Source organism: Falco rusticolus, chromosome 1, assembly GCF_015220075.1.
Source record: "Falco rusticolus isolate bFalRus1 chromosome 1, bFalRus1.pri, whole genome shotgun sequence".
Taxonomy (NCBI): domain Eukaryota; kingdom Metazoa; phylum Chordata; class Aves; order Falconiformes; family Falconidae; genus Falco; species Falco rusticolus.
This window is the reverse complement of record NC_051187.1, coordinates 12,698,403-12,986,760: the sequence shown is the minus strand read 5'-3', so window position 1 is coordinate 12,986,760 and position 288,358 is coordinate 12,698,403. Positions and strand designations below refer to the sequence as shown.

Sequence of the window (288,358 nt, the reverse complement as noted above, 5' to 3'; positions counted from 1 at the left end):
CACTGCTCACTAAGAACCACATCTGGGTGTTCCACCCCTGGCACTGCTCCCTAGTCCCCCCTCCATCCCTCACCTACACAGCTGGTGTCTGGTCTGACTCTTCAGCTTCCAAAACTCACTGGAGAGAAGAGCTGGAACCTCAAGCACTTATATTTCTGATTTGCTATTTTCAAAGCTTTACAGAGCTCCATTCCTGAGCATGCTGGTACCCAAACCCGGACTGCAGTCCACACTTGCTGCTTTTACGCGTGGCAGAGCCGTGCCTGCCCGCAGGGTGCACACCTACTGCCATTTTGCCGTATTAATAGTCCTGGTGTGCTTCAATTCACCTTCGTGCCAGAACTGAGGTAGCCAGACTTCACTCCACTGAGAACAAAAGCAGGCAGCAGACCAGCCTCAAAGCAAAAGCAGACATAAAACCCCATTAAACCTCATGGTTCAACACATAAACAGAGCGAAGGGAGGACCTCCCAGAGTCCTGCGCTTGAATCCAATAACCATCCATAACTACCCCTAAGGATAGTTTCTAAAGAGGGGAGAGCAATAAACAGCACTTCCCCTCTTCATTACACAACTCTAGCAATAACTATGATGAATGGCAACGAACAACTGGGTTTCATTGCTAGATTTCCAGGCTGTGGTGTCCAACAAAGGAAGCATAATAAAGACAGATGGCAGTGGATTAACTCTTCTTGCAACGTGGCCGGCACTGGTTGTTCAACCGCGCTCATCCGGACTCCACCGAGGCAGCCTCGCTGCAGCCCCAGCCCCGGAGGCAGCAGACAAATGCTCCCCACTTCCATAGCGGAGTGTGTTCAGTGGGGATCGGGCACAACCCAAACCAGAGGTTTTGCTCAGACCAGAGCATGGAAATGAGTAATATATGCAAATTCTGGCACCGTGTTTTGGGTTTAAGCACAGCTGTTGAATACATAGAAAAGTCAGAAGAACTCTAAGTGGATTTTCCACAGAATACTTCTGCTCTTTTTCAACTGATGGTATTAATTGCTTAACTTCTTTTTAATTTGAAAGCCTCAAAAAGAAGAAAAAAAACACCACAACTGAAATTGTTGCTGCTTTCATGCAAAAGAGATTGCATTTCAAAAGTTGCCACATTTTCCCCTGCAGTTCAGCCCATTTAGCATATATAATAAAGATTTTTTTGCATTCTCTTTTGGTAGGCTTAATGTGACGCTGATAGATGCATATTGGATATCACTGTAACTATTACCAGGGAGTTTTAGGTCAGTTTGAACAACAGAGGAGAAGGGTCTAGGAAGGCTGGGGAAGGAGAAGAGCCAAGTTGTGCCTGCAGCTCCGGCAGTGCTTTGCTGTGTGCAAATGTATGAAATTCACTCTAAGCTTCGGCAGTAAATGGGTGTGTGTGCTGCCAAAATTAGCAGGGGAGGGGTCTTACCACAACTAATTAATTGAGTTTGTAAAGTGTTTGGAGACCTTCAGGTGGAAGGTGCTAAACAAAGTGAAAATTATAATTATTTCTGCTTAAGTGAAACTGCCAAGCGATGTTACTTCATTCATTGAAAATTCAGGTCTTTCTTCTGTTTATAAGTCCACTGCAACCAAGCTTAATTTCTGCAGATGTATTTGTTATTCGGGAACATTTGCTGGGTTGAATAATTTTCAGACAGAGTTTTTGGGAAATGTGTTTGATTCGCCTATTCATTATGTGTTACTCGAGATGTGTGATGGGCTACACTAAGCAGCACGTTGCTGTTTCTGCTTGCTGCCTGAATGGCAGAAAGTTTATTAGATAGGTGAATAATGAATAACCAATAATGAATACTCTTGTTTTCATGAGAAAGCAAATGAGCATGTGAAGAGCATTGTCCCTGCCCACTTGCTTGCCAACAGATCCCCATTCACAATAATGTTCTCCAATAAAGAAAAGCAAGCAGACTCTTGATTCATCCAAATACCTCGCCATTTACATACTCCAGTTTCACCGTCTTTCCAGAACCACCTACATATCTGCTTGAAATACCGGTAGCTACTCTGGGGCTGACCTGTTGTCATTACAAAGATGAGACAATAAAAAAAAATGAGTGCCCTTGTTTTCACAGTGTGCATTAACCACCTGCATAGTGCTTCGGGTTTTTTCATCTCTCCTGGGCATCAGCAATTCCTCCCTACAGTACGGGATAACTCCTGCTCCACGGGGGCTTCTCTACATTACTTCATCTTGTCAAATCATTTTGGTCTACGGGACTTCTGCAAGTCAACGTACCACATCTCCACTCCGGTGCAAATGTCGAACACCCAATGACAAGTAACATCAAAGTCCAACTGCACCAACCACCCCAAAACCACATCCCCCTAAAGCCCTCCTCCCTGCTGGAAGATGGAAAGCTCAAATTTACACAGAACTGTTTCCTCGTTTCTGTTTTTGCTGACCGCGTGACTCCCAGTTGCATGTAATTATTTTGGTATGCTGGTGTTAATGATGTGTCCAGTTCACTTAGCCCGTTCATCAGTATTGCTGGTCATTTGCTGTTTCTTTGTTTCTTGCCTCCCAAAAGGTCACTACATCATCAGCAAAACCAAGCGCAATTCATCCATTATTTATCAAGCCAGGTTTACTGCTCACCTGTCCCTGATTTCAAGGCCGTACTTCATCCGACATCTCAAACCTACACGCACCTTCAAGCTCACACTTGTGGCACGAAGCACCTACTGGCATAAAACATTTACTAGACAGAAATCATGAATTGTAAAATTGAAGCGTGTTGTGTCACAGACATAGATTTGGTATCATTTAAAATATTCTGTTTTTCTCAACCTCAGGCCCCTGGTCCCACTCCTACTTTGCCTTCTATTGACTGAAAAGCTATTTGTAAGTAAATCTATGCAATGAAAGAGCTGCCTTTTGCTATTTGGCCTGAGTTGTGGCCTGCCTTAACCCTCCATCAGTAAAGGCTGCCTACAACTGCTGTTTCCTTAGCCGAGGCAACCGCTGAGTGCTCACCAGGCTTCCCACACATAGCCCGACTGTGTTATTGACATCTTTCTTTGGAGCAGGATCGTGAAAGAGCATCCCCAGGGGAAACACACAGATATAGTGAAATGCCTTGTGCAAAATCAGGGATGCTCATCGCACCTCTGCCCAGGGCCACCAGCACCTTCACAACATGAGTGCCCCCGCACCAGCCCTGCCCCACAGGATTCTCCTGCCTCACAGGCTCTCCAAGATATTGGGGTACAGGTGATGCATAATCTTATCAAAGCTTCATCTGCCTCCGGGGAGTCTTTTAAATCTCAGCCCCTGAGAAGAGCAATAACCTTCAAAAAAAAAACAACAAAAAAACCCAACCAACCACATGGGACTTATTACAAAAGGGAAATTCTAACCTACAAAAAAAGGCAATAAAGCAGCAGACCTCTGCATCCCGATTGCATCTAACACGGCCTCAGAACAAGCGAAGATGTCCTGATTAGCTGCCAAAGGGGTAAGGGCGATGTCAGCGGTCCCCACTGTGGCCGAGAACTGCGATTATGCTGGAGAAGAGCCATTGAGCATCACCGAAGGTTACCCTGGGGCAGCGTGGCTCCCCTCTAACCTATCCCTGGGGTTCAGCTGATGCTATTTATCACATCTATTGCTTAGACGGAAAGTCAAGCCAGAAAAGTGACTCCGAACTGTGCTCCACCAGGAGGGAAGCGGGGAGGCGAGCAATGCCATAGCCACTCTCTGCTCCCCCCTATTTGTCCTGGTTATCAGACTGGAAAAGATCACCAATTACCCTCTTCCCAACCACCACTGCTCCTGCCAACAAAAGATGAAAAGCACATTTATTTCTCTTAAGTGAGATCTTTTTGTGACACATAAGGACCCTTGTATACATGACAATTACTTGTAAAAAATGTCTCTCTGTCTACAGCACATCTGTAAATGGATTTAAGCCCATATAAAGGATGTAAAAACGGCTATAACCGCCCCAGTGCAGCTCCCTGGAAGCTCTCAATGGTGTTTTTTTCACATATATAAAAGCCAACACAGAACAAAAAGGCCTGTCAGCAAAGAAAGGTAGGCTTGCCTTTCCTCACCTAACTAGGGAAACTTAATTTTATTTATTTTTATTGACAATTTCAACAACTATTTCTCAATCATAAAAGTAAAAAGCACAGGCTCAGCTAGTCAGCCCATCATTTCTATTTAGCTTTTTATTTGTGCGAGGAACTCTTTGGAGATGCAATATCTTGTTTGCAGAGACACCCTAGTGGCAACATGACATTACTCAAACGACCAAATGAGGCTTGTGCAGACAACGCAGCCTTCTCTTCTGGCACCTTCAGCAGTTTATGGATCTCACCATGCAACTTGGGGCTCCTCTGTTTCCCCCATCACCCCAGCCTCCCCCACTACCACCAACTCCTGATTTTGACATTTAGGGAAGATGAGCAAAGCTTCATTTAAAAACAAATGCTGTCATTGTCTACTGGGTAATTATTGACCATTGCATCTTATTATTATTATTTTTACTATTTATTTTTTGACAGATGCCCCCTGGGGTTCTTCCTCGATGACATTCATCACAAACAGCACTATAAGGCACTGCAGGATGGATCCCTGCCTGAATAACAGACATGCCACTCACCCTCCCCTGGCCCAGGGGTTTCTAAGGGCCAGATTTACGCAAGTAGTCTGGAGTGAAAGGACGTGTGGAGGAAAGTGAGGAACCCGCTGGGATTTCCCAGCTAAGCATCTGGCCTCCAGATGCCAGTGGAGTCAGTGGGAGCCGGGCACCTAATGTGCCAATCTGGATGACTCTGGCGTCTGGCACCCTGGTCCCTCTGCAAGGCCAGCGATGCGCTCGGTCCCGCTGCCAGGTCAGGTGCAGCCATGGTCACACTGCGTGTGGCCATGGGCACGGGGGCCCCTTCTCAGGCTGTGCACAGAGCGCAGAGCAAAGGTGGTCCCTGTCCTGCACCCTACAAATCAAACCCTTTGACTCAATGCGTTAGAGACGGCCTGTTACCACCTACCATTTAAAAAACGGGAAACGAAGGCTTGCAGGGATACATTGCTTTTGGGCAAGGCTCTTATTAACTTCCCAGAGTGAGCCCGTTTGGCCACAGCGGATAATCAAATCAGTGTTATGCTACCTTGGCATCTGCGCTTTCACGCAGACGTGAGAAAGACTCTCCGCTCCTATTTGCACGCTTACCCTAACAACAGCGTGGGGTGTCAGGTGTCTGCGAGCTAAAGGCTTCCCTGTCTGTGGCATGATATTAAAAGCATATGCAATGAGACTGCACCTTCTGTTCACACTCTGTCAGTAATCCCGTTCAGGCAGGTTTGCTGTTAACCTTCCTAATGGAAAGTCTGTTCAATGGTTTGCTGGCTTTGCCTCAGTTAAGTATTATCTGCAAAGATGCAGACTGTTGATTTGTGGGCATCTTCTAAAGTGAGAGCTGCAGAAGCTCAAAAGGAATGATGCAGCCTGGAGCAGTCGAGTTTTGCCCAAACACAGGCCAAGTTAGTTATATATAATTCCTGCAGAATAAATAACGTGCTTTAGTGGGTTTGGGGAGAGGGAAAGAAGAACTTGTCTCAGCTTAATTACAAATTTACTTCTTTCGCTTTCCTCTCTTGCCACCCCTGCCCCTCACCCCCTGATAAAATGAGGGTAAAAAGCCCTGCAAATGGCAATATCCAATATTCATTAGTGGCTTGTGAGAGAGACAGAGACACAACTCATTACTGGGTTCTTCACCTTTACCCTTGACAATGGTTATTTACATAATAACCTGACCCTTAGGTTACTCTTCATTAACAAACACATGTGCAAACATAGAAGCAGCTGGCTAGAACTCATAAATATATATTGTTAACCTTGGCTTAGAAGACTTACTTTCACTTACTAAAGGGAAAAAAAAAAAAAGAGGGACACTATTTTGCATAGCTATTATGTTATAACCTCAGTAAATGGCACAATGAGCCAGAGGCTCGGTGCAGAGCTGGGCACACTCGAGCAGATGTGTGCTTGCAGGACACGGCACTGCGGCCGGCGCAGCTCTCCATGCCTGCTCTCCGGTGGATTTGCAAACCAGCTGCTTGTGTGCTGTCCCTGCCTGGAGCATCTTCCTTTGCCCCGTGGGTGATGGTCCCAGTTGGAGATGGGGCAGAGACCATCCGCACTGGGGGTGAGTCAATCTGGCTCTCCAATTCCCCAAATCATCTGATAATACCACCTGAGCTAGACCATGGTGGGATGGCGTGCAAAGCTGGGATGAAGTAGGGAAGGACCTTTCCAGAGAAGCAGGTTTCTCAGGTAAGGTGAATGGTGCCATTTAACAGGCTGAGCAAAAGTTTCAGACTCCGCATGAAAACATTCCTCTGCAAAGTCTTGCAGAACAGCATTTAGAGCTTTCCTGTGTGTTTCTGAAGGCATCTAAAACAGCTTCTGAGACTTCAGTTTCATCATAGAGCTCTTGGACCCTGTCCCTTGGTCTGATATGGATGAAACATGCCTGTGTCTTAAACCAGGCAACAGCCCTGAGCAGAGGGAAGGGTGCCCTGGAGCTTTACGGAGGACAGGCAGGGTTTTGCTCAGATAACTGCAACAGCTCAGCTGCATCTTACTTGAAGATGACTCCCAAAGCACTGCTTAGCATCACCTCTAACAAGACATTTCCTACCATCCCTCACCATAGTCTCAAAACATAGGCCCATGACTTTGGTTCAGCCACAGGTTTTATGACTTTTCCGTACGTACTGCAGTGGCCACACCTCAGACAGTCTCTCTCAGAAAGACAAGGTGCCATCAGCACCACTTGCAGGAGGAGCAGCTTTCATTTTGGTCCTGGCTTCATACACACCCAATCAGGGGGAGCCACACAGACAACTTGTCCCTTTTCCTAATGCCCCTGCTGCTCAAGCTCTACCAGTAAGCCAGGAATCAAACATTTTTAGAAAGGTGTTTGGGTTTTTTTTTCTATTTTAAAGAGTAGTTGTTGCTCAAAGAACAGTATCCTCATCATCCTGCATGTGGAAATGGTACAGCAGATTTGTGGGAGCATGGATGCTCACCATTGGCTGTTAACAGAAGCCAGCTGGGACCCCACCACCTCCAGCACCCTGCAGATGCAGGATGGGCCCCCTGGGCCAGAGAGCCATCACCCTGCCTTTCAGCTACTCTCAGCTGTGATATTTACTCTCCCTTTAAGTCTTGCCCCACCCCAGCCTGGATGCCAAAAAGAGGCATTTTGGAGGTGGTGAGCAGAGAAGACAGAAGCCCTGGGTCTGCTAAAGTTTGGAATTTGGGAACCAAAGGAATTGCTTAATGAGGACTTAAATGAAGACAAGGTGCAATTGAAACGGAATTATATCTAGTGTTTACAGAGTACAAATGTTAATTGTGTTTACATATCAAAACCTGAAATTAACAACTCAACACTGCAAAATCTTGCAAGAAAGCCAAACCCTGCAGTTCCAGGCAGTCTGTATTATCCAACACAAATCGCTCAGAAGCCTTTTTACCTATTCACTCAGTATTTCCAAACCAATTACTAGCTTACAGTTTGCAAAGCAGACTGACACTTGGGGTTTCAGGCAGGGACTTCCTTCAGTCCCACTACCAATCCAACTATGTTTTAATTTAGTGAAGAGGGAAAGCATATAATTTTTTAGCTCCAGGGAAGCCAGAGGCAATCACAAATATCCCTTGAGCTGAGTCAAACTCTTCAGTTTAAAGAAGCAGCCCATTCTATTGCAATAATTGGACTTTAGTGTCCCTTTCATTTAAAGAAACAATAGCTGATCTGGAGAGTTGATGGCTTGGACACAGGGCGTTTCACCTCTGGGACCCAAGTCACAGACCTAACCATAATTGGATGAACCCAGAATAGCAAGTGCCTCACTTGCATGGAAATAGTAACAATAACAATAATAACAACAATCATCATTATCATAATAACAACAACAACAACATAAAAAAAGGCAAACCAACACACACACCACCACCATAAAACCCATGACATTAAAAAAGGCAGCCCAATACGCCAGAGATCCCTCACAGCTGGGCCTTTGCTAGCATTCGGCATCTGGACACCAAGGCAGACCTTGGAGAAATACATCTTCAGGTCGATGAAGAAGAGATGGGTGAGGGCTGGCGCTTTTGGGTAGGGCAAGAGCTGCCGTGCCCAGCAGTGAGGCTGGATACACAAACCCACACAACGCCTCCCTACCACTTCAGAACAAAAAGGGAATCTCCAGCTGGAAGGAGTGGCCAAGAGGGATGTCCTTGGGGATTAGATGAGGGGATGGGAGCTACTGTCCTAAGATAAGGTTGAGAATACTTACTATTAGAGAGGAAGCCTGAGAAATTAAGCTTCCTACAATATCAGGGTGATAGCTGAGCTTCAGAGCAAAGCAGAGGCTGAGCGGGATTCCCCACAAGCATCCCACCAAGCAGCGGCGGGACGAGCCACATGACAACAATGTGCTGCATCTCCCACAGAAGCAGCTTGAATTGCTCCATGGGCAGTGATCAGAGAGGCCCCGTCCCTTCCCCACCGGTGCACCAGGGACCGGGGAGATGAAGGAACTTGGCTGGGGTCCCACAGGGAGACTTCGCGGCAGACCCAGCAGGAGAAGGCACCTCTCCCCGGCGTGCACCAACAAGCCACGCTTCCCCCTGCACCTAGCAAATGTCAGCCCAAAATTAGATCTGGTAGTGGTACTTATAAATCCAAGTTAGAAAATGCCATCATGTATTTTTAATCCAACCGCCTCGTCACTGCATAATAAAATGAAAGGATTGCCGAGTTTGACTGGCATTTGTAAGTAGCATGTGAAAGGGGCTAATAGAGGGAGAAAATTATCTGCATTTATCATCTTAACTACATTCATATTACACTCACGATCCAATTGTTTAAAAATTGGGCTTTTAGAGCAGGTCCTTTTGAAAGTTTAAGCATTCCAAACAACCACAATTTATTCTCAGAACAAACATTACCTTAAAAAAGATTTATTCTGTAGCCTTTGTGAATTGTAAAAAGAATGGACTTTGCTGCATGGGTTTCTAGTAGGTACAGTCAACACCAAAGCCAGTCGAAACACTGGATTTGTTTTACACCAAGTGCTGATGTTTGGAAAAAAAAGTGGAATTGGAACCCATTCTAATATTTGAAAAAATCCTATGAAACATTTCCTCTGAAAAACCCCTCAGTTTAACAAAATTTTCAAAACATTCAGATTTTGAGGTGAGACTTTTTAAAATCTATTTTACCATTCTTCTGTTATAATTTTACATTATCGCCTAGCTTTAAAGTAGTGGCAGCAAGCAGTATGTTTTAATGACATATTACCACATAAAACTTGAAACCGTATAGTATTTTTATTTTTAAACCAGTCAGATTATCTGTTACTCAGCTCTAATTGAAACATATTATCTAAATAATAGGGATTCCCATTTATGATGTAATGAAAACTTGTAAGTGAAAGAAAGCAACATGAAAATTCAGGAGAATGAAAGCACTCACCAAGCTCGCTGTAGTGCAGCTGAGAAAACCTGACCGAGAGATGGGTATTTCAAGTTGTGCTAGATACCAGTATCCCATAAATGACCAAACCATAACATTAATAACATACTTAGTTTTAGGCCATATTGTGGTAACTCAGAGGTTGTTCAGTGCACTGTCCTGGTATAAATACATATTAAAAAAATATTCAGTGGCTCTGTGTGAAGTTAACGATCACAAAAAGTCACAATTTTCAAAAAGAATGTTTTGTTTCATACTATTTTTGCACGCTATTTTCACTGAACACCAGAAGTGGTATTTCCAAACAAACTCCATGTTTTAAGGCTAATTTTTGGCTATGCCAAACCAATTCAGACTTGAAAATAAACAAAAATTTCCCTGTGACTTATTGCTGGTGTTTGTGCAAAGCTCCTCCAGCCTGTGCCGGGCTCGGTGGGCAGCTGAGGGACACAGCAGCTGTGGTACCCACGGTCCAGCCCAGCCATAGCACGAACTTAGGAAAAATCTCCCACAATGGGAAGCTTCCACACTAAATTTCCACTTCTGGAGTCCTGTTTTTGCACCAACAGTCCCCAAGGCACTTTCCCTCCCAATTAGTTTTTATCATTCCTTTTGATCCCAGGATGACCTGAGAATTTATTCTGCTGCTGAGATGCTCCCCTGCACATCAGTGGCAGCGGCCAACCCTCCCTGCCTGCTCTGCTAATGTGAACTCTGGGGACACGGGGGCTGATGTTCTTCAGGAGCTGTCCTGGCAAATCTGCAATTTCAATCAGTTGACAGTCAGATGCACCTTGACATGGAACCGGATGCTTGAGAACAGGTCACAGATTGTTCTGCAAAACTCGAGGTTTCACCAGTGCAATGGCACCTGGAAACAGCCTTCCAGCGGTTACATCAGGGCTGACAGGGTCACCCACCCGCCCCCTCCTCGGTGTGGTGAGTCACCCACTCTCGCTGCGAACAGCGCTCCCTTTCCTCACAGAGACATGGAGAAGAGGAACACGCTAAAGGTGGCAAGATAGTTTGGAGGAGGGTAGATCCTAAGAAAGATTCAGGGAGGAAGCCACGGCTCTCAAGACACTGTGACATCTGCTGATCCCTGGTCAGGCAGGGATGGCCCTTCCTACTGGAGAAGGTGGCAAAGAGCCCATTGCTTTCTCCTGCTCCTTGCTGGTGGAAAATAAAACCTGAGAGACAGGCTGTTGCCTCTCCAGGTTTGCCACCTCCATCTCTGCAGAAACCCTGCTTGCAGCTGCGGGTCACCCAGCTGCCAAGGGGGAGGGCTCCCCTTCGCCCTCTCCCTCCACCCCGTCCCAAACACACTGATTTTGCAGCTTTTCATTCACGCTTTGAGGGACCAATCTGTTTTCTAATTAAGCCCACAGCGTACACCCGAGTGATAGTGAAAGCGTGCAATTAGCCCTGAGTCATCGTTTGCATTCATTTCCCCACTGCAAGCTGCCAGTCCTCCAGCAATAGAGATGTGGCTTACACGGCAAAGCATTTCAGACCGGCTTGCTGGGAGGAGTCACTGACCCACTCAGTAATTACTCATACTAACAGCTTAACTAACATGCAAATTCCTCTGCTGACTGACAGGTAAACAGTGAGATGGCCTGCCTGGGTTTGGGGGGAGCGGAGGGGGCGGGGTGACATAGATGTAAAAGCTCATGTCAAACTCCAGATCTAACGTGGCTTCAAAGTGCGACATGATTCATTAGGCCTTGTTTCATGCCCAGGATAACAAAATTGTGGTTGCTGTGTTAATTGAGGAGGGAGGAGCTGGGGGCACTTGCTGGCACAGCAGTCCCGGGCCACCCCGCAGCACCCATGCTCCTGCCACAGGGACATTTGGCACCTTGGCTGGCACCCAGCTGTGGGGTTCTCTGCCTCTGAAGGAAAGGGACCTCTGCCATCTTCTGCCGTGCCAAATATAAGCAGCATGCTGGAGAGGCTGGAAGTCAGATTGTAGGAGCTGGAAGCTGCTCCAGCAGCTGTTTCCCCTCCAGCATCCTCCACCCCTTCCTGCAGCCAGGCTTGTCACAGCCCCACCATCAGCAGCAACCAGTGCCCTGCTGGTCAAAAACAGCAAGAAAAGGAAACTGGACAGGGTATGAGAAAAAAATCTCCAATTCTTGTCATGTCGATCCTTGCAGCCATGCTTACCCCCTCCCTATGTCCATCAGCTCTCCCCTTGCTCTTTCCTCCAACACCCTGGATGCTGTGGCCAGCCCAGCGCTTGTAAAACAAGCCCAGCTCTGGTTCAGATGAAGAGGCCGAGGCAGGCAACAGGGCTTATGGTGGAGGAGATGGAAGGGAGGAAATTGCAAACCTGAATTTAAGCCATGCTTTGGAGTGATCTAAAGCAGTCACTAAGCCCGACAGCTCCCTCATTTCCTGCTCCTCACAGAGTTTCTGCCCTGAGGTTTGTTGATGCTGGCTCGTGTCCAGGAGCCCGAAGAAATGGTACAAATCCTCCTGTGTCAAGATGCAATGTGACCTCTAACTGGGTTGGAGAGGAGGCATGACAGGGGAGAGCGCTCTGGCTAGCATCCCTCAAACGTGGGTGAAATGGAGAGCACGACAGGACCTCACACACCAGCACCCAGCAGTTGTGCCTGGCTGCCAAGTGCTAGCTCAGGTCTGCGGAGAATGATGATGATGATTCTATTACTGCTGACACTGTGCAGGTCTGGGCACCGTGGGCTGGGGTGCTGGGGTGCCGCAGCGCTGGGTGAGTATGGTGGCAGAGCCAGGGGCTGCTCTCTAACGAGCCACCCCCAACCTTCCTACCCACATGGCGAGCTCAGGCTTTACTGGAGGGGAGAGAACAAGGGGCCTGCTCTGGGCTGCACCGCTCAGTGCCCCATGTCCCAGCCTAGTGAGATCCTGACATCACTCACAAACGATGTAACTTGTGAAAACAAGTTAAGGAAGGAGAAAGTATCCAAGAACAGGAGAGCACTAAAGCCATCCCAAACATCACCTGCTGCCTGCAGAGGAAAGGGGTACCCATGCAGCAGCCGGCGAGACGGGGCCAGGTGAGGAGCAAGCATCCCCCTCCCTGGGGCTGCACAGCATCACTATAAACACAAACAGCCGCCTCATCTGCCAGCCCGGTGCCAGGAGCCACCGCCAAGCCGCTTCCTCCCTTCCTACATCCCTTTCCCTGTGTATTTATTTCTTTTAAGTGGCTGTCAAGAACATCTGTCATATGTAGGAACTAGAGGAGCAGAGGGAGAGGGGACCAAGCTGCCCCACTCGTGAGGCTCCTTGCCACAATAACCATCTTCATTTTCATGTTATTTATTTATTTATTTTGGTGCAAACCTCTGGCGTCAGCGCTCTGCACAGAGCCTGCTTACAGCTCCAAAAAGCACCTCTATTATTCTCAGGCCATTTGGTAGCAGTTGCCATGGAGATCAAAAGCAAAATGGCATGCAAATCAACACGAGCCCTGGCGTTCAATAACAACGGTAAAAGGGCAGCCGAATAAGACGACCAAAAAAAAAAAATAATCCACTTGAAATGCTTCAACCTCCATTGCTGGCTGTGATTAGATCTAGAAGGCAAGAAAAATACCCTAATGGGTTATGCCAAAGGACTCAAAAATACGACTCAGTTGTGGCCTGTGTGGTGGTTTCAATCTAAACCCCCCCGCACACACACGCCCACGTACACACGCATATTAAAGTGGAGCAAATACTTCCTGGTGATAAATTTATGCAAAGATTTCCTCCCACAGCTCCCTTTTTTTTTCTGGTTGCAGACTATCTGTCCACAGCTGCCAGGTTCCCGGTGTTTGTCAGCGATCTGCAGTAGTGCCGTATTGTAACCGAGTCTCTTCCCAACTCTCCTTCCCGCCTTGCCGCTCCGGGGATGGCTGACACGCCGCCGTTCCAGGCAGCTCCCAGCCACGCTCCGGCAGCAGCGCAGGCAACACCGCTGCTCCGAGCTGCTGCCTCTGCAAGGCAACAGCTGCCCAGCTGCAAATTTCACCTCTGCTGGTGATTTCCCGCTGCTCGGGAGCCTGCACAGAACGAGCTCCACGCAGCCCAAGCCAACACATGCAAATGTTCAAAACCAGCACCAGCCGCCTGCTTTAGTCACAACTTTTACCCTTGGGTGCTGCAAGCAATCAGATAAATGTAGGTGTGTGAAGGCAAGCATTCAGAAATAAGATTTTTGGGTACTCTGAGGCTGGCTACCTCACGATATGCGCTACGTATCACCCGCAGCCCCTCTCTCCAGGGGCACAGGGGACCTCGGCCCCGCTGCTGTGCAGAGGGGGGATGCTCACTTAATGAGCAGCTCTTTGTATTTTGTTTTCTCCTCATTGCTAACAGGCAAACTCAGGCCTTCACACAAATCAACCCTGCTTTGAAGACAGAATTACTCATATTTCACAGGCCTGCCCACAGCATTACAACTACACCGCTTAGTGCTTCAGAAATATGAATGAATTTATTACCCGCCACAACTGGCGGTATTAATACTGTAGCCTTTATTTTTACAGAAAGAGAACAAAGACTTAAGAGAGAAAAGCATCAGGGAATTGGGATGAGGATACGTGGTTTTTTTGCAGGTACGTAATAGTTTTTAGACAACAGTGCACACACTCAGGGGACATGTCCTGCCAGCTTCCTCCCCAAAGCACAGCCCAAGCCAAAAAAAGGGCAAAGCATAACTGAGTGCCCATCAGTGAAATGTTTGGCCAAGGGACTTCAAGCAAGTCATGTCAGCTGCGATTTTCCAAAGGCTTCAAATTTAGACTAGCAAAATCCACAAAAGCCAGCCACTGCCAAATTCCAGGAACCTGCTGCAAAATAGTTTGGGTAGGTTTATGCACAAGGATCTCAGAAACTGCTGGATGTGACTGAGCTCCAGCAAAGCAGCTTGCAAAGGAAGGGCCTGATTCCTCTTACTCAGCTACAAGATTTGTTTTCTGGAAGAAAATGGTGAAGAGGGAAGGATTATGGACAAGAGGAGAGGAGGTGCCCTTAGCTCAAGGGAGAATTTCCACCTACAAAGGGCCATGGACACTTGTCCAAAGGACACACAGACACCCACTTCTTGCAAGTTGCCTGAACTTGCCAAAGTACCATAAGTTCCTGCTCTGCTTTTAGCAAGCTCTTTAGCAAACCTGTATGCTGTCAACACACGCCACTCCTCTGCCCCTTAGCTCAGTGCTATGAGCACTCCCAGGACTCCCAGCCTGCTGTGCTGGGGTTGCAGTGAGGTGGGATCTTCACTGAGTCCTTCTTTTGAACCTCTTTCAAGGCCCTCAAATGGAAGTGCTGCAGAAATACTGAATTATTGCCACCAAAGACACCACGGAGCTGAGCACTGTGCAGCAAGGAACGAACCGAGAGGTTCCGAAAACAGGTTTGAAGTGGCTTTGGCAGAGCTAGAAAGAGCAAGTGAGCATTTCCCTGTGCATCGAGGAAACTCGTGTTCTTGGCACTGTGGCAGGAAAAAAAGGGCTTTAAGGGCACGGGAAGAGCAGTGGGAAGAGCCGGGCTGAGCCAGTGCTGCTTCCTGCCAGGTGCAATCCTGGCAGCTTTCAACTTGTGCCAGAGCGAGCTGTGCCCTGGCTGCCCACACACTCCTCTGGGTTGTGGAAACTCTCCTGGGATGAGCAAAACATGGAAAAGTTGCTGCCTTGAAGGCTGGTTGTGTGTTTGGGTTTTTGTTTGTTTTGTTTTGCTTTTTCCTTTTTTTTTCTTTTTTTTAATACTGTTTTTATTTAAAGCCAGACTCACTACTCACAGGATTCAGGCTCAGGCTGTTTCAAACTCTCCCTCCATCCTGATTTTGGGACATTCATTTTCAGGCTGCTGAAGCTTTTAAGACAAGGCATGGTTTTGTTTTAAGTAGCGGATTTGGCTGAGAGCCCTTGAACCAAGCAATTCAGAACTGCATGTTTCTAATGCAAAAATCACTTTCCTCCTCTTTACATGAACCAGCTAACTTCTCTTCGCAGTGTTGAAAGCAAACTATTTCTGGGCACAAGCTTTTAACCTTAGCCATGCTTTCTTCTACTTTGAAGCATCCCAGTGCCATGAAGCTCTGCTGCATCACGGAGCCGCGTACACCTCCTTGCACCACCCATCACAAGGCCCTTTCCACCTCCTCAAGGGCATTTTTAAACCCAGGCTAAGCCTCCGCTTGCCACTGCCTTTGCACTACTGAAGGAGTTAATTGGGAACCATCTCCTTCGCCTACCCAGCACGGGAGCCCCTTGCTGAAATGCGGCAGCAGCATGTGAAACGCACACCTTCCTAATTACGTTTATTCACAGAAATCAAAAGGAGAGGGAATCAGTTGAGTAAAGGTCACATTAATAATACAGGCTGAAAGAAAGTCTGTGGATATATATTTTTCATTAAAGACACATTTGACTGAAGGGGACGGTTCATTTTTGGATTGACAGTGTTTCTCTGGGAGGCCATCAATACAGTCAGAGAGATATAGCTATTTTTCTTGTCATAGCTTGCTGTCTGCTGGAAATCTGCTTCCTTACCAAAAAATTTCGATTGCATTTCCATGTGCTTAAGCCTCTTTCGTGGCCAAGGTATCAGAGAAGAGGCATTTCTGCTTCTATCGCAGCTGTAAAATCCACACCAACTTCCACTTCTGCATCCAGTGGGGACTCCTGCAACGTCCCGTTTCCCATGCCCAGCCTCAGCGACCCCAGGGCTGCTGTAGCTCCAGCAAGAGCCATCAAAATAATGCCCTGAGGAAAACCTCTCCAGCTGCCAGGTCCATGCCCTAACACCAGAACCCTCATCTTTGTTGTCATCTTGGGGCCCAATCAGCCCTGTAATTCCACTTCACCATGGTGTACCCAGAGCATCAAGTGAACTGAAGGGACCCAGGCTACAAAAAGTCATTGCAACTCCATTTTTCTAAGCAGAAAATGGCAACAAGCTGAGATTTAAGAACCTATTTATTGGATTTGGATGGTTGCTAATACCAACAGGAATGCAGTGGCCAGCTCTGCAATGCCCCATCCAAATCCCCTGGAATGACAAGAAAGGGGCAGGGGACAGGAAAAGAGGAAAAATAGTGAAATCCACTATTAATTACCACAAGGTATCATGGGCCTTGTTTATACCTTGGCCTGCAGCTCTGTGAGGAGGGCAGGGGCAGGAAAGAGTGGGTGCACAATATGGCTCCCTGCAACGTGCCTTTGGGAGCTGAGCTGCTCTGCAGTTATTTTGGGTGAGGCATAGCTAAAATTCCCCTACGGACCGGGCTGAACCCACCGAGGGATGGGAGCACACGAGGCTGAGCTGCCCAGCTCAGGTGCATGGCAGTGCTGCCGGTACCTGTCGATATGAAGGCAGCCTTTAGGAGCAGCAGTTGTTCCTGAAGCCCCCCAAAAGAGAGCTATTAGAGAGAAATGGACCCCTAGAGTAAAATATTGCAAACTGGAGGAGCAGCTTATGTGCCTCAACCTTTTGCTTTTTCCAGCTATATCTGTTGGTCTAAAAAAATCTCAATGAACACAAAACAAAACCAAAAAGCACCCCAAAGAAAACCTCTAAAAAGGAAAAAAATATGTTTGTTGTTCTTATGTGCCCTGCCTTTCTTATGGGCTGTGTTGGGTGTCGGTCATAGCTTCTGACCCTGCAGAAACCACTGAGGCAGGTTCAAGAGCCGCTTGCTGCTTGTGAGCATCCTCTGTGCCCAGGGCTTGCGGTGGGGAGGGGGCTGGTTTGGGTCCTCATCACAGCTGGTTTTGGCATAGGGCATAGGGTGGTGATGTCCTCACTGTCCCCCCGTGGAGACAGCATCCTCCTGGAGCTACTTGGTGAGAAACCACCGATGGAGACCGGCTGCCTGAGGATGCCCAGTGCCCCACAGGGAAGGGACCTCCCTCAGGTGGACAAGCAAGAGCTGTAGCAAACATGGCCCACCTGCAAAGGTGGCTGAATGAGCCGGGGTTTGGCCTGCAAAAGTCTGAGAGGGGATGGGATAACCCAGGCTGCTCTAATGAAGCTAGTAGGCAATTGTTTCCTCTGTCCTTAGGGGCATCACAAAGCCATCAGCTTAATTTGCAGGAAAGGCTTAAAGGAATGGAAATATATATACAGTACAGATTTTCACCTATATAGTGAACATATATATACTTAGTGTTGTTTCACCTGTATACGTTAACTGTATAATTAATAAACATAAAATATTTTAATATCTCCCTATGAATAATAAATACATTTAATAAATGCATAATTAATGCATCTTCACGTGCACATGCATGCACATATAAAGGAAACCCTTCTCTGCCTGGTGGCTCTGGCTAAGTCCCAGAACCAGCTGCGTGGGGGAGCTGTGGGACTCGCTGCTTTGAAGGTTTCTAAGAGCAGGTCAGACAGGAGCACCCCGGCAGTGTCCCTCCTGAGGGCTGCGAAGCACCCCTGAGGACAAGGGTTCTACTTATGCAAGCTGCAGAGCTCTGCCCCATTCCAGCCGGTGGTCCAAATATTTTATAATTTAAAAATTTTTATCAAAAGAAAAAAAAAAACAACCACAGCCCTTAACAAAGGGTAGCAGTGACAAATGCCAGCTGCAGGACAGCTCTGCCCCTCTGCCAGGCTAGTAGGGTTATACTGGGCAGGGGGAAAGGCATGTATGATGGACAGGGTGAGCACCCACCTCAGGTATAATGGGTAAAGAAACAGTGACCTAGGGAGAGCCCAAAGACCACAGCACTGAGAAAATATTTTGCATCTACTGTTACAGAGCAGCACTGGAGATATTCCCTTCCCCAGGCTGGCCCAGGCTTCCCAGGAGGGAAATGAGGTGTGCCAGAGGGATGCAGCATTACATCCCCCCAAGGCTGGACCAATCCCATGGGGCAGGGAAGGTGCCCGAATGGGGATGGTGTCACCAGCAGCCACCGAACCCCAAGTGGAGGATGCTCCCTGGACAGGAGCGGGAGCAGGCATGGGCTGGGAGCGGAGCAGAAGGCTGCCCTAGCCCGAGGTGATCCTGCAGCCCCAGGCAGGACAGAGAGCGGCTTTAGGGAGTCATCCTCAGGGTGAAACCGGTCTGCTCTCCTCCCTGAGCCACAGGCAAAGGACCTAATAAAGACTGTCAGTGGCTGATGGGTGACTAAAATAGGGAACAAGTTACAGGAAATAATGGAGGCAAACCACTTCCACATGGGTGGGGGCAGGTGGGGTGGAATTTCAGTAAAATATCACCAACCTATTGGAAAACTGAAATGAAATGAATTAGGAGAATGGTTAAAGCATGGGCCTCATATATAATGGCAGAAGGTCTCATATTTATCAAGAGATGTGACCGATTTGCTGCATGAAGCAGGGACATCTGTCAACTCTATGAGCTGCAATTAGCTGCTACTCTGCTACCCAAAAGAGGTCACTGAAAACTACAGGTTCTCCCTTCCTAACAGAAAAACTCCCGGGCTCTGCATTTCCATTAAGAGCAATTGCAAGTTTGGTCTTCAAAATGATTGAATGATCCGGTGGAGTGATGGCCTTTGTGGGTCCTGTAGTTTGTCTTGTGGACTACCAATTACAGTCATTTTAGAAACATGACACAGCCCCGCCAGCTCAAGGATGCACGGGCTCTGCCCGCTTGCCTCTCCCCAAGGGGTCTGTGCTGGGCACTGAGGGATGTGCAAGACTGGCGTTAGGTTTTTTAAAGATTACTTTTCAATAATTAATCTTCTGGCTTACAGCATCACTTTAGAGAGCAGGCATCGTGGGAGGTTTTGTGCACAGCTCTAACCCATCACCTGTGCTGGCCATAGGTCCTCCTGCCCCTGCACATCCCCCACCTCTGGGGGCATCCCCCCCCCCCCCCCCCCCCCCCCCCCGTCGCTCGGGTTCCACCGCTGCGGCACCGCCTGGGCTTTGCACCCCGCACAGCACCTGGGGCTCTATTTTCTGATCATACGTTGAGAGCCCTGTTCATCAACAATGCAGGCAGCTTCTGTGCGCAACCTGAGAGCACATCCCTGACAAATAATTCACACAACGAGTTTCACTTCTGCTCTGAGCAGCCTGCAAGCTGCAGTTTTCTCAAGCTGAGCTAAATTTTCCCCCTAATAATTTATGCAAATGTTGCACAGCCTGGCACCGGTTTACAAACTATTTGCTGCACCGTTCTGAGCACACGCAGGGGCCCCGCAATGTTTCCCTGTGTGACACTTGGGAGCTGGTTTCTTGTGCTGATATTTGCAATCAGACTTTATCCCTCGCTCCCCGCAGACCTGCTGGAGGAGCTGAGGACATTTGCTGCCTCCTGCACAAAGTTGTGGGGAGAATTATCAGCAAACCCCCAGAGGGGCCCAAAGGCAGGCAAAGGGAATTGTTTCCTGTTTTGAATCGCTAATTGCAGAACAGGATGAAGTCATGATCAGACCACAGAGGGAGGGGAAGGAGATGGGAGATAAACAGGTCTCTCAGCTCCTGCGCTGCATCAGGTGGTGCAAACAGATGTGCTGGGGCTGCTGCAAAGCCTGTCCTCCCCCTTCCCACTCGCATCAATCCAGCCCACGTCTGCGCCACCTTTTAAAAGCAGCTCTCTCGCTCAACAAATCTTCGCTGCACACATCAGTAATATCAAATTAATTCAATTGAATTAATAACAGTAATTAATTCATGCATATTAGCATAACACCATGCATCATAGATGGAGGCTAATAAATGCAATACTGATTTTCTTAATCGACTTCTTCAGCTGCCATGTGTCTTAGTCAAAGAGAAGCTGTGGGGTCTTCCCCTCTTTTCCAAATGTAGCCGAGGAAAAAAACCAAAAACAAACCAACCAACAAACCACTGAAGAGACTCAAAGGTATTTCTGATTCAGGCTCTACTTCTGGAACAAGAACAACAAGCTCAGGCTTTGCACTCTCAGCTCCCTGCAACCCGGCCAGGTCACAGGCTGTGGGCTGGGGATATTTAAAGGTCGCCGTGGAAGTGTCCCCATGTAAGGCTCTCTATCAGAGATGCTGCCCCAAAAACAGGGAAAGGAGCAACAGTGGACAACGACCGCTGTAATAATCATATATCTGGGTATTATTTTCTTCCCTCACACATGGTTATTAAGAGACGATGCAGGTCTTAAAGCTAGAACCTTTTGCTCTGGGAAAATTATATGTGACACTTTACATACGGATTAGATAATTAATATATGTCCTGATTTCTTCCACCGTAACATAAAAAGGGTGAGAGCAGCGCTATAATTCCAGATAATTAAAGAGTGATAGAGTTACAGTGGCTTCCACTGCGGTGGGAGTGCTGCCCACTGTCATTAGTGCTGGAGAAGCCCTCTCTATTTTTCACACCTCACTGCCGGCTGTGCTCTCCTCCCAGGGGCCCAGCCAGTGCAGCAGCCACGGCACACGCTGTCCCCGGCCACCGCCACCGAATCCTGCCCAGACCCCTCCTGCAATTGGAAGCTGCTGAGAGGAGGCAGGACTCCGAACTCGCAAAAACCAAACTGCAAAACACACTCCCAGAAACAACCGAGCCCTTTTCGCTCCGGTAGTTGAGCCCATCCCCGTGGGGTCTGGGCTGCTCCGCACAGCCGGGCACACGTGTCTCTGACCAAGGGCAGCCGGCTGTGGCAGGCATGCCAAGCCACCTCATCATTGCTTCAAAACATCAGCTGTGCCCAGCAAACAGCAACATCTTCATCCCATACCACTTCTACTCCAGAAGGACCTAAGGGCATCAGGAATGACAAATGCAAACCTGTGCTGGCTACAGGAGTCTGGCAGAGCAGGAAGGATGGGTATCGTGGTGAAATGGCATGCAAGGTCCCGAAAAAGGAATAGCAGGCAGGGCTGTAAGGCAGGACCACGCTGCACTGGCAGAGCAGCTTGCAGGGGCCCTGGCCTGGCAGAGGGTGGCTGTCACCTGCATCCCACGGTGGGGACCGCAGGGCCCTGCGCGGCCAGGCTAGCATGGGAGTGCAAGCGCTTCTGTAGCGGCACGTGGACAGAGGCTTCAGAGATGCAGCAGAACAAGACGGATTCCTATCAGCAGCAATATCTGTCTCATACTTGCACTGAGCCAGATTTGCATTAAGCCCAAACTAGTTTTTTCCAGTGAGGTAGGCAAGATGTGCTCATTTAGTGTAAAGAAAATGCATGTCGGTGCATGGGCACAGAGTATCTTTTGAAATCCCTGCAGGACCTCCCTGCCTGCTGTGATCAAACATTAAAATCTAGAGCTGTCACTAAGCAAAACAAACACAAACTGTCTGTGCTTTCATCTGCACAGCATCCTGCAACGGGCCCCACCAAACGAACCCGCTGCCCCTGAGGCTTCCCTGCCTGTGCCCGCTGCTGCCCTGGGACCTGTGCCAGGCGGGGGAGGGGCAACAGCAGCACCCAAGGCACGCTGCAGGGTGACACTGAATGCAGTCCCGACAACCAGGTGTTTCTCAGTTTGATTGTTTAGCAGGAAGATGCTGGCCTAGTTTGAGCTTGGTGCAGCCTTTGGTGCTCCCTGCCCTGAGTGGGTGCAGTCCCCAGTGCCTGCTTGTCCCCAGAGAGTGAGCAAATAGAAGCAACTCACTCAGGAAGCAAGGCAAGCAGCCCCAGGTGAGTGGTGTGGGTCACGGGGCTGTGTCCCCCTTCACATGTCACCTCTGTGTGTGTCAAACCTCCCCCTTCCTGTGCAGCTGAGCTTTATTCCCAGAAGAAAACCTCACCACCCCAACTGCAGAGCTCTCAGACAGGCTCGTCTCGTTTGCTGTGGCTTGAGCTCAGATGTGCTAAGGAGGGGAAAGCACAGGCCGCAGGTGAATAATTTCCTCTTTCGGGTTCCTCACTCGATCTTGCCGTGTCGCCTTCTGCAGCCTTTGTTTACCCGTGCGGCTGCTCCTCCATCACATCACTCAATGTGTCTTAAGTGCTTGCTGTTCTCCCTGCTCCCCAGCATCTTGACAATTTTGTATTTAAAACACTAATAATAATAATCAAGACATTCTATTGTTTCTCCTCCTGCAGGATCTCCTAAGGCTGTGAAGGTCTCAAACGTCTGACCGCAAGCCTGATAAATGCTTGCCTTCAGCAATGCACTTTCTTCTACCACCTTTGAAATATGTATGCACATGTTATGCAGTGTGGATGCATATCAATGCCATATCTACCTTTGCATATTAAATCATTGCCACATCTTCTCTGGCAGTAAAATATGCAGAGCATATGCTGAAGACAGCATCTTCCCTGCCTAACCAGAGCAGCACACCCCCCCCCCCTCCCCCACACACTCTCCCCCAGCATGGGCTGCCGATCCCAGGTATTTCAGCCCCTCTCCTTTGTTCTTCTCCTAGGAGAGGTATTTCTTTATTTTTCCCTCCCCCCATGTTGTTTTCATGGTTTTAAGGGCTTCATGCTACTGCCTGCTTACAAATGAAATGTATTGCAGCTAGAGCTGTACCCTAACTTCTCTCCCCCATCAGAGGGAAGACAAATAGGAGACTACTGGAAAGGTGCCTGAAATAACACGCCAGCGGGAGCACGGGAATGCCCTCCCCCTATTTAGCCTCTCTCATTACACAAACCCGCGGAGGCAATCGAGGATTTCAGACGAACCTGAAGCCCTGCCATTGCTGCTGCCACATCTTGTATTTTTACACCTGAACAGTCAAACCCAGCTGACATAAGATTTGAGTCACAAAAAAAGGGAATGAGATATTTCTGATGGAGAGCAGGAATATTCGCTTTGGTGATCACTGGGCTAAAAGCCAGAAATAAGAATAATCTGTTGTGGGGCAGAAACCTCTTAGTGCCAAGATCTGCTCCTTAGAGGGAGCCTTGGTCCTGCTTGGATTTGTGCTGCATAGAGACCCCGGGGCTTCTCCCACTGTGGGGCTTTCCGTTCTGCTGTTTAACAGAAATGCTGAAAATGTACAATGGCGCCGCTCAAATTCACATGCAAAGCATGCTCTCACCTCCTGTTTGGAGGAACAGAGGTGGTTTGGCCAAAAGAATCCGTTGGGCATCTAAGTACTCATACCTGGAGGTGTCAGATCTGGCAGCGTGCGCACACTACGGAAGCAAATGGGGCCTGAGACAGCTGCTCTAATGTTACAGACCTAGTAATGCAAATTATTATTATTAATAACAATAACATTGCAGCCACCCAAACCCACGAAGCCTCCCATCTGTGTCCTGCCGGTCCCTGGCCAGCCAGCTGTCCTGTCTGCGCGCACCAAGGCTGCAGCAGAGGAGCAGCGGCAGAGGGGAGCCTGGCTGCACCACGCCTGCAGAGCCTCCTCCGCTCCCTCCTCGGCAAACTAGGCCAAGGTTTCATGTTCTCTTGTCACATCGGCAATGCTTTGCCATCACGCAACCGAGCTGGCTAATTATCATCCCTCGTGCTTTCTCATCTGCTAATTCTCCTCTCCTACCAGTAGGCTTCTGTGTTTCTCAGGCATTTCTCTTCCAGACTAACTTGCCCGCTCCTCTCCCCCCCACCTTTCACTCACCCTAATTTTGCAGATTTCAGAAAAGTGAGAAAAGCTGTCACCATTAAAGGGAGCTGTAACAGAGCAAGAGAACAGCACAAGCCCTTTTGTTTTTCCGCGAGACGTCAAAAGGAGCAGGATTAGTGAGCAGCATTTTCTCCTCGGCTCCCAGGTGGCTGCTTCCTCCTGCAGGTACCGACCTGCTCGCCCTTCCCTGCTCTCCAGCGACAGCCCCCGAGGGCCCCTCGACACACCTGCAGGGACCCTGACCCTGCTCCGTCACCCCAGCACTGGGAGGAGAGGGGCGGAGAGGCACGCAGGCGTCACGTTCGGTGCTCCCACCTCTCATCCCCATCACGCAGCACAACACCAGGGTGATGAGCTGTGCCAGGCATCAGCCTCCAAACCAGCTGCTGGATCAAACCTCATCTTCTCTTACTAATATTCTGCCTAAATAAAAAGCAGGCTGTGACATATGGGCAGTTTGGTACAAGAACCTCTCCGTCCTGGCTGTTACCGCTGTAATTTTCCAGGAAGAGAGGGACCAGGCTGGTTATGTTGCCGAGCTCATTTCTACCCACAGCTGCCACCTTTTCAATTGCCACCTGCCTCAGGTCAAAAAGAGCTTGACCCCTTTCACCCAGCAAGAGCATGCTCGGTTTTGGCCTGTGGCAGACTAACAAATCCTTCAGCACAGATGAACAGCACTGGCAATGCTTTCACTCCCCTACTTCTTCTCCAGAAAGTGAAGTCCTGTTGAAGCCTTGCGAGAAGTCAAGTAAAGCCCAGAAGGGCTCAAGCCTGAAGCCCCCCAGTTCTCCAATGGCACCATGTGCCCTGCAGAAGCCACAACAAGAAGTAAAATCTCTCTGACATGCTCCTGGCACGTTGTTCTTCAATACCAGCACAAGGCAGAGCAAGCCAGTGCATCCTCGGTGCTGCTCACCAAGCTGGGAGCACACAGGGTACCAGGGTGACACGTGTCCCAACAGCTCACTGAGCCACCTCTCCCCAGTAGGAGATGGTGTCCCCAAGCTGTGGGGTCATTACCACGCCCTTGGCAGATGATGGTGATGACAGGCTGAACCAAGGCAAGGGAAAATGCAGTTAGGTACATTTTCAAGCCAAGGTGCGATGCCACCCCTTTGTTTGCTGGAACCACACCACAAGCAGCTAGTAGGGTACTGAGGCACGCTGGAGTGCAGTGACAGCGTACTGACAGCTAACTTTGGCCCCATCAGGGACAGGGCAACCATCAGCTAAACCCACATCCCTGGCAAAGAGCTTCAGAAAACCAAGTCTAAGGACAGGCAGACATGAGAAACAGACACTTCACAGCACTGCTCACACAAATCTTAGGTGGCGATGGGCCAATCTCACACATCTGTCTCTCTTTACAGGGGAATAGATTAACAATAATAATAGCAGAAAACAGGTAATTGAAAACTGAAAGTGTGATGCCAGTGCGACCAGTGATCTCCATTTCCTGTGACACCATGAGGGCGGTCTCCATGCAGCGTGCTGTCCCTTGCCACAGGCTTGGCCACAAGAGCAGCAGCTTTGCCTGCCCAGAGCATCATCTGCACAGCTAGGACCATCTCCACCACAGCAGCAGCTCAGGACCTGCGGCGTACGAAGATGCAGTGTGCAAACCCGTGTGGGCTCCATTCCTTTCCTGCCTGTTGCTGCAGAGCTCTGCAGCCGCGCGTGCCTGCCCTCCGCTCCCAGCTGCCCTACAAGTGCTGCGCATCTGAGTTTTGCCCATTTCATGGGGAGGGGCATTTTTCATTAGCACTTGTGTTCCTCTCCATCTTTCAGGATGAATCATTTCTGTTTTAAGCACACAGCAAAGATTTATGCAGTAATAGATGTGGGGAATAGCTGTGGCTCCGGGGTCTCAGAACAATAATACATAATTCAGAAATTAATACAGGGTAGCAAAGACAATGGGATTTAAAATGAACATTATCGGCCAAAGAAAAAGGAAAACTCCACAGGCTCATCATGTGCAGATGCTTCCACTATCCACACACCCAATTATAACTTTAGCTCTTACAAAGGGAACTGACTTAAACCATTAAATCTTTATTATTTTTTCCCTCGTGGTGGGAGGGGGAGTGGGAGTGCAGATTCCTTAAAGATAGAGAGTTTAAATTAAGCTTTAAAACTGTGACTGAGCAAGATTTAATACTGACAATTAGCCTGGACAAACAGTTAATCGTCCTGCAGGCATAATTTATATATTCTCTGTGCAACAGGGAGAGGATGTCAGCACATTGCACTGCAAATTAGTGCAATAAAAGAATCTCATAACCTCTAACAGCCTTGCTGTCTGACAAAGAGAGATCATTCCTCCACTCCCCATGCTGTTGCCTAGCCACACTCCCATCACCCTGGGCTGCTGCTCTCGCCTATTAGACTTTATTTCCCAACCGTGCCCGGCTACCCGGACCTTCCTGCCAGCCACACCACTGGTGGAGAGTTTGGCCGGATCCCCTGAGACGAGCCAGGTCAGAGGTCCGGTGAGAAAAAGGTAAAAAAACATAAACAAGCACCCGCTACAGGACAGTGGCGATGATGCAGGTCCTGAATTAGCAAAGCTGTTATGCGCCAGCCAAAGGGGGGTGGCCTGAGAGGCAGCCTGGGCTCAGGCAGGGGCTTCCCAGGCTGGGCATCAGCAAGCTCAAACGCAAGCCAGAGTGGTCATAAGGAGGCTTGTATTCTTCCAAGTCAGATATTTCAGATAAAACACACAACTGAGGCCAACAAACAGTGCAAACATTTTTCCCGATGTTTATTTGAAGGACACTGCCAGTGCTTATGTGTTTAGGCCAAATTCTGTGATGAGTAACAAACGATCTATCTGAATATTTTTATTTGGTAAGGACACATGGACTGGAACGTGCTTTAGCAGACCATGGCTATATCTCATTCTTTATATTCTCATGCTAGAACCCCTCTAGAGAAAGCTAGATATGCACTCAGTTTCTCCTGAGGTCCAATGGCTATCGCTACAACCCATATGTCATATCACAACAGAACAAAGGTAGGAAATTATGATGAAGAAGAAAAGCAAAAAACTTTTAACAATATAGTTCATATCCAATATTATTATTTCAAGAATATTGTTTCAGTGGAGGCTTTCATAATGACTGACCTAAACTATTAAACACACACCCCCCCCCTTCCCGTCTACAGTGGAACAGATGAAGTACTCCAGAAATAGCTACAATTCAGTGATACATACACTATACACTCTGAAAATTTGTTGAGGAACTTTTATAAGAAGTCTATAGAAAATTAAATTAATTATTAATAAAAGCCAGCAATATCTTTTCCCTCATCTCCTACTAATATCATACAGGTGGCTGGTGCTGCTCTTTTCTTCTATAGAGAATTCTTCTCCCTGCTAAAATGCTTTGCCTTTCTGTGCTAAAGGAGCCTGTGGGAGGCTGCTGTATGCAAAGAATTTGTTTTAAGAAAGGCAAAATGTTAGATCCCTCAAAATTAGTTACTAACCAGTGGGAGACACTGAGATGGGGAGGGGGGGGGCGGGGGGGTAGAAATTCATCTGATTCAAGTATATCCTTATTTCCTGTGAAATTAAATTTGCATCTCTTTTGGGGTAGAAGAAAAGGGAAGTGGGGATTAAAGTCCAGAGAAAGCTAGTGCAGGGATAAAATATAAAACTCTACTGGGACTTCCAGCTCTTAGGCACAGCAGGAAACTCAATACAGATTTACTTAAAATAGGTTAACAAGGCAGTTTGCCATCATCTTCTTTTAGCACTAGAGGACTCTGCTTTCGAAGGATACAATTAAAGGAAAGAAGGAAGAATCAGGACTCGGTGGTGCATTTCCAGCACCAGCACTCCCTTCCGCGGCATTCGCAGCAAATAATGTCCTTCTGCTTCATTTCAGCTATCAAAAAAAATGGAGATAACAGATCAAGAGGGGCAAACCAGCACAGCCTGTGCTCCACACTTACAGAAGATCTGGTCCAACACCCACCTGCATCCTTAAGGGCCTAAGGATGCCTGTATGGGAACCACCTGACCCGCTTGCAGGAAACTGCCATGCAAATGCAGACCAAAGCCTCCACCATAGGCTTCAACTCCAATTCCACTTCCTTCTGTTCCCACTGAGTATATTCACCAGTGCCGAGCAGCTAAAAATGCCGTATCACCAGCTAAACACCAATGTCTTCCCAGAGAGAGCCTTCAGAGATGCAAATGGCCCAGACTAATTGCCTGGCATCAGGATGCATTAGAAGTAAGAAGCCACAAGCACACTGGCTTCCTGAAGATTTATGCTCTATGACATGCTATTCTGCACAAGACAATGTGTTTGCATAAAATGCTGAAAACACAACAGGTTTCCAATGCCATTTCTCTAAAGACAGCTATAGCTCACTCCAAAGCACATCCACACAGACCTAAGTGCACACGCATACATGTGTGTCAGCTCAGCTGTGTGACTGTATTAAAAACAGGCTGAAATGCATTTTTAATATGAAATCTAAACAATGTTTAGGTGGAGAGATAAAAGCCAAACACACAAAACACTTCTTGAACAGTTATTACTATGCCTTAGTATCATGGTGAGGTGTTTTTTTTTGATGCAGCCAAAATCCCGGTATTGCTGTAAGCTCAGCCCAACACACTTACATTAAGACTCTGTGCTGAGAACTTGCTGATACCAATGTGAAAAAAGGCTTTTTGTTTGCATTTGTTCAAATCTTTGACCTTTCAGCAAATGAAAACACCAAATGTTTTTCAGAAATATGTTACATGGCTTTGTTAGGTTGTTCACTCCCTTCCCCAGCCTCCCTGGTATCATGGTCTTCTCCTTAGGCAGGGCAGGCTTAATCCTGGAGCTGTTCTGCAGGGGCAGGCAGAGCTGCGTTCCCCTTGCCCATGCCAGGGCGTGCTGGTGAAGGAGAAAAGTCCCAAACCCAGCCCCAACGTCTTGCAGTAAGGGGAATACAGAGGAACGGATTGTGCAGTCTCAGGAGCAGATGAGCAGTGGATGTCTGTGCAACGAGAGCGATTCCCTCAGCCCTGCTGCTGCCATCCGATTTCATCCTTGTGGACTATCCCCATCCCTGGGCAGCAGGACTTGGGCTACTGGGCCACAAGGCAAAGAGCAAGAGCAAATGCTGATGAGGATGAGAGTGCTGACAGATCTCGTACAAGGATGCAGCTTCTCCAACACCCACCCAGCGGAGATGTCCACTTGTTGCCAAAGGCAAGACTGCCACTGTCACACGGAGCTGGTACTGTACAGCCAAGTCCAAGACATTACAGAAGTTAGCTAACCTGTGGTTCAGGGAACACTGGCTGTCCATAAAATCACGGCAAACAACCCATAAAACCACATCACCTCCATTTGATAAGAAGGCTAGACGGGGTGTTGTCAGACATGCAGAGCCCGTGCATGGTGCGTTACGGATTTCTCTGCTGGAGGCAGGGGCAGTGAGCACGGCTGGCACGGCTGCCTGTGCCCCAACCGGCTGAGCCGAGGGCAGGAACTGGTCTGGGGAAATGCCAGAGCTAAAGTCCACACAGATGGGTTTGTAGCACCCTTGGGTTCAGAGTGCGACCCACAGCGTAACCTCATCTGTGGGACTGCAACATCCTTTTTGCTAAAAATAAACAGTTCTGGTACATCCACCCAACTCTACAACACAAACAAACAGCTCTGCAGCAGCCACCAACCTCTGGGACACAGGTGCTGGAGATCAGCTCTGCCGTACCCCACAAGCTCACTTGCATCCCAGGCTGCCTCCAGGCTTACAGGAGAAGGAAAAACAGGGAGTTTTTATAAGGAAAGCAATCAATGAAAAATACTACTGATTAATTTCCCATGAAAAGGTGGCATTTTGTAAAGCCGTCTGTTCAAGAACAGTCTAAAACGTCAACGAAACATGTATTTCATTCTCTTATTCATGATAATTGTACATTAATTTGTCTACTGTGACTAGGGTTAACATACCAAAATATTAGGTGAAATGCTACTTTTTAATTTACTTTTTTTAAAGTAATGACACCTGCTAAGTACTGATCAAAACAACTTATTGTCTTCCACAAAGAATAACGCCTTCTGTAACAGACATCTGCAAGTTTGACATGTCATGAAAAAAAAATAGACATGGGAGATATATAAGAAAAGCATATAAGCAGTCAAAATTAATACTCAGAATTCCAAGATTTAATTTCCAAATTCATAACAAATTTCTCAGAATTGAAGGCTTATGAAGAATTTTTGGGAAAAAAAAATGTTTTTAGTGAAAATAGTTAGATTTGGAAATAGTTCCATTTCTAGTGAGTTAGAAAGTCATAGCTTCAGCAAGGGTAAGGTGAAGTCTTCGAAGTGAGCTACGTTGGCCAAGTTTTACTTTCTTAGGATGAAAGACAAACTTTTTATCACAGTAGTTTGGAAACAGCCGACTGTCACTTCTCCTGGCAAAGGCCAAGGTTAGCACTTGGTTGCTGAGGCAAGCGGCTCCAGTGCCGGCAGCATTGGTGGCAGAGCATTAGGTGCAGTGCAGGGGGTGTCCCAAAGCGGGGCAGCCTCAGGGGGAGCAGAAAGACCTCCTAGGAGCCCACAGCTGATGGGACCCGGGCAGGGCCAGGAGCAATGGTGGCCAAGCCCCCACACCTATTAAAAGAAGTCCTTGGGAAGCACAAGGGTGTAGCAAAGCGAGCGTTGGCCTCTTCTCCCAAGTAACAAGTGATGGGACAAGAGGAAACGGCCTCAGGTTGTGCCAGGTGAGGTTTAGATTGGACAGCAGGAAAAACGTCTTCACCAAAAGGGTGGTCAGGCACTGGAACAGGCTGCCCAGGGAGGTGGTGGAGTCACCATCCCTGGAGACATTTAAAAGACGTGTAGATGCGGTGCTGAGGGATGTGGTTTGGTGATGGACTTGGCAGTGCTGGGTTAACAGTTGGGCTTGGTGGTCTTCAAGGTCCTTTCCAGCCTAAATGATTCTATGATCACACAGTTCAAGGTACTTGATTATCACCTGCCAACAAGTGAATTCAAGGCCTGGCAAGGCCCAGGATGGACGTGGCATTGCTAATTAAGTCCAGAAGCACAGCCTGGATGTGCAAAGTGGCTTGCGTAGAGGAAGTGTCTTTCACACCTAGTCACTGTGCATTATAAATTTGTTTCAACAAAATTATCCCTTAATCATCTATTTTGTTGAACAAGGTTTCACATTAGTCATCCCCAAAGTAGAAGTCTGTGAACGGTCTTTATCCACTTAACGAGGGTGTAGTCATTTTATTCCAACGGGTACAGTCTGTAGCCCACATACGGGCTTTGTAGTACTAAAAGGATCCTTCTCACAGCTCTGACTTCCAGCGTTGGTTTAACAAGCTCCAGAAAAGGCATATCACTTTATAGAAAGAGTGGGCTGGTTTAACCAGCTTTGTTTTTCTTATTGTTTAGTGCAACTCTCTACAAGTTTAAAATTAAAATCAGTTGCACAGCCACACTTCCCGTGCTTGGTATGTGCCGGTGGTTTATTGTGAAGTAGTTCACATGACCAGAGAGGATGCTCTTCAATGGTCCCAAAGTGTGACACCAAAGAGCAGGCAGACCTCAGAAGGCAGCTGATCACACCTTCATGTGTCTCTACCACCCATTTCTTCATTAGTAAATCAATTATATTCTGAAAGGTTTTTATTTGGCTGTGGCACAGCATTTGGACCCACTTTAGGGCAGGTTTTTTTATTTTGTTCACAAGAATATTGATCTTTCAGGGCGTACAGAGGGATGAGACTATACACAGATTAACGACAAGGAATTTGCAAGGAGATGTAACAGAGGAGGGGGATATAGGTCACATTTTTAGGCTTACTAACATTAAAGGTGCCCCTTTAAGGAGTTAGTGCTAATGAACCAGCAAATTATTGTGATGGAGTCAAAACTAGCCTTCTGGTTCTGCAGATCTGGAGAACCAATCTGGAGGTGCCCAAGTGGAAAATGATGTGGTTTGTGGAGGTCACTATTTCAGGTCAATGTTTGTGAGGGCTGCCTGCAACTGCCGGCACTGCCCACAAATATATCACAGCTGAAGTCACTCATAGCGAGCGCCTGCGACCTTTGCAAAGATTACGGAGCAGCTGCAATTGCAAGGAAACAGGCTGGGAATGGCAGTGAAGGTTGTGCCAGGCTCTGTCGGCACGGCAAGGTCCTTCCAGCAAATATTAACTCGCCCAGCTTCAAGGTGGAGCAGACATCGTCCACCCTGAAAGGTTATTACCCCTGCAGGTAAACCAGCACATATACAGGGAGAAGGAAAAAACGAGATCTTATGAGAAGAGGCTTTTTCTCAAAGAACATCTCTAAGGGGAGAGCTGGGAACGAAGCCTCCTGTTAAAATAAAAGGCACTGGAAGCAATGTTGCTTTGCAAGCTCCAGTCTGATTTGCCGCTCATTAGAGCACATACATCTCGGTGTTTTTACTCATTAGTGTTTTACACCCCTCTGAAAATCCATATTTTGCACTGGCTGTCTCAGTATTTAGTCTCTTACATTTTCCAGCCTGAGTTTTCTGCCTGTTTCCCATCTTGTTAATTCACTTCTCTATTTTCCCATCTGCCCTGCTTTATGAAGCACCTCTGAATCTAGCAAAACCTGCCAGGAGGGGGGCTGGCAGAAGGAAGACAGCCGTTAACAGCAAGGCAACTCGAACAGCGAACAGCGTAGGGAAGGAAATGACTTATTTCATCTCAGCTGCAGGATCGATGCCTGCAAATTGAGATCTTCTGCAATGGGAACAGGAGCAGTTCTCCAGGGTCCACCACAAGCTCCCCAACATGTACTTCAGAGGTACTGTAGAAAAAGAGGAGTAAGGAGAAACTTCTCCCTTCCCAAACACAGGGGGCCATTGAACATTTGCATTATTTCTCATAATAAGAGGGAAGGGGGAAGTTACAATGGAAACTGAGATACAATTAATTACCTGTTAACGGAAAATGAAAGACCCTCTGCTCGCAATATCTAACCTAGTTTAATTATAGGTGTCTGGAGCCGGGGAGACTGTGTGTTCACATGTGTGGTAGGAGGTGGTAATAGGCAGCTCACTCCCCCACTGTAATCCTGCCTCCAACCTCTCACTGTACCTGTTTCTGATATGTGCAATAAGCATGAAGAAGGGCTTTGGATTACAAAGAGAGACCTCCCCCTCACCTTGTAATTACCAAATTAACACATTCTAATGGGTGAAGTACTCCAGCAGCAGACTATGATTAATGCACAAGCCCAATTAGCCGCAGATTCTTTCCCTCTAATTTTAGCCCACTTAAATAGCATGAGACAATCTGTAATGTCTCTGGGGTGAACCTCCCCTCTACACAAGCTCCCTCCTCTGCCATTTAATGAAATCTCTGGTGCTTAATGCAAGAGGCAGCTCAACTCTGCCACTGCTGGAAACCTTGCACTGGCATCACCGAGCCACAGGCAGGAGAGAGCTACCTCCATTAAAGACAAAAAGAACACCTCACTTCAAAACCACCGGCTGATAGTAGCTTAGCTGCTGTCACACCAGGTGGGGAGGCATGGGTAGCTCTAGAAAAGCCACATTTCAGCTCCTTAAGAACGTGGCTGATGTCCCCAGCCTTACACCCACGAGGACCCTCGCTGGCAGCAACTCGAACGTTTCTGAGAATGACTACTGGGTCACAAGGGCTCCCCATCTGGCCCCTATTTAAACACAAGCCTGTTACTCTAACAGCTCCACAGATATACCAGTTGCTGAAGGACTCATTTATTTTGCAAAAACACTTGGTGTTTCCTTTCCCTTGAATGAAAAGCAGGACAAATTCCAGAGAAACACCCTTTGTCAAGCCCTGTTTCCAGTGCTACTGTCAAGTCACTGTTTGAGTTCCCTAACAGTTCCCCTGTCAGGGAAGGAGGACAGCGTTTCTGCAGAAGGAAAATGCAGGCGGGGGCTGGTGACACGTGCCAAGGTCACGCAGCAAGTCTGTGGCAGAGAGAACACTTCCTGCAGTTGCACTGCTGATGCCCTCTCCACCAGCCTAGGACAAACCTCTCTTGCTACTGTGAACAGACACATCAGTGTCTCTCGATCAACCTTTTTTTATTATTTTTTAAACATAACCTCATACTTTTATTAATGGAATTCACTAAACGAGCAGCAGCAGGTTCTTTACTGAGCCACTCCCAGCACTGTCCTTTTTTGCCATCACTTGCTTTTTGTAAGATGTAAAGAAATCTAGTAAAGCTTTCTAAGCAGATGACGTTGTGTACAAAATATTAATGCTGCTTATCCCTAAATTGATATTTCTTTGAAGACTTCTAATAAAGCCCGGTTCCTCCAGAGCCTTAACCATGACAAACGTCAATAAATGTTATGAGTCCCTGAGGCTGAATTTTAAAGGAGCATTAAAGATTAAAGAATGCACAGGTCAATTACTGAAACAAGCAAATGACTTTAGGAGTAATTACATATAATTTTGCCTTGTTTATTTTGCATTAGTTATAAGTGTCCATAATCCCGTGTCCCCCCCCAGGGTCTCTTATGGTTTGGGTTGAAAAATTCCTTCATCTCTCATTTGATTTTAAGAGCAGTTACTGGGGCCAAAAAGTGGCTTTAAAAATGGGTTTTGTGTGCCATACATACAAATAAATGTGTGTATATATATACACACACACAAACGCACACACATACACATCCCCTGCCCCTGGGTGTCTCATCTGCCCATCAAGTGTGTGCCTGCCTGTCCAAAGCCCTCTGGAGCGGTGTCCCTGTATCCCTACTGGCACAGCTACAGTAGGGCAAGCTTCTCCATTTGAATCTGCATAAGTGGTTAAAGCTGCTAAGTGGCCTTTTAAAGCCTGTATTATTCATACGCAAAGCACTAGTACCTTCAGGTAAAACTGGGGTGATGCGACAGAGCTAAGAGCTTGAGCAGCTCTTCCATCCCTGGGCATCTCAGCTCCTCCATCACCTCCTGGCGCTGCCACACACATCGTACCGCACTGTTTTAACGTTAGCCTAAGTTTTAATGCACAGAGACCCCACGGCTCATGACGAAAACCTTCAGTGCCCACACTAGAGGTTGCCATCACGTCCGTTAATACTTGCCGTTGGCCGAACCCAGGCTAACCCAACCCCAGCGCTGGCAGCATGGCAGGACAGGCCCGCAGAAGGCACAGTGATACTGGCGGGGGGGGGGGAAGGGCACCTGCAGGAGGTAAGAAGTGCTTGCACAGGACTTTCACCCACTTTTCATTTCTTTTGTGTTCTCAGATCGCAGTAGATTAGCAGACTATTTACATAGCCTTTATGAAGTACATTTGATGTTCAGGGCAGACTCAGCATCTCTCATGTGGCTGTTCTGCCTCTAATGTCGTTTTATAGTGTGCCTGTTTATAACCAGGGTAATAAAATAAATTTGGGGGGGGGGGGGGGGCGGGGGGAAGAAGGTTGAGGAACACATTATGCAGGAATCTGGACCTCTGCAGCCAGCAGGAAAAGGAAGCTCAGTAATGGACATGTCATAATCTTTCTGTGCCAGTTACTATACGTCCGGCGTTACACTGATGTTTTATTGCACTCCACACATTCAGCAGAAGCCCATTTCTTTTAAGTGATTTTGATAAGCTGATTGATGCAGTCCCTGTTTTTCTCATATGTGTGTGTTTGTAAGAACCCGTCTGCCTGATGCCATGGGCTTCTATCTAATAAAGGACCTATAATGTACTTATTTTCCTCGACCATGACTTTCCTCCACTTTCCCCTGCAATTTACTACTTTAGAGAAATTTAATCTGCTGCTGAAATTCACTGTATTATTAATGGAGAGTCAGTGCACAGCCTCACTGTAATTAAACTACGCACCAAGAAGAAGGAAAAAAATCTCAACCCACCCAGTGCTCAAATAGCATCAAGGGTTTCACTGAAACTCTTCAGAGCCAAGAAACATAAAGCCAGACAGAACAGCTCTCTCGGCTGCTGAGCCGTTTGCTGGCTATTGCATGGCTGAGATGACATGCAGATTTCCAGCCTTCACAGCTTCCAGGAGATTGAATAAAACTCCCTCATTGCAGGTGTCACACATGCAAATTCTGGGCTGAAAGAAGGACAGGCTCCCTCCTTTTGATTAACGAAACACCTCAGCCCTCAACATATAATAAGTTTAGGAAAATGCTGCCACAGGAGGCTGCGGAGGCCAGAAGAATAATGTAAATGGGCAAATTCACACCGTAGGAATTTACCAGCATCTTGGATGATGCTGATGCAACCCCTGCTGTAGGAATCTCTTAAGCTGCTGGCAGAGCAGACAAGGACAGGAGCACTCCGCTTTGCCGGGACCAGCACCTCCAGACACAGGGCATGTACAGATGGTTGCAATGATTCCCAGAATCACCTTTTCCAGGTTTGCTTTTAGCCCAAGGCCAGGAATAATACTCATTGCCTCTGTCCAGAGATGCTGAGGCTCAGGAGTTGAATGCACCATGGCACCAAGGCAAAAGCAGCCCTGCAGCAGGCAAAGGCACCCTCAGCTTTGCGCCAAGCACACGCGAGGGCTGCGCCTGTGTCTCAGGCTCCCGCGCAGCACAGGGCAATACTGAGATAAAGTGATGCCAAACTGCTCAGGACCAGGGAAACCTGGCAGTAGCTAGTCAAAGCTGGTTCAGATCTCAGCAAATTGAAGAACTACAATAGAGCTCTCCACCGGCTGGTCCGGTGCCTCGGGGGTGTAGCACATGGAGACAGCTAATCTGTGTGACAGCGGGTCTGCTGTCGTGCATGGTGCCAGGTCAGGAATCACAGCCATGGGGAGCGGAGAGGGCTCACTTTTGATCTTGACACATTAGCTGCTGCTGGGATGAAAAAGGAAGTCTCTGACATATTTTCACTGGGACTCTGATGGGATTCAGAAGCCAGAGAAGATCACCAGGCCACTATTTGAAGCCTTCTCAGTTTAAAGCAGTCAGAGAAAATAGGGCTAACAATTTTTTTTCCTTTTTTTTTTTTTTTTTTTTTTTTGTGGGGGAGTGTGTGATGGTGGTGTCTCTTTTCATTTGTCAAACCTCCATAGCAGGATTAAGCTATAAAGAGACTATTTGTCAGGAGACAGGCAGAGGCAAGAGAGGTAGGGACAGCATTTCTTGGGAAGAATGGGAACAGCATGGAATGCAGAATGAAAACAATGCAATGTTATCTCTGCTCCTTTCATTGGGACTCTGCTGTTTTTTTCCTCTTCAGATCTGTCACACACCTGTGAAAACACCAGCTGGGCAGCCAAGAGCACATATTTGCAATGAATATGCTGGTGGGAAGGGCTGACCAAGAACGAACAAAGGAAAGGAGAGAAAGAAATGCTGGTAATTGCTTTTATGCAAGAGCTCCAAAGTGCTGACAAATGTGCCGGTGTTGCAGACCCGTGAAACACTTGAAATTCCCAGGGAAAAAGTTCCTGTCCTGCCTCATTTTATACAACTTTCTAAGCAATTCACATGCCACGTAAACCAAAAATTGGAAGGGTAAAAATACAGAGTTTTGAATGAAACTAGACTCAACTTACCACTAAAAGAGCCACTGATGCATTACCTTCAGGAGCATGTACCTACTCATGAGTACTCAAAGCACCCCAAAAATGTGTTAAAAACATGACACAAAGCTCAAACATGCTTGACAAGGACAAAATCTCCACTGATTTCAACTGTTCAGCGCTAGTATTTCCCTGCTAGGTTTGAAAAAATACATTATTTTTAAGCTATAAAAGGCTTCAACTACAAGTGGGCTTCTTAAGGGAGAATAGGAGCACATCCCTGGCAGAAGGGTCACCCCTCCCTTGGCAAGGTTCGGGGCTCTGCTGTCATGTGGACACACAGGAGTTTTTCAGAGACAGAGACCTTGGGCACTACAGTGTTCTGTTTTTTGAAGTGGGTAGAGCAAAGATTTCCACCCCCTCCAAGTCTCCTGAGAGGTAGCTGAACCATTTTGCCCAAGACTAAACCAAATCGTACATCTGGTGAGAGCTGAAGAAGAGCCTGTACAACTGCAGACCAAGATTTTATACTCGAACCAGCAAGGTGTTAGACAGCCTTAATGACAGCTTGTTCTTACCGACCTGCCCAGAGCACACCGGTGCACTCAGAGTGCAGATACTAAGGACAGGGTATTTTGCAGGTATTTTTTTTTTAGCAGAAAGCTCGCCAATGTCATCTCCTTGAAAACATGAATTCAGGCAATGGCAGCGGACACATGGAGAGGAGCAATGTGAGAAATAACTCAAAATCTGAAAGAGTCTCTTCAGCCTTTACAGAAAGATTTTCAGTTCCCTATCTGGAAGTAGGTGAAAGCTGAAAGGGAAAAAAAATCTATATATACATATATATATATGTATATTTTTTTTTTACAATCCTCATTTTTCTCACATAGGGTTGAAAAGAGAAGGAAATTTCATGACTGAAAGCAGCCACCTGACTTTGTGGTGCAGCTTCCTATTGGTATTTATTTGCCAGGCTCTAGCCCCTACGTTTCCTTCAGTCATTGGGAAGATTTTGTACTGTGTATTTGTGAAGGATGATTGACTACAGGGAGTCTTTGTTGTACTATCTGCTGTAATTATTTTAATTCAAACACATTCCCTTATAGGACTGACATCATAAACGCTGTTTTCTATAACAAATAGCTGTCAAGGCTGTCAAGCAGATCTGCTTACTGTTTTATATCATTACGATATTTAATTTCAACTCTGCGTTCTTTGTCAAGTGTTCTCAAGATTTCCTTTCCCTGGTAGCAGATCAGACAGACGCCTTCGGTTTCAAACAGATCATTCTTTAGGGTGAGGTCAGAAAAAACAGAGGGAATTTGCAGTAAGATGCTTGCATCCCAGTGGGAACTCATGGCTGGCCTTGAGTAACTTTCCTGCAGCACATTACTGTACATATGGGTGTTATTAACTGCCAAGCTGGTTGGGTTTTATGACATGCTCAGACGCAAACCTCCTTAGTAATAAGATCACAGAAGCCTTTCTATTATCAGGCTTTAAACAGGACCAGGGGCTGATAGAAACAGGCAGCTCTTAATTCCCAGCTTCTTCCTGTATTTCTCATTTATCTGACTTCCATCCTTCCTCGTTAAATGAAAAGCCGTGGTTAAAAAAATAAACACTTCACAGTCTTCAGAGGAGAAAGACTGGACACAGCCACCACCATGCAACCCAGCGCGTTTTGCTTAGAAAAAGGCAAGTTTCCATGCCGGGTGCTCTCGTTAGCTGCTCTGCCCTGACCTACAAGCTCTCCTGGCCAGCAGCCACCCTATGCCAGGCACCTCCCAGTTTGTTCCTGCAATTCACCCAATTCTCCTCTGCTTGCTGCTGACATCTCAAGCAGCCTGATGAGAAGAGGTACCAAGGACCTCAAATATTGTGGTTTTATCATGATTCACTGAAATACAAATAATTTTGCAAAAAAACCAAAACGTGGAGCTGCTCTGTTTCAGGAGAGTTTTGGAACCATGTGCCCTCTCTACATGTAGATAATACCACCCCCACCCCCCACCCCCACCCCAAGACGTAGCTTTTTGCTGATCCATCTCCATTTATTTGAAAGTGAAAGCACAGAGAGTACTTTCCCCTACCCGTCTAGGGGTGGGCAGGAGGCACCAAATGGAAATGCAGTGAGTGCAGAGCTCATCCCACCTTTCCTGTTGCGGCAGCCAGACACCAACCCCATGTCCTGCGGGCTGGCGTGTGACACCTGAAACTGCTGTTAGATCTTGTGTGTGCTGCCAAGACATTTTCATGGCCTCCTGGAAAAAACTCCTGACAGCATGTTTCCAAAAACCGCTTTGGTATCTCATTGCCCTTTACATGTGCAGGTCCACCCAGTAGAAGTCACAAATGCCCATCCATATGCTCCTGTCTTCAGAGCATGGGGAGAATAAAGCAGCAGAGTTTCTGGTCTGCAGGACCAGCCCAGAAGGAAGCAAGATGCCTGAATAGAGGATGTTTCAGAGAGGGCTGAGCAAGCCCACCCTGCCCACAGCAGGCTGCAGAAACACCAACACTGGAGACCTCAAGACTCTCCCAGCTGCTCTCAGCCCCTCTGGAAAAGGTTCTGACATGTCCAGAGGGCTCCCTGTTCTTCAGGGCAGAAGCCACCTTCACGCTAAATATTCCTGCCATGCCTGGTACAATGCAATTTTAATTCTAGGCTATTGACAGAAATCACAATTAATGAGAAACAAGAGGCAGGCACGGCACAACTGCACTTTCCAGAGCAGCATATGAGTTTGCTACACAAACATCAGTGCACACGCAGCCGTAAATACAAAACAAACCCCCAGCTCCCTCTGAAGGAACAAGCATTAGCACAGCAAACGTTTCATCCCCTCAGCTACTGAGATGTGGGGCTGCAGCCTGTTAGGAGCCCTGCACGTGCTCTGCTGTTTGGAGCTTATAATTTAATTAAAAATAACACACAGGTTTGGGGGACCAAGGCAACAATGCACACCGAGCTGCTCTCCTTTCCCTCTCCGGTCTCTCTAGTTCTCCCTGCCTGCCGTGTGTAGGTATATAATACTGTAACCTTGCTTTCTAGCACAAAAGTGCTATAAACCATCAATAAATTTTACTGACTTTCCAGTGACCTTCATGAGGACTGGAAGAGTCACATCTCACACCAAAGATGGAGCTGTAAATATTTTATCTGTGCAGTAAACACAGTGCCGACAGCAGCAACTCACTCATGTCCCAGGGACTGTTCTGTGAGCATTGCCGCTGCGCCGAGATGGAGATTTATCTGCTCCTTCAAGAAGAACCTGGGCACAAAGGCAGAGTGGCTCACAGAAAGCTGTCTTATTCCCAGCAGTTTCATGTCACCGGCAGCGACTGCTGCCTCATTACAGAGCGATTCCCCAGCTCTGTGAAAAAGGCAGGGAACAGGAGCCAGGCTGGCAGGGAAGCAGAGGTGCTAACTGCTCCTTCAGCGAGGCCCTGAGCCAGCAAAGCACTAAAATGTGTTGGAGTTTGTCAACATGAGACGTCCTGTGGCTGCTGCAGAGTTTATGGCACCTGGGGTTTGTTCCTTTGCGGACGCCAGGGTTAAGGTTTGGGGGGAAGCTTCTGAAATGATCGTTAATTTACATTACCCCCCACCATATAGATCTCTTAGAAATTCAAGAGTATTCATAACCAACCAGATTTCTCACTGTTGTAAGCAAGCCCACGCTGACCCCTTACCAACAGGAAAAAAAACTGTCCTTACTCTGCTTAGGAGAGTAACCGTGTCCTGGATGTGCAATGCTCACAGCCCACGCTGCTGCCACCCATCACGCCAGCCAGTGGCTCCCAGGCTTCTACAGGTGTGGGTCACGGTGCTGCTGCACAGCGCGGTCACTGTCTCAGTACTGTGTCCCCCCAGCCACCCCCCAGCCGCTGCGCCTGGGCTCTGGGAGTCTGGGAATGGGGTTCATCATCCTGGTGCACCCCCTGAGCTCTTGCTGCTGGTGGTTGCCCCCCGGGAGAAGGTGGCCAAGGTTCATCTACCCCGAGGATCGCAGCAGCTAGAGCCACCCGCCTGCAACGAATGGCTATTCCAAAGAGACCTTCTTGTCTTACCAGAGATTTCTATTAAGGAAACAAAGAAAAGTCTTTTCTGCTAAGTGCAAGGGCTGTGCAAAGCGAGGAGGAGGAGGGCAGTGAGCCCGTTACCAACCGCCTGCCCCTGCAAGGGTGAGGAGCGGCTCACATGTGATGCAACCCAGCTCTTGCACATCACTTGGGGTTTAAATCTGTCCCATGAAATGGTTTGTCCTGTCCAATTTTAAATACTTTACACACCCAAGGACACATTCCTTTAAGGCATTAACACTTCTCTGGATCTCCAAAGGGTGAGCAATTCGGCAGCACAGTGCCTGGACCACACTCCCCTCCTCTGCAAAAGCCCGAAGCTCCTCAAGATCTTTGTTTTTCCTTGTCACCAGGTGCCCTCCTCGCCTCTGCCACACACATCCACCCCCTGGCACACAATGCAGACTCAGCACGCTCACATCAACCTGGACGTGTTGTTATTCTGTAATATTTCTTAAGGCAAAACCACATCTACAAGACAATCCCCAAGGATATATCCCTTTGTTTTCCAGCACGCGCTGCCAGGAGACATGCACGTGAAATGCCTGCTGCTATAATTGCGCCAAGAACAAGCAAGCCTCTGAGGGTTTAGCTGACGGCTTCCACGCCAGCTTCCCCAGCTCCATCACTCCTGCTGCTGGCAAGGGCTGGGACTACTGGGAAACCTGCCTGAGGGGTATGAGGATAAGACGGGCTACTGGCCTGGCTCCCCTCTCTCCTTTCTGTCCTCTGACGTCCTTCCTTATCCTGCTGGCTACATCTGATCCTAAATCTTCAGCTTTCTCCCCAAGTGAAGTAGCCCAGCTTGCCCTGGCATGGCCTGCTGCTTTGGATCATCCTCATGTCTTCCCTGTGGAAAGATCCCAAATCCACCTCCTGCTAAGTACTATCTCACTCCAGCTCTTCCAGTAGCTTCAGAGGGCAGGGACATCCCAAACTGTCATGCCGTGGCATGAGGCAGCAGCCAATTTTGGGTCATTTGCCCACCCAGAGATCCCCGTGAACAAAGACACGGCACTCATGCAGGCTGCTCAGTTTGTAAAGGGTTAGTTTTGTCTGGCAAAGGCTTCCAACCACCCCCCCCCCCTCCCGATTTATTTCTGCAATTGTAATTAAGGCCCTGACAAAGTGGTTTAGCTGCCTGAGTCTTTTGTTCAATTTATTGATTAGCTATTTCTCAGAAGTTCATTACCATCCAGAGGCTGGGAATTGGGAATTGGGTCTATGTGGTTTTTCAAGGCTTCATCTCTGCTTCAGATGATTAAATGCAGCCACAACACATCCATCCTGCATTGAACAGCTCTGCCCAAGGTCAAACATTCATGCAAAACAGGAGTGCATATCTGCATGTCTAAATATCATCTGCATGAATTTCCAAGAGGATGTTTTTAAAGCCTACCCAGCAAGTAGGGGAAAAAAAAATATGTATTTATGGAGGTAAGGCAGGTCATATCTAAATGCTCTCAATACAATATTCTTTAATTATAAAGTAATATATTAAAAAAAAAAATCACAAGACCAACTCTCTTAAAGTAGGAATCGGGGAGGTGTGAAATTACAATTGGCACAAATTGGCAGCTTCTGCTCAGAAGAGGAGGGCTGAATGGCAGGGTGGACAATTCTGCAAGACAGAAACATGGAAGAAATACCGGGGATCACTATCCATCTTATACTGAGGGAAACAAAGGACTCCAGTACACAATACTGTCTATCAGCAATCTTCATTAAGTTCAATATTTATCACAAGGACAACATACTGCACCCCCCCATCTCCTTTCAAGGAGCACAACCTGCTGTCTTTCCTTGAAAGATTCTCTAGGCAAATGAGATGCAGCAGGTTTCATCCAGATTTCCATACCGCATTTGTCATTAGCTAAGCTTGAGGAGACAGGATTTAGCAGAAGCTGTGACATGGGTAAAAGTCTCAACAGAAGCTGAAGGGCACAGCCCTGGGAAGAAAGAAACTCTTGAAGGAGATAGCCAATAACTCATCTTTTTAAATGTTTTTCAGGGTATTGACCACAGCATAAGAAAAACAAACATACACCAAGGAAAGGTGCAGGTGGGCACCAGGGCAGGTGCCAGGGCAGCAAAGAGCGGGAAGTGGCACAGGTCAAGCAAGGAGAGCTCAGGGCTGGGGTCAGAGCTGTGGCCAAGGTGGCCAAGAGCCCCCTGGCTTGTGTCTGAAACAGCGTGGCCAGCAGAGCCGGGGCAGTGCCCATCCCCCTGCGCTGGGCACCGGTGCAGCCGCCCCCCGAGCCCTGGGCTCAGCTCTGGCCCCCCACTGCCAGGGGGACGCAGAGGGGCTGGAGTGTGTCCAGGGACGGGCAGGGGGCTGGGGAAGGGGCTGGGGCGGGCTCAGCCTGGAGAGGAGGGGGCTCAGGGGGGCCCTGATCGCTCTCTGCAGGTGCCTGACAGGGGGGTGCAGGGGGGGGGTTGGCCTCTTCTCCCAGGTAACAAGCGACAGGGCGAGAGGGAATGGCCTCAGGTTGTGCCAGGGCAGGTTTAGACTGGATAGTAGGAAAAACTTCACTGGAAGGGTGGCCAGGCACTGGGACAGGCTGCCCAGGGAGGTGGTGGGGTCCCCATCCCTGGAGGCGTTTAAAAGCCGTGTAGATGTGGTGCTGAGGGATGTGGTTTAGTGGTGGCCTTGGCAGTGCTGGGTTAATGATTGACCTTGACAATCCTAAAGGTCCTTTCCAACCTAAATGATTCTACGCTTCTAAGGCTTCTCAGCACGAGAGACAAGCTCCATTCCTGCTGCCCAGAGGATGACGGGCAGGATTTAATGTACTGTGGTTGCAAGCAAAGCTCTCCTTGGTCGCATCTCACACCTTAGTGAAGGTCCCTTCCCCTCACTCCTCACACTCTTTCCAGCTCAAAACTATGCTGCCCTTACCCGAGCCTCCTGTCTCCAAGGGACACGACAACCTCCCTCTCCTCCTGCCACTCGTCCTCCCCTCTCCCAGAGTCAAGACCAGACACAGAGATGATGCACCGGGAGATAAACAACAATTTCTGCTGCTGTCTGGGAATTTGACCACTTGGAAGACCAGCACGATGCCTGGAGGCACTGGGCACAGCATTTCCAGTGGAGGAAGGGACATCTGGCAGCTCTCTTCTCTTGTGTCCAAGAAAGTCGTATCAACCTTCAAGTAGAAGGGGCATGGGCTACAAAGGTGCCTGGGCAGAGCAGAGGGGCCATCCAAACATTTTGAAGCTATGCAGCCAGTTAAACTGAGGACTGAGGACAGAAGAAACTGCTAATTGGGTGAGGAAGAAGAGCTGTTCAAGCTAAGGCACAATGCTGCATGTCATTGTATGGGCAAGATAAAGCTCCAGTGCAGAAGGGACCTGAAATAATTAGACAGATGGACTCTGCATATCTCTCCTGTGCAATTACAGGGAAGCCCAGCAGCCTGTGCCATTTGGAATATAACAACAACGTTTTTTTTCTGAGACATTAAGAAGTTAAAGCTTGGCATGCACCCGGGACAAAGTTTTAAACCATTTTGTATGTGCAGCACCATCCAGCTCTTCGACACCTGGTACGGGCTCCTTTTCCCTTGCATGAGCGAGGAGAGGCTCCTGCTTTAGCGTTCCCCTAACAGCTGATCTGCCTGTCACAGACCCGCTCTGCAGCATGGTCCATGGTAAGCAATGCATTCGCAGCAGCCATGTCCATACAAACTAAGAGTACTTGGCCTCCTGCAGGTAAAGTTATTCAATCATTTGCACTAAGAGGGAAGGAGAAATAGTAAAACCCTTTAAAAAGTCAAATAAATTGCCAGAGAAACAACTTCTCATCTCAGCACACTGATCTTTGACACTACGCTTTCCTTTCTCCAAGCTTGTCCCAATGCAAAAAGCCTTTAAAAATATATATATATTTCAGCTCAAGGACAGGAGATGAGTAGTTTAGTCACTTCGGTTTCTTTTTTAAAAAAGATGCATTATTTTCTTTTCCAGTAACTGATTATTTTCAAAATAAATACCATTTATATTCAAACAAGACCATTTCCTGCTCCACGTTTGAGTCAGCACCTTGGTGCGTAGTACCGCAATTATTTCCGCAGTGACACACTTGTGATCTTTGTTGCACCGTGTGCTGGGTTGGATGCCAGCTGGATCACCAAGCAACTGAGCAGACTTTTATTCAGGGACAAGGTGAGAATAAGAAGAAAAAAGGGGAGAGGATGCTTTCCCCTCCACCTCCTGCATCTCCCTTCTGAAGATTTTGTCTCCAATTTTCTCCCCTTGCCTAGGGGTCCCTTTCAAGGGATGTAATTGATATAGTCACTGAAAATAATGGAATTTATAGCCCAGACTCAACACTATAAATTTAGCTATTACGTTCCTGATGGGAAAATGAAGAAGAAAATGAATTGAGACAGAATATTTGTCTTAATAATTGTCTCTTTTCTATGCTGTATGTGTTTAATATGTCTATGTGTATATATGCGTGAATATATACATACACACACATAACTATATTTAGCAAAGGACTATTTTAATTTGATTTTTGGGTTTTTTAGTCTTTTTGTTTGTTTGTTTTTTGTTTAAATTCTTAAATGACCACATCAGCACAAACCCATGGCCAGGCAATTGCACATTAAGAAGCCATCTGTAACAGAGCAACAAGGTGAATTTCCTGTACTGAAGCTGTTTGATGGAGGAAGAGCCAAACTTTGCATAATCCAGACACGGTAAACAACCAATTGCTCCACGTTGCAAAAAAGCATGCAGCTTCTTCTTTGGGCTTTTCGCTGTTTTTCAGATTTATTTCATTTTTAGCCAGGAAAGTAAGAGCTGAGCCAGCACTTCTCTGCTCAAAGCCATTGCCCTGAGACTCTGATAAGGTTTCCCACTGAAACCTTCCCTCTTCTCCACTCCTCCCTTCCCATCCCTGTTCCGACTTCTGCTGTTTCAGGTTGGGCTTGCCCAGCGTCACCTCCATCCTGCTGTGAACGCACTACCAAAAAAAAAAGTGCATGTCCACGCTGTGATCATTTGTCATTTAGATAGAGTCTATGATATGAACTATGGCAAACACCGTAATGACTAATTTCAAACATTTATTACAACACTTGAGAGACTTGAAAGCTCTCCCTGCTCTTGATTTTAATAAATGCAGTCTTGAAGCAGCCGCTTATCAAAGTGACACAAATTGTGTGGTAAATAGATTATGGCACAGCTGAAATACTGGAAAATGAGATCAGAAATGCTACTATCTTCCATTTAAGGCTTTGTGAGATGCTCCGATCAAGCGGATTCCAGAAAAGTGGCATGGGCAGAGCTGGTGGAAGTGGGAAGAAGCCAAAATGCCAGGGGATCAACGCAGGGCCAGCCGGCTGCTTATCATCCGCATATTTGCATATGTACAATCTCTTGCACATTAATGAGTTTGTACACCAAAGGGCTGGGTAAGAGATACCAACAATCCTTAAAGTCATCATTTTAGTGCCAAGCTGAGATAGAAGACCGACTTCATCGGGAAAGGAGTTATCACACCACCAGCAAGACTTTGTCATGCCATTCTCTGCTCCTCAATCTCATTGTCTTCATGGAATAAATAAAATACTTATCAAAACTTACCAACAGTACCGAAAAGGGAAATACTTTGCCTTTTTGGAAAATTGCATATAGATTTCAATAAGCAGATAAATTAAAAGCTGAATTACTATTGTTTTCATAAAGTTTTAAATGTTGAGACAATAGCTTCATTTTTGGAATACAATTTGACCAAGAAAATTGTTCAAAATCTGGAAAACACTTGTTTTGTTTTTAAAAAGCATTCCCAAAGGGCCTGAAGAAGGGAAGTATAACAAGCCACATTTTTCAGCCAGCCACACAGGGACTCTGTAGGCTAGCTGGTAAAGAAACTCAAACGCAAGAGAAGGAAAATTAGCTTGGAAATGTAAGAACCTTTTCACCAAAGCAGGATTCATTTTCAGAATCAGCTGCTGCCAGTTGTTTTTAAGGTACAAACAGAAAAAAAAAATAGTATCAGACATCTGGTATTACGGGACTTCTCATTTAACACAGCAAACATCACGGGTCAGATTATCTCTATATTTATAGCTCACTCTTCCTACTGACCAGACCAAATTTGCACGGGAAGGAAATGCACCCAGTTTCAGTGAAAAGGGAAGTACTAGATTTTGGGGGTCCAGCGCAAGTCAAGACAAATGGCACGGTTACCTTGGCGGTCACCCACAACAGCCTAGCATTGCACAGACACTCGTGTGGCAGGATATTCACCCCGGCTCAAAGCTCCTTTAGGGTAAATTTTTACCCTACACCTGACCCCTACAGTCACTGGGCACTGAACTGGGAGCAAGAGCTGTCTACAGAGGCACTACTGGGCACAGCAGGCACCTGGGTGCCGAATTTAGGTGTCTGACTCAGATGATGTAAATTTGACGAAGAGAATACCCCCCCACTGTGCTAATTTTGGAGAATCTCTGCCTAAATCCCCTGGGCAATGCTTTGCCTCTTTATGGTCCATTCCTTTCAAAAGACACTGCCTAAGGATAAGGCTGCAAGTTCTGAATATGCAAAGCAGGAATATTCCCCATCAAATATTCTTTTGCTTTATTCATATGACTGAAACTCTTGCTATGGTTCTTGCAAATCCAAGGAAATGTGTTTACAGTCTCATTGACTGAAAAGAATTGGATTCCCACATTGTGGTTCAGGGGATTTTCTGGGGTTTCTATCAGCAACTCTGGCAGTAGAAGGCTACTTTAATAAGTGCCTATATTGCAGTTTCATGTTAGAATACACAATTAAAACCAGAAGAAGGGGAAAAAAGAAATACACATGCTTTCAATCTTGCTTCAGGAGAAACTCCAGAAATCCGGGGAGTGAGGGAAAACAGATTCCTCCCAACCACCCTAAGTTCTCTCCTTCATTTCTTTTGCCCTAGATGCTGGGCAACTTTCATCTCCAGCTCTGAAACACCTGTGTGGTTCCACACCGCAAGATACGGGAGAGGCTGGCAGGGCTGGGAGCTCTGCAGCAGCGGCAGCACTGCAGCCTCCATCATTGCTCATACTGAGCGTGAAGCAGAAGGGGGAGAGGAGCAGCCCCTTGCTCTCCAGACCCTGCAGCCCCGTGTTACATATACCTTCCTAGGGGATAAAGTTAATGCACAAAGCAGCTGCTCGGAACACACAGATTCCTTCCCCTCCTGCTGCAGTACCGGCACGGGCAGGAAAGGTGTTAGAGGCTTGGTGTGCACTAGCCTGTGCAGGGCACAAGTCACCAGCCTTCCCCAGTACTGTGAGCAGGTTGTCTTACAAAATGCAGGCAGTGGCACCCAGCACAGATGAGGTACAAGTGGCACAGGGCCGGGCAGCTGAGCCCATTTAACACGTTTCACCTTCTGGCAATGCCCCCCCTTCCCCACTGACTGGGGACAATGAGCTTTGGACTCATTGCACTGAAGACATGCCAGAAGGTTCCAGGCATTATTAAGCTGGATATGCTCTAATGACCACACACGCCTTGCCTATATGAGAGACAGTTTAAAATGCGACTAGTAGGGTTTGGCCTGGGACAACCTGATTTCTCCTCTAAGCATGATTCCTTTGGCCAACAAACCTACTTGTCTCATTCCCAATCAATGTCTCCAAGCAAGATACCACACGTTTAGTGGGGATGGCTGGGAAAAATACCAGCCCTGGAACTAAAGAGGGACCAACCTGGCACTATAAACATCCTACAAGGATGCAGAGTTTTGCTTCCAGTTGCCTGCTCCATACTATCCTCCCAACCCAGCACTGAGGGCTCTCATTATTCCCAGCCAAGAACCACCCTGGGCTTTTCAGCCCCGACATAAATGACATGGGTCCCATGTTCATGCTCAATCAGGGAATTTAGAGACCCCAGTAGTAACACACCCCCAATGCACACCACTACTTTGGGAGTTTTCCTCTTTTTCAGTCTGTAAAAAGATCAGGCTTTTTTTTTGTGACACAAACCCACTACTATTACTGCATGATAGAGGAGCTGCTCTCAGAACAAGTGTAACTTAGCCCAAAACATAGTTTCAGCGACTTTCATCTCTAAATCGCGAGCTACCTTTAGGTGGCAGGTGACTGTCACCCTTCGATGCATGGGACTGCAGCATGCAGAGATGCTCGGATCACCGCCTGTCAGGAAGGGCAGAGCTGGAGCTCAGGTTTCCCAGCTCTTCCCAGTGCAACCAGCTCCCGTTTACTTTTCTCTTTCTCCATTCCCAAGTCATAAACAGAGGCAACATCTTTGACAGATATTTCAAGCTCTTGCTGGTGGTTTTTTTTTTCCCTCCATTTAAGGAGTTATGGGCAACAATTCACCCACCTCTAATTCAAACGAGGGGCTTGTTTGTTACCCGCTACCCACTGCCTCCGTGCTCGCGTGGAGCCCCAGCCCAATGCTGCCCGCAACAGGGTGGGCTTCTGAGCACAGGCGGCAACCCTGGCAGAAGAAATGGCGTTGGGATAAGGAGAGAGATGCTCACACTGAGATGTAGCCATGGCAACATGCTTTTGCAGAGCAGGAGGCTTATCTGCCAAGGCTCAGAGATTTGCCATTTGATCGCATGGATTTCCATGCTCTGGATGCGATCACATCACACAAAATCCAGGTCAGGCTTGATGCCTTGAATAATTCTTTACCCTCAGGGGCACAGAACTGATGTAGGAAGCTGTGTCTCATGGAGGATATGGTAGGATTAAACAGATTATCTTTTTGGCCAAAAATAAAGGTGAGCTGTGCAAATGAAGAGGCACCCAGTTCTGCTTTTATTGCATGGGAGGCGGCAGGAAAGTGGCAGAACCTCAGGGCTCTGTGTGGAAATCTACATTTCCCAGGGAGGAGATAAAGCAAAAGTTTCTAGAGCCAGGGTACAATCCTTCTAACTAAAAATCCCATTCCATCTTCCTCTTCACCTTGTCACTGTTATCCAAAGATAGGAGTAACCACATTTCCAAACTTACGACAGTCACAGCATCAGTTTCTAGCTTTTTGCCCAGGGCTGCCTCTGAACAACCCATCTGGGCTGGGCAGGCTCCTGCCAGGTGTTTGTCGAATAATCAGTGCAGACCTTCTTTCCCCAGCCCCTAGCAATCACAGCAGCAGCGGAGGTGGCAGCCCAGTGCCCACCCAGCAGCAATCCCCCCTCCTGTGCTGGGAGCCAGCATCCTCACCCTGCAGAGTCCCTGCTGCAGCCTTCTGCAAAACCAGGGATCAGCCCGGCCACAAGGTGCCAGAGGGGCAGCTTGCACCAGCCTGCAATGGGGTGGTAAGGAGAACGTGAAGCCCTAAGAGCCAAAGGCAACGTGAGAGAGAGAGAAACTACAGACTGTTCAGGGCTTCAGGAGATTTGTGGCAAAGCCTGGGATGAAAATACTCACTCCTGGATTCTGCCACTGAACCAGACCTGCAGACTGGCAAGGGCTATATTTGCTCTGATATGTGCCTGTGCAAATCACGAAAGCCAGGTCTGAAGCCCAGAAAGAACAGGCAGCCTGAGAGCAAACAGCACAGAGCAAGTGAAGGATGTGCCAAGCGTTTTGATTCAAACAAGTCTGCAAGAACTGCTGTGATCACCACGTTCCTCTTTGGGTCAGCGGAGAGAGAAGAGGGGGAAGGAAGAGCCAATGGTCTGTGTGGCATTGCTCAAACTTCCTTGCTCTGAGGTAATCTCTATCACCTGATCCCGGGACAGGGCAGCGATAGGAGTAACCACAGCTCCACAGAGTGGTTTACACTGGCTGTGATCCTACGTGCACTCAGCTCTCTGTAGTGGGGAGGGACAGTCTACAGAAAAGTGTCAAACTTGGGTAGAAATAGGAGTCTCATCTGAGTCAGAACTCAGCTGTGTTGGGAAAAAAAAGAAAAAAAAAAAGAACCAAAGGCTTATTTCACATTTTGAAGGTATTTTTCTCCCTTTTATGCTAGCAAACCTGAAACCCCTAGAAATGCCGATTTTCTTCACCTGGCACCTTTTAAAGAGTGTACCCTTCCCTAAGCAGCTCCAGGGCTTTAACCTTTTGAAAACAACAGGTCCTAAGACCCTGCAAGGAAAAGCCAGCAAGGCAGAGATCATCCTCCATCAGAGCAGAAACAGGGAGGGAAGGGGGATTTATCCCAGAGTCTTTTTGGAGAAGTTTAATTCATTCCCATGTCAGGTCCTTCCCTTCCTGCCCTCCCCACCCCCAGCTCCCTCTGAACCAGTCCTCCCGTCCCTTGCTTTTCACCTCTGTAGGTTTGAACATGAGATAAACATGCCCTAATTATTTTCCTCTTGCACAGCTGAGCCCTGCAGCCCTTCATTTCCTTACCTGAATGCTCTCGCTTCAAGTGGGTTATATATGACAAAGCCTTTCGCATATATTTGTTGTGTGGCAGAACTCAGGTGTCACACAAGCACCTCAAAACCCTTCTCCCTGGCACAGACTAATAAGGGACATGAATTACTTGGACTTCTTACAGTCCAGAGGGCCAAAAGACTAAGGGAGGGAAGAAATAAGGTCACAGAGCCTCTTTCTTTCAGACAAATAGCAGGCATACTGCTCTGGTTGATAGAGATTAAAACTCACCTTCAGTTTTGAGCTCAGTTTTACACAGGGAGATGAAGAGCTTTGTTTCACTGCAACAGTCTTAACATAACCATTGTGTCCTCCATCTCAGCAGGCACCTTGCCGGCAGCTTCGGCAAAGGGCAGGGAGCAGTGGGAACCGCCACTGCACCCTCTGTCCCATGGGGTGACCCTAGGAGAGGCTGGTTTCTGCTCTGAGCCGAGGCAAATCAGCACAGGGCTGGGCAGCGCCGGGGAAGCTGGTGTTTGTGCTGCATTCGCTGCATCATTCTCAGCGCATTTTTACAGGTGATGAGATCTGAAGTCTCCCATCACGGCTGCTGCCTCATTGTACCAAGCACAGACCGCCAGCACAAAGCTCCGCCAGGCAGACACCATCCCCACCTCCGCATACAAATACCAGGTGCACCACACATATAGGAACAGGCACCAAAGGTCAGCCGACATCCAGACCTTGCTTTGTGCAGGTACAGTACAGTAGGAAAAATCATCACCTAGAACATCCACTTGAATACAGGTCTTTGAACCACTTCTATATCAGTGCTGGATACAGAGCACAAAAAGACGGGACATACTGGTCAACACAAACCCTCATTCAAGAGTTTCAGACACTCAGGAGCCCTCAGTAGCTGGCAACTGTCTCACCTGCTTAGACGACATAGGAGCACGCAAACCCTTCACAGTGATTCCTTAAGTCCCCCCTTTCCTTGCAGAGTCCTGTTTCATGATGATTTCTTCATGAGGTCAAGAAAGACAACCCCCAAAATCATGGAGGCTACAAAGTTCCTGTGTTACTGATGCTAATAAAAGCAATATCCACCAAGGATGCTATCAACAGATTAATTCTGTGACACAGACCAAGTGACAGAGGCCACCGTGACTTTTGGCCACCAGGTAGCTCAGCCGAAGCCCCTGGTTTGGGACCACGCTAGGACAGGGAGCTGTGCTGGTGTGAGGCTGCAGGGCGATGCAACCCGCTTCTGTAGAAGGGAGCCAGTCAGCAGGGACAGAAGGAATCTGCTGGCAGCTGGCCCTACACCCCAGCCAGATGTTCAGCTGCTCCCCATCCTGAAACACAGAAGTGTGGAAACCTGTCATCCCCCAATTTTGCTTCCAGAGCTCCCTTTCCATGTCCTGTTTCTCCCTACTCCATGCAGATTCTGCAGTGTGGCCTGTAAGATCAAAAAGATTGGCTGGGCTTTGACCCAGCCTCCCTTGCTCTGCTTTGAACTTCTAATTATTTTGGTAATTCTGAGCCTAGCACTAAGATGCTCTAAGTACACCTAAAACCTTCCCCACAAAAATCAAACTGCAAAACGTCTCCCAGGATCTAATCCCCAGCGAGAAATACTCTAACCTTTCCCAGCAACCAAGAGCAGAGCTTGTCTAGTCATTTGCAATTAAGTTCCTGAGCTAATGAAGCTGCTTTAAAAAAAATAAAAAAGGAAAAAGAAAAAAACCCAACAACCTCAGGTCAGTCTAATTAAGAAATGTTGTACCTTGCAGTCCCAGTGTATCTTGTGGCAAACAGCTGTGCATGCTTTCAGCTTTGACAGCAGAAAAGTGTGATTATTTATTTATTACATCAATGCAGAGAAGCTTCAGGAGTACAAGATGCCTATGCTGTAAGCCAGCCCGAAGTATAGAGAAAAGAAATGACATTCAGCTGGAACCTGTAATTATAAGAAGGGATGCTGACCATATAAAATACAATTTTGTAATGAATACTTATGCATTAGCTTTTCTTCAAGATTAAAATAAAGTACACAATCGAATCAAGACCAAAGTGGAGCTTGCCCTCAAGGAAAGACAGTTTGGAAGACAAATGCAATTATGCTGCTGCCATTTGCAATCCTACAGAAAGTGGCTGAGGAAATCTCATGAAAAAAAGAGAAGTCTTAGAGAAAAAACTATTTGGAAACAACTTTGCTCCTGATTTCAGTCTCTCCCTTCCCTTAACAAGGGTAGGGATCTTTGCTGCTAGCTATGAGCTCATGTAAACAGGATCTTGCCAGCTAGCATCTGCTCCTGACATGCCTTACCTATCTTAGATCAGCAAACAACCATCTTCCTTCTGCTTTTCTTTTGACTGAGTAATGTTTACGCAGCAGGAACTAGATCTGATCCTCAAGAGCAAGATTTAATTAAGTGCCTCACCAGAAAAAAAATGCCTCGTTTTAGGAATTGGTCCACCACACTCCCATTTCCTTATGTTCTCCCATCCCTCTGGCCATGCCTTGGCACTGCATTAGCCCACAGCCCCCCAGGACTCTGCCTGCCTGTACAGAACGCTGCACGACAGGATCCCAGACTTCCCAAGGAACCATCAAACCATCGGTATGTGTCACCAGTGCCTGACATGCATGCCCATTCCCTGAGCTTGGTGCTCTTTATTCAACAAGCAAGGAATGACAAGGTGTTAAGCAACAGAAGTTCTATTTAAGCCTATCTTTCTTTTTCAGCCAATTAGATCATTTTTACAATCTGCAGAAGACACCAAGGTTAGAGGGTAGCTGCCAGAACTGCTTGGGCACAGATCATCTTGATCGGTTATTAAAATTCTGCTTGTTAGCTGGTGAGAAGAGACGCATCCAAAATGACCTTGTGCTGCCAAGTAACCCATCGAATCATCTCCATGGCTGAATGAAGCTTTTGCTCAGAGTCTCCCCACCACATAAAAGCCACCCCCAAATAAACCCCAAAATCAAAAAATGCCAGGAAAAATCCCAAATCTTTTCTGGATTATACTACAGATTATCCATGACCAGAGTTAATGGAGGGGCACTGGTGGGTTCACAGCTACAGCTTTCCACCAGTAAAGCCCAGATCCTCAGCAGGGGGCTCAGTCTGCAGTGAGCCAGCACTGCCTGGCTCAGCAAGGGCTTCACCGCAGCATGTGCAAGTGCCTGATTTGAAGTCTCCCCAAAACAGCCAGCACATGCACAGCCCTGTCAGCAAAACCAGGAGTGCAGACCATGCACGTTGGGCTCATCAGCAACTGACACTAGTGACAAACCACCAAGCTGCACTCTGATCATCATAACCTCCAACCCTGAGCTGCCCCACAGCCCGAGAACTCAGCAAAACCCCTACAGTGACTCATCGGCGGGGGTGCCAAAGGGAGGGAGGGGAGGAATCGCAGGGAGAAGACAGAATCCCAAAACCAGCACATGTGGGATGAAGGATGGAAGAAAAAAAAAGGAATTTAGAGAGAAGAGAAGCAGTCAAATATTGGAAAAAGGAGGGAAGCGGGGTGGGGAGGGTGGGGGGGAGGAAGATCTCAAGAGCATCCACTTAAGCTTTCAATTGCCGGGCTTTGTCTCTGCTTCACACAATGGAAACGTACAGTAGCAACAGACAGATGCTGAGAGCTGGTTTGCTTCTCATCTGCAATTCCAAACACCCTGTCAGGAACAAATATTTGAAAAGACATCTATCCAACCATTAATGTATCTAGTAAGGCATTTTTTTAAATATATATTTTTAAGAAAAATAATTCTGCATTCATGACAAAGATGATCACACCGAGAGATGCCAACAGAACCACCAGAGGTATAAGCCAAGTTTCAGGTCTTTCTTTAGGGCTGAAGACAGCTTGCTATCGAGCTGAGAAGGTGCAGCTGGTGAAGTATTTGCAGGAGAGGGAAAAGGGGGAAAAAAAAACCCCAGACAGCTGTATTTTTAACTGATCATGTGCTTGCTTCTGTTTCGTAAGATTTATTCCCTCATTAATCACTGCCCTCCCTTCATTCATGTTAAATATAAAAATGATTAGGAAAGATCCTCATCATGGTTAAAAAAATAATTAGCTGCTACATCATGTTGCACACATTCAGACAGAAAGGAGTGATTAAATTAGGAATATTAAAACCCCATTAATCTGTGCTCAACTTAAGCTCTGCTTGTTCATCTCACTGTGGCACTTATTATTTCTGACACTGAAAGATATTTGAATTACTAGCTGAAACAAGGTCACTATCAGAAAGATGTCAGGTCAGCAATTAGTCAAAGGTGCGAGAAGCTACCAGAACCGAGCTGTGCTTGACATGCCACAAATGTGTCAAGAAGTCTTCCCTTCCCAGTGTCACTCAGATGAGCAGGTCAGTGCCAGGACCCCAGCGGCACGCGGGCGTGGAGCAGCCCTGCCATTGCCTTCCTGCTCCTACCAGGGCTGCCACATCCTGCGCGCAACGTCATCGCTCCTGAGCTTGTCCCAGTTCCCCGCGCCTCAGCCTTTTGGAGAAAGGTTGGGGCAAAGGGTACAATCTGAAAGCCACATCTGGAGCCCCGCATCTTCCCTGGGCTGGCCAGGGCTCGAAGCGGGCAAACACCGACCCCCGGCAGAGCGGCAGCTCATGGGGCAGCCCTGCAGCAACCACCCTTGGCAGCAGGTCTGGCACGGGAAGGACAGAGCCCACGTGAGGAGAACGGAGCTTAAAGTCTAACCCAATAGCATTGATTTCAATATAATTAACTAGCTTGTTCACCACTTGCACTAATGCCTGCAGGCAGGAGCACTTATTGTTCACATAACAAAGCACTCCGAGATGTTTTCTCCCTTTCAAGCAGCTAATAACCTCACTTCTATTTTGGCTCACGAAGTGAAAGCAGCAAGGCCGGTATGAGAGAGATGGTGACTGACATAGCAGAAAGACTCAGACAAAATTATTTCCTCTGGGGGAATGTGTGCAAGCACACAAGCGTTTGATGGCAACAAGAGCAGATAGCCACAGACCCATGTGGTTCGTGGAGTTGTATTTAAAGTGCAGGTTGGAGGAAAGGCCACTGCACAGAGCTGACATCCTCTGCTTTGCGTTCATCGTTTCCCTGTCGGTGTTGCTGACTCGGGAGCATTACACGAGCAAGATCCCACATGGGCAGTTGGCACTGCTTCCAAGGTCAAGGTCTCCAGTGCTTCCAATTCCCCATTTAAAGAGGAAAGAACCGTTTGCTCAGTGCCTAGGACAGGGCAGCTGGCATCTATCCCAGAACGATGACAGCAATAATTTGCAAATTTTACCTTCAAATTCAGGAATGTAAAAAGTAATGTTTTTTTAATGGAGCTACTGGCTAAACCTTTTGGAGTGTCCCAGCAATGTTGCATGGGAGCCTTTAGACCGCAGCAGGAGCTCTGTGTCACCGCTGCAGGCCCCCTTCGCCATTTCCACCACGCTGAAGAAAACGCTTTGTGAGTTGTTGTTACCAGGAGCAGGGTGTTACTGGCCGCCACACACAGATAAGGGAAGATGCAAGCACAGGAGGACAAAAAGAAAGCTGACAAATCAGTCACGTCTTACAGATGAGTTTCTAGGCTGTTTTGCCAGCTACAGGTGGACTCAGGTGTTTGGCGGTTGATATCTTTGATATATTTGCTATGCTTGCCCTCATTAAGGGAAAGGAAAAAAAAAAAGCAGACAGAAATCTTTATCCACAGATCTCCCAAAGTCTTTCCTAAACACAATGTTCCAGTATACAAACTATTTACTGTATACTTTACTCAGCACTGACAAAACTACCTCTGAGCCTCTTTAAAAAGAAAACAGATAATAAACAGGCTAACAAGCCTGCACTCTAATTGACAACACAGAAAGGAGGGAAAGATGCTGCATCTACTTGCAACTGCAGGAAGAATTTTAGGGAAGCAGTATATAATTAACCGAGTTGGGATTTCACTAAGATCCCTTGGTCTTATGAAAAATGCCATAAGACATTTAATGACCACAAGTGAGGAGAATCTTGGGTTTACATCTCATTTGAAAGTGAGCATGCAGAATATGAAGTAGTCCAACACTACCCCCGAGCCCCACGCAAATTATTCTTTTCACTTTCCTGTTTGCCTTTGGACAGCCCTGCAGCACTCCCTCTGCGAGCTGTGGGACCTCTTTGAATGGATGAACAAACCTGCACCTTGAGACCACTCTGATAACTACTCGGGGGAAAATCAGCTGAATATGGATACCTACGCTACTTCACTGCTACTCCCTTTTAGAATAATGCAGCTGAGATGGGAAGTCAAAGCAACAAAAATGTCTTTGCTAAAATATTTATTTACTATCAGTACTTCAGGATGCGGTTTGTTTAGGCAGCAGCCACAACACACCAGCAAGACATCCTGACCTCACCCACAAGGGGTGGGATTTTCAGCTAGACACAACGGCAGCTTATTGTTACCCCTGAAGGCAAGTAGAGGTTTGCCATTGACTTCGCCAAGAAAGGAACTGAGCTGGCCGAGTGCTTTCAAAAATCTTCTCTACTAAAAATAGCATAGACACCACGGGGCAGCAGCATATTTAACAGGCAAGATTTGCTATACCTTTTACTTCATTTGAAATGACTTTGAGGCTCACCTACATGAAAGAGAAATCATATGTGGCTATTACAGACCCACAGCAATCCTTAATCATCGATATCAGGGAGCTTTATTTCAGAAGTAAGGAAACCCAGGTGCAAAGCCTGGGAACTCCCACTGAAATACAGGAGCTGGTCAGCTGGGTGGCCAGCAGAAGCAGAGGTTTGCTTGGTGACTGAGCTCCCTGCCAGTGTGTCCCTACCCTTCATCCACTGCAGTCTTGAGGACAGAGCCACAGCTACCTTTAAAAGCATATTTTCATCCTAAATGCTGTTTACAGGTGAGGGAGCAGGGCCAGACTGAATCTGTGCCTTAAGGCATCCATTCACATGGGACCTCTGTATTTGCTAATTTGGGTAGGATGTTGTGTGCACATCGTTGCTCCTATTGCATGATTAGGTTTTGGGTTTTTTAAAATATGACTATAATATCCTAAATGCCAATACCTGGGAAGACTAAGAACACATCCAAATGATGGGAGTTATTCCAGCCACCAAGAAGCAAGCAAGCACTTCCCTGCCCCAAGTACTGTGGAATTAAGATACTCATAAATCCTTGCCCAGCAAGCCCTGGAGAAATAAAAGAGGCTTTAAATATAATCTAGCCTACCACTTCATATAGCAAGGGGAGCAGCAGAACTGAGGGTAAGCAGAGATCAGCAGAGGAAAGGACAAACATAATTGCTGGAGTCAAACAGAGAAAATTGCAGGTAAATACCAGCTAGATGTGATTCCAAAACTTCCCCAAAGCCCGAGGTGGCTCTGCGTTTAACACCCGGCTCGCTGCAGCTCCAGCCACGTGCAGTGAGGGAAGGGGACCACTACACATAGGTGAAGCAGAGCTGTAAAAGGCATGGCTAAATGCATGATAGCTTGTTAATCGGAGCCGTGCCATTGAGACTCCATTCCTGGATAAGCTTTTATACAGCTTTGACACTTAAAAATGGTGTTAGGAAATGCAGAGCTTGCCAAGTCTTTAGGACTTCAGCCAGCACAATGAATGGCATCTGTGGTACCTCTTCCAACTTGCTGGCACAACATTTCGCCACACGCTCACACATGCATCCCATGGCAGAGACGCACGGGCAGAGACCTGGAGGAGAGGAGGCTCAAAATGACAGGTCTGGCAGCAAGAAAATTGGGCAGGGCTGGACTTATGAAAGGGAAAGTAATGATTAAAAAAATATCCACCAACAGCTGCACCAGTGTAACTCGTTCTTTTGCTTCCCAGTCCAGGTCTGTACCAACAGTGGTGTTTCCCGCTGGCTCTGGACAGCATTTGCTGTCTCAGCAGCTCAGAGGGTATTTCAGGGCAGGGCAGGGCAGGGCGCTCCAAAGAGCAGTCATGTTGCAAGAATTCGTGTTGCCAGGGAAACAGCTTACTTGATAATGGAAGCACCATTCCGGGGGTATGTTTTTCTCCTCATTGGTTTTGTAACCCCATAGCATCAGCTAACTTAATCAAGGCCCATACAGCAGAGCACTGGCACAGGATATAACACAACATGCAGTGAACCAGCGGAACCAGCGCAAAGCAAGGAAGAACATAAGGCTGCACACCAGCTCTAGAGGAACCAGGCAGAGATGAGCAAGGTTTTGTCTTTAATACATGGAGAACTGCCTAAAGTTGCTATTAAATGAATCCTCATTAAGTAATAAATAAAACCAGGCTGTCTCTCCAATGGCCAAGACACCAACTCCCAAATCCAGCTTGCTACAACCAAGGCAGTCCCATTCCCTCTTCTTTTGCGAATGTGTCATCCCTGAAGGAAGGGGGACACCCTTCCCAGCACCTCCCTGTTCCTGTTGCCCCATGCTAATAAAGACACTGGCATGTTCATACTGCTCTGAAGACCCTTCTCATGTTTAATCATGATGCTATTAGCTGGTACGGTTGCAAAGACCAGATTAGAAGCAGAGGAGCCTTGCTGCGCTTGAGTGAGGGAGCAAATGGCCCAATGGCACCCATCACCTCAGCAGGATTCAGCCAGACACCCAGGGTGCTGGTGCAGTGCAGAGGAGCCCACACACATCCCAGCAATTCAGCACAAACTTCCACAGCTGTGACCCGTGACAGCGTTTATTTTCCATTTACTGCAGATAGCACGAACCCATTGAACTCAGCACTAAGCTTCAATAAAGGACAACCCAGCACCAGAAGTCCTCTGCTGGGTGTGACCTGGGCTGGGAACTGCACAGTGCTGCAGGGCTCGCGAAGACAAGCAGCATCTTTGCCTTCATGAGCAGGACTGACTTAACTCACCCTGCTGGCAGGGTCTAAAAAATTATAATGTCTGCACTCCTCCCCACTCTCAATCTGATCCCTTTAAAATGTCAAATCCACTGGGCTGTAAGGAGCTCCTCACAGAGATGATATCCCACAGGGCAGAAACCAGCCAGCCCCTTGGTGATCTGAAGGCTTCAAACCTTCTTGGACATGCACGTGAAGTGGCCCTCAGAGAAAAAAAAAAAAAAAAATATATATATATATCTATCTGAGAAAACAAGAGAACAGGTAAAAATCACCAATGCTTTCTAACATCTTCCTTGGTGGAGAACATCTCCCAATTAGTATGATGCACAACAAGAGGAAAGCTAATTCCACAGGGCATCTCTTCAAAAGCAAACTCCAGACATGGTATGTGCTACCAGCCCTCATTCCCAGCACAGGGACCGAGCTGGAGACTGCTGCCATCAGAAACTTTCAGTTTTAATGATTCTGAAATTGTCAGTCTGGGGGTTGTTTGAACTGGAGTTATTTTTCATGTGGGTCAAGATTTGGGGGATTTCCAGAGCGCTTCAGTTGAGGCTTTTCTAAGCAAATAAGAGATGGAAAGTTTTACAAGCTCATCACTCCTACACATGCAGGTAAACAAGCCATGGCTACAGCGGAACTTGGCCCAGTTCAGTCCCAAACCACCCCCTGTCTCTCCCTCCGAGCCCCCCAGGGAGGGAGCTGCCTGTGACCCACGCGGCAGAGGGGTTGCTGCTCCCCAAAGGTTTGCAGAGCTGGATGCCTGCAACAGCGGCACAGGGCTGCACTGCCTGCCAGCCCCCGGCTGTTCTCAGGTCACCAAAGCACTCCAGTTCATTGCAAGGAGGAGATGAGACAGGCAGGGATGGAGGAGAAATTTTTTGAGCTTTCTTGCTACCTTTAAACTATATAAAATAATTCTTCATGGCTAATTTCAATGCAGCCAGCTCCTCTGGTGAAGTGGCTCAAACCACGAGGAGCCACACCAGAGGTGTTTTTACAACCATTCCTCCAATTTTGGGGCAGCTCAGGAGCTTGCAGTTACTGAAGTAGCAAAGCTTTGGTGTTTCCATCCCCAGGTACGCCGCAAACAGCTCGCTGCGAGGCCCCAGGAAGCAGCGCTCTGCAGGGGTGACCACATCCTGCGCCCGCAGCATCGCTCAGAGCTGTAACAACAGGAAGGAACCGGGGTGCGGGGCCAAGTCACCCCCAGCACCACGGGATGGGGCAAGGAGAGGATGGAGAGCGAGTGTTATAAAGCCTCTCCGAGGAAAAGCCACCCTTCTGGGTCCTTCCAGCCCCAGCACGGGGCAAGCAGCACCCACAGGCTCAGCCCGCTCCTTGCCAACTCAGTTCCTTTGCACAATCACACCCAAAATCTGCACGGCTGATGTGGCTCAAGTCCTCTACCCAGGCTCCCGCAGGCATCCCGGCACAGCCTGAACAGCGCGAGTCTGCCCTGCCACCACAGCAAAGTTATTTCTCCTCCCTGATGTGTTTTATTACCCGACAGAAGGAAACCCATATTTTTGGAAATTGAATTACACTTTCTTGAATATTAAGAGAAAAAGTTATTTCCTTCGCTGAGCCGCATTAATAACATCCCTGTTTTACAGCTCGCAGGGAGGGAACAAACTAAATTTTCTTGTGGTGACTTTCAGCTCTCTAGTTGAGCCCCGGAGTGTTGATCTGCTGCTCGCAGCCCAGCGAGCTGCTCGAGGAGGCTGCATCAACACCCAGCGGGGGCAGCCCAGGCATGCGGGGAATGACAGATTTCTACAGCCAAGACAGAAGCTGGAGAATAGCTTTTGAACCAGTGGCATCAGGACACTTGTACCCAAGGACTCTAGTCACAGATTCAGATTTTAAAGAAACAAATAAAAAAGACAGCCCTGCGCCGCCCCCCCCCCCCCCCCCATCTTATCTTAATGCAAATTTGAATTTTTACCAAGGGAAGAAGGTCTTTGCCTTCACTCGTTGCAAGAACTTTTGCCAGGCAAACAGGTAGTGTAAAAAGGATGCTTCCTGCACAAGGACCACACACACACACACACACACACCCCTCTCCAAACATATATACATTTGGATGAAGTACCATAACCCAAATCATCTTCCAGAATCTCAGCTTGATTTCAAAGATCTCAGGATGGTGACTCACCACGTCTTATCAAGCAAATTGGGCCTTCAGACAGAGGTCTTTATCTTTTTTTTATTATTATTTCTAAGGTCCAAATTTCTTAAATCATGACTTTCATTAAACCCCAGCATGGTGCGGATCACAGCCATAATTCTTTTTCCCCCACCTTCCCACCACAAATCCATTCAAAGTGAGTGACATTTGCAAAGTGTATTTTCACAGCCCTCCGTAATCCCTTCAGAATATTAAGACTGCATTACTTTGTCTTTGGTTACATTAACTTCAATTTTCCTTATGAGTAAGTATTTGGCTAAAAATTAATATAGTGAAGTTGAAAAGAATCTTATGATAGGAAAAAGACTAATTTCATCTCTGGCTGCTCAGATACCAGAGTACACTGGGGTTAATGTAATTAACTTACAATTTTAGCCTAGGTTGTGTACATACACTGAATCTCCCTGCTGGAAACAAGATTAGATTTTATTACACTATATATCCTGGTTATCTTCACCATGCCTCCAATATTACTTCCCTCAATGACTTCAAGGCTCTCTGCTGCAATGAAAATGCAGAACCATCTGGTATTGAGCCCATGCAGTTTATTTAAGGATTTAATTAAATGCTCTAAATGGAGAGCTTCTTTGAATTAACATTTTAAATGTGACTTATTGCAGGTTTAATATTGTCTTAATGCCAACCTGGGAAACTCCATAGCCAAGTTGTTGACGTTTAAATTGAATTCATTTGGGTGGCTCCAGGGGGACTCATTAATTAATCTAAACAACTAATGGGGATTGGTTCTGACTTTTGATGAAGATTATTTACAGAGACAATTTGCAGTGAATAAAGAGTCACAGTAGGCAAATGTTTAATTGAATTTTTTTAAAAAAAGGACATCTCATTGTGTTCAATATCAAGGATGCATCTTGCAAGTAAGCTTTGAAATACCAAGAAAAGGGCGATTGCTTGAAGCTTCCTAGCTGCACACTAATGACAAAGAGAATGGGTAATTACATTTGCCTGTGTAATTTGCAGCTTGTAAGAGGACAACAGGTCTGGCTGGCTTACCGTATGCATAGAAAGGCTCCAACAGGAAATATTCTGCATTATGAAGACCAAGTTGCCCCACTTACTTCCACTCACATACCAGAAAATGGCATTTTCCAACCAATCATCAGCTGGAAGAGCAGAGCCAACTCCTCTCACTGACATTTGCAAAAACCCAGAACTGCAATGAGCTCAGCGGAGCTGCTTTAATTTACAGCAATTTAACCTATAACATCTAATCTTCTTTTAGTCTTTGATTATATCAACTTTGGAATCAGTTATTTGCACCTCTGAGTGCACCACGAGCCCTGCAAGCACTAACATCAAGTTATGTGGTTAGTTTTCAGTAAGCCACAGTAGCTAAACAGTACCTGCTCTGTTAAAGCAAAGCATCCTTTAGCATCTCTCCACTGTTGTTATCGTTATCCCATCTCACACCGAACTTTCCAGTAACACAATAGCTCGCCACCAAAGCAAGGAAACACGGTGTACAGAATGCTGCGCCCACTTGCCCGCCCTGCAACCCAGCTCCTGAGGGCGCAAACACCTCTCAAGACCTGGGATTTCACTTCAAATTCTTGAAAAGCAGCTGCGTGTTTAACAGTTACTGGTGAGCATCCCAAGAAAGCACAGCAGCCCAAGGAGTGAGGCGGAGAGGCAAGTCTCAGGGTAAAGATGTCAGCAGCAGGTTGGGGCTCGCTCATCTGCTGCACCCTCTGCTACGCGACTTGGGCTCTTGCTTGTCAAGGATTGTCCTTAACCTAAAGCCAAACTGGTTTTAGATTTAAAAGCACAGCATTGAAAGGCAGGAGAGGTGAAGGACAGAAGAGGAAAAGTAGGACAGTGAGAAGGAAAACCAACACCAAATGCCACTAGTGCTACACTTCTATAGTGTGGCCATTAACCATGCAGAGTTTGATTTAGTAATCATCCAGCATCTTAAACACTCACTTAATTAGGAGACACAGCAATGACCAAAGGTGCCCAGAGAAGACTGGAGCAGCACACGGCTCTGTTCACAGCAACATGACCTCTCCCTCAAAGGGGTGCCAGTTACTCGAGAGACTTTCATCTCCTGATCTGCTTCGATCCAGATACGACGGACCTCCGCCACGGGCAGGTCTCCCAGGGAGCCTCACTCATGCGGAACAAGCTGCACCTCACAGCAGGCACCTAAAAGCCTTTAGCAGGCAGCGGCCATCGAGCGCTACCGATTTTATCACCCACACAAGTCGATTCAAACGTTTGATGTTCTGGACTCCCCCGTGCTGTGCCCACCCGAACACCAACCGCACAGCAGCGGGCGCGCTACCCTCCTCACCCCAGGCATGGCAGGAGTCCTGCTCCGCCCTAGCATTGCCCAGCTGGTCAGTCACCTCTGAGGACTGTTACTGGGGGGGGCACAAACAGGACAAAGCCACCGCGAGCATGCTTCACCTCATGCCAAAGGCGAGGCGGGACCCAGGCTGGGCTCATGGTGCTGAGCAGGGCTGTACAAGGCAAAGCCATCGCCCGCCCCACGTGCCCTGGTCTGCGTTGCACGAGCCTGGTCAAAGCCCAGGGCTGAGCCCACACTCTCCTCTGATGTCTCTAAGTCAGATTTTCATTTTATTTTCAATAATATTACAACCTGTCTTGTCTGAATCAAAGAGGTGCCAAACTTTTCTTTCCAAGGCTGGACACATCCTGCATGCTAATTTAGGAGGCAATTGAGGGGGAGGGTACATTAAGAAAACGCACATAGCCATTAAGCCAGGGAGACTAAAGCATCCTGCCTCAATCAGCACTGCTGGATACTGTCTAGAGCATCGCCAGCTGCTCTCAGATACCTACAGTGGAGCTCTTTCATGCAAACACCTCCAGTAACAGCTTTTGTGGATCTGACAGACAGAGTGGTTAAAAATTAGGCATTCAGTGGGTATCCAGTGGAGAGACATTGTACAGCACATCTGAAGAGGGGAGTCACACTTGGAAAGGAAATTCTGAATTGTCTGAAGGGGAAAGGCTGCTCAGGCAGGCGGGACGGATCCCGATGGCAGATCAAGCCACTCTGTATTGCATCGCCCATGTTGTCCCTCCCCATCTTCCCAGGGTTCCCAGCTCCCATGAATGCGAATTCACAGACAGAAGACCATCACATCCCAAAAGAAGCAACCGAGGCAGATACCTACTGCAACTGGGAGTATGGAGGGATTAAGGTGCATTCCCCATCAACTCTCAAAATTTGCTACAGAACTTCTGTCTGTTTTGTGGGGGTTTTTTTTGTTAGTTTTGTTTTTTTTTTTTTTAAAAAAAAGCACCAACTCAGGGGCTCTCTCAAGGTGGTGTAGTAGTTTAATGTATTTTATTTTCCCCAGGATTGCTTGCTCTCAGTGTGAAAAGTGTCAGTTATTTTGGGAAACCTGAAATCAAGTGGGCGAGCGAAGGAATTATTCATGAGAACACCATCAGGACAAGGTTACCTCCTTTTCCCTGATGAGAGGCTGATAGCTCAGGCATCGTTTCAGGCTCAAAATGAAAAGGCAAAAGTTTCTGCCCCCTTGAACCTGGATGAGGCATTAGGAGCTGAAATTATAGGGAAAGTCACAGCTGGTCCATCACCAGAGCAGCGAGGGGAGCAATGGCAACAATTGAGGCTCTTTCCAGCCCTGTGCATCTAAGTCTTCGTAAAAACCAAACACACGTTGCAATGTCCATTAGGTCTGAGTATCCACCAGGGCATAAAGCTGGTGCCCGTTCCATCTGCAGGGCCGTGCCCTGCTTTAAATGCCTGTCCTCCCTTCCCAGAGCAGGCACCCTCCATTTTCACCCCTGGGAATTGATGTTTCCCTTGTGCTGATGAGATGGAGAAATGTGGCTTAAAGCAATTCTTGTCTTCTGAAGCCTGTCTTAGATGTAATGCTAGTTTTCTGCTTGGAGCAACCAACTCGGTCTGCACCTGCCTGTGAAAACGGCACGCATTACAGATAACCTTCTCAATAAGAGATGATAAGTTTGATATGCACGGGACAGACACAAGAGCTTTGTTAAACAACTTCTTTTCCCAAGGCCTTTAAAAAACAGTCCTTTAGCAGCACTGAGTCACCTCAGTTCTTTCCATACACAAAAGCTACACCAGTTGCCACCAAACCATCACTTCTGGCTTGCAGCACTGACTGGTTTGGCTCAGCCCATGACAGCAAGGTGGCAGAGAAGCCACCTACCCAGTGCAGACTGTGGGCTGTAGAGGCATCACAGGAGTCAAAGAAATATTATCTGAGAAAAAAATGGGAAGGGATGTTTGGGGTTTTTTTGGTTGGTTGGGTTGGGATTTTTTTTTTCCTTCACCAAAATCCTGGAGTTGCTGAAGCCGTCCTTACTTCAGTAAAGTTTTCTGACATTCACTGCATTTTCTTTTGAAACACCTTGTTGCTGTGGGGAATACCAGATGCTCTGGCTATGCTGCTATTGCCTAGGGACAACCTTCAGATATTTTGTTTGGTATTTCTACTTCATCTATCATCAAAATAAAATATCTTATCCAAACCTCCACAGAGTCCAGTGGGCTTTGGTACCAACCATTAAAAGCATCTGCTAAGGGGTAAGCACACCGCTCCTGCCCAGGGCAGGAACCAAGTAGCAAGGATGGAGAGTTGACAGATTTGTGATGCAATTTAGGTTACTGCAAAATAGGTATCTAAATAATATACATGTATATTATTTCGTATGTAAAAATATATGAAGAATGTATATGCACACACACACACACACACAAACTTCTTTAAAAACCTAAAATCTCCCCCAGCGATGCTATGAAAAACCCTCATATGAAGCCTGTTGGAACTGAAAGCTGGTCAAACACAAATGCACATGTAGAAACACACTTGACAGAACAGCTAAAAGACCTTCTAGGGAAGCGGAGCTGATTAAAACCAGCAAACTAAATTTGGAAGTGAGGTGATAGAAACTGACACATGAAGATATATTTTATTTCTTATTCTCCTCTGTTATAAATAAGGCTGTTCGGAGAAAAAAATAATTAAAGTTAAGTTGAAATGTTGGATGGCAAAGCCATCACCTTTGTCACTGACTTAAAATGCATCTTTCCACATCCCGCATGCACATGGAATATAAATAGTAAAAATGGAACATTTAAACAAATATTTGCAAGAGGCTTTTCTTTGTTTTTAAATACTTGTCCTACTCCAGTCAGAATCCACACTTGCTCCCTTACAAAAAAGGAGCAGGAACATGTGTATTACCAAAGGAGATGTGGGTAACTGCAGAAGACCTTCAAACACACAGGCAAGACTGACACTCAGACACAAGCCTCAGACCAAGGTGCCAATATCCATTTTTATATCTTGCACCAAACCGCTACACAAAGAGCCTGTAACAGTGTGACCCTGAACCTGAGTTTCAAATAAAGCTGAACCTGGGTTTCACACCTGGGACCAGCATCAAAAACACCCCCCCAGTCTGGCCCCCTCTGTCACAGTTCATCTCAGCGATGCTAAAGACTAATTTTTGCCAAGCAGGGCGCACACCTTTGTTTTGTAAAGCAGAAGACATCAACACAATCAATGTCAAGAAGCATGGTTTAGTTTTGGGTTAAACAAAGCTAAAAGACTGACCTTCTGTCCGTCACCAAGATCTTGACTGTCTTTGGTATTAAATTCACAGGCAGAAGCTTCCATGTCCTGGAAAAAAAAGAAAAAAAAAAAAATTGAATTTGTGTTATCCCCCAATTTTATACCCATGTTTGTTCCAACATTGTTTATGCTGCACAGTGCATAGAAAGATAGCTTCAACTTTGTGCTCAGTGTTTCAGGTAACTCAGGTGCAGGAGGGACTAGAAATGAAGAAATAAGTTTCCAGTTTCTCAACACTGATACGGATATACAGCAAAAGACAGCCAACCTGTTCTTGGGGGACAATGTGGTTGGAAACACATAGAAAAGGCCTTAAAAAAATATTCCTGTCTAAAATGCCTCTTAAAAAAAAACCAAACTAAAAAAAACCCCCAAAACTGAAAAATATGAGGTATCTGCCACCTTCTGTAGCAAGAAGCAGGACAATTTTTCTAAAAACTTTTAAAATCTGACATTTCATCAAAACTTGAGCATCTGTTGACACCAAAGGATGCTCTGCAGTTCTGCAGCCTCTATTACCCCTGAAGCTCCCCCCTCGCCCTATCCATCTCCCCCGCTGGTGCCAGTGCCTATTTCAGAGATGCCAACGCTGGCAGCAAGGGCGGCTTTGTGGAGACCCCCGGCAGGTAACTGTGGAATCAAGAGCTGAGCCCAGTGCTGCAGAGAAGCATCTCTGCCAGAAAATCCTTAAAGCTTTGAGGAAAAACCAAAGGTGACAGCAGGAAGGCTCCAGAAAAGGCATGGGGAATTGAGTCCGCTACAGCAACAATATCTCTGTAAATTGTTCTCCCGGTGAAAAGCCAGTATGGTGCTAAAAACCACCGAGTTTTACATTGTTACCTAGAGCATGAAATAACGTCCCCGTTGAGGGCTGCAGGCTCGTAAAGCGTAACGGAGAATCATGAATGGGATTTCCAAAGGTACCCGAATGCTTTTCAATAAGGCTGAACTCCTAAATTATTGAGGCACTTTAGAAAATCCCACTTCATAGAAGTAAATCCACAAGATATCAGCATCCCCATCAGTCCTCATGGACTTTGTGGTTACAGAATAAATGCCCTAACAAAACATCAGCTGGTAAATGATTGTGTGATTGCTGATGCCTGAGGATAATGTCAGGAGGGTGGCCAGGCTCTCCTCACTTAGTTCTTCATTCTGCCTTTGAAAACATTAACAAGCTCCTCCAGAGTCAGCTTAGCTTCCTCAAAATTTGTGTAACACTTATGTTTGTTGGACATATTCCTCAGGCAGAGCAAGGAAAGCTATGAAGAGAACATGAGGCAGGCTTTCAAAAATAACAAATCCGTCAAAACTATTATTTCTACAGCGTGCACGTATTTTCCTTCACTGTGTATGAGTGGACATTATTTTGTAGGCAGTCCGTCCAGACCGCGGCAGGAGGCACCCGCATGCATTCAGGGTTTGTACAGAGGATTCCCCCTCGGTCTCCTGGCAAATCAAGTTTAATGCAATGGAAGATATCAGTTGGCTGTTCGTGTTCGGAATGCCTAACAGCAAGAGAATTACTACATGCCACGTGAGACACCCTAAAGTACCAGATTAACACACAAGCAACAGAACCTCCGACTGAGATGCCAGGGCATAAGAGACGGGGCGGGCTCAGCTCTGCCTTGGCCAAGAGCCAGGAAATCCAGGCCAGAAAGTTCATGCATACAAAAACTGGCAAAATCAGGCCTGGGCTTATGCTGTTTAGTAACTAACTTATCACACACACCCCTCCGCCCCCTTCAATCGTCTGGGCTGAACTACCCAGGGCAGCAGATGAAGGGAAAGTAACCACGCAGAGCGGACAGTCACCAGCATCTGTGCCTGGAGAAGACACAGTCGCCTTTCAGTAAAGATGGGAAGGCAGAATTAGAGATGCAGCTCTGAGACACAGAGCATGCCAAGACAAATGCCCATTACCCAGCACAATGTTCTACTACTTTCTTCGCAACACCCGACATTTGGATTAATTTTCTGAAAGAAAACAGACTCTCTCAACAGCAGCCTGATGGTCTCAGCAATTCACTTTACAATTACTCACTAAACTACCTTGATTTAATTATTCAAGAAGAATCTCACTGCCACTGATAACTACTTAATTAAAAACACAACTTTAGAGCAATAAGAGAGTCACATTATATTGCATTTAAAATAGATTTCTTGCTGAAAACATGCACAGTTCATTTTAAACAGCTTAATGTGCCAATATATTTAGAGTCCCAAGGATTTTAAGAATGGCTCAAGCAACAGTGATCATCCAGGGGCTGCAAACAACACTCATAAGCTTGTTCTCATTTGGAGCAACTCCAGTAAAATCAAATTAAGAAAAGCATCACTGCAAGAAAGCTAGTCCGGAGTACGAGCAAACTACACTCAGGGAAGTCAGAAGCTGAGAAAACAGACCAAGCTCTTACCCTGCTCACAGCACTGCTTCACCTTTCCCGAGTGCTGCCACTTCTGCCCTTCCTGCTGGTCCAAGGGGCCACAGGTGAAGGTGCTGAGCCCTGACGGGGGCTGCCCCTCACGCCTCCAGCCAGGGCCCACCCGGCCCCAGCTGCAGCAAGGGCAGGTGATCTCATCCCTCACCCGCTGCAGCCTGCCTTTTCTCTCTGGCATTGCTGTCACAGGCCAAACGTGGGCAGCTCGTGCACGTTCTGGAAAGGCGCCCTCGGCCCTGACAGCTCCGCGGCACTGCCTTCGGCTCCGAGCATCGAGCACCGCAAAGGCACACGTACCCGCTGTCCAGACTGCCCAGCTCCCACACCTGAGCCTCAGCCCTGAAAGTCCCCGGGGGTTTCCACCTCTGTCCCAGCCTGTGTGCATGGGGGGGTAGCCAGCCCTTTCTCCGTGCCCCCCCACGCCAGCTCAGATCCTCCAGGTCGGAGATCTCTGGCGGAGGGCAGCTGCCTGAATGCAATTCCCATTTTTTATGAACCTTAGCATTTTAATGGGTATCAAGTATGGGTATCATTTGATCCTTGCAATAGTCAAGAGCAGTCTTGGATAACTTGGGGGGGTTTAACCTGTGGCAGAAGGAGTTGTGAATTAATTGGCTCAATTGCTGCTGGGATAGAGGTGGAGACAGCTTGGGGAAAGGGCTATCAGTGCCTGTGGTGAGACAGACCAGGTGCAGGCAGGGTTGGCTGCAGACACCAGCATGACTCACGCAGCACTTTCTGAGAGCATCGGCTAGATTTAGACTGTGCCAAGTGATGTAGGAAAGCCTCCCAAATTATTAGCATGCCATTTCCTAGTTAGTTATTTAAAACATCTCTCCTTCCTCTTAACTAGGAGGTACCGGCTCCTTTGGTTTTAATACATTTTCAGTACAGCTAGAATTATATACGTATGTATATATCTGAAAAAATTAAATGACTGCCTTCTTGAGTATTATCTTCCTGGTTTATTGTATGCCCTCTCTCCCCTTCTCTTTCCAGAGAGACCAACCATCACATGAAATGCTTTTCATCATCTGCAAAATTTGATGCCCAAAATAGCCCCACGGTTGCCCTAGCAACTAGCATTTGTTCCCCCTCCCCCCAGCATCCCCCCCTTTGCATATTGCTGCATATTTCTATCATCTCTTTCCAGGCACAGTTCATAAACACGGCTGCATAATAAAGAATGTTATCACCAATGACTTACAGCCCAGCTGCTGCAAATAAGATATGAAGTGGCAGGGAAATACAATTTCATGCAGCTAGGACAACAGATTGATTGGGTGCCCTTCAAATTTGATGCCACTTCTTTAAGTCTGTCCAAATTCAAAAAAAAAAAAAAAAAAAAAAAGTTAGTTTCCCCACCTCCCCATCTTTCCATGGTAGCAACAGACAATAAAAGTGGGAGATAATTCACTAGGACACTCATTATGTCTGCAGCAACCTTGCCCTGAGAGACTGACAATTTAAAGAGATGTGCTTCTTTTCCTGCCACCTCCTCTACTTTTTCCCAGCTGCCTTCTTCATCAATAGCCTTATTCCTCCAGTTTAGTTGCCTGTTTAATTATCTTCCCTTTCAAATTATTATTTCTGTTCAGATTGCTAGGACAGAAGGTCGTTATAGAAAGAGACAAGCAAACCCCTTAATTTCATTACCTACCATTTCCAAAATTTATCCTTATTTTTATTTAGTTTTTGGTTAGAACAGCATGAAAAGCCTCCCTCGCCTAGCATTTGTATCAGAGAACACCCCAGCAAGAACAAATAGAGGCGTGCTTTTAAATCCTCCTTCCCCCCGTCATTTCTGATGGGTTGACTTTCAAGGATATGGAGATCTGCTTTGGAGGCTGATCTGAACGTGCAGAGATCACCTGGTGATCCTTGGGGTGCCACAGTGCAATGCAGAGCGACCAGGACCAGCTGCTACCGGGGGGCCATGGTGATGCACGGCGTGCTCCTGCTTACAGGCCAGACCTCTCAGGGTGCAGGCAGGGACAACCCCTGCGTATCGCTGCAGTCCAGGGTTTCTCTCCCACATTCACCTTTCCGTCCCCTGCCTCCCCGCTCCACTGCTAGCACTGGTTTCCTGAATTCTTCCTCTGTGTGTTGCCCAGGGCAAGCTTGCAGTGCCTGCCTCTTCCGACACTGTTCCTTCCTCTCTCCCTCTCAGGTGCAACCCGCCTTCCCCATGGCATCCCACCTGGGCTGTTTCTTTACATGGAAAGGAGGCATGGAGCAGTGCTGGCAAGGCTGGAGGTCATTCTGTGACGGGGATCTTGGCACTGACCTCAGACACTGCAGCTGTCAAGGGAAGAGCAAGACACAAGGTGTGTGATGGGTACACAGAGACCTCACTGCTTTGAAATATGCAGCAAAGGAAAATCTGATTTTTTCCCATTTAACAAAGAGAAGAGAGAGACCCATCATAGGTTTGTGCAGCCTCTGGCTCCAAATCGTCTCTAGGATTTGTTAACATCCATCAATCACAATCAACCAAATCAGCTACAGAGGGAGGACATCACTCCTTGCAGAGGCTGTTCTTTTAAGTGCTCAACAGCAGCAACAATCCCAAAATTCTCCCGAAGAGTCCTGAACTAACTCACATGCATCTGGAGACAAGACGAAGGTTGCACCTCTTCAGCATCTCTGTGGGCATTTTCTCAGAGCCAGACTGCAACTGCCAGTCTGACCCGCAGCCAGCTCTTCCTGCCCAAGAACCTGAAGGTACAGGGATGGGTTGCTCCTTGATCTGATTATATTCAACTCGTGACCTGCAAGATCCCGTTGCCTCCTTTCCCATCCGTACATTACAATAATGAACGTAAAACAAGGTTTCAGATACAAACAGCTCTGATTTGTGCAATGAACTGGACCTGAATTCCAGCAGTTTTGCACTCATCGTCCTAGGATGTTGAGATGCTTAAACATTAGGACATTCGCCAGCTCCTCAGATGGAACACATGAAGCAGTTCAGAATAGGATTATTACTATTATTAAAATGAGAGATGAGGTTTTAAACCCAAAACTGCAGATCAGGAAATTTAAAACTATTTTCCATCTTGAATATGTTCAATGATGGAAAACCGAAGTCAGCGTTTTTAAAGCAGCCTTCATGGCTCCACAGGAGAGTGTGTTTAGAAGTAGAAGATACCACAGCAACGTTGGTGGATTTTTGTTTCTTTTTTTTTTTCAGTACTTCTACTAGGAAAAAGCAGCAATGAGGAGAAACAGAAAATGTGTACTATGAGAAGAAAAGATTTTACAAATACTTTCTACCATTTCCTTTGAGGCCCATGAGCGGTTCTTTAATCTAAGGTCATTTCTGTGTCATTTTTCTTCCCTAAGCGGAGGCCAAGTTCAAGAGGACTGTGTTTCTTTTAATTCCTTTGGCTACAAGTACTTGATACAGAATCCCATTTATCTTACTGACTCAAGTAAATAAATTAAAAAAACCCCAACTTAGTGTGTCCTATAACTACCCCATAACATACAGGATCCAACATCACTTTTTTTTGATTTTTTTTTTCCCCCTAAAACCTTAAACCCTACTGACACCATAAAACATTGGCATTCCCCATTCCATGGTTGTTTCCCATAATCTAGGAGAACATTAAAGAGAGAAAAATTGTGCTGAAAAATGACATCTTATCTATTTCCTTCCTACCACCACTCCATGTTTTTGTCATCGCAGGTCAGACACCTGCTCCCCACATTATAATCTGTGGGAGTGATAAATGCTCGTCGGCAGTGATTACGAGTGGCCGCATTCACTTGGTGTCAATCTGGAAACCAGCGCATTTGCTCAGCTGCCATTCTTTGTCCTGCCAACAAGACCTAAAAGGAGGGGGAGGGGGGGGTAAGGCAAAAAAAAGGAACTGACAATTTTTCTCTCCCTCCTTGTCCCTGGAGGGGAGAGCTACTGCCAGGCCCAGGTGCTGCATAAACCCCTGTGTTGGAGAGGGGATGCTGCAACCACAAGCACCCTTACAGGCTCTTAGGAGACTGGGGGACAAGTAGGATAATTTACATGAGCTGGGATCTCTGGATTTTGACCATGACCTCCACACGGCTATGGATATATTTAATGTGGCAAGACAGATGGGCAGTGAGCCAGATTGCAACAAACCTGGTAAGCCAATTTAATCACCGTTGCCCCCAGCAATGGGCAGTCCCCTGACTGATTGACCTTTTCCTGCTGTCGGGTGGGATCACGTCCTCTTTAGGCAGACCTTGGGCCACCCCAGTGGGGTTGAAGAGGTCAAGGAAGAGGAGTCGTGTTGGGTTTTCCATGCCCACCATAGCAGCCTGTGGCCGTATCCTGCTTCCAAAGGAGTAGCTGCAGCAAATGCATTGAACATTCATTCCCCCTGGAACAGGCACAGCTCTGCCATTCTGCACCTTCTGGTCTTACCACAGACCTTCATCCTTCTTTTTGGGACTCGTTTTGCTGATTGAACCTGTCAGTGGCTGTTGAAACCTGTGCCACTCCATGTGGTCTCTACCCTGCACATCCCCTGTAGTGCTCATGTCCAGGCTTAAACCACAAAGTATTCTGCAGGCACATCTGGAGGGTACCGGTGAGCCTCCCCCCAGGCAGGGGAGCCCGCAGATGCCATTATTTTTACCACTCTCCAACGTCTTCCCTGATACCCTATATACTGCTCTCAGGCAAATATTAAAGCATTCACACCTTCTCTATTTAATTACATCAGGACAGTGGTAGGGCCGCAGAAAGGCTCAGAGTTGAGGCAGGAGCCAGGCTCCCAACGCAGCTGTAACCCTGTGTGATGCTGTCCTTCCCAGCAGCGCCCTGCATCAACCCCTGCTCACCGTGCAAAGCCTGGTGCAATGTCATGCTTCCAGAAAACATGGCACTGGGGCTGATGACAATGCAGGGACAGCCAAAGTCAGTACCCAGGGGAGTGCTTACTGGCAGGGAATGTTCTCTTATGCTATTTATGCTATTTTCAGCCACAGTCATCCAAGTGAAAAAGCTGTTATACGGGTGCAGCTGTATGATCTGCAACCTTGCAGGCCATGGAGGAAACAAAACCAAAGAGCCAGGCTAGCGTGGTCACAGGCAAGTCGTGTCAGAGCCTCCCTTTGTAAAGGCGCACTTAAGAACAGAGAAGAAATAAGAGAAGATTTAGCAATCCCATTCCATGGGATGGGTCCCCAGTGCAGATGAGATGTAAGCATTAGATAAAAGGACCACTACTTACAATAAAGAAACCAAGTGCACCACTCTGCAAGCAAAAATTACTCTTTAAGGAGAAGCAACATGCACACTTTGTTCAAATTTGTTTAAGGCAATGCAAATACAAAAAACAACTCATGGGAAAGAAAGTGCAGGGGATGCTACATAAGGTGCAGGTAAACCCCTGTTGACTCTCAGAGGTAATGTTCCTGCTTTTGTAACACAACAATGGTCCAAAATATTTTGCATTTCACACGATGAATGGCTAAACCCGCCCATTTTCTGAGGTTTTGGTTGTACTGAGATTGAATGAACAGTAACACAAAAGTGTGCATCTCAGACCTTACCCAAAGCATGTGGCTTCCTAGACTTTGGCATCTGGTTAGAAGGAAATAGAGTTGTTCATTAGGCAAGTGATAATTGTTATCTTGCTACAACACGCAATTGTTGCTACATACAACAGCTTTAGGTAGGTGGGGAAAGCTTACAGACTTGCACTGACGTCAAGAAACAGCACCTTTATGCTGAGGCACACTTTCTGGAGATCTTGAACAAGCCCTGGGTTAATGATGCCAAGCACGGGGCACAGTGGGACAGAGAAATGAAAGCAGTTAACTACATTAGAAATCAAGTGTTTTAATTAATTCTCAGTGGAAATAGCTGGAAACAAAAGCCATGCCCGGATGGGAGATATGAGAAAAGGTACAAATCCACTATGGAGATGAAGCTTCAGCACTGCAAGATACAGGAACCCAGGAGCCCTGATGGCCACCCCGCTTCATGGTGACTCCTCCACCCTCCAAGCTGGACAGGGGCACCAGCATCTCCGCATGGTTTTGCTTTGGAAAGGAAGCAAGTAGGGAGAGGTGTCACATCCCTGAGCACAGGGTGAGTGGAGCCTCCCCGGGGCCAACAGACCTTTAATGCATCCTTTTTTGCACTTGAACCAGTGAAGTGGGAATGCAGCCCTTAACACAGCTCCTGCCCGTTCCCCAAGTCGCTCCATCACTTCACAGGTGGGGAGGGCACGTCCCAGGAACTGGCTTTTGAGTTGTCAGTTATGCTGTGGCTCTGCAGTGCAATTATCCATAAATATTTATAGGCACATGCACATGCACACCCACCTACCCTTTGTTCTGTTTTTGTGTGACACACAGAAGAATTTTGGCTCTGTTTTCTCTCCCTCACCTGGGTTTTCTCTGCCCTTTCTGCTGGATACAAGAGATTTGATTAAATTACCTTAATTGGCAAATGTATTGTTCAGACAGCTGTGACAGAAATGACTTCGTGCATTAGTCAGAAGGTTAAGTAGCTCATGGCAGCTCCCAACACCTTTTTTTGCTGCCAGACACCTCTATACCAACTCTGAATTGCATTTCAAAGCATGTTTAGAGGGCAGATCTGCTGCGTTGTGTACTATGTTTGGGTGCGGAGAGGCAGCATGGTCAGAAGTGCCTACGTCTCTGGCTGCCTGCCCTGCTCCCAGCCATTTGCCATGTCAGGTGCATTGGAAATTGTATCTACATGGCATCTTTCTTGAAAAGAGGGCAACCGTGTGACTGGAAAGCAGCCCTGCCATGCAAGGAACGTTTTTGCCTTGTTTTATCTCACGTGCTATGATTGAACTTGGCCTGTGTTGCAGACCTCAGAGCCTCGCAGTGAAGGCTGTGCGTGCCCATGCCTGCTCTGGGGATGCTCTGCAGTGCTGGACACCCTCCCTCTGCCACCTCGCCTTTGCAGCCTGAGCTCCTCCCGTGTAACTTGTATAGTGGGACCACAGTCACCCAGGATCCCTCCACAGAAAACAGAAGCATGAAACTTCTCCAGACATTCAGGTCTCCAGACAGGATGACTGTCCTTGAGCAGACCTTCCTCTCTCCCCTCTGACTCTCCAACAGCTGAGCTGATGGGGCTTGTAACTTCAGCACCTCGACAAAGTGCCTAAAATGGACTAGTTGCCAGCAGTCCTTCCCCTTCTCCCTTGAACTGTTGCCTGTTACTCGTTGCATTTTCCACAAGCTCCATAATTTTACAGCTTGGAAACCCATTATACTCACGTCATCTTCCATAACAGTGTCAATACTCGGGCATCCCTTGGAATCCTGCAGCTAGGAGAAAAGCCAGGAAGAGGTATGTCATCAGCACTGGGAAGCAGAAGGGGAACTGATGGCCCAGGGAGGCTGTGGGACAGGCCAGGATGTAAAATGGGATGGACATTTTTCACTCTTGTCTTCATGGGCTGCACCACTCAAGGCCCTGCAGTACGACTCTGCTGTATGTGCACAAAAGCCATCGCTATACCCCTGGGAAATAGGGTGTCACCTTATGTCAGTGACAACAGTGATGGCTGCACTACAGGGGCTGACAGACACTTTCAGCACATGGGAAAGGCAAGCAGCCCTTTGGGATGTAACTGCTGCCTGTACCACAGCTCGGGATTGAAGTGTCTCCTCTGCTCAAGGCCTCCGCTGCTCTCCAACGCTCCCTCCAGTCGCTGGCAGCAGACACGGCCAGCAGCAGGTGATGTAAAATCGGGTGTCTCCAGCTGTGACCTGGGCACGTCCCCATACAAACTTGACAAATTCAGTGGCTGAAGCCCCACAGATCTGCAGTGACTTTGTGGGTGCCAAGGGAGACAGTGGTGTTAAAGCTGATGTCACCTGAGAAGTGCCTCTTGTCCCAGCAATCACTTTCACTGGATGCTGCAGCGCGCTCAGACGAGACTGAATTGTCTTCTTGTGCATGGAGGAGATCACATCTAGATGACTGACAAGGCAAGGCATGGGAGAAGCTCATATTTACCACTGCTTTGCACCCTGAGCATCCTCGGGACAGGCAGCGGTCCATCACCCAGGGCTGAGAGGACAGCCCTGCCCCAGCACCACAGGCACTTGAAAAACACATTTAAAGCTTATTCTCTGCATATACAGGCATAAAAAGAATAGGAAATTTTCATAACCGTTTTGATTTCCACTAACTGAAGCCAGTGTAAATCTCTGTTTTTTATGAATCTCACTTACATTTCGTGCCTGACTTGTGCATAAAACTTCCCCAGATTTACACAAGCTAACTCCATAAGTCATCCCCTTCCCAATCAGGCCTTATATCTTGATGACCTTTTAGAAACCAATGACTGCTTTCCTGTTGTTATCCATAATTGGAAAAGCACTGGAGATAAGAAAATTTATAGCAACGAGTGATCTACCTGCAAGAGACAATAAAGAACGCTGGGTGGTGAAAGAACGGGGAAGAAAAATCCCAGACACGGAGATGCGCAGGTGCAGGGGCACGCGCAGACACGTGCAGCTCAAGCTGAACTCCCCCTATCTTTATTAAATCTCTCCCCACTCTCCCCTCCTTGAGCCCTTTCCACTCTGCAGGGCAGATGCACTCTTGTCAAGCCATCTGCTCTGATTTCAGGTCTTGAATTTAGTTGCAAATCTTCTGGTTTAATGCGAATGAAGCTTCATACAGGAACCCACGCTTCACTCCCAAAGTGAATAATCCCACCACACAGCACAGCCCTCTAGGAAAGCAAACCGGGACTGCAATGTATGCACTGCTATGGGCATAACGCACAGGGAGACGGGCAGGGTTGGCCTCAGAGCTCGTCACACAGAGCGCAGATGCACATTGCTTGGGGTTAACCACAAACACAGATTATTCTACCTCACATCAGTCAGAGTGATCTCTGCCAGCAGGAACCATTCCCCACAACAGGATCACTGAACTGCTCCTGGACCCATTCAAAAGACTGAATCTTGTTTTGTCTCGAAACAAAGGCAGAAGGTCACACGCTGCCACATCCCTTCTCTGGCACTGAATACTCCTATTTGTAAGCAATGGAAGTTGTCTATAAGGCAGTGGTCCTGATCTTGGTTGCACTGAAGAAATCCAGGACATGCCAAGACTCAAGAAGTGAAACAGCTCCAGTCACATCTACTTTCAAGTCAGAGTAACCCAGATGACCTTGTCTAGGGATCCAAGGAGATGTTGAAAGGAAAAGGAGCATTTCCTAGTCCAAGAGTAAGAGAACATACACCAGCCATATTAATAAGGCTGCATGTAGAGGGAACGTCTAAGTTTTGCAAAGCAGAGGTATGAAAATCTACATGTGAATAATTTGTCCAACCTTACTTTCAACCTTCCTGCAAGAGCAGGAGTCTCCCATGAGAAGCAGCCAGGATTCAGGGACAGTGCTGGGGACAAAAGTAGGGACTCCTTGATCAGATGTAACACACATGCAGTGGTCCTCAGAAAACCTTTTGGGTCTTCGTATCTTCTACTGAAAAGCGTCACTGAAGGGGCAATGCTCAGTGCCTACTGTGAGAGCATTTTCAGATAGCTGGATGGGAGTTGCTACCGCAGTTAAAAAAGTGGCTTTCCAAACCACTGATCGTGCTCGAGACATACAAATGTAAGCACTCCGCACCCACTGCGATTGCTGTACAAGCATCTTCACGCACCTCCGACACCTGCCCTGGCTTAAAATGGATCCCAGCCACAGGTCTGTACCTCAGCTCATCTTTCTTATTTGCAGTCAGAAAGATTACGCAGATCTGTAATAATTAACTCCCAAGAGAGAAGCTGAAGTAAAACCAGTAAGAGAAAGCTGCTCAGAACCAGAAAAAAACAAAGCCAAAACAAAAAAACCCAACAGATGACAAATTCCTGGCAGGAGCTGGGATGAGGAAAGGCAAACAGAAAGGAGCAGTTGTCATTGAGGAAATCCTGGCAGCTCTCCCCTACAAGCACTCAGCCCTCACAAATAAAGATCTCTGCAGCTCCAGCAAAGGTCGCTGGGGTCTGTGTGCAGTGGAAGGCTGCTCCTGCTCCAGATGTACCCACTCTTCAGCTTTCGAACCGGCTCATGGTAAGCTCTGCCCAAGGTTTCCTTTTGGGAAATGAGGTGGTGGCATCTCAGCTCAGGGCTGAACACCCCACCTCGCTGGGGTCTCCTCCACCTGTTCTCCTTCGGTTCTGCTGAATTCAGCCTGTGCTGAGGACATCTCCCTCAGACATCTGTATTTTCAGATTATTCATTATGAATTGATTAGTTCATCCCACAGTCACCCTGATCATATTCTTCCTATGTACTAACATCTCAATGAATGAGCAGTCAAGTAGAAAATGAATGCATTAGTGCCTGATTGTATTACTAAGCTCTTGTATATGCTAACGAATTGCAGCAGTGTTTAATTCAGCCAAATAACAAACAGGTAGTTACAGAGTTAAACAACACAAGTGTCCAAACAAGTGTAAAACATCAAAAAACCCTCTTAATATCTTTAGGTTTAGCATTCAAATTAGCTTTGGACATGAGTGCTTGTTTGAGGGGAATTCTTTGTCTGGGCGTAGACGTTTTCCTGCTAGTATTTTCACAATTATGATGCTGAACTAGCCACTTTCATCCCTGCCAGGGTAGAATTGATTACAAACCACCTAGTTAATTAAAACAACAACTTGCATTCAGACCTGCTTTTTAGCAGAAACTAAGCTCAGAAAATTATTTTTTCTAACTCCATTGGAATTGCTATTTGCAATTCAATATGCAAGATAAAAGTTCTCTGCCGGGAACAGAGAAATGTAACTTTTTTTTTTTCTTCCTCTTTTTTTTTTTTTAATTGTACACTGTATGAGATAATTTCCTATTTCCATCCACAAGCAACTACAATTGTATATATGAAAAAGAAAAGCTCAGAAAAAGCACACTAATCTCAGCAGAAATGGGTACATTTTCTAAGCAGGTTGGCCAGTCAGGAACTTTGCTCTTGTTACACTGACTGACTGCATGATACAGACAATAGCAACCCTCTGGATCACAGCGTATTTATCAAAACTTTATGAGGAATAGATGAAAAATTCTGGAAATTTTCCACATACGCCAAGCCTCAGGTTTGACTCTCTTGTCTACAACAGACCAGTACTTCTGCAGACACGTAAAGCCATGTAGTCCAAGCACGCCCACCACTATTGCATTCAGTGGGCACCAAGCAGACAGACATGCTCATGCTCCTCATGCTCCACAAATTTACAAGGGTATTTATTCAGTGGGCTTTTCATGAGGATTTCCAGGCAGACTCAGGTTGTACAGGCAACCAACATCCTAACAGGTGCATGTCATACCTTATATCGGCAGGTTACCATTAAAACGTAACACTTTATTAAAAAAAAAATTGCTTTTCCTTGTCAGTAAGAAAAGATTCAGCTACAACACAAAAGACTTGGTGATAGTTGTTAGTAGAAGGCCTTGGCAGTCTCCTCCTCCACAAAAATGTGGGCACTGACCCCTCTGGAGCCCGTCAGGGTGACAGTTCAGAAGAGCAGCGGCTGTGTCCAGCATTACCTGAATACAGCAATGTGACTCAGCTGTGAGGCTGTGTTTCTTAGGCAGCCTTGCTGGCTTATTGGCTCGCACAAAAATCCCTATGAAATCCCTCCTGGTTGTTAACCCTCTTGATATTTTTCCAAAAAGGGAAATGATATGCAGCATGGTGGCGAAGGGGCCCTGGGCAGGGCTAGGTGCCCCGTTAGGGCTCTTGGGCTCCCTGCACTGCAGAGACCCCAGGTGCTGCAGACCCACACCTGCCTGTGATGCTGGCCCCTGAGCCGTGCTACCCCGAACTGTCACCGGGCCAGCAAACAGCCCTGCAGAACCCACCCTCATGCATCCTCATCCCCCATGCTCCTTGCACAAGAAGCCAAGCGTGGCATGAGCCACGCATGTGTGACATTCCTCTGCTACTGACCCAATGCCAAATCCCTTTTGAGAGCAAAGCCTCTAAAAGGGCAAATTTGGCTGCTCCTTTGGCTCAAAGATGGACAGTTTTCCCAGAGCTGGGCTGTAGGAGATTTTAATTTCCCATCTCTGCTAAGCCTCTAAGGGACTGGACTTCCCTTGACTGTATGAAGATGGCCAGACCCTATGGCCAAAGACCTGTCCTTTCATGGACAGTAGGACATCGTGGGACCGAGAGCTCAAATCCACTAAGCAGTCTAAATTAGAGCCTGCAAGAGGTGCCTATAACAACCTGAGCAGAGAAGAATGACTCATCCCCTTGTTTTCCCCAAGCACAGACTGTATCTGTTTGGCAACAGACCAAGGAAAATGACAGTATAAACTGCCAGATCCCAACAAATCTCTTCTTTTGCTGCCTTGATTTTTCATGTCCAAGAGACAGAGTTGGCTTTGTTGCTATCCCATGGAGCAAGCCACATTCTCAAGTCAAAATTTGGCTCCATCTTCTCAATAGGCAAAGTGACAGAGGAATTGGTCTTATACGTTACAAAAACCCTCTGCAGGAGTCAGTCAGTCCTTTACACCCCTTTGGGGTCTCCTTGCTCAGCAGAAAGACTCATGGGCTCTGCATCGTGCTGCTGGGGAGCACGGTTAAGGGCTGCCATAAGGTCCCACCACCAGATGGGCATCCCGCTGGCTGCAGCCAGCTTGAAAGGAAAGTTTAGCACTTGAAGTACTGCATGGCTGAGAGAGTCCTAACAGAGGCAGGAGAGACAAGAGACTGCCAGAAAGGCTGTATTCCTCAGTCTTTCTGCATTCATGGAAGAGATGTGCAGGTTTAATAAAATATGTAGGAGTAGTCTCAGTGAAGTGCAGATGAAAGCTGCTGGGCTCTGACTCCCAGGAGAGCTCTGTGGGAGCAGCAAGAGCGGCTGCAGTGCAGGCAGCCCTGAGGATCTCCAGAACTAAAATTGGAATAATTGCCCCAGGAAAGGACTCCAGAACTGCTGCCTCCTCAGTCCAGGGCAGAACTAGTCCTGAAAATGGGGTGTTAGCACAGGCCAGCACACGAGTCAGCAACTCACCCTCATTCCCTACCTCATCTGCTAGTCCTGATGTAAAGCCAGCAGAAATCTTGGGTTTGCAATTTGGGCATGTTTCTACTAAGAACCGCAGTGAGACAATTCACTCTTTTTATACAGCCCACCAAAGAGCCATTTAGTGATAATGACTAAACTTAGTTTCATCTTGAAAACCTTTAATAAACTCCTGTACATTATTGAGGTTTTAATGGAGCTAGTAGAAAACCAGAAAAAAGTAACACACACAATATGAAGAAGCTGTTTTTTGTTTTCCGTATTCAGAACAAAACACTATTTGGATTATTTTCATAAATATTTTCCATTCTTCCCCACTCAGATTTTATTTTTATTATGTTGGATTTTCCATCACATCTTTTCTCTTCTTCATTTTTTCCTTCTTTCTACAGCCGCAGAAGGAAAAGAATACAAGAAAAAGGAAAAAAGAGTGGTGATGACCCCGGTAGCCATCCTCCCAGGACTGACTGCTCCCCACGAATCTGCCCTCGTGCTCCTTCGCATGCAAGGGCAAAGAGCTTGAGGAGGCAGCACACACTAGCTCCAGGCAGAGAGCAGGACATAGTTCATGAGCTGTGTGACAAGTAAATGACAGTATTTGATGGAACAGGATTGGAAGAATCGTCTGGTCTTCCCAAAGTAACAGTTAGAAGCTGGACATGTATAACTAGAAGTGGGTCAGCAAACCAGTTCGCTACCCTTCCCCTTGAGAGATGCCGTTCTCCCTTCCTGATTGAGGAGGGCAATAAGGCAGGGGGTGCCCAGGCCTCTGTGAACACTGATGAACCCAAGGAGAGGACAGAGCCCTCCAAGTGCCCCTCAGCATAAGCAGATGAGGACAGCTGCAATGGTTTAGCCATCTTAGAAATATTTTGCTTGCACAGAGACAAACAACCGTACCTACCTGGTAACTCTATAGTCCCAAAACTTGTCCTGTACAAACAGGTTAAGCCTCTCCATAGAAATTATCTTCTTGACATTAGACAGGTGTTCCTGAGGCAGAGGAACAAACTCCTTCGAGAACAGTGATAAGACCTGTCCAGCTGCTGGGAATGGCTAGGTCATCAAATGTTTATGGTAATCAAAAGGGCAGGTGATTATATTCGACCCCAATGGGTTAGCATGAATATAAGACAACATGGACACAAGTGCTTGTTATTATGAGCTCCTGGATTAATAAAGCCAATTAAATATAAATAGAGGCAGGCATCAGTAGAAAATGAAACAAGGACCTCTATTCCCAAACACAACTCTACCAGTTAGTGAATTTGATCTAAACACTGGAAGAAGCAGGTATCAAAGCAAAACTGCTTTAGACAGAGAAACAAATTTGATAAACATGTTTGACAAGCACATGGTTTACTCAACATGTGGAACTGAGTAGATCTCTAGTTTCACTCCATGCCTCCCATGGAAAGAAGGAGCTGTGAGGTTTTTACTCTTGCAAGTGTAACACTAAGTTTGGGAAGCAAAGTGCCTTGGAGGAAACCCTTACAGCAACTAGAAGTTAGGTTATATATCACACGAAGCAGTAGTGAGATGGACTGTTTATAACATAAGGAAAAGCCTTGTCTTGCTTCACAAGGGAACTAGGTACACAAGCAAGATACCTTGCAAAGTCTGCAAGAACTGTCCAAGCGGTTCAGAAAAGAAACCTAGGGCTGGTCAAAGTCATTAGACTAACAGGCCTGCAGACAGATGCTTTGTATTAATAGAAAGACAGAAAGACAGAAAGAAAGAAAGAAAGAAAAAGGTAAAAAGGAGGGCAGTATGTCCAGAGAAACAAAAATTCTCCAACACTACTTGGGTTTACCTGTAGAAAACAACTCTGCAAGTGTCCCCACACACAGGTGTCCAGCCCTGAAGGTGTTATTAGGAGCAACAGATTCCACTATAGAGCTTTCTATCCCACTTTCTAAGATTTCTAGTCCCTACATGTTCAGTTGTACATGGAAGAAGTCCTCCTGATGACCCATTGAACAGATCCAAAAAATACTCATGCCTTGTCTGTGCATTCCTCAAAGTAGGAAAACCACAAGCATTACTCGAAGAAAGTAGTTGTGTGTTGTTCAAAACAGATAAATGGCTTTAAGTGATTTGATTTTTTGTTCTCAGTCATGCTCAGTCTCCAGAGCTACTTTTCACAACGTGTTGGACCTCATATGCTTGGAAGAACTATCACAAAGCTCTAGAGAAATACAGGGTGGGAAATGCGTGCTCTGGATTTTGTACCGGCACTTTTAGAGTAAAATACTTCATTCAGGCAAGAGCTGGAAAGTTGAAAGAGAAACAAATCTGGGAGTTGATCTACTATTTTGTCCGACAAGATCAATTCATTGCCTCCAAATGCAAGAGCTGGGACCTACTGTTATGGGCAGCAAGCAGGGTTGATTACACAAAAAGCACAGGAGGACCACTAATACATGTACCCATCTTGTCCGCCTTCTAAGGAGGTGCTCCTAATCGTGCCACAGCAAAACAAGACCATGTAACTCCATGAAACACACAGCCAGCGTGCTCTCCCATCAGTAAACCAGCCTTCAGCTGAAGCCCTTGCATGAGAAGGTCCCATGTCCATTGAAGGCAGCACAAAGGCCCCTTGAGGACAGCCATGACAACAGGAGAGTGGGAAGAGAAAAGAGTGATAGATGCTTACACCACATTTGTGGCAGCAGGGGAACGCTGCTGCTGCTATCTGTGCCAAAATCAGGATCTGAGGCAGTTCATGTGCCTTCAAACCCCTCACCCCATGGTGCTTCCAACACACGTAGCCAAACCACCCGGCTAGCCAGGAAGCAAACGTGGAAGAACCTGCCCAACACCCAGCCGGGGCCGTGCTCCCAGCTCCGGCAGGAGCCATTTCCCAGCTTCCCAGCCCTCCAGCATCTGCCTGAACTGATGGGCAGCCTCTAAAGTAGGGTGCTTTCTGCTCCTCCCGGTACAAGGGCATGCCCAAACAGCTGCAAAAACACAAGGTGGGAGCCGGGAAGAAGGGGCCAGCAGTTTGGGGTGGGGGAAACAAAAAGGCATGTTGCTGGGTTTCTTTTTTTTTGGTGGGGGGTTGCAGGGTGGTGGTGGTGTGTGTTTGGCACTCTTGTTTGTTTGGGTTTTGGGGGTTTTATTTTTAGGAGTTGTGGTGTCATCTTGTTTTATTTTCTGACATTGCAAGCTGCTGGCAGGATGACTTCGTTGCCAGGGAAACTGCTGGGAAGGTGCACAGGGCTGCTGCCCGCATCCAGGCACCAGGACCACCCGCTGCCATGGCAGTGCTCCCACCGTGAGGCTGCCCATCCCCGCGGGCAGCACCAGCGGAGAGCCCGGCGCCTGCTCCGGCACAGCCCAGGCGAGGGGCCAACCCACGGCTCATCAGCCACCGAGCCCGCGCCAGGGCTGTGCGAGGACGGGACAGCACAGGGCCTAATGGAGGCTCTAGTTCTGTTATTTCTTATTTTCAAATCACTGCCATTAGGAGAATTGTTATGGTTGGCAATTTGCAATAATCAATTTGAAATCGCGGTTTGATTAGTTAATGCACTTTCTGCCGCGCTCTCCTCCTAATTTGATGGGGGAGAGAGAGGAGGATTTTTCTGCTTTGTGGCTGTACCACAGCTCTCGCAGCACGTGTGCGCCACTCGCACTCCTCGCCGGTCCCCCTGGGGCTGTGCCAGGCTGCAATGGCACTGTGCGCCCCACGGCGTGTCCCAGGCAGGCACAGTTGGCTGTCCCCTGCCCTCTCCAGGCAGCCAGTCCTCCCCTGCACACCCCAGGAGCAGCTGGCGCTTTCTGCCTCTCCAGCTTTGCACAAAGGGCTGCGGGCAGGTGAGTGGCTCAGCGGGCTCTGGAGCACGAAGAGAAGCTGAGCATCAACTTCAGAAATATCTGTAATACACAATAACATCTGAAATAAACCCTGGGCAGGCACTAATCTTCACATTTGCGTGTAATATATGACTATCCTGAAGGTTCTCACTTCAGTGCCTACACGTTATTCCCAGCAGCCACCAACAGTAGATAGAGCAATGAAGCTGGTGGAGCACTTACAGGAAGAAAAAAAAGGAAATGCATTTTTCTTTCTCTCTCTCGTGGCATACTCAGGCTCCAAATATCTCTTTGCAATCCATATTTTTCCACAAAACACAACCAACCTACTAAAGCAATGCAGGAATCACCTGTCAGCTCTGTTACAAGAATGATTGCTCAGTCCAGACAGGCTGTTAGTGCAGACACTGGTGTGCCTGTGCTAACGTACATCTCCTTTGCAGAGTATCCCACGGCCTTGCTGGTATTCCCCACTGAGCTGTGTCTTGGGTTGGATCCACGACTCGGGTCCCTCCACAAACCTCAAGTCCCAGCAGGACTGAATATCTAACAGCCAACATCCAGCCTCAGGAAAGGTCAAATCCAGAGCAGCAAAGTACCCAACAGCTCTGACTCCAAAAGAGAAGGCAGATCCCAGAGCCAAGAGGAAATTTGGAAGAGCTACAGCTTATAAGGATCTGGCCAGTTGCAGTCCTCCCAGCTTCAGGAAGAGCTGTGGTAGCCTCTTTGAAAAGGCCTTCTGACCTTAACAACAACACTGTGCTAACACAACGTATCTTCCCCCCGCCCCAAACAAATCACCTCTGAGAAAAAGTGTGGTTCCTGTTCTAGAAGCACAAAATGAAGTGCAAATCAATATCCTTCAGACTTACTGCCCCAAGCTGGAGAGGGGGGATGCCAGCACATGCAAGGGAAAGTGCCAGTACTATTCACATATAAGAGATGCTGATCTGCTTCAGTGGTTGGCAGGGTTATATACCCCAAACCAGACTGATGAACAGAGCGATTAGCAGACAATCGCGGGGAATGCTTCCATCCTTTATTATACCACCACTGTGGAGGTGAATGAGGCATTGCCAGAGCCAGGAGGATCCCAAATCCCTCCTCTCCATAGCAAATGCTGTAACTTCTTAGAAGTCAGCTGGGGCCACCCTACTCGGTGCTATTTTCTCTCCCATCACTCACACTGTCTCTTGTAGCTCTCCATTTCTGCTCTTTCCTTTCCTGCTCATACTATTCCCATACTTGGCAGCTTCCTCCACCCACCTCTCCCCATCCCCAAATCTCTGCATTTAATGCTCTGTTCCCATCTCCTTGGTTATTCTCAGCACGGTGTACCAAAGATACACCAGGCAGGAAGGCTGTGACACTCTGCTGCCCTAAGTGAGCGAGATTATATGTGTTGCATTAAAGGGGGATGAGAACAAACAAACAAATCCATCTTTTAAAAGACTTTATACATCCCACTTGCTTGCAGAGCATCCTTGGGAGAAAGCTGGTTTGTTGCGATTGACGTTACCTGGTGCAGTAATTAGAAGCCGTATTTACAGCCTTGCTACCATTTTAATGCTGTTTTGCATCTGTTGTACTTTCACTTAGAGAGTAAATGTAGTGGGGAACACCTGTTTTCTACTGCTAGCTCATGTGACATTCCCCGGCCAGCTATTTCCCCTCTGTTGCAGTGAGCCGTAATTATTTCAATTACCGTTGCAGGGACATTTCCCTGTAGCAACAGGTACCAGTCCTGGCCCAGGTTTTTGAGCAGATTGGAGGTTTGAGGTGACCTCACCAGCCGGTCAGCTTAACATACCCTTGCATGCTTCTCACACCAGGGCTCTGTGCTTGCTTTCTCTCCAAACCCCAACCATCCGTCCATTCCTTGCTGGGGTTGGTGGTCTCACAAACAGATAAAGCAGAGACATTTAATTCCTTCTTCACCTCTATCTTTAACAGCAACGGTGCACCCTGGGATGCCTGGAGCCCCCGGCTGGAGGATGGTAACTGGGGGAGTGATAAGGTCCCAGCTGACTTTGAATCTGTACAGGATTTTCTGCTGCAACTGAACGGACATAAGGCAACAGGTATCCTGGTTTCAGCTGGGATAGAGTTAATTTTCTTCTTAGCTAGTGTAGTGCTGTGTTTTGGATTCAGTGTGAGACCAATGCTGATAGCACACTGATGGTTTTGGGTGTTGCTGGGTGATGCTTATACCAAGTCAAGGACTGTTCCGTTTCTCAGGTCCTGCCAGCAAGAGGGCTGGAGGGGCGTGGGAAATTGGTAGGGGACACAGCCAGGACAGCTGACCTGGACTGGCCAAAGGGATATTTTGTAACATTGAGCATCATGCTGAGTCTATGAGCTGGGAGAAGGAGAAGGAAGAGGGATGTTAGGAATGATGGTGTTTGTTTTCCCAAGTAGCTATTACATGTGCTGGAGCCCTGCTCTCCTGATGACAGCTGAACCCCTGCCTGCCCATGGCAAGTGGTGAATGAATTCCTTGTTTTGCCTGCATGCGTGGCTTTTGCTTTACCTGTTAAACTGCCTTTATCTCAACCCCCAAGTTTTCTCACTTTCACCCTTCCGATCCTCTCCCCATCCCACTGTGAGGGCAGCAGGCGAGCGGCTGCGTGGGGCTGAGCTGCCAGCTGGGGTTAAGCCATGACAGCAGAGCCTGAGGAGATTCATCCCAGCGCACTGAAAGTTGGCTGATTTTATTGAGACCCCTCACAGTTACCTATCAATGGTCCTGGGAACCTGGAGAGGTCCCAGTCAACTGGAAGCTAGCAAATGTTATTCCAGTTTTCAAGAAGGGCAAGAAAGATGACCCTGGTAATTATAGGCCTGTCAGTCTCACTTCGATGCCTGGTGAAATTATGGAGAAGATTATTCTAGGAGTTATTGAAAACAACTTGAAAGACAATGCGGTCGTTGGACGAAGCCAACATCTGTTTGTGAAGGGACAGTCATGCCTTATACCGCCGTAATATCCTCTTACAGCAGAACTACCCACCTAGCGGACAAAGGGAAGGCAGTAGGCATGGGCTTTTTGGATTTTAGCAAAAGTTTGGATTTTGTCCAGAGGGTTACTGTGAGAGGCAGCATGTCCAGCATACAGCTAGACACGTACACAAGGTAACTGAAAGGTCAGACTCAAGGAGCTGTAGTGAAGGGGGTACATCTGGCTGGTGGCCAGTCAGTACCGTTCTTCTCCAAAGGTCGCTTTTAGAGCCTGTGCTCTTTGGTGCTTTTCTCAATGACCTAGACACAGGAGTTGACCACACACTAAGTAAGCTTACTCAACGACACTAAATTAGGAGCAGTTAATTCCCTCAAGGGTAGAGAGGTCTTACAAAGAACTGTCAATACATTAGAGCTCTGGGCAACCACCAACTGCATGAAATATAACAAGAACAAGTGCCAGATTCTGCACCTGGGACTTTGTAAACGTAATACCTACAGATTGAGGGACAAGAGGCTGGAGTGCAGCCCAGCGGAAAGGGACCTGGGGGTTTTTGGTTGATGGCAACCTCCATGAGTCAGCAATGTGTCCCAGCAGCCTAAAGGACGAGCTGCACCCTGTGATGTGTTAAGCACAGTGTAGCTAACCAGCCTAAAGAAGTGACTGTCCCACTATACTCAGTATTGGTGGGGCCACATCTGCTGCGCGCCACTTTGGGCTCCACAAGGTAAGAAGGATATAAAAATCTTAGAATGTGTCCAAAGGAAGACAACAAAGATGGTAAAAAGGACTGGAGGGCATGAGTTATGAGGAGCAGCTGAGGATACTTGGTTTGGTCAGCTCAGAGAAGAGGGGACTGAGGGATGACGTCGTTGCTGTCTACAACTGTCTCATGGTGGAGAGTGGAGAAGAAGATGCTGATCTTTATCTCTGGTGTTCAGTGATAGGAAGCAAGGGAATGGCTTAAAGCTGCATCAGGGGAAGATCGTATTGGCTACGATGAAAAATCGACCAAGAGGGCGGTCAAGCACTTGAACAAGCTCCCCAGGGAAGCAGTCTGGCCTCAAGCCTGTCAGTGTCCAAGCAGAACTTGCACAACGATCTTAGATACAGGGTTTAACTTTTAGGCTGCCCTGTGTGGAGCTAGGCGTTGGACTGATCCTCATGGGTCTGTCCCTTCAGACTCAGGATACTCTGTCTCCTCTCCCACCTAGCTCAGAGGTGCGCAGCAACGCCATTTGCTGTTCTTGCATTGCACTGCACTGGAGGAGGGTTCCAAAATAGCAAATCGCTCTTGAACTGGTTGTCCCTGGACACGCACCTATATCTTTATGGATTTGTCCATTCGGACCCTACACCCAAGCCCCGTCAGCAGCTGCCCAGGCACATTGGCAGCCACCCCCCCACAGCTGCCCCTCCGCCAGCGGTTAGAGGCTGTGCTGACAGCAAACACGCTTCTGAAGTGTCATACCCAAACACGTCTGTGTTTTGGATCTAAATTTGTGATTATTTTACTGTCTTATTCCAAGTCTTTGTCCAACCCCACCTCAAGAATTACACCTGAAGAATGTGTAAGTCAGGGAAATGTCATTCACAGAGCTGCAACAGCTTCCACAAGGGAAACGGGTTATTGTCAAAACTCACTTAGAAGGGGCAAACTGCAGCACAGAAAGGGAGTGGCTAACTAATGTCTGACTGAGCTCCTGGGTTTCCATCAGTCTCAGAGGTGAAACCACTGTCTCCCATCCCTGTCTGATGCCCAGAGCTCAACTCCACAGCTGATGCTTTCTGAGGACCTGAGCTGGAGCCTAATGCTGTACCCTTGATCTTATCCTCTTCTCTGCATTTCCCAGAAAAGCATCCTTCAGCCTAGCCCAGCAACTTGTCTGGATTAGAAAAATGACATGAATGCAGCCAAAAAGCATTTTAAATCACTGATCCAGGCATGGACACAGTCCTTATCCTGGTTTCAGCTATTTCAGGTAGTACTGAATCAAGCTAAACTAGCACGAGAGCATCTGCTTGCCCAGGGTAATTAGAGTTGGCCAGTCATACCAGGGCTGTTTTCTCAAAGCAGAACTCAGAGTGCATACTGGTGGGACGAGGGGGAGAACTGGGTGGTGACTGAGGCTGGGGAGAGCAGAGGTGGCGGCAATCAGAGGTTGCACTCCCAGCAGGGAGATGGTATCACAGATCAGAAAAGGTATCACGGATCAGAAGAATTATCACAGATCTTAAAGGTCAGGCTTAGGCTGCATTTGCAGAACTAGATGCTCTCCAACACCTGCCCCAGCAAGCAATGGGTCTCCTCCAGACAAGGCATCCCTCACCTCTGTGACAACCCAGCATGAACCCACCTTTGTCCATCCTGCACCACCACATGCTGAGTGAGGAAACCTGGCTGCAAAGGGCTCTGCTCTGTGGCCAACTCAGGCATCAAAGGAGATGCAGAGAGACCTTCCTGCAGCTCTAGTGCTTGCTTTCTACATCGCCCAGGGAGCCTGCAGCCAGACCCTCTCCTGATTTTGATTCGCTACCACAGTCCATCTTTCCTAGTCAAACCGAGCTGCTCCAGGTTGGTGCTGCCTCTCTGGCTCTGCACATCACAGCAGCTTTCTGGTTGCGGGGCTCTCTAGACAGTACTATGCCACAAATAACTGTTAGTAAACAGCAGCAGCTTGAAAATGCACCAGGAAAATCATTCTGCTCTGTAGTATGTTTAAGAGGGAGAGCGAAGGTTATGCAGGTTTTTTATCCATATAGCCAACAGAAGGCTCTTAGTTTATTTAGGTCAATTAACTTCAGCTTTCAAATTAAGTTCTCATCTCATTTTACAGACAGGCTGTAAGCAAAGCATAAAAAAGGGTCAGCTGAGGAGAGCACAGCCCAGGATTTCTAGACTGTTAAGTAATTCAAACTCAAAGGGTAGAAACAAATTTGAGATAAGAGTGCACAGACCACCTAACAACGCCTGCCACTTCCAGCACTTATATTTTCTTTGCTCTGTGCATCAAACTTCCAGGACAGAAAAAGGTAGAAAAAAAGAGCTGATATAAAGAGCTGCGCAGAGGAAGCCATTTGTGGTACACAACAACGCGTTTTATTGGTCTCGCACACCCGGGGAACGATGCTCCATATTCTTGAGTGCCATCTACTGGCATTTTTATCTCTTTGCTATATATTAAAGCCAACCCCAGTGTTAAAAGAGCAGTCAGGTTGCAGTCAAGCACTTGAAAAATGCCAGAATCCGCACTGCACAGATAACCCAAGCCCAGTCCCCTTGCATAGATGCATCGCAACACACGTTGTAATAATATGATCACGGAGCACTTTTTCCGCAGGAAAAAGCCCCCTTTCGTACACCAGATGGATAATGCTCTCTTAATGAGCAGCTATTCAATATTTTTCTTTATCCTCATCATTCAATATGTAGCCCTGTGTCCCGTGTATGGCATGTTATTGAAGTCCTGGTCTAAATAATGAGCTATTAATTTTCTCCTGGGCTTTCACAACATTTATTATCATAGTATCTGAGCAGTTTGCAAACATTAATTTGCCTTACAGCAGCCCTGCAAGGAAGGGTGGAATTATTCTTGTACAGATGGGGAACTGAGGCATGGCCAAATTAAAATCAGAAGGGTATCGTGTGGATTGGTGCTCGATTTGAGATGCAGAAAGGACCCATTTCTCAGAGCTTTGCAAGTCCAGGTTTTCAGTGTTTAGGGCACCACTCTGACAGCCTCCACATCCAGCTATGAGCCCCCAGCTTTCCCAGTCCCATCTGCTGTAGCAGCTGGGAACCCAGCAGCGCTGGGGTTCATTTGAGTTGAAGTTTCTCTGTAACTTATCTAGTGACTCTGCTGCACTCACCCAGGCTGCCTTACTAGCTCCAGAGAGGCACAGCTCCCCAGAAGCAGTGCTCCCCTCCAAGTTGGTCATCTCGCCATGGATTGCAGAGTCAGCCGAAACAACTGCTTCGGTCTGGGGCAGCCAAAATTACATACTTACTATGGATCATCCCAAAGACCATCTCTTCCTCGTAACACAACCCACAAGACACTTCCTCGCACACCTCTGGCAAGCTGAAGACTTGCATTAGAAGACCAGAAAGCATGGCAAAAACATGCCGAAGGAGGAGAGCAAGAGCATCAGACTGGGGTCCTGCCACCAATGAATAGTAGTCCCTGTCGATTCAGAAGAGCCCATAAACACAGCACTATGGAAGACAGCAACAACCTCATCCATATTCCCTGCCCAGCTGTTATGGAGAAAAAAGCACTCTGCCACCTCCAAATCCCGTGGCAGCGCAACCCAGCCCATATCAGCAGTTACACCAACCCCAGCCCGAGAGAGCGGTGCCGGGACAGGCACCAGTGCTGTCTCTCTGTCACAGCAGCTCTCCGAAGCTTCTGAAGAAGCAAAAGAGACCTAACACACAATCAGAAAGTCATGGATGGGGACGGAGAAAGGATAAACCCCTTCTTGACACCTACGGCTCCCCAGGCAGCCCTGACATCAGGCTGTAGCCTCCCCAGCCACCCAGGAAGGGAGAGCTCACAGTCAGTGCATGGGGCTCAGAGCGAGCTGCATCACCGCAGCCTTTGCAGCGGAGGGAGGGCTCCAGTGCCCCTGCTCTGGGCCTAGTGCATCACATCAGCCCACTGATCTGCAAAACCAGCCATGCATTCTGCTCTGACAGGGGAGCTTTCAGCCCCGCATCACTATTTTCATTCTGCTCTGCACACCCAGTAGAACTGCAAGACCATCTAGGGGAGCAGAAATCATTTTCTGTTGTATTCAGAGAAGGAAGCACTAGTCATCCACATCATGACAATATATTTCCTTATTACTTTCCATTCTTTCCTGTCCCTTACTCCTCCTAAGATCTTATTTGCATTTTTGATCAGATCCATACACCGAGGAGAAGCCTTCAGGGAGCTGGTTGTACCAGTGCCCAGGTCTTTTTCCTGGGCTGAATCAATTAATTTACACCTCTGGGAATAAAATGAATTCTTTCCTGCAACATGTACAATTACACCCAGTTTTCGTTGGTAAGAGAGGGGGAGAATGAGGCTTTGAAATGCAAAGTCACATGTGCAAATCATCATCTCCAGCATCAAAAGCTTCACCCACATGCTGTGATCTCAGGTGAGGCAGCACCTTACCTGTGCAGGAGGAACCACTGCCTCTTCTGTGCCGACCTGCCCACACTGAGCCATCCAGGCTCATCCTCACCCTGGGTCCCTGGCGATCAGCGATGGCCCTGCCAGAGGAGATGGACAAGTTCAATAGGTGACCAGATTACCCGGCACCTTCCCGAAGCGCAGCAGCACCCCATAAGCCTGGTGGTGTGGCTCACGCCCCCCTCGCAAGGCTCCCCCCGTTAGCCCCTGCTAGCGCCCCTGCCCAGCCCATTGCATTTGTTTAAACTTCCATCTCGTACACTGGAGCCTGCAGGGCTCAACCACGTCCCCAGCACAAAGCACGGTAGTAGCAAACCCCAGCACAGGACTGCCTGCACATTTTCAGGCTAATTTGCTGATTTGAGGCTCTTCAGCCCAACTTCCTCCTGTATTGTTACATTTAGACTTCTTTTCTTTTTTTCTTGAGTATTTAAACATGGACAAAATCTGTCCCTCACGCGCAGCTGGGAATACATCTTCTTCCTCACACAACACCAGAAATTTTGTCTCTCGATGGAAGAGAGGAGGAAAAGCCTGATGTGGTCTAGTACCTTTTAGGTGGCAACCAGTGCTGGATCTACCTCAGTCAGCTCCTTGTAGGTGCTTTAGATCAGGTGTTTTTCCAGGCCTGGCCAGTGAGCAGGTCTGGCCTCGCACAAGGGCTGAGCCACCTCCTTCTCCCCCCTTCCCATGCACACAGAAGGCAACAGCACTTGTAGAAACGGCCACATTGGTTAAGAGCATTACACAGCAGGCTTGATAATCAAATGTGAATGCTGCCGAGTAACCACACATACCGTCCCTTTTTCCCACCCCTCTCCCATGGCATTTCAGTTCCTCCCATCCCTGTGCTCTCTGTTTCTCTCTCACACCGCTTTTCCCATTTTCCTGACTCCAGCAGAGTCACACCGATTTCTTCCTGTGCTTCCCATCCCTCCCACCTGAACAGCCCCTCTCCCACCGCTGTCCTCTCAGATACACCGACACCTTCCTCCTGCACGTTCCCAGGCGTGAAGCCTTCACCACCGCCCGGGCAGCCGGAGCGTGCCTACTAAGCATCCCTGCCGAAGGCAAGGGCCACTGAGAAACGTTAACATAAAACTCACCAAATTGGATCCATGAGACTCCCAACAGTTTGGTTAACTTTATTTCTTGTAATTACTAACATACTGACGCTCGTTAGGTTTGGCAAACAGACCTCAAGAACACAGATCCTGCAAAAGCATTGACTAGGGAGCTGGGATAACTCTGGCTCATAAACTTTGGGGTTTTCTGATGCAGCCAAAGCTGAGCAAATATCCAGCAGCTCCCCTTCCCCTCCTGCTTCAAGGCTTTAAGAAGCTTTCCAGGATTCCTGCAATTCACTACAGAGGTGGAAAATCTTTTTTGCACCAAAGGAGCTGCTGGGACCCTCCTGCCCAGGGGCTGCGAAGGTGCTGGGAGGTGAGAGCCACCAGCAGCACCCACAGCTGCAGGCTGCAGCACCATGTGCCTCAGTTTCCCTCTCTCAAGACGTACCAACGACCATAGCCACCCCTTCAAGGGGCTGTGACATCTCCGGGCGCAGAGCATCCCTCTCCAAACAGGCCCCAACCTCACGTGCAACAACTTCACAATCAAGTTCTCCTCGGACAACCTCCCTGCACAATACCTAGTTTGAACTCTGTAGAAAATAGTTAATTAATCTCTCTTGCTGCGGCCTAATTCTCTTTTCAACATGTGGCTGTCACTTCCCTGTCATCACAGCTGATTTACAATGGGGTTTAATTAAATCCTCCGTACATTATTCAGCATTCTCTGAAGACAACACCAAAGCAGCCAAGGGTATTTAAAATGTCACCTGCTGAGATGTATCATCTCCTCCTAAATAAATATGACAGTGATCAAACTTTGGCTAATTACAGTGACTTCGTTATTTGTTTGTATGTTTTAATATTTAATTGCTTTCGTGTTCATCCAATTACAAAGCAACAGCAAATAGAAATTAACTTTTTATCAGCGTGTTCCCAGCCCAGCTAATCAGCACTTCAAAGGCCAGACACAATAGGAGGCCATCCAACCTGAGAGAGCTTTACAATATATTCTCTGCTGAATGGACCATTCTATTAAATTAAGGGAGAATTGTGTTTGTCCGTGTATTCCCAGCTCCCACCCAGATTCCCTTTATGTGACCGTTTATGGGCCTTGTTGTAGCATCCTTGCAGCAGGATAGTAAATTGTTTGTATTGCTCCTGCCCTCGTTCCGATGGTGCTGCTACCTGCTCTGCAACGACCCAAGGTAGCAGAAGGTTGCTCTGCGTCAGCAAAAAACACTGAGAAATCACTTCCCAGTGGTCGCTCATGCCTTGCTGTTGAGCAGAGGGGAGCACACGCACATCTTGCTCCCTTGCATGTGGGGAGCAAAGGCAGCATCAGGCAGCGTCCTGCCCAAAGCTGCCTGTTAGCCTGAGCAGGCACAGAAGTTAGGCCTGACTTTTTTCCCCCAAATCTGAAATTTCCCTTGCTGTTAGCACCAGCGCAGCTGCAGCAGATGCTGGAGTGCTCACAAGCCATGGGTCTGCAATAACTTTATTTTCATCCTCATGCCTGTTGCAATTAGGCTTAGCTTTGCAATGGGAACAGTTGGATGGACCCCCATCCTTGCTGAGTCTCTGGGACATCTGCATCCATCTTAGCAGCTACCAGGGGAAAACAGCAAGGAGAGCCTGAGGATACACAGCTAATACAGACAGGATCATTTCTGCCAATGCAACAATCTTGCCAGTGATCACCACTTATATCATCAGAAATCTGATGTAGAAAACAAAGGGTTACACGTAGCTCCTTTCCTTCCACAAGTCTCCTAGCAGAAGGGGAATCTTGCTGCAAAGTGATTTAGGGTCAAAGAAAAAAGATAAATAGCACATATGCCAAACATCCAAGAAGAAATACCACCAGGCAAGCACATGCATAAATGACCACATTAAAGAGAACTGATCCGTGTTGTGTTTGTCCTGCATTTCATTGCATTGCCCCACTATTATATCCCCCAAAAGCCAAGCCTTTTAGTTGCCACAGCCAAAGTCTAGAGACCAGGAATTGTGCCACAAACGAATGCGATTTCAGGAAGCAGTCTGCATGGTCATGATAATGAAGCACAACCTCCTTGCTTAAAATATTCAAGCAAATGCATGTATATATAAACGCGGGGCAGGCAGTAAAGCTTTCCCTTGGAAGCACACACAGGCTAACGTTATGGCCCAACCCTGCCTTGCTGTGCTTCAGAGTTCATAACAAGTCTGTGTACGCACAAAGAGATTAAACACTTGAACAACCAAAGATTAGACAAACTGGGAGGTTTCTTGCCACTGTTCCATAAGTGAATTGTACTCAACCCTCCAAGCAGCAAGTGAAAACCTCAGAGTCAAGTACAACCACAGGTCTTTCACACAGACACCAGGAGATGTTACAGCGACTACCACACCTCGGTTTTACCTATCTACCCAAATCTATTACAGCAAGAGCATACAGGGGAAAAAAAAAAAAAAAGATAATGTGGAAGACTGATTTCTCCAAACTACGCTGCAGCAGCAAGAGCCCATCTTTGTCCCTGGAGCATCAGGAGATCTGGTACCCAGAGAGGCACCATCTTTCTGAAAAGGCTGCAACAACATTGTATAGAAATTCTCACAGTGCGACAAAAAAATTATTTGGGGGATGGGGGAAGTACTTCTATCAGATGGATTTATTTTTTCTTTAAAAACCACAAAAAATTTATTTTTTCTTTAAAAACCACAAAAACAACCTCTGTTTTTTCCCCACTGAGAAACAACTTTATGTTTAATTTTAGGCTTATCTCATAAAATATTAAATGAGCAAAGAAATGCTTCAAATACTTCGATTTTATTGAAATTAAATATTTAATTAGACCTAAAACATTTTTTCAGATTTTTTTTTTAATCTTTGAGACTGGTTTCATTTGAGAAATCAAGAATTGCAGTTTTTCATGCAAGCAGGAGATCAGATTCCTGCCCAGCTTCAGTAAGGACTCATTCACCATACTGACTTGCTATGGGTTTTGTTTTCTTAATTTTTCTCCCCCCGAGTTATATGGTTCATTAAAAAGACCCAGAAATACCAGGCTCACACCAAGAATGAAGCTGAACTAACTTTGCTGGGGTCCTTTGAAACAGCTGAGCACTCCGTGCAGCAGTGGCGAGGGAGAGGTTTGGGGCTGGAAGAGAACTGAGAAGAAACGCAGAATATGCGCATGAAGAAAAACAGATACTTCCCACTTTGATGAAAAATCTGAGCATTTTGAAGTCTATGCACAAAGACTTCAGCAAACTTGGCTGCCAGTGATATGAGAAGGGCCACAAATAAAAATAAGCTTCCAGTTCAAAAGATGTTTGGCACTACAGGAAAACCACTTCCCCCCCAAAAAAGTGAGAGGACAAGAGGAATTGGTCAAAGGGCTTATAAATGTTTCATTCCAGACAAGCTCCTGAGATACAGACGTTTCAATAAGGTCTTCAAAAGGAAGAAAATACCTTTTTGTGCCTGGCCAGTAGCACCACTGGCCAAAGCAGTGCTCTTATCCTGCAGGAGCGATGGGGACAGAGGCTTCAAAGTACTGCGGTGACCCTACCAACACCGGCGTGGGAAAAGATACATCAGCTCATTTCTAGCAAAAATCTGTTTTGAATCACTTCAATATCCTTTGACTAAAAGAAAAAAAAAAGTTGGAGAAAGTCCTGAAGTCATGATTATATCACCTTCCAACAGGCAATTTATTTTCCTCCCCCAGCCTGGAGTGAATTTGTATCCTCAAGCTTAAGCTAATTGCATTTGTCCAACTCCGGTTGAAACACAAAACCCCAGGCTCAGCTACCAAACCCAGCTTGAACCAAATCAAAGGTTTCAGCTGGCATAGCCTGTTCACTTTGTAACTTGTTGGAATTTGGAATTATAATTTACCATCCTCATCCAGGCCAAGAACGGTACTGATATTACCACTGCATCTAAATTGTAAACGCTTTCCAGGATGGCAAAGATATCTGCCACTCAGTTTTACTGCTTGGTTTTTGCATTTTTCAGCTCTGTGATATATGGGGTGACTGAGTCCAGGGCATATATCCAGACTTCTGAAGCTGTCGTGTCATTGAAACTCAAGAAATAACTTTGTGCTGGGGATAACATAAAAAAAAAAAAAACCACAAAAAAAAAAGAAAGAAAAAAAGCAGACCTCTCCTGGCTTCCCATTTCTTTGGTCCCAGGGTCTTATTACAGAGCTGTTAAGCTTTAAGTTGGGTATTTTATATAAAAGTCCCAGATCCCAGAGTCAGAAAAATCACAGGAGAATCTGAATTTCCATTCCACAAGAATCAGGCTTCTAACCTGCAAGTCTGCAGAGGGGTATTTCAAAAGGCAACACCAAGGGCTGTAAGCCCAGGAGGAAAATAAATAAATCAATAATAATAAAAAATACAACAACAAAGGACTTATGACAGTGAAAAAAATAATCCAATGGGAAACTCCACAAATAAGATGCCAGTAGTTGATTTGGTCAGCATTGTGGAAGTGTTTAGGATGGGTGTTTCCGAGAGGTTATACCAGGACACTTGGGATGGGCACGGGGCTTCAGTGAGCCTTGGCCAGGCGGCGGGAGGGAGCAGCCCGATGCAGGATGGCACCTGACAAGCTGAAAATGGGGCTGTGGAGCAGAGGTGCCCGTTCACCTCACACAATGGTGGAAATGTATAAATTAAACTGCCTTGCTGCTCCTGTGTTTCCATCCTCCTTTGAATCCACTTCAGGTTTTAGTCAAGCCAATAGAGCAAGGTGTGGAAACTTGCTTAGTCCAGTTGCAAAACCCTAGGAAAGTTCTTCAGGTCCTTCCAGCTTACATGTGTGTGCACCTTTCTGCTATGGACACCTGCAGCTGCCCAGAAATCACTGCCCCAGCCTAGTCCTTCATTTATTGCCTGCTGCAAAGGCACCCTCGGCTTCCCTCCGCCTCTTGGCGGACTTGGAGCTGCCCAAGTGGCGGATGTGTCATGTCTTCTAGGACAAGCCAAGCTTCTGGATGAAGGCAAGAATATGGTGGGTCACTGTAAAGACTCATTGAGGTACACATTGTCTGCAAGACGTGGCACAAAGGCCATATCCTGGCAGATGGTAAGCAACCTCACCAGCAGCTGCACACAAGCTAAAGCTCCAAGGAGATCCAAGAGCACTGAGCACCTCCAGGTAGGCACCAGCACCCTCCGGCATCAGGCTCTAATGGTGCCCTCTGCCACACCAAAGCTTTTTCAGAAGCAAACGCTCCTGGAAAACCACAGACCAAGACACAGAACAGACAGACTTCCAACGCAGACAAAATAAAAAATAATATCAAAGCAAGCAGCTTGCACACAAGCATCGCATTTGCAATTCTGATTCTCTAATAGGAAATGCTCCCAACTGGGGGAGGGGTAGACAGGAAATATTACAGCAATGTTATTTTGTTACACTAATTACCAATAATGGCACATACTAGGCTACCAACCACAGTCAATTCATTTTGAAAGCTATATAATAATGTTTAGGATAAGGAATTAATTTTTATAGCCACTGAAGCAGATTTACTTGTACTGTAATGCAGATTTATTACAAATTAAATTTCCTAACTCCAGAGGTTGACTTCTAGAGGCTTAGTAGGACTCAAGGGGAGACACCCCTGCTGCGAGGTGGGAATTTCTGCAGCATCAAGGCTCACAGCTTCAGGTCAGAGGGTGCCCAGGCCATTGTCAGCCCTTCATCATGCGCACATTTGAACATACCCACCCTCATGGGCAAATTCAGTGCCACAGTGTGAACATGAGCAGGACCCAGTGGGTGATGTTCATTGAGTCAACTGACTGTGAAAGGCTGAGGGGTTGGGTTTTTTATTGTAATGTTTTAAAAGGTAAAGTTTCTGTACTACAGGTTTTTTTCAGCGTAAAGAGAACTCCATAAAAGATTCATAAAGTGACAACTTTGAAGTATAGTCAAGAAGATGCACTCATTAATTTACAGAAACATCTCCAGTGCCAATCATTGATGATGAAGCAATTCGGAGTGTCTCCCCACTTCCATGCAGGAGCAGTGCTGCCAGGGTGAGACTGATAAGAGACAAAAGCAAAGCTGGGCCTGACCAGATGACCTGAGCAGGGAGAATCCATCTTTAGCAGGACTTCAGAAACAGTCCAGAACAAGGACTTTATCTCTAATTAGGACCAATATTCAAGCTTGAGTCCAAGGAATTGCTTTTTATGAAATGATTGGGATAATTTCAGTTCTTAGCTCTTGCTCATCAGCAGCTGTAACTAGAGCTGTCACGCTCTAGATGGGAAAATCTGAGATCTTTTCCTGCAGATGCATAAGCTGGGCTGATCTTGAAAGAGTTTCCCCCAGAACCTCAGGCCCTGGAGGTCAGGCTGGCTGCAGGTAGGCAGGTGAGGACAGGAATCAAAGGGACAGCCAGGCTGAACTCTGCATCCTCTCCAAGGAGAAGACACATCCATTCTTCTCTGCATCCAGAGAAGGAACAGCCACTGTGTACCCCAGCACTTCGGGACCCTCAGAACAAATATAGGGTGGATACAGCAGGTGGTGGAAGCACAGACTTGGCTTTTGTGATCTGTCTCTTTTGGCTGCACAGGGAATTTTTTGGTTTTTCAGGTTTCAGCAGAAGCCAGCACAGGGAGCTCAGGCTGGGCAGAGCAAGCATATGCAGCCAGACAAGGAGCTACACACATCCATATGCACCACACCAAGGGACTTCTGATGGGACCCTGCGATGGGACCTCCGTCCCCAATGAAACCCTATGGGAAACATTTCTGATATCTAGCCAGCCCTGAAAAATATTCAAATACCCTTAGATGGGCACCCACCAGGATGTCTTTCAGGGCATAGGATAAAGACTAGGCTGTGTGCAGGTCTTCCTAATCTGCATCTTGGAAAAGGGGCCCCAGCCTGCCAATCCAGCACATGACATTGCTACACCCTCCAAAAAAAAAAAAAACAACCCAAAACACGAAAAACACCCCAACTGATTCAACCCAAGTTTTCCAGTAGCTTCTGTGACAACTGGCAGTCCAGCACAGCAGCCGAGGCAGCCAGGAGGGGCTTGCAGTGATTTTTAAACACCATCTCTGCACCATCTGATCTATACAAGCACAAACAAGAGCCTACTTGAATGCCTTAGGAGAAAGAACAACTGAGCTGGAGCTGCTCCAAATCCCTCCTGGCTCAAAGCAGCTCCTGGCCACGTCCCCACGGGCCTCGTGCACATACACACACATGCAACACTGCAAAGAGAATTTGACCGATACTGTTTTCACGTTGTTTGTTTTTTTTTTTTAATGACATTTCTAGAGATCCCACTGCATTAAGTTTCATCCTGGGAAGGAGATGCAGAGGGAGAAGAGTCATTAGCTTATTCCTAACGCCTGGCGAGGAGGAGGAGGAGGAGGAGGAGGAGGGAGGAGGGGTTTCCTATGCTAATTCTGCACAAGCTGACCTCCCACCGATGCTTTCCTGCGCTCCAGGATAAATGAGACTTTCCTAATTCTTTCTCCACTGCAAATAAACAGACAGGGAGCCTGCACCATGCAGTTTGCACTGCCCTATTCATCATAGTATCCCAACTGTAGGTAGCAGTGATTACAGCTAATTATTGGCAATTACCACCACTGAGCTGGTAGGTGTGTTTCCCCAATAACTTTCAGCAGCTCCAAAGCTCTTTGAGGGCTTCTCCACGTAGAAAGGCTGAAGAAAATCACTCCCTCCTCTGCCCAGCAGTCAGATCCTCCTCCCAAAAGCTGTAGCCATCAGGCATCACAGCACAATCACTAAAAATAACCAGGAAAAATATCTCCAACCCTGTGAGCCCATAGCATCAGCAACACGCCAGGTCTGCCCTCTCGGCACAGCTGCTTGACAGGGAGCATCTCTGCTTAAAACAAATCTTCTTTCTCCCTTTTGCTCCTCAAAAAGCTCATCCTGTGATCGAGCCCGCATCCCCCCCGCCCCTCCTCCAAACACATAATTCAATTCATACAAAAAAAGCCCTGCACAACAGAAAGCACATGTACAGTCCGTGCTTTTCCCGCATATAAAGTAACACAGCAGTGGGCTGAGGGATGGACCCTTTGAGAAATTTGTATGCCAGCCTTCCCACTATAGTAATTTCATTCTGTCTTTGTAATTGTCTGATATTACATTGTTCCCTGCCAGAAGATTAATTAGCTAGTCTTACCCTCCAACATACCATCCCTCTGCAACCCTCAAGGAAGCTGGAGTGGTGCCAAGTCGCACGGATTTGCTATTCTGGTTGGCAGCTGCTACTGTCGCTGCAAAAAAAAAAAAAAAAAGCGCCTCCTTTTGTCCCCGAACAGCAGTTGCTGTGCCAACTGACCCCCACGTCCCCGGCCCTCCCGAAGCCACCGCCAAGGAGGTGGCCAACTTTCAATGGCACGGGCTGGGCAGGGGGGGGAAAAGGGGTGGGGGAAACGGAAATTAAAAAAAAAAAATAATCAAGCAAAAACCACCACACACCCAACCCCGACCGCCCCCCACACCCCAACCCTCTGCCTGGCATAATTACTCACGCTCGTTAAGCATGGCTGCATTGCGTATGCGAGTCACGCGGGACAGGCGCGCGTCGGGCTGCCGGAGCGCCAATGCTGCGGTCCTGTCTAGCAGCAGGAAGGGTGCGGGCAAGACGGCATCCCACATCCCTCATCCCACATCCCAGTCGGGAGCCACCTTCACGCCCTGGCCTGCCGGCGGTCTGTGCCGGGGAGGAAAGGACTGGGGCGGGAGGAAGCATCGGCAGCCATGTCGGCTGGGGAAGAACTGCCACCCCAACCGGGGCTGCGTGCCGCAGCCGCTCTTGGCAAGGAGCCCGGCCCAGCACCACGGTGGATCTGCTGCTTTTGTTCCCCCCTCTGTCTTCTCTTCCCTCTTCACACACAAGCTTTGGGTGTCTCCATCTTATCTTAAAGATGGTGCCCAGGCAGATGGGATCTGCATGGGTATGAGCACCCATACCTGAGGTCACCACCCCACCGAGAAACAAGCTGAGGGGACACATGGAGTTTCCTTCTCCTTGGGTTTCCGTAGACAAGAGAAGAGTTCAAAGATGGGGAGATAAAAATCTTTAAAAAAAAACCCAAACAAAGGCACCCATCTATAATCCAATGCACGCCACAAAACTGATTATGACAAGCGCATCAGCTTTATTTCTAGACATTCCTCAAGAGGCTGTATTCTCCTGAAAGCACCACAACAGTGAATGTTTGCTCATTTATTTGCTTGTTTCACCCCAGCAGTGCCGCAGGGCCGCCCAGGCTAGCTCTGCAGCCACAGACCCCACCAGGGCTGCAGGACAGGGTAGCACAGAGGATTTCTGCAGAGGAGGCAGCACAGATGCCAACAGGTTGTGTTTAAGTAAAAAAAAAAAACCTGAAAGAAAAGGAGACCCGGAGCCCTGCAATGCTGATATAGTGGCAGCTATGAGCAGAGAGGCATACTGGACCCTTTATAGCCCAGTGTGGCTTAGCCCATCCCCAGCACTGAGACCCCAGGACAAACCAAACCCAGCTGCTTTGTCTTCAGCCCCTCACCAAGCTCAAAAAAAGGTCAATTTGTGATTTTTTTATTTTTTAAAATTCAGGCAGCTGTAACGGCAGATCACCTTTCCCCACAGGCACACACAACCCAGCTGCACAGGGACGAGCACAGGGTTGTGTTTGCTGGGCACAAGAAGCCAGTTTGAAACCACCCACTACGGGGCTGCAGGAAAGGATCCCATATTGTCACAGGGGCTAACTAAGCTCCTCCACTAAGACAGCTGATCTAGACTGTCTCGGTACCCGCCTTTGCTGGTGGCCCCCCTCCTCGGGTGCTACGGAAACAGGAATTAAGCAGTGATGAATGCAGTATTAATTAATTAAAAGAAGACGCACGAGAAAGGGGTGGGAAGCAGGGGGTCTTTGCACTGTAGAAATTACCCGAGGAGGGGCTGCTGTAAATTTGTTTCTTATTGTTTTTGCTCGGCAGAAGGCACTGGAAGGGACCTGCATGCTCAGGCATGAGGGACTGAGACTGACCCACTGGCACACCTGGCACTAGAGCCACCCATCGTCCATCACCAAGGCTACACAGGGGAAGAGGATATCTCAAAAAAAAAAAAAAAAAAAAAAGACAAGGGAGCAGAAGAGGTGTCCGCAGCTCCGTGCCGCCATCTTCTTCCACTGCGGAGGCCGAATACAAAATCAATTTTGCACACTCCGAAATGGCTGTTCAGGAAGGTTTTTTGTTCTGGAGAGGTTAATGGGGAAGCTCAAAGCAGCCGACACCAGGGGGGATGCTACTTTTTGGTTTGCATATCAAGTTTGTTTATACACATAATTAGCTAATATATTAAACTTCTTAAACAAAAAGATGGCGAAGCACATTGTTTAGCTTTGATTTGTATTCCTCACCCACCATCTCCTTCACCACATATCACCCGGAGAAGAAGAAGGACTTGGCCATCATTACAGAGAGCTGTGTTTGGAAGAAGGGAAACAAATGGTTAAAAGCCCACAAAGGACTGTGGTTCCCAGTGTTATTCGGCACATCCAGCACCCCCAAGGCACTGGCACATCAGATACAAGATAGTTCCCATCACACAAACCCCCGAGGCAGCTCAGCCTGCCCCAAGATGAGTTTTGGGCAGGTACTCAGCATCCCAGGACAGCCAGACCCTGACCCAGGACAAAACCTCCATGGGAAACCCATCTTGTCAAGCCCGGCTGGGCCAGCGGCAGCAGCAGGGGTGCGGGGAGTGGGTGAGCAGGGAGCTGCAGAGCCCACGTGCAATGGGAAGTGCTCAGCATCGCAGCTTTTCCCCACTGCATGACTCCTTGCTTCCCCTCCTGTGGGACAGCTGGGATTTCCAGAGCCTGTTTTCTGGCCTGAGGATGGGGACAGCCACCCTGAGATAACTGTGGCTTTGTTTCACCAACAACAGTCAGAGAAATTCACCTGCAGACCCTGCTGGGACTTCCCTGGGCTAACAGGACAGGTACTGTCATTCTCTGCTCCAGAGACGCTCTGGGTATCTTGAAGGCACCCTGGCCAGATATCTCAAATCTGGGAGCTGACTGTTCTCTACCTCCTCGCACCACATGCTCTCCTGGGACCGTGACCCAAAGCTATGGCTGTGCTCCAAGACACTCTATAGATTCCTGCCTGGTTTGGCCCTTGGGCTCCAAGCATCCCTGCCTCCCAGGTTACACTGTGCCAGTGTTTAATGCAGCCACCAAACAGGCTTCACTCAGACCCGCTCCTCCGTACAAAATTCCTCCTGAATGAGGTGGGCAGGAGGTGTTTTGCTGGATTCCCCTTTCGACACTGGGCTGTGCACTCAGGACCTTGTGCTCTTTGACCAACACAGGCTCTACATTGCAGACTCAAGCCCTACATCACTGCCTCTTAGATCAGCTTTCTGGGATACTCCCAAGACAAAACACCCCTCTGCTTTTCCAAATACACTGACAGAGCTCCTCCAACTCACTGTCCTTCCCCCCTGCCATGATTTTAAAACTAAATTTCTCCTTTACTCCTTTTTCCCTGCTGCAGGGATAATCCCTCCATAGCCAGGCACAACAGCTGCTGCACCAGCAACCTGGCTGTTATTCTTTCCGTCAGCTTCCTCGCTAACTCTAACCACCCAGGGTGTGTTATTTATGTAACATCTCTTAACATTGACTTTTTCGACACAAATTTTTCTTCAATTACTTGCATTTAAAATAAAAATGCCAGCCTATGTGAATGACTGCCCTCATTACAGTTCCAGTCCTCCAACTCATTAATATCTGTTAGCTTTGGCTTATACACCAGGATGCCTAAATCCAAAATAAACAAGAACGGCAAGTTATTTTGCAAACAGAAATGCTTGCCTTGAAGAAAGAACCACGTTATCCAACTTGCTTCTATGCAATTGTACCATAACCCTTCCTTTCAAGGTCTTAGACTTCAGAGAAGAAAAGCTCATCCAGCTCAAAAGAGATTGCTAAGAAACCAAAGAGGAAACCCAGAGGAAAGCAAAGAGAAAAAAAAGACAAATAAAGAGATCTTCAAAAGAAAGGGAAACACCATCAAGTGCCAGGCACGCTTTCTACCCGCTCTCTTATGCTCACATAGGCCACATGGGAAAGATTGAGTCGGTTTAAGAAAAATTCCCTCCCAGCAGCTCCCAGGCAGGCTCTCCCAGCGCACACGCACACTTCTCCAGCCCACAGAGGAGAGGGAGCTGCCTACGTCTCAATCACACCAGTAACCGCCTTCCATTAGGGTGCTGCGTTGCTGTACCACATGTCAAAGAAGCCTGTGCAGGTGAAAAAGCCCAAAGCCTCAGGAGTGCTTCTTTAGCAGGTGACAAATAAAAGGAGACATACCAGGGTGTATAAAAGACCCAGCAGGGTAGGGAGGTGGCTATGGTACTCCAAGTGTCAGTTCATTCAGCACATTTGAAGGCAGCAGGTTTAGAACTGATTAAAAAGGAAAAGCCTTATGTAAACTTACTGCATAATTAACCTGAGAAATGCACTTGCAGAAGACGTTATTGAGGTCATAAGAGCATTAGAGCCACAAAAACAACTCCATCGGAATATGATGGATGAGAACATCCGCTGTTAAATTATTTGAATACTCATCTAGGATAAAACTCGCTGTACCCTAACCAGGGCAAGCCTCTCCTCCACGCAGATTATAGCGGGTTCCTTACATCTTGCTCCAAAGCATTTGGTGCCAATGGCCAGAAAGGAGGGCCTGGGCTGGGCAAGCCCCTCTCTGAGGCTTTCCATCCGTGTCAGGTCTCCGGCTGAGATTATAGCAGGAACACTCCTGCCCTGCTGCGTGCATCTACGAGCAGGACACAGTGGTCTGCACGAGTTACCTTGGCTGTCTCCGCGCTCGGTTGAGAAATCAGCCCTTACAGGAATGATTCATCTCACCCCAAGTGCAGTCAGGTGAATGGTCCTTGTGAGGTGCCAGTCCCAGGGGGACCCAGCCCCACAAGTCGCCCTGGGCAGCAAGTGCGGATGCCTTGGGACACTTGCCAAGCTGTGATCGCAACACACCCCCTGAAAGCAGTGGGCTGTAGGGCTTTGGGTATTTTTAAGCCTTTACAAGTCTGGGCAGGGATGCCTGGAAGTCTTACCCTCTCCATTTTCACCAGCCCCTCCCACATCCCTCTCAAAGCCCTGCACTTCCCTTCGCCCCTTCCCTGACCAAACATCACTATCGAGGTTTCATGGTGCAGAGGCACCTTTCAGACCCACCCAGCTCTCCTGACTGATGTTTGGGATTCCAAGGTCCCAAAGATCTTCCCGAAGCCAATTAAAATAAAAAGTGAAAGCCTCCTGTTTGCCAAAGTCTGTAAGTGAAACACCCACAGGCCTTGCTCTCCTCTCTGTTCTTGGCTTGCTTAAACCGTAGCAGCTGTTTCACATTTCCCACTTTTAAAAACTCATGTTAAATTGAGGCCTCTCTTGCCAAAATCCAGCAAGACACAGGCTTCATGAAACATTTCAGAGAGGCTGAGAGCTGCCTTGCCCCAGGCTGCCCCTCTCTCAGCAGTTCAGGATCTAAATACTTGAGGCTCCCTTTGGAGAAAGCCAACGACGGTACCAGCAGCCCGTGCCCAGGCAGCCGAGCGTGCCTCTGCACATCCAGGTTTGCTCTCATTGCTCTGCACCCAAGTGTTCCACGTGCACAGCACCTGCTTCGGATCACTACAGCACCCCAGAAGGGTTTGTTGCAATGGAGCCACTCAGGACAAGCCCTCACATCCCTGCCTGCCCTTGCACAATAGCTTAGATGCTTCCAGCACACACAGACTAAGGACACTGCCATCAGCACTGAAGGGTCTCTGCAGGGCAGTGCCAGGTTCTGTCTTCCTGTTCCAAGCAACTAAAAATAATAAACCAGTATTTCTAAAGAGTTAACATTACAGCTAATTTAACGATATTTGGATACAATAAGCCTGGGCTCCTTGTATGTACAGAAAGCAGGTATTTTAGGGCCCCAGGCTTCACTTGCTGCAGCACTTCTCCGCTTGTTCAAGGACTAAAGACTCACTTGGGAAGAAGGGATGCTGTCAGACCACCAGACTCCAGGAGAAGTGAAAACACCAGGTGTCATAAGACCCCTGACAAACACAGCAGCAGCAATGGCAATGCAGAAGATGTTCAGGGCCAGGTGAAATCAAGCCTGGTCCAAGCTCAGCTTTACGTTGGGTTCATCCCACTGCATGGCACAGACCTGTCTGCTTCAACCAGGGAAGACAAGTGGACTCTCCTCCTTCTCTCAAAGGCCCCAAGGACTGGATTATTCCAGCTATTCAGTGCATTTAAACCCTCAGCTCCAGGAGTAAGGCAGGCGTAGAGACAAGGTGCTGGACCTCGGCGTAGGAAGCTGCAGGACCTGGTGCAAAGGAGGGACCTGGGCAGTGAAAGCCCAGGGAGCCTCTGGCTCATGGACCTGCAGTGATGAAAGCCTGTAGGAAAGCCAGGTGTCAATCCGTTGCCATTAACGCTTTAAGTCTGTACTTTCATCACCCAGGAAATGAAAGCCTGGAGCAACCTGGTCCTTCAAACTGGCAAGCGTGCAGAGTCCTGCAAAAGCAGGGCACTCATCACACATCTCATCCTTGTTTCCTTCACCTTCTTACACAGGGCCTCTCAGTACATTTAAAGAGGGTTCGTGGGATAGCTGTCATCTAGACATCCATCACAAGTACCACGGAAAAGCCCTGACAAACAGCACATCCAACATCCCTCCATTTTAGTGAAAGGGACAACTGACTGCTGGTGGCAGCCCAGAGGCTCTCTGAGATGCAGTTCCCCACCTGTCAAATAACAAGAAAAAACAGCCCTGTCTCAGCTCAGAGGTGCTATAACTCATACCTAACATCTGCAGCTTCCCTTGGCAACCCCTGGTAAAACCATTAACACTGGAGGGGATGCGAGGCCACACTCTGCCACCTTACTGTCTATAGGCAGCAAGTTACTGCCACCAGCTCACTCAACATGAGAGACAAAATAAAATTTAACTTCCATTTCCTTTCTGTTCCTCTTGAAATGACATCTTACATGCTTGCTGGACAGGGGAGGCTGCACTGTCATCAGGTAACCACGAAGATCTAACTCCCCAGAGAAACATTTCTTCCTCCCGCCCCCCCTTTTTTTTTTAAAGAAGCATTGCAAAGACACTTAGAGACATTTTTTCCTTGTTCACATGGAGAAAAACTTGCGTTCTCAGGTTATTGAATGACATAGAAGTGTCATTCATTTTTAGAACTTGGTAACAAGCAAGGGAAAAGAGACTAAGTAATATTTCACATTTTGAGCATGGCTCAAGCTGATCTTATACTAAGAAGGACCAATTTCCTAGGCCCCCAGGCATTTCACACCATCTGCCCACAGGTAAACCTGAGCCTTAATAACTCCCTGGGAGATGGTGCATCACCCAGCCCCTGCCAGGCCCTCAGCCAGCTTGCTCCAGGATGGTTTCAGCATGTTGAACCCTCATAACTGCAATCCTCTTTGGTTCTCCAGTCATTTATCTGGTTTCAGCTCTGCTGGTGTACTCTTTTGGTAGGGTTTGATACTTTCCTCTCAACTTTTGATTCACCTGCACAACATTCCTGGCACAACTGCTGATGCCCTTAAGCACCCCATTGGGAAAAGCCCATCCCTTTCCAGGTGTCCGGTCCTGGAAGCACCCTGGTTGTCCAGCTCATCTCCACAAGGATGTGCAATTGCCAAAGCAAACTGACATCCCAATTTTGGAGAGCTTCCTGAAACCAGCTGCTCCCGACTTGAGGAAATAAAAGGAGCACAGAAATCTCACCCAAATTGCAAATCCCCATTTTCCTGTCTTGGCATCAGCACTCCACACTGCTCCCCAGGTTCAGACCCTCTAAACGTCCTTGCCCTTCTCCCCTGCTTTCTTTTTGAGCACAGGGAGCTTGCCTCCTTTTTGCAGATAATTTCTCTTGGACCTGTCGATTGCTCATCCATCAAACTTAAATTTACCTTACCAAGGCTGCAGCCAAGACTTAGTGCCAGCAACTGTCCGTGTTGGCGGCAGATCATTTGTTTCAGTAACCCCATGCTGCCAGCCCTACGCTGAATTTCCTTCCAGTGTCAGTTCAGCACAGAAGAAAAGACTCCATGTCCTGCATGTAAATAGGGTTTGGCGGGTGACCCACGCACGTGAGAAGTCCTGCAGGATGACAAGGAACTAATAGCAGCAGCTGGTCTCTGGGCTTGGCATGGATGGCTCTGCCCAGGAGATGAAGATGGTTTGTGTTCATCCACACGTGGAGGCGGCCGTTCTCATTTGCATTCTCTAAACACAGCACTTGTTCTCCTCAGCATCCTCCAGCTCAGGGCCATGCTGCTGTTATTCTTTCAGAGGCATCTTACACCCAGAGCTTTGGCAAAACCCACTGCTTGGTGCATCTCTCCGGGCTGTGCCTGTTGCCAAGCCACAAGCAGAGCAGCCAGCAGGAACAAGAGGGAGGGCTTGGGCCAGAATCTCTCCTCCACGTAAAACAGGAGCACTGCTCAAGCAGCCTCCCATCAAATGGGAACCTGCCAATCCACTGAGCCCTCGTTCCTTCATCGGAAGGTCTTAAACTCACCAAGATCAAGGGCCCTTTCATTGCTCGTTCCCAAAAGCCAGGAGGAAGCTGCAGATATACTACGAGCAGTTCGGAGGAAAAACATTACGGCATCTAAAGGCACTTTAAATGATTTAGATACAAACTTGCCTGTAATAAGACATCTATTTTGGTTAATCTCTTAGTTGCAAATCTTGAAACTCTTGAACCTGCCCCAGGCTACTGTCAGCAGCACTTCATTTAACACTGCTTATTGGGAATAACTGCTATTTCCCACTGTAACCTCCAAACCTCTTAAAGTCTCTCTTATTGCTTTGCCCAAATATACTTGCCTTGAGGATACAGAGGGTTTTTTCTTGCTAAGAACCGTTAAGATGATTTGAACAAGCTGAATCAGAAGAGACCATTTCCCAGGCGAAGCGGCCAGGACTCAAAATACCATCTCTGCGATATTTAGGGAGCGATTCTTTTTTTGAGCATTTACTTGGGTTTTGAAATCAAACTGCTGTACTTTGATCACTCCTCACAAGCAAAGGAGTCAAAGGGATGGGGATGTATTCATCCTGCAGGAAAGCCAACTGGGGCCAACCACCCCTGCCCACACCTGGGGGAAGACACCACCTCCCCTGCCTGCACCGGCGATGTGGAGACCACTGACACCCCACCATGCCAGTGTTCAAAGCTCTCTGGAGACTGGGGGGTGGGGTGGGGGGTGTAGCACCCCCAGTACAGCACTCTTGTCTAAAGCAGAACCACATTTTTATTTTAAGAAGGTGCAGAGCTGTGGCGAGTGCTGAGCTGTGCAGTGTTCAGGCACTAATCCAGCCCATCAGCCCCAGTGCTCAGCCGTCCCAGTTTGGCTCTGCTCAGCAAGCTTCATTTTAAATGCAACCATTTGGTTTGCAGGCAGTTGGACCTTCGACATCCACAGCAATGACTATATCGATGGGCTGTCACCCCTCCAACCCCAATAACTGATGGGAAATGCAGTAACCCTGAAGCGACCCACCCTGCCCTGCTGACAGGGAGCACCATTAAGCAACTGCCCGTTTTGTTCTCAAGCGGCAAATGTGTGTCCCAGGTCAGAGCAGACCCTCCAAGCATGTCTCTTGGATATGGTACTTTTGACTATAACAAAGGATTTTTCCAGCCAGTCCTGTCTCTGGGGCAACCAGTCACCTCTGCAGGTTTGCAGAGCCCCTCAGTAGCACAACTTCTGTTACCAACTTCTCTCCACAGAGAGGAGAAAAGTCTGGCCACTGAGTAATTTTGACCCACACGGTGCAGGGCACAGAGAAATGGGGGACCATGATCCCAGGGAAAAGGGCTCACACCATGCTGGCTCACAGCATGCACAGATCTGACTTGGGATCAGTTTCTATTCCCTCAAACATCCCTGAGAAAGTACTCTAGCGTTAAGGGATCACAGCTCACAGGGGCTTAGAGACACACTCTCCCACTCATCCGTATCAGGTTTTACACAGACGTTTTGATGAAAAAAAATATTGCGTTATGAAATACTTATATAAGCTGTGCAGGCTCCAGCTGCTAAAGGAACCTGTCTACTATATACATACACCTTGGTTTACTGGGGATGAAACCCACCAGTTAATCCAGTCTCTGCCAAACTGTAACCAGCACCACAAGAATCAGCGTGCTGCCTGCAAAGCTAAATTGGTATCAGACTCGGAGCACTCAGCTTCGGCACACCACAGTCCCTGGAAGGCTGCAGAGGGCTAAACTATGTCTTTTCAGCCGGTGCTCGAAGCCTCCCCTTCCTGGTGTCTCCCTGTTCTCTGCTTCTGCTCCAGAACTAACCCTTAGTCTGAGCTCAGATTGCAAGTAAGAAAAATTCCACTAAATTTAAAAGCAACGCTTACTTCCCCTTTCCACTAAGTATCCCACTTTGCATAATCAAAGCCAAACACTCAAAAACCACTTTGTCCCTACTTGAAGCAAAGCACATACAGCAAAGTACCTGCACAGCCCTGGGCTTTTGCAAAAAGATGGCCCATAATGCAGAAAGTTACATTTATATTTAAAGCAGAATAAAAACCCTCATTAAACCTACTACTTCATGCGTGGCAGCCCCCCATTGCAGCTCCAGCTCTCACAGAAGTTGCCAGCAGGACAGAGCCATCTTGGGAGCTCTGGGTCACACCAGCTCCACACATTTTGGCTCAAGGCGACACTTCCTACCCAACATACTCTCAGCCCCATCACTTCTAAGTGCAAACAGCTGCTACTTTTAAGCCCTTTGGAGACTTTAGGAGTGGAGCACCTGCACCAGCAGCTGATAGCACTTACTGCTCTTCAATTAAGCTAATTTTGTACCAGGAGGGGAGACAACTGTGCAACCGCTCACCAGGCTACCTGCAGTTCTGTGGTCCTTGCACTATGGCAGTAAGATGCAGGTAGGCGCTGGCACTTGCTGCAGCACCCGGAGGTGCCTCGGTGCCCAGCTAAGCCTGCTCATGCTGGCAGCGGGAGCAGGGGAGCATCGCAGTTCTTGCAGGAGCAGTCCCTGAGCCCCTTACCACAGCACAACTGCTATCTTTGTGCCCTGTGTCTCCAGAAAACCTTGCGCAGCCCAGCGTGCTTTATGGCAATGCAGCAGTGCTCATGTTGTTGCACTATGTACGCCCATGTTGCACGGACTCCAAAACTGACATTTCTGCTCTGGCACACTGGCCTGGCTGACAATAGCAAAAAACTCTGTTTACATCAGCTTTCTTCTGCAGCAAGAAGCGCTAAGAGTTTAACGTGCTCTGCAAAAAATAACAAAGATGCCAGACTGAGGTAGGGTTAGGTTGCAAGACCAGAGCCTCCAAGCCAGTGGGAGTGCCCCAGCTACTGCTGCCAGCATGACCACAAAGCTGCTCACTCCTCCACGCCAGACTGCAGAAGCGCTCAGAAAAGGAAACATCAAGCATCTACTCCACCTTTTCTCCTCTGTAGTGCTGAAAATGTGTTCGGTGCCTCCTTCTGCGCTGGTGGAGGCAAGCCATTGCAGCCAGCCCTGGGGGAAGGAGCACAGAGGGACACAGGTTTTCTTTTTGGGCACAGAAGGCACATCTGAGGTGCCACTCTGATCTTACCTTCACTCAGAGATGGATGCCTCAAAGGCAGCTGTGCTCAACATCCATAAATCTTTACAGCAGGACAGATGGTCATTAGAGATGCTCCTTCAACTTCCTTCCAAATGCTTCGTATCTCTATCCATCAGTTAGCTTTCTCCTCCGGTAGCTAAGCTCCCTTCCAGTTTGGAGAGTTTCAGAAGTCATTTGCAGACATCCCAGCTTATTCAATAATTTTCTTCCTTATTAAATATTGCTAATGATAGGGGTTTAGACTCTTGGCCATACATCCACTTTCCATTCTAGTATAAATTTCAGTCTATCTTCCCTCTTTCTTCTATTCAAGTCTTTAAAAAAAATACTGGAATAAAAAGGAAAGCACCAAATAATTGAAAGTGCAGCTAAAAACAGAATGGAAGGAAAGCTGAAGAAAGCTATGATGATTGAAAAGTGCAATAAAATTGGAGGGAAGAAGGAAAAATTCCAATTTTTAATGAAATGGATGATGAAAAAAGCCTGTTTCAACTAAGCATTTTTAACATTAAAAATGTAAACAGGCTATAATTATAATGCAGGTCTATTGCACTATCCCGTGTTGTTTCCCATTTGTGCAGACAAATTGGGCCCACAGTTTGGCCAAGGCAAGCGGTTTGCAAGAAACCCCCATTCAGAACCTTCCCGGTGCGCCGGGGCTGCGCTATTGCATCACGTGGCACGTGTCTGCATAAGTGTCACCGGTGCAGGGCAGCGGATCCCTTCAGCGAGAGCCATTGTCCCACCCCAGCTCAGGCTCCCACCCCCAGCGCCTGTCCCAGAAGCACCACCTCGCTCCATTTTCCTCATTTTAACTGGCTACAGGCGTGCCGCCTCCTGCCTGTTTGTCCTCATGCTGAATCTTTGCAGACGTTTTTGAAGCCTAAGCAGTAAAATGTTGAGATCAATAAAATTTTTGTGGGAAAAAGTTTTCCGAAGAGAGAAAGCACAGAAGATGATGGTTTACAGAAAGCTATGAGCAGAAATTGGGCGGCTGGAATTGACATGCTCATGCAGATGAAGCTTGAATGGTCTATTCTCACCATAATAATGAGCACATACATGATTAATGAAAATATTTATCCTCGTAACCCACTGCAGTAAGTTAATATTTAATCCAAAGTCCACGTGAAAGCCCAGCCTCTGTGGTTCCTCACCTACCTCCTTGTTCCTTGGAGATCTCTGAACTCTGCAAACTGACCCGAGCTTTGGCTCTTTGGGGCTGATCTAAGAACCACGCTGGCTTTTTCTGGCTGTCTGCATAAGTACCACACCTTTTGATCCCCTAACCGCTGTCACTTGGGACATACAAGGTTTCTCAGATAATCCCGGAGAGTCGGTGCTTTGTAACTCGTCTCACTTTGATATTCAAGGCAAAGCTGGACAGCCCACACATGAAAAGGCAGCCTTCCTTTTCTTCCCAGGCTTAATTTCATCTGCAAATTAAACATATCGAGACAGATATTTATAGAGGAATGCCCTGATCCTCCTGGGAGGGACATGGAGTCTCCAATGTGTAATTTTGCTTTAGGAATATGATTTTAATCTTTACTTTCTTCTCAGGCTGGTGGCAGAAGAGGAGAAGGGCAGGGATGGGGGATTGCTAGCGGCAGTGCTCACCAAGCGCTCCTCTGCTCCCCCACAGTTTAAGCCTTGGGCTAATGCAGTGTAAGTTGGTGTGGATGTACTCAAGGGGACAAAGGCTCTTCCTGCATCTCTGTCATTGTCCTCTGCAAAGCTATTTCAGGACGTAGTTCTTAAAAGGCTACAATTTTTCCTTTTAAAAAAAAATGAGGTCTGTAAACTTCGCTAGCAAGCACTTTCAGCTGGGACTTACAAAACAAAAAGGCCAACAAGACCTTTTTAAAATGGTGTACAGATTAAAATAAATGTTAAGCCTTGGGTCTTGATCTTTTGTGACCAGGAGCTCGTGCACAGACACCCACCACCCTGTATCCCAGCCCCTCCACCCCACACCCTCACTGTGGGTAGCCCCCAGCACTAAAAAAACCCACAAACTACAAAAAAGAAACATTTTGGCTTATGTGGTTTTCAGAGAAGCCTCAGAGGGGAAGGTAAAGGACAAAAGGGATCAGTCTTCCTATGGCCCTACTTATTCTCCTGAAATCAGGTCTTACTGCTGTTGCTCAGAGCTATGACGGATCAGCAATCCCTGCCAGCTGTCCACGTTGCGAAAGCCCCCAGAAGGTTGGTGTGCCGTCCTGACCCCGGCTGAGCCCCCGGGTCCTGGTGGCGAAGGACCTGTGGGAGCAGGGAGGCTTCTGCAGGGCAGCCTGCGAAAACCCGCAGCCGCTCTCCTGCAGCCGCTGCAAGAAAGCAAGGCGGGCACCAAGCTTCTTACTGCGGGCTGCTGGGGCGGCACGCTGGGGCCTCTTACCTTGGGAAGAGCGGGGTTTTGCTCCTGTAAACCTTTGTGAGCCACATGTCCCTCCTGCAGGAGGCACAGCCAGTGCAGGTGCCCACACAGGAGCAGCCAGGGCTGTGGGGGAGATTGTCCCAGCTCCCCAAGAGACGGGTGTGCAGCAGCCTGGGCTGAGCCCCCGGGGGATAAGAGGGCAAAGCTACAAACTCCTTCACACAGCAGTTGCCTTTCTTCTATTTGCCAGCTAAATATTTCCTTCTTTTTACCTTCCTAATAAAGAACGACATCATGCTATTCTTCTTTTGCCCAGTATCACCTGCTTAAACCTCTGTTGCATTGCACACACGTCTACAACAAATGTTGGTGCTGGGAACTGCACTAAGAGTCTCTGCCTTGGCGTATCGGTTCGGTAGCACAGGGCTGGTTGCGATGACCCAGATGTGTCACGCTGCTGTTTGAAGGGCTTGCTCGGGATGCCCAGGCTCATCACCACCAGCCCCCAGCTGATGCCATCCTTGCAGGGTTATTTGTGATGGGAATAGTTCACGGGAGAGAAACACGCAGAAAAGATGGCTTCGGTAGTAATAAGAAGAGGGACTTTGGTACATTACCGCATGCTATGAGGTATGTCTTTAAGCTTCAGTAAACTTTTGGAGTCCCTGAGAAGCTGGTAATGCGCCTTTGAAGGAGGCATGACTTACGAAATTGCAGTTTTTACCTTAGCTGGGTAATGTTAATCAGAAAATATCATGGGCTGCGGATGGAAGTCTCCTGAATCCCATAAGTTGGGAATAAATTATTCGCTTTTCCTAATGAAGCAACGCAGTGCAATACTGCTCCTAAATCAGGCTGATGTTGAGAATTATTTATTAATTTGTATAGGACCAGACACAAGCTCAGCCAAATGAATCAACTAAACTGTAGCAAAGACTTACAAACTTTGACTTGCTGCAGGCATGGAAGAAAAGTTTTTTGCTGTGGCTTTGAGAAGGAAAGGCAGGCTGGGGCCAGCACCCTGTGCGATGGAGGTGGCACGAGGAGGTGGCACAGGGGTGGAGATGGAGGGACAAATCCTCCTTTCTGCTGAAGCTGTAGTGAAGATAATCAAAAAATCCCCAGGCTTTCAACTGCAGTGCAGCCGCTTCACAGTAATTAAAGCTTGAGATCACCAGGTCTGCCTATGCCTGCTGCAGCCCGGCTTGCACATCAAAAGGAGATGTCTCCCGTGAGAACAGGTCCCGCGTCACCAAACTCAGGGTTTGATGTGCACTACGGGGCCAGTGTGTATGTGATGATCCAGAAAATTCTTTTTAACAGCAGCTCATATTGAGCAGGTGATGATGCATCCCCCTCAGGTACCCCAGGCTCACGGTGACTCGGTGCTGCCCTGCTTTTTGGGCAGCACAGGCTCCTCCAAAGGGACCATCCCTGGGGCAGGAGGTGGCCCTTTGGGGCAAAGCAGGCTCCCAGCTCCAAGGGCTCAGGCTGTGTGTGTACCACACAGCCACAGCTTCCCCTCCTACCAGCACCTGGCCTCCTACCCAGAGAGGATTTATTCCTCCCTGAACAGGTCTCCAATGACGTTATTAATCAGAGAGATGGACGAGTACAACAGAGTTTATTGTTCACTGTGGGTGAGTGGTAAGTCTGGGTGCCGATGCCTGGGATAGCAATCAGGAGAGGGCGAGTGAAAGGAAGAGGAGGGAAGAGCAGCATTGTGGGTAAATATATATGCGCTTCTGGTGGTGATTACCCTCCAAGTAATTAGTTTTTAAATCAGGCAGACGTTTCAGGAACTACTCACTATGAGCTGCTTTAATTATTTATACTCCCTTTTATTCTTATTATTTATAGTCATCCTCTCTGGCTGGTGATGCTCTCTGCATTGGGCTGGTCAGGTGGAACTGGTACCCACCTCTCACATCCCCTGGCCAAGCAGCCGTCTTCTCCAGTGCTTCCAGGCACCCCAAGAGCCGGGCTGTGCTGGGGGGTCCTCCTCTCCCTCCCGCAGCCAGGCGAGCACTCATCATCACTGCAGAAAGCCCTGCTCCGATCGGTAATTAAACTCTCACTCATCTTCATTTCCCTCATTTGTTAAAGTGAGGCCACTCAATAAGCCATTAGTGCAAGGCCCTTTCTGTCAGCTACAGCATCGTTAGGCAAATTTCCCTTCGAGACAGCTGGGGAGGGTGCGGGCAGGGGAAGCAGCCCCTTGTCTGCCTCCTCTGCCCAAGCCCTCCCCATCCGCCCCCCTCTCGGATCACTTCTGCCCTGTGGCCAAGGCTCTGGGGAGGGGGGATGGATTTTGCAATGGCAAATCCTTGCTCCAGCTGGGATTTTTCCCAAAGCACCACACAAACCCCTGCTCCATCACAGCATCTGACGTCGCTGCTCTCCCTTCACCAATCCCACCTCTCCAGAGCTTCACAACATCTGGAAGCCATTCCCCGCGCCATTCCCATGAACAGACCTCCGACCCGCCGAGCTCCTCCTCTGGGCTAAACAAAAGCTGCTCTTATTGCTGAGCTCGGGAATTTTGCCTGCCTTCCCCTTGCTCCAGCCACAAACCATTTCTCAGTCTGTCACCAGGAGAGCATCTGCCTGGAGAGCCCCAGAGCATCCTCTGCCCCATCTTCCTCCATAGGCACGGTCAGATGCTGGCATTGAGGAAAGCTGCCAAGAACCCAGACACCACTGCAAGAAAAACCACCAAGAAACAAGAAGCTGCTGCAGATTTGTCCAAAACTACAGATCATGGTCCATGTTTGTAATTACTACAACTACATGTTGATTTTTTTTCCCCCTCTAAGAGCTTTTGCTCTAGGTTACAATAGTGAGAACACCTTGATCTCGCTGCTTCTCCCCAAAGGACTCATTTGGTAGAGAGGAGCTGTGGGGGTGAGGAGTGTCTGAGCTAAAGCAACCAAAAAACAGCAGTACAGCACCAAAAAAAAAAAAAAAAAGTTATTGCTAGGGATGGGTTTAGCACTGGGGCAAAGGAGGGGCCCATCAACAAACTTTACTTCACACCTCACTGGATGCCACACAAGATGCGCTGATTCACTGCTCTGAAACCCAGGTGCCAGGAGAAAACTGGAAGAAAAATGTACACAAGCCTGTCCTGTACTCTACAGACACCCACAGGAACCCAACCCAACACTGCTGTCCCATCAGTTTTGTTTTCATACAGCTCCAGACTCAGAGAATCCCAGAGGGGCTGAGGTTGGAAGGGACCTCTGGGGGTCATCTGGTCCAGCCCCTGCTCAAGCAGCGCCACCTACAGCTGGTTGCCCAAGGCCATGTCCAGGGAGCTCTTGAGTTCAACTGACTTAGGGGGGTGAAATACAATCGCCACGTGAGACACAGAGTAAAACACCAGAGAAACACGCAACACCAGGGAGAAACGTGGTTTTCAGGGAGGCAAGTCCTCAAAGTGAAAACTACTTCCAAGGGCATCACAAGGCCAACCCTGCAGTTGTGAAAGGTTTTGAAGACCATCTGCCCGCGGAGCCAAAGCCCCACCGTGAAAGCCAAGCTGCCGCTTGCCCTTGGTCTACCTTGAGCTACTACTAAGTGAAACCCACTTAGTAACAGCACCAGCAGCTGCAGTGGAAACAGCACCACCAGGAAAGCAAAGGGAGGTGACCCACCTGCCTCCCTCGGGATTGGCAAGGACACAGAGGCCACGCTGGCTTGGTCACCAGGGCACTGAGCACCAGCAGTTCAGCATTTTGCAGAGTACCTAGGGCAGATATCTGAGGTAGGAAGAGTCAAGGGGGTTAGGAACAAATACACCCCTCAGAGAGAGCAGAGCACAGCAGCTCTGCAGCTGGAGCCTCCCGTCACCCCCAGCCCCGCTGGGTCCATGCAGCAACGATCACACCACAGCTGGCAACAGACATTTCCAAACAAGTCTCCTTCTATTTGCATTCGAAACATTTATTTTGGGAAATACATATTAAACACTATTATTTATACAAAAATGGACTAAATTTGTCATAATGCTTATAACCCCCAAAAGGCCATTTTAATGGATCTGGATGAAGGCTTTTTTTATTGTATTATTTTCTTTTTCTTTCCCCCCCAAAAAAAGTCAGGTTACAAAGGAGAAAGCGGCATGTCTTGCTTGGCCCAGCTTGAGATGTCAACTAGAGGGAAAAAAGAAAGTTTACGATGACATTTGCAGAAGTGCCTCACACGAGATTTTCTCCCCCCTTTCATAGTCTCTTTTAGCGCTTGAAATATATATTTCTCAGTTAACACACCTCTTTTTGGTTTTGTTTTTGCTAAAACATAGCAAGTCAGCAAGTAGGTAGTTGTTCTTCCCCACAGCTCCCTTGTGCTGTTGCAGGGGGGAACATGAGTTAAGGAGAGCGGACTCTCCTTGCGACGCATCCCCTGCAGGCACCCCTTTGGATGCCGGGGGAGGGGGGCAGACATGTGTGGGGAGCCCCTGCAAACCCTTCGCTGAGCAACCTCATCTGGGCATCCCCACCAAGGTGACAGCAACTCCCTCCCTCCTCCTGGTCACCTGTGCTAAAGAAGGTGGCTGCCACCCATGGAGACCCTTGGGTGGGCTCCGCAGGCACCTTCCAGTGCTAGAGGATGGGACATGCTGCCATTTTAGTACGCTGTCCACCCTCACCCCACCCAAAAAAAAAAAAAAGGGGGGGGGGTCGTGATTTGCAGGAAGTTTTATTCCTTAGAGAAGAAACAGACTGATGGAGCAGGCAACAGAAAGGAAGCGGAGCCAGGGCTGGGGGCAGGACTGCAGCACTCTGCTCCAGGACCACCCTCTCCTGTGTCACAGCGTTACTTAACCGACCCCCTTGCAGGGTCTTATTTACTGGAGACTCACTGAAAGAGGAGGCATGAAGGGGCAAAGCACGGGGGGGCATGGGGCACAGCACCCACAAATGCTGCCCCAGCCCTCCCCATGGCTGCAGGGCTCGGTCCGCCCATGCAGAGTCCCCTGGCACAAGGGCTACCAAAACAGAGGAGCATGTTACCTGTACATGTCACACAGGGGATCCAAAAAATAAAAAAAAAACCCTAAAAAATACCCAACAGCCTCCTCTGACATAGGGAAAATCCCCAGAATCACAAGGGTCAGACAGGACAACCCTCCACCTCCCACCACCACTTTGCAGAGGTGTTCCACTCCCAGCCCCCTTTGGCCAAACATACTCCCAGCCTTCAGCAGAAAATAAACCACCCAACTGAACGAAAAATAAATACACAAGTGTTCCCAGGACACTGGCCATATCTATGATCCAAGGGAGAGGGAAAAGGAGTCTCTACAAAGCGTTGCAGGCCTTTTGCAGGCTGCAAAGACAGACAAGGCAAGCCCTCCCTCTCCTCTCCCACGCTATTGCAAGGTAACAGTCTGAAAAGGCACTTCTCCCAAAGCAGGTCGCTCTGCCTGGCCGGGGGTCGGTGACAAGCGAGGTGACACCTAAACACTCCCAGTTTATTGCATGTAGGTAGGGTAGGGGGGTTGGGTTGGGGGCTGGTGGGTCCCGGAGGGCTGTGGAGGGCTCTGAGGAGGTGGCAGGAGACAACAATGGCACAGTCTTGCTCTCTTCACACCACCGTACCTTGCTTCCGAAGGCTACATTCGCCTGGAGAAACCCCTGCCTCCAACGGACGGAGAAGAGCCTCTGCACGGAGGGGCAGGGAGGGCTCCCGGGGGCACCCCAACCCTGCCAGCCCCACGGCTCTGCCCCCCCAGCTCGGCTGTTGGGCCAGCGAGAGCCCGACCCCCGCGGGGGGGGGATGGTCCCCTGCCCAGGGATGCTGGACCAGGGGCTGAGAACAAAACTCATGCCACAAAGCAGGGGGGGGGGGGGGGGGCGGTCGCCCCACTCCGCACGACAGAGGCGGCGTCTGGTTATTTGGTCAGTTAACATTGGCAGGGGGTTTGGGGGGGCAGGGAAGAGGAACAGTGGCAGAGGATTTATATAAAAATAAAGGGGGAAGAGGGGAGAAATAGCGAGCGTGAGTGAGCAAGGTCCTGGCTATGGAGCGAGACGGTTACATTTCGTTGGCCACGAGCTCTTTGTCGGTCACGCCATTGGAGAGCGAGCTCTGGCCCTCGTTCAGCCTCTTGACCCTGTAGGCTTCGAAGTGGATGTTGCTGGTAATATCCTTGATGTTCTGCATGTGTGTCCTGCGGGAAAGGGAGACGGTGGCGATCACACCTCAGTGGGCACAGGTTTGCCAGCCCAGCCTTCGCCACCCCGACCCTGGCACCCCCCAACCGCTGCTTCCAGACACCCCCTCCAGCCCAAATCTCCCCTCCTGCTTCACCGGCTACCGGTGTCTTTAGGGCACAAGAGGGAAGCCAAGGCAGTCATGGGCAGCCAAGACCAGAAGCCTTCACTGGCACCAAGAGCCTGTGCTTGGCTACGCTGCAGCCCTGGCTGTGTAACACCCACCTGGGAAGACCCTGGTCCTGCAAGTATCTGCCAGCAACAGCTCCAGCATGCGGAGCTCACCTGGCAGCCGTAACTCGGGAAGAGCCCAATGCCCTCTCCAGCAAGCCAAGGGGCACGGCCTCCCATTCCTCTGTGGCAGGGATGCCTCTTCCGAGAGGGACCAGGGATCACCCAGACCCCCCAACAGCACAATTCTGGGATGCAGGCGGGTGATGTCTCCAGACTGGGGGTAGGACCTGGGGCTGGTGAGGGATCCCTAAGGCCAAAAGACTTCCCAGCTGCTTGCAGGCGAGCTGGAGCCACGCTGCACACTGCCAGCAATCTTGGAGCCTGTCCTGACCCACCCACTGCTCCTCTGCTCCCTTAACTCAGCACCGTAGCTGAGAAAAGCCACCTGAAGCCATGTCCCACTGCGTGGGGCCACCCCTCACAGAGGGGCTGCAGCAGGCTGGGAGGGGAGGGAGGGAGGGAGGGATGGCCAGAGAAGCAGAGCAAAGCAGCTGCTTCAAGCTGGCCTGGGCTCTCCCCTTTCTTTGGATGTCACCTGGTGACTGAAGGCTACAGGGACAGGGCACAGTCCTACTGACCTGATGAGGAGGTCCCGCAGATAGGCGAACTCACAGTGTGTCGTGTTCTCCACTGGTAGGAAGAGAGAGAAACCCATCAACACACACCCATGTCATGAGTTGGCAACCACTCGGGGCAAGAAGGACCCTACGGGGCTCCACCAGTGTGCAGGGGCCAAGACGGGGACTTACCCCAGGGGCTACAGGGTGCAGGACTCGAGACTCCTCTTCACTGCTGTAAAGCTGGTACCCAGGTACCTGCCCCAGCTCAGCACCACCAGCTGGGGTCCAGCTGAGCACTCCCAGTCCCTTCCAACCATGTCCTGCCAAACAAGGGAGCTCCCGGGAGCATCCCCCAGCGCAACCCCGCTTCGGACCAACACAAGCTTTAAATGGGCCCCCAGCGAGGCAGGGAAAGGGACAGCGTGGGCTCTGCAGCAAGTGCCAGGCATCCAGCACTGCTTCATCTGCAGCTCTGCCAGGAGCAACTGGCGGTATCCCAGGCATGCTGGTGCCGGCTGCCTGGGCTGCCGGCGCCATGGAAAGGCGCGATCCCTTGCTGACCGAGGATACTGCTGTCCCAGCAGGGCTCGGAGCAAGGAAGAGTGTTTGCAAGAGGGAAAAATCAAGGGGTGTTGTTCCACCATGCTTAGTCTGATAGCTTGCAGTTTACCAGGCATTTGAACTTAAGAGGATCAACTCCCTTTCTTGATTATGTTTTTTTTATACTTAAAAAGGCTAGTACATCATGCAGGAATGGCAAGACAACAAACAGCGCTGCTCTGCAAAGGCTGCCCATGGCCATAGCTGGGTCCTGGGCTCTCCCTGCTGAAGGCAGATCCTACATACCGAAGGCGAGTGCTTTAATGAATCCCATCAAATTCAAGTTTCCAGGGACAGAGCACAAGAGGGCAGCAGAGCTTTAAAATACATTGATTTTCCTGGCATCTTTGTTAAGCCATTCCCTCAACACAGGATTCCTATTAAAAGGACTCATAAATGAGAGAAACCTATGAAATGAAAGGGAGGAAAATAAGAGGGGTGGCACTGGAGATGTGCCAGATGGCTGCCAGAAACCAGGGACAGGGAAATGTGTAGATCTGCTGGAGCCAGGAGCTTTCATCTAGCCTTTAAACCATGATTTAAAATGGGGGAGAAAAAAAAATGAAGATGCTGATGGGATAAAAATGGAACTGGGAAGAGATCCCACAAGGGCAGCAACCGAATGCGTGGTGGAGGGTACGGATGCCAGGGAAAGGCAAGGCCTAATCTGGGCTTGAGACACAAAGATGTCACTTGTGTGACCTGAAATCCAGCTCCAGCTATCAGTGTGACAAGCAGAAGCCAGCCACCAGCCACCCCGAAGTGTCCCCTCCAGCACTCAGCAGCCCCCTGAGCCGCACAAAGGGACAGAAACCTGGCGCAGGAGCATTGGCCAAAGTATTTCCAGTCCTCAAACACTGGGGAAGTTATTTTCTTTGGAGGGGCAGGGAAGCTCTATATACACCACAACTACTGCTGGTTCTAGACCTCACCACGTTCTGTCAGGGCAGGGAGATGGGCTCAGGAGGTAGGGAAACAAGGACAAGGTACCTTCAATGGTGCCCCACTTGGTCTTCCTTCCAAGGATTCTTCTTCCATTAACCTGGTATTCCTGGTCACTGCCCACCACTGCAAACGGGATCATTTCCTGAGGAAACGGAAAAACAGGGGTAAGTTTTCCTCCTGAAAACCAGGCAGGAAACCAAGCTGGTGAGCAAACTCCTACATCAAGCTGTTTTCAGGAGAGAGTTTCATAGGATGAGCTGGTCTGTCCCTGATGCTCCTGAGCAGCGCTGCCTGCCAGGGACCACAGGCAGCCCAGGACCTGGGCAGCAGCATCTTGCACCCGTGTCCAGTCCAAAACCAGTCCAGCCCAGCACCTCATGGGCAGGCACCAGCGTACAGGCAGGACAAAGGTATAATGCTTCCCTGGGAATCGCCCCCAGCACCTGGCACCCTGTGGCTCCATCATTTCCCAATCCAAGGTGGTGTCTTTGTACTTAACAGTCCCTAGAAGACTTGTTGCTTCCTTGAATTTTTCCAATCAACTTTAATGAGTCAAAAAAAAATAAAAATGTTAGCTACTTACTGTAGCAAGGAACGTACATTCACGAAAGCAGGGCAGCTCCTGGGCAAACTCCCCGCCAGCGCCAGGAAGGCTGCACCCCTGTGCCTGGGGCAGGGCCGGGGGCCATGGGACCTCCCTGCTCACCGACAGCACCTTTGAGGAATGGTGCTGGAAGCAGCAGCTACGTGGACAGGAGAGGACACCTGACCCAGGTGCCTTCCTCACCCTCTGTCCCTGCTCTGAGCTCTGGCGGGACCCTTGGTCCTGGGCAGACCCCGTGGACAGAGGCACAGCAGTTTGGAAGGAAAATAGAGGCCCTCTGCAAGAGACACCTCCAGCACATCACCAGCCCCTGGAGCTGCAGGACCCACCCAACCCGCCCCCCCCCACTAACCCTGAATTTCTCATTCACTAGCCGATCTTCAGAGTCTTCATCAAACTCCTTCTGAGGATACACGTCGATCCCATTGGCGAGAAGATCAGCCATTATCTAGGAGGGAAGAGCAGAGGGACATGTGAGGGAGACGGAGAGGAGCTGCACACCCATCACCGCGGCTGCTCCCAGCTGACCCAAGAGCCTCTCGTGAGCAATGCCCACAGGTCACGGCAATGCCTGGCAGCGGCATCTTCCCTCTCCATCCTCAACCCTGCCCACCTGAGCAAGAGACCTGTGTTTAACCACTACACACCTACCAAGCGCTTGCCCTGGAATCTGCAAGAACCTGCTGCCCAAGACACGGTTCAGGCTGAGAGTGAGATGCAGTTATATGAGCTGGGCATTGCTTTGGGATTGCAAAAGACAGTAAGACAATACAAGCTGCATCAAGCGATGGAGAACGTAGCTGCCAGGCACGCAACCCGAAGTTAGGAAGTTGCTTTCTGATGTTTGCATACGGTCCTTGGAAAAGGAGTCACAGCAGCGCTTGATCCAAGGGGACAGGGACAGGGACAGCTTGGAAGACTGGCCTCTAAGGACACTGCCTTCGTGCAAGGCAAAGAGACACTGACATCTGACTCCTGGGTGGAGGCTCCGCTCTCAAGGCGCAGGAGGATCAGCCTTCTCCAAAAAAGCTGCAAATCCAAACCCAGCCTGTGCACCCACTCCCATCACTTCCTATGGCAATATATTCCTCCGTTGCATGCATATATATGTTGCAGTGTTGCAGGCTGGCAAAGGAAGTGGATCCAGCTCAGAGAAACCCCCCAGCCAAACCCACAAGATATTTTTAGGGGAACAACCCAACAAAGCCAACTCCACAGGGCATGGGAGCCCATTCCACTAACTCAGTGCAGCGCCGACATCAAGCTACGTAGCCTGCGGCCAGGCTGGTGCTTCACCGTCACTTGCCCACCCCAATCCAAACCCAAACCCTTATCATCTCTCTGAACCAGCGACACCCCCAGGTGCAGACAGGGTTCTGCTTTCTGCAAGCACACACACAGGCATGCTGGAGCAAAGGCGAAAGGTCCCAGCGTGTGCCCACCTGGACCAATTCCCTGCCCTCATTTGCACCAGTGGATCTAGAGCTGTGAGCACAAGGAGGGTGAGCCCCTAGCAGAAGGGCCACGTGGCTACGTGCTCTCCATCTGGAAGGATTTTGGGGGTCTGGTTACCATCAGGAATGTAATTAGTGATAAGGTGAGCTCATCCTGTGCCAAGCCCATGCAGAGCAGGCAAGCCAGGTGGTCTCCCCATGGTCTTTCATTACACAAGGATGGTATGCACAGCTGAGATTGCCCAGGTGATGTTTTAGGTCCCAAACAGCCAGCCAGCCACCCGCAGACACACAGATACGTGCACTTGTAGCCTCTGAATGGAGCCAGCAGCCTGCAAAAGCCACTGCAGAGTGCAGATGGGGCACTGTGGACTCACCCTGCCATCCTCTTGCACTAGATCCTTGCAGATCTCGGTGCAAACAGACTGACACACCAACCAAGCCCAGCCCGGATTACCTCTCTCACTGCTAAGGGAACTGCTTGCAGAGTTTGGATTCAGCCCCGCAGACCAGACTGGATATTTCAGTGCCTGATGCTGCTCGTCAAGAACCAGGCTGACACTGGTGTGGGAAGGGGTGGCTCATTCTCTTCTGCATGAGAGCATCAAACAACCCCTGGACAACAGGCCATCCTCTCCATAACCAGTGGAGGTGGCCCCTAAAACTGCCCTTTTGGCACAACCCCCTTTCCCTTCATTTCACTTCCCTGCAGTTCAGACACACAGACAACCAGCTTGGTGGCTTGCTTGCTTCTGCAGGGAACAGAGACCATCACGCCTCCAGCCACATCCATCAGCTGCACAAAGTGATTTAGAGCCCCTTACCGAACCCCAAAGTGGGGCATCTCCACCTCTTGGCAGCACCAGGCGTGCAGGGAGAAAAGCCCATGCCATGCTGTGGATTCACACAGCCCCTCCTCGGCTCCCCACCTCCCACTCCTGACCAAGGCGATCAAGGGAATTTCATGCCTTGCTTCTGCCATAAATCTTGCCCAGCTGAGCTCAGAAAATCCACACTTTTTTTTTTTTTTGCCTGGTTCCTGCATCAGTGCACGATGCTGCACAGAAAGGGTTTTCCCGCCTCTGTGTGCGGCACCCGCTGCCTCCCAAAACAACAGCAACCAGCCTGAAAATAACAACAAAGGAGGCAGGAGAAACAGGTCTGGAGACTCAGAGCTTGAAACTTATCCTGCACTGACAAAGATCCAAGAGAAACACAAGGAACTGCTTGGAGCGCAGGCTGTTCCTCTGGCCACGTGGGATCGCTCAGGGCTGCAGCCGGAGGAATGCGCTGGGCTCCCGGCCAGGCACTCACCTCCCCAGCCCTGCCGGGGGAGGGGAAGGGGGCTGAGGGGATGGGGGACAGGAGGTGGGAGCCTGGATAAGAGCCGCCAGCCCCTTACCCTTTGTTTGAAGTAGTCCCTCTCCTCCAGCGTTAACGTGTCGGCTTTTGCAATCACGGGGACGATGTTGACCACTTTGCTCAGGCGTTTCATGAACTCGATGTCTAGCGGTCGGAGCCTGAAAAATGTAGCAGAAAAAGGGGATTCGCGCACCACTAGCGAGGTGGGGGCTGCCGCAGCCCCCTGGCAGAGAGGCGGCATTCAAGGACGAGATACAAGAGGAGGAATCGCCTCCTTTCAGACAGGACAAATAAAGACATTTTCTTAAAAGCACGACAGCACGTGTCAGTCTCAGAGGTGGTTTGCAGACAAACGCTTAAAACATTTCCCTTTCAAAGCACCCCGTGGACCTTCGCAAAGCCCTGTGAAGTGGGAGAGGGCTTTTATCTCTGCATAGATGCTCCGCCACAGGGGACTGCGGGGACCCTGCCCAGAGCTCCCCGTGTCCTTGGCAAAGCCGGGATGAGAGCAGGGGCGATGCTGGCCATAGGGCCAGCCTGTCCGCGACGTTCAAATTAAGCTGGGGACAGACCACGGTGCAAAACTTCCCCCAGCCCTATCCAAACTGTCAGCCACCATCACCCACCTTCCAGGGATAGCACGATGTGGAAACAGCCACAGGTGACTATTCCTGCTCACGCTCCCTCCTGCGCTGAGCACGAGCCCATCGCTGTGCACAAGCCAGGATTGTATCTCACATCCATCAGCTGGGATTAAAAAAAGGTCTGCTAATTCTCCAGGGGCTCACAGAGCACAGAAGAGATGCTGCTTGTTCCAGAGGGCAAAAACGTCAGAAAATCTCTGCAACGAAAGTCTCAGCAGAGGAAAGCTGCAAAGACTGCATAACCCCAGTGATCAGCCTCTCAGGAAATCCCTCCCTGCTAAACGCTCCTGCTGACAGCACGGATGTGACCTCCAGTGCCATGCTCCTCCGCATCCGAGGGCTGTGGTCCAGCTGCAGACAGCTGTGAGGGCGCCTGGCCAGGACCCTGCCTCGCTCCTCAGTCCTCCCTGAAGGTGTTTTTACTGCTGGGGTTCCCAAGCCAACCAGAGGAAAGCCCTCCCTGGGACACCTCCACTTGCTGCAGGTCCCCCTCGGTGTCTCTGGTGGCGATGGGGACAGATGCCCACGTGGGACAGTTGAGCAGATGTTGCTTTGAAAAAAGGAAATCTGGAGGTCCCAGGGGAAGCCAGGGTACAGGAACACCTTCAGAGCGCTCATGCATTAAGGACCCTGTCTGAAACCAGCCCTTGCTGAAAGCACACAAGGAAGGAGCAGGCAAGTCAGCACCAGAGCCCCAGAAGCAAAGGGACACCTCTGCCGCTCGTACATCCCCATGACCTCCAGTGGTGACACGTGGCAGCAGGACATGACCCAACACATCTTTGGTGGAACTGGGACAGAGATGAAGTCATCTTTCAGAGGAGCTGTAGGCTTCAGTGGCAGAGTTAGGGCCAAGAATGAAGCTTCCCCAGGGGCAGACCAGCCCTGTGCCACAAACCAGAGGCCCATGGCAACAGGGAAGAGACCAAAATAAATGGGACAGCGACTTAAAATGCCGAGGTGCAAGCAGGCACTCAGCAGGAGCCCTGCACAGGGAAACATGGAGCAGAACAGAGCACTCGCAGAGAACATGGCCAAAAGCACCAACTGCCAACATGCTCAAGCCAAACCCCACCATGGTCTTGTTGGGCCCCACAAAGGGCTCAGAGACCCCCACAGACCCAGCACAGCTCCTGCAAACCCAGCCAGAGTCACAGGAATGCAAAGGGCAAGGGGCTGATCCTGCTCCTCAGCAGTCACCAAGCAGCATCCCCACCCCACCAGGCCACCCCTGCCCAGCTCCAGACCCAGGTGGGGTGTCCAGCCCTGGAGAGACCCACTCACCTCCAGCGGACCCAAAAGTGGCAGCTCCAGGCTGCTCCAGCACAGCCAGCAGTGCTGTCCCAGTTGAGCCCTTCCCTGCTCAAACCCACTCTCCTCCCAGGGATCAGGCTGGACCGTGCCAGGAGGACCGTCTCCCTGCACGCTAATGGCACACATAGCTCAGAGCACATCATTAGTGTGCGGACAAATGAGTTCCTAACACAAACTTGGGAGTCGCAGATCACCCTGGGCCCCAGGGAAGAAAGAGTCCAGCTATTAAAAGAAAAAATAAAAGAAAAAAAAAGAAGAAGAAAAAAAAAAGAAAAAACACAAGGAAACCCCCATGGACACATCTAAGCAGACTTGCTGCTGGCAAACATTGTTTGGAGCTCTGCATAATGTATTTCCCAGACCTCCAAGGAAGTAATGCAGTTATGCTCCTTTCCCAGCAGACTTCTCTCCCCTCCTCTCTCTTCGCTATTTTTCAAACAATTTTTTCCCTCTAAAAGCCTCTTCCCTACCGAGCCTGTGTTCCTGCCTCTTTCATCAGCTTTTCTTTTAGAGCAAAGACCAAGACACATCTGTAGCCAACGCAGATGAATTCACAATCAGCCAGACATTTTAGTTTCAGCTCGCCTGACACGTAAGAGCCCGTTACCCAGCCCTCACCAGTACCTGGAGGATGCTGGCAGTTAGCCTGAGAGCAGGGCAGAGCCAGAGCCAGCCCACAGCCCTGCAGTGTCCACCAGCACCCACACAGGCACAGTGACCATGTCCCACACCAGTTTGCACCCAAAGCCAGAAGAGCCCAAGGCACCTTTGACACGACTTTCTGCTCTGATGGGCTTCTGCAAGTGCATGATCCATGGAGGTCATCTCCCATGGGCAGCTCTCTGCACCATCCTGGAGACAGGAGGGGAACCAAGGGACTCCCCAGAAGTGCAAACTGTGTATTTTCAGGTTATTTTGCAATATTTCTAGATATCCCACCAATTCCTGCTGGGTAGCCCAAAAAAACCATTAAGTATTCAAAAGAAAGTGATTCTTTTCACTAAGAACCAGACCTGTTGCTAGACATCACGTTCACCTGAAGGCACCAAAGGAGAGTAACCGCCTTAAGGTGATCACAAGTGCAAAGACCTTGATTTGCACTAATAGCCCTGTACAGACCCAGGCAGACAGGGCCAAGGTCACAGTGGGGCAAGCACAGACCTAATTCCTCTTAACCTCCTGCTGCACGGTACAGCCCAAGGCAGCAGAGACTTCTGCTGGTGTCTGCAGGGACCAGTTCTGGTGTTTAAATACCACTATCGCATGACAAGCCACAGGCACAGCAGTGCTGGCCTCTGCCAGGTATCCGAATTCGGTTCACCTGCACAAAACATCAATGCCAGCACCTGGCAAGGATGAGCAGTGAAACCCTTATATACACAAATACACAAAACAGCACGAGAAAGCATGTTATTTCATTTCAGGTGCATGCAATCTGCTCCAAGCATATCATGAAAACCAGGATAGAGCTCAAGAAGAAAAAGAATCTGTTTTCTTCCCCTTCCCTAAATGGTCCCTGATATTATTAACTTACAACTAGGTGCACACACACTTCGGGCTGTGCTGAGAGGGGGTGGATGAGCTCTAAAGGGTGTGGATGGGCTGGAGCAGGAGCTGCAGGATAGGCTCCAGCCCACCCCAGCCAGTGCCGGTTGCTCCCCGTCCCCTCTTGCTTTGGGGCTGGGGAAGGCAGTGCCGCTGGGTACACACTGCCGTGGCTGGGCACACGTTATTTCTGCATCGCCCACAGCCACCGTGCACAGACAGGATCTAAGCAGAGGCTCATTCCTGCTGGTTCCCTTGAAATGCCATGAAGGAATCCAAATTCTCGGCGAGCTGCAAAGTTATTTCCTTTTGGTTGTGCCCCAGATCGAACTAGCAGCAAGAATTTGAGCTGTGCGTTGAGCAAACACCAGTGAGCACCCAGCAGCCACCCAGCCCCATCACTGGGACCCGTCAGCCTGCTCGAGGGTCCTGGTGGGCACCTGAGAGGGGCAGCTAGAGGGAAAGCAGCAGTCTGTCGGCCAACAGCTCTGGTACGGGCAGCAAGGAGGCTGAGAGGCCGGGGCGATGATTGAGGCCCGTTCCAGAGCCGAGCCAAGCCGAGCTGCACAGGGGTCAAGGTCTGAGATATTTATTGGGTGGCAAAGAGCCGGGCTTGTGCGGCTGCAGCCAAAAGCTCCTGCCAGCACGTTACTTAGTCTTCGCAAACATGGTTTTACAGGAGTGTTACAAGAAGGACAGGGTGTGTGCAAAGTAGATGGGTTGCAAAGCTGCCCCCATCTCCCTGCACAGAGAGACAGCAACAGAAACTTCTCTGCTGATTAACCCTTGAGCTCCCGAAATGGGAGGACCAGACTGAAATGGAGCCAAGCACTCCACTGCTCCAGCCTCTGAATCTGCACTTGGTTAGCCTCGGGGTTTGTGGGTTTTTTCCCTTTCTGCTTTTTATTTAAGAAAAAAGCAAGCTCTCGCCCAGTGACCTGGCAGTCTGAGCCCCGGCTGCCCACGGTGTCCATGCGCTGGGGAAGGGATGCCGAGTCCTGTGCCATGCCTATCCCAAGAGCAAGGAGGGACAGACGGACACGAGTCGCCGCTGCTTTGGATGTGTCACATGGTGAAGGCAGCAGCTGCCCGAAGGAAACACAAACAAGACTTGTGCAAGCACTGCCCCAGGACAGACGGCACCAAGCATCCCAGGATGGTAAGCGGCACAGGGAGCACTTGAATGGTGCCATGTGGACGGTCCTCCACAGCTGGGTGCTGATGCCCCTAGTGCAGGTCCCTGCACCACTACAAGCCACTGCCCTTACCAGCCATGCTCCCCATCACCTCCCAGAGAAGCCAGAGGCACCGCAGCAAGGACCTCCATGCCCTTCCCTTGGGACCTCCATGCCCTTCCCATACCTTCAGCAAGGGACTACGGACCACGCACCTTGATGGAGGCACAAACGTGCCTCCTGAGCCCTCGTCCCCCAAAATGAGCACGATCCTCTGCTACCAGTGCTGCTGCAGCAGCTCCACCCAGCAGGAGAGATGGCCGTGCCATCCATCCATGCCATCCATCCATGCCCCTGGACCACAGGCAGCACTGCGCAAAGCTCCTCCGTGATGATGAGAAATGTAACTGGGCTTCACAAGAGAGCAGAAAGGAAACCCAACACCTCCGAGTCTCCCAGAGAAGCAAAATTTCCCAACAGCTTCTCCCTCCCAGTGGGGTTTGTCCCTCTTCACCCATTCCTCAGCTTATCTCCATGCTGTGGCGGGAGGGGACGGGGCAGAGGGTGGCTGACACGGGGCACGGACGCGGCCGGGGGCGAGCGCCGGCCCCAGCCAGGCTGTCAGGCTATGGGGAGGGAGGATCAGCGCAGGGCTCAGCAACAACAGCCTCCAACCACCGGGCTGGCTGGGATATTGGAAACACATGTTTGTTGGAGAGAAAGAAAAAAAGCAGCCGAATATCCACACAATTGCTGCTTGCCGGCGGGTGAGAGAAACCAGAGCACACGGCTGGAGAGGCTCCGGCAGGGGATGGGGCTCCACACCACCGCCTGCGCGGCACAGGAGGGGCAGCTCTGCCACCCAAACTGTGCACCCTCTGTGCAGGTAGCTGCCCGCAGGGTCTAAGCATCATACACGCTTTTAAGAGTTAAACACCCAAAGCGATGAGAAAAACCTTGAGGTAGCTAATGCTGCAACACCCCAACCTGCTGAGGCAGGGCCTGCAGATCGGGGCTTGAGATAAGCGGGACCAACTGCGAGACTGGCTTGAAAACATCACCTCCCTTTGAAACGTTTTTTTGCTTTATCATATTAAACCATAAACGTGTCGTCGGCCCCTCTGCTCCCAATCAACAGCCAGTTACACAAGAAGAGCATAACTGGCCTATGCAGTCATCTTATTCCAGTGAAGGATGCATTTTTGGTCTACCCACTGACAGAAGCAAAACAAAGTCTTTTCTATTGGAATAAATCTCTACACAGGGAAGAGGAAAAGGCTGACATTAATACAGTGCTGGCGGCTTAAGTTTACTTTTGAAAACAGACCCAAAAAAGTCCCCATACAGACAGAGCCAGGAGTGGAAGGAATTGACACAAATCAAAAGGAAACTTAGGTCTCATTTTATGTTGTGATACTTTAAGGCACGTTATTCAAGACACATTAAGCGCCCCAGATTTTCACTGCGGGCTACATGCCTAGGAAAAAAAAAAAAAAAAAAAAAAAGAGAGAGAGAATAAAAAATAGAGCAGGATCTGGGCCTTTGATGCTGTTGCTTGAGAAGTGCCAGAGCCAGATCTCTGCACTGAATAAACTGCATCCCACTTGCAGACTAGTCAAAACAATCTACCAAATACCCTTAAAGGGTGAGGGTGCTCACCCCCTTGGTAGCAGGAGGGAAAACAGCTTCTTCCCTTATAAAGGCAGGGGCACAGCAACAAAAATTAACGTTGTGTTTGCGAAGACAGCCTTTCTGCCCAACCTGGGAGCTCAGTGACTTGTGTCTGTCCTCGGCTGAGCAAGCAAGGTGACGGAAGCAGAGCAAGCAGCTGGCTGGAGCTCAGGGAGGCTCTGATGGCCCCTCGGAAGAGGAAATGCCACATTTCTCTGCTGTGTCACCGCAAGAGGTCCAGATGCTCCAGCCCTAGGAAGGACCAGCTTCACGCTGCCCTCAAGCTCCCCAAGTCCCCAGGAAACACACGATGATCCCAAGGATGACCCCAATGGCTGAGCTGCCGAGACCGAGTGCAGGAGAGGGAAGCCCCGAGGGTCTGAGCGAGGACAGCAGGGTACGTACGAGTGGCCGGTGGCTGGGATGAAGTATATACAGCAGTGCACCCGTGTGTCGGGGATCCGCTTCTTCCGGTTAATGTTGATCTCCTCCTGCAGGTACTTCTCGTACTGGTCATTGATGAACTTCATGATGGGCTGCCAGCTGCAGAGAGAGGAATGCAGGATGATGGGTTTGTGTGAGGGATCTGGACCATCCTGAACCTCCCTCCTGGCCTGACTGTGTGAAGCAGAGCCTGCCAAGCCGGGGATGCTCCGCATCCTACAGAATCCCGTAAAACAAACAAACAAAACCAAAACACACTCACACGAGTTCCTGTCATCTCCCATTCATACAGCAACTGTGGGCAGCAGGGAAATCACAAACGCCAGATGCTCACTGCTTGGCAACCCCCGCACATCACAGCAGGCGGGGATTTACTGGCTGGTTTAGACAAGCAAGTGCCTAAAACGTCCTCCCTTCTCTCCTCCTGGACCCAGCTGCTGAGTGGGGCAGGGCCGGGAGCATCCTTTGGCTCCTTTGCAGGGTGTCATGGCACAGGAGCAAGAGCAGCATCAAATCCACAAGCCCATCCCAGCTTATGGTGAGGAGAAGGCACCTGCCATCGGCCAGTGCTTGCCCTGGCCCAGGGGCCATCCCGCACAACCAGGCACTGTCCCAGGGACTCCTGGCAGGGTTCAGCCTTCAGAGCCACATGAGCGAGGTCGGGGACCAGCCACGCCAGCACAGCTGCTCCCAGCCGCAAACAAAGGTTGTCTCATGCCTGGAACAGCAGGATGTTTGTGGGCTCTCACAGGGTCCAGGATCAGCCCCGGGGAGCATGGCACTGTGCTGCCACCCACAACAGCCCTCTCCTCTGCCCGCCACAGAGTGTGGGTGGCACAGGACCAGGCTATGGCCCTCGGCACCAGCTCCAGGTCAGGATGCCCCGGGGCTCAGGCACCTTCCCTCTGCACCAGTCCCCACATCAGCACAGCCAGCTCACCAGTTCTCGTTGTTGATGTGGTCTCCGAAGCCCGGGGTGTCAATGACTGTCAGCTTCATGCGAACCCCTTTCTCTTCTATCTCTGAAACGGAGACAAAAGCCAGGACGTAAGGCAAGCATTGATGGGTCCTCTGGCCAAGCCCACCCTCCCAAAATCAGCTGGAGGGCTGGAGCTGGCTCCCAGGGGAGAAACGCACCTTCACAGCTTCTAACAGGCACAATCAGCCCTACAAAGGGATGCAGCACCAGTGAAGTGCCACCCCTCTACAGCCACCTCACTTGTTCCATCACAATTAAGACAATGCTGGTGGATAAATAAAAAAATAGATGTTTTCTCAGCCCCGCAAGCACCTCTGGAGGGTAAAAGCCCTTTCAGAGAGTTGAAAAAGGAGGTTTAGTGGAAGTCCACAATCCCTGTGAGCCCCCAAGACACAAGGCAGAGCAAGACCAAAAGCCAAAGCACCAGGTGGGATCTGCACAGCCTCACCATGAGTGATGGATTTGATTTCAATGGTCTTGGGGATCCGCTCTTCAGAAGTCGGCTGTACAGATTTCCGGCTGATTTTGGATTTGAAGAGGGTGTTGATTAACGTGGATTTCCCCAAGCCGCTCTGACCTGGAAAAGAGTGGGATAAGCCACAGTCAGCACTTGCTCGTTTCCGGCCTGTTTTTTCAGGGGCCAGGAGATGGGGATGCTGACAGACCCAGCCTGCACCGGATCTGCAGGACAGGGCTAAGAGGGGCAGCTGCTCCCCTGAAGCCCCCCCTGCTCAAGGAGCCTGAGTCCACCCCGGGCGGGAGGATGCTGCGGGCAGCGAGCACCTTCCCGTGCTCCAAAGCAGCCGGCCTGCTGGGAGCGAGCAGGTGAAGAGGGGGTTCTTTGCATCCAGCCAAAATCACAGCAACCCCAAGAACAGGCAGACACTGCTGGGGATGTTTTAAGGGCTGCGGTGACACTCAGCAGCCCTGAAGAAGGGCACAGCGACCAGGGAACCCCAGGAAGGAGCATCCCAACACATCTGTGCCTTTAACCCCCTGCAGCCTCCCCTGTCCAGCTCCACAGGAAAGACTTTGAAGGCAGCTTGGCAAGCCCTTAGCTGGACAGGATTAACAGCAGCAACAGTCTGCCAAAACTCAGCCCTGCAGCATCCACTGCTTCCCTGCTGGACTCGCTTTTGCAATCGGACCAGCTGGCTGCACAGACCCTTTTAAACAGGTCTAGGCCAGGAGCTCCTCTGAGTCCCACAAACAACACCCCAGGAAGCACATCAGATTCCACTACTTCAGAAAAACCAGCTTTTAGAGAAAGCATTTTTATGCTTTATATCCCAGAGCTGAGGCTGATCTGTGTGGAAAGGACACGAGCAACTCTCGACTCTCCAGACCAGTTGTCCCACAAGCTCAGAGAACAATTTTCCCAAACAAAGAAAAGAAGAAACTCCTCAAAACCCAGGCAGCAGATGCTTGGCTTCAGAGCTGACGTTGTGGCCCCTGCAGGACTCCTGCACACACCACGGGAGTCCCTTCAGCCCCGTTCTGCCAAGCTACGTTGAAGCCAGCCACCGTAGCACTGCCGTCAGCACGTCCCTAGCACCACAGAGTATCCCTAAGCACAGACTCAGCAAGGGTTTCACCTACGTCCTCCAGAGCCCTGACTCATCCAGGCTGCCAAAGGCACCCGTGCCAAGCACAGCAGCACTGGGTAGCACCTCCTGGCCAGCCCACTCCCTGAGCAAACAGCAGTTTAGAGCTGAGTTTGCAACGCTCCTGATGGCACACTGCAATCCAGTGCAGGAAAACGCCGTTTGCCAGCCACTGTCACAGCTGGGTTGTACAAGGACCACACGGACCAGGCTGGGTCATCTGCTCCCGGTCCTCTGCTGCCTGAAAACACAGGGGGCCAAGCACAGACAGGTCTGGAGCTGGGAGCAGAGAGCCAAAGCAAAGCTCTCACTGCGCTGCTCGTCACGGAGCATGTGGGGAGAGGGGGATAGTGGGGTGACACATCGCTAGACCTCCTGGCAGTTGGTCTCTGTGTTCATGCCTGTCCAAGCCACTGGAGCTGCTCTGCCTGGAAAGGGACCAGAAAGGCAGTCACAGGTGCAAAGTCCCCCTCTGAACTGCGCTGCAGGCTGGCCTCGCCGAGCGATGGATGCGGATGCACCCCGGGGACCCAACGGCCCCAGCGGCTGAGCGCAGGGCAGACCCGCTGCCACCTGCCCCACCGGCAGCCCAGCGTGCTGCCCGAGCTGAAACCTGGCAGGGGAAGCACGGCTGAGCCCGCAGCACCCGGCCAGCCCTGCCCTCCTCCCAGCTCTGCACCAAAAGCTGAACACAAAAGATGTCCTTTGGATTTTGTTTTTTTTTTTTTTTTAAGCTTAGCCCTTTTTTGTCATCTCCACAGCCTCAGAGCACTGGCAGATAAGCTGACCTCAGGCTGAAGCCCCCTCTCAGAGCTTCAGTTAGGCTGGTGAAAACCTTTCCAACAGGGACGCTGGTATGCAAGGCAGAGGATTTCCAGGAAGCCCCAGCACAAGGACACAGTGCAGGTAGGGTGACCCCCCCACCGGCAGCCGTGCTCCATTCCCACCTCCTGCACAGGAGAAGTCGCCTCCCTCCTCTTTTCCCTCATCTCCTGCCTGTAAAACAGGGATTACAACGATTTCAATGCAAGGACTTGCTGCTTAAGACTGGATGGGAATAATGGAGCTAAACTAATCCCTGGAAGCCCAACCATCCCCTAGAGAAGCGCAGTAGGATGAGGGCTGGCTGCTGCCCCCCAGCCTCAGCAGAGCACCCCCCTCCCTGCGGGCACCCTGCGAGATGCTGCTCCTCCCGCATCCCGCATCCCTCCCGCATTCTGCATCCCTCCCGCATTCTGCATCCTTCCCGGCGTTTCTGGGAGGGCCAGGGCTTGACTTGTTTATGCTGCCACGAATTCCCCAGCCTGTAAACAGTCAGCCCAGAGCCTGCCAAGGGAAGAACAATGTTTTCCAGCCGCGCTGCAGCACAGGCTCTCATACCACACACATCGCTGCCAAGGCAAAGCCGGGCCCTTTCCTGAACATCCCTCTACATCTGCAAAGCAGAAAGCCAAGGCACTGCCGCAGCACAGCCTGCTTACAGAAGGATGAGTGGCTCTTCTGGCAGGGAAACAGGGGCTCGGCTCATGCAATCTCGCTTGGGGACTCTCAGCATCAGTGCTGCAATCCCTCTGCCCCAGGAGAGCTGCTCCACTGGCAGCAAAGAGCTGGGTTTGTTAAAAAACGTTGCAAGAACTGGTTCAGCAGTGGCTGGGTCTGCAGCAATCTCTCAGCCTGGAAAGCCCTCCCCACAGATCAAATTGTGTATGAAAATATCAAAATGGGAAAGGCAGAGCATCAGCAGGGCTCACTGGGAAGTTACAGCACACTGGTATCTTTTATAGAATTAGCAAAGTCTGGATCATGTCCTCCCATAACGCCAGGCAGCCCCCCCAGGCTGCAGGGGCTCCTACCCCGCAGGCACCCCTGCACAAGCCTGCAGCCCTAGGCAGCTCCTCGCAGGAGGCATGGTGCTGAGGCCCCAGCATCACGCCACAGACCATGGCCTGGGCTTTGCTGGTCTCAGCCCCTTCCACCTGCCCTGTGAGACTCAGGCAGAGCACCCTGCCGCCTGCCCAGCCCCCCCATGAAGGGCTCCACGGGACCCGGCCACACACACACACATAACTGCAAAAAAGCAGAAAAGGCTTATTTATTTTCCCCTCTCACACAACGTCCCGTAGTGCCTTCCAGCTCTCCAGTATACTCAGCATTTTGCTGGCGAGGAGCCGGTGCAGTCCCTGGCACCGGGAGCCCAGGGGCTGCAGGAGTGCAGACCCCCCCCCAGCAATGCAGCCAGTGCCTCCAGCTGAAACAGAGCTCCTTCATCCCACCCAGCCCTCGGCCTCAGCGAGCTACTGAACATGAGCTTGTGGGCAGCAGGGTTCGGACACACAACCTTCCAGCCCTCCCTCCCTGCACATGGACACCCTCTGGGACACCCTCATTCCCCCCTGTGCCACACTGCGGGTCCCCAGAGGAGCCACCAGTAGCAGACACCACTCAAGCCAAAGAACCCAGCTATGCCAACCCCTCTTGCTGGGCTTCAGCCCCACCAATAAATCGCACACCGCATTTCTTCCCTGGTACTTGTAGCATGGTTGCCTGAGCTGCACAGCACAATACAAGAGAACTCGCAAGCAGGGATTTCACCCAAATTGCTGGAAATACTAGCAAGATAAGGGCTCTGGTCTACCCTTGAGCCCTAACATGCCCCCCGACTGCTCAGACCAGCGCAGGGCTCCCAGGTGAGCAGGCAAGGGAGGTCCCTGAAAGGCTTCGGTGAGTCCCGACACCCCTTGCTGTGTTGTCCTCCGGGACGTGCCTAAGGGTAATGCAGCCCAAGACGTGGAAGATGCGCAGGACCACGGGCCATGTCACATCAACAGCTTTAACGACAGCTGAATTCAAGCCAGCTCCTCGGGAGCAGGGTTTGCTGACTCCTAAGGCAGAGACCCCAACACCAAGCCCGAGCTGCTGCTCCCAAGGAAACTCCAGAGAGGACAAACATTGCCACAGAAGAATAAAAACAACTCGCTAAGCACGTTACGGACAGCTGGAGCGAGGGGAGAACTCACCCACGACCATGATGTTGAACTCAAACCCCTGCTTCATGGCTTTCCGTCTCATCTGCTCCAGGATGGCGTCTATCCCCACGTAGCCGAAGTCCGCAGCCGGCTTCTCCGGCCGCGTCGGCACCGTCTGCTTGGGGCCGGCATCCCGTGGAGCGTCCGTCATGCCGGGTGCGTGGCTGGGAACTGCCTCTGGACCTGCAAAGGCAAAGAGAGGGTGGTCAGGGGTGGCAGGCAGTACCAAGCACACTGGGATGCTGCTCCTGGCAGGGAATGAAAGGAGCTGCCTGTTGCATCCAAAGTGAGAATAAAGCCCACGTGCGGGCTCATGGCATGGGGAGGCTAAGAAGGGGATCTTCCTTCACCTGTAATTACATTAAGTTTGGGATTCCCCTTCTTAACTTACTGGATTTGCCTTGATCCCTGCCCACATCACGAAGCCTGCCGCAGCAAAGGGATGCTGCTGTGGGGGGACTAGGCACACCAGGTCCCGTGAGCAGCGGCTCTGCCGCTGCAGAGCGAGACTCAGCACCAACAAAGTCCTCAGCCCAAGTCTGGGAGTTTATTTAGTGAGTGACGAAGGCTTTTAGCAACACAACCCTGTGCCCAGGCACTGCCGTTAAAGACTTGCAGACCTGCACAGCCTGCCCACTCCTTCGCACTGCTGTAATTACAGTGCTACACAGACTGCTGGCATGACTGTCTCGCAGCCACGTTTCGGGGAACTGGATGGCTTTGCAGACAGAGACATCCTCAGCATCTACTGACATGTGCCCCGCTCGAGCTCCAGCTGATGCAGCACAGAGGCTGTTTGCCCTCGCTTGCAGAAAACCCCAAACCCAACACATCTGCAGCAAAACAGGTTGCACCAAACACCCACGCAGCCATAAAGCTTTCGTGATCCTGCTCCAATTCTGCCAATACCCACCCGAGGAACCCAAACCCTTCGGCCTCCTGCAGAGACAGGGCACTCATCACCCCTGCAAGCTGGCTCCAGTGTGCACCATCCACTCCGCAGGCACCAGGCAGGAGCATCTGCCGCCGGGAAGGACAAACCGCCCCTGCTGCGCTCACCAGGCGATGCAGTCTGCTCCCACCCAGCCCCAGCTGCTCTGCATCACCCACAGCGGATACAGCAAATACCCTGAAGGCAGAGCATGCACAGGGTCAACATGGCCCTTGCCGGCTCCTGGAGGTACCAGCCGCACACAGCAAGCTCCTCTGATGCAGGCACGGGGAGGGAGGCTTTAGGAAAACACACTTCTGAGAGCCCTCCCCCACCCCAGGCTGCTGCCGATCAATGCCTGAGTCCCTGTGACCACCAGCCTAAGCAAGTGTTTTATTTTTGCTAAGCTTTTGGCAACACTTATTTGTTATGTTTTTCTATTTATTATTATTAATAAAAACATCATTATTTGCAGAGGACTTATTGCAAAGTCCTCATCCTCATTCCTTCAAAACAGCAATGTGGCTCTCGGCTTATCTCCTCACCCCACTGTTATTTCTAGCCTTTGATGAGGTGCTGCCTGGCTTTCCCTCCCTCCCTCCCTCCCAAGGGATTTGTCTGTAGGAACATGGCTGGTCCCAAGGGTCTCCTCCAAACACAAGCCCATCATCCCTTCTCCTCCAGTGACAGGCAGGAGCCATGGGAGCATCATCAGACCAGAACCTCCGGGGTCTGCAAGGCGGGAGTGCTCATTTCGTATAAGCACAGCACACCCCCACATGCTCAAATACAGGCTGAGCAGAAAAAACATACAGAAAAATAATAAAAAGCAAACCCAGAACTGATCCCAAAGACTGTTGGGTCACTTTGAACACTTTTTTCCAACCCTCAATCCCAGGCTGTACCGAGCAGCATTACTCACAGAGCTGGTGGAGAGCGAACACACCGTAGCTGACACAGACGGCAGCCACACGCTCCCCCCCAGGCACACACGGATCCAGGACATTGCACAGCTGGCAACACACTGCCACGCTGCCCCTAGCAAAGCCAACCAGCCCGGCATCCCCAGGGTCTCACCACAGATCCCAAATTAGCCCTGTTCCAAAATGGCAAGGCCAAAAGTGAAAAAAAAAATCCCTACATACCACTGGGGGGTGGGGTGGGGGGGGGGGAGAAGACTAAATCGTGTGGAAAGTATGCTACCACCAGCAGCAGCGCCCGGTTTTTAACTCCTGCAGGCGCCGCTTGCACACATGGGGCGAGCCTGAAGCGCCTGGTCCCATGGGACAGGACGGCAGCCTGGGAAATTGGTGCAGACAAGGTCCAGCTGCACATGCAGAGAAATTAAGAAATCAAGCAAATGGAGCAGAAAGCCACCCTTCGCTTGCACTAAAGGCCAGGAGCATCTCCAGCACCTCCTGGCTGCTGCGTATCCATCGAGCTGCCCTAACAAGCAGCCAGCAGCACAGAAGGGGCTGACCCCTCCCCAGGCAGGGGGACGTGCAGGGAAACCTGTCCCCAGCGCAGGGAGCAGATGCTACGTGCTGCCTCGCCATATTGCTGTCAGTGTGAGAAGGGCTTGGGACTCCCCAGCCCCCAGCAAGACAAAAGCCACAGGAAGCGTGGGGCGATGGCAGGCGGCTGTTTGTCACCACCGAGCACACGCAGGCGCGCTGCCACCGGGGATGCGCTCCAGCAGCACAGCCAGCAGCGTGGCCCACGCTTGCTTCGGCTCGCCTGTGCGGAAAAAGTGATTTAAAGGACATTTTCTTCTAGCACCTGGCTCCTGTTTGGGAAAAAATAAAAAAAATTAATATATTGCAACTAGGAGCGTCTGCAGGACAGCAGGGATGCAAAGACACAAACGGCCTGGCAGCACCAGCAGTCCCCCAAGGGAAATGCTGCCACCCAGACCTGCACTTTTCTTTTTAGCTTCCCAGCACTGAGCTGGTCCTTTCTTAGCAAAGACTCTGGCACCCCACTTGGCTCCAAGGCGTTTGTGCCAGCAGAGGCAGGATGTGGCTGAGCCACAGGACCACTCCATGGCACAGGCACACACGGATGCTGTGCTGGGTAGCAGGGAGCACTCCCAGCAGACACTTGTCTAAAATAGAGCAATCCTAGAAATAAATTGGAGCAGAAGCACTGGCTGCCCAGGACACGCCGCAAGTAGATCCTGTACTTGTCTGACCCGTAGTGCTCTCCGTGGGGATGGTGCCAAAACTGTGGCGCTCTCGGTGCCAGCGCCGCCGAGCCAACCCTTCCAGAGCCCTGCACGGAGGGATGGATTAACAAACACCCAATGCTGTCAGGAATTCCTGACTGCCACCAAGTCCCTGGCAAGAGCAGGATCAGACCTCACACACTATTGCTTCACCAGTGCCACCGTAATGCAGCTGCTTGTCCCTCCCACAGGGAGGGAGGCTGGGGAATCGCACAGGCTGCACAGAGTAGTCTGCAGCTCCCTCCGGCTGGCCTTTTCCTGGGTAAACATGAAGCACGCGGCAACACGTGCTTGTGCCATATTTAGACCTCCTCTGCCAGGGAAACCCTCTCCATGCGGGCACGGGAGATGTTGAGACCATCAGGGCAGCGCTGCATGGAGCGGGAACAGACCCACGGCTCCAGTCCGGGCGCGAGGCTGACTCAGGACAGCTGCTCCAAAGATGATTTTGCCAAAGACTCTGGGCTGTTGCACTGTAATTGATGCACGTCAGACATGAGCCAAACCCAACATCTGCGAAGCAGCAGATGAAAGGCACCCCGCGGGGGAGGGGAGCCCCCCACTCCACCAGCCAGCTGGACCCTGCCGTGCACGGGCGGCCATAGGACGGGCTTTGTGAAACGCTGCTGGCGAGGGGCTGCCAGCAAACCGAGGGCTTAGAAATGCTGCACTGATGCCACGTGGCTGCAATAGCCCAGGTTGGCTGCTGGCAGGGGATGCAAATGCAGGCTGTAGGCTCACCCAAACTCGGGGGCTGGCCGTCCTCATCGAGGATTTGGGGAAGGGATCTGTAGGAGACCAGCATTCCCACTGCAGATATACAAAGGTTAAATAACCATTGAAGAGGCTGAACTGGGAACATCTCATGTACCCCAGTTCCTGGCTAGACCCAGCAGCTCTTTACTCTGCTCCAGCGATGCACGGGGAGCGGGATGCTGGTCATCCAGGAGGGCAGGGCTGACCCTGGAGTGGGGCTGGTCATGGACCTGGTGCTCAGCAGCTGAATGGAGCCACCAGAGAGAGGCCAGGAGGCTGCACCTCTGCCATGCCGCATCCTCGCAGCCACCTGCCACCAGATTCAAACCATTTGCACTATACAGACACACAAACCATCAATGGAGAGATGCTAACGCTTGCTGGGTAAAGCAAAGAAACAACCCTTGGATGCAGGCAAGTATTTGCCACCTTTTGGTGACTCCGCAGCTGATTCTGCAGAGCTACAAGCACCCAGAAGACCAGGATGCTGTGGTGGGCTTAAGTCCCCTTCCCCGCACACAGCAGAGACTGGAAACACTGTGGGCTTCCAGATTTGTTGGATGGGTTCACGTGAACACAGAGAGAAGATTCACAGCAGTGAACAGTGGTACAGCGGGGCATGGAAACACAACCGTTTTCCAGGCAGCTGAGCATCCACAGATGTTTTTGAGGGAGCAGTGCAGACCAACTAACCTTTCAATTTTTGGGAGCAGCAATCTTACAAAATTGTGCCTGTAGGGTGGAATAGAGACGTTTTTAGAACTAAAGAGTAAATTTATAGCTCCTAGTTAACTACAGCCGGCCAGCAGGACTGCAGCACACGCAGCCCTATCCCCTTGGCACAGAGAGCCAGTGACCACGAGCTATGGAAATAGATCCAGCCCGCGGAGGAGGTGGCAAAGCCACAGCTTTCCCTTCCAAGGGGACAGGAGTCAGGAGGGAGGGAGGCAGCAAAGCCAGGGCTGGATGCAAATCCCGCATGGCCCAGGCACGGCTGCCTTCTTCGCCTACTCAGTCAGAGCCACTGTGGGATCCTCTGGCACTGAATACAGCAGGTCTGTGCTGGTCCCACCGGGATGCATGGGTACCAGGGAACACAAGGCATGGCTCCATCCAAAACCAAGGGGCAGCCAGCACCCCAGAGGAGGGCTCAGCCTGGTGCGCAAAGCCACCATCACAGACCCTGCAGCACCAAACTGTAACTAAGGGACATTTCTGTTTCAATTGCAATCATCTGTGCCCGGCTGGCACAGCCAGACCTGAGCTGGAGCCTGTCCCTCGCATCCCTGGGCACCAGGCTACGGTTTCAGGCTGGCTGCCAGCCCAGGCCCACCTACTAACTGGTTATGTTCCCTTCTCGGCTTGCATTTCCACCCAGGTGCCAACAGACACGACCCAGAAACAGCAGAGGTTGCTGAACTACACTTGGTTAGATCAAATCCACCCAAGAGCTGTCAGAGAGGTGGCCAGCTGCCTCCACGTAAGATGCTCCAGGCTTGAAGCCTTTTACTCATGCCGGGGCATAAATCCATTTCCAAATTCGAAAAAGGAGGCAGCAATTCCTGCCCTGGAGTGAGCACTTTGGTGGGCTAGCAGGTAGGGCCACAGCACGCAGCGAGGGGCACGCACCGTGCACAGCTGCGCAGGTCGCGTCGTCCCTGTGCACCACATGCACTTCTGTGCTTGCTCACTTCAGGTCACTGCGAGCTTCCCCCCCCCCCCCCCCCCCCCCCTCCAGACAAGTCCTCTTCTGCAGCTCACCCCTTGCTAACTCTTACATTTCCAAGAGAGGATGCTCCAGGGCTCCCCATCTCATCACTGCTTTCCTTCCCGGCTTAACCCCCTAGCTGCCACAGGCTCCAGTTGTGGGGTTTCTGGGCTGGGATGCAGCCAGCTCATCCCAGAGGTCAAAGCGCTGTGCCGGCTCTGCCTGGACACAACTTCAAGTGCTTGTGGTGCTGCCGGTGAGCTCGGTGCAAGCCCCCATGCCACCTCGGCATGCCCCAGGTCCGCGTGAGGCCGACCACCGCCCTTCCCTGGCTCAAGCACGTGCCAGCCCTCGCCCCGGCAGACCCACATCCTCATTTCTACAACCACGTGAGGCAGCAGCTCTAAACCACTTACAGAGACCTGCAAGGAGTTGTTATGCTGTCCTCCTCCTGTTTGCCCAGGGAAGTTTAAAAGGAAGGAGACGATCATTACAAAAAACCCCAAGTCTTGCCTGCTCCCATCTTGCAAACCAAGCCTGAAGCACGCAGAGGCCTCCAGCCCCAGCGGTCTCCCTGTGTGAGCAGCTTCCCCTGGACCTGGAGCAGCCCTGCCTCGCTGGGGACCCCCAGCCGCAGGGGAACCCCCCAGCACAGCAACACCACCAAAAGCTGCTCCATCAACCGGCCCCACGCAGCCGAGCAGTGGCGGTCAGCACTGCCCTTGCTCCCCGCAGGCAGGCTCGGGGTGCCCGCAGACCCCCTCAAAGCTGATTCCCTGGTGGATCTGGGGAGGGGACCCCCTCCCAACCCCTGCCCGCCCTGGGTGATGGCGTTCAGCACAGGAGGGACACGGAGACCCTTCCCAGCGCCTGGGCAGGAGAAAGCACCTCTCACTGCTGTCGCTGCTCCTCGGCAGAGCCTTGTGCTTTGCAAACAAAGAGGCCGGCAGCACTCGGCGCACTCGGCTCGCCCAAAAAGCGTGGCAGGAGGAACGTACCCCGCACCCCACCGCACGCCGGGCACGGGCACTGCCGGGGCACCCAGCACCCAGCCCGGCCATGGGTGCCCGGAGCCCCCGCGCAGGGCCGGCCTCCCGCGCCTGGCAGCCACCCACTTCTGCAAAAACACGAAAAAGCAAAGCACAGCCAGGGCACCGGGGCCGCCAGCACCCCGAGGGGCGAGCAACCGCTGCCCAAGGAGGGACCTACAACCTGGGCTTTTTAGTTGAGCTCTTTTTAAATTTTTTAAAATGTTTTTCTTTTTTTTTTTTTCTCTTCCTTGTTTTGTTTTTTGAGGGTAGGGAGTTTTATTCTGTTCCTTTTTTTTTTTTTTATTAGGAGGGGCAACTGCACCCCGAGAGCTCGTTCGTGGGGGGCAGCAGCGCGGCGGGCCCCCGCAGGAGGTGCCCCCCCCCTAGAGATGCCCCGCAGGGGGTGGCCCCCGCAGGAGGTGCCCCCTCCAGGAGGAGTCTTCGTCCCCCCCTCCCCCCCGAGGATGTGCCCCCCCGACACAGCCGCTATTCATCCCCGGACAATGCCGGCAGCGCGGCCCGGCGGCCGCCGAACAACGGCCCCTCTGACAGGGCGCAGGGGCGAGCGGCTGGGCGGGGGCTGCGGGACGAGCCCCCCCGCGGGCACCCCTGCCCCGCCACCCCCCCGCCGTGCCCGGGTCCCCGTGCCTCTCCGTGGGAACCGCCGGGACCCCCCCGGCGCGCGCTCTCAGCCCCCTCCCCGCCGAATAATTCACCCCCAAAGACCATGCCCCCCCCCGTCTCCCCCCCCCCCCCGGGCACCGGCGACTTACCCGCGGCGGCGGCAGCTCCGGCAGCCGGCAGCTCCCCGCCTCCTCCCGCGCTGCCCTCCGCCTCCTCCCCCATCGCCCTTCCTCCTCCTCCTCCCCCACTGCCCTCCCCCCCTCCAGCCCGGCTCGGGGGGATGGAGCCTCTTCGCGGGAAGTTCGCTTTGCCCCAGGGCGGTTTCCAGCCGCCCCCAGCCCGGCCCGGCCCCGGGGGGGGGTCGCAGCGGTCAGGGGAGGGGCTGGGGGTGCAGGGGGTCCGTGCCGGGGTCTTCCCTGGGGGGAAAAAGGGCGGCTGGGGCGCACGCGGTGCAGCCCCCCGGCTCTGGGCCGAATCCTGCCCCTTGCTCCCGAGCATCCCGAAATACTGCCAGCCGAGACGGAAACTCCCGTGGTCCCGGCGGGCCGCGGGCCCTGGGCTCCCTTTGCTCTGCAGCTGTTCGAAGACCCCCGGGCCACACCGCGCATCCCCCAGGGATGAGATAGCAGCCTACAACCAGCAGCCTGGCTGCTTTTTAAAATCATGTCGATTAAGCTGAATAAAGATATTATCTGTCTCCAGAAGCCCTTCCTGTTTTACATCTTGATCACCAGAGCTTCACCACCGTCACCACCACGCCTGCGGCAGAAAGAAGGGCCCCGGCCGCAGAGGTGATGTGATGTGCACAAGGCTGGGCAGGTGGGCTGCGCCCCCCACAGCCTGAGCTCCCGGCTAGTTCTCGGTGGGTCGATCCCCCCAGGGTGTTGTTGGGTGGGGGACAGCCCTGGGCAGCAGACCCCAGCATCGCCTGCACTGCCCTGGCTGCAGGGCCGGAGCAGAAGGGGGTCTCCCTCCCTTCAGAGCCACAATGCAAAGCCAGCCTGCCTCTTTTGGACCCGTGGTTCTGACATACTACTTTTACCGACCCAATGAACTGCAGCTCTCAAAAGATTTGCATTCCCAGAGACCGGCCTGCAGGCAACGAAAGGGTTAAGATGGATTTGCAGCAGTCAGTACCCAAAGGACTCCATTTCCCATGCACAGCCCATGAGCCAGGGGCTACCACTTGTCCATCCTTTTTGGCCCAGCATCAGCATCACCAGCACCAGCATCACCGGCCACTGCCAAGCTCCTGCACCAGAGCAAACCCTACCAACGGTGCTAGCAGCTCTCCCCTGGCTGTCACCTTCCTTCTCCCCTTGCAGACCACCAGTAGCTCTTCCTCCACCCTGGGCAGCCACTACAAGCCGGGCTGCAGCAGCCCTTCCTCATGATGCCTGGCAAGGCTGGCGTGGGCTGCCCGGGAAACAATGGGTGCTCAGGGGCGTGAGACTCACGTCCCCCAACTTCAGCAAGTGCCACAAATACCTGTATCTGAAAAAACTCCACCCCAGCACCCAGGGAGGAAACCCACCCTCAATCTGTTTATGCTGCAGTTGTGCATCGCTCTCTGCTGGATTACACCACTTTTTATAACTTAAGCAAGCTTTAACCCCTATCAATGGGCATTAGTGGTTTAATCTCCCTAATCACCAGGCAAATCCAACGTTAGACGCCAAACTGGGCTTGCCCAAGTAGCAGTGGGGTCTGTTTGCAAGTCACTCCAGCCTTGCGGTAGCTGGGAAAAGGCAGGAGCAGAGCTGGAAAGCAGCTCAGCTGGGCTCTGCAAAGCTCTACCCTGCTCGCTCAGGTGCTGTGCTGGCAGAGGGAATAAGCAGGGGGGGGTGGGGGGAGGATCTCAGGTGCACCTGGGCTTTGCAGATGCAATCCATCCTTCATGTCCCTGCTGTTAAACTAACCACATCTGTAATGTTGTGCAGGTGCTGAGCATCCAGCACAGGGTTCACTCGCCCAAACCAGCACTGGCAGTGGAGGAGCGAACAGAGGGTGTTTGGCCATATGAGCACATGCCTTGCTCCTCTGTGTTATTTTTTTCACATTGAAAACACAGACATGTTTTAGTCTTGCCTGTGAGGGAGGGGAAAAATAAAAACTATAGAAAATTTTCCCCCTTGATCACTGAAGCTCTGCAAAGACATCTGGAGCAGGGTGGGAGCTCACACCACCTACAAATTGTTTTTCAGGTTAATTCATAGAAAATATTTTGTTTCAACTCCTATCTCATCCTTCCCAGAAACAACCCAAGGTGCGGGAGCCAGCAGCTCAGAAGGACTATCAAGCGACATTCCTGGCCTCAAAGCAAGTGAGTTACAGCGGGCTCTGGGAACTGTGCTGGCCCTCGTGGAGGCTCTCGGTGGCTTTTGGGGCTGTTTGCGCAGAGGCAGCAGTCGCAGAATGACTAACAGCCACCTCTGGAATTTGTTACGACAGGAGCATCTCTCTAGTCCTGCAAGGAGAGGCAGGGTACCACCGTGCTTGTTCTCCCACTGCTCATTTCTGGCTGTGAGAGCTCGCTCCGCAAACAGGCGGGAGCACCACAGGGAAGGAAGCACCCTTGCTTGCCCCTGCGGTGCAGGTGGACAGGAGAAAGATTAAGTGACTCGCCCAGGGTCACACAGAAAACTTACAACAGAGCCAAGAACTGGATCCAAATCCCCTACTCAGAGTTTTAAAACGACCAAGTCATTGTTCTTCTCTTAAAAAAAAAAAATAATAAATTCTAGCCAAGTCCTCTGGCTGTTGTAAGTCGTACAGAGGGATTTGAACTAACTGCAGATCCAGTTCTTTGTCTTGCAACTAATCTGAAATAACAAGGAAGGTTCCTGCCCACCTTATGCAGTCCTGTGGGTACTACTTCACCTGACACCTCTGCAGGTGCAAGCAGGTCCCCATGTCCCAGCCGTACTGGGAGGGCTCAGTGGGGAAGGTGTTCCCGCACGGATGCTCAGGGAGTGTTGAGAGGAGCAGATAACCAGCAATGGTTTCCACAGTTCCTGAGTTCTGGGGGAAAACCCATCCACCGTCCCTTGCCTTGCACCAGGCAGCCACCCCACAGCGGGGCTGTGCCCTGGCCACGCCAGCCCTGCTCCGTCCCAGCAGCAGTGCCCTGTGCCGGGCAGCGCTTGCTCCAGCCACAGCCCCCAGCATCCCGCAACAGCCGAGGTCTGCAAACCAAGGCAGCTGCACCAGCACTAACCAGCCTGTGACCAACACACTTCACCCCAGGCTGCCCAACGCTTCATTTCAAATCCCTTGAGCACAGGGAGCGTGAGCAGGACATCTCTTGTAGGAATGCTGAAAGGACGTTTCCAATTTGTACTGCACCACATCGATCCCCAGTTAAAAATGCACCGTTAGAGCTTAGTAAATAATTTTGTTTCAATAGTGCAGCAATGCTGACCACCTGCAAGTCTTCAATGACTTCGATGGATAGCTGAAAATCCTACCAGCTATATTTGTAATCTCAGATCAATAGCAGAATGAAAGGCACATCCAGAGACCTTGGTAAAGCATCAGCATGCTCAGTGGCAGGCAGCATGACTGAGAAAAGGACGTGGACTTACAGACCACAAGACCAACAATGTAATTTTTTTAAACACTAAAAGAGACACCATCACTTCTAGCAGGAGCAGAAAGGATCCCCCATTACCAGCAACACCTACAACCAATGCCAACACTTTTCTAAGAGCCTGTTACCATCCGGGAAGGGCTCTGGCTGGTAGCCACCATGGTCCCTCCTGAATGTGCAGGGTGACTCTACAGATCTGTAATGGTAAGACCTACAGAACAAAAATATTTCCTCCCTTCTGGCTGTACTGGACTCCCAAGTCTACACATGCTGCTGTTTGTTTTCTTTCAAGGTACCTGGCTTTTGGCATTGCGCAGCTTCTCTGAGCAGCCCATGTCAGAGAGACATCCCTGCAGGCATCACACCAGTTCCTTCAGAAAAGGGAGTTACTTGGTGGCTTAAATTTCTCTAGACAGAGACAGCAGTGGAACAGCAGGTACCACAGCAGCATCTTGGGGCCCTGCAAGGTCCATCATGCAGAGCAGGGATGTCCTGAGCCAGCACAGCAAGCAACCACCACCAGCCCCTCCATGCCCTGGCCAGGAGCAGCAGCCAAACCTGCCAGCATCATCAAACCATGGCCATTTTGTTGAACCCACGTTACATATCGCACCAGGACTGTTCCCGCTCCCAGTGCACTGAAAACAAGGGGCTCCTCCAGCTGGACACCTTGAGCCCACTCCCATCTCCAGGAGGGAAGGAAGGAAGGAATTATTTCACACGCTGCTGTCAGCCAGCGCACGCAGCTGGCACCGTGACTGTCCTTGGCGCAAGTCTCCTGCTCTCCAGGGAGGCTGTGCCTCGCTTCCCAGCATCACATCCCACTCCCCAGGGAGGCCATGCCTCAGCTCCCAGTGTCACATCCCAGCAGCGCCCCTGCAGCAGTCGCCCTTCCTCTGGCACATTTCTTCTGCAGGGGACCTGTGGCATCTGCTCACTTGAGCAGGGAAGGCAGGAGCCTCCTCGCCGTGCTTGAGCAATCCATCATTTTCCAGAAGGGAATAGGCTTTTCTAGGAAGCCATTCAGGGGTCACAATATTTGGAAAAGGCAAGGGAAAAAACACTCCTCCCAACACCCTTCCCCCTTGCAGGGGACACCAGTTTGCCCACTGACATACCGGTTTAGACAGACTCAGCATCTCCCAGGCAGCTCCCCCTGCACCGCAGCTCTGAGCACAGGTTTTTCTCAGCAGGGACTGGTCTGCCTTGGCACCAAAATGCTGCGGCTCAAGAGTCACCAGGACGGCTCTGCAGATGGCATAGCTTGGCCCTGCCAGAGGAGTCACAAAGGACAAACTGCCCTCAAAAGGGTAAAGCAAAATCCTCTGTACGTCACCCCACCAGCACCCCAGAGCCCTGCTCCACCAAACCCCCACATCCTGCCCTGCAGAGAAGCGAGGGGGCAGCCAGACCCTTGCAGGTCTCGCATGCCGGGGGGCACCTCGCAGGGGTCCAGTGCTCCTCCACTGCTGCCTCTGTTTCTCTCATCACCAGCAACAGGCTCAAAGCGGACCCAGCAGCAGGGTCAGGGGATGAATTTGGTGAAAATTCACCTTTGCAAGAGGGAACAGTATGGAGTGAAAAATTCAGCCACCTGGGTCACCCCACAGCTCAAGCAAACTTGCTCAAGTAATTTAAACTCTGTTTTGCCCCAAAGCGAAATCTCCTCTTTAGATGGGGAGATGCCCAGGCAGTGGCAAGGGGGTGCTCCAGCGCTGCCCAGGCAGCAACATCCCTGGGGGTCACAGCATCCACCTGGTACAAACCAAGCTGCAAAGTGGGTGCTGAGGCATCCTAAGGGTGCCCACAGACCTTCTGCACACACACGTTTCATCGCCAGCAGTGCAATGGATATGCCTCTGCACAAGCTGCGCATAAAGGGCCTTTCTCCGTCCTTTGTGTGCTTCCCCTTTTAAACCTATAAATTCCCACTGGAGGTAAAGAAGAAAGAATTTAGGGCACCCTAACCTTGAAAAGAAGGAAAACTCCATTCAAGCTGCCAAGCTGCCGGGCTGTCTCCTGCAGCTTAATTAATAGCAACCCATCCCCAGCAAGCTGCTTGCAGCGCCAGCTGTCTCCTCTGATGGAGGTGCTTTTCTACGAATAATAGTGCTTTGTATTTTGATGGGGAAAGGTCAGGAGGATAGCGGGAGAAGGATGGTGGGAGTGAAACACGTCGCTTCCCTGCAGCTCCCAGCACTGTGAGTGAATCCCGCTTGGTCCCCATCTGCTCCTGGGGTGATATCTGGGAGATGACGGCACCCCTCTATCAGCCTTGGAGTGATAACAGAGGGGTGTGGAAGCAGAGCAGTGGGGTGTGGGGAAAATTCAGACCTGTGGTCTGCAAGCCCACCACTGCCAGGAGGTCTGGTGAGCTCCTCCGGGTGCCACTTTGACAAGGTCCAGGACCCCCCTGTGGGGAAATCCCAGCTCTGCTCTTATCAGGAGCCACCTCGATAACAGCACAGGATCCACACTGCAGGGAGCTGGGGCTGGGTGACCCTGCCAGCTCTGTCAGGCCACCAGAAAGGGACAGTCCCCACTGCCACTTGGCTTTTGCATAAATGAACAAGCCATAAATAAATTCTGCATAAATAAATACATAAGAATGCTGAGGCCGAGAGCAATGTGGATGAATCCAAGGTGATGCAGCAATGCAGCACAGTGAGGGAAAAAAGCTGATACAGACCCAAGCCTTGGGTATGTGGCATGAGATGCCGACAGCCCCCAGGGCATGGCCATGAGACCACCTTCATTTCTGCTCAGTCACAGCAGACCAGAGCCAAGCACCATGTGCCAAACCAAGTTGCCACCTTGGACCCTGGGCCCTGGAGCCGTAGGGCGCTTTCTGCCTGCAGTCACCCTGCTGCTGGCTGGTAATTAAGTCTTCCAGCTCTCCTGACTAAAGGATGCCCCTGCGCCAGCCCAGTGCCAGCGCCTGGCTGGGCACCAGTGCCCCAGGGAGCACCACCGACATGGAATTGCTCTCCAAGGAGCACACCAGCAGCTCTCCCGCTTTTGCCAGCTGGCCCAGCCTTGGTGCTCACTGTGACTTCTGTCCCCTCCCTGTCCCACCCATGCGCCTCTGTGCCATCTAGGCTGCCCCAGCACAGAGAGGGCTCTGGTCCCAGTGCAGGACTGGGAATGTATCTTCCCTTCCACTAGTCTACCTGGGGGAATAAACAGAGATAAATGCCACCAAAGAAAAGCAGCATTAGGGCAGGTCCCTGTCCCACGTGGTCCCCTGCCCAGGCATCAAGGCTTTGCCACTTCAGCCCCCGGCTGCGCAGGGGGAGGACACAGCCCACAGTGCCCCCCGCTTCCACCCACAGCTGCCCAAGGAAAAGGTCCCTGTTGCTTAGCAAAGGGCCATTCATCACCAGGATTGTGTGGGATGAGAAAGGGTTAATGTGCTGCAGCTGGGCCAGAAATACCATCCAGGACAAAGAGAGACTTCATGTCACCCACATCCGCCCAGCACAGAAGAAGGGGCCTTAATCCGATTCCCAAAGAAAATGTGGCTTTTACAGCCCCGCTTGACCCAGCCCCTCCAGCAAGTTTTGCATCTGCAGCAAGAGTTAACCCAGTTTGGGAGAGGGCCAGAAAATGGGAAGAGAAATCACTTTTCTACAAGTTTGTGAGAAGGGAGAGCTGGGTAGAAGCGGCTGGACCCAGGCAGTGTCCCTGCAGCAGGACACAGGGGACATGGGCATCTTAGCCTGGCAAGGTCTGGTGGCCTCAAAGCACCCCCCCGAGCAGCCAGACCTCGGCATTAGCTCTCATGTGATTTATCAGGGACTGGAGAAATTCCCATTGCCGAATTCCCACCGGGTGATGCTCAGCTGCACCCCACCGCAGCAATCACCGCAGCAATCACCGATGGCAATGAGGATGCACAGGGAGGGACCCATGAGCGTGCCAACACTGCCCGGCATTTTGGGAACCACGTCTCAGGATGATGAGGGTGAGCCAGCATGAACCGGAGAGCTTCAGAGTATTAACAATAGAGATCTGCCTCTTCTCTGAAAGGATGGGACCTTTCAAAGAAAGGGAACAAAGCCAGGGATGCTGCTGGGAAGCAGACAGTGCTCACACCCGCTACAGATGCAAATGAACTGTCTTTGCCTTCATCTTCCAGCCAGCAACAGCTGGGCACACACCCCATGGTGCTGCATCCCTCCCCTACAGGGCTCCTTCCCACCTCCCCAGCCCCACACCCCTTGTGACCTTGCAAGCCCACCTGCCCACTCCCCCGGGATGCCACAGAGCTGTATTTGCAAGATTAACTCTTTCAGCCCAGTTTTCATTATTATTTTTTAACAAACAAGCTAGCTTTACCATATGCTTCTCCACAAAGCACTTAAAAAATTTTAGACATAAATGAAATAAAATACAGATGTATTCAGACATAAGGTCACAGCACCCAGCAAGCGTAACGCCAGGAGTGCTGTCCTCCCCTTTCCCAGCGCAGCCTTCCCCACATACCAGAGTGAAGCTCTGGCACGTTACCCAAGGATCAACGTCTCCAGCGCGGGTTTTGCCCAGCCCCAGCACATCCTCAACAGGGCTGGATGTGGTGTCACAGCCATACGGAAATCACAGCATTTAAAACCACAGGCTATAAGAATTCCACCATGCTCAGAGAGGGGAAGTCTGGATTCCCCATGGAGAGGCATCCAGGAACTGCCGCTGCCGGGTTATTAGCCATCAAACCATTAGACCCCACCGCATCTGCATACCTCACGCTATGGCTAGCATATGCTACCAAGAATACCTGAGCTTAATGGCTGCAAGGTCAAATACATTTAATACACCACCACTGAGCTATCCATGAGCCCCACAGCCACACAGGTATTTTGCTCTCAACATGGAAAATCATGGACTGCAACTACAAAAGCATAAAAGGAATCACAGCTCTCAGAGCTATCGCAGTACTCCATATGCTCCAAGCATTTTTGGTTTGTTTTTTTTTCTATTCCAACACGCCCTTTTCTGTACTAAGGATGCCTTATAGCAGGGCAGACTCCCTGGACAGCTGCACTCCTCCTGGGTGCTATACCCTATAATCTGGAATCACACCTGGATGTGGCAGCAGCACTTAGGGATTTACTCGTGATCGCAATTCTTAGGTTTTCTTTTACAGGGTGGTGCCTGAGCTGCCACTGGTCCCAAAGCCAAAGCTCAGTCAAGCGTTGCCTGCATGTGCAGATTCCCCATCACCCGGGCCAGGCCCACCTATCTCACAGGGGAATTCAGTCAAACCAACCAAGGGCCATCAGCACCAGGGAACCCAGGACCCCTCAGCCAACACATCTCCACCAGCGGCGAAAGCTCTTCCCACCCTAGAGCTGACCACCGGTCTGCTCTGTCTGCCGCACTCACCAGCACCCACCATCCAAGGCAGGGGGAATTCAATAAAATTAAGCAACTTGCTTACACGAGGGATATGTAACCCAAAACTTGCCTGATGCTATAGTAGGGTGTCCCTGTGCTCTTCTGGTCCATGCAAGTTCACCTTTGACGCAGTGGGAGCGAGCCCAGGGTGCCGTGTAGGGCACAGGCTGCTCAGCTCATGGAGGGCTGCACGTCCGTGGGTCTGAGGAGGGGTTTGGGGATGAGATGGAGTGACCTGCGATTTATGGGAGGGCAGACACAATGTTCTGTCAGTGTTCTCTGGCCCTAAACTATGAAATCTCCAAGAAACTCTGCATAAACATCTCAGTGTATGCTGAAAGCCACGGCATGGGGCAGCAATATTGGCCCCACTGGAGGCCAGCTACCCCCCTGGCCCCAACCTGCCCTCACAGAGCCAGAGATAGTCCCGGCCCAAACACACCAGCCCAGCTCCCTCCCGGATGCTTCTTCCCTGAATGAATCGTGGTCACAGCAGGAATGGACATAAAAAGCCTGGTCTGAAATCCTCTGGCACGAAGCCTCCCCCGCGCGGGGGCTGCCTGCAGGCAGAAGCAGTGGGTCGCAGCACCGGCAGGAGCAGACACCCCCACCCCCACCCCCCCAGGTGCCTCCCAGGGGTGTAAAGGTGCCAGTGGGTCATGGGGGTACGGGGGAAAAGAGGGGATTCCCACGGGCACCCCCCGCACACAGCCCTGTCTGCCCCTGCCCAGCACCCCCAGCCTCTGGACTCTGCACCAGACTAAGGCAGAGGAGAAAAACCGTGCGCTCAGCGAGTCCAGAGCGCGCCCACCGTGTCACTTCATCACAGATTTAAGTGACACTGTATGTATCACTGTGTGATACAGTATGGATCAATTTTCTATGGCTGCTGTGCAAACAGGCATCAGGGCTGGTGGGAGAAGGATGAGGTGCCGTGAAAATGAGAAAAAAAAAAAAAAAGAAAGAAAAGGAGGGAAAAAAGGCGGAAAAAAGGGGAAAAAAGGCGAAAAAAAGGGGAAAAAAGGCGAAAAAAAGGGGAAAAAAGGCGAAAAAAAAGGGGAAAAAAGGCAAACTTCCCAGCTGGGACAGTTTGCAGGGCTACAGTGCTGCGACACTGCACGGAACAAAACTGTGGCCGCACCCGCGCCGCGCAGCACCCGCGCCGCGCAGCACCCGCGCCGCGCAGCACCCGCGCCGCGCAGCACCCGCGCCGCGCAGCACCCGCGCCGCGCAGCACCCGCGCCGCGCAGCACCCGCGCCGCGCAGCACCCGCGCCGCGCAGCACCCGCGCCGGACTCGAGCGTGGCGTGACCAGGCTGCCTCCCCCGGCGCCCCCCGGCGCCCCCCGGCCCCGGCTTCTCCATCTCCCGCCGCGGGGCTGGGGCGACCACCCCTCCCCGCCCCCCGCCCCGAGCACCCCGTAGCCCAGGTTCCCTCCTAGCCCCGGACACTCCACCCCAGCCCCGGGACCCCCCAGCCCCGCGCACTCACCGGGCGGCCGCAGCTCCGGCGCGGGCCGGGGCCGGCGGGGGGAGGGGTTTGGCCGGGGCTGGTTCAAAAGAGCCAATTAAAGAGAAAAGCCGCGGGGGGGGGGGGGGGGGGGGGCGGTCCGCGCCTCGTGGGCTGTCCCACGCATGGGCACCCGCTGCTGGGGACAGCGAGCGGCCGGCATCCCCCACCCCCGCACTGCGGGGCCGGGGGTCCTGGGGGCAAGAAGCCGAACATCTCCCCCCTGGAAGGGGTCAGATCACCCCTGGCAGGCAGCTGGGCAACCCCATCCCCCACCTTTGGGTTTGGGTTGGGTTTTTGGGGGGCGGGCGGGTGGGGTGTGCGCAGGCTCCGCGTGCCTCTAGCACACAGTGCATCCCCCTGCGTGGGCAGGGACAGGGACACGGGTCCCGGACACAGGCTGCAGCTCGGGTCTGGGGGCACGCTGGGGCAGGACAGGCGAGAGGAGGGGAGCGCAGGGGGCTGCTTTCAGGGGCACTTCCCATGGGCGCTGGGAGCTCCTGAAAAGCGCCGGGGAGGGGGATTCCCCTCACTGCCTGGCTGGCCTGGTGCCACGCACCACCTGCCAGCGCTCACAAGGATGCTCGGGGATGTCCCCCAGCGCTCATCAGAACAAGGGGCCATCAAACACCAGGAGGTTCCTTCCCCATCAGCTCACAACCAAATTCCAGAGCAGAAACCAAGGAGAGAGACAACCGCAGGCTGCCAGCCCTCCCTTGTGTCACCAGACACACTCCTCACAGAAATGTGTTTCCCAGGGGAAGCAATGCCAAGAGCATCGGCAGCGCGGCCAGCAAAGACGATACAGCCACACGTTCACAGGCAGGCGAGGCTGCAGCAGCCCCTTCCTGCTGCCTGCACAGATCCATACCTGGTCCCCCCTGGCTGCGGTAGGGCTCCCCAGTTCAGTACGGACCCTTTCACGGGCAGCACGCTCACCCTCACCTGGCATCGCCAGCAGCCAGGTTCCCTTTTCCCTGCAGGGTTGTGGGAGCGAGGTGAGGGCAGCCTGCCTGCAGCAGGGTCCCAGCCCACTGCCCACTGACAGCCCAGGGACCCCCCACTGCCTGGATCACATGGGGTTGCTGCCATCCTGCTTCAGCCCCAGGACCCAGCACTGGCCTCTGTGACTCCCCTCTCCCGCTCCCTGCCTGCTCCGGCCCCGGCGCTGAGCCACAGCCCAGCACCTCCCCATCCCACCACCACGAGCCCAGGCAGGCAGCACCATGAGCTCTGCCTCCCTCCTTAGCACAGGCCCTGACAAAGCCTTCCCCTCACTGCTGCCCCTGCTATTCTCCCCTTGATAAGCCACTGCTCTGTTCTTCCCCTCCTCACCCTCCGACATCGCATGGCCAGGGCTCCAGCTTGCCTGCTCCACCACTGCCCTCCACCACGGCTTCGGAGCCCCCAGCACGGCCCCCGCCACAGCTCTTTATTCCCGGAGGCTGGGGAGAGCTTGAGCAGAGACACTTACTCAACCAAGGATCACAAGGAGGACAACGCTCGCTGCCCGGTGTCTCCAAGAGCCAAGGATGCTCCAGCACCTATTTCAGCTGCCACCCCAGCAAATCTCCCCCCAACTTCTGAGAAGTTTTCCTCAGTTCCCTTCGTAAAGGTCTCGCAGAGCAAATCCCTCCTGGCTCACTGCCTCCCGCACCACCAGACATGAAAAGCATTAGAGTTTCTCCCTGGGTAATGTGAGTAAAAGCTTCTCACATCAAAGGCACCACATGAGTTATCCCACCCCCATCCCTCCCATGCGGCAGTGCCAGGGCTGCCTCCCCTGAAAACACGGCAGCCTCAGTGGTTGAGGTGCTGACTACACTTGAGACATACTTCTGATTTTTTTTGTCTTATTTTTAATTTTTTTCTTAAACTTAGCCACAGACGGGAGAACTTGGGTGACTCTGAGCCAGGCTCTCCTGGGGGCAATGCGAATAGCGTGGTGCTGGTGTGGGTTTGCCCACTGTCTGGCATGCGGTCACCCGAGGGAAAGCGGAGTAAAAATATTCCCTGAGCCAGTCCTGCCTGCTCATTGCCCAGCATTAAAGGAAGCCACGAAGTGTCCTGGAGCAAAAACACAAGCACCCACCGAGGGAGCAGATTCACATACGTTTCTCAGCAGCCTCGACAGCTCTGTTCCTCCATCTGCGCAACAGAAACTACATCCCCCCCTTTGCAAAGCGCTTTCATATCTCTACAGCAGAGCAGGGCGAGGGGGTGTTCACCATCCCAGAAACAGGGAGCAGCATTTACACCCCAAACAACCACCGCCTCAGCACAAAGCACCGGGGGAGAGGCAGCAGTTGCAGACACAGCAGGAACAGCCGCGGATTCTGAAGATGAGGAGGACTAGAAAATAACTTCAAACACCGCAGGGATTTCAAAAAGTCAGAGGACCACATGGTTTCTTGGCCCATTTAACAGCGTTCTTCATCCCTTCATCCCACACAGCAGTTGTTCCTGCCAGATCACTGCCTGCCAGGGCTGCTAGGTTAATTTTATTGCTGGAACACTGAAACAACCTTCATTTGCAGGGGGGAGGTGGGAGGGCTCTGCCATTTAACACTTGGCCGCGTTCATGCTGTGATTAATATCACCCGATGTGCAGATACCAGATGTTCTCGGGGCAGGCTGAAGCGCATCCTAAATTGCACCAAGATGGAATTTTTGGGCAATTTTCAGGGAGTGCTGAGGGCAGGCACTAATGGGAGAGCAGAGATTTACACAGATATGCAAAAAAAAAAACCAAAAGCCACCAGGGTTGTGGCACTGGTCATAACCCCTAGTCCAGTCACAGTGCCATGGGCTGCATTCGGTAACCAACAGCTTGTCCTTTCAAGGGGCAGTTATTTCAGTTCCTGTTCTTCAGTGGGTCACAAGCGTCAGATTTCCATGTGTTCACAGCAAAAAAGAACTGCTGCTCCTCAGAGCTTCAGCTGCAGGAAGGAATTGCTGGTCCAGGAACAGCGAACACTTGTAAGGTTCGACCTCTCCATGCTACTTCCCCAGGGTCCCACTGGAAGCCCACTCCAAAGCCCCCCCCCAGCCAAGCGCCTCACTCCATCAGCAGCCCCTCCCCACCCCTGCGGGGCTGCCCGCTGGGAGGGGTGCCCTGGGGTCACCTACACAGGTGTCCCTTTAATTAGAACCAAATCCTATGGGCGCTGGAGACCGGTCATTCCAGCTCTCTGGAGGCCACGAGCTGCCTGGCCGCAGAGCTGACCTCCACCAGGGTGATTTCTCCTGGCTCACTGCTGGGTGCTCGGTGCTCTGGGGGATCTGCTCGTGCTGAGTGGAGCTGAGACCGGTGGCCTGTCCATCTCCAGCACGATGCAACTCAGCGCTTACTTTAGGAGGGGGAGCACCTTGCTGGGCTGAGTGGTCTCGGAGCAGCGTTTGCAGCAAAGTCTCTCTGCAGCTCCCTGCAGCTCTCTGAGCATGGAGGGGCTCAACCAGCAGATACTGAGGCCCAAATCAATCAGGAACGACTTTGCTGGAGCATCTTCAGCATGGCAGAACTACATGACACCCACAAACCTCACTATGGGATTTCAGAGACCTCTCGTCTCTTTGCATGGTTTCTTTCTGCTCTGCACCCTTCCTGCTGATCCCACACACGGCCCACGGCTGATGTCCTCAGAAAATTAATTCGGGCAGTCTCAGGACCTGCTGATTTTCTCTCTTCTTCTTTGCCTGGGTTTGAGAACTTGGAGCTGAGGTTTGGGTCATACTCACGTTCCTCAGACCAGGTCATCCTCATACTCCCCCACAACCACGGCCAGGCTGTGGTTCACACACCACTTTGGCAGGGCTGGGTGCTGCTGATTACGTGACTGGTGGCACTCACCAGCACTGGTGTCACCAGGGCTCACACCACAAGAGAAAAATCAGAGAATAAAAAGAGGGTTCAGGGCAGAAAAAAATAGTGCCTTCGGCTGCAGGCAGGAAAAGAAGCAATGAAGAAGAGCGCTTCCCCTCCCTGAAAATCCACTGCTGCCACTGCCGGCGTCAGCCACGCTTGCTGCCGGCTGGGAAAGCGTGGGAGCGTGTGCGTGTCCCTGTGCCCGGGCAGGACCTGCAACGACCACGGGCGTGAGAAATCCCACATCCCACGGGGCTGCCTCTTTGTTTCTACTGAAACAGTACGGTCTGGCGGACACCTAAAGCCTGGTTTGGGGGGTTTTGTTAGAGCAGGAAGGAAGGGTAATATCTCTGCGGGCTCCCAGTTCCTGCTGTAAAGGACTTCACCCAAGCGAAGTCTCTCTGTGTCTCTCCTCCAGCTTTTCCCATCACAGAATCGTGTTGTGCATACAAAACCATCACTGAATCGTGAATTTACACCCAGAAACCAAAAGTAAAAGATCTCTGTTATTCAGTTCTTTGAGCAAAGGTTAAATCCAACCAAATACATCAGCTTTCGCAGACAGGACAAGCGTTTGGCAGCCAGCGGGAAGGAACGGGAACGTGGGAATTCCTCCTACGACTTGGCAACGAGCTCTTCCCCCGGCATGGGAGCCCTCTGGGGTCTGCTCAGCCTCCACCGAGCTAAGAAAGCCCCTCATTCAAGCACTCAGTAATCTCACAGGACATCCTGTAGCTCAAGGAGGAGTTTGGATGAGAGGGGCCAGATGGATTCAAGTTGCTTAATTGCTGGAGAGAGAAAGAGGAAAGGTGGGGGTAGCAGACCTGGCGCTGAGATGTCCTAACCTGCTGGTTGGAGAAACACTTCTCTTCGCGAGTACAGAAGGCGTCTACAGCACATTAGCTACCGAGTTGGTCTAACATAAGGCTCCATCGTAGCATGAAAGAAGCTGCACTAACATTTCCAAGTCCCTCCTTTTATACACCGAGGCATTAAAAAGCAGCAGGCCAGGGGAACAAGCGTGTGATGTCCTCTCCTGGAAAAGGCTCTCCCCAGCGGGTGCTCCTGCCCTGCCCAGGCACACACAGCCAGGACCTGCCTGGCCTGGCCCCCGCGTACTCCCGGCAGCAGGGGACAGGGGCAAGCCAAGCTCTGCTGAGGGACAGCTGGCTTTTGGGGGCAGCCACCGATGCAGTTGGACATCCAATGCAAGTTTCCACACCAGGTCCAACATGCTTGTGCTGGGCATCTTCATCCAGCACCATCCCAACACCAAGACAGGCCCTGAGGCTCTCTAATAACGGCATTTAATTCCACCAGAGCTCCCAGGCCCCTGGCACGGCATTCAGCCCCTTCCTTCCTTGCCCCCGCTACTCCTGTCATCCCACTCCCCATGACAGGACACATCTTGGGTTTTGATGTTTTTCCAGCATCAGGGTGATGGGGCAAGTGCTGCGTTCAGAGACACAGAAGAGCCAAGACATACATCCTAAAAGGTATTTAGGCATCTAATTCTAATTTGGCTGTAATGCTTCCCAAGAGATTTCAGCACATATATCTAGGAACATCAGCATTTGAGACATGTTTAGGGGCAGTCCTACACCACAATCACACCAAGTGGGGAACGAAGCACACAGCACGCCCAGTCCCGCCATCACCGCTCCACCCTACGCAGCGTTACGTATATGTAGACTGAGACCAGCGCTCAGGACCAGGAGCATGGTGTCCTCATGTGCGTCACAGAGGCCAGCAAAGCAGCTGGTTGCATGTGCTGGGAAAGTGGAGACACTCAAATTAGTAGCTGCTACTGAATAAGCTGTCAATGGACCATCAGGAACCATCACAGGAGCTGCTGGGAAGGTAGTCACTTGGAAAGCAGAGCTTGGCTTTAGGTGTGAATAAAAGAAACATTCCTTCAGATCTACTGTGCACACTTGGTGCTTGTTTTGATTTGGGGGTTCATGTATTTATTTGGCTCTCTTACACCTAACCCCTAGCTTTGCAGCACCACAGACCTAACACCGCAACAGCAGATCGTATTTTCTGGTGCAGTGGAAGGAGATCCTTTCACAGGATGTACTCAGAGCAACTCCCCCAGCCACAAACCTGCAGGACACCAAGGGTCCCCCCCAGCCTTGTCTCCATTTCCTACAAGGACTGGAGAACGTGGCTAGGGGATGCTCCAGACTACAAGTCCCCAAGGAGGGGAGGCAGCAGCCACTGACCCACGGCAGCATGTGTCCCTGGCTCCAATGCACCAGGCGCCGTGCTCCCCACCGGCTCATCTCAACACAGCTCATCAGCCAGCACAAAGCGGCCACCCCGCTGAGCCCCATCACCCCATGAAAGCAGAACAGCCCCACAGCGACCCAAGTGCTGCTCAGAGCTGCCCTCCTCCCCAGCTGCAACCTGCAGATAAAGGCAACGGCTTCTCTCTGCAGCACTCGCAGCCTCTTAAAGGTCACGGGCCCCATTAGGTTTGAGGGTTTGGGTTCTGCAGGATACAGCTCTTGTTTCTGATACCTTCTTGTAGCTGAGAGCAGAAAGCTGCTGACTTCAGCACGCCCCTGGGGGCCCAGGTCCCACCACATCCCCACAGCACCAGGAGTGCTCTTGGGGCACCAACCATCACTCATGTGTTTGGTCCTGAAGGAAAAGCATCACTAACCTCCATAGTTTAGAATCATTCAAGCCAGGGCTGGGGTGCAAACTTTTTTTTTTGATGAAGAGCAATGGGGAAACCAGCTGCGCCTCCAACTTCACCAAGGGAAAGAATTCTACCCAAGGAAAGCCACGTCCTGCCAGGACGCTGGACCACTCAAGCTCCTCCACCCCCATTATAAATCAGCTCCACCATGCGAGGGGAGGGAATTTTAGGAAACTACCCTGCTGGAGAGAAGGGCTGGCAGAATAAGCCACCAAAATGCTCCCGTGGTCCTTTATGGCCCTGGTAACTCATTTGCTGTCAAGACCTCCACCCAAATGATGCACAAAGCACCTTGGCTCCAGCAAGTCCTGTGAGTAGGGGAGAGGCTACACACCAGGTATTGCTATGTCTACCTGAAGAGTCAAAAACCCCACAGCTCAGCACCCTTCCTTCACCCTGTGTGCTAGTGAACAGTGAACAGCAGCCACGTCCCACCAGACTCTTCCCAGAGCCCCAGCACACAGACCCTGGAGCTTCTGGAAAGCATCCTTGAACCAACCACTTTGACAGCCCACCAGCTTGCCAGGACCAGGGGATAGGTAAAGCCTAAGGCACAAGAAACAGGAATGCAAAGTCAAGGCATGAAAATATCAGTTTCTTCTCTTTTCATCTCACAGGTTTTGTGTCTGAGGACCAAGTACCACCAACTTCTGACAGCTTGGCCAGGCCAAGCTCTCTTGGGCTTTGCCCTTCCGAGGGCAAAGGCCGGGTGCTGGGTTTAGCCCTGGGGAGCTGTGGGCAGCTCCAGCACAGCCTTACTCTACCCAATGCATGATGGATGTCCCTGCCCTCCCCATCCCAACTCCTATGCAGGGCAGCACACACGATGTCTGGGCAAGGCAGGATCCCAGAGTCTCATAGAGACGGGCTAAATCTCCCTTCTTGTGCCCCAAATTGCCCATTCATTTCAGATTTCAGACAAGCTGAGTGACCAGTTTTCGCCTCCCTACTGACCTGCGTTCCGGCGAGACAAGTGCTGCCCTCTGCCCCCTGAGGAACCTTTCAACGAGCCTTTCCAGACCCTTTCCCAAACCTTTCTGTGCCTCTCCCACTGCTGCAGCGCCAGGGCTCTGCATCCCTCCGCAGGAGCCGTGGGAAGGAGGGCACGTCCCGCGTGGGGACGCGCTGGCCCGCAGTCAGACGGAGGGAAGGGCTGGGAGGGGGACCCCGGGGGTCAGCCAACAAGAAGAAGAAAAATAAATCAACCACACAGTGATTTACACAGCGGCATTCACTCCTTCCTGCAGCCCACATTTTCGCCACAGCTGCTCAGCAGAAGCTGGAGACACTGAATCTCCTGAAGGGCTCCAGGACACTGCTCTGGAAGGGTGTTTCCTCTTCCGATTAATTCTCCCCCATCTCTCTCCCCACGGGCACCTGGAGCCCCATGGACCCGATGGTGCTGCGTGGCTCCATCTGTGAGGTTTTGCTCCGGTGCAGGGCGAGCAGAGCAGCAGCAGGCTTCAACACGGCACCGCTCAGGACAGCAAAGCCTTTTCATCCCCCGCTGTTCCATGTGACCACCCTCCTGGTCCCTGCACAGTGTTGCAGCCATGTAGGCAAATGGGGATGGCTCCGAGGCAAATAACCGTACTTCTGCCCCAAAACAGCCACACCATCTGCTCCTCTGGCCCTGCAGCCCCAAGGCAGCCCCTCCAGCCCACCCACCCACCCACTCCTGCCCCCCATGCAAGCAATGCGAGCACCAGGGCTGGCTCGCACTCCCTGAGCTTTAACCAGCCCCAGCAAGTTGTGCAAGAGCAGTGGGCACCACTGATGTGTTACGGGGCTGCATACACAGCTTTAAGCCAGTTGTAACTACCCTTGGGAATTAAATCAGCCTCGTCTTTCCCTCCTGCAAGTTTGTTGGCCAAAGCTTTTCCCGGGAAAAGTGCCCCATGGAAAAATCTGGGAAAACAAACAGGGTGTGTCTAGCCAAATCCCTAGCCCCGAGGGCTGCGCAGCTCGGTTTTTAGCGGGGTTTTGTGCCATGGTGAAAGGTGAGCATCAGCAGTCTGCACTACCGGCCTCCTCTGGCACACAGCAGCGTGCTGGGAATGGTACTTACCCGCTCCTGCTCCTCACTCCTGCAGAGCAGCCGGGGCTCCCACCACCTCACGTGAAATGGAGCAGGAAAAGAAGGGGTCAAGGAGGAAAGGCAGGGAGGAGGATGGTAGGAGCATAGCATAATGCTCCTTTCATGGTAAACCCACCCGAGAGGGCACCCGCAGGCTCTGCTTCTGCTCCTGGAGCTGGAACAACGCCTCCCAGAGTGACTCAGGTCCCAGCACGGGTGTAAGAGGTCTAATTTTTCTTCCATTATGAGCAATTGAATGATTCCCCGTGACTGTTAGGAAGAATTCAGCGTGAGTGAGCTCAGACCAGCCCGAGGTGCTACAGAGAAAAGCTCCAAACCATACCCTGCTTGCTCTGCCTGCAGCTCCCACCTCATTCCTCCACTGCAACTGTGGGCTCCCAGCCACGTGGCATAGCTGGTTTTTAGCCAACAGATAACATTTTTGAATAAAATCACCTAAATCCCCATGCTCCAGCCAACAAACCGGGGTTTGAGGAAGCTTTCCATAACGGGGCAGTAATCCCCAGTAAGCTGAATGACATCTGAAGATGCAACACCCCTCAGAGAGCTCCAGCGAGGACCACCCTGCTCTGCAGAGCCCCTGCCCTCCCCTCCTCACTGCCCACCCTTCCCCACGCTGTCTGCACACAAATATTCTCATTTCTCTTCTACCCTTGTGCATCTGTCCCGGGCAGCGGGCTGCTGTTCCCTGCCTGGCCAGGCAGATGGTGCTCAGCCAGCACGGAGCGGGGACCCTCGCTGCCGCCGATGGAGCCAATAACGCAACTGTGGTTTCCGCTGACAGATGCGGAAGGTCCAAACAAACAGGACCGACTCAGATCCTCATCATCTGTTTTAGGCTTTTGCCCCTCACTTTGGGCGGGAAGGTGGCAGACAAAGCGGTCGCAAACGTTTCACCAAAACCAGTGCTTTCCCAGCGCTCTCTTTCTGCTGGAAATTCACTCCGCTGACACTTTCCCCCCGCTTTTGATCAGCTCTCCCCACACGTTTCCCTCAAAACCAAACCACAGCGAAGCCCAGTGGAGCAGGAAACAATTTGCCCATTTTCCTCCTTCCAAAGTTGGGGGTGTGGGGGTCTGGGGGCACCAGCAGGGCCCCTCGTCCTGGCGGAGGCTGCTGGGCGCAGGCAGCGGGGGACACAGCCTTTCCATCACATCGCCCCAAGGGTCGCCCTCTTCCACCGTGCTGGATGTCGGATAATATTTCTCCAGTCCTGTTTTAACACTCACACCATCTTGGGAGCAGGAAGCTTAAGCCATTTCCTGCGAGGCATTGCTCTGCCCTTCAAATATTTTCGACCTCAGTGCAAGCTGTTTTAAAACCAAGCCTGGCAGCTGGAAGTGCAAAATCAGAGGAGGGGCTTGTCGAGGGAAAATTCGGTTTGCAAAACTTACCCAGTCCCCGCTGCCGCAGAGCGGTAAAATAAATATTGCCGCTGGCAATAAAATAGAAAAATTAATTTTGCATGTCTAGAAATGAGAAGAAAAAGCAGAAACTCAAAACAATGTTTTTTGCGTCCCTCCCAAGGGACGCGGCGCTGTTCCCCAGCAGAAAGCCACAGCCATGTTCCCCCCTTGTCTCTGCAGCCCATGATTTCAGGCTTTCCCAGCTTTGCTCTTTCAGTGGAGCCCAAATGACGGCTTGCTTTGCTCACTCTTCAAACAACCATCCCACAGACTGTCTGTCCCACACATGAGCTGAGATAACCCCAAAGAGACCCTTCCCGCTCCTCTGACCAGGGGAGAAGCCAAATGCTCATTCCCTGAAGCTCTGCAGAGCAATCTCAGGCCGCGCCAGGGCAGAGCCATAACCCCCATGGACCCAGGCCAGCAGCGCTCAGCCCCATCCCCACATCACGCTCTCAGCAAGGAGCAGTCACTGCTCAGCCCCATCCTTGCTCCCCAAGCCCGAGGCCATGCGTGCAGAGGAAGGATCCAGCGCCGTGCAGCATCCCAGAGAGCCCCTTCTGCAAAGACAAGGACCCCGACTGTGCTGCCCAGAGGGTTTGGACAGAGCAGGACCAAGATCGAAGACTTTTGGATGGGGCCTGTCTGAGCAGGAGCTGCCAGGACAAGGAGGGAGGTAATGCTCTCCCTTCTGCTTGCTCTGAAGCTAAGGGCAGACATGGGTGACAGCACAAGCCCCGGGATCCCTTCTGCTACTGCAGCAGCTTCACGGAGGAGATGCAGCACGCACTGGGCTGGGAGCCACGGGGCCAGGAGGGCAGCAAGGCCAGGCTCTCCTCTTGCTGCTTCCTCCCCTGCTCCTCTCCTTCATAACCCATGCTCCTTACTGCCTCCCTCTCTAACCAAACAGGGATTTAAATAAAGCTTTACTGCGCTGTCTGAGCTCCAGAGATGTGCCCAGGCATCACCAAGGAGGGGACAGCAAGGAGGTGCCAGATGGTGATGGAGAGCCCTGGGGCAGGGTGAGCAGGGTACACTGCTGCTGGTGACGCTCAGGCCAGCTTCAGCTCCAACACAAGAAAAGCAACCCAATGGCCCAGGGTCCGATGCAAACGTGGCCTCTGGGGAGATGCCGGGTGACAGTAGCCAAGGGGGGAGGCAGAGAGATGGCAGCCCATCACCTGCTGCTGCCCCTGGCTGCTCCAGCCCACGTGTCACACATGAGCACTGGTTATCTCTTCCCAGCTCCTCTCCAGGTGACACATGGACACGTGGCCATGCTGCAGGGAAACAAAGCCAAGCCCCAGGGCCCATGCAAAGGTCTCTGCTCCACCGAGATCCCACCCACAGAGCTGCTCCTTCGCCAGACTTTGCCCAGGAACCGAAACCACGAAGCCAAGAGGAAACCCCACAGCTCCTTCAGGGCCTCGCAGGAGCCCTTCACCTCCCAACCTCAGGGTGAGTGTTCCTGGGCTGTAAATAAACTTTTATTTACTACACAAAGTAGGGCAAGGAGGACCGTTTCCCGAGGGATGGTGGGAGGAACATCAGCGTTTTGGCAGGATCTCAGATTTCATCTGACTCTACAATGTGACTTCTGGAGTCCTCAGTAGGAGCCACACAGGGCAGGACAACACCTCTCCTGCGGTCACATCCCACCCAAGTCCTGCCTGTCTTATTGTTTCCAGTCCAAATGGGAATCTCCCTAGGGCACGGCTCTGCCAGCCACCCTACGCCCAGGATCGCTGAGTCTGGAGAGAGCACAGCTGGAGCAGATTCACCTCCCACATCCCACAGAGCAATGTGCAACAGAGATCCATCCTCTGCAGATGTGCCACGATGGATCTAAGGCTGCCCTCCAGGACCACCCATGGCTCCCTGCTCCCAGCACTGATGTGCTGCATTATCAAGGTCTCCCCCACATTTCAGAGCACTGAACTACCTAAAGCCTGGGCATCAACCTCAGCGCCCAACTGTGTCCTCTCGTCTTCTCCAAGGCCAGCAAACTGGGTGGACAGGGGATCCTGGGGGCGGTGTGACCTCGGGGAGGGCTCAGCAGCCTGTGAACTCAGCCTCCCACTTCCACCCCCTTTATCTGCACATTGGGCTGCAGGAGGAAGCGAGTTCAGCCAGAGTTTGTCTAAACAATTATGTTTTATCAGAAAAGCTGCTCAGATCTACTTCTTTTTTTTCCCAGGACAAATCTGGACAACTCCAAGGTAATCTCCATTCTCCTTCCTATCTGCACAAGATGGAAGCAGGCGAGGAGGACACGAGGCAAAGAGCATCCAAACAGCCCGACAGTGCCTGCTCCACCTCTCAGTGTCAGCAGTCTCCATCGCTCATAAATCAGGAGGCAGCATCCATCCCCACATCTGCTCTCCACACATCCAAACTTTGCCTTCCAAATCCTTTTTCCCCCTCCAAACCACAGGTTTTTCAAATTCAGGAGAAAGCAGACTGAAGATCAGAGCAGACTGGAGAAGGTTTTGATACAAAAAACATTTGGTCTCCTCCCTCTCCTCCTGGACAACTGAGGTCCTCTCTATTTGTGGACCCACTCCAGTAAGCTGGGCAGAGCAGCTTCTCCCACCCTGCACGACCCCGCTGCACCTCTGTGACCAGGACCAGCAATTTCCTTATCACCAGCTGAACCTCGAAGAACGAAGGACTCAAGGCAAGGACCAAACCCAAGACATCTTGCCACCAGCTCCTTGTCACATATAGAGAAACCGGTGTGGGTAGAGGAATTCACCCAGGACGATGACCAGGATCTCCTGCCATACAACCTTTTGTCGTTTTCTCAGTGTTCCTCTGGTTCTCGGTCCCTGAACTTAGCTCCACTACAAGCTCCACTACAGATGGGAGTGAGTTGCCACTGAATGCTCCAAGAACATCATGCATGTGATGCAGGACAGCAACCTCTATGCCGTAACAGCATGAGCCTGCAAGTTTATAGCTTCAGGGCCTGTAACCAAGGACTTACCCTGTACTTCCAGGTACCAGAGCTGCAGAGAAGGTTTCAGAGGACACCACCGCTTTGGCGCATCAGTAGAAAGCAGCACAGCCTCCCAGGTAACAGCAAATAACAAGCAGAGTAAACAAAATTTCCCATCCAGAGTCATAACATGCAGGGGAAGCAAACGCAGGCAGGGGCTCCAGCCCAAGTTGGGTGGGCAATACCTGTGGTGTCCCTCCGGATCTACCCACCACACGTGAAATACGCCCCAGGTGCATCCATGCTGGAGCTGAAAGCAACGCCCTGCAAGACATCTAAGACTTGTGAGCTACCACGCAGCTGTAACTGAGAAAGCTCCTTTTGGGAGCCTGTGTATCATTAACTTTTAACGCTGCCCTCTCCTCCTAGGCACCAAACCCTTTTGGATTCCCACCTGATCTTTCCCTGAGATCTCCCCAAACTGAGCTCTTCTTTGAGAGAGGGAAGGAATGCCTGTCCTACTCCATGCACAGCAAGAGAGGAGAGGGGAGAAGACAGACCCATCGTGAAAGGTTAAAATACTGTTGATAAGCATCAAAGACAGTCTGACCCACGCACTTAACATCAATGATTGTTCTCAGCGACCTGTTCGCAGAACAAGCTGACACAAGGGGACCAGGTTTGCTGGGGGGCTGTCAAGCACTATCGATAACAAGGGATTAGTGGCTTGCACAGTTCTGTCCTGCTGCAACATCCCTCTCCACCTCCACCTCTTTGACTCTGGAAATAACATACAAGGGTCAAATTTGTCTCGCCTGAATGGAGACATCTCCAGCTGAACTGATTGCATAGGCTCTCTTTACATTCAGCAGAGAAAAACAAACCCTTTGAGGACAGAATTCACACCGGCCTAAGGGAGACATCCAGACGACCAGCTCAAGTGCAGACATCTCAAGCGAGACAGGGTGAACACTGTGCAGTGCATGTGGATGAAGCCATGTGCAAGGGACCCACTGGGAGCATTCACTGCAAAGGTCTGGCTCATAGATGGACAAAGGCTGGATTCACAAAGTGACAAAAGGAGGTAGCTGCTCAGCTCCCACTAAATGTTTTTGGACCCCTTGGAAACACTGACCACCCTAGAGTTGCACCACGGAAAGCCTCTGCAGACCCAGAATTCAGAGAACACACAGTGCTAAGACCACCCAACTCGGACACAACCCGGACACCATCTCTTTGGCTGAAAAGCTAAACATAAATCCAAGGTTATGCTCATATTTGCTAAAGCAGCAACAATCTTTGAACTTCAAGGTGCTGAAAGATGCTGAGTTTCAGTCATTCTTCATCCCTGTTGTAGAAATTGCCTTTGCTATGCAAAAACCAACTCACTGCTTCCCCACAGAAGAAACTGCAGACAATACAAGTCAAGGAGGAGCCAAGCAACCCAAAATCTCCACACTGTCACCCCTCAGCTGGTACAGCAACCTTAGATGACTTGTTAAAGTTATTTGCTTTTCATAAATCCATAAACATCTGCAAAGTTTTGTTGTTTTCAAAATGTTTTGGACCAGACCCTTTGGTCCAGCTTTGTTTCTCAGTATGTCCGGTACCATCCTCCTGCCAAGATAAAATCAAACAATTCAAGACAGTGAAATATTTATGCATGTGACCCTACAGAAATCCAAGGAACTTCTATGCAGACACCCATTCAGAAGACCAATGAAATGAATGGCCCAAATTCAACTAACCCAAAGGAAAGCAGCCCTCTCCCCAAGTCCCTCCTTTAAAACCTGTAACAGATGGAAGAAAAATTGGGCCCAAAAAAGCCAGAGCACAGGCTGCAATCCAAGCCCAGCTGCTTCTTCCATTTATAGCCACGTTCACTTCAGCTTTGTCGCAGCATCTTGGACAACACCAAAGTGTCTGTGTGCCTGTTTGTTTGCTGGAGGAGTAAAGAACACAACTGGCTTGCTGTCAAGTTATCTTTTTTGCTCACAACAATGTTTGATCTTCTCAAAACAAAGTTATCTCTCTATAATCTCAATTCAGTTCCTCAAGTCCTCTTGCACAGTTTATAGAGCTGGCACCGTACCCAGCCTATGGTGTCCCTTCAACTACTGGCCAAGAGAAACATCTCAGGCAGGGACAGAGGTCTAGGATAGTTTAGAAGAAAATCATTTCTGAACTACAGAAGGTTCATCACCATTGCCATCGCTTCCCTCCCCGGGCAGACATGAGAAGTCACAAAACAAGTGGCCAGGCCTCGCTGCAAGAGATCAAAGCAAACTCTTTGTTTTATCTTGGTCAAGATAACGGATTTTATTTGCCTTATCAGCCTGCAGGATGATTAACCCAAATGTGAGAAAACTTGGAGATGCCAAGAGAGTTGGTGGGTGGGGAGCATGTTCCCCAGCACGGCTGCCATGGGCTCCAGACATGCAAATACCACAAGATAAACAGAGAAAAACTCTTGGGTCTGGTTCATACACACCACGCTCAGCCAGGGCTGCACCTCCCATCGCCTCCCAGCATCACTCACTTACACTACGCACCCCCATCGCCTCCCAGCATCACTCACTTACACTACGCACCCCCATCGCCTCCCAGCATCACTCACTTACACTACGCACCCCCATCGCCTCCCAGCATCACTCACTTACACTACGCACCCCCATCGCCTCCCAGCATCACTCACTTACACTACGCACCCCCATCGCCTCCCAGCATCACTCACTTACACTACGCACCCCCATCGCCTCCCAGCATCACTCACTTACACTACGCACCCCCATCGCCTCCCAGCATCACTCACTTACACTACGCACCCCCATCGCCTCCCAGCATCACTCACTTACACTACGCACCCCCATCGCCTCCCAGCATCACTCACTTCCACTACGCACCCCCATCGCCTCCCAGCATCACTCACTTACACTACGCACCCCCATCGCCTCCCAGCATCACTCACTTACACTACGCACCCCCATCGCCTCCCAGCATCACTCACTTACACTACGCACCCCCATCGCCTCCCAGCATCACTCACACTACGCACACCCAGTGGCCGGCGGGAGCGCTCAGCTGTGTTTCTCAGCCCAGCGAAGGCACCTTCTGCCCAGGGGCTGCCTGGAAGGCAGCAGCTGCCCCGGTCTGCATGCAGGGGGTCAGAGCCAGCAGGGTCCTGCAGCTGCACGGGGCTCACAGACCCCACGAGCCTGCAGCAAGGACCCTCCAGCTGCCATGCAGTTGATTGCTTTCTGCCTGGAACAGGAGGCTTTGACCTCTACAGAGACACGCTCAGCCTCGGGTGCTTCCCGCTGGGTTCAGGAGCGGTGACACTGAGGCACCAGCTAGCCCCCAGACCCAGCCCAGAAATGGAAGAGACCTGCCAGGTGGTTCAGCCCAGCACCAGGAGGAGTCCGCAGCTCAGCATCCACCGGTTTGCCCTCTCCCAGTCTCAAACGACACGAGGCAGGGAAGGGAAGGGGGAACCCTAATGTTTCCTGTGGGAAACTATTCCTTCGCATAATGAATCTCTACTGGGGAGATCACTGCTTTTCCTACGGGCCCTCAGGGACTTCCAACAGGGCAAACAAATTCTCCGTGTGATTGCACCAGGGCTCTGGCTTGCCCGCGCTGGAGATGGGACAGGCAGGCTTGCTGCCCAGGGCGCATCCTGTGTGGCTGGAGCACCCACGTGGGACCATGACAGCATCCATATGAACCGTGCCCATGCAGACACAAGGAGACACGTGGATGCCAATGTGACCAGAGCTGAACACGATGTAATGAGTTCAGGAACAGCGTTCCTGGGGGGCAAAGGCGTGCAGCAGAAGTACCATCACATCTACATCACCTGGCCTCCTTCCTGATATCCTCAGTGCTCAAAATACACCCCAAAAGGAACCGGGGTGTGCTGCCCACTCCCTGCACAGCCCGGGACAGAGCGTACGGTGGGAGGGGGAAGGCAGAAAGCACCCACCCTCCCGCTGCCTTCCCCGTGGGGTCAGGCAGCCATGCACATGGCATCCCAGATCAGCAGCATCTCCATGATGGGATGCAATCATCTCCCACACACACACTCCCACTCCTCGGTTCCAAGTCACTGGAGCTGCAGGTCTCCATTTTTCCAGATTATCTCATTTTTGGCACCAGAGCTCACAAACGGGGACTCTGCATTTCACACTCAGCCCCACCATTTGGTATCTCAGGCTGTAGGCACTTTCCCGTTAAAAATAACAACAACAACAAGACTACCCGTAATCTAGCCCAAACATGTCAGCTGGTTTTAAGGAAATGTTTCCCTACAGCTTTAATCTCTTTGTACAGTTAAACTGCAGTGCAGCTCGGGGAGCTGGAAATGATTACTCACTGCATCTCCGCTCAGCCCTGGCCTCTTCGTTGCGGGGAGCGTCACTGTGTTAAGTCGTCCAAATGCCTCTAACCTCCAGCTCCAGCAAGGCAGCCCAGCCCCACGCCTGGCATCACCCTCACAGGGCAGCACAGAAGAAAAGTCGCCCCAAGGCTCGGGTCGCTTTGCTTCGCTGTCCCTGGGTGTCCATGGCAGGACAGAGGCTTCAGCCACACTGTGGGGGCACTGGGCTGCAACCCCCACCCAGCTTCCCCAGCACACAGCAACGGGGCCCTCGTTCTTGGATATGGCCTTTGCAAGAAGCTCAGTGGATCTGGAATTTTGGGTTGTTTTTTTTTTTTTTGTATTTTTAAATGTTTTTAATTTTAGCTCAATTTTAAAGGAGCCTCTAAAATAGGAAGTTCTAAAGAAACGGCTTTCCATAAGGGTCCAAGGCTGGAAAAAAGTTGAATTGCTTCACTGTGCTGATGTAACCTTACTCATCCTGCAGCAAAATAGCAGGGGGATCCTGCTGCTTTTTAGGAGGCACCAGGCACTCAGCGTGGCTGTCCCGAAGCAGGGCGTCAGGCAGCAATGGGACAAAGACTCCAAAAAAGCTGAAAGCTCAGAGATGGTTCTGACCATTTTGCACATCACCATGGTGGGACTCAGCTATTACAGAGGAAGGTCAAATCCCTGGTCTAGGTGAGCGTTCCCGTTATTCATCGTATCTGCCTTGATTCATCTAAACAAGCTCCCGAGCATCCTTGCAAGAAAGGACCATGGGGGAGGAGAACCGTGGCCCCAACAGTTGCCAAGAACAGGGAAATGGGGCGAGGGCAGGAGCTGGCAGAGAGCCTGCCTTGCTGGCAGTGTGCTGTCCCCAGGGCCCTGGGCAACGGGACCACAGCAGCTTGTGTGGAGACAAAAAGGATCATCAGATGAAACTGGCTTTCGCTTCTCATCTGGGAGTGCTTCTAATCCATCACCTGAGATCCCAGAACTGAGCCTTCCTCCAAACACAAATACATTCAGATCTGGGGGGAGCACAGATGGAATATTAAATTTCAGTACAAAACATTACCTTTTCTGGGACCAACATCTTCCCCCCACAGCTTGGCCCCAACCATCGCTGCACTGCAAGGCATGAAGAACAACAGAAGAACAAGATGTTCGATGTTCAACCACGCATGCACAACGCCAGCATCGGTGGCAGGAGGCACCAGTGGAAGTAGATGCTGAGGCAGGAGGACGCGGCAGGATTAGCCACGATGGACTTGATACGGCTCTTCCTGAGGATTCCCTTGTTCTGGATCCAGCTTGGGAGGAGCTCTCAAGATCCCTCCTTTGCGAAGGGCCAGTGGATGTCTCTGGATGAAGTATCGCTGCTCCCACAACAATTCCCCTTTCCTCTCCCAAGCAGCCCTGCTCAGCTGCAGTGGGAGAGGGACCAGTGGCGTGCCCCGGCCATGGGGGACATCCCAGGCAAAGCCGCGGCTCCCCAACAGGCCAGGGAGGAAGAAGAGGGTCAGAAGCAGGAGGTGATGGGGGCTGAGAGCCAGCATCCCGCCGACTGCAGCACTAGCCAGGGTCACCCAAGCAGGACCCCACAGCCCGGGGCACAGCCACCGGCCCCAGCCCCGTGGGCAGGACCCAGCCCCGGCACCACTGCCCTGCTCAGACCTGCAGGCGAGGAGCAGCCTCGGCCACCAGCTCCAGCCTGGGCCATTGCCCGGGAGCGAACTGCTGCCTGTGGCAGGAGCTCGGGAGAGGTTATCACCACCACGGGTGCTCATACTTGCATATAAGATTCGGTAAGTCCTACACAGTGAGGACAGACTCCTGCAGTCTCTGAGGCTGCAGGTTCAGAAACAGCACTTCCCCTCACCTTTTTTTTAATGTTTATTTTTAATTGCTTGTACCTCTTTCTGCCCTTTGCATATTCTCCCCTTGCCTACCACCACTTGCACAAACCCTGCTCAGATTTCTCTGGACAACTCAGACTCCAGCAATACACATCGCCCGGTCATCCCATCCCATTTCCTTCTCCCAGCTGGGAAGCACCAGCCGCTCTGGGGACAGAGTCCAGCTTTGCCCAGGATGCCGGTGCAGTGCCACATCGCACCCATGCCCCATCTCCCCGTCACCAACGGCTCGGCTAAACGTTAAACCCTCAGGAGCGCAGCCAATGCTCCCCAGGGAGTGCAGGAGAGCATGAGGACTCAGAGAGGGAGAACAAGGATGAGAAGGAATATTTCCTGCTCTTCTGCCCCACAAAGGCACCTCCTGCCCTCCTCCCACCTTGAGAACCATGGCTCCGGAGCAGGCTCAGCCCACACCACCAGTTCAGGGCTGTAATTACTCCTTTCCTTTGTGGTTTGCTCTGAACTGCCGATCTTTCTGCAGTCGCCTTTCTCCTCCAACCGGCCTCTTCCTGCACAACACGCTCTCCTGCATAGCTTCCTTCGGCAGCGGGACGAGGGGTTAAGGGCAAGGCAGCTGAGCCCTGGCAGCTGGGGAAAGGCAAGTCCCAGCACTCGGCTGAGGGCAGCTGGAGGCAGCTGCCTGCATCTCCTGCTCAGCTGTTTGCCCTTGAGAGCCACCGAGCAACGGGACTGAGGGGTGTCCAGTGCCACAGGATCATCTCTCAGGTGCCTCAAACGCTGGGAGCAGCGAGAGGAAGCAGGACTTCACGCCATGTGTTGTCTCTGCTGCAGATATCAGGGAACCAACCTGGGGGGCTGTGGTGGGGCCACAGCTGCAGTGGAGCTGGTGAGCACTGACGTGCCTGCACCCATCTGCAGGTTCCCTGAGGGTCCTGGTGCTGCCTCCCCAAAACTCCTCCATGTGCTTGCATCAGTAACAAGAAGAGATGCCGTTCACCTGCCCCAGCATCAGCCCAGGGTGGGTGTTGTGCACCAAGGGGAGGAGAGCCCTGAAACAGGGTCCTGTGTGAGAGCAGCCCAGGGCAACCTCAAGCCATGGCGATGAAGGAGGTTGGAGGTGACCAGGGAGGGGACACAGGCTCTGACAGTGACTCTGGGCCATAAGTCCATGATGACATGGGGGCAGAAGGAGCCAGAGCCACCCCTGCCCCTACAACTTGTGTCCTGGCTCTTCTTGGAAACATTTAGACTGAAAGCCCCTTTTGTACCAGGACCAAGGGCTGGCTCGTGCTGCAAGGCAGCCCCCAGACAGCTGGGCTCTTGGGAAAAACACATTCCCAGCAGCTGTCCTGGGCTTCTAGAGCCCTTTTTGATGCAAAGAGCACTCCCTCTCCCTCAGGCAGCTGGGGAATTGATCATCTTAAGACAGTCTTCTGCTCTTAAAGTGCCCAACCATCCAGAGCTCAGAGCTTGGGAAGCTCAGAGCAGCCCAAACCCAGCAGGACAAGGCTGAGCACCCACCCAGGGGAGAAGATTCCTGGGCACCACACACACATGGCTGGGGACAGAGCGCCCATAAGGCAGGCCCAGACTGAACCCCATCCTCGGGCTGGGTCTTCCAGCTCAACCATGTCCAGCTGGAGATGGACCAGCCTGCTGGAGGTGTTTGTCCACTCTTTAAAGCCCAGCTCAGAAAAGCTACACCTAAGCCGTACACGTGCACAGTGAAAAAACCCACTCAAGTCTTATGGGTTGGATACCAGCCCCACCACTGACTCCTGATTTGCTTTCAGACCACACAAACCCTCCCCCAAGCCCTGGCCTCTGCGCAGACCCTGCCACTGCCTGCAACCGCAGGGCTGTGCACAGGGAGAGGAGGTGGAGCAAGGGCAGGGGACCGTCCTGTGCCAGGGCCATACAAGGACGCATGGTCCAGCTCTGGGACCATGCACCGACCTCTCAGGTCCTGGCTCAGCCACCACATGCCATGCCCCATCCCCCGCGGAGAGGCACTGGGTGGGGTGCGGAGGTGGTGCCCTGCAAGTGACCACTGCATCCCTCGCAGGAGAGGGCCCGTGGGTGATGTGGAACGGAAAAATAATTAACAGGCCAGAAGAAATTAAAAACAACCACTTCCAAAACATTAGGGAGAATAAATGGTGCCTGGCAGGGGAGGGAAGCTGCTTTTAATATGGGATTAATCGAAAACAAGATAGAGCTAATATAAGCCAGGGCTCCAGTTTAATAGTGGCTCTGGTCCATGATGTTATTAGACTTTGGTCCAAGGCCAAAAAACCTCTGACTCCTGCTAATGAAGAGGCGGTTTCTGCCCTACAACCATAAGCAACAACAGTAAACAACAAGCCATCACAACAACACTTCCACAACTGCCGCCTCTACGGCACTTCAGAGGCTGTCCTAGATGCTGCACAGGCGGGTGGGTCAGCACACGGAGCCCCAGCTGGCAGGATTGTCGTTTTTGCAAGAACCCAGGCTCCTGGCATTTTCTTTTTAATTTCCTTATAGGCTGGATAGCATTTTGTATTCAAACTGACAGCTCTTTCAGCCAGGATAAACCCAAGGATAACAGCCGTGTATTCAGAGACATCTGAGCACAGCTCCAAGAACAGCCTCGAAAGGCATCACCACCAGAACCAGATGAGCAGCACACAACGCTCAGCATCCCCGCAGCACGGGACGGAGGCAGGGATCAGCCAGCACCTCACCCAAGCGGCTGCCCGGAGCCGTACTCACCTTCTTCTCTCTTTGGTGGGCTCTCCATCAGCACGGGCTGCGGCTTCGGCTCTGCCACGGGAGGCTGGGTGACCAGGGGAGGCTCCGAGCTCTCCACCTGCCGCGCCGGTGGGGCCGGGACCTCGGCAGCCTTGGCTACCTGAATTTCCACGCGCTTGGTGGCCGTGTCAGGCACAGGAGCGTTGGCCGTCTCGGCTCTTCGCTGGGGCATTTCGGGGATCTTTGATGCCGGCGCCTCCACCCTCCGGAGACCCGGCTCCTGGGGCTTGCCGAGGGTGATCTCAGTCCTCCTTGGGGTGGGCTCAGGGGGTTTGTGCCCCAGCACATCTGCTCTTTTGAGGCCAAACCTCGACAACCCTGAGGTGGAGTTCTCCACCTGCTTGGATGAGATGTCAATGGAGATTTCTGTTCTTCTGGACACGGGCTCGGGCAGTTTGGGTCCAGCGAGCTCCACTCTCCTCAGAGAGGGCTTGGGTGATCTTTGGCCTGTGGGGTCCACATGTCGGGCGGATGGCTCCGAATTCCTGGCGCCAAGTTCCTGAAACTTCTGCGTGGAGCTGGAAACAGTGGACCTGAGGAGGGGGTTTGGGGTCCGTCTTTGTGGGGTGGAGGAATTTGAAGACTGATCTACCTCCTCGACCTCAAAAGATCTTTTGAGAGCTGAAAAACATGAAACGGAGTTCAGAGTTTAGTTACCATCCACCTGAGCATCTCAAGAGACGCTTACAGACGCTGCCTGAGGCTCACAACCCCCTTCTCTGCTCCTTCACCTGAGGGTTCCTAATGACGTTTGAAGCAGGTGGGGACGGAGGGCCAGGCTCTGCCTCCTCAGACAAGTTACAAACACAGTAACTGGAACCAGGCTCCAGAAATTCAACCCCAGAGCAGACACTCTCCCCATGCTGCCCCCCACGCCACCAGCACCCACGTGTGCTCAGAGCGGGGCAGAGCCCCATCGCGGCACGGCAGAGCCGGGCACGGGACTCAGGGGCAGCCAGTGACCCAGCTCCCAACACCTCCCTTTCCCTCTCACACCCAAAGGATGCGCAGATAAACACAGGCTTCCCGGTGAGCGCTGCCAGCAAAATCCAAGTTGGGAACAGGAAGACAATCCCAGGAGAGCACCAAATCCATATAAACGCAGCAAAAAAGCCAGAAGTGGCAGCCACAGAAGCTCATATCCTTAAAAACAAACCTAGAGATCCCCTGAGCCAAAGACTTAAGTGCTCTGAAAACAGTGACATGAGGCACCGATGCAAGGAAGGGGCCAACTGGGAGGCCTGGGGGACATCCTGAAATCTAAACATCGTCATCCCTGGTTTACCGACAGGGAAGTCGGGAGGCAAAGACAGACGGATGCAACATCAGATTGAATGTTCTGATTGACGCTTGAAGTGGCAACAGTCTTGCCTTTGCCAAGCCCCAGCACCACGCAGGATCTGCCCCCGCGCTCTCAGCCGTGGCAGAGCGGACACCCAGGTCACCCCACACAGCGGAGCCGCACTCAGGCCAGCACCTGTCCTTGGGCTCCGTCCCTCACACAGGTCCCCCTGCATGCAGAGCTCCCTGCCCGGGCAGGCTACGTAAGACTGAAACCCGCAACCCCCGCAGCCAGGAGCGTGTCTAAGGAAACCTGATGGACCTGGTGTCAGACCCTCAGCTCAGGGGCACAAAGCACCACTGAAGGGCATCTCCATCCGTGGGGTGATGCTGTCATCCAGCCACACAGTCGAGGGCCAGTAGCTGCCAGGACCATGTCCTGGCTCATGCCTGGACATCCATGTGTCCCCCCCGCAGCCCTTTTTGCCCCACTCCAGCAAGCCCATCAGACTCCCTGCTCTGCTCAGGAGCCAGCCAGCTGGAAACAAAAGGCTGAATTTCAGGAGGAGGGGAAACGCAGGGAACCACTGCTGGATCCCATCGGAACGCCACGGGCTGCCCACACCCCCCTGCCCCGCAGCACCCAGGCTGGCACGGGGTTGAGGCAGGATGAGGCACAGCCCTGGGGTCCCAAAGGCGAGCCAGTGTGGGGACAGCCTCAGCGTGGGGACAGCCATGCTGCCAGCAAACAGCACAAGCATCAGCCATAAATCCACCCATCCTCTACATCAACAGGGTAATATCAGTGAGATTTAGCCTTTAAAAACCTGAGCTTGAGCTCACACAGGATGCCCGGAGCCAGGGGAGAGACTGAAGCACAGCTGTCCCGCGTCCCGGGACGTCCACCCACCCCTGGGCTGGAGCTGGAGAAGAGCCACCACACAGGAAGCATCTCTTCTGCTCCACGGGGCTGCTATGACCCCCTGGGGTAGGGTCTGGGGACCCTCCATCCCTCGGACACATCCGTTTGCCGGAGAGAAGCCATCTGGCATGGCTGGGTCCAGCTGGCGGGACGGGGGGGGGGGGGGCCGTCCACGTGGCAGCCGCCCCGGCGCTGCTCCGGCAGCAGATCGCAGAGGCAGCTCTGACACCCACCACCCCCCTGCCCCAGCCAGGGCCAGCAGCAGATGCTGGTGCCTCCAGCCTGGGCACCAGGGGCTGGGGGCAGCCACGGCCCCGTCCTGTGGCGGCAGCTCCCCAATGTCCCAAAGGAGATGGGGAGGAAAGCAAGACCCTCGGAGCTAGGCTCACGTGTCAGACAAGCCACGCAACGAGGAGGCACGCAAGGGTTTCATGTGTTAGGATACCAGCTTTGGGCTGCTCTCCCTTTTTGGGGGGAATACCCAAAACCTGCTAAATATGAACGCCAGGCTACAAACCCAGCCAGAATGGGCACTGCAGAGGCTGGGACCAGGAGCTTCCCCAGGATGCTCCATGTTACTGACGAGCAAAAGCCCCCCGCCCCGGGAGCCCCTCCATGCTTGGGGACAGACCGACATGGGCACAGACACACACCCGCATCCCCCAGATGTGGTTCAGACCCTGGGTGCCTGGCACAGGCTCCCAGGGATGGGGTCCCAGCTGGCGTGGGCAGGGAGGGACACACGGGGTGATGCACCCTCAATATTAACCTCCTGCAAACAGCACCACAGCCGCTTTACAGCTACACAGAGAGGAAAGCGCTGAAGCACAACACTGAACACCCACCATGTAAAACCCAGGAAGGGCACTTAATGACAAAATGGTCGGTCCTGCATCTCAAAAATATTTAAACATTGGTAAAAGGAGGGAGGGAGGCAGGCACTAAAGAAAAAGAACGTTTTTCCTCCATTTTATCTGCTCTGTTTTCTGAACCCCTTGGAGCCCTCCCAGCCATGTCACCACCCACCTACACAGGTGAGATGCTCCCTGCGGTTGTGCTTGGCACACCTCGTGCACTGCAGGTCTGCATCTAAGTCTCAGTTCCCAGCACCGTCAGAATGATTAATCCCAAAAAAGTCCCATACTTGGGAGCTGCTCTGAAGTGTCCGTAACTCTTAGGTCTCAAAAACTGAGCTGGAGCTCAGACTCTCCAGCAGAGACTTTTCTATCATTTTCATACTCCATCACACCCTTAATCCAAAAAATAACATTTTAGCTATTTTTTTCCCCAAAATCCCAAATTTAAAACAATGTACAGTCAAGCCCAGTTTGCATTTTGCAGGAAAAGAAAGAGAGCGGAAGCAACAACCCAATGGAGAGCCTTTCCCCAGCTTTGAGCAAAGCCGGGCAGGCAAGAGCAGCAGAGGACACAGCCCAGCCTGGTGCTGCCAGCTCCCTGCTGGATGGGATCTCAGTTTTGTCCACATCAGGCTTTTAAAACCTGCTTGTCACTCCGCCAGCCAGTCTGCGTAGTCCCCATTTATTCCCTTCAATCAAGCACCCTAATAACCTCATGACAGGTGTGTCTGGAGGAACAGTTTGAAAGTAAATGCTCTCAAGGAACCCAGCAGCAAAGGAAACGCTGGCGAGCACCTTTCCTTCATGAACATCGCCTTGGAAATATCTCAATATCAAGTGGTTTGGGGATTTATTTTTGACCCGCTAATGAGGTTTGGATACCAACAACCCTGCTGACCTTCATGGTTCATTCCATGAACCACCTTCGTCATCTCAGCTCCTTTGAGTCCCCCTGCCACTTTCTACTGTTGAAGAAATGGTGGCATCAGTGACCGGGTGGTGGGTCACTCGATAGCAATGCTGGAACTGCTGCACATGGTCCTTTCTTCTGACTTCAAACCCCCTGAAGTGCCCCAAGCCCCGGGCAAACATGCCCAATGTCACTAGCACGGCTGTTCTGGAGCACAGCCATCCCCTACCCTTACTGAAGGGCTGGACCGAATACAACACCCAAAAATGGCTTTTCTCCAGGTCTCAGGGCCCCGCTGCAGAAAGGAGAGAAAGGTCAAAGCCCAGGCACAAAGGGGTTCAACAAGCCTAAGGAAGAGCTGCAAAAGCAAAATTACAGCCACAGGAGACTCAAGCCATCCAGATAATGCCTCCTGTGCTGGCACTGCAGTCCCAACAGGCAGGAAGGGGGTACCACGGGGCTGGGCAAGGAACCGTCACCCCAAGGGAGGGTTAGAAATGGCTCAGCTGTTTCTGACTGCAAAATCACAAGGATGCCCAGGACCCAGTGGCATTCGCTCCCCAATGTTGCCAGTGATTTGCCTGGGGACAAGCTGAAAGCTTCCCCTCCCCTGGCGCTCTGTGGGATGGGATGTCCATCTCTGGCTGCACAGGGATTTCAGTACCCAGCTTGTCCTGCCAGCACCTCTGGCTGCTGCCCCGAGTCCAGCGTGGTCTGGAGAAGGTTGAACACGCCAGACAGGAGAAAGGAGAGGGACTGTGACCATCAGCTTTTGTGTTTCCACCTCGGAGATCGAGACCCACTGCTATGAAGACAATCCTCCTATGCTCCCCTGCTCAGCATCGCCTCTCTCCCGCTTCTTGTGCAAAGAAGAGAGAAGGACCTCAGGAAGCAAAACAGCTTTCAAAAAAAGGGAAAAAGCTTAAAAATAGCCTGTCCTGCCCAGAGCCAGGAAAGGAAAGTAAACAGCCTCTGCTCCAGATGACCCTCCTCCCCGCTTCCTGCAGAGAAGCTGGCGCATCCATTACAACAACAGGAGCGGCAGCCCCGCGGGGCCCCGCGCCCCCACCCGCACCGGGCCGGGGTCCCGCACCGGGCCGGGGTCCCGCACCAGCAGTCATGGCTAATGCTCCACATCCCTGTGGCGCTCCAGGTCCACGTGTCCCTGCCACCCTGGGCCAAGGTGTCCCTGCCCTGAGCAGGGTCCAGGATGGCCACACTGCAGGGTTATCCCCACTCAGTATTTTCCAGGGGATCTTCAGCGCTAGCAGGGCTCCCCCAGCCCCACCAGCAGCGTCCGATCTGCTGGGCGGTGGCGGAGGCAGCTGGCAGGGAAAGGGACAGAGGTGCCGCAGCACCTTCCTTCTCTTCCTCAGAAGGTGCGTGTGCTGTGGGGTGAACACAGAACAGCATCACCATCAACACACGCTTCCCTTTAACTGATTCCAAACCAATTCAGGCAGCTCTGGCTCAGTCCATCACTGCTGAAGGCAGCAGCTCCCCTCCCACAGCATGGAAAGCCCAAAATCCCCTAAAACGGTATTTCCAAGCGCTTGCTTTCAGATGCGGCCTCTGCCCCTGCCAACCACTGCCCACAACCACCGTGCCTGGGCTGGGGACCACTCACTGTGGCATCCCGCTGGAGACCAGACCTTTGCAAACCTCCCAAGGTAGCATTTTGCTCAGCATCACGCAGCCACAGCCCCGCTATGCAGGGCCAGCCAGGCAAGGCCAGCTTTAAAAAATACTGACATTAATCCTGGCAGACGAAGGAGGTGTGGGCTCCCCAAGAAGGCACTGGCTGCCAGCAGCTCTGCTGGCTGTGTGCCGTAGCTCCTGCAAACCCACAATCTTGACCCAAACGTGGTCCCTGTCAGCAGCGGCGCTTTGGGGCAAGAAATGCATGCCTTCATCCCGGCCAAGCAAGCACAGGGCCTGAGAAGTTGCAAAATATTTTTATCTTCCTATTTTGTGTTGTGGCGTTGGGGATGTCTGCACAGCGAGGCCACTGTGTCTTCCCAGTCACCCCACAGCCAGGCACCAGCAAGTCACACGCCACCAGTTAAAGCTGCTCTTTAGGGATCGTGCAAATTGGGAAGAGAGGGCAGAGGTCTGGTTCAAATCCCAGTAGCTCATACAACAGCCAAGATTTTTCTGGAGAAGTCACAAGCAAGTGACACAGCCGGGGCCTCCTATCTACTCGCTTCTGGGAGAGAAGCGTGTCTCTCCTGGGGTGTCCCAGCCGAGCCAAGGGTGCCCAGGTGCCGTGAAGGGCTCCGGCTCCTGCCCAAGGGCTCCACATCTCCGGGTGGGAAGCACCAGGGTTGCACCACACGCCATCCACTGTGGCGCCCTCCGCTCCACTGCCCGGCTCTGGGCACCCGCGGGAGTCAGCGAAGGAACACGTGCTCCTTCTCTTTTCCTTTGTTAAACACAATACCCCCGTAACAGTTGAGGGGATGCTTTATACAAGGAAACCTCTATGCACAGAGCTCGGGAGGAGACAAAAATAAACAGTGAGGGATGCTGGTTCCTCCGAGACCTGCTTCACAACCGGAGCCTTGGGCTCTGCCACGGCCGCAGTGCCCAACTGCTTCCCATTAAACATCCTCTGCCCCTCATGTGGTCTCCGTAACCCAGGGGTTACGTCTGCTTGCTTGCTTAAGCATGGAAAGCTTTTCTTGGGTTTTTCGACACATAAGAGCCTTATGGGACCAGGGCAGCCAGGCGCCCCGTTATTTCACACGATACAATGGTACCATTTGAGAGCGCTGACTTTCTCTAAACTGCTACCAGATGGTCACCTCCTGTTCCCAGGGAGGAAAGAGGGGGAGGCTGCAGGTCTCATCTTTCAAGGAGCCCTTGGAAACCCAACACAGCATTAACCACTCACGGCCCTTAAAAGCTTCCCAGGCCCCTGTCACCAGGCAGCAAGATGCTCACGGCAGTTTTCTACCCCAAGTGGAGTGCAAAGAGCGTGTTCACCCGTGTTACCGCGGGGCTGCCCAGGTCTGGTCCAAACCCACTGTCCGTGATGCTGCTGAATAGCTGTTGCCGTAGCAGAGGTGGTTGGACTGAAGGCTCAGTTAGAGGGACAAGCAGGATGCCTCGTGTATCTATAGGGAGTACATACACTGTGTATTAAACCTGAAGATCCCACAGCAGGAGGGGAAGGGAGCTGCAGCCCTGCTCCAGGGCCAGATCAAGGTATCTCTGCTGGTGCTCACAACTGCACCGAGCCCCTCAGTGGAGTCAAAAACATGGGGCTGAGACGGAAAATTCACTGGCAGTGCAGGCAGCAAACAATGCTACACATGCTCGCGGGACTTTGCAACTACACTAACAGCTTCAAAACAGCCCAAGAAATTTGGATCTCCTCTTACATCTGGAGAAACGAAGGCAGGAAATTTTAAAAGCACCCTTCCCCAGACTAATGGTCATCCAACGTAAGAGAAAAAATAAGTCAAGGTTGCTGGATCCCCTCTCTGTGCTTGCACCATGAGATTTCACACCTTTCTCTTACCAATAAACTAACCTTGTTGCAATATATACATAGAAACAAACACACATATATAAATATAACAACAATCTGCTGCTGTTGCATGACTCTCACACCATCCTGGGTCAGGTGATGAATGTTTTATGCACAAATAAATCCTTTTTCTGACTCTACAAACAGCATTCAAAAGAAGCTGCAACAGATTGCATGGTCTGATACAAATCCCGTGTCACAGATAATGCTGGCACCGTGCTGTCAATGTGCAGTGCTTTCCTGAACGGTGCAAACAGTACCAAGAGCTGAGTTACGGAGGAAAGTTGAGCATTAAGGCAAGTTCAGGGCTCTGATGTTAACCAAAGCTTTTCAAGCTGCATTTCATTCACTCACAACAAGCTACAAAACAGCCTGAGACCGATGCATCAGACCCCTGATTTACCAGAAATGAACATGCAAAAGCAAAGCCAGGACTAAGAATAGGAAAAAAAAAAATATCCATACTCAGATTAATTCAAAATCCCAGCTTTCCCGTGCCTATAATGCAGTTCTAGAAAGGTTTTAGCTTTGATTCTCCATTACACTTTGGTTTACATAACCATTAACCCTCAGCAAAATGCTTCCAGATCAGATCTGTATATTTTACATCCCTTACATTAATTTCATACTTGTACAGAAAATTACATAAAATACAGGGTTATACAGCCCAGCAGATTGCATTACTGGCTCTGCCACAGGCTCTCTGCAGCTTTTGCCTCTAGTCTGTGCTCCAGTTTCATAAGGGGAGAAGGAAGGAGAGAAATAAATCTTCTCTGCGCCTCCCAGGGGACTGCAGATTTGCTTTGGTTCAGTAATATTTCTAAAACACCTTAAAATTATTACCCAGAAGGCAAAAGCATGATGCAGATGGTCTTGCAGACCCAAGACCCACCCTGTGCTACCAGTTGCAATGCTGCTACCACACTGGGTATAGGAAGCTGTGAGCACCCAGATGCCAACCCCAAGAGTCGCCAACCCCAAGAGTCGCCAACCCCAAGAGTCGCCAACCCCAAGAGTCGCCAACCCCAAGAGTCGCCAACCCCAAGAGTCGCGACTCCCAGTGCCCATGCAGGGCAGGGGTAGCAGAGTGACTCAGGTGGGCAACCAGCCGACTGCATGATTAAATCATTAAATGATTAAGTCTCTGCTGGAGAAGGCGCTCTGATGGGTGGTGTTGCAACATGCAGGTTACAAAGCTACGGAAAAGGGTAAAGTAGTAGAAGTGGCTAAAGGAGGGACCCAGGAGCTATTCGGGTCCACTGCCTGCACTGCCAGCTAGCCCTGCAGTGCTGATGCTGATGCCATTGCAGCCAGCTCCAGCATCTCTGCTGGAGAGGACAGCCAGCACCGCAGTGTCAGCAGCTATCCAAACATCCTGAAGGCTGGCAGAGAGTAGAACCTCCCCTATTTTTTCCTCCCTGGTAAAATAAACATGCTTAAAAAACCCATGAAAATCCATCCTTTTCACATTTCCCCATATCTGCACTTCCAATGACCAGATAAAAGAAAGACTGAAATCCCAACCCCAGTCCTCATACCCCTTCCCTCCCAAACCAGTCCAGCAGACCAGTGCCAGAATGATGCTGGGTGCCAATGCCCTCACCACTAACCTCTCCCAGGGCTGGGACAAGCTGAAGAGCACCCAGCTCACTGGGAGAGCACGCAGCTCACCCGGAGCAAGGGGCTGTACAATTTTGTGATGCTTACTCAGCCCGCCACCTCTATGGCTTGGAGGATGGCAGCACAGCCCGATGTGGTCACGGTGTCTCCTGCCCTGCAATCCGCAGGATGCTGCTTGACACTGGTGGCACCTACACCCAGGCAATAGGTTCGTACCCCACCCCAACCTCCTCTAACATGGATGCCAGCAACAGGGCATCTGCTGCAGTGCTGGGAGGATGCAGGGGCACAGACACCCATGATGTCTCACCCTCCAGCACTGAAACCAGCCAAGAGCTAGCTTGGCTGGACCCTGCGCCTAGGTCACCGCTCCAAAGGTGTCCCCAGGAGACCCAAGTGCTGAGCTCGGTCCAGCACCTTCACAAAAGCAATCAGAGTAAAAGCCTGAGTCACAGCCAGTGGGAGATAAGAGCTCTCATTAATCTGAGGGCAGCTTTTCAGAAGAAGTTGAGGGTAATAATAAATCCCTTCGCTGCCCAAGGGCTACTCCCCAGCAGCATCGTTGGCACAGCAGGGAAGGGAGGGAGGAGGGCTCTCCTGCACCAGCACAGCAGGTGGGGGCAAATGAGTAAAGCAGAGGGGTGCCAGGACCACATGACACCCTGCAGGTATGAAACGAGAAGTGGCCAGAACACAACCCTTGCCCCATGCTGAAGGGCATGACAGCCCACCCCTGTCCCACAAAGAGCTCCCCTAAGGGGCGCTGACCCACTCCAAACAGGCACATCCCCATCAAGAGCCGGACTCAGACCCATTGACTCATTTGACAGGCTTCAAACAAGCTCACACAGGGTTTAGTCACTTGGCTTATTGCCTACACGTCCCACCTCTAAAGACCAAGAAGGTGCCAGAGCTCAACTGTGGCGGGAGGAGGGAGGGAGGCTGGGAGAGAGAAAAGAGTCCGCATAATGGTCCTGCAGAAAGACATTGCCTTAAATATCAAATATCAGAGTCAAAATCACGAATATCTGGAGTGATTATGGGCTCTGAAGTCTCCATTATTGTCTTTGGATTTATGACAAATCCCAGTCCAGGCTTTTGTGGCTGCTGTCGGTCCTGGCTCCTGAGAAATGGGCTGAGCAGCTCCCTGCAAGAAACAGCGGCAAGACAGAAATGAAGCCAGCACTCACAACAGCGAGGCCACAGGACAGCCGAAGGGCCAGGACTCTCCCTCAGCAGCGGCTTTGCTGGCGTGTATTGGCCAAGAGATATAGACATGGACACTCAAATCTTATCAGGCATGACCCAACGTGTTCTAGAGGTGCTTCCTACTCACTCCATCGCCATAAAGCACCAAGAGTCAATGAGCAAAGGGTAAAGCAGAAGAATGATTATACTTGAGGTGAGTCTCTTACTAAGGGAAAGATGCTGCCAAAATCCCAGAGACCGGCGAGTACTTGGAAGAGCCAGCATGGTATCCATGCCCCACACCTTGACTCACCTCCAGGCACCAGCGGTATGCTTGCACAGCCAATGTAGCTGCCCTGATCCCGGTGTAAAAACTCATCCTCCCTCTGTTCCTTCCCACCCAGCCACTTCTGAAAGGTTTCTTTATGATTAGCACAACGCTGTGCTCACTTTGCCCAAGACTGATCTCAAATGGAAAGTAAGAGCTCCCCCATACCAGCCAAGACTGGAAACCCTCCATGCTGACGTACAGCCAAGGACACTCCGCTCCATGCTGCAGTGGTTGCCCGTCCCCAAGGACAAGTAGCCCAGCCTTCCTTGCAGAAGATGACTATAAACAATGACCTTTGGATGATCCTACATCCTAACCGGGGCCAGAGGCTATCCCCAGAGCCCAGCTCACGTGGACAGAGAGATACATGTCCTGTTCTTCCCTTTCCCACTCCCTCACAACCTTTTTATTCCCAAGGAACTAAATATACATAGGGGAAAAAAACCAACCACAATGGCAGGTCTCCGCTGCCGCAACCAGGCAGATGCAGTTTTTCCACTCTGCATCGAAAGCCAGTTCTGCAGGGGAAGATACAACTTCTGCTGGGGAAGATACAACTCCTGCCTTCCCACAGGCACCTTCCCCGGCTCCTTCCTCCCCACTACACTCTGATTTGGCAGAAACCCCCATTCACCCCAACCTTTTGTCTCAGATTCAGAAACATAGATAGGAAGAGCGGAAAAAAGAGAGAAAACTCTCTGAAGTGCCTGTAAAGCTGGCCTTTGAGGATATCAGAGGTGACTTGCTGTCTCAGAGCAGCATGCTACATCGATCAGCTGGGAGAGTGGCACCGGCTCTGCCCACACCGGGCTGGTGATGAACAGTACCAGAAGAGACTAACTGCAGTATAACTTTTTGGGGACAGCCCAGGAAATCCAACAATTGACATTCAGGAGCTTTGCTTCACTCCTAGGGTTGAGATGATCCAAGATATAATCTGAAAGATCTTTTTGCGTTTCCTTTTCCAGGCATTGAACCTCCACACACGTGGGACCATTAGTCACACACCCAGCCTCCCAGCCCGCTCCCATGCATGCAAACCCGGGCAAGCACTCATCCTGCCAACGCTGAGGCAGGGCTCACAGGGGGGACCCTGAATCCAAGTGAGGTGCTTACACAAACACGAAGCACATCCCCTCTCGGGGGCCTTTCACTGTGCTGAATTCAAGCCACATCACCCACATAACATCACGACCATCCCTCTGGCACGTTCCTGCTAATATTAGCAGCAGGGCTGAGTCCCAGCATCTGCAGCACGCGGGCAGCAGCTGCTCCCCATGGCAGCAGGCGTGCCAGCCCCGAGCAGCCCAGGGGACACACCACGGCCACGTGTCCCAAAGGCATCCTGGGCATTTGGACAAGTAAATTTTAAGGACAAGCCCATGAGATTTGTGCACATAGAAAAGCCTATTTCTAATACAGCCCCCTCCTGAAAACAACCTGGCTAGTGGTTTTTAATCTTGAACAACCCTTAAAACCAGGGCGTAACTTAGCAAAAGTCAGTACCTCATCGAGACTAAGTCTGTGGCTGAAACACTAGAAGTACCCTGCACAGGGTGGTGCAAGACGGGTATGTCTGTAGGGAAAGTGTCCAATAGTGGGGAGAACTTAAAAAAAAAATAAAATAAAGAGAAAGAAAACCCAGAGAAGCCTTCCTATCAGCACCAATGTGTCCTGGCAGGGCTGCAGGCTCCCTGCCCCCGGCACCCAGCTCCACACAGTGCAGACTGCTCAGACCACAGCGCACCCACCAGCAAGCACGCGAGGGCGCTGGGCTGGAGGGAGCAGGTGAATCGGGGATGAAGAACCATCAACAAAGGCTGTCTTGTGGTTTCTGCCAGAGGGAAGCTGCAAGTCTGTGCCCCCCGCTGGCTCTAGCTCCAGACATGACACTGAACCCCTCGGCACCACCCTGCCACTCCACACGCTTACAGCCCCACGCGGCATTTACTCTCACTCGCAGCTTGCACCCACTATGACATTTTGTGTTTCAACATTACAAGGAAATGAATCTGGTGTTAACTGACAGCATTGGCAGAGGCAAGGAGTGCTCAGCATCGCTGCTGCCAACTCAGCCAATTCACCATCAGCAACTGCCAGCAAAAATGTGCCTCAGTTATCCCGGGACTCTGCTCAGCAGCAGCCACATCCCACTGGGATGAGGGGCCAGAGCAGATCTCTTCTCTCTTACTACAGGCAGTAGATCAAGAGTGCACAGTGCTTTAAATCTTTATCAGGATGATAAGTATCATGTTGCAGAGTTATCTTTGGTCACCATTGCAACCAACCAAAGCTGTGAGCAGCAACATCCATGCCTCTTCACAGTCAAACGTCACAGACATCGACACTTCACATCACCCAACTGGAACAAGAACACGATGGTTTGGGGTTTACACAACATTAACACACTGCACAAGCATCCCACCACCCGGCTTGATTTACCACTACAGGTTCCCTTCCCTGACGCTTAGGCGTCTGTGTCTGAGACTCGGGGGAGCTGAGCAGCTCACAGCCCCCTCCGAGGCAGAGGTGAGCCGCAACTGCAGCTGAACCAGCCACGCTTCTGAAAACCTCCCAAAATCTATAAACCTAGGGACAGAGCTGTTGTGCTCTGTAAATCCTGGCTAGCCACAGACCTAACAATGACCTCCCCCATTAGAGACGAGGAAGTTCTTGCCAGTCAAATAAGCAGGATTAGTGCCCTCCTTGCAGGACCTGCCGGCTCAGTCCGAGGCGGACACACATACTGCTGCCTAGATCCGACCATCCCCATCACATCACCAGGCACATGGAAACACGCGCTCTGCTGTGCTGTGTTTCCCTCTCACGTTGCTTTGATTTGGAAACTAAACTGGACTTGAGTACCCCATACTCCTTCCCCCTCCCTAAGGGCCCTTGCAGCCCCCTCAGGCTCACGGCGGCTGGCAGCTCCCTGGCAGTAGCCCACAGCCGAGCCAGCAGCTCCCAGCCTTCTGCAGCCCAGCCGGCACAAGAAACCTGTTGGTCCTATGCCAGGCAGGGATGCTACGGTCCTATGCCTGGCAGAGATGCTACGAGGAAAGCAGGCTGGAACAACCAGGGTGATTCGGGAGGGCAGGCAGTATGTGACCGGCAAGAACAAAGAGGGCTCTGGCTGCTGGGTGATCTGGTGTTTCTGGTCCATGGTATTTTTGGCTGATCTCTCCTGCTTGGCCACGGGCTGCCTGGGGCCAAGATACCCACCCAGCAGACACCAACACTGCATCTCCTGCCCTACAGGCTAGAAATTAATTGCCTTGTTCTTGGGAAGCTGCTATGCAACCCAGAAAACTAATTAAATTGTGAAACAGTAGCCTGGATCCCTGCTCAAGGGCAAGGCCAGACCTTTTGGCTGTAGATGCAGAGAGCTTTCCCCAGCCTCTCCCTCTGCACAGGCAGCAGCTATAAAGTGCTCCATGGACTGAATAAAAAAAAAAAACAACCAAAAAAACACTGCAAAGTAGCTGAGTGCCACCAAGGAGAACACACAGCCCGAACAAGAAGCCCTGGGGCTCACAGCAGAGCCTTTATCATATCCAAGTAGGGAATTACTCATTCTTCAGAGATTTAAATGCAATTGGGGCAAGCGAGAGGAAAGGCTATAATTACATCAGCGCTCTGGAGCCCTGCGGTGGGGAAGCTCATGAGTCCCCAAAGGACAGTTACAAAGGCGCCGTTGAGCCCCGAATGCCAAACCAACGGTGTATTTGGGTCGCTCTCTGTGTCCCAACGCTTGTTAGTCCCAGTCTTCCCAAGGGACATGACTTTCCTCAGCCTCCTGCTAAGCCCTCTGCTCCCAGATTTAGCCGAAGAAAGCTGAGGGGCTGGAAAAAGAGAGCATGAACGTGGCTAAACCTTACGAGGAGGGCAGCAGAGACCCCAGCCCTGGCCACCCGTTTCCTGCCTGACCTGGAAGAGGAACCCTGGTGCTCTCAGCTTCCTCAGCTACCCAGCAGGAAAAACACCCGCTCCTTCCCGAAGGCACGGCTGGATTCCCGTGTCCCAGCCTGCAGCCACACGCGCAGCCCCTGGCTAAGCTTTCACCACGGCCCCCACATCTCCGCTATTGCTCGGGTGGATTATTTTTTTTTTTTTTGGTTGGGGTTTTTTTGTTTCTAGAAACCGCTGCATGAAGCTCAGTTTGGGCCGCTGCCAGGACACGAGAGCGCATAGGGCCCGAGCTGCTCTTCCAAAACTCTGCTTAGGAAGATGAGCTCCCCCGAGCCGATCTCTCAACGCCTGCTCAGACACGAACCCCCGTCCCTCTCCTGCCTGTATTTAACTCTCATACCCATCTGGCAGCAGCGCGCTTCTCCCCTGGCTTGTTTGCTTGCCTGAAAAGCGCCACAGATGCTGGGGGAGACGACATCCCCGTCGGTGGGCCCAGGGGGCTGCCAGGAGACACCGCACCGGGGAGCCCCGCAGCCATCGGGCAGCTGGGGCTGGGCCACGGGGCAACGGCAGCGGCTCCTGGGGCCGGCGGGTCCCGCTGCGGGCACGTCAGGGACCGGGGTGCGCGACACCCCCCCCCCCCCCCCCCCCCCCCCCCAGGGCTGCGCTCGCATCCGCAGTCGGGGGCCAACAGCGGGGCCGGGGTGTCCGGGGACCTTCAGTCTTGTCAGGCGCGTGTTCAGCTCTAAGCAGCACAAGCCAACTTGGGGAAGGGCAGGGAAGGGAAAACAGCCCGTGAGATCCTGCCGTGGCAGATAACTGCCGGGCGCGACCGCTCCGAACAAAAGGCACGGGAGCCCCGGCCCGGGCAGACGCCGGGAGATGCGGGCACGGCGCTCCGCCCGGCACGGCACGGCAGGGCTGGGCTCGGCTCCCCCCGTACGGCACGGCAGGGCTCGGCTCGGTTCCCCCGGCACGGCAGGGCAGCAACGAGGGGCAGGCGGGGGCGGGGGGGGGACTCAGTCCCGTTCCGCCGCGCCCCCCCAGCGCTGCGCGGTGCCTGCCAGGGGCGCAGACGAGCCGCGCGCTGCCCAGCCCGGCCCGCACCAACTTCTCCCGCTTCTCCCCGGTTCAACCCCGAACCAGCAGCACCCGCAGCCCCGGGCCACCCACCTTCGAAGTCGGAGATGATGCCCTCCAGGTGCGCGTTGACGGCCGGGTCGGCCATGGCGGGGCGCGGGGCACTGCCCCCCGGCTCTGCGGGGCGCGGGCGGGCGGGTGCGCGCAGCCGCCGCCTGCGGCCGAATGAATGGCGGAGGGCGAGAGGCTGCGGCCGGCCCCCGCGCCCGCGGGCAGCCTGCCATGGCCCCGGCCCGGCCCAGCGCGGCCCAGCCCGGCCCAGCCCGGCCCCCTCGCCGCGCACTGGCTGCTCCCCACGCCCGTCACCGCCGCCCCCGCCGCCGCGCCGGCCCCTCCGCGCAGCGCCGGGCGGGGGGGGGCGCGTCGTCCACGCTGGAGCTTGTCCCGCATCCCGCCCCCCGCATCCCGGGGACACGCACCGGGCACGAAGCCCGTGGGAGAGGTAACGACCCTCGGCTGCCCCACAGAACCAGCCCCACCGGGTGGGTTAGGGCACTGATGTTGCCAGCACCGGTAACCCATTCCCTTTTCAGCTTGCCCTTCTTTGGGAAGGAGCCACTCGGCCGCCCTCCTCTATTTTTATAATTTCTGAAAATCAAACCGGAGCACTAGCTAGCAGCGCTAACGCAGCACTACCCCAGCCAAGCCACTTCTGCAGCCAGCTCTGGAAGATCACGGCCAGAGCAGCAGAAGGGGCTGCAAAACCTGCCTCGAAGCGAGCACACAGCCAGGCACCTCTGGGCCCAGCATCCCTGCACTAGGCACCTCTGAACCGGACACCCCTGCGCCAGGCATCAGGGTGCTGCAGCTGGCTCCTCTCTGGCCAGACATCTCCTCTCCAGCCTCTGGGCATTGACACCAGCCCCCTCGAGCGCCCTGCTGCCTTCCCTCCACCTCTCACACCCTCCCGGTTTGTGCAGCTCTCCACTCATTATCTGATGTTTCTCCCTTCCCATGTTGATTCAGATCCTGCCCTCCTGACCCTCTTTTTATCCTCCCCACCCTGTGTTTTAGTAGCATCATTTAAAAGTGATGATACCCACTGAAATGTGTCCAGGCACATCAACAGGAAAAGAAGAATTAATGGGCTGGGGTTAGAGTCCACTTTGGGTGAACCATAAAGAAAAATTATGCAAAACAGTAGTACTGTTACCATATGTTCCTGCAGAAAATACGTGCTTCATCAATTATGTCACACTTTTAATTTTACACTTCCAAAGTCTGCAAACACCACAGACTCCCCAAGAGTGTATGTGAACCAGAAAATGAAACCAACAGCACCAATTTCCCAGACTCAAGAAGTTCCACGTTTTCCATGCTGTTAATAGCTTGCAGTTTTAACCCAAGGTAAGGCATTGCTTTAAAAGTTGAGAAGAGAACAGCTTAAAAGTCCTGAGAACACACCTTGACAATAGAAGCTGGTACTCGGACAGACACGGTGGTTTTCCTCCCCTTTCACAGGCAGCAGCGCACAGCGCTCTCGTTTCTTGCACTCATAGCGATGTCAGAAACCAACATACCACAACAGTGCAGAGAAGAACAGGCTCTGCATCTCTGTGCAATCACAATATGGAAATGTAAATGCCTCCCTGTGCCATACATGGTCCCTAAAGCCCCTGCTGCGCACCTCCCCAGCAGCCCCGGTACCCGAACGCTGGTGCCTTAGAGCAGGACAGGACCGAGCATGGACCAGCGGCTCTGCATGCTCTGCAGGCGGCGGTGGCTGCCACATCATGCAGCATCCCGTGCCGGCTGGCCCACACCCAGGGCATTGATTTTCGAAAGAAAGCGGCTTTATTTTTCTCTTCTCAGCTGCTCATATGCAGGTCACATCCACAATCCATTTCAAGCAGGTAGAAACGTAGCTGTCAATAGTTAACCTTGGTTACTGAACAAGAAAAAAAGCTATTTCATTAAAATCTGTCGATGGCTCTGTTGCTGGGGCAGCAGGACCTAGACCAGCCTTTTGCCAAGGCCCTTAAGCACCATGACTCCCCAGGAGGCTGTCAGCCCCAGGTTGTAGAATGGGCTTAAAGGGGATAAAATCAACTAAGCAAGACAAACCAAAAATCAATACTATAAAAAAGATTTTGAAAAAGCAGTAAGGTCACCTGGGGAAGGACTGAGCACATTTTTTGATGTTCAGAGTCTCCCCCCTTGCAAACCCCATAAGATTCAGCGTCAGACCCACTGCCTGGAGCTGGTGGCACCCCCTGAACTAGGTCACACAGGCATCGGTGTGGCACTGTGATGGAGACTGTTTCTGAGGTCAGCTGGAGGCAAGAAGAAGTAAACCACTAGAAAAAAACCCCTATTGTTTCATGGATTATGAGTAGTGAGTGTCACAATGACACCCGCCAGTCTCATGAAGCTGGTGAAGAAGCTCAAAGCAGCAGAAGAGCTTGAGGCAGTTTTGTTTAGTCCCAGTTCCCTGGGTCACTCTGCATTCCCCTAAGCAAAGACGTTATCATCCTGGATCTAATAAAGGTTTAGCAAACCAACAGGCCTAGAGGAGAGCCCCAAGAAGTGTGAAATAAAATATCCGGACTGTAAGTAGGAGTTCATTTTCATTAAAACCAGCTGGTTAATATTGCACCCATGTGCACCTAACACACGGAGAGGGGGAGAGGAAGACGGAAAATTACAGCAGCCGAAGAATAACAAGAATATCCAGAGCTCTAATAGTAAATAGTTAAAGCAGGAAGGTATGTAAACAACTCACTCCACAGCACATAACCCAAGCGCCTGCTAGTAGAGGAGGAGCAAGCTTTCCTTCGGCAGACAGGCCCATCCTTCTCTCTCCTGGAGACTTTCTTGCACCTTTATCTGACTTAGCCATGGTCACAGGCATGGCTTCGCAACAGCCAGAGACCAAAAAAATAATTGACTTGTCCCGTCTGCTCATCACAACTAAACACCATTTCATCTGGTTTTCTACCTGCATGCTGAACCCAAAACCTCGTGTTTAGCTAAATACTTCTTCCAGAAAGGGGGCAGCCCTGGGAAGCTAAGCACCCACCCCAGAGGGATGGAAAATTCACCACCTCCCCTGGAATTTATTTCCAGGGCTCCCCATCAGCATAGCACAAGCATGTGCCGTGCTGCTCATCCCAACAAATTTCGGCACAGGCCCTGCTTTGCCCTGTCTGGTAGATCGAGGAGATTAAGGACCCTGAGCCTTCTCCTGATGATGAAAGATCTCCCACACTGATCACATCACCTGCATTCCCTTTGATAAATTAATCAGGTTCTGCTCCTTCTGTCCTTAGTGTCAGGTATTTTCTTCAGTCCCTTAGTCCCTTATCTGGCTTTTCTGCTCCTTTCTCCCAACATTTCACAAGTGTTTGTCACTGGATTTTTATTTTTATTTTAATAAAGAGTGCGAACTCACTTTTCAAAAGAAAGGGAGCAGATCACATCTCTTCTGCTGCTTACTCCTCCCGCTGCTCACATAACCAAGGGTCTCACTGACTATCGTATCAGAGTACTCGAGCTCCTGGTCAGCTGAGAACTTTGGGATACTTCACACAGCAACTGCTGCCCAAGGGACAATCCCTCTTCTGCAAATCACCGGCTGCAGGAGGGTTTTAAGCCAATGGCTTTACTTGCTGTATTGCATTACAATGGAAATATTTCTTATTTCCTTACTAACAGAGGGCACTGACTGCCCAGTCCTTTTCTCTTCGCCATCATTCTGCTCTCCAGATGAGCAATAAACTTCTTGCAAAGTTGTTTTGTTGGCGTAGAAGTGGTTTCCTGACCCCAAAAAGGCACAGTCTGTAAAATCTGCTGATCACTTAGTTACAGATACCAAGCTAAAACTAGCTTGATACCATGATAGCTGGCAGCTGCAAGAAACCTTGACTCGTGTCCCCTTGTACCTTATCCCTGGGTTCTCCTGCACTCCAGGCAGTGATGGACCTTGAAGGGCTTCTCCAGATCACAGCACAATCTCCTCCAGAAGCAGCCAGTGCTGGCCACTGCCTCTGCCCTGACATAGGCGCAGGGGGACCATGATGCAGAGCAGACCTAGAAAGTCACTTCAAGGAGAAGAAAAATGTAAGAGACAAAAAACCCAAGGAGATGGTAGCTGCCAGCATTAGAATATCCTTTGCCAAGATAGGCCAAGGCAGAAAAGGGACTTTCCTATCCACGCACATTTTAACCAGCACTGCACAGTTTCCTTGCAAGCTGCTAAGAATGCAGTCTTTCAGGCAGATTTTCCTCCTCCCACAAGTCAAGGTTTTTCTGAACCCATGCAGCTCTTATCGCTCTCACAATCTGCTGCAGTCATGAGCGTCAGGCTCAGTTAGAATAGGTGGCATGAGTCATTGTGGCTACCTGAATCTTAAATTCTCTCATACACAAAAGCAGGTAATTAATCCACAGCACCTTCCCTTCTCTCCTCCTATTTTAATTAGAAAACAAACCTGTTTATTGATTCTGGCCTCATCTATAAAATGCTTTGAGACTTGGTGACCAAAAGTACTATGTAGAGGCAGACAAATATTGCTATTAACCACCTAATGTTTCTGTTGAGAGTCCAAATATCTTTTCTTGTTGATGATCACAGATGAAACATCCTTCCCAGCCCTTCTGGGTAAGCACAGTGTGTGGGTGGAGGCTCTTGCACCACACAACACCAACTCCCAGCATCCATGGTGGTCCAGCACCCCCACGGCATCGCTTCGAGCCAATGTACAGGGCAGCACTGGCTGCACCATCCACTGGCTGCTGTCAGATGGGCAGCACCAGTGCAGGGGAGCACGTAGAAACAGACGTATAATAACCCAGACAAGGCAGATTTGAAAGGCGAAGGGATGGTGAGTCACATCTCTTCTTCCTAAGCCAAAAAACAGACTCTTGCAATGACTTTCCCTTCTGCTCCTCTGCTCCCTGTGCTTTCTGAGTTCTTGTGCCCAGAAAACATTTCTGCTTCCAGATCCACCAGGAAGAAGTGCAATGATCTCTGTATTACAGGTGGGGAAACTGAGGCACATAGCAGACATCACTCAGAAATAGGGAGCTGGCAAGTAATAAGACCAGACCTGGCTGCAGTGGTGAGCAGTGTCGAATCCAGCCCCCAGCTCCTTGGGAAGTGCCAGTGTCACTGGCTGGGAACGGGGGGGATTCTGGAAGCAAAACCAGAGACGCAGTTCCCATCATCTCCACCCATGCTTTCATGTCAATGACGGCATGAATCCAGTCCTGCTGATTACGCAGGAACTGTCATGAAGAAAGGCTCTTTCCCAAGACTTCAGGCTCTTCCTGCTTCCCAATGAGTAGGAAACACAGTGAGAACGGTCACACTTTAGTGCTAGTCATACTTCTTCCTTTGCAAGGAAACTAAGATCATGGGAAAAGTCTAAAAAATTCATAATAGGTTTGCTGATTTGAGATTTCTGGATCATTAACTGATTTTGTTGACAAAGGAGATGTGGCCAGATCTCATCCCTTAGTGCCACAGAGCTATGCAGCCCCTGTGCACAGAAAAGGTCAGGTAACCGTGAAGACTGGATAACAGAAATAGGATAAAATCTGGAAGAACAAAGGAAGATCGGTACCTAAAGGGCTTTTAATAAAGTCTTTCCATCAATGCGCAGGACCTCACGGCACCAGTGGGTCCCAGCATGACCATGAGCCGCCAACGCCATGCAGTCACAGCAAGAGCGCTCCTAGAATGTGGTAAGCAAGATACTTTGAGCAGCAAAGCAGAAATCACTAGTGCTCCATCTTGAGTCATCCTGGCTACCCAGCATGAGTGATAGCCAGCAGAACTGAAGGTGGAGAGGGGATGAGACTGCTAGAAGCATCACATGTCGATGCGCCACAGGGGAGAGCTGCTGAGGGCAAACACCACTGCTGCCAAGGGAACAAAAAGAAAGCCCCAATCAAACCCCAAACATGGTTGTGGTATAAACAGGTCAATAAGAGCTAGAAATGAGAAGATTTTAACAGCTAGTGATGGGAGATATGAAGGGACTGCTGTGAAATCAAGAGGGCAAAAAGCAAAAAGGGTTTCAAGGTGGGGCATGGCTCTTCGTTGGAAACCCAATGTGACATGGGGAAGGAGATGGTCCCTGAGCCTACAGCTTCTCAGGCATCCACTGCACAAACAGGGAAAACTGCAGACTTGGTGTTCTGGGACACCCCTGGCGCTGAGAGGCCCCATCAGCACTGGGCAAGCGGAGGAACAACCACAGGCACAAGGTCCCCACAGCTGCTTCTCCCCTACCTCCAGCGGAGACGCAGCAGTGGGGGCCAAGGCTTAACTTTGTCTTAGGTTTAACTCCACCAAGCCAGCATGCAGAGCAGGTACCAGCTTGCTCTCAAACAGGACAAGGGAACACATCACGTGGTTACACCGAGCAGGGCAAGCAGAAAACCAGCATCCATCCTTTCACCTGCTAATCTGAAGAGCCGAGTCTTTCCCGTGGCTCACATTTGCAAATTTTTAACGGTCCCCAACACCTCCCCTGCCTCTGTGGGGACCGATGAAGTCACCCTGGGTTTCCACCAGTGCTAAGGTGGGATTCAAACCAGGCACCTGGTCCCAGCGCCTGCCAGCAGGAAGGATGCCGCTGGTTAGCACCCACTGTGCTCGGATCCAGTGGCACGTGGCTGGGCTGTGGGGGCACAGCTCTGCCCCTCAACGAAGACCTTCCTATGCACTCCAAGCCTCGTCAACTCCAACAGGTAATTTGGACTGTATGCATGGGCCAAGCTCACTGCAGGCCCCACCAACCTCACACCAGTGTCGGAGCCCAGCTTGATGCATCTCATGCCGAGCCAGCGATTCCGGCTATTGTGCGTGCGAGAGCCTGGAAAGGGAAACGCTGAGCCTGGCCCAGGCGCATGGCCCCAGCACCAGCCAAGCGCACACCCAGCGCCCCGGTGGTCCCAGGAGGGCTGGGGAGCCGGGGGGTCCCCACCGCAGCGCGGAGCAGGCTGGCAGCCCCCGTGCCTGGGAAGGGAAGCGAAGCGCAGCTCCCTGATGTTGATTGAACGGCGGGGAACGCTTGCAGGGGAAGGAAATGGAAAGAGGATCAGGAACTGCATCTGCCTGAACCTCACGCAGTTAAAACAAACTCGGTCTCGTGCCCTTGTTCATCTCTTTTAGTTTCAGGTCAGACTTTCCTAAGAAACTGGGAGGTGCCATTTAGGATCCAAGCAGGAAACTGACTTAATTATCTTAATTATTTTTTTAAAAATGTAATCATTAATTACTGCATTTTAAAATTAAGACCAAACAGGCATAAAAACCAGTGCTGTGTGACAGCACAGATGTTTTAATAGAAATGAGAGGCTTCAGAAACCTCGCTCATCCTCTAATGAGTTTAACACACACATGGCACAGCACGTTTCCATTGCAAAGCCTTCCCGTGCAGCTGAGGGTGCAGCTGACTCCAGAAGAAACTGCAGTGCCTGGACCTCGAGGCAGGGAAGTCCTCCCTGCCGTTTGCACCACATGCAGTCTTATGGTAGTTGCAGGGGAGAAAAGGGGAGGCGAGGGTCAGCCAGAACATTGAACCCCTCGGAAAAAGGCCGTTTCCATTGCTGCAAAGTTCCCAGCAGTCCCTAATTAGGGAGAATTTGCAAGAATAAATAAACTGGCAGTGCTACACGCATGCACTCCTCTTCCAGATGTGCATGTCTCATTTTCACGTGGTGTCCAAGGCAGGGCTGGAAACTCCATCCCCGCACAAGGGGAGGAGGCAGGCACAGCGTGAGCTCCCTATGCCGAGCCCACCCCCATGGCAGCCCCATGGGTGCAAATCCCACTCCATCCCACCTCTCCACACACATCCCAGCTACCTTGGGCACTGCCTTTCACCCCTCCAGTGTCACTGTCCCTCTTCCATCACACTGGGGTACCCGGCCCCCACGGGACCCTCCAATCCCTGCTGCAGAGCAGGGCGTGAGCGGCTTTTACAGCCACTGCCTCTGCCGCTCTCTCAGCTGCCTGCTTTCGACCTTTTCAACTCAAAACTTTCCAGTCATAAATATACCAGCTCATGGCAGGAAACTTGCTTTTCTTATACTTCTCCCCTGCTTCTCAGAGAGCTGTTTCTAGCAGCTCGCGCTCCCTGCGCCAGCCCCCCGCTGTTTCTCCCTGCTCCTCTGAGATATTTCAGGCATGCAACAAAATCTGCTGCAGCACAAAGACCCTAAAACTCTCTGTAAAGGCTCAGGAAGTGCCACAAGCTGCAGGTCAGGCCTCGAGAGCAGCTGTACCTCCTGATCTCCCTGCTTACCATCAAAGGTTTTATTATTATTATTCCTTTTTGACATAAACCAGTTTGATAAGAACAATTCCCAGATGGAGCCGCAGCCCCACACCCACTCGGCTTCCTCCGGGCAGCATGGACACAGCGCGGGAGCTCACCGCACAGCGGGACAAGGACACAAGGGCAGGAGGAAAGGAAGGAGAGGAAGAATGAACAGAGTTTTCCTTTCCTTTTAAAGGCTTTGGCAAATGCCAGTAAAACCACCAGCAGGGATGCTGAGGTGTGGTGGTCAGCATCCGAGCAGCACTGAGCACCGCCAGCCGCTTCCCTTTGCTCCAGCTCCACCACGCAGGGATGGGAAGGGTACCCGAGTGGACAGGCATCGCTGCCAAAATCCATGGGCTGTGTGCGCCTGTTTCCATGTGGATGGGCATGTGGGTGCCCCTGGCATCGCCCTGTGATGGTCTGGCCAGGGGCACCATGCCCTCAGCTCCACTGCCTGCACTGCCGCTGCCCGGGAGTACTTTGCAGGTCCGACACAGGCACATACATAAAATCAGGCAAGATCAGCGCTGTTAAACTCCTGGGCTCAAGGAGTGCAAATGGGAAAGAGATGGGACAGCCTGGATCCGAGGTGGGACCAGCTGCCTTCAGGGAGGGCAGGGTCTGCCTTGGCTTTTACATCTCATTACATTGTCCTCTCAAAAAGTTTATTACAACCCTTTCAGACTTACACAAAAGACACAGCTCAGGTAATGCCCCACTAACCAGATCCCAGCATGACCAGGCGGGCTCCAGGGTCCCAGCTAGCTGAGCTGCGCTAGGCAGCACTAAAGCAGCAACCCCGAGCTCTGTGTTCAAAGGGTCTACCCCAAACACAAGAGGCAGCCTGGGTGCTCAGACTCCAGTCGCCTCTCCTGCTGGAAAAAACAGACAGGGCCAAGGGGACCACAACACCCCCCCCCCCCCCCAACCAGGTCTCCACCAGCACACCAGCCTTGGCTCCCCTCTATGTCTCTCAGATAGCCAGTGAGTGCTGCTAGCACAGACTCAGCCTTTTCTACAGATGCAGAGTTGCACAGTTGATTTAAAAATCTGGATTAAAAAAAAAAAATCAATCTGATTTAGTGTATAAGATTTTAGAGGAATTTCTTTTGACTTTCTCTCCCTTTCACATGCTCAGCCACTTCTGCCTGCCCCAGGTCTTGCTCGCGCTGTGCCTGCAGGCTCCCTGCTGCAGGGCACTTGTTTCTGCTGAGATTAAATCATTACCGAAGGAGGGACCTGATGCTGTCACCGCCACCCTCAGGCTCACCCTGTTTGCTAGAAGAGACTGTCAACACCATGCCTCATCGAGAGCAGGATGACACTCAGGCTTCCCCCCATCCACGCCTGCCCCAGTGAAGCTTTCCAAGAGCCATCTCTCGGCAGGAGCCACAGCCAGCACATGTGGCTGGGGGACGCTGGGGTTTTCAGCCTCTAGAAACAAAAGAATACCCCCCAAAAAAGAAAAAAATATAATAATCAGTCGGGAGATATGCTGCAAGCAGGCCAAAAGCAAGGGCCATCCAGCGTTTGCCCTAAATGGGAAAGAGGCGCACGAGCGCGCCAGGGCAGAGCACCAGCCACGGAGAGAGGTGGCACCAAGCCAGGCAGGAGAGGAGATCTCCAGCAAGCAGCATGAGGGGGAGAGAAACTCCCTGCTGGCAATCCCCCAACAAACAGGACAGTAAAACCCTGAAGATGGGCCGAGGTTAGGGGTCCTGGAATAGGGCAAAACTCAGAGACACTTCAGCAGCAACTGTGTTGCCATCAGCTGTGGCACTCGGCCCTTGCCCGGGGGCAGTTGCACAAAGCATCTTGCTGCAGGCTGCCAGGCAATTAGCTCTGATGCTTTTGTTTCTAGGTGAGGACAACAGAGTCCAAGTGTCCTGAATGAGCAGAGCTGGACCCGCTCCCTCGCAGTGACAGGCAGGGCTGGGTTATCTCTCCCCACACTGAGCCCATCCTCTGTTCGCACCTGACCCCTGCAGCCAAGCCCAGCAGGGAAAGGGGAACAGGGCAAATTCCCCTTCCGATGAGATGTGACCACTGCCATCACACCAAGCCACACACAACGAGAAGTGATCACTTGCCATTATTGCTTCTCGCCACCCCACTGTGCGTGCCACTCTCCAGCGAACTCAGTCTCACTGCGCTGAATATTTGGTAATACTTATCTTAATTTGCAGTGCTAGTGCCTATAATAACCACAGCAGGTCAGGGAGTGCTGGACTAGATGTTCCACCAACAGAATTAAACTGCCCTTGTTTAGGAGAAGTTAAAATAAGGTAGAAACAAAATCTGAACCGTTTTTCCTTATAAAGGAATGACAAGAGGAAAGCGCTGAGTGCATTAAGCATCAGCCTGTCTCGTTCAGCAGGGACTGGCAGTGTCTATAAGCTCAAGGGATATTGTTATTCCCAGACAAGTAATCACAGGGCAGACCAACACAGCCATGTTTACATTAACACAAGGGAATAAACGGCCAGACCTGAGCTCTGTCTTTACATACCTTCCTTCCCCTCCCGCCTCTGGAAAAATCCCCCTGCACACAGTACCCCCAGTCTGGTTGGTTTAACGACCAGACGACATTCCTGAGAGTCAAATAAAACTGCCTTGCTGCCTCCAGCCAGTGCCCGGTCCCTGGGGAGCACTCCTCTGCAGAAACACGCGTCTCCACACGTCAGCAACACCCTCGGACCAGAAGGGCCCTTAATCGCTCCGCCAGCACACGCAGCTGCCCAGCTCCAGCCCCCGCCGCAGGCTGCACATCCCCTGCCACGCATCTCATCGGCAGCGCCGGCTCCGCTTCTCTACGTGGTTTCCAAAGAAGCCTTCTCCACAACGGTCGCTTGTGACTTGGCAGAGCGCTGCCTGCCAGCTGCAGGGCGGACAGCTGTTTCATACACGGCAGAGAACTGCCAACGGCCCCCAGCAGCGCTCGGTGCTTTCTCAGAGCCCCAGGGATGGTGACCCGATGCAGAAGTGGGGCTGGGCTGTCCCCGTCCTCATCGCCAGCACAGCCCGGGCACTCAGTGAGGTCTGCAAGCTAATGGCAGGGGCATGCTCACCTGCAGCTCCAGCGAGCCAGGCACGGTGGAAGCAGCTAGAGGCCGATTTGCACGCAAGCAGGTCAATTACTTGGAGAAAGAGGTGCCTGCCTGGCACTTGCCAGTCTGCAGACAGGTTTAAGACACACAGGAATTGAACCTCCGGTCCAGATATCACTGTGGCCAAACTGGCCACCTCCTTCACTGGCCTCTGGGAGAGCCCCTGGCAGCACAATAAAAGGAGTATTTAGTAAAGCTACAGACTCGCTTGAAAAAACTGGAGGATGATGAGCCATTTTGCAGCCAAGCTTCATATAAACACATTGATAATGATGTTAGCATCAGAGCTGGAGATGAATAGGGCCGCAGGCAACAGCAGGCCTCTCTGTCTGCCTCAAGAAAGCCCCTTTCTTGCAATGCACATGTTTAATCCATGATCTGTGTCTGCTGCCAGCCACATTCATACCAAAATTTGCTCACCTCATCTATCTTCTCTATATCCACAGATTTAGGTGAGGCGGGAGCGCAGGCAGAATGGCAGGGCTCACTGCAAACTCCACTCTGTTCTGTGCTGTCCTGCTCTTTGATGAAACCTCCACCCTGTCTTCATCAGAGGTAACTACACGGGTGGAGGCCAGCGGTGTCGCGCAGATGTGGCTAAAAGCTTCAGTGTTTCGCAGCTTTGATGAGGCCCATCTGAAACAAACTCTCAGACACGGAAGACCCGTTTCTCCACCCTCTCAGGGGACAGAGCTGCGCCCCGCTGTCCCTGAGGGCAGACAGGCTGGGGACAGCCTACAGCCTAGCACCGAAAGCCAGTGGCACTTCTGGTTCACTGAGACCCTCCTGCACCATGTCCCCTCTGCACCTCTCAGGGACACTGTCCCAGCTCTGCTCTGTGGACAAGGAACAGCCTCACCAACCGTGCCAAGCTGCTCATTAGCTGAGATAACACAGCGGCAACAGCATCAGATTGTCCTTGGCCTGCTGAGGATAACGTAGGTTTGGGACACTTGGATTCACTTTTAGTCATGTTGGCGCAGTCCCGGAACAAAGCCTGCATGCTCATCTCTAATGGATTGGTCTTGATTTGGCTGTCACTTTGATTTGCATCGCTCAGCAGCTTTGCTAATTGCTTGAGAAAACGCAGGTTTGCGTAGCTCCTGGTCCCTGAGCTCAGTCAACCATGCGTTGAGTACAGTCAGCCTCACAACTGCATGAGAACATAGACACCAAACACTCGTCCTGGCAGGGAAGAAGACAATGTCAGCAGAAGTCAGACTCCTGTAAGTGCACTTGTGAAGACACTTCACTGAGTTCAAAGAAACAACCCTTCCTCCTCAGCTATTGCTGCCACTTTACATCATTTACACATGCCGACCAGCTACAACCTGCCATGATTTTCATGGTCATTCCTGTGTAATAATAAACATTTTATTAAAACTATGGAGCAAGCACTCCACAGCATAATGAATATTCATGCTGCCTTCCCCAGGGATGAACTGGGATCCCAGCACAGTACAAGCTCTGCAAAGCTTTCCCTACCCATTTGCAAGGCACAAAAGCGTGGGAGTTGAACAAGGATCAGTATTATCCACTAAACCACAGGATGAGCTTTGCAGGAACTGGCAGGCTGGATTGCTTCCAGGCACTAAAGAAGGCAAATAGTCCAGCCCAGTTCTCGCATGCCAGAAATGTTGAGCATCTGCAGAGTTGAGAATGTGAAGACAACCTACCCTGCCCTGAGAACCAGGCAGTCTCCCTCCGCACACCCCTGGTGATGCACGTTACTCAGAGGCAGAGCTGTATTATTAAACAATTCTCCTTATTTTCCTGAATAACACATTAAAAAAGCATTTCGGACATAGTGCTTTCCTTCTACATCTGGCAAACTTCTAGCTGATAGAGAGAAGAGCTGACAAAACTCAAGGAAGGCTGACAAAGGAATAAAGCAAAATAACCCCCTCCTCAAAAAACAGCCACAGCCTCTCCACACTGAGGCTCAGCCAGGGGTTTGCCTGGAAAGGTCTGGCTGGAGTTTACGTTAGGCAGCAGCAGGATGGTTAGGGGAGGATGAACTGGGCATCTTCCAGGGAGAAACATCCCAAGCAAAGACACAGCTCTAGATGCTCCACACTGTCTGGGGCTTCCTGAAAAGTTTCCCACCCCAGAGACAAGGATCTCTTTGCATCTCATTACCACTCCTGATCTTTTACATGACGATAACTATCTTTCAGCCACATCCAAAGAGAGACTGGATGTCTGTCTATCTTCTATTGCAAGGTCTCCCCCATCCCACACCAGTCACCCTAGGATGACTTTCCTGTCCCAGGAATTAGATCTGTTAGGCATTTACAGGTTGTACTTGGTCTGCATTTCCCTTAGGTCTTCTCCTGAAGGAGGCGTGCAGCTCTCCTGGAGCTGCAGCACTGGAAGGTCCCACAGGAGCAGCCACAGCGACACCCATCAAGCTTCCCAGAGCTCAGTTTTGAGGCAATGAAAGATCCCTACGATGTGCTATCTGTGCTTTTGCTTCCTTTCCCCTCTGACCCTCACACCCAGAGCTGGGAGCTCCTTGCAGCCAAGCTGGCTTAGAGCAAGCACTTTCTCAGCTTCAGAGCCAAGAAAAGCCCCCATGGACTACAGGCTGTTACTTCATTTGTTGTCAAAAAAGCACAGTGACAGAAATCACTAGAAGGGCAAGGGGCTGTTATTTATGACCCAGATTTATTGCTACTCTCCTTCCCCTGGGCCCGTGGAAATCTCAAAGTGCCCTGGCTTCAAGGCAAGCCCATGAAATGCAGCTCCTCAAAGTCCACGTCCTGCTTCTCAACTTCCCCGCTCCACCCAGCCCCCAGAAGCTCCCAGAGGTGTGGCATCCTCCTTTGCCTGCCAGCACGGAGATAAACCTCAACTCCTACGCCTTCCTAGAGAGAAAAGCCTGGTCGTAGCGCAGTGGGTGTGTGGGTCCAGCTCCTGCAGCATCCCAAACTGATGGAAAGTCACATCTGCAGGAGGGGATTCGGAAGACACAAGGAGGTGAGAGACTTCAGGTGGGGCCACACAAGCAAGACAGAACTCCTGCGGATGACCTTTGCTGTGCAGGTAGCCCAGCCCTGCTGGCCTGAGCCTCTTGCTGTGCCTGAACTGGCTCCCAACAGCTTCAGCAGCGGCAGGCACTGGGCTGACCCGCAGCCACAGCATGCCCTGCAGTGGGTTCCCAATGGCTTTGCTCTGCCCGAGGTGGCTCCAATCCCTCCCCGATGTCACGGGGCTGCCCAAGCCTCTGGTGCAGCTCTGCATGTTGCAAGGGACTGTCAGCAGTTTGCAGATTGCATGTCCCAGCCCCATCTATAAAGCAGGATGTTTATATAACCCTAGGAAAATGCCAAGCGCAGCAGGACTGAGAGGGAATACACTTCCAGCTGCTGGAGTTGGTGGAGCTCTGATGGCCCACGTCAGCCGGCCCACGTCAGCCGAGAAACTGCCCTTACCTCTTAATCCTAAAAGGGCAACTTCCTATTTCATGGAAAAGAGCAAAGTCCTTGCAACATAAGATGTTCCTGTGCACAACAGATACAGCTGATGAGCAAGGTATTAAATCGAAACGGCCACTTCCAGTGCTTCCTGAGAGAGACCAGCTCCCTGCAGAGCAAATTCTGCCTCTCTGCTGGAGAACACCGGGTTTGGGTTTTTTGTTTTGTTTGTTGTTGTGGTTTGGTTTTTTTTTTTTCCTAAATCAGTTTCTTTTCCAAGACAGGAAAAGGACTGAAAACCAGCCTGGCTTTATTGTTTAAGTCCATGCAATATGAATGAGAGGGCTATGAAGGGGATATTTTTGATGGGTTACTTTGATGTTGGATCTGACATATCTGCTTTAAAAAGTTTCATCTGTGAGCAGCAGTCTGCCTCAGAAAGCAGCTTTAGAGATATTGGCAGCCCTTGATGTTTATTCATTTTCCTAAAGAAAAGAAAAAAGCTTAAACCATCAGAAAGGTGATGAAGAGGCAGGTCAGGGACCTGGGAGCCAAGATCTAAAGCAATTGCAGGGGAACATGTGACAGTCACTGGGAGCTGAGGACCTTGGGCAGGCAGAGGTGGGAGCAGCAGAGGTACCCGGGCTGTGGGTGGAGACGATGCCTCCGAGCCTCGTGCGCCTTCTTAGTCATCCTCACATGCATCACCACGCACTATACATCCTGACACTGCTGACCTACATGGGATGGGTTAATGCAATTCCTATTTACTGTTTACAGAGAAGGAAGTGTGAGAGACAGGTCGATTAACTCAAGCAGCTTCTCCCAGATTGCCAGAGGCAATTAGGGAACAGTCCTGCTTCTGCTGGTCCTTCCCAGCTTGGGACCAGGGTCAGCTCCTGAAGGTAAGCAGGTATTGTAGCTGGAGCAGCAGTAACCTAAATTTCAACTCAAAACACAACACAAACTTCTGCTAAAGTTCAGACAACCTCTGCCCCCTAAACGGCCTCTGCGTTTTAAGCCAGCAGCAGTGAAATTTGACAGTAAAAGCTTACACTTCAGATACATTTGTATGTCAACAGCTAGCACTTCTTATTTCATGGGAAAATCTGTCAGCAGAATGTCTTGAGCACAGCCAAGGTGCCTTTGAACCGTACGTCCGACACAAAACTGGATTTCTATTCTGCAGTGCTGCGGGGGCACAGAGGGGCTCCCACCAGAAACAGGGCACTGGCAGCCGCCAAGACAACACGCAGCCTTCTACAAGAAGGATTTTATCAAAGAAAAGGAGTAAGTTACTTGGTTTCAATGGCTACTTAGTACTGTATGATGAATTCTTTCAATGCAGAAAGCCGGGGGGCGTGCTGCCTGCCTGTTCAGATTCACAGAGGGGTCTGCATCACCCTGCAGGAAACCAGCAGCCAAGCACACCCCCCTTTGCTGTGCACGGGGTCTGGCCGACGGGCAAAGCCTGCGCCAGCAGGCAAGCCTGAGCTTTACCAGAGATGGAGTGGGGTCCGGGTCTCTGCTGGCCTGCAGGAGGAAACGCCATAGCAGCGAGAGGAGGAGGAGGAAGGCATCAAGCCAAGAAAGGAAGAGCTCAGACCGAGCTCCCCCCCTGCCGCTGCAAAGCCCTCCCAGTACCCTGCTTCTGCCTCGCAGGTCCTTTTCTCCAAACCCTCTCCACTTGCCTTCCCCCAGGTCTGCAGCACCCAGCCTGGCAGCTGCCTCACGGCCCTTCAGCCCCTGAGACTAAACCACCTCTGCATCGCCCGCTGCTGCACATGCCCTTCCTCCACCCCTTGGTCCCCTGTGCCACCAGCTGTCACCTTCTTGCCTTTGTACAGGGCAAGATTAAGTTTGCTCTCCAGCTGCAGACAAAGGGCCCCCTCTGTGAGCTGCCTGGAGACAGCGAGGGGGCTGTGGGGCAGCAACAGGAGCAGAGGGTGCCAGAGGTGGGTCTTAACCAATCTGGGGATCGGCTATGAGATAAGAGGCCCGTTTTAGCAGCCTGGCTCCCGTGCAGCCCTAGGTGCCTATCTGCGCCAAGCAAAGACCAATGCCATGACACCTCTTGCCATATCATTTTGGAGCCAGGCTGGGAGCGGGCAACCAAACCACGTTGCTCAGCCAGCACGAGAGCATTACTCATGATCTGGCAATGTCCCCCATGCTCTCACAGCACAGCCAGTGAACAGCCCAAACACAGAGCCCAGCACCGCCAGTAACACCAGTCTTCTGGAAAAAACAGATGAGCAAAGGGGAGCACACACTGGAGCGCAACCTGCACCACTCCAGCGGGTGTCCCAAGGGCTGAAGAGGTACAAGAAGAGGAACCAGGACCAGCTTTGCTGGATGGAAACGATGCCTACATCACTTAGCTCCTGCTGTACCGGGGAAGGAAGGGTTTCCTGGTTTGTGGCCAACACCGCTGTTCCTCCTATGGAGGATATGCCTTCCCCAGGGTGTGTTTCAGCAGAGAGCATGAGACACACAGTTTCCATAGTTCACTTCACTTTCCCTCTCCACCCACTGGGAATTTTCTACATTTTCTGAAAAAAAAACCCCACTTCAAAACACAACCAACCAACAGCTCCCCATTCTCCACCAGGGCCCTCTTCCCTGGAGATCAGCTGTCAATACAGATGTCAACCAGCTCTTTTTAGGCAACTGAAGTAGGGTTTGATCAGTTCTCCTTGAATGGAGTGAAGAATGAGAGAGGGAAAAGAAATGGTAAATATCTTAGGTGCTGAAGACCACCTCTTCCTGGCCCAACAGCTCATCTGCTCGCAAGGTTGCCTGCTTTGCCTCTATGCTGATGTCAGTGAACGCTGACTTAAACAGGAGCCCTCCTGGTGAGCGTTTCCTGAGTGGCAGCTCCAGCCTTGTCACTCCAAGCCCCACTGACCTCACGGAGCCGAGCGAAGCCACAGGGGAGAAGTAAAGCAATAAAGCAAAACGGCTAAATGCTTCAGGGTTGGAGAGAGCAAATCAAGGGGATAAACTGGGGGAAGTAGCAAGACCATACCAGGAGAAGAGACTATCTCTAGTGGGAGACAGGCAATGTTTAAATACTTCAGCTGAAGGTCACCAGCAGAAGACAGCAGTGAAGGACCAGCGGGTCTATGTGCCCTTCCGCCTTGGTGAATGGAGGAGAGTCAGATGGCTCTTGCTGAGGAGTGGGGCAGAGGAGACACCAGGCTGGTGTTTGGCGGTGCTCTAGCTGCGAGCATGGCACCGGCAGGTGATTTTGCACTGCTCAGTACCAGAGTCCCCCCGGAGGAAGCTCTGCCTGCACTTGCTGTGCCTGTGGTGACCAAGGGACAGACGTCATGACCCAGGAATAAATCCCATATTCTTGCTTTTTGGCCCATGCTCCCCAGCAGAGATGGACCTAGTCAGAATGACTTGTGTCTCCAGTCCCATATCCCAGATCAGCACCAGCCATTGCCTCCACCCCATAGGGATTCTCATCCCAGCCTTGCACAGGGGTGCCGGCATCTCAAAGGGGTCAAGTTCCCGGCTTTATAATGACAAATCCCTCGCAGCTGTCTACAGAGGATCCTGAAGTGCCTGTGAAAAGCAGAAAGTATCTGCCTCATTTTCCATATAGGAAGTTAGAGCACATGTGTTAAAAGATTTACGCAAGGATACGGAGTGATTTAGTGGAAGAGCAGGAAAAGGACTCCAACAGCACAGCTCCTAATTGCCACAGGATCGCTCCCTCCCAGGGCAGCCCAAATCCTGACTCACTGGTAAATAAAAGCTGTGTCAAAAAGCGGATCTGTTTAGGAGAGGGGCACCCAGATGCTTTTTAGCAACATGGTGAGAAATATCCGTATTTTCACTCAATAAAACTTCTCCATATACGCATGTATCAGAATTTCATGTCCTCTGCTGTGATCCCCAGCAGTTATTTGCCTTTTTACAGCAGAACACAATGTCAGTTTGGCGGTGAAGTCCAAGGCAGCAGCAGGCGAGTGTGGGGGGCTGCGGGGGCCCCGCCAGTGCTGGGGCAGGGGCTGAGCGGGGTGAGCGATCGGGGTGGGGCAAGGGCAGGGGGCAAGGGGGCAGGGGGGCAGGGGGGCAGGGGGCAGGGGGGAGGGGGGCAGGGGGGCAGGGGGGCAGGGGGCAGGGGGGCAGGGGGGCAGGGGCAGCCCGACGGCTCCGCTTGGCTGCGGCGCGGCCGGGAAGCGGACAGCGCCACCTATCGGTCCCGGACCGCCCCGCCGCCCTCGGGGCTGGGGCTGGGCCTGGGCCGGGAGAGGGGCAGCACCCGGTGCCCTCCCCTGCCCCCTGCCCGCCGGGCCGCCGGACGGCCCCTCCCCCGCAGAGCCGTGCAGGAGGACGGCGCGCAGCCAGCATCGCCGCCCCCCCGAGGCTGCGCATCTCTCCGCACCGGGGGTCCCACGAGCTGCGAGCGGTGGGGCAGCCCGCCCTGCCCCATGGCCCCCCCCGGCCCCGGCACAGCCCTGGGGTGGGGGTGAGTCACTGGGAGGGGGAGACTCGTGAGGCAAAGAGCTGTTTAGGCTGAAGCCTCTGGGGATGGTGAGCCGGGGACCTCTGAAAGCAGGGAGCGAGATGGCTGGGATAGAGCTGCTGCTGACCTCACCTGAAATGCAGGATGACCCCCCCAGGGGTCTTGCAAAGTCAGTCCCGGGACCTCAGCCGCCCGCCCCCAGCAGGTACATACATACTCCTTAGGGGCATTCAGGTGGTTACTGAAGCCAACAGCAGGGATCCTCTCCGTTCATGTGCTAAAAAAGCAGCAAGGAGCTTCTGGAGCATTCTTGACAGGGTATAGGCCTGTTGCAAAGACCAGCTGAAGCAGTTAAAAAACCCTCTTCTCTCTCCATTACAGGCGGTGTAGTCAAGGAAACAGGTCTCTGGACTGGGAAGCGGGAGATCTGATGCTGATCACTTATGCAGCTCCTGACAGTTCACTCGGTCTCTGTACAAGTCATCAGGACCGTGTCTCCAGGTACATTCACAGCAGTTACCAGCCAAAACCACTGAGCGCAGCCTGGTCCCTACAGCACTGTCACAGCAACATCAGCAACAGAGCAGTCCACACAAAACACCCATGGGCAGGAGACAGCACCACCATGGCCTGGGACAAGCTCCCCAAGCCAGGATCCCCACTCGGCCAGGCAGCGGCAGCGGGGTACCAGCAGTGTGATGCTCTGCATTTCCAGCACTGCATAGATGAGAGGGTCTTGAAAGGTCTTTGCTTAGAGACTGGATAGAGCCAGGGACCAGCTGGTACAACAGCCCATGGACTGGTCAGCACTAGGCGCTTCTGAAGAAGGTGCAGAGATACAGACCCTCACACAGGACAGGCGGTCCCCCTGAGCTCAAATAGGGACCTGCCCAAACCTCAAAGTCTAGGTGAACATGTCAGACACAGTGAAATGAGGGGGGGCCAGGACTTGCTGTAGCTCACACAAGCCAGTGGCACAGGGACAAAATCCCAGACCCAGGCGCCAAAAGCAGCCTTGCCCACACCGTTGTGTGGCTCTGCCCAGCACTGCTCTCACGAGTCTGATAGTAAAGCAGGCCTGGGCTCCAAGTCCTGATCCAGGCTTCCCAACCTGCAGTTCCATAGCTCTCACCTCCTCAGGAACTGTCTTCCACCTTCCTAGGGGTCCTTCAAAGCAAGCATACCTGCCAAGCATTCAGGATTTTAACTCTTTCCATTTCTCCCCCTAAACCACCTGGACAGACTCACAGACATTGCCCTTGACAAAGGCTCTGGCTTCATCAGAGATGCTCAGCCACTGTGAGTCCTTCCGTCACCTGTACGCTGGGCAGGCCTGATGGTGCCTGCTACTGCAAGGCATCAGGCGCTCAGAAAACACCCAGCACCTACTGAGCATGTGCCCCCAGCCCCAAAACCCCCCATCGTCACCAAGGTTTTGCCTACGTCACCAAAGCCCCTGCTTCAGCACCACAACTGAGAACTTGCAGCACATAGCCCTGGAAAAAACAGAAAGCACCTGAAACTACTATAAAAAGCATGTCCTGTGCTCAGCGGGAAGGAAAGGTGACAGTGTTACATGCAGGCAAGCAGCACAGCTGAAAGAGGGTGGGCTGCCAGCAAGGGGGTGCTGCAGGTGTAACGGGTGCTGCCCCAGGCTGGGAAACCATGGAGGGAGAGCCCAGCGTGGGGGGAGGCAGGGGGAGTCACATTTCTAAACGTATATATTAATGTCTTCATTAGCAGCCTTGCCAGCACCCACTCTTCTGTGCCTTGACCCCACTTCTCCAAACCCAATGGGATTTTGAAGAACCAACATTTCAGACAACAAAAGAACCAAAATATATTTCTCTGCTCCGGTACACCAGAGATTAAACTTGGTTGTCTGGATGATGTGGTTTAATTTTCCAGGTCAGCCAGCCAGGAGCGAGATGCAAACAAACCTTTATTGGCGCAGCCTCAGGCTACAACCTTCCTGCCAGTTTGTGGTCCAAGCTGCAGCCTGGAGATGTTGCAGAGCAAATGGCAGGCTCCCCCCCAAATCCTGCATCAGAGCAATCACGCCTATCACTCCCCAAACTGGTTTCACTAGAAACCGGAATCTGCTCCAAGACCGCTGCTTAAGTTTATAAGTTTATATATAAGTTTATAAGTTTAAACAAAGTTTATAAGGTATCTGGTAACAACATAGACACAAAGTTAGTACAGACCTGTTCATATAGCAGCAACTGCACATGGACATGGACAAGACCAAAGGGAGAAAAAAAAATCTTCATTTTTCTACAAGAAATGTATTTTTACAGTGAGAACATTTGATCATTGAAACAACCTCCCCAGGGACATGGTAGAGCCCCCCTTGCTGGAGGTTTTCAAGATGTGATTGAACCACGGTGCTAGGTAATGTCACCTAGGCTCCCTTTCCCACAAAAGGCTGGACCAGGTGATCTCCTGAGCTCCCTTCCAACCTGGGCTGCTCTATGAAAAAATGCGCTTTCAGGTTTATTGCGTGATTATTGCTTGTAAAACTAATGCATTTTATTCACCTTTAAAATCATGCCCATTCTCCGCCAAGCCACAAAACAGAGCTGTTTATAAGTCTCTAACAACGCTCTTGGCATCAGTATCCCACCGCTCTTTTGAACATTACACCAAAGGGCTATTTCACTTCACCTGCCACTTAAACAGCAGCTCCATCCAGCAGCAAGGGCCCAGGGCCTCCCTGTGCCAGGGGTGCTGTACCTGGCTGCCAGCACAGGACAAATAAAGACAGCAGCAGCAGCCTGAAGTGCTGGAGCAGAGGCAAAGGAGGTGCTGTATCCCACTCAGAGACTGCCATGGGGAAATTAATTTGCAGTGTTGGTGCTTCAGAAGGAAGATACCCTTGTGAAAAGCTGTTGGGAAGAAGCAGTGGGTGTACCCCAGGAAACAGTGCAAAGGGGTCATTGCCCATGGCCGTTAGTTAAGCACGTATGTAAAGGACACTATCTCCATCAACTATTCAGAGCTCTCAAGCACTAGGGGTCCAGGCAGAACAACTTCGGATCCCATGCACGTGCCTGTTACAGAGACTCACGGCTCCCTTTGCTGCAGGGTCAGAACAGCTTTGAGTCTCCAGCTGCTCTTCTGAGCTCCCCCATGCAGGCAGGCACTGCTGCATCCCCCCTTTGCCTACCAACAGCTTCAGCGCAGAGATCAAACCACCACGTCCTTACCCAAAACCAAAGGGTAATGGGAGCACAAATACCTTTTCCCGAGGACTTACAGCAAATCTGGAACAGAGCAAGAAATTTCATTTTCTCGGGTATAAGGCTGCTCCTAAAAGAGGACTCGCTGCCCATCGGGACCTTCCCTACTGCCCATACGATGCCAGGGTCCGGCCGCAGAGCCCTGTGCCCCACCACAGCGCTCACTGCATGAGGCATCGCTGCACTCTAACAAATTATTCTATCCATTAGTTACAGCTGCAAGTACCACGTGGAGAAGCCAACAGGACATAGATATTGTGCTTCTGAGATCATTAAGGCAACAGAAGACATGTGGTGACCCAGACATACTTCCCTAACTACGTACTTGCTCCTACTCAGCATTATGGTATGCTGGACCTTGGAAGCACCCTGACTTGCATGAGAAACGTCCTCCCTCACCCCAGCAGCATGGGAATTGCTCTGCTGGGATGCTCCAAGTCATCCAGCAAAGCACAAAGCAGGAGGGCAGGCAGCCTCCCGCCCCGGGGTTAGCCAAGTTCAGCGGAGCGGGGTTGGGAAGCATTACCTGTGCTGTCAGGCAAAAGACAAGCTGTGTGCCACAACGGGACTGTATTTAATGGCCATGAGCAGAAATTCCAGCAGATTTAAGAGCAGACATCAGGAAACGGATAATGCTTCATATACCTTGACATGCCTCAGACAACTGCGGGAATGCATCCGCTGGCCAGGCAGGAGCAGGGAGCCAAGAGCGGGCCGGGAGCTGCACGGAGCACGCTGCAAACGCAACCGCCTGCAGAGGTGACTCTGCAGCCTCATGAAACACAGACCCTTCCCTGAGAGAGGGCCTGCACAAACCTACGATTAATGAGCCAAAACCCACAGTAACAAGATGTTACTACAGAACATCTAGGATGAAGGTGTAAGTGCTCCAACAAGAAACTCAGGTGAAAAAATCTGCAGGTAGTTTTTCCGTAGCACACAAGCCCCCAGCCTCAGGGTACAGGGCATCACACGCTGCAGCAAACCATGGGGGTCAGCACCAGGTAGGGACATGAGCAGGTGGACACTGACAGCAGGAGGGAGGGCTAAGGATAGACCAACGGCCACCAGCAAAGGTAGGACAGACAGAAACATGTCCCTGGATGCCAGGGCTGGGTGAATGCAGTAGGATCTGGCAGGAGGTAAAGCCGCCCAGACTGCAAATGCCTGATGTGGCGTCCCATGTGTGTGATGTGGTGTGAGCCAGAGGAAAAAGAAAAAAGTCTGATAAAAGAAGATGTATAGCGGTGGGAAGACCGCTAAAAAGAAACATGTCAGGCTTTTTTATCTGCCATTTCCTAGGAACAACAGGGACACCAAGAAACCCGAGACAGGAAAGATAGCTAGAGTGAACAGAAGGAGCCCAAATCCCTCTGTCCTGGTACACACGTTTAAAAGATAAAAATCTGTTTTTAAAAAAATGAAAAAACAAGCATATTCCCTCCCAACAACCCTTCACACCTCCAGCGCTCACATACAGTGTTGCTATGTTCCTTTCCAGCAGCTCAGGCCAGGCACGTGGTGCTTCCCAGGTGGCTCTGAGGGCCACTGAAGATGCTCTGCCTTGCTGCATTTAGTCTGAGTGCTGCTGCCTGCACAGCCTCTGCAAACCGCAGGCTGCCAACAGGGGCTGCCTGCTTGCTGCTTGGATCACTTAGCTACGTAGTATGGTGTATAAAACCATGTTAAAACTCCATACGAATACACACACACTAACGTACCCATAGTGGATACATAAAGATTAAGAATGATCACCAGTGGGTTAGTAAACAGTTCATCCATCTTTCAGGGGTTCAGCAGATTGCACATACCTACAGCACTCCCAGCTGCGGGACCCGCCTGACACATGCCGCTTGTCACAGCCAGGTGTTACAATCACCTACTCATCATCATTTCTTAACTCGTAAAATGAGCTTTCACAATGCAATTTCAAAGGTGACATAAATATTTTACCTGGGAGATCAGACCTCTCCTTTCCCATCACGGTTGCACCCGTCCTGTCACATCATCATCACAGTAATCAAAACCCCACTGGTCAAGGTGCTGTGGGCCCTTTCTTTTCTTTTAAGCAGAGGTAAGAGGCCCCATGGCATTAACAATTAAGGCTCTGTAGAAAGATCTGGACTAGTTGAAAGAGCCACCTACTAGGGAAAGACAGGAGAGCCATCTCCAGGCCACTGCCACCAAAGCAACCCAGCAAGGCAGAGAGAAGGGCAGACGTGAGGAGCACAGCAGCCCCAGAGCACAGCTCCCCAACCCAAAACTATTGCAGAAGGATGCCTGGAAATTAAATTAATTAATTTATTTAGAGCTAAGGCTTTTCATGCAGTGTTAGCTTGCAGAAATGTGTGAGAGATGGTTTAACCAGATTAAAACAGACTAGCAGGTTATATGAGAATGTGTTTCTTATACCAGCACCCACAGGTACCACGTAAGACTGGTACCATGTCACAGACACCGAGGAAGACCCTCTCTGCCCCAGAGCTGGTAGTGAACCAGGCACAGACCTACAGCATCGCCTCGCACCTTTGCTGCCTTCCCCTGAAGCACGACATGCCTGTCATCCTCAGAGGTGGGAGCCTGGCCTGGGACACCACTCTGTGCAAGAAAGCCTTCGAGCTCTCCCTGGGCAGAGGAGACCCCGTGGGACATGCCGAGTTCCAGCAGCTGTGGGAAAGCAGCCCTCAGAGAAGAGTCCAGACCCAATTCCCACCAGCCCTGGGGTGCCTTCGCCCCATCCGGCAGCCCCACACTCAGCTCGGGAGTCAGCTCTTCCCACCCACCGCAGAGCGTTAATTAAAAGCATGTTTAGGGGCAGAACAGTGACTGGGATGTGGCCCCCAGCACTGCATGGATCCGCTTTCATCCGAGTCATCTTTCGGTTAGTCACTAAAGGCAGAGCCCTGGCTGTCCCACTGCCCACACGGCCATGGCACGGGGCAGCCCGAGCTCTGCTCCCTGCTCCTCTCCTCCACCAGCACGGCCGTGCCACAGCCTGCGGCCCCCGAGACCCCCGGAGCGCAGCAGCTGGCACAGCCTGCTCGTGTGTCAGCAGCGGCAAGGAGCGGTGTGAGCCGAGCGGCTGGCCCTACAAATCCACACTGTGCCATGGACCTGGCGGCCAGGGGTGTCACCCGTGAGATTGCCACTTTGGTGGGCAGAAAGTCATTGAGCACAGTTTTCCTCTGTCCCCACAGGTGGGTTGAGCATTCCCTCTGACACTGCCTCAGCTGAGCAGCATTCCCTGCCCACGCTGATCCCTCCAAGCAAGGAGCTGTGGAGAAGACCCCAGATCAGCCTTTCAGCCCATCTATTCCCCCCCCCCCCCCATATTTCATGCCAGAGCCATGTATCAGAAATGCCACCAAGATGGCTGGCACAGCTCTGGGGTCCCGTGCAGCACACATCCCACTCGTGCTTGAGCTAGCACGGAGTGGCCATGTCCATCACCCCACACCAAGCCCCCAGGCACACACACCTTAGGCAAGGGCACACATCCCTGGGCCACCGAGCACACCAACGTGCCCTGCCACATCTGACCCACTCATGGAGAAGCTGGTGCCAGCAAAGGTCAGTGAAACACGTATGCACCTGGACATCCGCATTTTGCAAGCACTGCTCGTGCTCCCAGGGGTTAAGCAAAAACTTGCATCTTTGCACAAGACGCTTGCCTAGGGTCCTCCTGCCCCTGGGGTCCCCAGGTGCTTCACGCCCTGGGAGCGGGTGACAGCCAGCCTGGGCACAAAAGGCTCTGTGCTCCTCGCAGCAGCTGAACGCGGTGTGCATGCAGCTCAGCAGCTGAGAGAAACCCACCTTTGATGCTCTTCTGGAACAAAGAGCCCCAGATCACATCACTGGGGAGCCCCTTTTCTCACCAGTGGCCCTTTGCAGAGCCCCCACCACCCCTGCACGGAGAAAGGGGGCCCGGTGCTGCACCGAGGATGTAACGGTGGATGTGAAAGGCCAGAACACAGAGGACCAAACCTCCTCTCCCTCATGTCCCTGCCCGGCGGAGGCCTGCGCGCAGCGACAGAGGCGGTCCAGCCCAAAGCCCTGCGCTGCTGAAACACCCACCAGGCTCTGAGTTATGAGCAGCTCTCAGGAATGCTTTGAAGTGGCTCAAATCAGAGGAGAAAGCACGAGCAAGAGAGCTGGAGAGAGGGATGAGAAGGTGCCATCCGCACTCCCCAGAGGCGGCGGGGGTGGAGGATGCTCCTGCAGGTACGTCCTCGTGCAGGGGCTCCGGGTCTCTCAGCATGTTGCCAGATGGGGCCCGGCGGGTCTGGTATGGGCCAGCCATGGGAGCAGCTCTTGCTGGCCACAGTTTCGCTCCACCCTGGCCTGAATGTTTCCTCTCATCCCTGTGGTTTCCCTCCCAGTGCCAATGCCCAGCAGCCGGCTGGGAACGCCCAGGAGCAGAGGCCATGTGCCTCCCCGGGGCTGCTGTGCTGGAGGAGGGTGAGATGTGCCATGCCACGGGGCGGGAGCAGGGACACCCACCTTTAGGCTGCAGCACAGTCTTGGCACAGACATCCCCTCCCTCGCTTTCCCTCTTTGATCCTGCTCACGCACACAGAGCGAGCCTCGGGGGGGATGCCACGCCGCCCGTGCCCTCTCTAGAAGCAGCTACAGTTGCGGCCATCCCAGAAGCAGCTCGCTGCAACAGTGCTCCCCAACAGCTCGATGTACCCGGGAGCAGTTTTTGGACATGCTCCATTTGGACTCAGACATGCACCATTAGGCGGGATTTACAGGGAAGCTGGGGAATTAAATGGAGTTATTCATTCCTCCGCTTACCCCCCTCCATCCTCCCCCCTACGCATGGCCAGCCAGGTGAAACACACGCCGGGTCCCCGGCCACCAGCTCCGGCGCCGCACAGGGAACGCGCAGGACACGCAGGCAGCTCCTGCCCGGCCAGGCAGGATGGGAGAGCAAGAGCCAGAGGGAAGATCCTTTGGCAAGCAAGGAAGGTTCAACCACAACACACACACACACACACACACAAACCCAGGAGCCAACCTTCAGAGCAGAAACGCGTCTCCATGCCAAGAGCTCGGCTCTTTTCCTCCCTCTTCCCAGCTCGCAGCTCTGAGCTAACAGGCTCAGCATTCATCCCCCTGCGCCGTGCGGCACATGGGAGCAAGGGGGGATGGGGGGGGGAAGAGAGAGACTCAAATGAAATCCAGACCTAGAAAGCAGTTTCTTTTCCCCCCCTGCTTCCCCCTTCGCCCCCCCTGGCTGCTGCTGGAACCACCTTCTGTCTAGAGGGCTCAGGAGGATGGGGATTAAAAAAAAAAAAAAAAAAGAAAAAAGGAAAAAAAAAAAAAAAAAGAAAAAGCAAACACAGAAAGGAAGCATTGCAAAAATAGAAATAAATAGAGGAATCGGCTGAAATCCACCCGGAGCGTGGCTGTTTCTCTTCTTAAGTGCAGAATCTGCTGGAAAGGTAGGAGGGCAGAGGCAGAATATAACATATTAAATGATCAATAGCCTACCTGAAATCCGGTCCCTCTCCATTACTACAGGATATATTTAGCATCCGCGTGTCACGGCCGTCCCTTTTTTCGGTGGCGTCCCCTTCTTTCCCCCACTCTCCCTCCCTCCTTGCCTTGCCTCCTCCTCTTCCAAAAAAAGCTCTTTGTCTGGTCTAATTTCTTCAATCTGTTGCAATCATGAATGCATCCAAATTACCACATTTCCATGTGCTGATCATATGTTTGTGCTCCAAACTGAAGTAGCTTTGTCTCTTTGAAATGAAAAGGAAGAGTAAAAGAGGAAGAGAAAGGATGAAGAAAAAAGAAAAAGGGGGTGCATGACCCGAAAAATCCTGTAACTCCCTGAAATACTCCACCAGGCGCAGGAAAACTGGAAATCCCGAGTCCTCTGTAAAACAGTCTTAAAGCTACAGCATGTGAGCGTCCAGGGGAACGCTCCAGCCTCCACAGCTCCCTCTTAATATCCACCAGGAGATGCTTAAGGAACTTGGCTCCTTGCAATAACAGAGCGAACAACTCATCCAGCTTCTCAAATCTCTCCCTGCTTCCCCAGTCTTATTTTCCTGCTATTTCCTCTATCCCCTCCTCCTTCCTTGGCTCCAGCATTTTAAAAGAGCGCAGATCCTGCACGTTCCCCCACCCTGCCAGGTCTGAAGTTTCGATTCATGCATAAACTATTCGGCTGATGAAGGCTGACTTCATTCCAAGCACAGCATCATGGGCTGCTGCTGCTGCTACCAGGCAGGACCCGAGCGCCGCACATGTTTACTCGCCCTGTGCAACCCGCTGGAGAGCTTCGCCGCTGGCCCTGGCACCGAGCCCCCGCTTCGCCTTCCTCCTCGCTGCAAAGCGTCGATAAGGAGAAGATTTCTGCAGCCAGCCCGAAAACGATAGTGAAAGTCCCTGCCCGGGGCAGAAGTTCTTGGTCTTCTTGGTCCCACGGTGGAGCGGAGGTGGGATTTGGGAGCAGTTTTCCTTCCCAGTGATGCCCAGGCAGGGCACGTGGTGCGGAGCAGAGCAGCCCTGCAGAGCCCGTTGCCAGATCCTGCTTTCCCCAGCTGGGACGGAGCGATGCGTGGCTGCAGCGATGGGCTGGCCCGCTCGGAAACTTCCACTTGGCCGTGGGCCAGGGCAGGCAGCGGGGACGCAGCGTTAGCACCTCTGCCGAGACCGTGCCCGCACTGCTCGCTGCCCGAAGTGCCCTGTGCAACCCTGCCCTGGCAGCCGGCACCGCTTGCTACTGATAGCGCGGAGCCTGAGTCACCCAGCCAGATGCAGGGCACAGCCTCCATCCCCAGGGCTGGCAAACAAGCCATCCCTCCGCAGCCCAGAGGCGGGGATGGCAGATGCCGGCAGGGATGGCAGACGCCGGCAGGCAAGGCACGGCTGCTTCACAGACCAGGTGTGCTGGCAGGACCTTTGTGTGCTCAGCACAGTACACCTGACACTTTTTGACCTCAAATGCTCACAGCTCACATAGCAAATCACAAGTATGATTGCTATGACAGAGCCTGGCACTTCCCCTGTCCCCTAGCATGGGCAGAAGGACAAATTGTTTCCTGGCTGGATGAATAAACTTCCAAGGAAAGGCTCCAGGTGTTACAGGCACTGCTGGGACCTTTGGACAGCCTGGACCTATGTTGTGTTGCTTCTCAATACTGCGTGTTTCCCCCCCACAGCAGCTGACGGAGCATCACTATCACCAAACCAGAGGCAGGAACACAGCTAATGCCAAGTGGTGGGTCAGTCCAGCAGCAACTGCTGCACAACAGAGAGAGAAAGCTGGTGGGAGGCAGCCTCAGCACGCCTCGCTCCTTAGAGAAGTTCCTCTAATCCTCAGCAGGTTATTCCCTGGGCAGGGAGATTTAGATTCCTTCCCAAATTCCTGACCATTCGCTGTTTGCTATTAAAACTCTACATGCTCCTGCTGCCAGCGCCTAAGGCGTTAGAAGGGGACAATAAGCAATGATTCCCCATGAGCAGTCTGAAACCACGTTTCCTGCCTGAGACCTCGAAGGTGCCAAACACAAAGCGAGGACCCAGGGGAGCTGCACAGCCCCGTGCAGCGCAAAATCCACCCCACTGCCTCCACCGAGCAGCCTTCATTGCCAAGCTGCTTACACTGGAGAGGAAGGGAAAAGCTCAGGGGAAGCATAAAGAAAGGAAGAAGGTGAATGGAAAGGAAGGAGGGATGGGGGTAGCACACCCGTTTCAGCCTGTAGACTTTAACCCATCAAGACCCAAGCACTTAGGAGGGAGGGATAAAGCAAAGGCATCATTTCTCGCAGGACACATCACCATGAGTTGCTCAGGGAAGTCAATCCAAAAAATAATTAATGCAATTGAACTTTATATTCATAAAACCTCCAAGTAGATGCTCTTATTCAAACTGCAATCTCTCAAGCAAATTTTAATAGATTTAAAGGTACAGTTGCGTGTCTCCGTTTGAAGGAGAGTTCGCAAAGCCCTCCTGCCACTGCTGCAGGTCCAGCGGCACTGGGGTGCCTGTGTTTGAGGGAGAGGGGTGCTTGGCCATGCTGTGCCCACGATGGCAGCATTGGGGTTCACTCCCTTCAAAGGTGTTGTTCCAGTGACCCGCATGGTACAGAGCTGGGGGTCCCCCACCCTCCTTGGATTCTGAGAAGCTTGTCACATGCCTGTTTAAATAGGTATTTGGTGGCCTGTGCACTGTACATATAGAGAAGTCTATATAGAAGTCTATATATAGAAAGATAATGTATATTGCATTTTGTAATACTACTGCTAAAGGTTTGGGGGGGGAGGTCAAGCACACCAAGGGTTCGAGAAGGGGACAGAGAAGACTTTCCCCTGGCCAGGGCTGCCTTCTCAGGGCTCACCAACCCCAACCAGCGCTATCTTTCAACAAAGCCATGAGGGGAGTGAAGAGGCAGGAGCAACTTGTAGGAAACCCCTGCTTTCTGCCATAAAGCTATAGCCAATTCTCATCTGCAAACAAGAAGCTGAAACAAAGCAGGAGCCTTGCTCCGCCACCGCCCCGTGCTTGCCGAGGCTGGCACAGGGATGCACACGCTTTCCCTCACCCCACCTCGCAGGTTTAAACATTGCCACGGGTGGCAGCCAGCAGGAAGCACTGCCAGGTGCAGAGAAAGCTAGGAAGGAAATCACAAGAAAGAAAGTAAACCAAACCCTGCTCCAGGCTCGGTTTGAATTTTATCTGTCTCACACCTTTCCTAGGCTTGCCCAGCAACGCCCAAGCCCTTTGCTAAGCAATAAACTCCTTGTTGTGCACCAACACGTAGATAAGCGGGGAAGGTGCTGTGAAGACAGCAGAAGCTCACCCCCAACCGTGGACATGCCACAGAGCCCAGGGTATCAGTGAGCAGCTGGGGGGGGATTTAGAACCACTGACACTGTAACCAGCCACGGCAGCGGCCACCGTGGTACAGACACCTGCAGGTATTCAGGTAGATCCTATTTGCAATTCCTTGTCTGCCTCTCTAGGTTTGTGCTGTGATTATGTTCCTGCGGCATTTCATCCAACAGAAGAATTACTGTCTTTTCTACCGAGGTCACACATGCAGTCCCATAGTCCCCGGCCACTTCCACCAGGCTTTTAGCAAACCAGCCAGGCACCACCTTGTAACCCCAGCTCTGCTGCTGAGCGAGCTGGAAAGGATGAACGCTGCAAGTCCATGCAGGGATCAGAGGTTCCAAACTGCATTGACGAAGGTGCTGGGAAGCAGCCAGAGCAGCCAAAGACCTCCAGGGCCTGGAGAGGCAGGAAAAATGGGGATTCAACTGGTTCTTTCACAAGCTCAGCTACCTGCAGTGCTGGCGAGCTGGGAGGAAGGTACAGGGGGGAGAACAGTGCAGCAGAGCAGAGCATAACTAAATAAAATTACTTTCAGTGAAGCATTTTCACATGAGGAAATACAGGTCCAAACTCAAACAGTGCAATCAAGTGTTGCTCCATTATATTCCCTCTATGCCATTTACCCCCAGGCTAGACCCAGCCAGCAGATGACAGTATCTGAGCTTCTGCTGACTGTTTGCTCCAAGAACCCTTCATTTACAGTTATATGAGCCTCGAGGATGGGGAAGAAAGAAAACGCTGGCTAAAATTCTCCTCTTCATTTGGAAAAAACCCAGCCACCAAACAACCAAACCAAGAAGATTCCTCTCTTTCCAGGGGAGGTACTCATCCTCTGAATGCTGTTGTCCTGCTCTTTGCCAGTTATTTTTTCTTCGACTCGCCACTCCTCCATTCCCTTCTCCCAGCTGGGCAGACGTGGAGCTGCCCTGCCCTGGACCGCAGCTCTTGGCTGCTCCACATTTGCTGCCAAGCACTACTTTGCCCCTCCCTGGTTATTTCTTATGAAAACCTGTATTTGTTCAGCACAGGGGAACACAGATCCTCCCGAGTTATTACTTTTCCCAAGCCACAGCCCGTGCCCAGGACACAGAGCTTGTCACCACCCAGAAGCACGTATGACAGTTCAGCAGGGGATTGCTAACACAGCAGCAGCACATCTCTGCTCCTGCCCCGAGCCCACACAGCCCCTTGAGACGATGCCTACACAAGACTCCCTGTGTCCTGTTCCATCCCGTGGAGGGACGTATCTTTAAGGAGAGCCCCTGTTAGAGCTCTCCTCCATGCTGGCTCTCAACCTCTCTGCCCAAAAGCCTCAAGCTGCCGGAAATCCCTTGCATATCCTCCCCAGGCTTTCTGCTCGTGCTTTAACACTCATGTGCTGAAGTATTAATAGCAGCTGGCAGTGCAGAGTGAAAGGCAAGGCAGGAGGACTGGATGCTCACCCTCCCGGGAGAGCACAGGGAGCCTCAGATAAATATTAACTCTTCCACGATCCTCCGTTTATGTTTTCCTTTACAGACTCCTCCCTACCATCAGTCTTGCCCCCTCAGTGCTCTACCTTCCACAACTCATTCCTTGAGTCCCCAAAACAGGGGGGGTTACTCCATTCCTGAAGGTCTGTGGTCATTCCCCATCAAGCTGTTGCTGGGAAAGGCAGGGTTCCTGATGACCTTGCAGCATTTGCTCTTTTGAACACTGGCCATCGCTCCCGGGCAGATCACTGTGACAGCTTGTATCTGGCAGGAGCCATCAAGGAGCAAAGTCTTCAAGAGAATTACCACTCGGGTCTCACAAGCAGGCAGATTAAAGGAAGGACGATTGCACCAAGCGCTGCAAACACCTTTGGGTTGCTCTTCTTTGTTCTGGCTTTATTTAATAAGGCAGGGCACAGGTTGCACCACACACCACTCCCCTCTGCCATCCTCAGAACACCTTGCCCGTGCACCCCAGAGCCACCCCAGCTGCAGCACACTGAGCCCAGCTCCCTGCACAGCACCAGCACAACAGCAGCAACCAGCTCAGCTAAAAACTACACAATTTCTGGGCATTTTACTCATGAGCAGCCCAGGCTTGTGGGAAGCAACGCACTGCTCCGATGTGTTGAAGCAACTCCTCTGCCATGGAGGGGGGACCACACCCTAGGACAGGTCTGCTGAGGTATTTTTTTCACATTCTTCAGGTGAATACCTAAACACAGGGATTTTCAAAATACCGCTGTCTATTGGGGCAGCCACAGGCAAAGGGCTCTCTCTGCGTGGATTTCACCATGTTACCGTACAGCAACACAACAGAGAGATGCTGCCTGGGTGTGATGTAGCAAGGGGTCACCACCGTTGTCTTACCTTGCCTTAAGGCCCCATTGCTGAAGAAAGGCCAATCCACTGAAGGAGAGAAAACGCTCCAGAACTGGGCAGCAGACCCTATTTTTCATTAGCAGCAGAACCATCCAGGTCTGGACATTTCTCTGAACTTCATAATATGCTTTTGATCAGAAACTGAACTACAACAAATTTAAACCAATGAGGAACTGCTCCATTGAGTCAGTCAATCAGGAATGCCTCTTGCTACTGGTGCTTTTCTTGGACCTCACTCATTGCTTTCATGGCTACCAAAATTACAGCAGGGAGACTTCACACTTTGCAGGCCAGCCCCGAACATCTACAGTGCTTTATCCACTAACCCATCTGCAGAGCTGCCTTACAAACAAGTCATCTCTCTGCAACAAAGGGCACCAAAGGCTGCACTTCTGACTCTTGCAGTCCTAGACACAAGATAAATATAGCAAGGGGTAAATCAGTACTCTCTGCCTAAGGTACAATTAGGGGTTTTGGTAAACACTAGCCACCGCCAGATGCACTGGCCTCAGAGGACGCCTGTGGTGGACAGCCAGGGCTCAGGAATTTGCCTCTGCCCACGTGATGAGGAACACCAGACTTTGAGGGGAAGAGGGAAAGTTGAGCAGCCACAGGCTGGTCTGCCAGCATGCCCAAGAGCAATTTGCAAACTGACGTTTCAGCAACAAAAAGATGAAGAAAATAAACACCATTGAGAGATGCACAAATTCAACAGAGAGAAATGTGACCACACACAGCTGCTTAGGTAACCAGCGCTGCACGAGCTAGCTCATACAGACCAGGTCAAGTCACCAGTCCTCTTTCCTCCTTTCTCATTTTGATCATTTCCCCCTTGTTCCTAAGGGGAAGGCTGCCAGGTGCCGTACCCTACACACCACACTTCCATAGCTGTCCCACTCCTCCAGTGCCCATGGACACCTTGGCTGGAAGTGTGTCTTTTCACTCCCCCCAGCCCCAGGAGGGCTCCTCGCTGCCAGCTCCACCAGCTCCCGTATGGGCACTGTGGGTCAGCCACGTCCCAGCGCAGCCATGCCCCTTGCAGGACACGAGCCAGGGCTGGCAGGGGTGATAATGAACTTATTTCTCCCTCTTAATGCACTGTGTCTTGCTCCAGAGGAATGGGGATTTTTTAGCTCCATCCTTCACAATGGGACAAGGCAAACAAACAAGATAAAACCGTACTCCGCTGCTATTCCCCTTCCCTGCTCTCCCAGCTCCTCTCTGCTGCAGCTGATGCCAGCTTCTCTTGAAAGGGTGTTAGGAGCTTACTTTGGAGATGCCCGATCCTGAGGCAGTAACTAACCTCGCTCAAGGACTGCTGCTCCCGTCCTGGAGGAGCTGCACTCTGCACTTCTATGTTCCCTTTCCTCAGGGGAACCCTGTGGACCTCATCAGCTCTCATCAACAAATCCATATCACACCCAGTGAGGAAGATTATTAGCTTAAAGCACAGCCGGCAGCTAAAGTCCCCAAACGTCAGAGAGCATTAAATCCCCGCTCATTAATGAACTACCGATTTATATTTTACTGTCTCTGGTTTCCTCACACCAAAGCCCGTAGCAACAGGTGCTGTAAAAGCATCAAGAGGTCTACCTGCTCACCTGCGATGCCCAGCAGCCTTTTGGGACTAAAGGAGACTATACGTACGACTGGAGATGAACCACGGGTATTGTAAAGGAACAGGACAACAAGTCAGCGCTCAGCACATCCCCTCAATAGCAAACAGGCCCACGGCACCTGTCACTACTCCTTAATTTCTTAGCTGTGCGCACAAGCGCCTAGGCTCCCTCATTCACTGTAAGTAATGCACATCTCTGCTGGAAGCACACGGGAGCCCGCAGGACTCTCCCAGGAAGCTAGAGTCCACGAGCTGCATTACGCAAGCCCAGTCCTCCCGCGTCCTCCTGTGTCCTGCAGGAAACCAAGAACCTGCACTGAGAGCAGCCCTCTCACTTTAACTTCTTGTTGCCTGGAGTCAGCAGAGCTGCACTGCTGCAGAAAGGACTCTCCGGGCTGGCTGATGATCCAGCTTCACCCTTTGCTACTTCACCCTCGTGACAAGAAAGACCAAGAGGACACATGTCAAATGAGGGCTTGTCACTAGGGAGCCCGAGGAGAGCGAGCGGTGCATGTGCGTGGGGACGCTCTTTGGCACGGAGAGCCATGCAGCTGGGGTGACCAGCCCGGTGCTTAAAACAAAGGGGAATAGAGGCTTCCCAAAGAAGTTTGTATGACCTCATCTAGGGACACATCCAAAGCCATGAGGCTGCAACCACAAGTCTCTAGTTAACCCCTCTGCTGCTCCACCAAGGTGAAAGGCACGTCTGTGCTAAAACCAGCACACTGCAAAGAGGCGTGTATTCCTACAGCTTCCAGCTGGACCAGAAGTGCTGCCCGGATCCCAGTATACCAACCGGGAGCTAAAAAAAGATGCAGTAAAGGTTAGGATAATCTGAAGGTCTGGACCAAGGTATACAGGATGGGTTCCCAAATCAGTTTTCTCAGATACCACGATTACGCAGAGGGCTGTGCTGTTAGTGGGGGTGCCCACGTTTGAGCTGCAGATGTGTGACTGTTCTGGCAGCATTTCCCTGGGGAAAGAAACTAAAAAACCTAATGGTTTTTATAGAACTCTGAATTAGGTTATGTAACGGTAATCATGTACGCTCGACTAGGGAGCCCCTGGCTTTTGACATTTCTTTTGTTTATTTCCACTGCTCTGGTTAACCTGCAATCTCACATAAACCAATTTCTAAAGTTGTTCTTTTACAGACTCCAGGCACAAAGAGAGGAGATGGTCCTCAGGGCAAAGTACTAAATCAAGAGGTGGAAACAGCAAGATCTATTGCCACATGTGCCTTTACCTCACTGCATGAATTTGGAGCATCCCAAACTAGCGAACCCTGCTGAAATCCTGTTAACACGACGATGCCAACTTAAGCTGTGCCCATAGCTATGTGTGTTCTGCTCTTCCACCCACCCAGCCACACATCTTTCCATTTCAGTGCTTGTGAGGAAGGACCCCAAGAGTCACAGGCAACGCAAAAGGAGCGGTTCTAAGCTTCTCTGCTGCCCTATTTCCCCCAACTATTAAATGGCCACCTCAATAACTATTAAAGGGAAAATGAAAGGTGTAACCAGGAAAAAGAAAAATAGGACAAGAACTATCTGTGCACATCTTGTTGAAATTTTCATCTAAAACTGTATTCTCTCCACTTTTGCTCATCCCAGCTACCAGCTCCTGCAGAGACCTGGGCGCCCTGGGCAGCGTGGCAGTGCAGTGCCATCGTGGTCAACAGGGTCCTGGAGCCTGTGCCCTGAGCAGAAGCTCATAGGGTCAACGTCACGATCAGCACCTTTGAACCATCTCACTAATCCTGCATCTCCAGCCCACGCTTGCCCACTTTCTGTGCCTTCTGGCCTCTCTGTCTACAGCCATCAACCTAAAGGGTGTGCAAGGGGCTCAAACTGGTGGAAACAACAAACATGTCTGGCATGGGAGTCCCACCGCTTTACAGCCAAGAGAGGCATTTAGGCAGTACAAGACAAGCTGCCCCTATGAAGGTTTCATGACATCATTGACTGCCCCTTTCTAACGCAACCCAGATAGCTGGCCTTAAGCTTCATGCCTCTCTAAATTATGCCCTAAGCTTCCAAAAAGCACCAAGACAAGTTGTGGTTGATCCTCAGCCAACTGCTGATGATGCAGAAGTGGGGCCGCTAGCGCCCTGTCTTTTTTGGATGGAAAAGCTCTGCCTGCCCTGGAGTGCAGCTGGCCCTGGCAGCCAGCCCCTGCTCTGCTCCGGCCCCAGGCAGCCGCGCAGCCAGACAAAGGCTGAAACAGGAAAGCTGAGGCACCTGCTCCCCTCCCACCCCTTGGGACCTCTCAGGAACAAAGCACCTGACCCAAAGTAGCACTGGTCCAGGAGCAGTTCTGCTGCAACACAACTGGGCAGCATCCTCCTCCCTGCATTCACCTACACGGAAAAAAAATATGCTGTTTTAGCTAAATCGGTAAACTCTAACTTTTTCTGGACCCTCCTGCATTACCCCTGCCAGGGAAGTTCCTTCCTCTTAGCAAAAATTGAATTGTAGGCTGGAAACAAATCAAAGTACAGAGCACAGCTGGCTGCCCAAGAGGAATACGATGCCGATTTCTTCCACTCCAACTGCTCTGGGGCTGTTTTCTGGCCAGCTGAGAAGCACATTGCTGCTCTGGATGGCAAATGTCAGCAAATATTTCTTGCTTTTAAATTCATCAGGTATAGTTGTAGGAAAAATGAAGTGCAAGTAACTTCCCTGACACGCTGTTCTTAACTCTGCAGTCAACACGCTGGAGGGCAGGGATGCTGTCCAGAGGGACCTCCACAGGCTTGAGAGGTGGGTCTGTGTGAACTCCGTGAAGTTTAACAAGGCCAAGTGCAAGGTCCTGCGCCTGGGTCGCAGCAATCCCAAGCACAAATACAGGCTGGGTGGAGAATGGATTAAGAGCAGCCCCGAGGAGGATGACTTGGGGGTGTTGGTTGACGAGAAGCTCAACACAGCCCTGCAATATGCACTTGCAGCCCAGAAAGCCAACCGTACCCTGGGCTGCATCAAAAGCAGCGTGCCAGGAGGTCAAGGGAGATGGTTCTCCCTCTCTACTCCACTCTTGGGAGACCCCCCCTTGCAGCGCTGTGTTCAGCTCTGGCGCCTCCAACGTCAAAAAGACATGGACCTGTTGGAGCGAGTCCAGAGGAGGCTATGAAGATGACTGGAGGGTTGGAGCCCCTCTGCTGTGAGGACAGGTTGAGGGAGCTGGAGTTGTTCAGCCTGGAAAAGAGAAGTCTCAGGGGAGAGCCTTTCAATAGCTACAGGGGGCTTATCAGAAAGGTGGGGACAGGCCTCTTTTTAGTAGGGCCTGAGCAATAGGACAAGGGGGAATGGTTTTAAACTAAAAGAGGGCAAACTTAGTTTAGATATTAGGAAGAAATTCTTCACTCTGAGGGGGAGTGAGATGCTGGCACAGGTTGCCTGGGGAAGATGTGGATGCCCCATCCCTGGCAGTGTCCAAGGCCAGGCTGGATGGGGCTTGGGGCAACCTGGGCTGGTGGGAGGTGTCCCTGCCCCTGGCAGGGGGGCTGGAACTAGGTGATCTTTAGGGTCCCTTCCAATTCAAACCATTCTATGAACTCTGCAAAAATATTGCCCCAAGCTACCCACATCAGGCAACAGCGGCATTTTAAGGGCCACAATTCTGAACCCTGATGGAGCCTTTTATAAAGGGCTTCTTCCCACTCCTCCCCTCTTTCTCTGCCTGTGTCTAATTGCACGTTGAACAGAACTTCCAAACCACTGACAAAGCTTGACCTTATGGGCATGGTCCTATATCCTAATTGAATGGGGACAGTGCCAAGCCCGATATCATCCCCATCCTTCCAGTCTTTGAGCTGAGGTCGTCCCAGCTCCCGCTATCAGGCTGCACCCCAGGACGGTGCTCCTGTCTGTGGTGAGCCACAGCCCCCAGCTGGCCCATCGCCAAGCTGCCAGGGGCAAGGAGAGATACGACTAGTGACGCTGCAGAAAGAGGGAGCCAGCAGCGAGCCCTGCTCTATGTATCTTCCACTGAATAGGACCTGGTTAGGTTTAGCTCAGCACCTCCAAGGTGCTGGACATCAGAAGGTGCTTCTGTACCAATAATTGTGGCATCTCTTCATATAGCCAGAGCCCTGTTACAACTGTGAGACACTTGAACACTGTCTTAACTTGGTATCTCCCCCTTCCCAGAGCTTTCCTTATGTATGTATGATATAAACCCCACTTTTGCAGCCAAAGAAAACCAAACTGAATCAAAGCATAGGATTCACATATCCTTAAACGTGGCTACCTAACAAAATCTTGGTCCTCTATAACCCTATGGGGATTTGGGTTACCCAAGAAACTTATTCTTCCCAGTCTAAAGTAAGTGCTCTCACTTTCTGATAGCCTCCAGCTCTCTTCATTGACCAGCCTAGATGAGTCTCACCTCACTGGCTTACCTAGGACTATGCAGGAAGCTTGTACAGAACAAAAAACACAGCTCTAAAGCCCTGGAATTGCTGTCCACTGAGCAAATCTGGATGCCAATGCCATACAGCCACTTTCGAAGGGACAAGAAAAGCTTTAGAGGAGTCACAGAATAAGGCTTTCAAAAGAGGTCAACCTCAGCTCTCCAGGTTCCTACTGTCACTGCGTGCCCCAAGGCAATCCATGGTGTCTGGAGACCCCAAGAGCTGGTGGCTATGGAAATGCATGTCATCCCTTCTTTGTTTAGGGTGGCAAAGAGCCCAAAGCAACCCCCTTCTGCAATGTTTCACTTGCAACCACAGCTCAGTCATCCCAACTCCAATTTATCTTTTACAGGAATAAAAGCTTCTGGGTGCAAGGCCAGATGTGCAGAGGGGGAAATCTGGACCTGAAACAAGGGGAAATTGAGCTGCAGTTATATGAAGTCATAAATATTTACTGCAATGTAAACCGGAGCACTGAGCTGCTCATTTGATTTTAACTTGAAAAAAAATATTAAAATTTAAAAGGTCTCTCACCAGAAAAGTGGAAAAGTATATAATCAGAGTCTAAAGAAAACAAGCTTAAACAAATGCCCCGTGTCTTTCAATTTAGATTCTCTACACTCCAGTTACCTTTGGAGCTGTACCAATTCCCCCTTCTGTCCTCGGACATGGACGTATGAAAACACGCAGTGCCAGGGCTGAGACTGAAGCTCTGGTTTTGCACATGCAGAAGACAAACAGAGACCAGTTCAAAACTACCAGCTTCTGTGCTGGTGGCCGAGTTTTAAAGCATCAGCTCTAAAATGCAGCTCAGTTCTGGCCCGAACGATCGCTGCCGCGAAGCTTTAGCACCCAGACCAACACCATGACCCCATGCTAAATTATTGCTCAATGCACTTTTCCTGCTGTTTGACATTAGTTGGCAGAGCAGTGGCCTACACTGGCCATATTTGCATCCTCCCAGCGATACATCACAGCGCATGGCTGCAAAGCTCTAGCTGCAAAGCAGCAAGCGTCCCCGCAGCGGGACAGCACCATGACATGCCATGTCGCCTGTCACCCTGGTCTGTGCCGTCGATACCTGCCCCCATGCTCATCGCCGGCGTTGGATGAGGACAGGAGGGCAGCGGCACAGCTCCCGGGGCATTTACATGCACACTGAACCGGACGTCTGTGACCAATTCCCATCCCACATGTGCTGATGTCTCGATACAGCAAGGCACTGAAGTCACCGCTCCAGGAAGGCATCCCGAGGGTGGCTTTCTCCTGCCACCCACACAGAGGGAAAAGCTGAAAACGACTGTTTTGCTAAGTGCATCTGGGAACTGAGACAGGATATGGGGGCTGAGAAGATGAATTGAAATAGCAAATCAAGCCCCGAGGGAGCAAGTGTGAGTGACAGCAAGACCAAGGGGACAGGACTGGATGAAAGCCCTGAACCAAGCGTGGCTGAAGCAGGATGTCAAGGAGGTGAGGGGGGTTCCTGGGGGTGCAGGCTGATTGCAGCAAGCAGCAGAGACAACTGTCAGCATCCTGGAGCAAAGGAGGTGGCAATGCCAAGGGGAGATCATACATCCCAGAGAAGGAAATGTGAAGGAAGATTTCAATTGCAGTAAAGCACCTGCTAAGAAAGATGAACGTGTGTGATGTACAAGGGACCCCAAGGCTGGAGACAGACGCTTTCCACAGGGGTTTGACCTGTGGAGAAGCACAGGACCATTGGAGGGGCTAGCACAGCCAGCAAGAGGGACCATCAGAAGAAAAAAAAAAAAAAACAAACCCAGAAATGGGCTGTATGAGCTTCCTTTTGACTATTTTAGTCAAGAACAGTGAAATTTTCTACTCTCAGGGGATAATGCCAATGCAGGTGACGTGTCTCTGTCCCTGGGCAGTCCCAACCCGTGTCACGCACACACAAGCAAAGCACACAGGCTCAGGTACTCACAAGCACTGAGACTTCTGCTACTGCTTTCCCAAGGCTGGAAAACACCTTTTTAAAGAAAAAAAAAACCTCAGACCCTCCTACCTGCTTCCGTCTGAATCAGAAACAGCTTCAGAAACATTAAGCTGCAATTAGGAGTGTAAATTTAGTCACAAGCACATATAATCCATAAATCTCAACATCCAATAAAAAATAATAGCTAAGGAGAGTACAAAAGAGCTGCTAATTACTAAAGCTGTATTTCAACCTCAGGCCATTCCTACTTTCTGTTGCCCTGTGTTAGACCCCTCAAATTGAGATGGGGCTTTCTAATTATTCTCTCTGGATCCATTATTCAGTAAGTAATTAATCTTTTATTTTATATTGCTCTCTTTTTTCACAGTGGTTTTATATATGTATATATACACACACCCCCCGCACTCTTTTTTTTTTTACTCTCTGTAGAACATAGTGAGCTCTGCATATATTAGCAGCTAGCTTTGCCTTTCAAACCATGGCCAGTGGACCGGAGGCAGGAGATGTGATTTCTGAGAGTCACGTCTTGCATTCTCTCAATTTTGTAATTTTTTCCCTTTTTTTTTTTTTTTTTAAATGAGGATGTTTCAAAGGGAGAAATTCATGCAACTTACTTGGACTCATCTGGTCGCTGAGTCTCCGAAGTCTCCCACTGGAGGTCCGGCTGATTCCTAAAGCAAGAAGAAGGTTTGAATTGCCAAGGGAGTTCGTGTGAATACGGTATGTGGAGCAATCTCCCCGCTATGACTCTGCATCTGGCGGGGCACATTTTCTGTTGGGAGTCTGCTAAGCACAGTCATCTTTGTGATAAAAAGAATTATATGTTATTTTAAAAACACCTGAGGAGAGACCTCCACCTTTCACTGAAGGCAAACATAATTATTCAAACATTTCAAATGCATGGTATTTAGGGTTTCCAGAAACACCAGCGAGAACTTCTGAAATCACGAAGCGGGGCACAAATATTCACCTCTTGCTCCAAGGTAATTTATCCTGGAGACAAATGCAGGAATTTCAGAGACAGGTTTCCTTGCTGAGAGATGCAAGCACAGGAATTTAAGGACCAGCATGTGCCCTGCACTAACAGAGAGCTCAGCAAAGAGACCACTTCCCAGAGGTGCTTGGCCTCTCCAGCTAGCTCAGCTGCAAGGGCAGCAGCGGCTCCTGCATTCGGCATCACAAGGAAGCGAAGGGTGACTACTTTGTGGCTAGATTGCACCCAACGTCCTGGGAATGCATTGTGTATGAGAGCCCTGTCATGGGGTTAGACCAGCTGAAACACAGGATGCGTCGCACATTCCAGGCAGATGCTAAACCAGAACACAGCAATCCAGATGTCGGGCTAATTCTACTCCATCTTTTTTAATGAAAAAGTATTAATCATACTCATTGGGGTAGCACATGGTTAATTCGTATGCACTGTGTTGGAGAAACATATGTGAACATTTTAACTTACCCTACATCATACATTACTTTGAAAGACAAAGCCCAGACACAACTGTCTCCTCTGTTCCTATATCCATTTCAGAAAGCCTGGTAACTCCCAGACCCCCGCCTGCCTCCCAGACTCCAGGCAAGCCAGCGGGACCTGCTGCTTATGGCAACATTCCCAATCCATCAGCAACTTGTTTAGTTACTCTGCTGTCCCAGCTGCCTATTTCTGAAGCGGTGATTGCCACAACATTCATTTCCCAGGTATGTTGAAAAAATTGGCAAAAAAGAATTCACCTTTAGCCTTCGGCTAAAGCCTATCCACACACCACGGGCTGATCTGTGCCTCAGTTTCTCTTAGCACAATAAAAGCTGACAAACTAAATGCAGTGAAGCACCTCATGTGGGATGCTGTACGCTGACACTGCCCCAAATGCTGTGAGGTCCCAATATGGGGATTCCCAGGTCTGACAGCTCCTCAGGCTCTGGTGGGTCCTGTTGGAGGAACCTCAGCTCCAGGATGGTGTCCATCATCTCCGATGCTGGAGCTGTTGAGCTCCAGAACGGAGGCATAGAGGCTCCATACAAACCCCACCAGAGCACACCACAATTTTGAATCAGGATTTCTACCCTGCAAACAGGTAAGAAACTCCCAGGCTTTTGGGGTGATGCTGTTGTTCAATTACATTATTCAAACTATCTTCTCACCATCTACCAGATCTGTTGGACAATAAGCAAAGGGATTAAAATAGCACCAATTCAAGCTGCAGAACACCCCTAAACTGTGATTTGTAACATAGCCACAACCTTTTGAACCTTGTCAGCTGGAAGAGTGCATCATTATTTAAAAAAGAAAAAGAGAGAGAGAGAAGGAAAATATATAAAAGGCAGGAAAACATTCATACCAGTGAGCCCTGGAATGGAGGGAGGGAAGGGAAAAGAGCTGCCTGGCAACTCAACATGGAAAAAGTGTCTCACGCTTAGAACCCTCTGCTTATATATATTATGTATATATGTATGCATTTTCTCTCTCCCTTTCCTCTCCTAATAGAAAAACCCTCTGTGCCTCCAGTAACGTTATGTGGCTGAACGGCAGGGCCAGACCCTGGGCAAGAGGGGGCTGCCCGCCCCGGGGTGCAGGGAGAGCCCCCGGCCAGCAGCACCCGGAGCCGTGCCCCCGCTCAGCTCTGCCCCCCCAAAGCACACTGCCAGCCAAAGGGCCAAAAAAATAGAGTCGGGACTGTCCGCCCACACGTGCGAACACCCCGTCTGTCTACCAAGAGCTTTATCTGCACTGGAACGGGGCAGGCTGCTGCTACGCGCATCGCTCGGTGTGCGGTTTCCGTTACTGGCGGTGAGAGAAGGGCTGAAGTCGCTGGGAGCTTGTGCGCTGTAACCAGCGTTACAATTTTTAAACATACTTTTTTTTTTTTTTTTCTATTCAGTCCAGTCCCTGATGTTTTTTTCATAATGATTTTCTCCCCTCTAAAAGCCTACTGCTTCTTTGGACACGAGCAAGAATGAAAAGGCATATTTCCTCTGCTCAACAGGGTTTTAAACAGCCCTTCTTCAGACAAGCTGCAAGAGCACTCAGGTCCTGGCTCAACTTCTTGCAGAGAACAAACACCTCTGCTCTGTCTGCACGTGGGCAAGGTGCAGCATCAAAATCTAGCTTTCACAATTGCTCAAAAACCAGAGAAAAACGTCCCTTATGGGTGGCACGCTGAAGAATGCAGATATGCGGCCATGCTGAGCTAGTTAAATACATCCTTTTATGTTCAAAGGCTTCATTCAGTCTGTGGCAAAGCAGGACGGAAGCAGAACAAGGAGCTCGCAAGCTTGGACAGGATCACACATAGGAACAGGATTTATTCCCTTTAGCAACGACTCCAGTGGAAAAACACACACAGGACTTGGAGCATCCAGTGCGGCACAGCCATCGGAGCATCCATGCCTTGGCTGAGCCTGTGCCTTTTATGCAAACATTTCTGAGAAGAGCTTATGTGCCCGGTCTCACTGGGGTTCTCTGGGGATCTGTAATTACTTTTCACACCCTTTTTAAGTTGGTAAACCCGAAGGTGGACAAGCTGAATTGATTTGCTCTGTATTGGACGTGGCATTAGAAGGAAGTTTTTCTGACAGCTGTTGGCCTGTTAACAACGTTAATAATACATAATGATGCTGTTAATCCCTTTTCAGCAAAAGGGAAAATAATGAGGAACAAGAAATTCATACAGGCTGTCCAACACCTTAATAGCAAATCTGAAAAGAGGAGGGAGCACTACGGAGCCCAAGCCAAGCCCGCTACCCGTGATGTTCCACTGCCCCTCCACCAAGGGGGAATCCAGGCACAGTCCTGGAAAGCAGATAAACAGCAGGGAAAGCTGGCAGCCTGGCAAGACAAGAAAAGAAGATCTGTCACAAAAAAAAAAAAAAAAAAAAAAAAAATGGCAAGCAACAACTAAAAATATGCTGCTCTGAGCACAGTGCCAGGAAGCCAGCAGTGTGGCAGGACCGGAGAGCATCGGCACACTGGGCACATTCTGGGGTTACCTCTATTTATAGTGCAGAAGCAGCAGGCTGAGCCCCGGGTTTGGGTTGTGGGGCTGTGAAATGAAAATCAAAGGTTTCCACCCCAGACACAGTGTCTATGAGTCTTCCTTCTCAACACGGTTCAAATGCCCTCAAGCCATGCTATAAATTTATTGCAGTGCACTGGACTAAGAAACATAATGAAATATGCTTTATTTAGCTGAAATTAGGAATGCTTCCCCACATCCCCAGCAGAATGACTTAAAAAGTGGAATAGTCCAACAGTTAAAATTGGTCAGTCCAAGAACAGCTCATTCAATCCAGCGGATGTGCCGCAGCAGGACAAAGTTAAAACATTCGCAGAGCTTAGCCTCACCTTGGCTCACTGGCTGAGCAATATTTTTTCACTTTTTATAATCAGCGACTAATTCCCTCCAGATCCACAGGCTGGGACCATATGGCACAGCAGAAAGGCAGCAGCACCGAAAGACACCGGGCTTCACCAGCGTCTCCTTTGCGACTGCTGAAGCCAAGAATCGCTCTGACTGGGTTGTGTCGGTGCAAGTGAGATCCCAGCCAGGCTCACGTTTGAATCACTCCCTCCAGACAACACCGGGCCAAATGTTCTACTATTTCGTGCTTCTTGCAGCTGCTGATATAACACACCATGGATGTAAAGTACTCCAGTATTGAAACGGGAGCATCTTCTAGATACTTGCCCTGATGCAGAGGATGTAGACATGGTGCAGGGCAGCAGGGAGACAGAAAAGCCACACTGTAGCAAGGGCAGTTTCTCCGGGCAGGCTGGATTCTAACTGACTTGGGAGTCTGAACCTAGAGCTAACCAGGGAACTGCCAGGGACGTTCACCTGCGATACAGTCAACACGTACATTCCCCAAAACTCATCAGTTTTTGCATGATATACCCCAAGCTTTTCATGGATGCATATGACAGTAACAAGACAGGCCACTTGTGATTTATTTTCTCACAGTAAGTGATCCATGCCACTACACTCATACAATATAAAAAATCAAAAGAACAAACGAGCAATTTCCATTATCAATAGAAACCACAGGGTGAAGACAAACAATGGAGGATGTAACCCAGGAACTTGCTCTCTCTACACAGTCCAGTAAAAACAAAAAACAAACAAACAAACGAACCCAAACCAAACAAAGGTCGTGTTGGAAAGGGATGGACCAAAACCAGCAGGAGACATCCCACACTGTGCTGGAGTCAGCAAAGCGGCACCAGCTCATCCGAGCAGCCAGCATGACCCTTGCTTCTGTTACATGTATTTACTAGTGGGTCTGCGATCAGATAGTTCAGCTTCCTCCTTCACCCAGCACAAACGCGGCAGGGCGCCCAGACAGCACTGGAGATGTCTCCATCCAAGACCACTTTCCTCCTACGGACATTTCCGCGCTGCCAGCTCCCCAGAGCTCTCTCCGGAGCTGTACAGGTCTGGGCCAAGTCACGGAGCCTTCCCTGGTCTTCACCAGTTTGGCACTGGGATGGGTGGGAGACCCCTCCGCAGAAGAGCCCTTCAGAGGTGTCTACAGCACCTACACAGCACCGGCAGCTTTTAAAGCAAAGACCAACATGCAGAGCTGTCTCCCTCCAGGGCAGGACCTGCATCAGCCTGTGCATGGCAAGGGGCACCCAGCCCTGCCCCTCGTCACCCACCCTGCCCTTTGCTGCCTCCCAGGCCGTCCTGCTGCTGGCGAGGGAGGATGACAGTGAGGAGCCCACTCCGTTTGCCCTGCAGCTGGGACAGTCTCTGCTCCCTTTTAGGATGCACATATCCATCACAACACTCTTAGGACCATCTGCTCAGGACCATACAGGGTGTGAAATCTATCTCTTTATCTACCTCACGGGTACTATCCAGACAGTGGGCTAGAGAACGGCCTTCACTGGCAGCTTTATTTCACCCTGCTTCACACAAAGAAGCCTGGAGCCATTAGCAGGAGGAGGAGAGCCCACACACAGTTTGATCCATGCTGCACAACCACCGCCCCAGTGGCTTCTCCAACATACCAGACCAGCTGCTGGAGATGGAGCTGCAAAGTTTTAAGGCTGACATAGGCCATCGTCTTCAGAGGTAGAGCCCTGCACATGGAACTGTGGGTGCCACTGGAGACCACTGGGGACAGAGGGGCTCCGGGGGGCTGGGAGGGAGAGACATCTGTTTGCAGAGCAGCAAAGGAAGAAGAATCTCTATTGCTTCAAGCCAGAGTCCAACGAACCACGCTATTACGACTTCACTTCCATTAACTTGAAATCCACTTGCAACATTACCCTCAAAAGGAATATGTTTATAAAAAAAAAAGGAAAAAAAATTCATGTTCATTTCCAGCACTAATCAGAAACATGCACTGAAGAATAAAAGACACTTTTCCAGATTGTGTGTAATAGACACTCTTTACAAAGAAGCTGAGCACAGCTAGAAAAAAAAGCCTTCAGACCATATGCATGGTTTCATTCTGGATCAAATATCTCTGGCAGCAAATGGAGCTTTCACTGGGATGGAGGGATGCTGATGGAATGGAAGGATGCTGTTCCCAAGGGGCACTGATTGCAGACTCAGGAGAGGACCACCACCTTCTCCAGCGCAGTTACCACCACACAGGTGCACCAACTGCGTGTGTCAAGGTTGAAGGCTAAGCATAGACCATACAGCCTGAACCACCAACAACCGCTTCACTTCTGTGGGAGCTGGGTACCATCACGCTGGGGACAGACAACACTGCTAATCAGCACAGTGCTATTAACACGAGTGGAGCCGTGAGTTCACACATGGAAAGAGCCCAGCCTGAGGCTGGATTACAGGTAACCCTCAAGGAAACCACAGCAAAACTGGCATTAGCAAGATGCACATATCCTTACCATAACATTATACTTCTGGCAGGTGCCAGACACATTCTAACACTTTAAAAAATGCTCCAAAAGCTTGAGCTAACAATAAGAGGCCACAAGAATTAAGCCTCATTTTTTCCCAACATTAGAAAGGCTTCCCCAAGCCCAGCAGTGCCTGCCCAGAGCTCCTGTCCACAGCAAAGGGCTAAATTAGATAGAAGAACCAGTCTTGCATACAGTGGTAGAAGATGACAGGGATGCAGCACTTGAACCTTGGCTCAAGTTCAGGCTTTGATTCAAGATTTTAACTGAAATTAAACTGCAGTAAATCTCAGGAAATCAGTTGATGCATCCACAGAGCTCAAAGCCAGAAAATCGCCTTAACCTGCAAAAACCCACACCACACATTTTTATCCAGTCATCGTGAATTCAAGCTTGTGCTTGAACAAAGTCTTGGCTTTTCAGAGACACTCAATCTCTATGTCAAGATTAAAATGCTGGAGTGACCCCAAGTGCTTTGGCAAGTTGCTCAATAGTTAAAATGGCCTTCAAACAGCACAGATACCATGCCTCTTCCCCATGTATTCATTCCGAGGTGAGCAAAGTCAATCCTCAGATATTCACTTGATAGAAATAACAAGATCATTTCACCGCTCTTTGTGATCGACTGTTCTTTACTGCCCACAAATTCCTCACAGCTGATAGTCATTCAGAGATATGCTGGACAATCATGAAAGCACAAAAAGAAAAAATTAGCACAGGCAGTTTTTCATACAAAAAAGCGTGTTAGTCATCATCTGTGATCCTTCTGGTTAGAGTGTTTCAGTAATCCAGCCGGGCAGCAGAAGGGATGCCACGTCACCACACTGACACATCAGATGACTTGTACAAATGCGTATTTATAATGCAAGTATCCACACAAATTGGAAGGGACTGGAAAAATGGGTCTTTTGTACGTATTGTCAGTTTTACTAGTTTATGTGGTCCTTTTACTTAGCAGCAGGAGGGAACAGAAAAGGATTTACAAAGGAACAGAAAGCTGTTCCTGTGAAGCTGTACTGACTGGGAGCAAACCTGGTAACTACTGTCAAGTCTAAAATCATTTCCAGTTCACTGTTGAAGCTAACCAGATTTCCAAAGTGATCTTGTCCCTCTAAATTTACCCTGTCTTCACCACGCTCCCCATTTGCTCACACCCTTTAACTTCTGAGATCCAAGAGAGAGAAGCAGGCAGGATGGAAGAACTACAGCAGTGTCTTCATGGCATTTTTTGCTAAATTAGGGGGGTTTGCAAGAGCGCATCACAGACCTTGCAAAGCTATCATGAGAGCAGGTTGGATCTGGTCCCATTTGTTCCTGCAGAACCTGCAGCATCCCAGCAGAGTTGGGAAGGAGGGAAGGTGTCTGAACTCATCCAAGCTGCAGCCTTGCTCAGAGAAGGAAATAATCAAACTCTTACATTAACTAGCTGCCACAAGGGCTTCAGCAAGCTAGAAATGTGTTAGTTAATCATTAACATCAATGGCACAAGAGTCCCCAGGAGACTGAATGGACAAGGGATAAGGCTTAGCATGCAGAGCACTATGGAAACAAAGAACAAAACAAATGATTGCTTCTCATCCTTTGCCTTCCAAAATACCCCAAACATTTACAGCATCCAGACTCACGAGCGCACCTCACTTTCTCAGGTTTGTCTGGCAGCAGTCATGGATTAGTTAGAGAAAACCACTGTCAGATTTGAAGGAGGGGAAAAGAATTTTAAAACTGCAATGTGGTATTTCCATATGGATCAAATCCTCCCAAGCCACCCCGCGGCTCTCCTCCCCACAGGCCCATAACACTCTGGCTCTGACCACACAGGGGAACTGCTGGTGCAAACTGCCCAGCCCAGCATCTGGCGCTCTGCTGCACTCTGACACTATGCACAGCTTCAGCACACTAAGCAGCAATGTGTTACTTCAGATTAAAAAGAAAAATAAATAAAAATCATCCTTACTTAGACTTTAAATCATTTTCTTTCCACCTCCTTGTAACCTCAATGCAATCCAAACTATATTTTTCAGCCACAGCATTTGCTCAGCGGCTGCTCACTGCTTCCCTGCTCTTGTTTCAGACACACAGAACTTGTCTTTCAGAGTCCCCCCGCAACAAACTTCACTGGATTTATCATCGGAGCCCTCTAAGCCTGGGGCTGCCATCAGGATGTAATACAGACCCCTTCTGTTTGCCAGGCTCTGAAAGGCAAATGTTGACTTTTCCCAGAGAGGGATGGGGGTGTGTAAAGGAGAAAAGCCAAGAACAAAGAGGCAGTGGCTCACTAGCCAAAGGGCTGCAGACGACAAAGGGCAGAGGTTAAGGGCTCTCCTGAGCCGGGAGACCCACAGGGGTGACCCATGGAGGCGTGCCAGTGCCTGTAGTCACCAGGACACCCAGAGCAGACCTGGCCACTTTGGACTCCCCAGGCTTAGTGAGCAACTGCTCATTCACAGCTGGAGGAGATAAGGGGCAGCCTTTGGTTTTGAGACCAGCGTCTGACTCTGAAGACACTGCAAAGGGAAAAATTCAGCCAGGGATTTTACTTAGTTACTAACACGCAAGTCCAAGTCTCACTCCAGACTTGTGACAAATGCCCTTTACCTCCACGCAGTACGAGAGATGCTCCACTGCAGCCATGCTTCTTCCAGACCAAGGAACCAGCGACAGGCAAAGAGGCAGCCAAGGGACCACAGCCACTAAACCCCATTCCCTTCCTGGCCAGAAACTCCAACAAATACACATGGGTCAAGGTTCACAAACCATCTGGCCACTTGACTGGGAACTGGTAACGCTGGAAAAGCATTAAGCTCAAGCAGACGATGGTCACTTTTCTCTCTGCGTGAAACACACACAAACATACTTTGGGTTACAAACGCCACCTGGAGCCCTCCCACCCGAGCATCCCTGGTGGAGCAGGGGCCTGAACACACTCATTTTACAGTCATGTGTTCATACAGTGATGAGTCTATATGATGGTAGGACCTCTGTGATACTCTGATGTTACGGAGAATTGCCTGAAAGTCAGAAAGCCCAAGATGCAAGCGGCAGCTCAGAAACCAGCTCCCTGGGCAGCCCTACACAAAAAAAATTAAGCTCAGAATCACAGCTGCTCCCTTGGGACATCTGCTTTCTAATATTTAGCTTAACCCCAACTTGAGCCACATCGTGATCTTCTGCTCACTCGAGGCCCACCTGCCCTCAGAAGATGCTGAGGCAGGCACCTGGGGAGGACCAGCGCGGCTGGGGGGGGAAAAGCTCCTCAGTAGGCAGAGGAGCCAGGAACTGCTCAGCCGCCATCACGGCTCCACTGTGACTCGCTGCACATTAACTTTCCTCCTCCACATATCCTTTTCTCTGCCTGTAAAATGAGGTGTCAAACGCTTCCCCTGCTTATAGGGGCAGGAGGGATGTATTACTCAAGGTTTTTACATTTTAGCTGTACTGTAAAGAATGATTCAGGCACTATCTATAGATTACTGAGATAATGTCCGCTGTCCTTAAACATCAGGAAAGAAGGGGAGTTACAATTAGAGACTATGGTGAAGCCCTAGACCCATACAGTTGAGGGTTTTCTCCTATTAAGCCTGCTCCAGAAGTAGCCAAGGCAACCTAGTTTTCATGGACTAGTAACATTCCTTTGAATGTTTTCCTTTGTATCTTGCAATTATATTTAATAGTGGCTACAGCAGGGAAATTGGAATAGAAGAGAACTCCAGCCAGTTTTTAAGATGTATTTGAGTGCCTAATATTGCAGACCAGCTTATGCTACAGTTTGCAAAAGTGCCTTTACAAACTGTAGCGTAACTCCATCTCTATCTGAAGAGATGCTGCATGTACAGTTCTCTCTTCCACCTCCAAGTCAGACACCCAGAGACAAACCCCAATCCCAAAGTCAGCTTCACCAGCAGCTTAAGGCTGCTTCTCTGAGGGGGCAACAGTCAACACTGAGATTGTCTCCTGTGAGCTCCCCCCCAGTTTCTCTTATATGAAGCATTTAAAGGCATTTAACGGAGGACTAGGTTCTCAAAAGCACCCATGGCCCATGTTGAGCCCCAGAATAGGGCTGCTGCATCCTGCTGCTGCACAGCAGAGGAGTAAGGTACTCAGCACAAAAGCACTAAATTCATTTAAAAACAAGATGTACGATCAATACATAAGTGCCAATATCTTAATGGTTTATTCTTCTAAATCTTTGTAAGAGACAAAATAACCCCAGAGCCAACACCTACCTTTCTGCCAAGCCACGCTCTCCAACAGTCAGCTCTACAGAGGGGCAGTGGGAAGATTAAGAATAGGTTAATTTAAATAAACCCCAGATGTAGGAATCACCTCTATTTGCTACTGCTCCATGATTACACACTCCTCAGGTGTCAAGCGGTCTCAGTGCAACTTGTTCCTCTAATGGGTTTCTGCAGCTGCCAGCAGGAGAAAGGTAAAGCACCTGGCACCACCAAACACCTCAGCCCTGGCAAACGGTGGAGTGAAATCACTCCTGGCACAGCTGGAAAACATTTCAAGTCATGGAGCACTGCCTGCAGCCTCTAAAGAAGCTTTTCTCTTTTAAAAGAGGGCTCACACAAGGAGACACAAAGCCTATTCTGTAGGTCTGGCTGAAAGGCAGCATTGTACGTGGAACATGGCACGCTTGGTGGAATGGAGCCGGGCAGCGGAGCTCCAGGCCCAATCCAGAGCCCCTCCCTCAAGTCACTTACCCCAACCATACAAGTGTTGACTCCACCATGAAAAGCCTCACAACAAAAAAGGCAATTGCTGCTATTTCTGTAACAAATAAGTGCATATGCACTGGACCCAGATCTGCTTTGTGCTGTGGATTCTCCCTGGAAAGCTTAGCCTGCAACTATCGAGTAACCCAAACCTCCGTGCACCATCCCCAGCACCGCTGAGACCTTGTGCTGTGCTGAGTAGCAGCAAGAGAGAGGATTCCCAACACTGTGAAGCTTATGGGCTTGCACTTTATTCCATAAGGAACGAAGCAGCCTGCGTGACCTGCCATGGCACATGCACAGGCTGCTGCCAGCCAAACCTGAAAGGCTTTTTTCTGTCTGGAGGCTCAGGTCGCTTCTGATGACCCCTACACCACTGTCAGAGTTTATTACACAAGCTGACCTTTCATAAATAGCATCTTTTGCAGTCAGAGGACTCCAACACCTCTTGTCCAGAGGGGATGCAGTGTCCCTCTAGCCCAAACCTGCCCCAACCCTGTGGGAGCATCACCCTGGTGGAACCTCCTTCCCCTATCCAGAGCTGCAGGATCTGCAAGGGGCCAAGGAGGATGCTCTGGGGGGTGTCAGAATTCCAGCCTTATCTCCAGAGGGAGATCACGAGTAGAAAATGTTTCTGTGTTGTCTCGGCAAGCTTCCTGCTGGCACCCCTCTTGCTCTCCACAGAAGCACCTCTTTGTGAGCAGTTTTGGAGCCAGAGAAGAATGTTCACTGGTACAGGCTAAATGTATTTACCATTTCTGAGACATCAGATCTGCCATGGTGCCTGTTCTTGGCGTGACCCAGCTGTTCCTCAACCAACTGTCCCCTGAGCCGGTCAGCGGGAACAGCCCCAGTGGCACAGAGGGATGCTGCCACTTCTTTCAAGAACTGCTGGTCCACCGAGCAGTTGCTCATGGCACCGCTGCAAGCTGGTGGCCACATGCTTTAGTGTCTGTGAAGGAAGGATGCTCACTACTTGGGATCATAACCAGGGGTCTCTGAAGGCCTGGGTTGGACTCCTCTGTCCACCACAGGTACCTGGGAGCCTCAGGGCAGCACCTGCCTGAGTGTTTGGATATTAAACCTCTGCACAGCAGCCCCAGCCACCCTCCACAGTCAACAACAGGGACAGGCTCTGCAGCTGGTGAGTCACCTCCATCCGAGATGGAAAATAGGGTGATTCATCTGACAGCCCCTGGCTGGAGAGAGGCTGCAGGGACCAGCTCTGATTCAGAGATCGTTTTATATGGCTCAACTTAGGCAAAATTAAATTCCACCTTGGTTTTTTCCTGGCCCGAGTCCTCTGTAATAGGGGATATTAGCTCTCTCCTAGCTTTAAGATCCATGTCTGAAAGACTGAAGACACTTAAAGGAATAGGAAGCACTTTGGTTATCTGCACAGTCATTAGACGAGGAGCAGGAGCCAGGATATCTGATTATGCCCCAGCCTGGCCACACAAACTGAATGAAGCAGCTTCTTTCTCTACAGCTCAGTTTCCTCAGCAATAAAGCGGCATAAGCATACATCTTTCACTGAGAAGTTCCCAGGGACACTTGGAAAGGTTTTGGAAGCACAGCAGAAAAGGCCACATTTATTCACAAAGCACATCCCCTGAGGAGCCCGAAGCTCCTCTGCAGGGCTCTGCCCTGATGACATGAGCACAGAGCAAGGCCACCGCCAGGTAGGTCCATGCTCTAGGAGAAGGTGAGAAACAGCCATGTCCCTCTCCAGTGGGAACTGTCACCCTGATGTGCCCTAAGCTTCCTGTGTGTAAATAAAACATTGACCTCCAGGGCTCTTGGGCATCTGTGCCCATTGGTTTATTCCGTAAGAAACTGAAATGAAAAAACCCACAACTGCAGCTGAAACAGTGTTTAATCTTGCAAAGATTATGATTACATGATTTGAAAAGCAGAAGCGGCTGTTAAGCCCCCAAAGCAGCAGTCTGTACTTGGTTTATAGTCTTATTTTGCCCATCATCTACGGGTAACAGGCTCAGATGCTTCCGGGGTGCTCTGAGGGACTCTGCCAAAGCCTGAACTCCCAGCTGTGTTCTGACCTAAGGATACATCATTCGTTAACCACCAGAAATGAGAAATACAGAGGTTATAAAAGATGAAGACGATTCCAAGTAAGGATTAAATGCTAGTATGTTAGAGAATATTAAAAGTAAAATTAATCCTGATACACTGAAAATGGACAATAAACAAACAAAACACCTGAATAGAATGCAATGAGATTCAGCAAGGACCAGTGCAAAGGTGTCCCTCAAGTCAGTGGCTGCAGGAGGTTTCTATGAAAGATTTGTATCCTACGTGTGCCAGATTTATCATCATCAACTACAGAAATACCTTAGGGTGACAAGTACTCCAGGCAGATGCTTGCAGGAAGGTGGGATGGAGCTGACTACAGATGGAGGTGTGGAAGGCAGGCTGTTAAAGCCATGTAAACGAGCCTGCCAGCAGCATCCAGGCTCAGCCCCAGGACAAGCTCACTTTGTAGATGATGAGAATTAGAGCCATTCCCTTTGCAAACCTCTAACGCTGTGCACTGAATCCTCAGAGTGAAAAGCCACCAGGTGCCAGGCAGAGCAGCCCTGGCTGAAGAGTTTGCACTTAACCAGCTTGCTTATCTCTGGTTCTACCGTGCCCTTAAGTTTCCCCCCTGCATAATAAGCCGGGTCAGATCGGTTACCTTAAAAAAGCCAGAAAGCCCACGCAGGGCCAGCCCTGGAGCTAGCAGGCTGCTCCCATCAGATCCGCATGGCTGAGTGCTTCAGCCTGCGCCATCCCTGCAGCCCTACAGTGCCGAGGGGGTGGCAGAGCCTCCTGGAAACACCCAGACCATCTCCACTCAACAGAGTTGACAGGAGGTCCACCAGGCTGTGTTAATAAGCCATGATTTTGCCTTGAAACTGTGAAGAGCTGCACACGCCTGCTGCTGCTCCACGTGACAGCTAGGTATTTAGTCAGAGAGAAATGCAAGCAAAGCCACCCTGGCAAGCTTTGTGCTCTCCTAGAAATTCAAACAACGTCATCTCTAGATGGAAAGCAGGAGAGCATGGAACAGTCCTGGGCAAAGCAGCTGCCCCGGTGCTGATCCAGGCAGCCCACACAGCAGAGAGGAGGTGCTGAGGAGGAAGGAGAAATGCCACGACTCGGCGGCAGCAGCAGCGTGTCTGAGCAGCCTGCTCTCCATATGCAGTCCCAGTATTGCCATATTGAACACCAGCGGGTTTTAACACCGTGTCTTCTCCTTTTCTGACCCACTGTTCTCCATCCAGTGACACCTTTTGCAACAAACTGTGTCAATTTAAAAAGAATATGCAACTTCTGCTCTTGAAATCTTCTGACCTAAAAAAATAGTGTGGTTTTCCCCTGTGGTCGTCATTTCTGCTGTCCGGCTGAGAAGAGTTAAAACCCCACATGCACTAAGGTGTGCTAAAGAAGGCGCAATTGCCACACTTAGGGGCCTGGGGTCTATGTGACAAGTTCAAAGAGAGCCCCGTGCCCTCCACCTGTGTTGTGATTGTACGAGGGAAGCTCTGAAGACAAGGCTGAAAACTGAAATTGTTAAGAAAAATTTCTTTCTGTAGTCACGTGAACTCACATCACCTCATCAGACTATTTATAACAAAAATGTAATTGTGAAACAATTCAAGGGTTATCTGTATAGCTCTTACCTCCTCAGAGGCTATCACACCTCTCTTCCAGCATCCCTCCCAGTATGCCCCAGCACAACTCCTGGCTATTCTAATCCATCCTAGCACATAACCCTCTGAAGAAATTGTTCCCTGTCTTGATGTTTTCTCTTGCATCCTTCTAAGATTTGATGCTTTCTGCTCTTCCTCCAGCAGAGCTGACCCTTTGGCCCAGAAGCACGTGGAACCTGGTTCACCTTCTGTCCCCATTCTCCCCACCTTCAGCGCCTGGTGGGAGAACGCTGCAGAAATGCTCAAAATATCTCCTGGGGTGTCTGAGGAAGAAAAACATGCAGTTCACCAGTGGAGTCGCTTCCTTCATTGCATCTCTGCTCCCTCACCGAGCGTGGTGGCACTGCAGGCTGTGCTGTGTGCTGGGTCTGCATCCTTCTCTCCGGCCCTTCCAGGCCTTGCTCCTGCCTGTCCACATTCCTGTACTGGTCTTCCCCCACCAGCGTACATGCTCTGCCAGCACAGCTTCTGTTTTCCCAGCTGCTGACCCATGCTCCTGTGTACACCTGACCTGTGGGAAAACCTCCTCACCCCTGCTACGCCTCTCGGTAACAGCCTGCCCATCAGATGGAGGCATCTGGGGCACAGACATATTTCCACAGGCCTAGGAATGGGGCTCTTTACCCTGGATTTTTACCCAGGACTAAGGTCAGGTTTTGCTCCTGGCTTGCCAGGGGCTGTGTTACTGTGCCCTGGACCAATCTTCCAGCTGCTTGCTGCCCAGTGTCCAGAGCCACTAACCTTTCTTCTGTGTTACAAACTGCCAGCAGCAGCACACAAACCATCCACCACGGAACAGGAGTGGTCTGCAGAAGGGTTTAATACAGATACCCATGATAATAAGCACCCAGTACCTTGACACGTGAGGGGTCAAATCCCTTTCTGGCTTACACCCATCCCTAGGGGGCTTCCATACTTATATTCATGCCCCAAAGGCTCAGTAAAATCTGAACATTAATCCAGACACGTTACAAAACAACTTTTTACTATTCCCTCTCCACCATGGCTCAAGTACAGGGCTCTTACTTTTCCCATGATGATCTTAAAAAACTTAGCAAAGCCAAACACACAAAAAACCCCTGCAGTCAGAGACATCCTCCTCCCCTTTCCCCACCACATGCACTATCCAAAAAGCCTGGTGTGTATTTTAAACCGTGGATGCCTGATGCTGATTTCCTAGAGAGCGGCTGGTCCGTGAAGGCACACACGGAGCAGAGCAGCTCTCCCATGCAGGCAGCTTTGAAACTGCCACAAATGGATCAAACTCACAAGGGCTGAGCTCATCCTTCCCAACATCAGCTGCAGGAATCAGCTGTCAAATTATTTCACATCACTGTTGGGACGTTTATCAGACAAAAACCCACTCTGGGAAATAAATCACAGCCTTGAACTGCAGCTGCCAAGCGGGACGGGAGAGACCACCCAAGCCATGACATCCCCCAACAACCCACAGGACTGACAGCCTTTCCGTGCTCAGATGTGGGACTTGCCAACTGAAGCATCTCACTTGTCAGTACAGCAATTTGGGAAAGCGTTTACAGATGCGGATGTAGTTGAATGACAATTAACGTCGAAGGGCAATTAGCTACAGTAATGTTAGTCCTTCAGGCTGTATAAGTCCAAACTGTTCAGTAAATACTTCAACAGCTCTGAGAGTCATAAAGTGTCTGCTAAAAGAGGTCATATTAAAATAAGGCATTTGAAATCCCATGGTGGGATGTGGTGGTTTTGGTATAGCTTGGGCACAACTCAAACTCACATTTCTCAGTATTATGCCCAGCTTGATAAAACATGCTCTTAAATACATGAAGGCAGGACACCAAAGCAGAAAAAACCCTTCATGTGGCAGGCAGGGCTTCAAGAGCACGTAATAAAGGTCTGAATTTGAGGATTTCCTGGTGCTTCTAGCAACTGACCTTAGATAAAAGCAATACAGCACATGTGACTCCTTTTATCACTAGAACACTGAAAATCAGCGAGGTCAGAAACGCTTTCCAAAGCAAACCAGCTGATGAGGATTACAGCATTTCAGGATTGGACCGGCAACAACATCAACTTTCAAAGCCTCAAATTAAATTGTGTGGGCAATAAATTACATTTCATCCTCATTCCTACTGATTAATATATATATTGCTTTTAAGTTTAAAAATTAATTGAAAATCATCTTGGAAGGAAGATGGAAACTGAATATTAGAAGAGCAAAGCATCGTCGAATGCTGGTGGCTGACACCCCTGATCACAGACCAGGGCAGGCTGGCAGCTCCCCACCAGGCGGGTGGGGGGTGACACTTTCTCTTCAGCCCAGAGCCAAACCTCTCCTGCAGGCAAAACAGCCTCCAGCCTCCTTAACTCACAGCTTTGGATCAACCTCAAACTCACTCGAACAAACCCCCTGCCACCTCCCGTGGTCTAGCTTGTGCAAGTCCTTTGTCCTGACTTGTAATGCACCAAGATTTATTATTCTTCTCAGCAAATTTTATTTGTACGTGTCCAGGCACTTACAACTCAGCCACTGAGTCATTCAACAGCAGCTCTTGGCAGAAATTGCTGAGGGCATCTTGTCCTCATTTCCTTTGTTTATTCTGTCCATTATACAAAGCTATAGGCAATCCGCATTTCCCTTGATAACATCAAAACCAAAGCAAGCTTGCACCCAGGGGCTGCTCTGGAGGATCAGGACTGAAGCTTGCTCCCCAAGTATGGGCACTCAGAGTTCCCTGGGCATCACCACCACCGCAGCCTGCGAAGGGATGTGGCTCCAGATGAGCCGAGGGCACAACCGAGTGTCAGGGATCCTCTGTCCCCCCCAGCAGTTGCTTTGGGCTCAGCCCCTCAAGGCCTTGGGGAGATGCTGGGTGCTGAACTCTTCCCAAGGGGAGCTGGTTCCTCTGCAGATCATCCCCCCGTGAGTGCTCTCTCTCCCCCGGCAACTGGAGCCCGAGCTCTGTTATTCCCTCAGTCCCCAGAATAGCAATACTCCCACACCAGGAAATTATGGACTTTCTTGAGCATTACCATGACCTTTTTAATTTCCATTATGCCCTTAGCTGTCTCCTCCCCCTACACTCCTTCTCTAAACAAATCTCAGAGCTGCACAAAGTGTTTCCTGTAAATAATACTCATCTGGCATGGACAAAGGAAAAAAAAAAAAGGAAAAAGAAAAAGAAAAAAACCTTTTGCTGCTAGTTCCAGCCTGCAATCATCCCTCCAGTTTAATTTCTCTCTGCTCGACCTGAGAGCCTTGAAGGTAGCATGTTGTTTGAGGGAAATGGAGGGGACAGTTACGTGCTCCGGGCATCAGATTTGAGCCTGCCCTACCTGAAATTAAAAGTCAGGTCCTGGAAGTAACTTACATTGAGCTTCAGACTACTAATGCAATGACCAATGTTAAAGCTTGAGTGAGGGCTGCACGATGAGCCCCTTTCTGCCCAGCACAGCCAGCAGTTTTCACAAATGCAGCAGCACGAGACAAAAATTTTCCTTTCCCATCTCCTGGTGCCATCCCACAGTGATGCTGGCCTCTGCTCTAGAGATGTCTGAATGCCACTGAGCACTGTGAGAGGCCACTTTGTGCACGTGGCACTGGAAGTTGCCTTCCAAGCACAAAGCCAGGATTCCGTTCCAGGCTTCTGTGGCGATGGACCAAGTGCCCCGAGTGCCACCTCACAGCAGCTGCAAGAGAGGCTTTTGCAAGCCTGCACTGTCACCTAAACAATGAGTTACACAGAAGGAAGTGGTTTCCCAGGCAGCCTTGAGCACCACCTCTTAAACCCAAACCCTCTAAAGGTGCTTTGAGTCACCCTTGTCACTAGTAAGTCTTTGCAGGCCAGTGTGGGAACGGGCTGACTCACCAGTGACTGCCACCGCTCTCCCACCGCGCGACGGCTTCAGTGTGACTGCCAGAAGGAACCAGGCACGAGCACAGCTGCTCTTCCTGAGGACACAGGGACCAAGCAGGGAGGGAAGCTGCCTGGTGTGCTGTTAAACATGCTTGGCACGGCCAGTTAGCATCACCCGTAGGGACCGGTGGTCCCATCTTCTCGTGCATGGCACCTGGGAGCTAACAAAAAGCAAGCACAGACTACACACACCTATCCGACAGGTTCAGTCTTCACAAACTGCTGCCATAAAAAGACCCCTCCTGTTCTACAGGCTTTGCCCTGAATTTGGATCTCACCTGATGCTGCAAAACCCCAGACATCTCTTGTCTAAGAGGGACAGGTTAGCCTCAAAGCCCCACTCACCATCTGCACTGCTTTTAGGAGGCGTCTCCCTGCAAGCAGGTAGTTACTCTCTGCAACAACATCTCCCTGTGCCACGTGGCACCGCTTCTTCTTGCTCACCCTGGGTGGGCATGAGACGATCAGTGTTTTGGGGAAGCAAATAATCACCTCCTTGGGCCCCACATGGCTTTCTGTTATTTTCTGCATATGTCTCTGTGTTGCAGTTTCTTATTTGGCTTTCTCCACCGGCTGGATTGTCTTGCTTCTCCAAACTATTTCCTAACAGATGTTGGGAAGTTTTGCTACCTGAAGCAAAGTTCTACCACAGCCCGCACACGCTAGCCAAGTCTGGCAACGGCAGAGCACCCAACCAAACCTGTCACACTGATCCTGCCACCCCAGCACAGTGTGGCACTGCTATAGGAGAAGTTTTTCATAACAAGATTACATCAATCATCACATGTGACGGCAGATCGCATTGACCTTTATGGCAATATATTCTGTCAGCATGCGAGTAAAATATAGCAGTCGTGCTTTTGATTGGGCATCTTATGGTCCCACCTTGTTTTTGCAGAAAGCAAGCGCAGAGGTAAGTTTGCCAGGACTGATGCCAGCTGCCGTCAACAACTCCTGATATCTGCTAAACCACAGAAACAGACTGTGAGGCCCTGAAGGCAGCTGAGAACCGTCTGTCCGAGGATCAGGGGGCTTTCATCCAACAGAGACTCCAGCAATCTGTAGCACTCCAGGAAAATTACAGGCTTTACTACCACAAGAGATGACAGGCACATTAGAAATCTAATTTTCTAAAGCATGCAACTTTTTCATTTTAAAAGTAATCGGAAGAATTGTTAAAGGTTTTTAGCTGTTAACCACACAGAGCTGGGCAATGCTCAAGAGCATGGTCTGCAACACTGACCTGCTCATATGGTTTTTGCCTCTGCCACCCACCATACACAAGTCACTGGCAAGTTTGGAGGTGGGAGGGAAGGACATGCACATTTTTACCCTGCATCCCCACAGCACTTAGGGCAATGGTACCCATTCTGTCCAGGCATCTCTAAATGTTGCTAGAGCTCAAACAACAAGCCCAGGGGAGCAGTGGTGGGAACCATCAGTGCATGCAGCAAGGGGAAGCGGCTCGGGCAGGACAGAGCAGGGAACAGCATATGTGATAGATCAAGTGGTAAAAAAATATTTGAAGGGAGTTGGGGAAGAAGACTCACCAGGCAGAATGTGTGAATGTGAGCAGGCACCATGGCCGCTGTTCACTGGCTGGAAACTGTGAGTGTGAGGCATGACCTAGTTGGAGATGTGGTTGTCCAAAACAGTGAGCAAGTGCTTGCCATGCAGGAACTGCATCGTGTTTGTTCTCCTTTTTCTTTGGGGGCTTAAAGCAAGGATGGTGGGCCATGGACATCTGGTATCAAGCAGCTTTCACATGGATCTGAATGATGCAGCATCATCCACGCAGCTGACCAAGGCAACGTGCAGAGCTTTCAGCATCCTGAAAATAGGATACAAAGCTCTTTGTGCACAGGTCTCCTGGTATTTGTGGATTATCAAGAAACAAGTTTGTTTCATAGTCCTTGCTATTTCCTTTTCAGTAACACAAGGCAACCCAATGCCAACACAAAAACCATGTAATGAAAAACTTCCACAGCTTCAGGCAAAGGACCGGTGCTCCTGGGGCAGTTCACCCCACTGTGGCACTGCTAGCACCACCATCCCTCCTCTTCCATCTACTCCTGGGCTCCAAAACTCTATCCTCACCCTTTTCCTTCCCCTTTATATCCCCCACACTTGCACTGACTTTACTAATGCTTCAGTTCTGCTCTGTCACTGAAGGGAAGGGAAAGAAGCCCAGGACAGGCTTCACTGCTCTGCTTGAGCACAGGGAGCTGGAAGGAGGAGAAGGCAGGGATGGGTGGCAGCAAAGAAGCCAAAACGGCATCCTCCGAGCAAGGGAGAGATACAGCCAGTTGTAAACAAACAAAACAACAACACAGCACAGAAAGTTTTGCCTCTTATAAAAGCAGACTTGCGCCCCATAACCAGCATGCAAGTTGCTCCTCCACCTGGTAGCTCCTCCGGTGGTAGCTCTGTCCCACCAGGCAGTGAGGATATGGGATGTAACAGAAACCTTGGCACTTCTGGATGCAGTGGATTTTTTCTGCTCCTGCTCTTCTGCAGAAGCCGTCCTGAAGGCCAGTACTGTTCCTTACTACACCGTCTATTTGCACAAGCACTGCTCAGCCATGCCAGTGGCTGCTTTGCCTCTTCACAAAGCAGTTTGTTACTGCAAAGTGCTTTGGTCTCAACACACAGCAGCTAAAACTTATTTGCAACAGAGACACCATGGACGTGCTGCAGCACATCAGGCACAGGCAGGGCTGTTCCACAGAGTGATAACAGCTGCAAGTGGGGCAGCAGGACAGTTCATTCACCCGAGCTGGCGGAGGCATTACTTGCACTGAATTCATGTTTTGAGCAATAGGTTTGAAGAGCCACAGACGGAGGATCCAGGTTCTTGTGGTTGATTGCAAATCCTCAGTACAATCGTTTATTATTTTTTGATGATATCTTGTTGGCCCAGCAATGCAGGTTTGGGGTGTAAGAGCTAGCTGTGCATTTGAGCTGAAAAAAAGGGCTTGTTTATTTTTATATATTTCAAAACAAACTATTAAGAATCTCTGTTCAAAATGACAACCTGAAATTAAATTAATGTTTTTGTTGGATCCAAGCAATATTTTTTCCTTGATACTGCTGTTTGGCCAGTGAACTTAAAAAAATAATAAAATTTATCAGCCTGAACAACTCTGTTCATTTTTCCACTGCTGAAACACCGAAAATGCCACTTAAATGACAGGAGACAGGGTCTGGTGTTCAGGAGAGAACAATCAGCTCTGCAAACATCAGGTCATCTCTGCCCCACCCAGCAACTTTTATGACGGTGAGGTTAAAAGCCATTGAGGGAATCACACCGGACCCATCGTGTGCAGTATCAGCCTGAAAAAGATTCAGCCTCAATTTTTCCAGACCATCCCAGAAAACCGGCTGCAGCCAGAGATGTACCGAGGCCCTCGCAACCACCAGTGCTCATCCAGCCACAGCCCTTCATGCCTATTTAGGGGTGGCCAAGTCTACCCACCACTTCTTCACTGTGCTTTGACAAACTGTCATTTACCTCCAGGCGAGTGCTTGCTGCCGTGCATGTCCCTGTGCTATCACAGCTGCACGCCGCAGCGCTTGCTCACCCTCAGAGAGAGCTCACTTGCTTTTCTTCCTCACTGGCTGCACATACCAGAGCATGAAGAGGGAGCCCTGTGGCAGGGTACAAACCTGACTTGCCCCCCTAACACCTACAAACTGCTGCTGCGTTGGCCCTGAGCTGCAGGTATGCAGCATCTACAGGACACTGCGTGGTGCTGGCACCAAGGCAGCACCATGGGGCTGGGGCAGGAGGGGATCCTGGGACACTACAAACCAACCCATCTGAGAAAGGGGCTCTCTCCTCAGAGCATCCCTGTCCAGATAATGCCAACAGCTCCAGTTTGACTTATGTTCTGTTGCCCATGTTTTGCAGGCAATCATTTTGTAAATCACGATACAGGGAAAAAAATACTCTCAAATCCTAATGCAACAACTAGATCACAGCTCTGACTGTTACTCCTGCAGTTTTTCCTATAGCCTTAGCTCATATCTGAGGAGTTATTTCCCCTAAGTGCCTAAGCAATAAATTAGAAGTCCACAATTTAGGTAAGGGTGGGTCACGCATCACCACTACGGGTAATTCTGGAGGTACTGTAATTAGAGCAATCCTTATTTCAGTGCATGCCAGCATCTTACATAAACCTGAAACTGCAAACAGTCCTTGGCCAAAACAATTTGCACCATCCTTGAAAATACCTGTAAATCCTTGTGCCGTTCATCACGAATCCTGTCTATTGCTTCTTTGGCAATGCCATTGTGCTTGAGTAATGGAAAATGAGAATCAAAAAATCCTTTAAAAAAATAGTATTCCAGGACAAGTAAAACATCTCAGAAAAAAACTCTCCTTGCCTTAAGCATTTGAAATAATAGACATCCCTAAAGCAAACATGTAAGAGCTGGATTCAATAGCGGTTATTGCTCATTTTTAACATGCTGTGTAAAATCCCCTTTTCACCCTCTCCCCTCCTTCTACCACTGCTGCCAGGAAGTTCCAGGAAAAAAGCGCTACTGGGCCGAGCCACACGTGCCCGCGGCTATGGCACAAAGGTCTGAGCCTCTCGCTGCTGCTAAGAGGCAAAGCATCCAAAGGCAAACTCTTAATCCCAGCCACACCTACATGGCATGTGCTCAAAAGTCATAGCAGATGGGTAATGATTTCCCCTGAAGTGCTGCAGAAGAGGTAAATCTTGCCCAGGGTGGGGAGCAGCCTGCTAAAGGAGCACACTGCAGCAGTGCTGCCGGGTTGACAGAGGAGGATGGAGCGGGAGCTTCAGCCCTGTGAAGTCACGTGAGATCCTCCAGCTGGGTTCAGTGGGACCGGGTCCACAGAGCAGGTCCAGAATATACTGGAGAGGAGCAAACAAGGCCAGCGAGGGATTCTCACTAACCTCAAAAAGTGTTTAGAAGATGCTTATTCTTTCCTTTTGTCATGATTTTTAGGAGTTTCTCAGCCAGGCACTGTGTTTCCAGCCTGTCAGGGGTTGTCAGCAACGTGCTTGGGAAGCACAGTGTTTGCAGCTGAGAAGTCACTTTGTCACCTCACCAGTTTCTCTGGCAGTAGGAAGCTCAGAGGCTCTGCAGCACTCTCTACATCTTACTCATGTCTTGAGAAGCAATCTGGATTCCCAGTGAAATTCCCCAAAGTAAGTCACCATCACTGTTTCCCAATCTGTAAAACCACCAGATTTATGGGACAAGGCGGGCTGGCTCTGCCCTGCGCAGAGGTGGCAGCTCTCCAAAGGCGGCCCCCCCAGCATGGTGGGTGATTCATCCAGTGCCTTTCTGCCCGATGAATCAGCAAGAGGCAAGGCCCGGGCACAGCACGGCCAGGAGCTGCAAGGACGAAAGCGAAGCCTTTGCAACACAAACGAGAGCTGTGCTCAGAAGAGCTGCCCATGCTTTTTTTAAGAATAGTGAGGGTCATAGTGCAATTATCCTGTTGCTTCAGTGTCATGTATCCTGGCTAGTGTAATTCTTCTGTTCTTTCCCCTTAAATAGCTGCACTGTACCAAGGGAAGTCTCAAAGCAAACAGTGTTTCCAAAATACAACCGCAGTCCCTTTTGAATTAAAGGTACTGACCAGATGTCAACCGACCTCAGCTGCAACACCAAGAGAAGATGGATTTGGACACTGACCAGAGGCATATCAGTCACGTCAGGGGCTTTGCAGCACCGCAGCTCCACTCCAGTGCACTCAGCTCAAAGCAAGCAAAGCAGTTAAGGACCACTTGGCCTCACCAGCAAGAAGTCATAATATCAGGTCGCACAGTACTGACAGCTTTGTCTTACAACAGCCGGCTATCTCCAGACCTGTCCTTGCACCGCTCCTGTCTGCTCCAGGGCTGCTTTAGCCACCCTCTGCCCCTCAGGAGGCCTGTACAAATAACAGGCTTCCCTACGCACAATGCACAACCATTAAGACCCACTTTAATCCATTACAATGTGCTAATAATCATGCTTAGGCTTTCTCAGGTTCCCGGCATACAGACTCTAATAAAACCTCCCTGGCAGTCCATTTAGCAACACTAATGTGAGAAGAGAAATGTGCAAGAGAGAAATGTTACTAATTAATTTTAACAATAAACAGGCAGCAGCATGACACAGGGAATTTTCCGAGTGAAGACAAACCCCCAGCTCCTGTGGCTTATGAGCTCAGGCAGAGTCCAGTTGGCCATATGGCTTGGGTGACTCGAAGCATGGCAGCTGCCACCAGCACCCTATGGTGCAGCCAGACCCATGACTTAGGACCTTAGGAGGAGGTCAGCATGATGATACCGCATCCTCACAGCAACGAGAGCAGAATGGGGCTTACGGAGCATGGGGTCATGGGCTGGTAGCTGGAGCTGAGCAGAAATCAGCTGCAGAGCAAAGTCCTGCACCTGGAGGAGCTGCCAGAGGCACCTGAGCTTTACAGGGTGAGCAATGGACATTTTGTAGGAGACGTGTCTGCTCCATCATGCACCAGCCACTTCTTGGGGCCGCTGGCAGGATTGCACAGAAAGCACAGAGAAATGCCATCAGTCATGGTTACGTGCTCCCTCCCGTGTTAGCTGGGGAGGCAGGAGCCTGTGTGAGCCCGTGAGAGCAGAGGGCACAAAGCCCTCGCTCCATGAGGCAACACTGGAAAAGCCAGGATGGGAAGCAGGGAGAGGACAAAGTCCCACAGCATTAGAGGATCCCAGCTTTTCCACCCCTGATTTGGAAACCCCTCCAGCCCTGATGGCAGCTGGTATCACACAGAATGCCACCATCCTGATTTAATTTCCAGCTGCTGCTCAGCTGAGCACTGGAGCTCACCCCCGCGCTGGCACAGGTGCCTTCTGAATAACGCTCTGTGCCACCAACACAGAGTTTTGCCTGGAAAAAGCTGCCTCCCTGGATTTGTTTTGCTTTTTAAGCCTTTTCCTCTGATCAACAGTGTTTGTTTACACACAGTGAAACAGCTGCTCACTCAGCTACAGAGCCTCTTGGAGGGAGAAGAGCGTGTGCAAGTTGTACTTGCAGGGGCTTTTTCTTTCCCTAATACAGAGCAAAGGGAGAGAGGCGAGAGGAGAGAGGCAGGGAGGTGGCCACTTGCTCACCTGAATACGAGGACTTCTTCATGATGTCACTCCAAGCTGTGACATAGGAGCGGAGCGAGGCGTTGGGGTGCACGGTCCCTGGGGTGCCGCAGGCACGATCCCTTTGTTGGCGCGGGCAGGGACGAGGAGGGGACGCGTGCCCCGCCACTGCATCCACACGCGTGGCGCCAGCCCGGGGCAGCCCAGTGCTCCAATTAATTAGCACACACCTTTCCTAATCTCGCACACAGTTATGGGCTGTTCCACCTCTCCTGGTGCTGGCAGGGGTAAAGCAGGGCTCAGCCTCCCAGGCAGCTGCACGTTATCCCCTCGGAAAACAAATGGTCCCTGGGGATTACTCCTGCCAACTCCCAGCCCTGGAAATCCCAGGGTATTTATTTAGCCAGTGCAGCAAAGGGAAGGGAGGGAATTTCACGCCTCCAGCCCGGCGCACCCCATGCCTTTGACTCAGCCCTGTGCTGCCGGCGGCTCAGGTCAGCGCTGCTCTCAGGTCAGGCAGTTTTTAGTTCAAAGTGCATTACCGGCCCATCAGCACCCTGCAGTGGAAACACCTCTTTCCTCTTCAAACACGGAAAGGACTCATTCAAGGCTGTAAATTGAGCACAGTGCTTACGCAAGGTTATGACATGGGGAGAGCTACGTGTGAGCGGTTACTCACTGCTGGGGGGGGATGCAGAAAGCCACGTACCCCATAACCAGCTTTCCAAAGCACTGGGATCCAGCAGCTCCCCCGGGTTACTGCGGAAAAGGAGGCTCCATTTTGCTATTCCTTATGTTGCCCAGCACGTGGGTCTGCTGAGAGAGCAGACATGCTCCTGATCACTCCTTTGTGAAATGCAAGTTGGACAATTAGTTACACAAATGCAATAAGCTGGGGGCATTATGAACACAGACAGGAAGAAAGAGCAAATTAAGACAGCTATGACTGAAGGCACAGAGAAGCACAGGAGCCTGAGCTACTGGAGGAAGGACTGGGCTGACCACTGGGAAGATTTCCACAGCCTGCTGGGATGAGTCACCTGCACGAAGACAAGTCCCATCCCCACAAGACAACTCCACCAGCTCAAGGCATGGTTTCAGCAGGACGGGCTTTCTGTTCAGGTTCAGACTTTTCCACAGAAGGAGAAAAATCTCTTACCCCCCAGCCCTAACCCTGGCATTTCTCAGGGACGGAGGAAGAGTAGATGAGCTGGATTAAGATGATGTGGTCCCATCAGTATTTGTTACCATTTCTCAGCCACAGATTATTGCCTCTGTAACAGGTATGAAAAAAAGGCTCGTCTGAGCCTCTCTCAGGCTTTAGCACAGAATTTGAAGAGCTAGCTGAAGTCCCTGGGGGATTCAGTATGAGCAGCCAGACTTCGCACTGGAACAGCTCAGGAACACTCACATGTTTCCAGGTTCATGGCAGCAACAGTTCTACCCGCTGCTGCATGACTGCGCTGCATTACTGTCATGCTGCAGTCACCTGCAGGGAGATGTTAGCCAAAAACTCTGTCATCAAGCAAACTTCTGAACGACCAAAGCTTTGTTGCTTAAGTAAACATACACCTAAGCCCATAGTAACAATATGTTACTCTTTCCACAGGTGCTTTTGAAATCATTAGTCACAATTTATGGAGGAGAAACAATAACACAATGACTCGCCCTACCTTGCACACCAAGTAAGGGCAAAGCCAGGAGCAGAACCCGCTCCCGAGCACTAATGCCCCCTCTGCTCCTACCTGCATCTCTCTGATGATGGCAACTACTTTTAATACTGAACACTCACAGGGATACACTTTACAGAAGATCAAAAGGCAGCTTTCTGTTCTTCTCATGCACGGGTATATGTGCATGTGCACATGCGTGTGATTAGCTGCACGGTTCCGCATGTGTGCATCACTGTGTGTGCAAAGCGTGCCTGCGCCATTGCAGGGCTGCTCGTCAGCAGCGTTTTTGGAGCCGTGGCTGGGGTACAGCCATCTGATCAGCTTGACTGCACAAATACAAACAGCAAATTGTGGCGCGGGCTTTCTACCGCAGGGCCAAACAAACACGATGAGACAGAAAAGGGCTGAAGGGATTTTTTTCTGAAATACTGTCTGACAAAGAATCCTTTTCTTTGGCTGCCCAGCCTCAGAATTACCAGGAGAATCAGTCGCTTGGCTCAGAAGGGCAGGTTAATGTTTAATACAATGCAGAGCCCACGAGCTTCAAATAGGTAAGTCATTTATAGCTTCCCCCCCCCCCCCCCCCCTTTCGTAAGATTAGTGAGGGAACTTATTGTTCCTGAAAGTGAGGGATTCAGGCTGCTGGCTCAGCCCGGCTGCAGCACAGGCAGGCACCGTGTGAGCCTCACGCACCCACCCTGCCAAAACAGCTCGGATGTGACCTGGTCAGTTCTGGACGTCCCCTCTGCCAAACACATCCCACCTTGGCACTCCTATTCCAGTGCGGTGCTGGCAGAGGTGCAGAGCTGGCTTCTTCTCAGAGAGGCTGCATCAACCTCACCTGTCTCCATCTTGCAATACCCAGCTCCACGCACACAGTAGGGATCTTATTCAAGGGATGAGCGTGGGCAGGCTCCTGTGAACTACTGAGGCTGCAGATGCTGCACTTCCTGCAACAGCTGCTGAGCCTGACCCAGCTGTGCTGCCCTCAGCAGCTGGTTCTTCATGGCTTAGTCTGCAACACATGCATTACAGGTCCATGGCAGGCATGAAAGGCATTTTCTGCAAGTGGTATGTGCTGCCGCTCCCCCAGCAGCATCCTCCAGGCAAGCACGTTCCGCAGCATGTGGGGGTCCTCCACTGAGATATGCAATCTCCCAAACCAAACATAATACAGCGATCAGAGGAGTGAGAGACAAGCACTGCCAGCTATCTACGGTGGGCTGGGAGCCAGAGGCCCAGGAAAGGATCAAGATGAGGGAGAGACTGGCAGAGGTAACAGCACAAAGTAACGCATACAGTAGTGAAGAATAACTTCTAGAAATAAGGAAAAGCTGAGCCCCCATGGAAAAAGCCTACAATCTCATGGACTAGCATGATGCTCACATTAGGGTATGCTGAGCTGTGTAATTGCATCTCTCCAACCGACTCATTCAATCTCTCAGACCAAGTTTCTTGTGTTGCAAAAGGGGAGGAAGGTAGAGTTTTCCCAGGGAGAGGTGCCGGGAGGCTGCGTGTTACTCAGCGCTGTCCTGGGCCTTGAAGACATTGCCTGGTGGCATAAGTTGCTGTTACAGGACAGCAGGGCTCCCCGGGTGACCAGCAAGAAGGATAAGCGGGAAATCACACTCCAAAGACCTGCCGGCAAGCATCAGAGCAGGCCTGAGCCTCCTCTTTGGGGAACAGCATCTCTGATTTAGAAGCAGGAACTCAGGTGTCCGGGCTATAAACTGCCCACGTCTCCCTCTCCACCTCTGTTTTACATATGATCTTCCAAGCTCTTTTTGCCTAACCAATTGCTATTTGTAGCTGCGAGGCTGGAGAGATGACGGAATGTTTTCCACCGCATTCTGCCCCAGCAGCCGGTCCTGCCCAGCACTGGGAGGCAGCTGCCAAACTGGGTAGCAGGTGAGCAGTGGTACTGCACCCCGGCCAGAGACATGGCTGCAAAAGCCCTGCAGAACTCAGCTGGAGGAGCCCCCGGACTCAAAGGAAAGGAAGCAGGAGGGGAAGGAGACCAACAGAAGATGAGACCTCGTGGCTGTTGGCCATGCAAGGGCCAAAACTGCCCAGAGCCTGCAATCGCCCTGGCAGGTGTGAAGGGTGGGTTTTGACACTGCTGCATGTACAACGGGCCTGACTCACACTGCGTTACTTTGGTAAATCCAACAGCTCGGATGCACCCAGTCAGCAGGAAAGGACCAGGCAGCTCAGCCAGCCCACTGAACCCATCCACTGCAGCTGGAAGAGCCACGTGCCAGCGGGCTGGCTGCTGGCAGCCCAGCTCAAGGCAAAGTTCAGTCCATGCTCTGTGCCCCTTGCAGTGCACAATTCCTGGGTTTGGTGCCCAGGGCAGCAAGATGCTTGTGGGAAAGGACAAGACCTGATCAGCTAGCACGGGGCACTTGTGGCACTGGCAGAATCTGCCCTCCTTTCCACCACCTTCTTGAGGAAACTAAAATATTATGGCACCTCTGATCTTTATCTTTCTCTTTCCCCTGCAGCCCCAATGGAGTGCTCACTCACATAATGTGCTGGTTGTAGCACAGTTAGTTAATCCTTACAATGCCCTGGTTACTTAAGTTCATCATTATGCTCATTTAGTCATAAAAAAAAATATAATTAAAGACAGATTTTTTTTATTTTTAATGGCTCTGAAAAAGGGTTGCCCAAACTGGGATTAAAACTCAGGGCTGTCTAACTTGCTGCTACCTAACTTTACAGCTGCAGGAATGTTGGGTCTGGCAGCTCTGAGCTGAGCAGAGTCTGCCTTATAAAAACATACCTGTCCATATCTTGGAGAGGGAGATAGAAATCAGTTTGATGATCAAAGTTGCTGATAGCAATCCTGGGTAATACAGGCTTAGGAGAGAACAGCATGCAGAGGTCTGGAGGACTGGTCGGCAATGACCTGGAAATGCTTCCTCCAGTACTTGGGGATAATTTGGCAGAAGTCACATCCAAGGAGCCTCCAAGCCCTGACTTTGTCAGTAGACACATAAATCCTGTGGCTGCTCCAGTGCAGCAGCCTGGATTTCAAGCCTGCAATGAGGAAATAAGGGACAGGTTTATGAAATGCATTTGCGGTGACCTGTTATTCATGAGCAACAAAACCGCTGAATCATGGAGATGGGGCAGTCAGACATGCATGAGAAGAGTTCGGGTCCACATGGATGGAGAATCTCCTAAGTAAATTATGGCTGAGATCTCAGTTAAATCCATGTAACTTAGCAAGTGACCAAGGCCCATCTACCTGTCCTCAGTGTCACTGGGGACTGTGTGTTCATTGATGAGACCTTGTTTACCCAAACGCACACGCAAACCCGCTTGCCAAACCCAGGAAGACTAAATGCAAAGAAGAGCAGTGACATAAGCCATCACCACAGCTAAGACTTGCAGTACTCCAATTCTGAGCCACTTTCTCTTGCCAGTGGTCAGGATTTAATGCAGCTCTCCTCTTCCCTTCTCCACAGTAGGAAAACACAGATGTTCAGCCTCTCAGCATCAATTCACAATGCTCAGATACAGGAGGCAACGCAGCTGTGTTATCCAAAGCTTCATACATTAACTCTGCTTTTTCCAGGGACCGATTCATTCTGTTAGGACACAGCACAGCTAGCAACAGCCAGCCTCTCTCTGTGGCCTTAAGTGCATATAGTTAAGAGGTAAATAGTTTAGCTGTGTGTTTCCTAACTCCTTTCCCTGCGATTCCATCGGACAATGAAGCACCAAAGACCCACAGCACTACAGTATCGTCATATATGGTCTGACGGTCATGCTGTTCTCTTCTTTGGGTTGATGGTTATGGTGAGGAAGCAAATGACTTAATGAAGCAATTACTCATATCAAATCAGCAGGTTTTGTTCTTTTCTTCTGCCTTAATTATGAGGAACCAGGAAGAATGTCCAATTACTCAAGGGAGAATTTCATTACCAAACAAGATAACATCTGCTCAACCACAAGGTACATCAGATGGCCATTTTCATAGAACAGCCTCTCCCATGGTTAAGGAAGGGAGTACTTAAACCTGAAATTAAAGCTGAAGAGTGTGTGGACAGACAGTAAAATAAAAATTAAAGGCAGTAGTCAATGTCCATTCAATAGAAGGAAAATCCCTGAATGTGGGAGAATTTGAATGGAAGGTCATAGGAGTTTTTAATTTTGAATAGCCCCAGACTCTGCAAACAAGACTCTTAAAGGTGCTTCATGAGCTGTCTCATGTGAATACACCCCTTAAGAATCATTGTAAAAACCTTGGGCTGCTTTTAGAAATGCCAGCTGAGCACTTCTGAAACTAGCTGCAAGTTTGAAAAACAAAACCAGGCCGAAGTCAACCTCTCAAACCCCTCAAAGCTTAATCTGTTTTTTACAAATATACAACCCTGGTTTATGGCTTTTATGGTCCAAGTTTTAGTTGAAAATACATCCCTGGGGAGGGAAAAAAAGGTGGAATGGAGGTAGAGTGCTGGAGCTCTGAAAAGCCAGGCTTACCAGCCCTGCTGCGCTGGAGGGAGGCACAGAAGATGGGGGGCTAAACTGCTGCAGGGGAGAGGGACCACACAGCACCTATTCTGCTCCCCCCTTCAGCAGCCGCCACCGATCTGGCTGCAGACCTGAGCACGTGCCAAGCAAACAGCCAGGCATGATTGTTCTGCTGCTGTTCTAACTGCTTATGTTTAGACACATCCATGGGTACCTCGGAAACAGTACAGTCATGCTCAAAGCCTGCCGTGAGTTCTAAACCCATCCCTGAACACAACTCCCAGCCCTGCAAGTGTGATTCAGAGCATATTCTTAAATGCATGAACTTACATGTTAGCTTCCCCTATTTCTGAGCGTGTTAAGAGGCAGAGAGTGCCCCTTCCCCCCAACAGCTCTTAATGGAAAGGCAGATCCAGATGCAGAGGGGGCTCTGCCTGTCGCTTGGAGGGAAGGCACTGGACTAGAGCCATGGGGCCTGCTAGAACTGGAAAAGGGGAGCAAGGAACTGGAAAAAAGAATCAACAACAATAAAAGAGCCCACAGAAAATGTGGATAAAGGAAAACCACAGAAGGATCAACAAGAGTCTGCCTATAATCACTACCAAAGCAATTACAGAATTAGGGAAGATTTATAACAGACTGAAGAGCTGGATACTTGGCATGTGAAATGGAAAAGCTGTAAGGAGGGAATTCTGTATGCTGGCACCGGGCTCAGGAGCCACAACTGATGCAGCCTCAGCAGTTCTGTCCTATACAGAGCAAACCGAGCAGCATTTGGATGTCTTTTCTTGTACCTCTCAGCTTGCAGCTATAATTTGGTCCAGCCATCGATTCCAAGTTTTAAAAACCAAAACAAACACAATTTATTTATGCAGAATGTTGAAAAAATATGAGGAGTGATTAATAATAGCCACTGTTTCCTTAATGCTATAACACAGCACAGCTTCTAGCCAGCACTGGCAGCTCTTCTGGGGCAAATTACTACTATCCAACTTTACAGGTGGGGAAACTGAGACACAAAAGGGCTACAGAAAGCAGCCAGTTTAACCCACATCTAGAGTTATAGTCCAGGACTGTTATTATATATATAATCCTCAGTATTCCTGGAAACCAGTGCAGGTTTATCTGTGATATACTGTCACGCAACATTAGCCATCACTTAGGTCTCTGCCTCGCTAAGAACATAGTTCCACTGTCATTTTCTCTTTCCTTCCACTGGCACAGCTTCATTTCTCATTGTCCTTTATCTTCCAGCAATATCACTTACTGCAGAATTTAAAAGGGTGATTTTGCCATCAACTAACAGCAACTAAAATACCTGCACAAGACTTCAGGCAATGGGCAGACCTGCCTTTCAAAAACAATACACTATCAGCTCATAGATGAACAAGCCCTAAGCCTAGAAGTCCAAGATTTCCAAATTAGTTGGATACAAATACTTTTGGAAAGCTCCAGAAAAGCCCAGGGAATTTTGCCATTGACAGCAAAAGGAGCAAATCTAACAGACAGAGGAGCTGCAACATGTGGTGTCTTTAAAAGGTAAAAATCTGCTTCATCCAAAGCTCAGTGGTGCCAGTAATGAAGCAACCAAGGCTGCCTTCATGCCCAGCTCAAACTGATCAATCAAAATGAATCACCACTTGAGAGAGACAAGCAAAGAGGTAATTTAAACACTGAAACAAGCCTGCTGCAGTTCAGCAGGTAACAGCATGATCAGGCTAACGTACCCACCTCAAAGAGGGACTTAAAAACAGGCTTTGCAGGGCGGGCGGAAGGAGCACGTCTCAGCGCCACCGTTAGCAAGAGGCTTGTCCTGCCCAGCTCCTCCAGGTGCCCACAACAGGCACACACACAGTGTCCCAGTCTTACTGCTGGTGAAGCACCTTAGAGCCTGAATGTGTATTTTCACCGTACGTGTTTCTTGAAACTATCACAAGCTTTACAAAGTGTGGCAGTTTTTTAGCACCGACACATGGTGCAGGCAGTTCCTGTAATGACAGCAAAGCAAATACAGTCACACTAGGCAAAGCTGCCCTTCTGCGGGAGGAAGGGGCAAGGGTAGCATTAAGGGCAACTAAGAAAACAGAGCAGGAGTTTGATTCCAGTCCTGTACAAACTGACAGGAAGCACAAAATTATGTGGGGAAACAACTGCCCGAGAACAACAGAGGACTCTGGTCTTGTCGCAGCCCAGACCCTCAGCCCTGCCAAAACAAGCCAGGCAGCATCAGAGGCTCCTGACCGCTGTCAGTGTTTCAGTGTTTTTTTGGGCTTTAAAGAGTCAGCTAGGGCTCTAGCTAGAGCATGAATGGTTTCCTAATAGAAGTGATTTCAGAGTCTGGAGCAGTTTCAGGAGGAGCTTGCTGAGCTGGCTGGTGCCAGGAACTATGTGAATGTAGCAGCAAGGAATGCTTTCTCCCTCCTCATCCCCCCGCGCCTCTCAGCTGCTCCCGAGACAAGGCTGCGCTGAACGAATTGGAAAAAATCGGTTGTCATCCAGAAACCCCAGGGGGGATCTGGCCTCCATTTCCACCCAGGCTGCGGAGGGAAACTGCAGAGTAGCTGGAGAAATGGTCACCTGCTGGCAGGGTCGTGGCTCGAGCAAACCCTCATCTCACCCGTGGCCAAAGGAAAACAGCTCTGCTCCAAGGAGGAGGAAAAACCAGGAACTATAAAGGGGATATTGTATAAGCCCTAGTGCAAAAGCCTTCCTGCTGTTGTTACATTTTAATAACTCATATTTCCGAGAGGAGCAGGGCTGAGCACTGCCTGCCGTGACTGTGAACAATGGCACCAGCCAGACCCCGCAGAGGTTTCTCATTCATTGCTCACCCAGCGAGCTCCCAGGCTGGCCCGCAGCCCCGCTCTCCTCCCAGGCTCCGCAGTCTGGCACAGCCGCTGCCTTCATGCAATTGTTTCCTTGCCTGATGGATTAATTTTCACCCAGGCTCTCATCACTGTCTTGCCCTCTCGTGGCTGGCCCATAGATCAGACGCTCCCCCACAGATGGATGCACTCACAGGGTCCCTGGTTAGACTTTGTGGTCACTGTCCACAACAGAGTAAAAGCCTGAATCTATTCACCTTTGCAGCCAGTATTGCACGCAGTTGCTTTTCCAACGAGGTCATTCTTTGTGTATTGAAGACAACTACAAAGGTTACTTTTCTGCCTTCACTTTTCTTTCCCTATTAAAAGCACAGAAAGTAACTAGAGATGCGTTTGCCTGGCACCACACATTAGCCATCACCTTTCTGAACAGGGTACATCTGAATTCTGAGGATAAACCCCTTCTTGGTATGGAGAAAAGTAACTGCTCAGAGATGCAGCTTCAGGATACCTCACATTACAATATTTATTAGTTGATCTGAGCCCTGCTGGATTCAGTTCTCCTTTCCCCCACTTCAGGCAATTCATGAGTAGCAAGAGAAAACCCAAAGCAAATCTGTTAGGTAAATAATACTTTCTGAAACATTCATCAAATTCTGATCTCAGCACGATATATCTACAGATATATGCGATAGCAAATGCTGCAAGTCTTACTTGTGCTGGTTGTTCTTTCTGGCCATGAGTTTTCCCCAAGGAGTCAGACCTAAGGTTGTTCACTCTGACCTGAAATACAGACTTTTCTGCAAAAATTTTTAGCAGTCACCAGATGGAGCTATACCTGATGATATTTCCATTTCTGTAACATTCAGATCATGAAGAAATACAGGAAAATCAGAAGTGTGTTGCATATCTTGACAGAGATTGAGCACAAATCCGTCCGATCACTGTTGACAAATCTCTGAACGGAGCAGTTCTCAAGCCCCTACTTCCAAGCTATGCACAAGCAAAAGACTACATGGTATAAACACATTGCTTTTTTCCATTAAAGCCAAAGCATTTTTAGAATAATTATTACCAGCAGCATATGACCAGTGCCTCACAGCTCACCATTCTGATTCAAGCATTAAAGGCCATTAATACCCATGTCCTTCCAGCAATATGGTAGTAATCCATTCCTATCAGTTTTCAAGGAGCAAATTTGTCTTGCTGCTGAGCTATGCCCATTTCATTGACATTTCAACTTATCTAACCACAAAAGCAGCTTGATCAATGACAAGTAACACTGTTTATACAATTAACATTTCTGGAAGAGTATATCTCTTCCAAGAAGCCATGAGCACTTGCGAACCTCTCTTTTTACAGAGAGGAAGAAAGCTAATGCAAAAGCAGTGCATGTGCCTGCCAGTTATAATTGAAATCATTTTAATAATTCATGCCTCATTACCTTGCCACATGGCAGTTCAGAGACCATCTTCTAATCCTTTAACCCTTTTCTCCTGTGTCCTTTGGTTTGGTTTCTTAGTTTAATCAGTGAAGAAACAAAATGGAGAACCCTCATCAGCACTTGCCCATGGGAACAAAACCCAAGGGGAGCTGCTGAGTCTAAGATCTTAATCCCCTTCCTCCTGCCCTCCTGGTTTTACTGATTTGATCTATCACCATCAGCTGAAACAGCAAAGAAACTAGTAAACTGTCCCAAACCATTGGTTGAAGCTGGAATTGCTTTATGGTGTGTCTACATACTGTACCACTGAGGGCAAGGGGGTCTCTTGTTATTTATCAGCTTTATACAGCCAGTTAAGAATTGCTGGAAGCTGCAGATTTCACACTGTATCCTTTATCCTGGGCTAGTTCTTAGGCTTTTTCCAGCTCTGAATTGTCCTCTGCGCAGTCAGTCCCACAGCTGTGCCCTTTCTTATTAGGCAGAATTAAACTCTTTAAATCACAGGAACAGAATATTATATTTTTTTAAATGATTTTGAAGCCTTCTTGTTGCCTCCTTAGCCAGTTAGGGATATAATATCTGATATCTGTTTACTATTTCTGTACTACATGGGGAGATTGCAAACAAGAAAGTAAGGTGTAAAATTATTTATGGCTGCAAGTATGGTCCTGTTCACTTATGAAAAGGAAACAACCTTGTAAAAACACATTCATTTTAAACCAGCTTATATTTACACAGAGGAGGTGTCCCTTGTTCAGAAGTTTAACTTACGTGTATGAGGGAGACCAAACCATATATACGCAAACATGCATCAACATGTGCAAAGTAATAGCACTAGCACAAGATTTCAACATTAGAAATGCCAACGACAGCAAAGACTGCAATTTATAACTAGTTACTCAATATGTTCCAGCAAGCAGATACGTAGAGCTATAGATAAACCAACTGATAGTGTAACGAAAGCTGTAACGTCAGGAGCACTGCAATGTGCTATTACCAGCTCACCTACAGCACGCCTTCCCCAGCCTGCTCCAGGCTGCTTGTTTGCTGAGCCATGTGCCTCCCAGCACAGCACAACCCCCATCTCATTAGCAGCTACCCAGCACACAAGTCCCTCGGTACCCCAGGTCCCATCTGCATCTCCACAAGCGCGCAAGGAAGACTCCAGAAGAGCTGGTGGCACAGGTGACCCTCAAATTCCAGCAAAAGGAAAGATGTGTGCCTACTGATTTTTAAATAGCGTCGCCCTCTGAGAAACAAATCCTGGTCAGCTGGCAGCAGGGTCAGAGCAGGGTCACCTTTGGGAACTTGTCAAATAAATACAGAATTCAAGCCTTAGGTGATGGAAACCTGCACAGCTCTAGTGACGTCAGGAGAGTTATACCAGCTGACCCAGGGTATTTTAAGCTTATCTCTAAGGTTTGTCTGTTGAGCATAGACAACTGTTTCTATGTCCTTGCCGCACTAGGTAGAGCACAACTGACAAGCCTATTAACTCTTTCCATAAAGTGCTTATCAGAGGAGCTGCTGTGCCTATGGATGGTCTGGATTTGAGTAGGTGGGGAGTCCCCTGTGCCTTTTGCCAGGGTGGATGAATGCCTAGCCAGCAAAGGGATCTTTACAGGGAATTTATTAGGCAGCCTAAGCAGCACTCCCAAAGCTGCGTGTTACTTTTGAATCACTAAAATAAGATCTATTGACATATGTCTCTACCTGCAGAGTGAGGACAAAGGTGATCAAACACAGGTTTCTTTCATGAATAAACTCTGAGGTGAAGCACTGTCTTCACTTAACGGGGAAAGATGAGCACAGTGTGGCTAATGGAAGAGTGGTTCGGTAACCTGCCCACAGGTAGGATGCTCAGCTGTAGAGGCCAGTTCAACCTTTAGACCCCATCTGACATGCTCCTCTTCTCAAATGCTGCAGAACCAAGATGCTCAGGAGGGTATTTGCCTTCAGAATACTAACAGGAATTCTTAATTTCACTTTTTATCACTACTCATGATAATAAGAACTGCCCAGTGAAAAAAATGTTAAGGTTTTCAAGCACCATCAAGTTGGATTTTCCAGTTTGTAGGAGAATAAAAGTAAAGATCACAGTCATCATTACAGCTGTCTCCTTATTCAAAGCAGAGTGGTTTATAGTAGAGTTTGGCCCCACTTCTAATCAGCATTCAGTACTGGAAAGCTTGGGACTCTTCTGATCTGGGCAAAGGGCCAGAAAGTGACTCTGAATAGAAAAAGTAAGCAAAGTCCATTCTAAATTTCACTGCACAAACCAGGTGAAATACAAAAATAAGTCAATTAAAACAAGCTTTAATTCAGTTTTATAGCATTCTTTCCAGAGTAACAACATTAGTAATTACAGTAAAACAGGCAGGGCAACTGATCTTTATTTTGGTTGTGTTCTTTTAAGGAGGATACAAATGGTGCCTCAGAGAAGCTGCTGCCAACATGTAGCGTAACTCGTACAAAGCATCAAAAAGGAGCTGTAGATCATGGAATGGAAGGGAGCAGAACCCCATCCCCTGATTCACAGGGAAGTGCCAAAGCCCTGTTCTGAACTGCTGTGAAAGATTATCTGCTCCCAAATTCATCCTCTCTCTCAGTGCTGGCTGCTGATCCCTTCTCACAATTCCCAGGCACATTGCACCCTTCATCCAGCTTTTTATAGCTGAATCTTCTCCAGCTTTTCCTTTCCAAAACCATGTTAAAGTCTTTTAAAGGATCCCAGGCATTATCCAGTTCAACATGAAGAGGGAAAGCTGACCATTTCTCTCCTCCTTCGCTGGCTACCCCAGCCAGCTACACTGCCAACTCCCAACACATCCTGACCATATATTTAGTCTGTGATAATTTGCTTTGCATTGTCTCGTGCGGGTTCCAAGCACAGGGATTACATATCCAGTGAGGCATCCGGCACTTTCTGTAAAAGCCTGAGGTTTCGGACATTTGACTCATCATGCTGCTTCTGCCAGAGGCTGAGAGACCGCCTGGTCCAGGGCACCACTGTGAGTCAGAGGAGCCCAACGGCAGCTCAGGGAGACAATCCTAAACCCACATCCATCTGTACCGATGGCACGTACAGAGCAGGGCGAGTGCTACCATTAAACGTGTTCAAGGAGGGGATCGATGCTGTGGGCACACTAAGGGCCCTTGGCAGTCCTCCTTGCTGCCTTCCAAAATGAAGGCCCTGAACAGGGCACAGTCATGGGCACTCTGTGGCATAGAGGCATGGTAGAGTCACCATGGAGTCCTTAAAATGGCAAAAGATGACACCCAGCAAAAAATACATTCCCAGCTCAGGCTCCTCCACTGCCTTTACTTTGTATGGAAGGGTTGTGTTGGGTACCTGGTTGGGCAGAAAATGGTTGGAGGCAAACGGCTGTCGGTGATGTCAGGGACCTTTTCCTAGGGACTCCAGCCCTCTTCATTAGTTCACCTGTAAAGGAGCCAAAGCTTGTCTGTAACCGAATATCTGAAACTTCCAAAAGACTCTTATTCTGCTCCTGGGCCATCCAGTGTCACCAATCTAAGCACGGAGCTAAACCTGTCAGACCAAAACAGAGCAACAGTCTTTAAGAGCCATCTGCAGTGACCCAGCACAGAGTAGCTCTGCACAAAGGCTTGAGAGCAGGCCAGGGAGAGGTGACGGGATGGCAGGCAGGGTGCTGCTGGAGCAGCAGCGTTTGGTGCTCACTCTCTGGATACTTCAAGGCAGCAGGCACGATTTAACACCTCTAAAGCTGAGCATGAGTCACTTCCCAAGAAGCAATGCTTTAGTGGCTGCTTGGCCTGACCTGTGCCCTGTAAGCTGGGGATACAAGTGGGATGGAATTCAGCAGCAGAACCATGGGTGCTCCCTGACCCCAGAGATCTACAACCCTGACCCAGCACGCTGCAGGTCAGCCCAGCTTGGCAAAAGCAAGCTCCTGTGCAGGAACAGGCTGTGCTTATCCTGAAGACCACTCTTCTCTCAACACTGCTCCATATGCTGTCAGGAACCATAATCCCTGCCTGGGGCAGAAAGCTTCTTTTGCTTTGTACTTGTCAAGCATTTAGAGGTGGTGCAGTCAGCAACGGGAACCACAGGTGACAAACATATATGCTATAGAAATGCCTAGGATCCAACAGAGACTTAGCAACAGTTTGCACCTCTGAAAATACATAAGGTAAGGGGCCTTCACAAGGGTCTTGGCCACGCGAAGGAACCCTGGAATAATCGCTGTTGGCCAGATGCTGCAGTTTCCCGGGCAGAAGGTCTGCTCAGAGGTGAGCAGCAGCTCAGAGGCGGCATGTCCCCCTGTTCACCCAGTTCCAGAGCACCCTCCAGCCCTGGGCCACAATGCCAAGGAGGAGCAAGGCCAATCCTAACGTGGCAGAAGAAACCGAAACATGCCGATTCCCTCTCCAGAGCGCAGTCCCCTACCAGCACCAGCAGATACATTCCCGAGGAAACATCACCCTCTCGCGTCCAATTTGAAGCTAGCAAGGAATGCTTCTAAAAGCGGAAAAATCAAGCAAGCCGCCCACATCGCAGAAGCTGTATGGTGGCCGTTTGGCTCATTATTCTGGAATTTAGAAAAGCAGTCTTCAGGCTGTGGGCAAGGGGCTTAGAAGGAAAGGGTAGAGGACCTGCCCTCCAAAGCATCTGCAAAAGCAGCAAAGGAATGCACAGTACTGTTATTGTTTTAAATTCAATAATCAAGAGCCCCAGCCCTACATGGAAATATTTAGGAGCCTACAAATTGTAAAAGGTGAAAAGCACTGATTCTATGAAAGCACAAGTCAAATAACATGTAAATGAGTTAACCTTGCATACTAGCCTAGCACTGAGAGATCTTCATGGCTGACACTTGCTCCTGCCAGACTACCCAGCATGAATCGCAAAAGCGGGAAAGGATCAGGGCAGAGGAATTAAATAGTAATAGCTCTGTTGTTACCAGTCTTCTGCTGTGAACAGCTGAATTTTTATCAAAATCCATTATCTTAGTGTGTCTCCCACCCATGACATGCCTATGCTTTGCTTCCAAGCACCTGCATCACTTTCTGCGGTCCCAGCGCTATGCATGCCCAGGTACGAGCTGCACCACACACAAGCGCGCAGGGGAACTGTCACCATGCCATCCCATGACCCCTCCTGGGTGCCAGTTGTGCTTGGGATGTTAACCTGCCGCTCAGCTCTCACTTCAGACACCAGCTGTCATCAGGAACCATAATCTCACCTTCCTTTGCATTCTTACTCTGTCCTTAACCCTTAGCAAAAAGCTGTCTACGAGCATGACCTGAGGAAGGCAAAACGGCTCCCCTCAGAGCACGTCCCCTCGGCAGGCCCAGGGCTGTTTCATTCATTCCTATCTCACTTAATCGTTAAGGTTTCTGCATGTGGGTTTTATTTTTTGGTTTGGAGGTTTTTTATTTTCCTTTTGTCTGTGGACATTTCTACATGCTTGTCCTATCAGATGTAGTACTAAGTAGTAACTCTTCAGGGAGAGTTACTGCATCTTCTGATGTGTTTGGCTGCTTCATTTCATTTAGTCTGCTCACTAACAACTGGGGTAAAAATATTTCCTGCTGTGACATCCAGGATAGCTTGCTCATCCCAGGAATGCACAGGATGCCATCTCCATTTCACTTCCCCTTGGCATATTTCTGTCCATCTCCTACAACTACTTACAAAGCAACAAACACACAAGCAGTTTAGCATGAGGGGGGAAAAAAATGATAAATAGCAATAAAATAGCCTGCTGCAGAAGTGATATCTACAATGTGTATGTCATTTAGATTTAATCAGGATGTTAATATGCATTAAATGGTATTTGAGAATTTCAGATGTATTTAATACAAGGGGATTTGCATATCTACCACCGAGTTTTTAATCCCTGATAAATGTGTATAATAATCAATTATTCAATGAACATACAGAGTTCGCTGATTAAATCTCAATTATAAAGGCAAGTCTTACCCACTATTTATTATGACTGTTCTCCCAGCATTGCCTAATTAAGCCATATTTGATTATGGGGTGAAAAACATTTATTGCAGATACTGTGGCTCTGTAATTGATGTGTATCTGTGGCTTGGCTGTTAAACCTTAATAAATACATTTTAAACAGCTAATTATTTAATTAGCAACAGCCTCTTCCAATCTCAGTGTAAAGCATACTGAAGTCCTTTCATAAAAGTCCTAATAGGAATGAAACCACTGGAAGCTGCTTCATTGTTTTCACCACTCTCCCCCACGTGCCAGAGATGCTGGGATGCTCCCAGTTCCACTGCCAATGCTTTGAAAAGAGACACTGCTGCACGGGCTGGGATCCCGACCAAATTGTTATGTGAACTGTTTGCCTGTTATAGTTCAGAGAAAGGACTAGACTGTATCAGGAGATGCTGTGTTTTCTTCTGTAGGACATACCAGCTCCTCGGGATCTTCTGCTGCAAGCATCCTGCTGTTTCTGACTTTAATGCAGCCCAGAGGTGCACTTCTCCACTGTAGACAACTGAAGGTCAGCAAGAGGAAGCTTGCCTAAAGTGTATTTGTATCACTTGTTTAATCATGGGGTTTTGAACTCTGTAGTTTCTCACTCATCTCTTGAAATGTTGGCAAAGTATTCTAGATCAAACTGGTTTTAGTCACTAATTGGCCAGTGGTGTAAGAGGCAGCTGCATGCTGTTCCCTACCTCCATTTAGCATAGATCAAGAGAGACGAAAGCACGGAGCTTTTGTAGTATTTCCATGGCAAGGAGCCCTTTTGCACACAGAAGCTTTGGCAACTTCTGGATGTCACCACATCAGGTGCCTTAAGGCTAGTTTCAGCCTTTGGTACAGCAACCTGAAATGTTGCTCGAAAATGAAGACCTCTGCACTGTGCCCCAAGATTTGTTTGTTCTCCTCTTTGTGAGAGCTTAACTCTTCTTCCTTGCTAGATCCTTGTACCAGAAAAGCTAGTACATGAACAGTTATAGAAAATGGAAAGGACAGAATCTGGACAAACTCTTCCGATTTACACACACATACCCACAACACCAGCTGCCAAACAAATACACACATAGGGTAGACATGTTATAAGAAGAGATTCAACAACTGCTGAAGCTCAACAACTCTGTCTGGTGCTTGTCTGCAAGATCTGAAAATTTGTAGTTAAGTCTACTAAGCTACTGTCTTTAGCTTGTGGTTTAAAATAAGCATTGCTCTAACAGTTTTCATTTTCTTCAGATCAAAACATTCAACCTGCTCTAACTACTCAATGCTAAAAGCACTTTACTAGCTCATGTCTCTTTAATGCATTTGCTAAACTGAAGTAAGATTTGCTATTGCAAAACGAGTGAGATACAATCACAGCAGATTCCAGCATAAGCATATGAAGTTAGAAATGTTTTTGCTAAGAACTAGGGAAACAACCCAAGCACTTCTCAGAGCAGTCTGCAAAGCAAGTCTGTCTGCCTTTCCCAGGTGGGACGCCTCATAGCAAGTGATCTTTTAAAACTGCATGATTTAATTACCCATTGTTTCCTACCAGAATTATGTGCTTCAGTTTTTCCCCCCTAGAAGCCAGAAATGGTGAATGTTTGTTAAAAAATATCTGAAAAGGAGCATGTCAAGCACCACCCCCCAGTCCCTGCCAAAACCTGTTTATGTCCTCTGCAGAAACTGTTTCTCTGGTTTGGTATTTTAGGTACCAAGCACTGGCAACCCCACTGGTCTTGCTCTACTGAATCCAGTAGAGAGGAAGCTATGCACCAGGCTGTACATCATCTCCCCAACATACTGTTCCAACCATGCTGGTGCCTCTTGTTCTCCTTTGTGTCAAAAGCAGAGCACAAGAGAGATGACAAACCCTCTGAGCTGCTTGTATATAGGGATCCTGTAACAGTTTTTCTTCATGTCAAACATCCTGGTTTGTTTGCTAATGAGTAATCAAGTATGATAGATGAGTTAGCATCTTCAGGAACTCAGCATGGCCCTTTACAAGGAGCCAAAAGTAATAGTATCATCATGTTCTCAAATTTGGGGGCCATCTGTTTTCTGGCCCTAAACCCAAGTTTTATAGCAGTGAATAGTACACCTGCCTTTCAGGGGATGTAAAACATCCTTAGCCTCTTTAAGCAGCATGTCAAGTGCTTCACAGTCTCTGAAAAATCAGGCACTGCAACATATCACATCTAAATTTTGTATGTAAAAACAAGTAGTGAATACTAATAGTTTAAAACTCAGCTTGAATTGGTTCAGTATTGTCTGTTTTGTTTCAGTGTCTTAGAAAGAATTACTCAAAGGAGAATACTCTCATATTTTTATCCTGTGGGTGAATATGCAGAAGCAGCAGCAATCTATTACACACTGGGGTTAAAGGCAGGCCCTTTGGGGTAAGGCAAATACTGAAAAGAAATAGAGCTACCTGCATCACCCACCCATGCCTGATGGTCAAATTACAAAGATTTCTTTGGAATTGGTTCATCTTTTCCAGTTGTAAGCTTATTTTTCCTGGGAGGAAGACTGCAAGTTAAAGATCTATCATTAAGACTAATCTTCAAAAGAATTTTAATGAAGCAGAAATGCTAAATGTAGAAAATTACAGAGGTTTCTGTTTTATCCCTGGTATCTAAATCCTGTAGGCAACATGAAAGTCACCGAAATACTTCGAAGCCTGAATAATGCAAAATGTACAGATGGAAATCTTCCTCTGATGAATATTTGATAGGAACAGGCTCAGTACAGAAGGTGGGGAGCACATTCACACCCACATGTGTCTGTATGTACATGCAGAAAGCTCTAGAGATTTACACGCTGCCATTGACATGCAAGAGCACAGCTGCCAGCTTCTGTCTTCACTGCCCAGCCAGCGAGCACATCCTCCTTCTCACTACAATGCTCACTGGCAGGTGAATCAGTCTGTCCCTTGACCCTGTTTGCGTATAAAGACCCTCCACATGATGCATTTACCTGCTCTGTCTTCAACTGCTATAGGTGTTATGTTTTCTTATTAAGCACAAATTCACATCTCACTCATAACTCCTTTGCGTTGCTACCAGCTCTACATAAGATTTATTAGAAGTCTGTCTCCTCGGGCAGCAGCACCTGCAAGACCCCCTTTTTTGGGGCCAAACCCTACTACTGATATTACTCAGAGTAGTTGTTTGCCTGACACTCCTTGTTACATACTGTATTTTTAGCACAGCTCAGTACCGGGTCAGACAAGTTACAAGGAAATTAAACTATAGCACAGACTTTATGAATGATGCCACCAGCAGGAGCCTTCAGGAGCAAGCTGGGGAATCACCTAACTCTGGATGATCTCGACCTATATAGAGCTGATTGTTTTTTGGCAGCAGAGGCATGAACCAGATGACCTCTTGGAGCCCTTTCTAGCCCTACACTTCTACCAGCTGTGATCTTTGCTGGCCGTAGCCCGTTACTTCTACTTTAACATCCTTCAAGATGCCTCTTTCCATGCTTTAGTAACAGCCTATATCTTTTTCCATTCTCTTAAAAGGACGTATTTTTAATAAGCCAGGGTGTTCCCTCCCTCATTAATGGACATGCTGAGGGGAGTGGCAAGTGGTGTCTCAAGCCAAGCATAGGAAAAGATATTAATAAAACCTTAATACTATTACACCATTAAACACCAATAAGTAACCAGGGGGTTTCCTGTTAAGTATTGATGCCAGCTCCTACTATAATATGCACCATTTACATTCTTTTTAACATGCTTTTACAGACATGAAAAAAAGCAACAAGTAAAACTATTTGAGACCACAGAATATTAAGTACAGATTTCCTTCTAATAGCCTCTGGTATTTCCTTTTCCTCCAGCTGTAAATAATCTCATAGTAACAACCCCTCTACTCCTCCTTCCCCAACTAGCCAGGCTTTTTGACAGTGTTCAAGGGTAGCTTTAACTGCAATGGCTGTAGCAAGTTGAAATACCTCAGAGCTAATACTTGTTCTTGTGGTTCTTGAAGACAGGTATTGTTTTGTTGCAAAGGAAGCTAGTAACACACACAAGCAGGGAGGAAAAGAGCAAAGAACAAAAATGCAGCTTCCAACTTTTACAAACTAAACTTGCTGCTGAGGAAATTTTGTTGCCAACGTAAATGTTATGAAAAAATTCACAATGCAATGACTAGCTGCTCAGGCGCTGCATGTGCCTGCCTTTTTGATTGTAGGCTTGCAGCATAGTTGAAAAGGGTAAAATTGTCTTAGGAGCTAATTTAGACACCTGTTAGACAAAGGACAGTCACAGAGAAAAAAAAAAAAAAGTGATGTACCAGGGAGCAGATGACAGTTGATAAGCAAGACCCAAGTTGCTGCATCTGAGGCATAACAGAACTGTAAAAGGTTATAATGTCGCCTCATTTGCTTGCTGATGTGGTTGAGACCACTTCCAGAGCAAGCACGATGCAAGCTCAGAGCCATACCGGCTGCCGGATTTGCTGGAGACTGGAAAAGTACAGCACCTTCTTCCAAACATCACCACACCTTTTTCAGAGCAGAATAACACCTTCACTCCCTGCCTTTTCCAGACAACCCAGTGACTGCAGCTATGAACTTCTCCTACTCTTTTCCAGGATGTCTTTGCACTGACAATTATCACAATTTGTTCAGCTTCAAAAATTCATTGTATACTTGCCCACACAAGCTCATGTTTCATGCATTTAACACAGCGGGGTAGCACATAGAGCTGGCTTGTTTTGCTGAGACCAAGCTTCTGCTGAAACACAGCAAGAGTGCTTCACACCCCCCTCTCACCAGGTTCTGCCCCATGACCACCCCAGCCTGCCTCAAGGAGGTAATAGGTCAGCTGTTTTCCACCAGGATTTCTAACCCAGAGTTATAGGACCTGTGAATGCTAAAAGGACATACAAAAACCA

At 50.4% G+C, this 288,358-nt stretch overlaps 1 protein-coding gene across 7 annotated transcripts; it reads right to left on the bottom strand.

Annotated features, from left to right (window-relative positions):
* Positions 1 to 123,109: 123,109 nt before the first annotated feature.
* SEPTIN9 (septin 9) lies at positions 123,110 to 267,415 on the bottom strand. 7 transcript variants are annotated; one of them, XM_037410279.1, is made up of 12 exons: positions 267,087 to 267,415; positions 241,388 to 241,444; positions 183,336 to 183,995; positions 143,556 to 143,747; positions 139,383 to 139,511; positions 138,896 to 138,977; positions 137,917 to 138,054; positions 131,203 to 131,320; positions 128,699 to 128,794; positions 127,788 to 127,884; positions 126,216 to 126,267; positions 123,110 to 125,360 (listed from the first exon to the last, which is right to left on the bottom strand). In XM_037410279.1, exons 1-12 carry the CDS (start codon positions 267,106 to 267,108, stop codon positions 125,225 to 125,227), a joined length of 1,779 nt encoding a protein of 592 aa, XP_037266176.1. In that variant the 5' UTR covers positions 267,109 to 267,415; the 3' UTR covers positions 123,110 to 125,224. The 7 variants fall into 7 exon arrangements, with proteins under 7 accessions (XP_037266176.1, XP_037266167.1, XP_037266194.1 ...); XM_037410270.1 differs by lacking the exons at positions 241,388 to 241,444; positions 267,087 to 267,415 and adding an exon at positions 226,603 to 226,696 and having other exon boundaries at positions 123,110 to 123,339; positions 125,229 to 125,360; XM_037410297.1 differs by lacking the exons at positions 241,388 to 241,444; positions 267,087 to 267,415 and adding an exon at positions 227,079 to 228,258.
* Between the last annotated feature and the right edge of the window lie 20,943 nt (positions 267,416 to 288,358).

Excerpts from the sequence above, each read along its gene's own strand:
- SEPTIN9 (XM_037410270.1), bottom strand. The coding sequence starts at position 226,696 with ATGAATGCTGAGCCTGTTAGCTCAGAGCTGCGAGCTGGGAAGAGGGAG. Across the intron at positions 139,512-143,555 it reads GTTCAACATCATGGTCGTGG|GTCAGAGCGGCTTGGGGAAA; the intron begins GTGAGTTCTCCC and ends ACTCTTTTCCAG. Across the intron at positions 126,268-127,787 it reads CAAGTGGGGCACCATTGAAG|TGGAGAACACGACACACTGT; the intron begins GTACCTTGTCCT and ends TCTTCCTACCAG.